Raw genomic sequence first — 239,476 nt, forward strand, 5'->3', positions numbered from 1 at the left:
GCTGGCATGTGTGGGGTGTCCCTGCTCAGGGTCACCAAGCTGGGCGCTGTCTTTGGCAAATGGCAGCCGTGGGAAGTTGGTGTCTTAAACAATTCAGTAGCTTTTACTATATGTATTAGAGGAGCAACAAAAACTGCAACGCACCAGTTGACAGGAAGGACTGGGGGGTTAATTTTCAGGATGCTGCCTGGGAATTTAGCCGTGGGATTTCCATTATTGCTAATGGGACTCACGCAGCTTAATTTCATGTGAGCTACACTAAAAACATACCCCTAACTGCCTGCAAAATTTCAGTCCTGAAATCAAGCCTTTTAAAAGTTAGAGAAGGGTAAACAAACACCTGAAATCACAGTGTCTCACTATTTCCCCCTCTCAGCTGTTTGGATTTTAAAGTCTGGGAGAAGGAGGAACTCAAGCAGTTTGAGACAATTAAAAACCCCATCCTGCAGGCACGCTGGCTGCCTGTGCGGTGCATCCCTGCTCTCTGCCAATTACAGCAGCAGAGTTATAACCCCCGAAAAAATAGGAGTAAGCTGATGCCTTACCCTTAACTATAGTACGGCGAGCGCGGCGTTATCACACGCGTCTAATAACCCGCGCAGCGCCGCCGTGCATCGCGAGGCCTCCGTTATTAGGCTGTTCTCGTTAAATGACTGCTATCATCTGGTCCCAAAGTACATTAAATCCCATTATAATTATAAACACACTTCCCTATAACGTTCTCCTTAGATTACATTTGCGCTGCTTTACCCCAAGGGTATCTTTGTACTAATGCCGTCCGTGTTTGTTGTTTTAGCTGACGACACCGGGCCCTGCGCGGGCTGCGCTGTGCCCGGGGTGCAGCAGGGAGGGAGGGGAGAAGGGAGAGTGTGGGGCTGCCACCCTGCCCCGAGGATTACTCAGGTCTCTGGGTGTGCTGAGCCTGGGCCCCGCCGAGGAGCTGAGGCACTCGCCCAGGGCACACAGCGCTCCTCGGAGCGTGGCTCGCTGCTCCAGCCGCTGCCTGGTGCTGTCGCCGGTGCCACGGGGTGCTGGGGTCTCCCCGTGTGTTTCGCTCCCTTCCCGAAGCCGACCCTTGCTGCAGAGCCCCGTGGCCCGTCCTGGGCTGTGGGAACCTGGCACATCCCTGCACACGAGCGGTGCCGTCACGGCCTCAGTATTTTACCGCGGGGGGGGGAGAAACACCAGCTTCGTCGGGGCAACAACGTGCTCGGTGTCACAGCACGTCACAAGCACGGCGGCTCCCGGTGGGAATCCGCCACGGGACCCCAAACGGGGCTCTGGGGCTGGTTTTTACGGTCTCCACCCCCGGGCCCGGGGGTCCGCCCAGGCGCGGCGCGGGGGGCGGCTTTGTCTGGCGCGGCGCTGGCGCAGCCGTCGGGGCGGTGGGCGCAGCCGTCGGGGCGCGCAGCCCCGCTCGCAGCGGGCCCGGGGCAGCCGCGCCACTGCCCGGTGCCGCTCCCCGGTACCGCCGGCCTTCCGGGTGCCGGGCTCCCCGCCGCCGCCTCCGGCTCCTCCATGTTTGTTGTCGGCAGCGCTGTCCAGCCGCTGCCGCTGCGCTCCCGCAAGGTGCGGGGCTGCGGGCGGGGCCGGGCGGGGGCGCCCGCACTCAGGCGGGCGCGGGCGGGGGGCGCGGGCGGGGGCGGGGGGCGGTGGGTGGGTTGGGTTGGGTGGGTGGGGGCGGCCTGACGCGGGCGCGGGGCGGCCCGTGGGCCGGCGCCGCCGTGATTTGCTGCGCGGCGCGGCGAGCGGCGGCGGCGGCGATGAGAGCGGGCAGTGCGAACTGCCGGAGCAGCCGCCGGCCGCCGTGAGTGCGGGCGGGGGGGGGCGGCACCGGGACCCCCCGCGTCCCCCGCCCCGGGACCGCCGCGGGGCTGCGGCTCCGCCGCTTCGCCGCGCACCTGATGGGGCCGCGCTGCCGGCGGGACGGGGCGGCCGGAGCTGGAGCCGGGCGGCGGCGGGGGATGCGCACCTTCCTCTCCCTGCTCTCCCTTGCCTTCCCCGGCCGGCGGTAGCGGAGACGCGGCTCCGGCAGCCGCGGATCTGCCGAGCAGCGCGGAAACTTTTGGGCGAGTCGCTGCTGGGCTGCGGGCTAACTTCCCTCTCCTCCCCGCTCCCTTCTTCTCCTTACTCCCTTCTCTTCTCCTTTCTCCCCCCGGCTTTTCTCTGTCCCCCTCCTTTTTTCTCTTTTTTCCCCTTTTCGCTCTCTTTGGTCTCTTCTCTCCCCACTCCCCCTTTCCCGCTCCACTCTGCTACTCTCCCCCTCCGCCTTTTGTTTTCGCAGATAGTCGGCACACAAAGCTGGTCCCAGATTTGAGCGACGGCGAGACACCCTGATGTGTGAGCCTGGGGCGCGCCATGGATCTGACTAAGATGGGGCTGATCCAGCTGCAGAACCCCTGCCACCCCACCGGGCTGCTGCACAAAGCCAACCAGATGCGCCTGGCGGGGACGCTGTGCGACGTGGTCATCATGGTGGACAGCCAGGAGTTCCACGCGCACCGGACCGTGCTGGCCTGCACCAGCAAGATGTTCGAGATCCTCTTCCACCGCAACAGCCAGCACTACACCCTGGACTTCCTCTCGCCAAAGACGTTCCAGCAGATCCTGGAGTATGCCTACACTGCCACCCTACAAGCCAAGGTCGAGGACCTGGATGACCTGCTCTATGCTGCCGAGATCCTGGAAATTGAGTACCTGGAAGAGCAGTGCCTGAAGATCCTGGAGACTATACAGGCCTCTGAGGACAATGACACCGAGGTCGCCATGGCTGATGGAGGTGCCACCGCCGCCACTGAGGATGAGGAGGAGAAGAAGTCAAGGTACATCAAGGGCCTCTTCATCTCCAAGCCCGCTGGTGAGGAGGGTGGCTATGCTGGCATGGCCAGCCAGAGTCTGCTGGCAGCCACAGTGGAGCAGAGCCCCTCTGCCTCCGCATCCTACTGCTCCCTCTCTTCCATGAGCCCCACCAAGGCGGCGGTGGACAGCTTGATGACCATCGGGCAGTCACTGCTGCAGGGCTCCCTGCCGCCCAGTGCCCCCGAGGACTCGCGCTCTGCCACCACCCGCCGTCCCTCCGGCCTCGCTGATGTCAAAACTGAAGCAATGCACGTGGATGAGGCCTCCAGCCATGACAGCCCCCGGACAGCCGAGCCCGGCGCCTCCAGTGGGGAGAAGCCTGACGAGAAGGGCAAGGAAGGGCCTGGCACCCCGACCCGCAGCAGTGTCATCACCAGTGCCCGTGAGCTGCACTACACCCGTGAGGAGGGTGCCGAGCCACCCCCTGAGCCTGGCCAGGGGCTGCCGCTGGGGCCGGAGCCGTCCGTCGCTGCCCCGGGAGAGAAGCCCTTGGGCATCTACTCACTGCTGCCGAACCACAAGACTGAGCCGGTGCTCGGCGTGCCGCCCACTGCGGCGTCTGCCCTGCACGTGCAGCCGGCCCTGGCTGTCTCCATGGACTTCAGCGCCTACGGTGGGCTGCTGCCCCAGGGCTTCATCCAGCGGGAGCTGTTCAGCAAGCTGGGGGAGCTGGCAGCCGGCATGAAGACAGAGAGCAGAGCCCTGGGTGAGCAGTGCAGCGTGTGTGGGGCAGAGCTGCCGGACAACGAGACCCTCGAGCAGCACAGGTGAGTGCCGAGGCCGTGCTTGGCGTGCTGCACCGGGCAGCACCGGGCAACCAGGATCTCGCCAGAGGGTTTCGGTTTCTGGCTGAATGTCGTACATGCTGGTGCAAAGTTTCCATCACGTACCCCAACACCAGCTCGTGGAGTAGCATTCTCAGAGGGACGGCAGCTGCCCCAGGTCTGGCAACTGTGCCAGAAGGTTCCTTCCAGAGAGTGCTGGCTGGAGACAGCCTGGATGAGCTGGAGCCGTCGGTGTTTCCTGCGAGCATGAGCCCCACCAGTTTCCCTGCTTGGCATCAACCAAGCAGCTCTCAGCTGCTGCCCTTTGAGTTTAGGGGTCTGTGTATGGAGAGATGCAGTGGGGACAGGCAGCGCTCACCCCTCTCTGCTGAGAGCTGGTCCCTCCCGTGCCAGTGCCGGGTGCGCCAGCATGGGCAGTGGTGGCAACATGGAGTGACTTGCCAGGCTGGGGGTTTGTACTGCTCAGCTTCCCGGTTTACGAAACATTTACACTTTGCACAAAGTGGCGCGGGGGTCAGGCTGGGTGACGCCGGGGCGAGCACAGAAGGGCTCGGGCTGCCGCAGAGCCGCGGGTCTGTCCCTGCGGGGAAGGAGGAGGGCTGAGCCTCCAGGGGCTGCAGATGCGGCTTTCGGGGCTGCCCTGCTCGGGGTGCGGGATCTGTGTGCTCACTGCCGGCCCCACGCCCTGGGGGCTTGCTGCGGGGTGCCGGTGGTGACTGACACGTGAGCTCCGCTCCGCTCTTTGCTGCCTCCTGCTCGTGGTTCGGGGACCAGGGCTTGTTCCCTGGTTTGGCTGGGAAAGGGAGCCACCTTAATGACCACGCCAAAATCGGCGTCGCCAGTCAAATCCCGTGGCTCCGAACGTGCTTCGGTGTGGCTGCAGCCCCGCCACAGGACAGCAGCGTCCTGCCTAGGCAAGACATCACCGGCATGGTGCCGTAGCTTCTCCCTGCCTGCCGTGGCTGCGCACCCTGTCAGATTTTTAATGAATCAACAGGTTAATTAGTCGTGCTGCACATGAGGCGCTCCGGGGCCGGTGTCCGTGCCGGCACGCGTCCCTGGCGGGGCAGGCGGTGCTGCCGGCGTGCTCGGAGCGGGGATGGCTGCTGCCGGTGCCGGAGCGGCTGCTCCCCGCCCGCTCAGCCCGCGAACGCTCCGGTGCGGGCGGCAGCTGCCGAGCCGGGATGCTCAGCCCTGCGCGGGTCTGCGGGCGCTGGCAGCATCGCCCCCCGCTCTGCCGCATGGCCCTGCGGGGACAGCCGTCACCCCGGGAGGGTCCTCGGCTCCGTGCGGTGCACAGGCGCTTTCGGCTTTGTTTCCCCCTCTGGCAAGTGGGAGAGCTGGGGCTGGCGTTGGTTACGTCCCCGAAGCCGCCTCGGCCGTGCGGTGATGCAGACCGAACGTCACCGGGAGAGCTGCAGTGAGGGCTCAGGGAGAATTTTAACGTGCCTTCCTGCCACGGTCTCAGGGCTCTCCCTTCAGCCCTCCAAGCCCAGAGCAGCAATTGCTGTGGCCGCAGCGGAGGGCGATGCTGGGGCTGTCCGGAGGCTCGGTGAATCTGTCCGGAGGGAGGGCGAGCTGCGCGGCCGGATCCTGGGAGCCTGGCCCGGCTGTCCAGCACGGCAGCCCCTCTTTCTCAGCGCCTTCCTGGGCTCGGCGTGTTCCGACAGCCGTGGCTTATTTCTCACTTGCTCCTGATCCTTATCGTGGGGCTGGGCACACGCCACGCTCCGCGGGGCTCGGCTCTGCCCGGGGCGCGGAGCTCAGCGCCGGCCCCTGCCAGCGGAGCCTTAAACGCTGAACCCAGCACCAAACTCTGTTTGCCTGCTCTTCTTTCAGACCGATTACCTGGCACTGGCAAACTTTGCAGGGTTAGCCAAATCCTTTGAGCCGTGTTTAAACTGATCTGTAAGACCGTCCATGTTGAAAGGCGTTGGGTAACAGTCCAATGAACTCACTCCCCGGCCCCCAAAGTCTAAATCCCAGGCGGTTTGTGTGTAGACAGGGTCTCATGTGGCTTTTTTATAGTGTTTGCTTTCTAATACGTTGTGAGAATTACCATTTGGGGAGGATTTGTGGGATCCTATTGTATTCATGGAGCTGTTAAGCAGCATCTGCGCTGGGCTGGGATCTGCAGCTCTGCCGGAGCAGCTCTGGTGGCAGCTGCACCGTGCTGGCTGCGGGCTCCTCTTCACTCCCCTGCCTGGTGAGGGGCTCTGGGGGTCTGCACCCTGTGCTGGGGTCTGGGCACCGCCTCCCCAACCGGCTGGAGGGGGGCAGGATGTGCCAGGGGCACCGCGGTGTCACTCGCTGACTTTGGCTGACCTCTTTCTGCGTGCGCTCGCTGCTGCGGTTTTGCTTTCCGACCCTGATGCGAGGCGGAGATGCCCGATCAGAGCCGTTCCCAGCCGCGGTGAGCTGGGGGCCAGGGGCAGGGGCAGGGGCGGGGGTACCTCAGTGTTCTACGGGGTGTTGGGCTGCCGGTGTGACAGTTCCACGAGCCGAGCCCCAGCAGGGGACAGAGCCCGAAGGCACCCAGCACCAGCGCTGCTCCTTCTGCAGGGAGCTCGGTGAGCCAGTGCATGTTTGCAGAGCACAGGCAGCCCATGCATATGGCAGGGCTGTTTGTTTACACACACACATGCCTATAGAAGTGTAAACATATATGTTTATAGTCTTGGAGCCTTCTGAGTGTTGTTGCTGTCTCCATTAGTATGGGAAGCACGTGCAGGAAAAAGGAGAGCAGAGGGTTGGCCTGGCCTCGGTGAGCACAGGGGGCCACTGGCCCTGGGTGACAGACAGTGCCCGAGGGACAGTCATCTGCCCTGGCCCGGTGTGGTGACAGCATTGTCTGTGCCGTGTCACACCCAGGAGCACTGAGCTGTGACCTTTGGGGGGCCAACTGCCCACAAGCCTTGGCACTGCCTCTGATCGGGGTTTTCAGGTCCCTGAACCTGCCGGCTGCTGCTTGATCCATTTTTTTTCTCGCTTACCAAGCTTATGATTTTGACTAATTGAGTGTAGATTGAGTCGTCGAGTCTTTAATTTTTTTTATAAAAGATTTCCTTCTGGGTTCAGCAAAGTTCAAACTTAATCTAATGTTAGTATTGATCGTCACTTCTAATTGCAGACAAAAAAGCCATAGTTCAGTGGCCCTTTTGGGGGCTGTTTTGTGAAGGAAAACCTCCAAGCTGCAAGGCGAGAGCTGTGCCGAGCTGCCAACCGAGCCTGGCATAATTTGTCATCAGGAAGTTGAATACCTTAAAACTTTAAAAAAATTAAACCGTGTCTTTTACAAAGTGATAGCGGCTGGGAAGGCTGCCAGCGGGGACGTGATCCCATACGCTTCATTTATGGCACAGTCGAGGATCCCGAGGCAGTGCTGCCCAGGAATTCACCTGCCACGGCGGTGCGGCTGCTGGCAGCACGTGTGCCCGTGCGAGATGGAGAGGCTGCTCTGGAAAGCAGAAGTGCTTTCATGGTGAAGGTGTCATGAGCCCCAGGGAGGCCAGTGGTGGGGGAATGCTCCTTGTGGGGCGATTTTGGGTGGAAGGTGCTTGTCCTCACGGTCATGGGGGGAATGTACCCTGGGGAAAGCTTCATGCCAGCTGGTCTGTTCTGCATTTTGAGGTTCCATGGCTGAGCTGTCAGATAAAGATGTGTGTGCGCCAGTGGAGGATTTAAGGACAGGGGTAAGGAGGTTCTCTCTGCCCCAGTGGCTGCTGGCCAGCTACTGCACCCCAAACTCCAGATTTGTGCCCTCTTTTCCCACTGAAGGACAGAAAAGCACTGGATCTGCCTGTCTGCTACCAGCAGCACCAGTGCTCAGGGCCAGCTCCCACCAGTCTGAAATGCTCCTGCTTGGGAAAACTGCAGCTTCCCATGGGGATCCAGCCTTTGGCTCTTCCTCTGTCAGCCTCACCTCCCCTCTCTCCACCTGGATTAGCTGAGCGTTGTTCTGCTAATGCCATTAGGCACGTTGGCACTGCTCGGCATGTCACAGTGAGAAACAGATGCAGTGTACCATTAAAGCAATAAACGTGATAAATCGGATCCCAAGTGCTTGTGAGATGTTATTAGTGTTAATTTCAGTAGCCGAATACAGTAGTTGTTTTTTATTTCATTTTAAGCATTCGTCAATTTATGTTCCACTGCAATTTAAACTTAAAAAAGAGGAAAAATGGAAAGCAAGTGGGGGAGGGAAGGAAAAGCTGGGGCAGCAGCCCCCCAAACTTTGCCCATGATTACTTCCAGAGTTCGAGGATGACCTGGCAGCTCTTGTTTCTTGCTGATGGGCCTTATTAGCGGCACCTGGCATCATAAGGGGCTAATGGAAACCAGCGTTCCCGGCTCCGGGCCGCGGTGCAGGGCAGCCGGGCGAGGAAGCTCTTATTAGCTTTATGGGCAGGGGGACGTGCCCTGCTCAGGAAATGAATGTTGCAGCTAAGGTCCACAGCGCTGACCCCGAGCGTGTAACCTGTGAGCGCTGGCCGAGACCCCGCGCAGGATGCTTGGGATTTCGGGGGCTCTCTGGTTCTTGTCATGGACAGAGGGGGAATACAACGTGGTATGTTGCAGCCTTGAACTTTTGATTTATTCAGTGGGTGACTTAACCATTTCCATACTCAGCTCCAAGTGTGGAGGAGAAAAAAGCCCCCTTTGGTTTCCATGTTATTCCATCCATCATTCTGCATTTAGTTATGCATGCACTGCATTTGAAGCTCTGAGGTTCCTGTCAGAAAACACCCATTTCTGTGTATTTTGTTTGTTTGTTTGTGTGTTTCCCCTGCCCAGTGAAACTCCAGGTTTCTCCTGGCTGTGATGCCTGGTGCTTCTGACACCTTGCAGAGGGACATGCAGGGGTGTGATGGGGTCATTGCCTGCTCCCTACCTGGTGTGCAGCCCCTTCCCCAGCTCTGCTCAGTTCCCAGGGACCAGGACCCCGTTGGCTTCAGGGCTGGGACCCCAATGCATGAAACCTGCCACACTGAGGACACTCAGGTGGCTTTGTTGCTGCAGCAGCTCGATGCAATTTGCAGAGCATCCTCGGTCCTCGTTACACGTCACGCAGTGGTGTTGGTTAAAATGCCTTTAGAGCTGTGCAGAGGGCCCCTCGGAGAGCCTGTGCTGGCTCAGGGGTGACTGTCCACCTTTCCCCCTTTCTCTGTGGAGCGTGGGAGTGGTGCAGAGCAGCCTGGGCTCTTGGTGACAGAGCATTCCTGCAGCCTTCCCTGCTTCTGCGGGATGTTGGCTCTTTAGTTACACCCAGTCTGTAAATCTGTTTTCCTTGGATAGAGTAAAATGATCTGCATTTTCCTTTTTGCCTGCAATTAGCAAGATTTTTCTTTTATTCCCCCCCCTACCCCCCTTGACAGCTTCAAGAGAGGCTTTAAATGAGTAATTACTAAATATTTCCCGGCAGCCAAACACGGGGCCATGGCATCTCCTGTTGCAAAAGTGAAAAATATTTCTGTTTGCAGTTAATTTTAGTGGCAGGCAGATCATGTTAACTGGGTGTAATTGCTTCCAGATATGGCAGAGGGTTTTGTGTGTTGGGATGAAGGGTCTGGTAAGTGCTCACTTCCTGTGTAAATTAGCCTATTCCATTCATTCCTCCTCACCCGGCAGTCCTGGCTTGTGTCACTCTGCCGGTGAGGGGTTCTTCTCCCCGGCCTGGCTCAGCATTTTATGGTGGGATCAGTCCTTTGCGGGGATTGCTCTCTCCTCTGCTGGAAGGGATCTGCATCCCACTCTGCAGCCAGGGACCTGGACAGAGCTTGGCCCTGGTAGAGTTTGGTGGCGTGACAGGTACCAACTTAAACAGGGAGAGTGGCACAAAGGGAATTTCAAACTGGATATCCTGTGAGCAACAGGGAAAGGTTCTTGCATCCTTTGGAATAAATGCAGACATGGCAGGGGAGTCTGCCTGTGGCCAGGTACCTTTTTACGTTGGCTGATGAGTTTCCAGTGCATTCATGACATCTGCTTTTGTTCCCAGGCCCAAGCCCAGTTGCTGTGGGTTGTTCGGGACCATCACCTGTGTGTCTGTTCTGGATAATCTTTATCCAGGCTGGGGCATGCCTGAACCGCTTGGTTTCGGTTTGGAACGCGCTGGTTGGCGTTGGCAGTGCTCTGACAGCAGAGCAGCAGGTACTTTGGGGAGAGTACAAGTGCTGTTGGGCCACATCATTCACAGAAGAGGTCAATTCCTCTTTTTGGCAAGAGGTCACTCTGCGTCTGAAGGAGGGGGCATTGCCCTAAAATCGGGCTTGTGGGAGCGAGCCTTTGTGGCCCAGGCTCACGCGCTGGCCGGGGGCCAGGGCCGCCCGGATCATTTTCGCTGTAGTGTTCTTAACTGATTTTAAGTAGATTATGGTTGGATACGCGCCCTGCTGTGCTGGTTCAGGTTTCCATCGGCCTTGGTTGTCTCATTGCTGTTTTATTGGCACGTTGTTTAGCGAACAAGGCGGCAATGTGCGATTGAGGAAAAGCTTCTCCACGCAGGCACGAGCGCTGCGAGGCGCGCAGAGCCTGGACAGAGCCGCCCGCCCGCCATAAATCAGCGCTAAACACCCCGCTTTGTTGGCGGTGTCAGCGCGGGAGATGGGCTGGTTATCGTGGATCAGCCGGGCTGATAACCCCTGCTCTGCTCCGTGCGAGGAGCAGGGAGTGCTGGGGACACCGGCTCGGGCGCTGCCGTGGCGTTTGCCACGCACAGCACCAAGGGCACCTGAGGAAACACACCTTCATCCCCTGCAGCTGGGCCGGGGAGGAAGGGGCTTCCTCTCACCCTGGTGACCTGCAAAGAAGGGAGACGTCAACTGAGCAGGAAAACAAAGAGAAACTAAAAAAACCCACTGCCCCAAGCACCAGTCCATTTCCATCTCCAGCGTTCAAAAGACACGCAGAGGGTACTTGGGGACGTGTTTTAGTGGTGGGTTTAGGGGGGAAAATGGTTGGTCTCAGTGCTCCTTCCCTTTGTGATTCCCCAACACCATCCCTGCCAGAGTTCAAGGAGTGTTTGGACAATGCTCTCAGGCACATGGGGGATTTTTGGGGCTGTGCTGTGCAGTGCCAGTAGCTGCATATTGGTTATTCTTTTGGGTTCAGGATATCCTGTGATTCTATTATTTTCGCACCAGGTACTGCACCAGTTACAACCCACATGTGGTTTGCCACTCCATTGTAACTACAGAAAGTGCTTTTGTGCTTTTGCCACAGAGCCTGGGGACGGTGCTGGATTCCACATGCTTTGCCCTTGGTCACCTTCCCTCATTCTCATCTCCATGCAGTATTTATAGTAAATCATATTAGAAAGGAGTGCTAAGGAGGAAGCATGATTCATCCTGCTTGAAACCACCACTGACATAAATAAAGGCAAAGCGCTTACTACGTGTTTTTTATTATGGTATTTAGGGACAGGTTGTACTAATTTTGGCGTGCTCAGAGTAAACCTGGGAAGGCTATGACTCCAAGAAATCCAGTTTCACCACAGCACAGGCTGTGTTTTTAAAAAATTTAACCGAAACCCAGCCGGCCTTCTTTGAAGTGCATGTGGATGGCAGCACAAGGCTTTTGGGACAGCTCATTGCCTTCCAGATTTCATTGCCTGTCTTTGGCTGTTCCATTGGCTTCTTGGGGCTTTGCTGCAGGAACAGAGATGGCTGTGAACTCAGGCACCACCTTCACCTGTGAGGGTGCTGATGCCCTGACACAGGTTCCCAGAGAAGCTGTGACTGCCCCTGGATCCCTGGCAGTGTCCAAGGACGGGCTGGACGGGACTTGGAACAACCTGGGGCAGTGGAAGGTGTCCCTGCCTGTGGTGGAGGGTTGAAATGGGATGAGCTTTAAGGTCCCTCCCATACTAAGCCATTCTGTTATCACAGGTTTGGAGTAGGATGTGCAGATTGTGGTGAGAAGGGCTCCCTGGTGAGGGGGTGTCACAGGGGATGCACAGAGGGGTGTCAGAGGGGGTGCTCGGTGCACAGACCCTGCCAACGGCTCTCGGGCTGTGCGAGCCTGGGCTCTGCTGGGCTGGATCTTATCTGGGCCGGGCTCGGGCTGCGGTCACAGCCGGCTGCACAGCACACGCAAACGCCTGCGTGGCAGATAAGGCTGCGGCGCTGTGCAGCACCCACACCTCTCTGGCCTGTCACACCGTGCCCCGAGCCAGGCACCGGCCGTGTGCCTGCCGGGGCTGTCACAGCACGGTGCCACCAGCCCACACACGGGGCCCCTTTCTGCGAAATGCCCCTGTGAAATCCTCAGAACACAAACCCTCCGGATCTGCCCCCCCTCCTCCAGCACCTTCTGCTTTTTTTACCAGGAACGAGGTGATTTCCTCTCGTTCTTCTTCGTAGAAAAGATCCCAAGGGCTGAGCACAAGGCAGGGCACTCCTGAGAACGAGGGCAGTGACCAGAGGTGCTCGGCACAGCGGAGCCTCTTTGGGCAGCTCTGCCCACACTGCCCCTGCCTTCTCTTGCACACGGGTTTGCTTGGTGGGAACTGACAGAAAACCTGCTTCCCTTAGCAGGGATCATCTCAGGAACATCTTAACTTGGATGAAAACCTTCCCAGTGGAAAAGCAATTGGTTTTGCTTCCCAGGTTCCTGTCTTCTCCTTGGGTGAGGGATGGTGAAATGTTATCCTGCCTTTGCTATGCTTCCCCAGCCTTCCAGTTCATCATCACCCCGGCTGAAGGGCAGCATTTGGTTGGGGTTTTTTTGGGGGAATTTGGAATTGGCATTTCCTGGGCTGTGGGGAGGATGGCGTGGCAGGCAGGGCTGTGGGAAGCAGGTGTTGTGGTGGGAACTGGGCCACTGGCAGCTCCCAGCCTGCAGGGAGCTGAGTCAGCAGTACCCGGGAGTGGGGCTGCCAGGGGATGCCCCAGACCTGCCTGTGGTATTCCCCCAGCCCAGCCCTGCCCACAGGTCTAGGGAGGGACACTGGGATGTTGGGATGCAGAGGCAAGCACGTGTATTGATTTCTGCCTTCTCTGACCCTTTAGCTGGAGGCAACTCTTCCCCCAGCCTTGAACCAAACGTAACTTCAGGCAGTGCAGAAATGTTTATCACCCTTTCCTTGCAGCAGTGAGCGCTGCCCAGTGCATTATTTAGCAGGGTGGGATCTGTGACAGGCTGACCTGGAGCAGGGGCCATGGGCAGCCAGCTCGTGGGCGGTGGGGGCAGGGGTCTCTGGTGGGCTGTGGGAGCAGGGTCTCTCCAGGGCAGTGGGAGCAGGGGTCTCTCGTGGGCAGTGGGAGCAGGGTCTCTCCAGGGCAGTGGGAGCAGGGGTCTCTCGTGGGTGGTGGGAGCAGGGGTCTCTCCAGGGCAGTGGGAGCAGGGGTCTCTCGTGGGCGGTGAGAGCAGGGGTCTCTCGTGGGAGGTGAGAGCAGGGGTCTCTCGTGGGCAGTGGGAGCAGGGGTCTCTGGTGGGCGGTGGGAGCAGGGGTCTCTCGTGGGCAGTGGGAGCAGGGGTCTCTCCAGGGCAGTGGGAGCAGGGGTCTCTCGTGGGCGCTGGGAGCAGGGGTCTCTGGTGGGCAGTGGGAGCAGGGGTCTCTCCAGGGCAGTGGGAGCAGGGGTCTCTCGTGGGCGGTGGGAGCAGGGGTCTCTCGTGGGCTGTGGGAGCAGGGGTCTCTGGTGGGCTGGGTGCTGAGGATGCAGGCAGTGCTGGGAGAAGAGCTTACACTGCACCTTGCTCTGGGGACAGACCTGTCCAGCTCTGCCTGGCCAGAAGATGGGAAGAGGATGGCAGGAGAGGGTCCCATGGTGCTGTGGGGGCTGAGTGAGGGGTCACAGAGATGGGCATCTCCTGAGGATGGCACTCAGGATGCTTTTTGCCTTATCCTGTGGTGCTGTTGCCACATGGTGGGCACCAAAGGCTCGGCCAGCACCGAGCTGTGCCACATCCTGCTCTGGAGTGGAGAGCAGCCCTCTCCCAGCTGGCACCGTGGTTGCTAAGTGAATGAGGCCGTGCATGGCGAGCTCCCCCAGCCATCCGTGTGCCGAGGAAGGGACCTTCCCTCATCTCCACCTGCAGGGCTGCTGTGTGCAGACACGGGGACCGAGGTGCCACAGCTGGGCTCTGCAGCTGTCCTGTTCTGGGGCCCGTGTGCTCCAGGGCCCGTGTGCTCCAGAGCCTGTGTGCTCCATGTGCTCTGTGTGCTCCATGTGCTCTGTGTGCTCTGTGTGCTCCGTGTGCTCCGTGTGCTCCGTGTGCTCCAGGTACCGTGTGCTCTGTGTGCTCCAGAGCCTGTGTGCTCCAGGGACCATGTGCTCCAGGGTCCGTGTGCTCCAGAGCCTGTGTGCTCCGTGTGCTCCAGGGCCCATGTGCTCTGTGTGCTCTGTGTGCTCCAGGGACCATGTGCTCCAGAACCTGTGTGCTCCGTGTGCTCTGTGTGCTCCATGTGCTCTGTGTGCTCTGTGTGCTCCATGTGCTCTGTGTGCTCCAGAGCCTGTGTGCTCCGTGTGCTCCGTGTGTTCTGTGTGCTCCGTGTGCTCCAGGGCCCGTGTGCTCCGTGTGTTCCAGAGCCTGTGTGCTCTGTGTGCTCCGTGTGCTCCAGAGCCTGTGTGCTCCGTGTGCTCTGTGTGCTCTGTGTGCTCCGTGTGCTCCATGTGCTCCAGGGCCCATGTGCTCTGTGTGCTCTGTGTGCTCCATGGCCCATGTGCTCTGTGTGTTCCAGGGCCCGTGTGCTCCATGTGCTCCGTGTGCTCCAGAGCCTGTGTGCTCCGTGTGCTCTGTGTGCTCTGTGTGCTCCGTGTACTCCAGAGCCTGTGTGCTCCGTGTGCTCCGTGTGCTCTGTGTGCTCCAGGGCCCGTGTGCTCTGTGTGCTCTGTGTGCTCCAGGGCCCGTGTGCTCTGTGTGCTCCGTGTGCTCCAGGGCCCGTGTGCTCTGTGTGCTCCGTGTGCTCTGTGTGCTCTGTGTGCTCCAGGGCCCGTGTGTTCCGTGTGCTCTGTGTGCTCCGTGTGCTCCGTGTGCTCCGTGTGCTCTGTGTGCTCCGTGTGCTCTGTGTGCTCCGTGTGCTCCAGGGCCCGTGTGCTCTGTGTGCTCTGTGTGCTCCAGGGCCCGTGTGCTCTGTGTGCTCTGTGTGCTCCAGGGCCCGTGTGCTCCGTGTGCTCCGTGTGCTCTGTGTGCTCCGTGTGCTCCAGGGCCCGTGTGCTCCATGTGCTCCGTGTGCTCCAGAGCCTGTGTGCTCCATGTGCTCCGTGTGCTCCGTGTGCTCTGTGTGCTCCGTGTGCTCCAGGGCCCGTGTGCTCCATGTGCTCTGTGTGCTCCATGTGCTCCATGTGCTCTGTGTGCTCCAGGGCCCGTGTGCTCCGTGTGCTCCGTGTGCTCCGTGTGCTCCGTGTGCTCCGTGTGTTCCAGGGTCCATGTCTCTGCTGCTCTGCACGCCCTGGGCAGCCCGGCGCTGCCTCAGCACTGTGCTGATTTACTGTGGGCTGTGGCTGTCTCCTCCAGGTGCCACCGTGTCACCTGTTGCACCCAGGGCTGCTGCTGAGGCAGCCCTTCTGCTCCCGGTGCATTTCCAATTACCTCTGGTCACCTCTCACACAGCACCTGCCCTGGCTGGCCGGGTCAGACATGAGTTAGCTCAAGTGTCACTGTGTTGGAGGGGATGGCTGTGCCGTCTTCAAGGGGTGGTGACGATGGATGTTAATGCCTGTGGAACACAGCCTGTGGCAGCTCTCATTAAACAAGACTCCATTTGGATTGCCAGATCCCTTTGATTCTTCCTGCATTATCTTCTGCCTCATCCTGGCTCTGCATCCTCACGTTGGGGTTTTATTATTTTATAGGAGCTGTAACACTCAGGCTGTGCTGTGTGGTCGATACGCTCTCCCCACCATCCTCCTCCTCTTCAGGGTGCTCTTCAGCAGTGAGCAGAGAACCATTTGGTGGCTGGATCGTGTGGGGGCTCCCAGCCTCCAGGCATATTTTGCAGCCACAATATCCCGTGTTCAGGGTGTTTGTTGGAAAATCCATGATATTTGTGCTAACGAGTGATAGCTTTGTCATTTTCAGTGTCTGTTGCTGGTCACATTCCCCTGTGTGTATAAACTTTGCCTTTTCCTTAGTAAATAATGCCAGGGAAATGACTGTCCGTGCACAGAGCTGGGCTGTCCCTGCTCTGCTGCCTGTCCCAGCCCAGCTCTGGAGTGGCCAGGCAGTCCCCAAGGATGTGCAGAGTAACCTGGATGCAGCCCCAGTGCTGGCACTTCCACACAGCACCGAGCTGCCCTCCCTGGGAGGGACCAGCTGAGCAGCAGGAACGCTGCTGGCATCATTTTCACCCAACATATTATTGTTCTTGCAAGAGCAGATTTGAAATCTATTTAACTTTTCAGTGCCCTGTACCCCTTTAAACGTTCCCCCTTTAAATGTTTCCAGTGTGTTCTCGCTGATGGGTTACCTTTTCTTTCCCCTTGGGCTGTAATTAGTGTCCTTTACACAGAATTGCCTTAGAATTGGATTTGAAGAAGATAAGAATCAAATTACCAGTATTTATCTTGTAAATTCCTAAAGTTCTACTGAGAGGCGCTATACAAGAAGGATTTTTAAAATATCACACCCTGAAAACACCAACCTCCTATGCATCCCAGGATTCCCCTGGGAGTCACATCTGCAAAATACCTTGGGATGCAGGACAGGGCCAGGAGGGAGACAGGATGGTTCCTTCCCCACCAAAACCCTTCTGCTGGGCTGGGGACACACTTTGCTGGCAAAAGACCTCCCCAGGCAGGTGAAGGTGCTGGGTCAGGGCGAGCATCCCCACTGCCAGGGGGTGACTGGATGCAGGCTGGGAGCATTATCTCAGGCTGGGCTTTGGTCTTGGCTTTCACACCTAGGCTGGAGAGGAGGAGCCTTTGAAATGCCACCTCTTTTCCAGGCTCCTTTCTGGGGTCCCTCCCCGCTCTGAATGACAGTTCTCAGGTGATGAGGCAAGTTGAGCACCAGAAGTGGATGGAGGTGATTTTGGCGGGCTCTGTTTTGACAGAAATTAGGCATCTGAATTTAAATGAAGGAGACGAGAGCCCGGACAGCTAAGACTATATTTTCATAGTGTAAACACTTGCAGAAGATTAATGGCATCTGTGTAAACACTCCATGGCAGCAGCGAGGGGTTGGGCTTTTTTAATAGTTAGAAAATACTAAGGATGGCTGGAGGCAGGAGACACCACGCTTCCCTCCTGCTCACACCTTCCACCTCCCCGTCCATCCCACAGTAAATATTGCAGCCAGCCTCAGCCCCACTCTCCCTTCTCGCAGTAAATTACATATTAAAGTAGCCTGGTAACTGAGCACTGGTTGCTGCGCGATAAGCTCCGGGAAATCGATATGTTTGCCATGTGCCTGCTTGTTTATGACACCTGCCTGCCGAGCAGTTGAGCAATGCTCCGCGGGCCTGGCTGCACTCACGGGAGGGGCTGCAGCAGCACCAAAGGATTTTTTTGCTCCCCAAGCGAGATATTGCCCAGAGCTGCCTGGCAGCATCCTGTCAGGGGGATAAAATAACAGCAGTGATGATCTTTGGTGATGCAGAGCACGGGGAGGCAGACAGGATCAGAGTGTGGGTCACAGCTTCATCCATTTCTGGGGCTTCTCCCAGCCCCTCCAGAGGTTTCTGCTCTGCTCCCATTTGCCACCTCCATGGGCAGGTGTGGGAGCAGAGCCCAGGAGTTCAATCACTCATTTTGTTGGCCGGGCAGGGAGGCAGCTGCCCACACACGGCGCTCTGTGGGTGGGGTTTGGCATCCTCAGAGCGCTGTGCCACGAGCCACGGGTGACGCAGAGGGCCCTTGGCTGTGTCCCAGTGCTCGTGTTGTGCCCCAGCCCCTCGGTCTGTGAGCAGCCAGCCCCAGCTCAGCTCATGGACAGGATAGCCCTGACTTGAGAAAACTCTTCCCCTGGACCTCTCAACCCAAGAGTTTGGGTGCTTTGCCTGTGCAAGGCTGGGTGCTTACATCCTCCATGCACTAGGGAGCCTTTGGGGTGGGAGCAGACTTTTTTTTCTGAAATCCCAACTCAGCAAACTGCAGTAATTGACCTTTTGACCCAGATATGAAGTTGGAAGGTAAAGGATACAGCTTGCAAGTTTTTTATAAAACTGTTGACCTCTCACAAGATTAACTCAGAGATAATAGTAATTATCAACAGCTTATGGTGGATCCAATCGATGGTGAACATTACCTCGTGCCTAAAACTGAAGGTCGATGTTTTACTGCAGCAGAGATAAGTGCCACGGGTGTTCGCACCGCCATCAGCCAGTAAAACTTCCCTGGACAGAGGAGATCCCTGGATGGAGCACGTGTGGCTCCTGCGGGAGAATGGGCTCGGGGGATGGCCCAGAGCGGTGCCCAGCTGTGGGATCTGGGGGTGCTGAATGCCTCAGTGCAGAGCAAACAGCCCCCCTGGCACTGCTGGCACACCAGGACCGTGCCTGCCGTGGGATACTTGAATCAGGACAGGGGCAAGGACAGGCAGCACCCTGCTCAAACAGACACATCCTCTTCCCTCGCTCTGGATTGTGTGCTTTCACTTTTTATGTACAAAAGATTGTCCATTTAATTAACTTGAGAATGCATTTTCAAAACCACTAATGCTTTACACATGACAGCTTTTAAAACACAAGAAGTGTTCCAGTTCTGCGCCACACCCCCGCTGCCTCTTCTGGCTTGTTTTGGAGGCAGACATTCCCTCCCAGCAGACCCCGATTCTTAAAAGGATTTGAACTGATTTGGGGTGTTTGATCCTGGGTTTACCTTGTCAGTAACCCTCCATAAGCAATGGCAGCGATTCCCTCTGTGCCCTTGTCTTTCCCTGGGTGTCACCATGAGCTGGAACATCTTTTCTCAGGCACTGTTGAGCAGGCTTCATTGCTGTTCCTTAAGCTTTGGGTTTACCTATTTTATTTTTTTTTTTTTTTTGGTAGATCTGGTTTCTAATGGATGTGCTTCTGTGCACACCCTCACTATGACCCCTCACCCAAAACGCCCTTCAGCCTTTCCAGGTTCCTTAGTTTTTACCAGGCATCTGTAAGTTGTCCCAAAGGGATAAGGTGGGAGGATGCTGCAAAGGCTGACCAAGTGGATACAGCATGGTCATTCCAGGCAGCTCATCCAAAACCTACCCACCCTGGCTGGTGTGAGACCCCAGGGTGCCCTCTCTGCAGCCCCCACCCAGCATGTGGATGAGCCCCAGAGCCGGCTCCTCTCACTTCCCTCACTGTCAGGGGAGTTGCAGGTGGCTTTGGGGAAATCCCAGATTTTCCCTCCCACGTGCCTTTCCCCCAGCCTGGCGCAGGGAAATCGGCTGGGAACCTGGAGACAAGTCACTGCATTTGTTGTTAAAAACTTGCATGCACCACCCCCCACCCTTTCCCCCCGCCCTTTTTTGTAGCTTAGAAACCTCTCTTTGTGGCAGAAGGCTGGGAGGGTTTGAATGCCACATCCCGGCGTAGGAGGCTGACTGGGACCATACGGCTTTATCATTCATTAATTCCTGTGCTCATTCATCCCCCTATTTAAACTTCTCTGTAAAGACGGGAGCTACAGATGGTCTTTTGGTACCCGCTTTAGCCGTCAGCCCTCAGCCCCGACAAAGGGGTACAGAGGGAGCAGCAGAGTGTACAAAATATTTCCAACCATTAGAAATCGAGGTCTCATTCACTGGCAGCTCCTGTTTTGAAAGCGAATTTATGCGAGAGCATCGTAACCCCTGAGCCAGAGCATTGCCAGGAGTGGGGCTGCACTGAGGGACCTTATCAGTCGCTTTTGCCTGTGATAATTTGGTGCCAGGTCACTGTTTCCAGTTTTATTTAAGAATTTATTGCTGTTACAACAGCAACATCACACTCTGGGTGCAGGAAGCAATGACCAGAGCGTGCCTGGCAGGGATGCTGTGCCTCAGGTATCCCAGGGCAGCCCGTGTTTGTCCTTGCTGTGTGTCCATGCTGTTCCCAGCATGCTGAGGTTTTGGTGACAATGACGTGCTGAGCTGGGATGCTCTGGGGCTGCAGTGCTGGGGGTGACACCGGTGGCTCCTCTGCCCACCCATGGCCCAGTTTCACATATCCCAGAGGGGGCTGCTCAGGGCTCTCCCTGTCCCTGTGGTTTTTCCCTCAGGAAAGGTTTGTAGGAAGGCACTGAGGCTGTGGGCATGTCACTGTGCAAGGGGGTGGAAGTTGTACCCTTGACAGAGGAGGAATTGCCAATGTCATGGAGATTGTGGAGCTGCTGGGGCACACGGGACATTTCCTTAACAAACACACTGGCTGGCTGCTGCCAAGGGGGCTCCAGACCTGATCCAGCACAGCATTCACTGGTATGATCCATCCTTTCCTCAGCAAAGTCGGGACCAAAAGTTTTCTCATGGAAAAACCAAATTCTGTGATCTCGTTTTTTGCACATGCTGTGCTTAAATATTAACACCAATTGAGCAAATTGCCTTTTAACTGCCTTTATTTGCTTTCATTAACGGTATAATTTAAAAGCTCCCGAATTTGCATGGAACCTGTTGTGCGTGTTGGGGAGGGGGGTGAGGCTGCTCATAAATGAATTAGTCGTGAGCAAGGCTCCTTGGGGAGGTCCCACGGTGCCAGGATGGCTCAGCAACGCCCGGCTTCGGGACGCCGCGTACTTTTGGCCGGGGCCGGGGGGAGTGGAGCGTGTTGTCAGTGCTGGCGTCCTGCTCAGAGCTTGGCTCGCCAGGAAGGTATTTATTTATTTTTCAGCAAAACATGTTGTACACTGAGCAAAGCTAATTATGGAGAGCTGAGGCAGCGTCTTCCTGTTGGTGCAGCGGCACTGGAACCGGGGCAGGAGGGTAGAAATGCAGGGCAAAGGTGCCAGTGCTGTGCAGGGCCCCGCAGCAGCAAGCAGCAGCAGCTCTGCCAGGAGTGACAGGTCCCAGCGTGGTCCCAGCGTGGTCCCAGTGTGATTCCAGTGTGGTTCCAGTGTGGTTCCAGCATGGTTCCAGCATGGTCCCCGCCTAGTTCCAGTGTGGTTCCAGTGTGGTTCCAGCATAGTTCCAGCGTGGTTCCAGCATAGTTCCTGTGTAGTTCCAGTGTGGTTCCAGCATGGTTCTAGCATGGTTCCAGCCAGCAGCTGCTCCCTCCCTGCGCACAGATGCTGGTGTGGTTTTGGGAGCACAGCCATCTCGGACAGGAGGATGAAATGCAGTCCCACCTGCTGCACCATGCAGTGCTGATGGCTCCTTTGACACTTCCCATTTCCAGAGTCTCTCCCTGTTTTCCAAGGGGGATTTTGCATTTGGATGGGCAGCAGTGGCCCCAGTCCCTGAGCTGCCAGGTGCTTCCCCTTGGTGCCACCTCCTCTCCTCTCCCTGGGCACTTGGGGCTCCCCCAGAGCCCGGTGCAGTGCAGATACATTAATTTGCTGCCTTGACAAGGTCCATAATGCTCACTTCCCAACTTGTAATTGGAAATAATTAGTTCTTTGTCCTCGCTGGGAGCTCCTGAGGAGGCGGCACAGACCTGGGCAGAGCAGCGGTGCTGGCGGAGGACGGAGGAGACCCAGAAGCGTCTGGGGAATCCGCGTGGAGCTCAGCATCTCCAGCCTGTCCGAGGGCATCTCTCCTGGCGGAGAAGGGCTGTGTAACAGCCCAGCGTTACAGTTTCATTAATCAAAGACACTTCCACTGCCCCTGTACAGCAACACGGCTGCTGCGCCTGTCCCTCGCTGACAGCTCCCTAATCCATCTTCTCGGGAAGGGGGGACGCGCCGCCGCTCCCCACCCGCGCTGCCGGTGCTGAGCCCATCGCCTCTCCTCCTTCCCAAACTTCTGAAGCCCAGCCGGCGTGGGGAATACTTTGGGACACTCTCTGGAAGCCAGTGAGCACAGGGCAGTCAGTGTGCACAGAGCAAAGGCAAGACCCATGGCTGGACTCCTGCACGCTTGGAGTTCTCCCGTCCCCTCTTCAAGGGAGGTGTCTCTGCCCATTGCCAAAATATGGACATAAAACCCCAGTGTGTGCCAGACAGTCACATCCCAGGAGCCCGAAGCAGCCCTCAGAAAGGCGCATGACAATGCACAGATCCAGGCAGAGGCAGGTTGGAATTGGGTATCCTTAATTCTAGCTACAAAAACACCATGTTTAGGAGTTGCTAATAATAAGAAAGTGTTTTCATCAAAGCTTTATTCGTCTGTGTGCTGACATCTGGAGAGCCAAGATAGATATTTTCCTTAAGACTGTATTTCCAAGCCATGAGCTCTTCCCTGGCTGTTAATTAATCCTTTGTAGTTTAGCGACTGATGAAATCATGACTCTATGAAATTTTAATCCTTGCGCTGTATAGGCACAACCGACATTATCAGAGGACCCCAGGTGTGTGCTTGAAATTAGTTTGTTGAATCTCTTGCATATTTGATTACCTTATAAAACTCCTCGGGATCTAGGCCACTCATGGGAGTGGCAGCGTTTCTCTGTGGTTTGTGCCCATTCCTGGCTGCACTTCCCAGGGCAGGAACCAGGGATGCACCAGGGAGGGGGCATCAACATCGTCAGCATCTCCATGGGGAGCTGTGGGGTGGGAAGCACACGTCTCCCTCATGGAACGGAGGAGCCAAGCTGTGGATTGATTCCATCTGGCACCTGGGGGCTGTTCCTACTCCCCAAAGAGGAGCTCGGTGCAGGGAAGCAGCTCCAGCTCATCCCTGCAGCAGCTCTGGGGTACCACCCTGTTCCTGGTGCACGTCCAGCCTTGGCCCTGTGGTTGGGTCATCAAAGAGAGTGGAAATTAAAACAAAATTCCCCCTACCCTAAACTTCTCCTCTTCATTTAAGTTTATCTGTGCTCCAGCACCCCAATAGCATATCCACATTGCCCTGTCTCCCTGCTTTTGGCTCCCTGGGGACTTTTGCCATTTCCTTGGGGCTTCAGGAGCTGCAGGCTCCCCCTTCCCTGGGGAGCAGCAGGGTGATGCTGCCTGCACCATCCCAGGACTGTTGTCTCTGGAAAGCACTGATGCATCATGCTGAATGCTTTCCCTGTGTCACCAAATCCCAGAATGGTTTGGGTTAGCAGTGGCCTTAAAGCTCACCCAGTTCCACCCCGCTGCCATGGACAGGGACCTCTCCCCGAGCCCAGGCTGCCAGAGCCAGGTGTCCCAACCACCCTGAAGGTCGGCAGGAAGGAGTGGCCGAGGCCGGCACTTTGCTGGTGCTCCAATGGCACACGTGCTGCTACGGAAACCAGCTGATGAATATATTTTTAAACTTGGAATCTGTGAACCGCTTATTATTTCTGAATTAGGAATCAAAACATCTGCATAATCACGCCGCCGCTGCGGCAGATGTACTCGGCGCGAAGGTCACTTTGCTGTTGTGTGGAGATCTCGCAGGATGTGGCAGCAGCAGCTCCCTGCTCTGTGACACGCGTGTCACGGCGGCGCAGCGCGATGCCCGGGGAGCCCAGCACGCTCCTCTCGCAGCGCTCAGCGTCGCTGTCACCAGATGCCCCAAGAATGGCGGTGATGGTTTTGGACACATCAGCGCCGGTTGTTCCGAGCGGGGCCGCGTGCATCGCCACGCGTTAACCCCTCGCTGCTCGGCGCTCCAGCCCCTGTGACACTGGATCATGGAGCTGTCTGCAGTAAATTGTGCAGTGGCTGCTCTCTGAATCCCCTTTGGAAAGCTGCAGATCCACCCAGCTCTGGACCTGGGGCAGCATCTGGGCCCCCATGGTCCTGCTGAGATGGAAATTCCCACTGCCAGCTGCACCCCTTGGATGCAGCTGATGGTTTCCCATTCCATGCTTTCCCAGCTCACACAAGCCCATGGACCCTCTTGCCTGGGGGTCTGGGACACACAAAGGGAATGTTCTTATGGATAAAGCTCTCTCCTCGGAATTCCATTCAATAATGAGTATTGAACACAGATCTGAAACCAGGGCCTTGGAATGCATTAAAAAAAAAAATCTGTATGCTGCCCTTTTTGCTGTGGGCAGTTTGTCTTTTCCCAGCCCATGGATCTGGAAGCATCGTTCCAGTGGGATGCTGGGGTGGGAGATGCTGCCACACATGCTTGACCAAGGCCAGCAATGAATTTTGAGAGTTGCTGCCCTTTGGCAGCATTTGTTCACATTTGTTGTGGACAGACTCTAAAAAAAGCTTGGAATTGTATGTTTGGTGTTTGTGGCCTGGTTCTTGTCAGGTAAGGCAGGACAGCAGGATCCTTTCCTTGGCTTTTTGCAAAGGGGAAGTGTTGGCATCATGTGGAATGATGTCACTCCGCAGCATCTGGTTTGAACTCATAAATTAGCTCATGGTAAGTATAAATATTGTACAGGCAGGGAATTTCAGTGCTCTCTATTGATAGCTGTCCCCTCCCTCTGGTTGGTTGTTTGGGTTTTTTTATATTAAACCATTCAGAAATAGTAAAATCTTTATTTCCAGCTCCTGTAAGATTTATTTATTTGTTTGTTTATTTTTAGCAGCAGTGGTGGTTTGAGGGCAGATTTTTGGTTGTTTGTTTTTTCTTCTTCTTAATTTATTAAAGCGAAAGGAAGGTCTCAGCTCCCTTCCCCCTTCCCCGTGCCCTTAATAGCTCTCCCTGCTATTTTAATCCTCCAGGCTGGGAGCTGAGGGCAGAGCGGTGACTGCAGGAGCCGAGCCACCAGGACCATGGCCCTCACGCTCCAGTATCAGTCACCAAGTGTTGTAAATAGCCACATCAGGGGGAAAATCACCCTCTTGGCAGCTCAGGTGGGATGCTGGTGTCAGAGGATGGAGAACGTGGGGTTTGCAGTCGCTTGGTGTCCGCTGACCTTGGCTCCCTGCTCTGTCCCTGCTGGAAATGAGATGTGGCACTGCTGCCTTGATAAAATAATCAGGGATGAAGTGATTTCATATCGATTTACCTGGGCAAGGGAGACACTGGTGGAAGTGGGGTGGCTTGGAGGATTTTTGGGGAGTGCCAAGTGGCGCTGGTCCCATTTGGGCTGCCCAGTGTTCAGTGCATCGTGTGTGCCCCATCACACTGGGGCTGTGCTGGCTCGTGGCTGCCCCTCTGGGAGGGCACTGCTCTGATGGCCCAGTGTAAATAAAGTGAGAAGGCTCCCATAAAACTCCGTTATTGCTGCGGCACAAAGTTGGAACCGCTGGAGGTTTGTACTCCCTGGCACTCGTGCGCAGCAATGAATATTTTATAGGAAAGGAAATACTTAGTGTCTGAATCTTTTTATAGCTCTGACACTCCCGTGGGTGTGAGTTGCCCCTCGCACCCTCACCCTTTGCCAGCACTCACAGGGCTGAGCCCCACAGCACCCTCTGGTCCCACTGCCCGCAGCATCCGCCAGCCCCACATCCCCGCAGGACCTCTGTCCCATGGCATGGCATTCCTGGGAGATGCAGGGGAGTCAACCAGGGAAATGCAGCAGGATGGATGGGGGAAATCAGTGGGTTGAGGATCTCAACCTGATGCATGGGCATTGGGAGATGCAGAAAATCCGTTGTGGAAGTCCCAGGTACAGATTTCTGTCAGTGCAGGGCTCTGAGCACTGCACCTGTGCGTGTTTTTGCCTGGCTTTGGACTTGTCAGGACTCATGCAGCCTCCCGACTTCCCCCAGTGTGTTTGGTGTCCAAAGCGTGGGTCAGGCAGGATGTGGGCAGGGATGTGCCAGCTCCTCAGCCCTGGATCTCCCACGCCAGGCTGTGTTCCAGCCGCACACTGCCACGGGCTTTGTCTTGGGGCTCGCTGCTCCTGCAGGTACCGAGTGAGCCTCAGCTGCACTGGTGCCTTTCCTCAGCAGCGAGGGGCTCTTGCCTTCCCTCGGTAGCGGCCACCCTGCCAAGCTGTGCCCTGGCCCGGAGATGACAAAGTGCCCTTTAGTTAATTGCAGAACGGATCGCCTGGAGTTAAAAGTTCTGATTTATATGACTATGGCTCTAACTGCTCAATAACATGGGCCCGTAATCTACTTTCATTTCAAACAGAAGGGTGATTTATGGGGCAGCATGCCGCTTTAGCTCAGAAATGAGGTGTTCAACATATGCTCTGTTGACATAAATTTGGAATTTATCGCTCCTGTCAAAACTGCCTGTTGGACAAAGGTGCGCATTAAGGCAATAAATGGCTTGGAATAGTTTTCTGTCAAATTTCCTAACCATTGTATTCACTCTGTTTGAGGGGAAAAATACACACTTAAAAGTAATCAAACGGCCAAAAGCCATGTGTCTTGTTCAGCGTGGAGGGAGGAGAGGGGAGGGGGTTTCCTCCTGCTTCCCAAAAGGGGTGGCGGGGAGGGGCTGGGATACAAGAGTTCCTCAAGTAAAGACCGTTTTAGGCAGGGTTTTAAGCAGGCAGAGCAGAGATTTGCTTGTGGTGGCAGTGGGACACTTGCAGTGGCCTTTAGGCACCAGGACTGCCCCCAAACCCACAGCCCAGTGTGCCCCACCAAACCCCTGCACCCCGAGATGCTCTGCCAAGCCGCTGCATCCCCGAGCAGTGGTCATCGGCGTTTGCCACCGAGCCTGGCCTTTTCACACGAAGCACCCTGTGGGGAAAACTCATAATTTTTACACCACGCAGTCTCGCTGGAGTCGCCGTCCCTTTGAAGTGCTTTTTGTGGGGCATTTACAGGCCTTTTTAATTACCGGCAGCTTGCGAGGGGCCAGCCTCTGGCCCGGCTTTTGTTTGGCGGTACTGGGCGGGGAGGGGGTATCGCTGCGCTCGCATTCCGCCTGGAGAGCCCCTTGCCAAGCCCTGTGCTGGGGCTTGCTCGGGAAGGTTGGATCCAGGCCTGGGACTCTGTGCCATCCTTGTTGCCCTGGGCATCCTCATTGCCCTGGGCCACCCTCTGCAGGAGCATCCTCCAGTGATATCTCATGACCTGGAGGCTTTGGCTGACTTTGTTTCCCTGCACTTCAAGTGGGACATTGAGTGGGAATTAAAGGAAAGCCCTTTTACAAAAAAGGCACTTTTCCCACTTGCCTCTGCTCTCCATCCCATGGGCATCTTCTTGGGTGATGTGCTTGTAGGGACCTTGCAGGAGAAGGGAACGCAGTTTCAGTCTCATATCAGAATAATAAAGCATGGTTTATCTTTTGGCACAGAGTTTGGGCAGCACTGGGATGTATTTTAACGCCCTTCACTCCCCCGCCCCCTCTTTCTGGAGGCACAACTTCAGAAGCACATATTGATCTTTCCCCTCAGATCTTAACAGCCCGAGCAGCCGTAATACCTTGCTTACATCTGCCAGGTTTTTGTGCAGTTTTGCAACATCTCCTTAATCCGGCAAGCAGAAATAGAACGTTTCAATCATATTTCGCTACCAGGAAATGGAGCAGATAAAGCGCTTTAAGACCTTGTTGAAAGGGACCGTGCAAGATGGCGAGCGATAAGAGCGTCCTCGAGGCAGGCGCTGAGCGCAGAACTTTTGTTGCCACTGAAATTTGTTGATAGAGATATTGCAACTAAATTACTCTCCGAGCACCCCTGTGCCCCCTCGAAGCAATGCAGGGGGGATGTGACGTGGGGACATCGCCGCGCCCTGGGCAGTGGCAGGTGGATTTCCAGGGCGCCCTGGCTCCAGTGGGGTTGGGGGTCTCCTCATTTCCTTGTTCCCCCACCCTGCACTGGGAAGATGGGAGAAGATTTTGTGCTAGACATGGGTTTGGGAGATGCAGAGGAAGGAAACTTGTCATTCTGTTTCTCTGTTTCTTGAGAGTCGCTTAAAAAAACTCCAAATCTCCGTGTTTTACTTGAATTAATTAACTAGTTAGACTGTAATTCAGGGAAAAGGTGTTCAGGCCTCAGAAGGGGCAATGCACCCAGAGCGTGACACGAGTCTTCCTAACAAAGTGATTTTAACCCGATGTTAAGTGCAGGAGCAAGCAGAGCCCGAGCCAGGGAGTGTGACAGGCATGTCCCAAATTAAAAATGCAAAATGAGAAGGTTGTCACTTATTGAGCTGCTCGTTGGCAGCAGAGCCCTGTCAGGAGGCTGGTGTTTTATTTATTTTTGCAAGGCAGATAAATCCTTTGGATTGTAAACCTTCTTGGCCTGAATTCGTGCATGACTCCTAATCCTCTGCTATGACACAGTGAATTCAGGACAAGCCTGATTAATAATTACATTATACAGCAAAGTTGAGAGTTGAAACCAACTCCTTCTCCTTCCCTCTCCCCTGTGCTCTGCAACATTCACTCACACAGACTCAGGGGGTCTTCTCCTGCTCCAGCCCTTCCCATGCTGCTGTTCAGTATCCTGCAAGGTGGGCTGCAGGGCTGGCAGCTGAGAAAAGCCCCCGAGCCCCATGGGGCAGGGGTGGTTTGGGGCTCTGGGCTCTCTGCAGCAGCGAGGGGTGATCCTGCTTGGAGTCAGAGCAGCAGCTGCTTTGGGCCAATAAAACTTACACCTCAGGGGAAGTACAGCAGGAGCTCACAGGCACATGGTCCTCGCAAGGCTGCACAGCTGGGGCTGAGCCCTCCCACGAGAGGGTCCACATCCAGCCCTGGACAGGACCATTCCTGTTTTGTCTTTGGCAACAAGGCAGTAGAAGCGCTCCGGTGCTGCTGCGGCGCGATGATGAATGGTGGCTGCGAGCAGAGGTCAGCACACAGCTATGGGCTGTGTTACTCCTCAGCACACACAAATACTTCTCTGTTTACAGCATCCGATGTTGAAACTTCGCACGTGCTGCTGTCCCGAGTCCTCCCCAGCCGCAGGTCTGAGGTGCTGGTGGTGACCGAGGGCTGGCGGGCAGCAACCCACACGTTTGGGGCTCAGGGCATTGCTCAGCGTGGCTGTCCAGCCAGGTGGAGTCTGTTTGTCACTGGTGAAGGTGGCAAAATAAAGCCCCAAACCCCCATCCCATGTGTTCTGGGCAGTGTCCCCCATGCACCCTTAGCAACAGAGGCTGCTGTGGGCACCAAGCCTCAGGGTGCTCCCACATGGGGAGCTGAGCAATGGCTGCTCCCAAAGGGCAGGGGAAATTGGTCTGGGAAGGAGATGGGTTGGGTTGGGTTCATTGGTAATTTTAGACTTGGACAGTGCTCCTTTAATGCTGCCTGTTAAATCCTGTCATTCCACTTGGTCCAGAGCTTGGTTTCCCAAAGGTGGAGCATCAATGTCTTCACAGCAAAGGATGGGCAATAATGCAGAGTCTGGCTGAGCCTGGCACTGTGATCAGCGCTGTGGGCAGTGCCCTGGGCAGAAAGCCCCCTCCTGGTGTCCAGGGTGTGGGGGATGCTCAGCCCCGGCCCCGGGGGTGGGGGCACGGTTGGAGGTTGTGCAATGCTGCCTGGGCGTAGCTCTGCGTGTACCTGGGGCTGCCAGGAAACGGTGAGTGGCATGTTTCCTGTTCAAGAGCTGGTGGTTGTGTCTGTTGCTTGTGATTTGTGTCATGCTGAATTTGGATGGAAATTGGGATTTGGTTAGAAATGTACACAAACAACCTCTTAAAGTGGTTGGGGTTTGTTTTGGAGTACAATGCTTTTTTCAAAAGCACTCAGAACATGGGGAAGAAGTTTGCCAACACAGATTTTGCCTTAACTTCAGTTCTCAGGTTTATCAGGTTTACTAAAAGGCTCCAACAATAGCAACAATGACAAACACTGATGGGGAGAGGGATGTCTCCTCAGTCCTGGGGAGTCACATAGGTCCCCCCATCCGTGCCCTCCCTGCAGTTCTCAAACCAACGCTGACTTTGGGCAATGTGTGGGTTGGAGGAATCACCAGGCGATTTCTCGGTGTTGCTTGGGGTCACGTCCCCCCATCCCAGGACTCACCCTTCTTTGTTCTCCCCCAGGAAGCTGCACAGTGGGATGAAGACGTACGGATGTGAGCTGTGCGGGAAGCGGTTCCTGGACAGCTTGCGGCTGCGAATGCACTTACTGGCACACTCAGGTGGGTTGGGAGGGGTGCAGGGCTGGGGATGGGAGCTGCTCTGTCTGTCCACCCAGGGATGCTGTGGCCACTCAGCTCACACGTCTCCTCTCCAGCAGACACGTGCAGAGCCGGCTGCGCCCTTCCCCGGGCAGCACATTGCAAACTTGTTCTCCAGTGCCCAGTAATTTGATTTATTTAAATTTTCTTTTTTGGAGTTTGTTTTCAGTTCCTTAATTGTGGAAATATTTTCCAGACTAAGCAGCTCGGAATAACAAACTCTACATGCCACGCAGCTGCTCGTGGTCAGCTCTGCTTGTAGCGTGAGCATTGTTTCCACCTCAGGCCCCCACCGCAGGTTCGTTAGCAAAACTGCAGAATTAGGCGTTCTCTGACTAATGAATCCAAGTAGCAGGTTCACAGGCTGCAGGGCCTTTAATTAAATAGATAGGGGAGGGCTGGAGTGCTGCACTGAAGGGAAGACCTGTGCTCTGCAAGTCCATGCCAGCTGATGTTCCCCTTGGGGGTACAGTCCTGGCACAGCTGGGGTCTGGTGTGGGGCACTGGGGACAGCCAGGGGACCCCTGGACCCAGATTCAGTCGGGAGTCCTTGTCCTCCTGCCTCGAGGACAGATCTCTGGGGGGTGGCAGGTACTGGAGCCACAGATCTGCTTGCACGTAGCTTGGCAAGGAAGCTGTATTCTATTTTAAATACTTTTATATATTTTTATCTATTTTTTACCTGTTTTCATTTTTTTCTCCTCTACCTCTTTTTCCTGGGGCTGGGGGCACTTCATGTGCTGCTTTCTGATTTTTGGGTCAATAGACCCAACCCTGACCCCATCCCACCATTTTTCGGGTCAGGCACCAGCTCCTCGGGGTGTCTGCAGACAGCAGCAGGTTTCTGGGGGAGGTCCCTGGGGTGCTGGACCCCTGAGTGCTGGAGTTAAGGGTGCTGGTCTCCTCCAGAACTGGGGTTAGGGATGCTGCTCCCCCCAGCACTGGCATGCACGGCTTGTGTTTGTTATGGTCGTGCTGGCTCCTAGCCTGTCCCTGGCAGACAGCCAGCTTTGTGGGTACAGTATGTACAGTGAACGCTGAGCCAAGCTTGTCATCACACAGGATTAATTTTTTTTTTCTTTTTTTTTTTTTTTTTAAATCCGGCGAAGATGGGGGGGCGAGGAGAGCTCTGCCTCGAGCTCGCAAACAGCCGCTGTGAATTCCAGTGCTGTTATTTATTAAAGCAGGAGACCTTTGCACCTCTTCCCTCGCCTCCCCCCCTCCACCAGCCCTGGACACAGGGAGGTTGTGCTGGAGCAGTGGTGCAGGGCTTGTTTTCAGCTCTGAAGGTGGCTTTGCCTCCACAGCGTGTGTTTGACTGGGAGTTTGCAGTGGGATGCCTTGTGCCCCTTGGCACCTTCTCCAGCCCCAGTGCCTAAGAGTCTAAGGGGGTTAACATCTGCAGCTTCCCCATCCAGGTGTTGATGGGTTTTGGGAAAGGTTCCTATTGAGGACCGGTCTGGGGACCAGCCCTGGGGGCTGTGGTGCTCAGTGGCAAGATGGGCTGGGCACACAGCACTGTAGTGCAGGTGCAGGGTAAATCCTTGGTCCCACGTTGGCTCTCAGTATAAAGTGTAAATGTGAAGCCTTTAATGCCATGGAGAGTCTTTCCCTACCTGCTGCCTGTGCTGCTGGCAGACAAGCTCTCAGAGACCTTTAAGGCTGCCATGGCTTCTCCCAGAAAAGCAAGCTGTCAGGCAAGGTGGGGTGGGAGACCCAGTTTGTTGGTTGTGTGGTACAGAGCTCCACTGGTTTGACCAGGGAGGCTGATCCCAGTGCTGCTGCTCCCTCAGTTGCATCCTCTCCAGAGCTGATGCTCAGTGGGTGCTCATTCTCAGCCTGGGATGCTGGTTACTCAGCAGCTGCTGTGAGCTGGATTTATTCCCCAGAATGGGGAGGAAAGGGGGATTCTACCTGTCTCCACTTGCTTTGCCTCTCCATCCAGCAGAAATGGCTGCTGTGGAGAGTGCTGGGCTGGGAATAGCTGGTGGGAACAGCTGATAGTGTGCAGGGATGCTCATGGGCAGCGTGGGCAATGCACAGGCAGCAGCCCAGCAGACCCCTGCCCTGTTGCTTCTCACTCTCCCTCCCCACCCAAATATGCTCCTTCATCATCAGGAGAGGCAGAAGAAAGCCCCAAGGTGAGCTGTCCAGGGAGCAGAGGTTATGGGGGAGTGGGGTCTGGTGGGGATGGCACCTCAGACAGAAGGGGACAGCACATCCCCCTCTCTCCTCTCTCTGCCCGGTGGAAGAAGAGGGGTCTCATCCCGGGCCATCCACCCCGGCCGAGCATTGTCCCCCGTGCCCCGGTGGGTGGGATGTGTGGGCTGAGCCCCTGGCCCCTGGTTCTGGTGGGTGGGATGCTGTGCCACTGAGCCCCGGTTTTCCCGGCGGTGGGATGCTGTGCCACTGAGCCCCTGGACCCTGGCTCTGGCGGGTGGGATGCTGTGCCGCTGAGCCCCAGCCCCGGTTTTCCCGGCGGTGGGATGCCGTGCCGCTGAACCCCAGCCCCGGTTTTCCCGGCGGTGGGATGCCGTGCCGCTGAGCCCCTGGCTCTGGTGGGTGGGATGCCGTGCCGCTGAGCCCCAGCCCCGGTTTTCCCGGCGGTGGGATGCTGTGCCGCTGAACCCCGGCGGTGGGATGCCGTGCCGCTGAGCCCCGGCCCCGGCCGGTACCCGCGGCTCCCCGGCCCCCCCGGCCCGGCTGGCCGGCGTCCCGCGCTCGGTCCCGGGTGATGTCAGCGGCCTGCCGGCAGGTCTGGATGTTCTGCCAGCGTTCCCGCGTTTATGATCATCCGCAGATGTGCATCCAAGAACACACTGTACCCACAGCAGAAATTAATGCAGGCTTGACTGCCGGCCAAGCCGCGCACACGGGGGAGAGGAAGAAAGAAAACAAAAACTGTTTAATGCTGTTTATAAATTATACACTGGCTGATGAAAAATACATTTCTCTTAGCCCCCACCCCTCCCCTCCCCATCCTCTCTGCCTCAAGAGCCTGAACTGAGACCAGAAAATTATGGTTTGCTTTTTAGCTCCTGTTTTGGCCGGGTTCCTGGACCTGGCCGCTGGGTTGAAGCCAGCTTCTTGCTTCTCCCCGCCCTCACCTGATGAAATATGTTTATTTTTCACCCACCGTCTCTCACCGCTCCCTTGGTTTGGCCGCCCCTTGTTATTGACATTATTGATGTTCCCGATGTTATTGGAGGTGGGGTGCAGAGCGGGGTGCCAGAGCCCCTCACACACACCCAGCACATCCCATGTCCATCCGTCCATCTGTCCGTCCGTCTCGTTCCCCCACAGTGACCATCACTGCCCACCCGCTCTCTGCTGCCGGAGGGAAACTTCCCAAACTTCCCCCGAGGCTGTGGTGCTGGAGACCCCCCTCCCCTGGGCTGGGGGGCAAAAAGGGGCAGGAGCCCCCCATCCCTGCCCACCCTCCGCACACGCTCGCCAGCCATTTACACCGCTTTTGTGTTGTTTTTAATACCGCTAATGTTTATCATTTGCCCAACAGGCTTGACAGATTTTGTTTCCTGTCGAGCGGCGGCGGTGGCGAAGCCCCCCCGGTTGCCAAGGAGCCGCCTCCCCGCACCGTCACGGGCTGATTTGGTATTCCGCGCGGCGCCCCGCCGCATTTCTGTATGCAAGACAAAGTGTTTTGATGGAGGACGATTGCAGGAGTGTCTGGAGGCTGTTTGGAGTTTTATGGGCTGTGCAGTACGCGCCGTGCTCGCTCGCCGTGCGGGGCTGCCAGGGATGGGGTCTGTCGTTTTTTCCCTGTGGAGAGGATGCTGCTGGAAAGAGTGGCACTGGCAGGGGCATCGGGAGAGGGGGTTGTGTAGAACCCTGCCAGTTTGGGATCCCAAGTTTATTGTTATAATTAATAATTTTAATTACTATTTTTAAATGAAAATGCTCCCTGCCCCAGCAGTGCCTGTGTGGAGCAGGAGTTGGTGGCACTGCCTGGCCAAGGCTGGGGGGTGGTGTTGTCACTGGCCACCCCCTCACCCACCCCCAAACCCCTGCTCCATCACTCCAGGTGCTTTCCCAAGGCTCTCCACTGCCACAGCATCCTTCTCAGACGAGTTTCCGGCACTCCAACGCAAGGTCCCTCCTCGCTCTGTAATGCCCACACCTCACTTTTCCTGATATTAATTGTATATTAATCATTATCTTTCCATAGCACTTCGGGAAGCAGGAGCTGAACTCTCCAGGCCTGCTCTGCAGCTCTTTTTTCAGCCCTTCTTGGATTTCACCACTGTATTTTTTTAGCACAGAGATTTTCATGACTTTTCATGACATCTCTTCCACTTGAGTGAAACAGGGGAGAATGGAAATAGTAATAATAATAATAATAATAATAATAATAATGACAATAATAAAAATCCAAAAGCGACTTGATGTGGGCAAAAGAAGAAAACAAGAGAATGGGATAGAGAACAGGCTAAATTTAAAATTGTAATTGGCTGACTTCCACAGGCTTGCGGGTGTTTTAATGACTCATAATAACTTCATTTAAAACCAGCTGAGCAGAAAATAGATTGGAGAGGAGCCTCAGGCCATTATGGATTTGTGGGTTTTTTTTGACAAGCTCTGTTTTCGGCAGCCAGGAAGGCACTCGCAGAGGGCTCGGCTGCTGCGCTCCCCGAGTTGGTGGTCTGCCCGGCAGAGATTGTATAGAAGCTGGGCTGGCTCTTCTCTTTTTCCCCCCCTTTTTTTTTTTTCCACTGATTAAAAATAGATGCCTTGAGGTATTATTTTAGCATCACTGTGGTTTGGTGCTTTTTTCTTTGCACTTCTGATGTGGTAAACTGAACATAAATAAAATTGTTTTTGAAATTACTGAATTAATTAGGTAGTAAAGCAATGGCAGTGCATAAATTTTCTTGCCAATTCTTTTTAATCCATATTTCCCCCCCCACACATACCTCCATCTTCTCACCAATTACAGCCTGTTAATAAATATAATCCCAAATTTTTATTAATCCCTTCTGCTGAGGGAGGGGATGTCACGATCTACTGACGGGGCCATTATGCCGAAACAGCAGCAGGGAAGGCCGGATCCTCCCCCACCATTCTCCTGACCAATTTCCCATCTTCCTCCTCCCTTAGCCATCTTCCTCCTCCTCCAGAGGATGCTGGCAGTCCCTCTTTTTCCTTTATTCCTTCTCTTTTCCTGCGCTAGAGTTCTGAGTGCCTCTGCCATAGCCCCACGGAAGTTTCTCCTCCCCAATAAAGTAATTAAATGATGGGCATTGGGAGGGACTGTTGGGATGATGGTGGCTGGAACAAGACGAGCTCTGTCCTCCAAGCCAGCAGCTCAGCCTGGCTGGTGGGGAGGGAGCTGCAGCCTTGCCCTGTGCTGATCCAAGGGCATCCCGCTCCACGCCGTGCCCACAGCCCGGCAGCCTCTTGGAGGGAAAATTAAATAATAGACTCTCAGAACTATTAAGGTTCAAAAAGACATTCTAGATCATGAAGTGCAGCCTGAGTTCTGCCCCTCCCTGCAGCTTTGCCGAGGGTGCTGCAGACCTGGGCAGCTCCAGCCCTGCTCGGGGGGCACAAGGGGCGGCAGTGACTGCGCAGGATGGAGCGGACAGCCGCTCCTCACCCCTGTGCGCCAGGGACCTTTATGAGGCAGGGGCTATAAATTTGCTTGTGCGGATATAAATGTACGGCGGGGGGGCTGGTGCCAACAGCTCGGCTCGCTCCGAAACACGGCCGATACTTGGCAGCACGCGGAGTCCCGTCCCATCCCATCGATAAGATCATCTGGAGATATCTGTGTGTTGCAGGCGATACGAGGCGCTGGCTAAATATACCCTGCCCAAACCTGCGCGTGCGTTCCGAGAGGCTGATGGCTTCTGCTTAAAGGGGGAGAAAGGCGAGGGGGGAGAAGAGAGCCCTGCCATGAGCTCCGCTTTCCAACGTGTCCTGCTCCCTTTCATAACAAACAGCAAGCCGTGGTGGTTTTTTCTTTTTTTTTTTTTTTTCTGAGCCCTGTTATAATAAGCTCAGATGTTGGATGACATTTTCCCGGTGACTCACATAGTAAAATTAACCTTGAACTATTTACATATTCAATCGCCGCCCTCCTCCTCCTCCTCCCCCTCCCCGCCGGCGTGTGTACATTACAGGAATTCTGGCTCCGTATCAGTTTTTGTTTTGCTGATGAGAAAAAAAAAAAAAAAAAAAAAAAAAAAAAAAAAAAAAGCTCCCCTCGCCTGGAGTACACATCTACTTGAGGGAAAGAACACGCAGTCCTGGCCTTTGGAAATTGGCAGGCGGCGTGCTGTTCCCGCGCTGATAAGAGGTACTGTAAATAAAACTGTACGGCAGCGCCTGCTGTAAATGCCCCGCGTCTGTACTCATTGTTCTGACAGCTCCGGCTTTTTTTGGGTCCGCTGTTTTGGTACACACTGTGCTTCCTTATGTAAGCCAGTGCGCCCGGCTCCTCCCTGCGTTCGCCCTGTTTATTTTCGCCTCGCCAGGAATTTTTCCTCCCCCCCGCCCGCCCCCCAGCCAGATGCTGGCTGCCTTTGCCTCGCCTGGCTGTGCCTCCCTGCGCCTCTGCGGCCCCTCGGACACAGGGCACTGGCACGTCTGCCCTCCCCACTAATCCCATGTGGAAATGGGGAGGTTAGAACAAGCCCCGTGTTTGTCGGGACCGGCTCTGTGGCAGCCTGCGGGCACACAGCCCCTCCGGGCACAGGGAGGGGCACACACGGCCGCTGCCCGCCGACAACCTGTTGCTGCCGCAGCTGCCGCATCCTCCCGGTCCGCGGGTTGCCATGTCCTCGTGGATCGCTCTTCGCTGCGGTGGGGCCGCGGAGCTTTGAGTGGCGATGGAGAGCCATTGCCTTGGCAACTGCGGGCTGCGCGGTGCCCGCCCCGTGCGCCGGGCGAGCGGGGCCAGCCCGCGCTGCTGCCCTATCGATCCGGCCCCTCGCCGCTCCCCATCCCGACACCTCTCCCTGCTGGGCCTGGAGAGGCACCTCCGGCAGTGCCCGCGTCCCTGTGCCCCCAGCCCTGATGGCACATGGTCCCCTGGTCGGTGGCAGGTGTGAGGAGCCACCCTGGAGCGCCCCAAAGTTTGGGTGTGTTTGTCCCTTTGGAGCAGCCGACGGCCCAGGTGCACTCGGGTTGTTTTGAATGCAAACTTGACATCGCAGCGAGGGCGGCAGGGAACAACATATGCACAGTAAACAGGCAGACTGTCATATTGATTAACAGATGAGACCTCTATTATCGATCAGCTCTTGGCGAGAAAATTTATCACTTTTAATTTCGCCGCTGCCAAATATTTCTGCCTGCGAGCCAGCCGTTACCGAGACAATTTAAAGGCAAAGGAATTCTCTTTTCAATGTGTCTCATGATACCTCTCTCCCTATTGCCTTCTCTGCCCACCTTTCCCCAGATCCTGGCTGTGGGACGGAGGGCTCGGTGGGGTGGGAAGGAGAGGGGACAGGCAGTGTGGACCCCTACAAATGAGCAGCACAGCGTTCTGCAGGGCAGTGCCCCCACCTTGAATACTGCTCTGTAACATTCAGCTCCTCACAACAGATGAATCAAACCTTGAAATGGGGCTGTGGCTTTGTCTCAATGCTGTTGGATATGCCGTGTCATTAATCTGGTTTCATCTGGGAGTTACTTATCTGCTGTTGGGCATCCTGGGTTTTTTCCTCACCCAAACCAGCAGCATATGTTGATAGTAATTTTCTAAGAACTGCCCCAAATCCCACATCTCTTTCCAATAGTCAGGGATGCCTCTGAGCTTCTTGCTCACTTGTCCCATTCCAACCACATCCCTGATCAGGTGCATCTTTGGTACCAGCAGCACCAGCCACGATGGGAAGGGACAGGAAACCAATTGCAGTTGGATAAGTTGCAGTGCTAATGAAATGCATTGATATTTAATGATTTTTAAAAATAATAATAATCTTTTCCTGGCAAGCAGCTCTATATTTTTGCTGTGATGTGCAAGGTACAGGAACACGAGGCTGAACAAGGCATTGCTTTTGCTGGCTGCACAGGGGACATTAAACATGAGACCCCTGCATGGCACTGGGCCTGGAGCGTTAATGGCAGCAGCAGTGTCCATGTGCACGTTCAGGTGTGCATCCTTCTGTCCCTGGAATAACCCTCCTGTCCCTTTTCTCTCCGCAGCGGGTGCCAAAGCCCTGGTCTGCGATCAGTGCGGCGCCCAGTTCTCCAAGGAAGACGCGCTGGAGACGCACCGGCAGACACACACTGGTACGTGGCCCTCCCCTCCCACCCCTCACTTAGGCGAGGTTTTAACATTTGGGCTGCCTGTCACCCTCTGCCCAGCAGAGAGCTGGACCCTCTGCAGTTCCAGCCTCTGCACTGCCCAGCAGCCCCAGTTCCTCTCACAGATTTAGGCACCAGTTGGTGCAGTGCTGTTGCACCCCTGCTCAGCATTAGCCTGGGGAGCAGTGGCAGAGCAAACGTGATGTCTTTTGTCCCCTTGGCGAGCAAAGCTTGTCCCTGTCCAAACACCTTCCAGAAAGTTGGTTTCTGGCATGTTTCTGCTCTGGCACTTTCCAGCCCTTCAGTGATGCCACCGTCAGGAGCACAAGGATCTCTTTAAGCCTCTTGCAAAAGCTGCCGTGCCTGGAAAGGATTTGCTTGGGGGAATTCACAACTGGGCAGCCCCAGGTGGAGCCCTTCACCCTCCAAATCTAGACTGGAGCAGGACAGAGCGCCTGCTCCTCCTGTGCTATATTGGGAGCGGTTTAACTGAGCACAGGTTCATCTTTCAGTGCTGGAAGCCCTGATAAATGCCACTGGCAGTGAGTTTGTGCTGGGGGCTGGCACAGAGAGCCTGGCTGACTCCACGCTGGGGGTGCAAAGTGCTGTGTCACCGGGCGGGAATGGCTCCGGCTGTCACCCGGTCATGGAGCTGTGCTGGCCGAGAACCAGTCCATAAATTTAAAGTACTTGCCCTCCCTGTCCATACCCGTACAGCTGGAGGCTGGGTTTTACCATTCCAGGTCTGTTTGGAAGCCCTGTATGCTGTAGGCTGAGGAAAAGGGCTGTGAAAGGGCAGCCAGCACGGTGAGGGACTGGCTGCAGGGATGAACAAGCCAAGCCCAGGCAGGGGTTTCAAAGTGGCCAAGCAAATTGCAGCTAGTTCCCCCTCCCCTTCTATTTCCCAGACCCATTGAACATTCCGGGGTGACAAGTGGGACCCCAGCCGTGGAGCTCAGTAATGCCTGCACCCAAAACCATCCTGCAGATGCAGAGCAGCTTGGCTAACAACCATGACTCTCCTGTAGGGATTTAACCCGCTTTGGCCAGTGAATCCTTGGGGCTGGACTGTGCCAAAACTCAAAGGGCAAAGGGCAACCAGAGCAGGGGGCATGGTGACCCAAGGGGAGCTTGTCATCACTGCCTCCAGCTGTAAACGTGGCAGAGAGGGGCTGAGTGCCCAGGGCAGCCAAAATAAATTATTTCCTCTCCTCCGCTGGCATAGAAAGTGTCCCTCCCCTGCCTTGCTGTAATTAACCCTCTTCCCAAATAATAGTATCTTCCAAAATGGGTTTGTTTTGGGCGTCCTCCCTTTGTCCTTAGCTCCAAGTTGGCTGGCAAAAGACCTTTCAACTTTCCAGGTAAAAGAAATGCTTAACCCTTTTTGGTAGGGAGGCACGTAGAGGCCTTCAGGGGTGGCATCAAAAGGTAAGCAGGGCTGACCAAACTCACGTTACTCAAAAATTGTTCAGGGGAGATGTGGGACCTCTCCCTAAGAGTCACCGTTTCCCCACATCACCTGCAGCTGTGGAGCTTTGTGCCAGAGATGAAGGGTTCCTGGGTTTTCTTTCAGCCTATGGGACTATTTCTCAGGTAGGCTCTCAGTACCCAGGGCCCCCTTTATGTCATTTCTTTTCCCCACTGCCCTCCCTGCTGCTTTGAATGACAGTAACACAGAGCCAGCCTGTTGTACATGTGCTGCATCAAACACTGCTCGTCTCTACAGCAGAAAACTAACACCCCACTTCCTCAGGCAAGGCAAAAAACAAGAATAAATACCAAAAAATAGTTCCTGTTTGTAAGCACGGCGCTGGCAGGGCTGTGTGCAGCCCCATCGACACGGGGCTGAGACGCCCTCTCCGGGTGTGCACTGTCCTTGGCCCCCGGCCCGCTGCAATAGGAAAAGCAGCAACTGTTTTGGCTCATCTTCCAGCAGCACAGGCTTGGTGCTGGGGAGGAGAGCATGGAAAATTCCTTACCCTTCTCCTCAAATGTGGAGGAAAAAACAGAATGCGTTGAGATGGCAGCCTGAGTGCCCCCGGGCAGCACTGCTCGGAGCCGGGATGTGCACACGAGCGGTGTTTGTGCTAACGGGTTTTGGGCTCGTGCCGGCGTTTATAAATATCAGAGGTGACTCGTCTCGAGTTTCCTCCCGTGTGCCAAGGCAGTTAGCGCGCGGCAGCCGGTGTCACTCAGCGGGACAGCGCACATTTACTCCTGACCCAGTTTCACGTGGGCATGAGCGACACCTACTACAGGGCACGCTTGCTTCCACAAGTAGTTGGCTTTTTGATTTGTGGGGCTGGCGTGCCCCCGGCCGTGCCGCCAAGGATGGCACAGGACCCTCCACTCTCTGTTGTCCACATCTCCTGGGAGCATTCCCTTCCTACATCCCATACTCACATCCCTCATATTCCCTCATATCCTCTGCCCTGAGACACCAGTAGCAGAAAAGAATTAATAAAACCAACATGTAACTGAAGATTGAAAAGCTCTATATCTTCCCCCTTTTTCTTCCCCCCTGCTTTTTTCTTTTGCTGGGATGTTGGTAGCATTTTGATTTAATAGTTGGCCAAACACAAGGGTCTATTTTATTCAGAGTTTACAGGCCTCAGGGCTGTTATTCCTCCAAATTTAATAGCATTGAAATTGCAGGGTTGGCGATAATTTGCCTATCACTTTCTGCTCTCCCATTGATGTTTATTGTCAGCGGGATGGAATCTCAATCCGATTCACTTAGATAACATGTCTGTTAAACATTTAGATAATTGTGCCATCATTAACTTGTCACATTATTTTAGAGATTCAAAACAGTCGTGCAGTATAAGCGGAGGTACAAAGGGAGAAAGATCTGGTGCATGAGAGCAGGAGCCCAGGAGCAGAGGTGGCAGGATGCCCCCGCGCTGGGTCCCATGGCAAGTGTTGCTGAATGACCACATGGGGATTCTTAAAAATTTTAAAATTATTTCTGTATTATATGTCAGAGCTGTGGATGTTTTTCCATAGAAGAGCATCCCAGCAACCCCTTTGCTGGCTTGGGTTTGCCAAGGAATGTGTGGGAGCCTGGAGGAGGTGGAGGGGGCATTGCACCAGAGCTGCACTGTCACACAGGCACACACCGCCCCTGTTCTTGGCAAACGTGCATCGAGTCCAATTTATTACGTATTTGTTTTATCTCCTCACATTTGCTTTGCTTTCTCTGCCTCAAAATGGTTCCAGCCCAAAACCTTGCAGTGATGCTGCAGATGTGTGGCACACTGCTTCTCCCAGTATGGAAATGACAGATTTTGAGCAAGTGGAACACAACACAGGAGTTTGGTGATGTGAGCTGTAAATCACACTGAAACACAAATTCTGTTTGCCTCACACTCAGCGTGGCACTGTGATTAATGGTCAGACCAGTGCTCCTAGGATGCTGGCATGGCTCTGCCGGTGGCTGGGGCTTCTCTCAGTGGTGCCACTGGCCACCAACAGCCATCTGCAATGTCCCTGCTCCACAGCAGATTTGGGAGATGCTGTTTGTGGCTAGTCCTGCTGCATCCCCTTCCACAGTTTGATCAGAGCAATGCCTGGCACGGGCAGCCAGCACGAGCAGCTGGCACACTTCCTCATCAAAACCAACCTGACGTCTTCCTGGGCTGTCTGTGACTTTCTGTTACCGTTTCACAAGACTCAGGAGGGTTTTCTGAGAGCAGCCCAACGAGGCTTCGGGGGGAAATTCCTCCAGATCGTGCTTTTCTCCATAGCTAGAGATAATGCACTGTAGTATTAAGTACGCTTAGAGGTAATTATCCCTCCCGTTCTCTCCTGGGCTGCACAGTCCCAGCGGGGGGAGGGAGTGCCGGCGCTGCTGTGCTGGGCTGGGCTGTGGGCTGGGCTGGGCTGTGCTGGGCTATGCTGGGCTGTAGTGGGCTATGCTGGGCTGTACTGGGCTGGGCTGTGCTGGGCTATGCTGGGCTGTACTGGGCTATGCTGGGCTGTACTGGGCTATGCTGGGCTATGCTGTGCTGTGCTGTACTGGGCTATACTGGGCTGTACTGGGCTGGGCTGTACTGGGCTATGCTGGGCTGTTCTGGGCTGGGCTGTACTGGGCTATGCTGGGCTATGCTGGGCTGTACTGGGCTATGCTGGGCTGGGCTGTACTGGGCTATGCTGGGCTGGGCTGGGCTGTACTGGGCTATGCTGGGCTGGGCTATGCTGGGCTGGGCTGGGCTGTGCTGGGCTGTGCTGGGCTATGCTGGGCTGTACTGGGCTATGCTGGGCTATGCTGGGCTGGGCTGTGCTGTACTGGGCTATACTGGGCTATACTGGGCTGTACTGGGCTATGCTGGGCTATACTGGGCTGTACTGGGCTATGCTGGGCTGTACTGGGCTGTACTGGGCTATACTGGGCTGTGCTGGGCTGTGCTGGGCTGGGCTGTGCTGGGCTATGCTGGGCTGTACTGGGCTATGCTGGGCTATGCTGGGCTGGGCTGTACTGGGCTGTACTGGGCTATGCTGGGCTGTACTGGGCTGGGCTATGCTGGGCTGTACTGGGCTATGCTGGGCTGGGCTATGCTGGGCTGGGCTGTACTGGGCTATGCTGGGCTGTACTGGGCTATGCTGGGCTAGGCTGTACTGGGCTATGCTGTGCTGTACTGGGCTATGCTGGGCTGGACTGGGCTGGGCTATGCTGGGCTGTACTGGGCTATGCTGGGCTGTACTGGGCTATGCTGGGCTATGCTGGGCTGGGCTATGCTGGGCTGGGCTATGCTGGGCTGTACTGGGCTATGCTGGGCTGGGCTGTGCTGGGCTATGCTGGGCTGGGCTGGGCTGTGCTGGGCTGGGCTGTGCTGGGCTGGGCTGGGCTGGGCTGGGCTGTGCTGGGCTGGGCTATGCTGGGCTGTACTGGGCTATGCTGGGCTGGGCTGTGCTGTGCTGTACTGGGCTATACTGGGCTGTACTGGGCTGTACTGGGCTGTACTGGGCTATGCTGGGCTGTGCTGTGCTGTGCTGTACTGGGCTATACTGGGCTGTACTGGGCTATGCTGGGCTGTACTGGGCTATGCTGGGCTATGCTGTGCTGTGCTGTACTGGGCTATGCTGGGCTGTACTGGGCTGTGCTGTACTGTGCTGTGCAATGCTGGACAGCCAGTGCTTCGCAGATTTTCTGTTGGGTTCAAGAGTGGATTCTGGATGCTCAGGTGCCGGCCCCAGCTCGCAGAGGGTCTGGGGGCCGTGGGTCCTAGGGGCGCAGCACAGAGCCCCTTTGTCTGACAGTAATGTCCTGTGACAGCACTTGAAATCTGAGTCCTGGCGCGCATTCCTGTAGCGGGGAATCTCCCTGCCTCCCAAACCACGGCGGCTTCTGCCACCTTGACAGCAAATGGCAGCAAGAATTCCCTGTGCTCCTTGGTGCACACATGGGGAAGTGTGATGAGGCCAGGCACCGTGCAAGCTGGTGGATTCACCATCACAAGGAAGGAGATGGGAGCGTGGCAGAGCCGTGCAGCCACGATGGCATCGAGGCCAATGGTCTGCCTTTAATTTTCCTGTGCAAATACTATTTAAAGCGCGATGAGAAAAGCCCTCTTGCTAAGCTACGGAGAAATCTTTCTTGTCCTTTAATTCTAGATGAAGGGGATTAGTGTGAACATATTTAACCTCTGACCCATGGACAAAGGCATTATCAAATTTAGTTGCCAAGTGGCTCCCCATTTAACCAAGCCAGTGCGGTATCACTGCAAGTTTTTTTCCCTTCCTTCCCTTGAAAGCTTTAACATCTATTGTTGCCCTGGAGCACCGGAGGGACTTGGCAGCCTTCCTCTGCTGGCATTCAGGGTCCTGGTCAGAGCCCCATAAGGGAACACAGCGTGACATGGCAGTCACTGCTAGAACCCACAAAGGTTTCACAAAGCCAGCCCCCCCAAAAACAAAGCCTTCTGTAAATGGGGCTGGTTTCTGTCCCTGGTTTCTGCATGGCCAGCTCAGGTCTGGCCGCGTGCTGGCCAGTGGTGGCACAGAGAATGCTTGGCCATCTCTCCAGAGCAGAGAGAGATGTCTGTGTCCCCCTTTGCTCTGGAGCACAAGGGATCAGCTATGGCAAGCTTGAGGATGCTCAGCATTTCCATGCTGGGCTTTATAAAAGAGGGATGAAACACGGTCTCAGAGGCGGCCGGGGTCTCCTGGTCCAGCAGAGGAATGCTGAGAGGGGCCTCCCGTCAGGAGCCGGTGTCCGTTTACAGTGCATCTCTCATAAACCCGGCGGCGGGGGCGAGGGCAGGGGGACCGGCCCTCCTGGTATGTGATTGATTATCTGGTATTTATGCCATTGAGGACTTTTCAGCGGCTCGGGGTCAGGGGGTCATCTCATGTGTCTTGCTGCAAATCCGCTTCCTTTTGTACAGTGCGGGCTGGGTGAGCAGACACACAAAAACAGCTTTTTCTTTTCCTTGGGAAAAAGGGGAGGGGGGCGGGCTGGTGTCAATGAATTTTTTTTTTCAGCCTTTCCTGAATAGTGTCCTTTTTAATTCCAAAGAACTTTTAATTAAAAGTAGCAGGAAAGTTCATCTCGACAAGGTTTAACTTACCTTAGCAGTTACTTTTGTCCCCCAGGATTCGCGTCTCCCCGCTGTACAAAAACCCCCAACAACTGGGGGCCAGGCTGCGCTCGGTGCTGCTCCACATCTCCCCGGCTTTGCCAAGGGGGCCTTTTCATCTTTTCTCTTTTTTTAATGATGGGAGTGCAGGAATAATAAGCAGATGCTGCGAGTCCCGGCTTTGTGCCTCGCGGCAGCCGGTCACTCCACTGGCCAGGCTCTGCCAGGCAGCCACCCCAGCACCAAAAATGTCATTCTGTTGGTTGGGGTGTGGAGCAGGGATTTGTGGCAACCCCGTGGGGCTGGAGGATGCCAGATGGTGCCACCCTGAACAGGAGGGATGCACAAGTGGAACGGATTGGCAGTGGGCAGGTGGTGCTCTCTGCCAGGTGGGGTGATGGCAGTGGTGATGGTGATGGTGATGGTGATGGTGATGGTGATGGTGATGGTGATGGTGATGGTGATGGTGGTGGTGGTCCCCCATGGGAAGACCTCCTCAGTCTCCTCACTAAAGCTCTTTTTTGGGAGATGGAGCAGTTTCTAGCACATCAGCTGAACAACAGTTCAGAAGCAGGGTGGAAATACTCTGGGTTTTCAGCAGAAAGTCAGATTGTTGTTTCAGCTGATTTCAGTCCAAATTCCAACTGGGAGGAGGAAATCTGGGAAGCTTGTGCAGTGATGACAAGTAAGTGTGACACCATCCCATCTGATGCAGTGGCCAGAAATGCCACCATGATTTGCTGGTGGTTTGCTGGTTCTCAGGGAGGGCAGAGGTGTCCCAGTGCAGAGTTTCCTCAGGAGTGGCAGGGGTGAATCTGGAGTTCTCCAGAATGGTGTGAGCTTAGGGGAAAGCAGCACAAAAGGGAGGTTGCACGTAGATGTTCTGATGTTCAGATACCAGATTACTGCATTTTGATCAGGTGATGTGTTTTGCCAGGAAAGGGGACAGTTTTGCATCGGTACCTTTAGGGCTGAAACAGCTGAGTGATGGTTTTTGCCAAGGATGATCGTGAGTCTGCCTGAATGAGTTTAACATGTATTGATATATTTTGATAGATACTCAGTACAATAAAAAGGCTTTGGGATTACCACTTTGCAGCTTTGGCCAGAAGGTTTTAGGGGCTGCAAACAGCTCAAGCAGCTGTTTTGCCTGAAAGAAAATGGAAATTGGGCTGGAGCACACAGCACACCATAGGTGTGAAGTGTCCACAGTGCAATCCCAGGCTGGAAGCATTAAAAGCTCAGAAACCTCCTACCTCCCCCAACCAGGAGGTGAAAATGCAATAAAAAAGATTGGCCCTTAAAAACTCCCTCTGCCAGGTTTGCATAGCACTCAGTTTCTCCAGGAAGAGGAGGAAAGGCTGCTCAGGCTTTGTCAGTGTGGGGTGGGGTGATGCTGAACACATCCCTTCCTTCCAAAGCCTGGGGGTCACATCCAGGGAATGGACTGGGGAGCAGAGGCAGAATTTCCAGTGCTGGAAGAAGGGGTTAGGCATGCAGCGCTCCAGGGTGGCTTGTTCTGGGGACAGGGGTGTGTCTGGACCTGTGCTGTCCCCCAGGAGCATCCCTCAGAGCTGCCCATATCCCTTGGAGTGCATCTCCATGGTGCGCTCAGCTTCCTGCCCTGGAGATGGGGACACCCTGTGCTCCCCCATGTCCAGCTGCCCTCCCAAAAACACATTTCTGGTGGAACGCCCCATTTGGGCCCGCAGGCAGCCGCAGAGCCTCGCCCAGCGCGGGTCCAGCTGCCGCCGTGATTGACGCAAAGCCAGTCTATAAATAAAGTCTTTCTCTCCTCTCATAAAGACTTTGCGGTTTAGTTTGCTTTCAAGGTCAAGATCAGACCTTTCTAAATAAACACATATCAAAGGATCATTAGCGGAGCAGCACTGTTAAATTGAGATATTAACTTCTGTCAGCCGCGCGTTTCCTTTTTGTTCTGTAACTCGCGACTGCAGCGGGTTTTTATTATTTTGGCCCTAGGCGGTAGCATCTGGCTTCTGTAGAGACTGTAAAAATTAAAAAGCAACACAAATCATTGCGAGAGAAAAGCAGTAAATTCAATGATAAGAATTTAAAATTAAGATGTTTCGGCGCTTTTATATTCTGCAAAACATGAAACGAATGAGTTGTGTGCCTGTTGCCATAAAGCCACCGCCGCTTATCGTCGCCTGGCTCCCTCCTTCCCTGCACGTGCCCTCCTAATCGCTGTGCTTGAGTGATTGCAGGGAACAAGGTGAGGGAAGGTGATGGTGGTGGTGGTGGTGATGGTGGTGGTGATGGTAACAATGATGGAGATGGTGATGGTAACAATGATGGAGATGGAGGTGGTGGGGAAGGCACAAGGTGCCACCAGTTGGGCATGGGGAAGCAATGGGCACCAAAAGGGAGACAAGAAGGGGATGGTCTTCTCCTACCATAGTCAAAGGAAGAGAGGTCAAGCTACAAGGGTGTGACTAATGAGCCAGTTCACAAGGATACAGAACCACATTGTCCCCCAGGTCCAGATGGCCCCTGGAATAAATCACCCCCAGCAGGCATGAGCTGCCCATGCCAGAGCTGCAGCTCAGGGCCTGGCAGCCATTGCCCAGGCTGCTGTGGGCATCAGCATCCCTTACATCTCCATGTGCTTCATGCCCTGGGCAATGGGGAGAGCATGACTGGGTTTGAAGCAGCACTGCAAGACCAAAACATGAGGCATTTCTTTTGGGGGGTTTGTTAATCCCCTGTGCTTGCAAGATCAGTGTTGTACAAGTGCTCTGAAACACCAGAGCACTTGTAAAAGGGTGAGCTGGCATGGAGGCAGCAGGCAGTGCCAAAAGCTTGCCCTGCCCTCCTGTTGCAGCCAGAGTGTCCACGTCCAGCCCAGGAGGAAAACCAGCAGGGCGGGAGAGCAGGCGGCGTCGGCTGCTTTTTAAGAATTAATTTTCCATAGTCGGTTAAAGTTGGGAAGAAGGCTGTGCTATCTCTAAGTAAATAATAATAATCAAACAAATGCCCCCTTGGGAGAAGTTGCCTTCCATAAAGATGTTAATTAGCACAGAAGCTGAGCTGTGGAGTCCAGAGGCAGCCTTTGAAACTGGGATGATTTGGTGTCTCTGGCACAAAATGCACGCATTTCCTGAGTTTATCTTATGGGGGTTTTCCCCCCTTTCTCCAATGAACCATGAAGGTTGTGGTGGCTGTTTGTCAGCACAGTAATGAATGCCATCACCCCTCATAGCACTGGAGCAGGTGGCACCACATGACACAGTTCTGCACAGCACCCCTGCATCCAGGCAGGCGTCTGCAGGTGCTGTGTCCCAGCAGCAGCATTCAGGGAGGGCTCCTGTGCACCTGCCTGTGGGTGCACTTCAGTGCTGCCACCAAAAACACCACCTTGGGTTCATAATAATCCTCAAAACAGACACCAAAACTGGCTTGGTTTTCTTACCCTGCACATGCATCCTCCATCATCCTGGGGCATAATGCAGCCTTGTTTGCTGGTGCTGCCACCAGTGTCCCCAGGCCTGTGCTGGTGCCCACTTTTCTCTGCTGTCTGCATTTCAACTCCATGACAGGAGGATGTGCACCGTGTTCCCAGGGTCCCTCGTGTCAGGGACCTTCAGGCTGGCTGTGCTTGGGTGCTGGGGCTGTGACAAGGATGCTCCAGGCAATTTGCCCCTTGGCAGCACTGTTGCCTCTCCCAACCTTCCTGTAGGCAGGGCTGGAAGGGAGGGTTCTCTGCCACTCTCTGGCCACCATTGCCAATGGCACCTTCCTCCCTGATGCTGCTGTTCCTGCACACTGGGGCCTGCAGCTTCCCCTGCTGCAGCAGCCAGCAGTGTTGGCTGGGAGGTAGAGGCTAGTAGAGAGCCTTTGACATGCTGACAAAAATCATCAAATGTCCCTGAAATCTCATCTCAGGAGTGCCAACAGTCTTTGGGTTCCTGCTTTGCATGGCCAGGATGTTTTGGAGCCGTTCACCTTTTGTTGTAAGGACAGCAGCAGTGTCAGGTCACCTCTGGCATATGCACCATGCAGGAGATGATGTTCAACATGAATAGTGAAGGAGGGAGCCTTGTGGAAGACTCTGAATTGTCAGGACTTGAGCTGAGGGTTTGGAGGTTTTAGGGTGTGTGCATGAGGCAGCAACAGGCTCTGTCAGCATCCTTCAGTGTGAGCATGCTCATGCTCATGATAATACTGTGATACGGTGTGCCCCTCCACAGCCTTTCGTTCCATGCTCCTGATTATTTCATCAGTGGATGGATCTGCTCACGTTTCAGGTCTGAGGACAGGCAGGGAAGGATGGCAGCAGTCACAAAGAGGACTCAGGGAGGGGCAGTTTGGTTTGCACATCCCTACACTGGGACTGCCAGCCCCGTGCTGCCACCGTGCTGGGGCTCAGCGGGGATTGCTGCACCTGCAGAGTGGCACTGCTCCCTTTGTCCACCCCCTCCTGCTGCCACAGCGTCCGAGTCACCCCAGTGCCCAGCCACACAGCAGGTCTGGGCTTGGCAGAGCTGCCAGGGACTCTGGGGGGCCGGCAGGCCAGCGCATGCACGCGTGCTCTAGCGTGGGGGGAAAAACTTGAAGTCAAATGTCTGAAAGTCAGATCCCTTTTTAGTATGAATTTGCTGTATCTCATTCTAAGCACTAATTCCAATTTAATTGCAAGTGGCCTGAAGCCTCTTCAATAGGAGTAACAAATGGTTTGATTTTGTAAACTTCATCAGACTGCATTTTAAATGCGACACACTAGCCCGGCTCGAATGCCAATGAAGCACTGAAGTAGCTCTCTGTTTACTAATTATCCGTTTTTACTTCAAGCCACGCTGGCTGGCTTGTCTGATTAAATCGGATTTGTGGGATAGAGAACAGCTAGCAGAGTTTTCTCTATAGTAAACGAGATTGAAACTATGGCCCGCCTGGCTGCACACTGTAAATTATATTTCCTTTTAAAGGGGACGTGTCGCCTTTCTCCTGCGGTGCACCTCCCGCATCCATAAACCATCAGAGCCCAGTGCCGAGGGGGACCCGCCCCACCCTGCCTCCCTGCCCGTCTCCACGCCGGTTTGGAGTTTAATTCCTGCTTTGGCAGAGGCAGGGGCGGGGGCGGTGCCGCAGCATCCCTCGCTGTGGCTCGGACGGGGCGCGCTGTCACACGTCGCATCTCGCTCGTCATCACATCTCTGGCGATTACGCTGCTTGGGGACCAAGCTGCTGGAGAGCAGGGATGTGCATCTCCGGGCTTGCAGCCATAGGGTTTTCCCTCCCTCCATCAAGCATCCTTCCCCTAAAAATCAGTTTTGGGACCACCTCGTGTTTAAAAAGACCCCGCAAGGTGTTGCCAACACGCTTACCAAAAGAGCATCCGACGCCCGAATCACTCCAGATTCCACCTCGGAGCCCTGTGGCAGTGCTAACAGCTGCCCCACTAGTGGTTTTCATCTGCTGGCACAGCGCTGGGTCTGGCAGGGACGCAGAAACCAGGGATGGTGGGCAAAGGTGGCAGCTGAGCACAGCGTGTAGGGCTCTGCTTAAACCTCCCCAGTTGCTAAGACTTCAATTCTGCAAGCTTGACCTACGCCGCCCCCTCCCTCGGTATCTATCTTTGTGCCCGGGGGTTTTTTATATTTTAATTTGCTTTTGAACGTCCTGCAAAATTAATGGCGCGCTCGGGGCCATTGTGCGGTGTACAGTAGAGGGAAGGGCCGGCGGCGCCCGCCGAGAGCCAGCGCGTTTCCCGGGGAATGAATTGCTCGCCCGCCTTCACCCCTTTTAATTGTTGACAGTAAAAAGCGTTTAAATGCTGCTTAATTTGTAATCATCTTCCCGCAAAAAGGGGAGAAACCATTAAAATGTCAGGGAAATGAATAAATCCGTCTCTCACTGATTTGGGGCGGCAGCATTTCTTTATCAGGGGTGATTTTTCTTCCAATGGCTGAGGGTTGGCTCAGGGCTTCTGTGGCTGGAGCCCAGGGATGCACTCACGGCAGGACACAGGGCTGAGCCCTGTGTCACCCAATGTGGCACCTTCTCAAGAGTTTTGCCATTTTTTCCCACTTCCCATCCTTCCTCCAAAGGTGTGGCATAGTTGACATGTAGCTTAGAGAAAAACCAAGCAGCTCCGAGGGCGGCGGTGGGATGATACCAGCCGAGCTGGCGTGGTGCCTGCTGCAGAATGTCATCTGCACAGCCTCGGGGCTGCGAGGAGCGCTGCCGAGCTCCGCGCTCCGTGTCCCGCTGCTCCGCGCAGGGATGCGGGGCCATCTCCGCACCCTGTGCGCCCTTTGTGCCACGCAGATGCTCTGCTCTCAGAGCACAGCTGGAGCCCTGTGCCTTCCCAGCCGTGCCGCTGCACGCTGACCTCCCAGCCCGGGGTGTTTATTCGCTGATGCATTACTTGACGAAGGGGAAAAAAAGAGAGGAATTAAAAACGGTTTTTTGCAGGTCTCAGGAAGCAGCACCTGGGGATGTCCAGCTCCAGCAAACAGCCCCGTCCCCCCATGCACGCACGAGGCAGCTCGTCCGCATCACTGTGGCTGCTGGAGTCAGCCCATTTTTTTTTATTTTTTTTTTCAAGCGGGGGCCAATTAGTTTCACAAATGAGGGCCCTACGGTGCCAGGGAGGATTTGTTACGGCCCCGCGCGCCGGCCCGGCGGCATTGTCCTGCCCTCCGCCCCCACGGGAGCCCATTGTCCCCGGCCCCAGCGGGGGCTGCTGGCGGCAGATTTATCGGGGCCGGCGTCCCGCCGGCCGGGGCCTCCGCTCCGCAGCTGGCCGCGGCGCTGGGGGCTCAGCCCCGGGGACCTTTGACCCGTCCTGCTGTCACCGCCGGGGCCGCCGAGGGCCGCGGGGCCACATACCTCTTGGGATTTGCTCCGCGCTGCCCGTTCGGGGCTGCCTGCTTTTTTTTTTTTTTGTCTCGGGAGCGTTTTGTCCGCAGCTGCGTGGGGGGCACATGAGCCTGCAGCCCCCCCTGGGATAAATCCCTGCGGAGGGAGAAAGGCAGCTCCCGTGCGGGGCCACCTCTCTTGCTGCTTTTATTCCCGTTTCGCTGGGGGCTTTTTCAGATTTTGGAATATTTTTGGGTAGCCCAGTGAAAGGCTGGGATTGAGCATCCCCCCAGAGAGCTCCTGCATCCCCAGCAGGACAGAGCTGGGTGCGGCGTGCCCCCACGGCTGGGTGTGTGGTGGCACAGTGGCAGAGCAGGTGATGGTGTGAACCGAGATGCTCTCCAGGATGCCCGTGTCCCATGGTTCCCAAGCTGGAGGTGTGGATCTGCCCAGGAGCATCCTTTCCTGACACCTCCTGCCTGCCAGGCTGGACCATCATGTCCCTGGGGTTGGTTTTAGCAGCATGGCAAGCAGCCCTCTGCCCCTGCTGTTCCTGAAGGCTGCGTGGATTTGCTGGTTACCTTGAACATCTTGTGCTGCTAATGAATTGCTAATACAATTTTCTAGCTAATTTTATTTCCATAGTCCTCACATTTTAATGTCTCCAAAAAGCGAGCATTTATTTGCTTAATCTCCCTGCGTAATACAATTTGCAGTGACTCACAGTTCTGAACAATCAGCTATGCATAAGCGAAAACAAACTGTTTAACAGCATAGAGGTCTGAGATGTGTATGGACAAGGTATGAACACCTGGGTTGGGGTTTTGTCACTGTTGTGTTGCTGCAGACAGGTTTGTACCCAAGAGGGATGACATGGAGCTTGGATCTGCCCTGGGGCTCGGGGTTGCACACAGCACATCTCCCTCTCACATTCTGCCCCCTGCTCCCCAGGGCAGCCTCATGGGGTGTGTTTTGGGGTCCTCTTTGCCCTGAGCATCTCAGGGTCTGAGCTCAGCAGCTCTCACAGGTGTGTGGAGGTGCAGTGATCACCCAACTGCTGCCTTGTGATTGGGCATCCTCAGCATCACCAGGGCTCCCAGCTGCCTCCAGGGCAATAAGAGCAGCTTCTCCTCCTCAGCTGTTCCCCTCAGAGGGCCAGTGTCAGCAGGGTCAGGGTGGCCAGGGTCCTGCTGTTGGGACTCCCAATGACACCCAAGGCCTTGCAGCTCTTGGAGTCCCTTCTGCTGCCAGGTGTGGTTGGTGACCCCCACACAGCGGGGCAGTGGGCTGGGGTGCCAGGCAGTGCCTCAGCAGGTGTCTCCCTCTCGCACAGGTACAGACATGGCTGTTTTCTGCCTGCTGTGTGGCAAGCGGTTCCAGACGCAGAGCGCCCTGCAGCAGCACATGGAGGTGCACGCCGGGGTGCGCAGCTACATCTGCAGCGAGTGCAACCGCACCTTCCCCAGCCACACCGCGCTCAAGAGGCACCTGCGCTCCCACACAGGTACGGCAGCACCACCCGGGGGCTCGGGGCTGGGGCAGCAGGGACGCTCCTTCCCCGTGCGTGGGAGAGACGTAAGGGGAAGGAAGGTGATTTGTGTTAAAAGCGTGGAGGTGACTGAAGTGGCTTGGATTTGAAAAACAAAACGGAAAAAAAAAAAGCAGTGTGTAATAAGTTGATGTGGTCTGAGGTGGCACGTGACCTTCTTAGGGGGTGTGCGATCATATCCGCCTCATCAGCTTACGGCGGTAGATGCACATAATCAGCTGGTGCTCGGCCCTAATGGGATTAGGGCGACCTGCGCTACGTGTAGCTGGTGCTGCCGTGGCCCCACTGGGGCAGGGCTTGGCTGCAGGATTGTCGAGCGGGAGAGCACGGCTTGGCCGCCTTACGCCGTGTCCTCAAAGCGCCCGCGCCGTGTCCTCAGCTCCTCCAGCAGCATCCCTGGGCAGCTCCCTGCTGCTGATGGCACAGAGCATCATTCACCATCATTGGGGGCCAGTCACAGAACATCCCTGAAAGAGCTGATTCTTGGGGGATGAGCAGGAGTGGGCAGGATCACAGCCAGTGCCATGGATCTTCACAGCTGCCTGGGTGAAGCATTCCTCACCCATCCTTTGCCCACACAAGAGGCTCGTGTGCCCTCCTTGACACCACTGCTGTTGCTGACAGGGAACCAAATGCATGCTGAGCAGGGATGCCCCTTCTTTCTCGTCAGGCAGGGCATGCACACAGTCTCCAAAAGGGATGTGAAGGTGGCTGCTGGGGTTGTGCGGGTGGTGTCACGGAGGGTGACTCTGTTCAGCCTGTGGCTGGCAGCTGCCAGACCCACACGTGGGCTAGGGGTCCCGATGTGGGAAATGGGAATCCTGTGTTGATGATAAGCATGTTAATGCTGAGCGCCGGAGCTATTTATAGCCAGTAATCCGGTGACCTGGGCTGCGGGTCGGGCTGCGCGTGTCCCACCCCAACCTCTGCCGCTTTAGCAGCTCCTGGCTGTGAAAAAACACTGGGATCATCGGCGCTTTAGGAACATTTAATCGTGCCATGTGGTGCCATCCTGCACAGCTGCAGAATGCTCCCTCTTGTCCCAGGGCCAGGGTGCTCCGTGGGTCAGGCTCCCCTGAAAAGTGGGCAGGTGGAAATGCTGGCTGCCTCTGGCTGAAAAATTGCTGTCTTTGACTGTAGGACCAAAAGCCAAAGTGGCAGTGTGGAGCTGGGCATGGGGAGGCACAAGTCAACAACAGCCCACAGGCACCGCCTGCATTGCTGTGGAGGGGGCTCCAAACTGCGTGCTGAGCATCCTTCTCCCCCAGGTGCCCAGGCAGCAGCTGCGGGAGGGGGCGAGGGGCCGCAGCACCGGGCTGCGGCAAATGGGGAGAGAGTAAAATATCATTTTAAAGAGGAAGCGAAAGCACAGGCATGTGAGTATATAACGAGAAGGACAATTTATGCCCAGGCACGAGTGCAGTTTGACACGGGGATAATGAAAAAACGTAGGTCATTGTGGATGACTTAAGCCTTCACAGCTGAAGAAAATGTATGAAATGCAGGGAACATTACACGCTTGGCAGCTCCGCGCATCTGCAGCAGGACAAGTGAAATACAGTTCGCCATTCTTTACCATAAACTGTGCTTGTAGGATATGCGGCACAGAGAAATTGTAATTACAGTGACAAGACAAATCAGTAATATTTAAATATTCATGAACAAAGTCTCGGACGATCAATCTATCTTTATTGTCCTTGCCTTCGCGGCTGTAATAAATAAGTAGCTGGAGCCCTCACCTTTCCTTCAAATCATTCTGCCTTTGGTGCCGAACCAGAGTTCATTTATCAGCTGCCTGGTCTGGAGTGTGGGAGATGCCCAGGGCTGGGTCTGTGCTGGTGCTGCTGGGTGAAAAACCTGGAAGCTGGTGGCGGCAGGGTTGCAGTGCGCTCCAGTCTCTACCGTGCCGTGGACCCGAGCATCCCCTCTGTGCGGGCATGAAGGGACCAGCACACCGAACTGGGGAGGCTGGAATGCTCTGTCCCCGGGATGGCTGCTGGGGTAAAAAGGCTGGGGAGCTGGTTTTGGTGTGACACAGCAGTCACGGCAGCCCTGACCCCCGCGTGTGCTTGCAGGCGACCACCCCTACGAGTGCGAGTTCTGCGGCAGCTGCTTCCGGGACGAGAGCACGCTGAAGGGCCACAAGCGCATCCACACCGGCGAGAAGCCCTACGAGTGCAACGGCTGTGGCAAGAAGTTCAGCCTCAAGCACCAGCTGGAGACCCACTACCGAGTCCACACAGGTACGTGCTGGGGTGTCTGTGGTGGTGCTGGCAATGACAGACCGGTCCCCAGGCAGAAGGGCTGGCATGTGGACCAGGGTGGCAGCTAGGGATAACAAACCCTGGATGCACCAGCACGTAACTATTGTTCGTGGGGGATCAATAGTGCCGTCAGTTCTGCTGTTCATTACTTGGTTATCGGCTGTGCCCGCTGCGGCAGTGTCGATTGATCAGCACCTGGAGGCCCCGAGCCCCCACTGACTCCCCTGTATCCCCACTCCCCACAGGTGAGAAGCCCTTCGAGTGCAAGCTGTGCCACCAGCGCTCCCGGGACTACTCGGCCATGATCAAACACCTTCGGACCCACAACGGCGCTTCCCCGTACCAGTGCACCATCTGCCTGGAGTACTGCCCCAGCCTCTCCGCCATGCAGAAGCACATGAAGGGCCACAAGCCAGAGGAGATCCCCACCGACTGGCGGATAGAGAAGACCTATCTCTACCTCTGCTACGTCTAAGGGAGGAGGCAGAGGGGCAGCAGGGCCAAGTGGCAGATGACTGGGCAAAAAAATCCCACCAAACCCGCAGCATCCATGGCCTTGTTTGTTTTCAGTTCTCATTTGTTTCTTCTCGCCGGAAGGATCCTGAAGCTCGTGCTGGAGCAGGGACACACCGGCCCCTTCCCCAGCCCCATCCACACTGCTGTCCCAGCTGCTCATGCGCCTGCTGCCCTTTCACCCTTGCTGCAGGGCAGATTTCACCCTTTGCAACCCCAGCCAGGCCCTCTGTCATCCTTGGCATTGGCCACTGGTGCTGCTGGGAAGACCATGTAGGAAAGAGGTGCTTCCCTGGAAGTGTGTGTACAGCTAGTGCTCTGGGAAGGCTTTAATTCCTGGGGTCCTCTGCCAGGTGTAGACCCTGCCGTGGATGCCCTGCAGAGGACCTGAGCTCCCATGTGGGGCTTGGGCCCCATTCTGGCAGGTTCTCATGCTCGCAGGCTGTGGCATCACAGGCAGGAGAGCACAGTGCCCTGTGAGCCACAAGTGCTTTGGCAGGAACATCCTGGGGGGATCCTGGCCGGGGGAGGGTGTTTGGGACAGGGAGCCGGCTGTGAGCCAGGCTGCCTTGAGGTGTTGCCTGGGGTCCAGGTGGGCTCAGGGGGCACAGGAGGCTGCTGCTGTGCCCATGACCAAAGACCTCTCTATGCATTTCCCCCTCCTTCCCTGCCTTCCCAGGGGAAGGGAGAAGCCCCCCGTGGGGAGATGCAGTTGGTTCGGTGATGTGCAGTCAGTGTGTTGGTGTTGGAGCTGTTAGCATGTGGCATCACTCCGAATGCAGGGATCCTCTTTTCTTCTGCTGATTTGGGGCACCGAGGAAGGTGCCAAGTGTGGGGTTTTTTGCCCAGCCCTCAGCCGCAGGAGCCCACAAGTAAGGGGTGCCCAGTGGCAGGCGGCTTTGCTCGCCACTTTTTTTGCTTTTTGTTTGGGTTTTTTTGAACTTTCTTTTGGAATATTTCCGCGTTTAGCACATTTTACTTGAAATTACCTCGTTTTTTTGTGACCTCATGAGCTTTTATTGATTTGGGAGGGACAGGGGGTGGCATGGCTGGGGTGCACCAGCCACGTGCCCAGCTTTGGTGGTGGAGATGTGGCAGGGCAGTGGTGTCCCTGCCAGCCTCCTGTTGTGCATTATCCTTACCAAAACTGGTATTTTTTGCCTGGCCCCATGGGGCTGGGGGTGTTGGTTCTGAAGCTACCTCTTGTGTTTGTTTTCGTTGTGTTTCTTCTGCGCAGCCACGGGCTTGGTGGTTCCATCCCGCGGCTCTTTTTTTGTTGTTTTGCTGCGTTTGGGTGAAAAGGGGGGAAGAGGAGCCGGGGAGGGGGGTGGGACAGTGTCTGGATACCATTTGGAGGGACACTGATGGCCCCTCTGGGTCTGGGGTGCCCTTCCCACCTCTCCTGGTGCCAAGCAGGGATACAGCTGTGGGAGCAGCATCCTCCCTCGCGCCCCAGTCCGGCTCCACGCGTGCCCCTGCGCACGGGACCGTCGCTGCTCTGCGCAGGGCGGGCATCGCTGCTGTACAATCCGGGATGTGACTGTGGAGAACGGCTCGTTTAATTGTTGTGCCTAAGAAAAAAAAAAAAAAACAGAAAAAAAATATTAAAAAAAAAAGAAAATAGTTCTTTCACATAGAAAGTTGCTGCAATTTCTGGCGTGTGCACGGCAGGTCCACATGGTGTCCTGGCGCTGCCAGACACGGGTGCCACGGTGCCATGGAGCACGTGGCCGAGCTCATGTGGCTTTTTGTTTTTGTTTTTGTTTTTTTTTTTTTGCTTTAACCTCCCCTTCCATCCCACCATCCCTCTCCCTCAGAGACACAGCCCCCGCTGCAACAGTGTTGGGGTCAGCGTTGGAGCGATGCTGCTGTACCCCGGGCGCGCGTCCCCGCGCTGTTGGCTGTGGCGCAGCCCCCTATGGCCACCCCTCCATATATATATATATAAGTATATATATGTGTATCATAGCAGTGAGGACCAAGCGCCGCGCGGGGCCCCGTGGTCCCGGGCTCCCTCTCCCCTGGCTTGTTGTCAGTGTCGTGAGCGCCCGCCTGCCCGTCCCGTTGCTCTGTGTTGCCGCTCGTGGTTCGGGTCCGTCGCTGTCCTCGTTCCGTCTACCTCAGCACCTCTCTGAGCCCGGGCGCAGAAGGTGCCCAAGTTCCCCTTTGGTTTTCTCAGAGTATCTATTGGCTCCTATTTTTTGTACGACTTTTCCTGTCTCACCGTTCGCTCCCCTGCGGTTCTGCTTGCGAGTCCTCTTTCTGTCCTCTAGCCACAGATGCCGTTAGCTAAAAGTTTCCTGAAAAATAAAGAAAAAGAAAAAAAAAAGAAAAAAAAAAAACAGTTGTGGTGTCTCCTAGTTGCAGCTCTCTGCATCTGCCTTCGTCCTGTGTAGATTCAGATGCATTTCTTTGTAAGACTTCAGTGTTTCTGACAGAGGAAAAAAAAGACAAAAAAAAAAAAAAAGAAGAATATACTGCTGCAGGTTTTTTTCTCTCCATGTGTCACTAAGTGAAGTTCGTGCCTTCTATAGCAAAGAGAATATTTTTTACATCCTACTAACGGTAGATTTTTTTGTAGTGAACATTTTTTGTATTTTTATTTATAAGTCTCATAAGGAAAATAGCAATGTTCAGTTGTATACCTTGAATCTGCAGTTAGAAAACAAAAAAAACAACCAATAAAGTTAATTCCGTTGTCTCAGCCTGCTGTCTCCTGTTCCTGTGCCTGTCAAGAGGAAGTGGAGGAGGAGGAAGGAAGCATCCCACCAGCTTGGGGTGAGCCATGGGGTACCCACAGTGCTGAGTTTGGGGGTGCCTGCTCTGAAGGGAAATTGAGGAAGTGCTGTCTCTAAACCAACCCCAGTGAGTGAGGGGGTCTCCCTGGAATGTCAGTGTCCCCATGGGCAGGGAGCATCCTCAGCATGCTGCCTGTGCTGCTGGCTGCCCCTGTGGCTCACCAGGGAGCAGAGCAAGTTTGCCTCAATGAAAGTGAACTCGTTCATTTAAACCTGCCTGCAGAGCCGTCCGGCCCCCTGCTGCGTTAATTATCCTGTAGTTCCCGACTGATTGCTGTACACTAAGCTTAAGCCCTCCTTTATTTATTTACTGACTACATTAACGGCAGCGCCTGCTCTCCTTTTGTGCAGTGCAAAGCGCACAGCACCGCAGGCTGCAGCCGGGCCGAGCGGGTGCTGCCAGCCCAGCCAGCCGTGCCTGTGCCCGGTGCGCGCTGCCCGCCCCGGCCTGCGCCCCGTGGAGCTGCCAGACATCTGTCACAGCACAGCTGGAGTCACCGAGTGCAGAGCATCCTTGGGTTTTTCCCAGGGATGCGTGGCATGTGCCAGTGTCAAGGCCAGGCTCTTCCCCTGCCCCAGCATTTCCCAGCAGGTTTTTGGGGCTGCGCGTCCATCCCAAGGTGCTGATGGTGATCCTGTCTCCCCCAGTGCCCCCAGCACAGCCTCCCAGGAAGGCTTTGGGCAAGTGGTGGGGAACTTTGATCCTGCTGTGATCAACCTGCAGGGAGGAGGGGGGCAAAGCCCCATGCGGGCGTTCAGCCTGGCACAAAGGCGTTGTTATAATGACGGGGAAGTCGCGGTAGGACCGGGCCTTTGTGTGCACGCTCGCGCAGCAGCTGGGAGCGATTATGCTGCAACAATGTTCTGTTCCATCAACATTATGTCCTCATTAAACCTTTATTAGGAGATTAGATTCAGATTTATTGATTTTATTTTTTTTTAAGAGGAAAATCCAGGCTTCTCTCAGAGAGATGCCTAGAACTTTTTCCTGCATGCAGCACTTCCCAAAGTAGCAAGAGGGCAAAGGAAGAAACAAACTTTCCTCCAGCATGGGCAGCCTGTCCTTTCAGGAAAAAGGACTGCTGAGCTGCTTGAGGGGGTTAGATTGGGTACATGATGGCTTCCTAGCACAGGGAGGACAAGGACCAAAACATTCCATGGGATACAGCAGCACAGGTGAGCATCTTGCAGTGCAGGCCTCAGTGACATCGGGGTCACGGTGGGCAGGAGAGGGATGGCAAGGCTGGCTCAGGAGTCTTGCTGCCCAGTACCCTCGTCAAACACACGGGCTGGGTGGCATCGCACACCCAGGTCAATGGCCCCATTGGATTTGTCTGTTGGAGCGTTTGATGTTACACGAAGGCAGCTCATTCCAGAGGGTGTTAATTGCCCGCTGCACTGATCAGGTCTGTAGCACCATCGATCTCGGCAGGATCAATGGGCTGATTTAGTGTCTCACGAACTCTTTAACTGGACACCTCATCAATAGGCAGCCACTTACAGACCATCAGCGCGTTAGTGCGGGCCGGCGCTGGCAGGAGCCCACTCCACCCGTCCTCAGCCCCCGTCACTCAGAGGTAAGTTTTCCTGCAGGTGATGGCTCAGGGAGGGTGAGTGGGAGTCTTGCTCTGGAGCTGGCGGGTTTGAGGGTGGATGTATGAGAGACAGGGGGCATCGACCCACCTGTGCCCCATCACCTGCAGCCGGTATGCAGAGATGCTCCTAGAGCATGGGATGGGCCCTTGTGGCATCTGCAGCACTTTGCTCTTCGCCTTGAGCCTCTGTCCTGGCAGGGGCAGATGGACAGCAGGAGCGGACAGTCCTGCCCGCACACACCTCCCCCGGTACCGCGTGCTCACGGAGTCAGTCCTGGTGCCATCCCACTTTGGCCGCGGCCGGACACCGGATCTCTCCGCTCTGCTAAAAGTGCTGGACACGGGCATGGTGGGGATCTGCTGGGCAAGCCGGCGGCCCGGGGTAGGGAATAAAGGCAGCAGCCGGGGTGAGAGGTAGGGAAGCCTAGGACAGCGGGACCCCAGGGGCGGTGGGGATCCCCCGATGGCGGGGGGACCCCACCCGATGCGGGGACCCCGGGCCGGGCGGCGGCGGCGCCGGGCGGAGGGGCCGCTGTCCACGGTGCTGAAGCCTCGGCCGTGGCCGCGCCGGGGGCGCTCCCGGGGTTGGCGGGGGAAGCATGGAGAGAGGTTTGGGCAGGGTCATGAGGTCCTGGGGGCTCCTGCTCAGCTCCGTGTTCCCGCTGCGGAGCTGAGGGGCGTGAGGGATGTGCCCGCCTGGGTCGACAGACACGGGCGAATCCCAGAGCCAGGGAGAGCCCACCAGAGTGACATCCCCCGTCTCCCGCCCTGAAAAATGGACACTGCTCAGGCATCCCTCCACACCGACCAGAGGGTACCCAGCGTGATGCTGTAAGCCAGGACGGCTGCCAAGTACACGCGGAACAGCAGGATATCCAACACGTAGCCCACTTGCAGCCACTCACGCGCGACGTCTCGGAATTCCTCCCGTTTTTCCAGGAGCTGGCGGATAGCCGTGGTCTCGCGCAGCACCTCCTGCAGTGCTGCTGAGCCCTCTGCCCGGCCAGCAAAGGCCAGTGCAGACCTCGTGCCCCCCGCTGCCCCGCACTCCCGGGGGTCCTCACAGACGTAGGGGGTCGGCTTGGCTGAGGGATCAAGAGAAGCAAACGTGAAAAACCTATTTAGATGGGGAACTGGGATTTGTGAGGGTGAGCTAGTCACCCACTCCACCCTACAAAGAATGGTTGTGTAGGTGTAGATGACTGCAGAGCACCTAAACTACTTCTGTTCCCACAGGTCCTCTCTGTACATCCCTTACCTGTGCTGTCATGGTTCTCCACCTGCCTGGAGGTGTCCAAGCTTGGCGTCCTGCTTTGGCTGAATTTCTTCCTGTCCCGGATACAGAGCAGGATGGTGGCTTTTTCCAGCAGCAGGTGTTTCACCCACTCAGGCACGTGGGGCTGCAGGTCTTGCTTGTGCACCAGGCGCACAATCAGGATGGTCTCTGTCAGGCTGATGACGAGCAGTGCCATGCACACTACAAAGTAGATGCCTGCAGAGGCATCAGTGAGGTGAGTGACCTGCAAAGGCTCGTGCACAGAGCACAGGCCCAAGCAAACCCTCCCTGCTCAGCTGTCAGGGTGGTGTCTGCCCATGACTGCCGTGGCAGAGGGATCGGTGGGATCGCTGCACACCGTACCTATCAACGGCGTGCCGACGGCAGTGGCTGGCAATGTGTCGGATACAATAATGAGGAAAACCGAGTAGCCGAGCAGGAGGGTGATCTTGAAAGAGACCCTCTCACCACTGTGGGGAGGTAGGTAGAAGCCCACAATGTCCATAACCATCAGGAAGATGCTGGGGAGCAGCAGGCTGACGGTGTAGAAGAGGGGGCGTCTCCGGATGACTACCTGCAGGACAGAGACAGAAAAGGCTGTGAAGGGTTGAAATGAGGCCTTCAGCTGGTGTGGCTCTTTGCCAAGGCGGGTGAGGATGGTGGGAGGCAGTAAGGTGGGCCAGAGGAAGGGCTCGCTAGCAGGAGCCTCCCACGTGCAGGCAGGAGCTGGAGCACAGAGCAGCGACAGGGATGGGGCAAATCCCCGAGAAACGCAGTGGCCAAAGGCTCTTACATAGAACTTCATCTCAGCGTAGCTGTCGCTGCTCTTGACACTGAACTCCCGGAAGCGGCTGAGGACATAGAGCAGCTCCCACTCGCCCTGGTTCATGAAGACGCTTCGGTCGAACTTGACGAGCTCCGGCTGCCGCCACAGCGAGAGGTTGATGTCACGAACTGGGGGAGCGGAGGAGAGGTGAGAACCAGGGGCACCGCGCCCAAAGCGCCGGCAGCTGCCGGCAGCTCGGCACCGTGCCGTGCCTGCCCTCCCTGCGCGCTTCCCCGATCCGCTGGGGCCATCTAGAGGGACGAGCCGCCTTCTGCACGGAGCTCCGGCCCCGCAGGTCCGCCCGCTCCCCCGAGCCCCCCGCCGCGGCCGTCCCGGCACTCACTGTGGTGCAGCCAGCTGGTGAAGGTGAGAGAGCAGTTCTGGACGTCGAAGGGGAAGTTGTAGATGTCCAGGCTGCAGGCGGTCATCACCTGGATGGGTTTGAGGTTCTGCACCTCCCCGTGATGGCTGACATAAACGTAGGGGATGTGCGGGGACTTTCCAACATCCACACTGAGGGATATGAGGGACAGAGATGTGGGCTGGAGAGCACTCTGGGCACGGGTTCCAGCGGCATTTCAGGGGGCAACTGATCGAGATCCAGGAATTTGCCCCCTGCTCTGTTTTTTTGGTAATAACCTTGCAGGTATTTCTGCCTCCCATCACCTCTGCACCGCCCAGACTGCTGCCTTCTCCCAGCCCAAGAAGTGTCAGTGTCATTGTCCCAGAGCCCTCAGGAGGCACTGGGAACAATTTAAATCCCCACAGAGGGGGAAGGACACCGGATAGCTCCATGGGAAGGGCCAGCAGCTCTGCAGCTGCCCCTGCATTGTACTGCCTTCACAAAGCTTTTCTCCTGATATCTGGATCTCACCCCCTGCACAGTGAGGGTAATTACCAACAGTTGTGGTTAGCCAGCATTGGAAATGGCCCAACTGCGGAGCCAATCCCCATCTGCAGCTCCCGGATTGGGGGAGGCTGCCAGCTCTGTGCCAGGAATACAAAGCATGGGACGGTACGTGCCCATGGTGGGTGAGGGAGCTCCAGACCCGCTCTGTCTCCCTTGAGACTTTTTCTGCACTCACAACTCATTGATGAGGATGTCAGGCACCCAGATGCTCTCTACAGGGAGGGAGATCTCCGTCAGGTTGTCGAAGTGAGCTGGGTCCCACTTGAGGAATTCATCTGTCCAGTGCTGGGGACAATGGAGAGGGGATTTGGTGGGTGAGGTCCTTCCACTCCACCAGCACACAGACCCCAGTCTAGCACCAAGCATGGGAGGGAGGGAAGACTTTCCTTTGGCTCGCACAACACCCAACCGTGCAAAACAGGGAGCATGAAAGCTGAGCCTTGAGGTCCTCGTGCTACATCACCAGCCCCCAGGACCCCTCACTGCTCTCCTGCAGGACTGCACACTTCTCTCACAGGAAAACGTGGGAGTTTGGGGGTGCTTGACCCCGAGAAGGGCCACCAAGGAAGGGGAAAGGCTTCATGGCTACTCACCTGCCTGTACCAGATGTAGGTGGTCAGCACCTGGTTCTTCTCATCCTGCAGGAAGATGGGAACAGTGTCAGGATGGGGGCACTGACACTCCAGGAGCTGGGCAGAGCATGCCAGGAGGGTGCTGCAGGCCAGGTACCGCTCCCCTCCCTGCGGACATGCGAGGAGGACTCACCACGCTGAGGATGGCGTAGACCATGAGGTCGAGGGCCACATTCGTGGTCGTTCGCCAGTCCCGCACAGGCCGGGTGCCCTTCTGGTAGTGGGCCAGGAGGTGATGGGCCAGGCGGCGCAGGGCGGGCTCGGAGGGCTCCAGCACCCGGCCCCCGTGCTGGGTACCTGCTGAGCAGAGCGAGGGAGGAGGGAGCGAGGGAGGCTGCTCGCACTGGGGCAGTGGCTGCCATCACTCTGGGGTGGCTGCAGGATGCTGCCAGCTGCCTGCCCTCACTTACCAGGTAGGGCTCCCCATCCAACTTAAATAGGAGCATCCTGATGGGAAGCAAGCCGGGTACCAGAACCATCACCTAACATGTTACTGATGCCCTGTGCTGTGCAGGTTGTCAATGACAAACTGCCCCTGGGTAAGTTTCATACCATTCACTCCCTCCAGGGGCATTTCTCTGCTCAGCAGGTGAAGGTTAGAGATGAAGCATGATGCTAAATTCATTTATTGAGTCTCTTGGTGTTTTCTTCCTGTGAAAACCATCCCTTCACTGGTGCCAGCAGCATCAGCCATGGGAAAATTGTTTTCAGCATTGTGTCCTCACCGTCAGGCACCTGGAATGCCACGGCTGGGCCAGGGCAGCAGTGCTACACTTGTGGCTGTACTCTGTAGCACACCCAGCCCCAGAGTCCAATTCCACCATAATGGAAGAGACTAGTTGGAGCAGATCTATGGGAACTTGGGAAAAGCTGCTGGAAGGGAATTTTAATCTGTGTTTTACGCTAAAAAAGAGGAAAAGCAGCAGCCTCAGCCCCTCTGACATTGCTCATGAGTGGTAGTACTGGGGAGCCAGCCAGGTGCGCGATGCTCGCCCAGGCAGGCATGAACCAACAGAGGCAGTGAGACGGGGGAAGAGGCAGCAATTAGGGTGAGGAGAGGAAACAGAGATGCTGCCATCGCCACAGCCTGGGCCAAGTGACCTTTCCTGCTGCAGCTGGTGGCAGCTGGCTCATGCTCACGCTCCTCTTTTCACCTTCTTCTCTTCACATCCACCCCACCCATCACCCATCGGGATGCTTTGACAGCAGGGAAATGACTTTGCAGAGGGAGGACTGGGCTGGGTTCACCTCAGATGCTCTTTGTCTCCGCTCTAGACACAGTGCTGGTCAGCCCAAACCAAATCTGTGCCAAGGTTGTGCCGGCAACTCACCCGGTGCAACTCAGCACAACCCTGGCACAGCCCTAACACAGTGATCTATCTGCACAGCCCTTCCTGCCTCCTGGCCAGCGTTGCCAAGGTGAGAGTACCACTGTTCCCGCTCCTTTTCTGCCACCTGTGATGTGCTAACAGTGGGAGAAGGTTTGGGAGTTGGGTGACAGGAGCTACACAACCTATCCAGAGATGTGAGTCACTAGCCTGCTGAACAGTTTCAGCTCAAGCATTTTTGTGCTATTTCCCAGGAATGTTAGATGAGAAAATAATAATGGAATAACAAGGAAGTATGTTGGCCATCAATTTTGCACTGCACAGAGCTGCAATTACCAACTATAGGCACAGCCCAAACCCAGCTCCAGGTTATGAGCTACTAAACACTGCATTGAAGAAAGCCCTTCACCGGGGCTCAGGCAGCATCTCTCAGGCAGTGGAGAGCAGGCAAGAGACCCCCATGCCTCTCTCTGTCCTCAGGACGGCTCTCAGCACAGCTCCAGAGCTCCTCAAGACCCCGCGGTGATGACCCACAGAGCAGAGCTGGTTAAAGGCTGCATTTCCTCACTGCCAGTGTTACCCACGCACGATGCTCCTCCAGGCTCTGCCCCAGAGCTCTCCCACGCTCCAGCTTCTCCCAGGTATGTCCCTTCCCAACAGCACGAAGGTTTCCCTAAAAAGCAGCCTTTCCCTGCCATTCAGCACGGCTCAGGTTTTGGGAAGGTGCTGCTCCGTGCCAGGAGCTCCCCGCTCTGCCTCATCTCCCCAGCGCTGCCCACGGGTCCCTCGCCTTACCTGGGCTCTGTAGCGTCGAGGCGAGCGGCAGCAGGGCCAGGAGAGCCCCGAGAGCCGTGGGCAGCATGGATCCGCTGGCTCCAGCCGCCGCCGGCTCGGCGGAGGACTGAGCGGAGCAGGGAGGCAGGCGGCACTCGTGTGGCTTTCCCCCCGCCGTCGGGTTTTTGAGAACGCCCAGTTAATCTCGCGATCAGCCTCTCCCGCTGCATCAAGTTTCAGGCTGGAAGGACGCGAGTGGGGCCCACCCAGCTATCCCCCCACCCCCGCCCAGCTCCAAAAGAGCTTCCCCGTCCTCTGCCCAGGTGCCTGCTTGTGGGAAAGCGGCTTTAGGGGTACGGGCATCCTGCCCGTGTGCAGTGGGGGGCACGATGCGGGGAGAGGTGCTGCAGGTGCCAGGGCTGTGCCAGGAGATCCTCAGCACTTGGAAAGATGGGGAAGAGAGACAGGGGAGGGGAACGTGTCCAGGGCTGTGGTACTGATACAAGGTGGGCTTCCATCAGCAGGGGAGAGGGGAGCTCTGGATGTCCCGGGCTCCCCGTCGCACCCTGCAGCAAGTGGGTCTGTCCCACTGACAGTGACTCTGACAGTCGCAGGTGGGGGCAGCGTGTGAACCCAGCCCTTGCACCCCTGCCTGGGGCAGCAGCTTTCCCCCAACCCTCCGACCTGCACCTACCCTCGGATTTCACCACATTTTCACCACAATTTTGTCTGTGCTGTCAATTTCAGCAAACAAAGTGCCAAATGGTTTCAGTTTCCCGAAACTCCTCAGGGCAAACAAGAGTAGAAGCAAAGCCTGGTCAGGTATTACTGAGAGTCAAAAGGTCCTCGGTGTCCACCCATGGTGGGTGCCCTGCTCAGGCTGTGCACCCATCCCTCCATGTCACAGCCCCATAGCCTTGGGCTGGGCAGTGTCCCTCTGCCTGGCGGGGGAGCTTCCCCTGGACCCCAAGCCTCTATAATCTTCTGTGTTCCTGTATGTCTACACTGTGCTTGTGTGTGTTGCAGGTGCCTGTGCCCCAACAAAGCTGCCAGCTGCTGGAAATCCTGGGGAAGTGGCGGGCAGGGACCAAAGCCTGCAGCAGTGGCGTAGAGCAAATTGCATCAGATGCCGGCATGGAGTCACTTAAACGAGATAAGAATTAGTGCGGGGCCCTGATGAACTCCCCCTTGGCTGCCAACAGCGGTGTCAGGGAGAGAGCGAGAGCAGAGCTGGGGCTAATTTGATTTCTCGGCTCCGTTAGTGGCAGGCGAGTCACCTCCCAGGGAGCGCCAGCAGCTCATAGCGCTCTCCCCTTATTGAATCTGGGTAATGGAAATCACGGGCAGCGCCACCAGGGTGGGGGGACTGTGCCCCGCTCTGCGCCCTCTCCTCCATCCTCCTCGTCTGCAGCCGGCAGGATGAGGCCGAGGGGGCGTGGAGCGCTCCAGTGGAGCCTCTGCTGCAGCACCATTAACTCTGAATTTTCCCCCTTGGGTTTTACATCTTCATCTTAAAGAGATTTTAATGTAGTTCCTATCAGCCCTCCTGTTATTGGATACCTAATTAGCGTGATCTACTGTAGCCTCATGTTACGTGCGCACGCAGGGGGCTCTTGCGGGACATTTTGTGGGACGGCTGATATCAATCGGCAGCGCCCAGATCAGATTTACTTTCCGAAATAGCATAATGGGATTTTATTAGCCCTGTAATCTGCTGCACGGTAATTGCTTTTCTGGGAATCGAAGTGCTCAGTGCCTGGGGCTTCCCACAGCTCAGCCCTGTGTCCTGTCCAGGCTCCGCTGCAGCCAGGCATGGCAGCGGCTCTGTGCCGGGATGGATGAGCACTCCGGCCTCTCTCCTGCGAGCAAGTTCCCTGGCTGGGCAAGCAGGTTTTTAGCCCAGAGCAGCAATTTCAAGGGCACAAGCACAAGATCTCCAACATGTGATGGCACAAGTGATGCTCTGCATTCCCTCCTCACCCCAAACCGACCTCATCCCAAGTCCAGGGTGCGCAGCATTATGCATTTACATTCACCCCATGCCATGGAATGTGCTGGGCACCGTTGAGCTGTGGCAGGAGCATGGCTGGGCTCTCTGCAGGACGGGGTGTTGCAGCCAGGCTGGGGACCGCAGTGGGAGCCGGGAGGGAGGCCTCGGTTGTGGTGTGTGCCGGTGCAGGAGAGGGAAGCAGCTCTCCTCCAGGCTGCCAGTGCTCGCCTTTCAGAGTGCGTTCGGGGCGTCAAAAACAATAAAGCATCAGCGAGGAGCCCTGGCAGCACAGCTGCCTGATGGCCCCGGCCCCATCACGCGCCTAGGGCCGCCCATTACGGAGCCTCATGCTCCCCGAATTACATGTCTGCTATGATTTAACGCTGCAAGACATGAAATAAACACTGCAGGCAGGCAGGGCTGCGGCGTGGGCACAGCCAGGCTCAGAGCAGCCCCCGCTCCCGTGGGGCCCTGCACCCAGGGGCAGTGCTCCTCCGGGATGCTTGGGCTTGCCTGCATCCCTGGGTCACTGCAGGGGCCAGGGGGACACACAGGATCTGGCACTCATCTTGTGCAGCTCCAAGACCAAAGCACATACCAAATGCCATGAACAGCTGCTCAGTGTGGCACCCTTGGCTAATTTAATTTAATTTAGGGATGCTGGTAGCTTTGTTCTATGGGTGCAAACTGCATGGCCCTTGGAAAAGCCAAAAATTGCCCATTCCAGGTACCAAGGCCATCCTCACTCCAATGAAGGAGCCCAATGTTTTTTAATCCTCCAGAGAAGGGATGGGAGTGCTCTCCTTTCATGTCCTCTCTTTCATTAGACACCCTTCAGGTGTTTGCAATATTCTGCCACTGTTTCGTTTACCACTAAAGGCAGGCAGTAATAGGTACACGAAGGCATTGGAGCCCATTGCTGTTAATGAAGGAGATCTGGCTGATATGGAGTGGGACAGCAACTCTACATCACAGGCTGAGCACCACCCAAGGTCAGGCAAGGATTGCCTTTCTGAGAGTGTACCCAGCTGTTTTGTCTTGTGTGACTGTCTTTTCCTTTTGCCTTTTTATTTTTGAGCCTCAGTGGGCAGGAGAGGGACAGTGGGTTCAGTGCAGTTGTGGCCACGTGCTGCCACCTTGGAAGAGTCCCCTTGCCCAGGGCGGGTTTGCAGCAGGGATCGTGCACGCGATGACTGCCTTGATGTAAAAGCCTCACGTCTGAAAAAGTCTTGCAGAAAAGTCTTCTGCCTCTTGTTTGTGTTGAAATACAATCAATGGAGGACTGTGGCAGGCTGGAGAGTTTGATCATGTGTGTGGGAACAGCCCTGGAGGGGACAGTGACAAGAGACAATTTGGGGTTTTTTATGTTCTTTAAGCATTTATTGCTTCATTTTGCTAAGTCAAGGCTGTATGGAAAGCTCTCAGGACATGGAAGGAGAGGGCATGTCTGCAGCTTGCTCTGTCTGATGGTGTACAATTCTCTCAGTAAATTATCTTGGATGTAGCAGTGCTGTGACTGCACTTAATGCTGCAAACAAATTGTTCTACACCTTAGTTAATTATCACAGCATTAATCAGGCTGCTAAACATTAAACACAACCTGGACAAACCTGGAGCTAAAAATACAGGTCTGAGTTTATCTGTGTGACAGGGACATTTAGAATTTTTATGGTTAATAGTTTTTTTAATGTAGGAAAATCCTGAGTGCCCTTACCCGGGCAACAAAATTTGGGTAGAGAACTATTCCCTCTGCAGTGCATGCTTGTCCCAGACTGAAAATCACAGTGCCCAGCACTACCTCCCTATCTCTCACTATTAATAGCCTGGCAGGCACCCAGAATGAGTGGAATTTCTTACTTTGTTGCATTTAAGCATCACTGGTTGTCTGGTTTTTCTTTTGCACATCAGGGAAATTGGCTAACACCAGCTTCCTCAGTTTTACATTACCTTTACCTCCCAGCTTCTCCCTCTTGCCTCCTGAATTCCCCATCTGAACCAAGACAAACGCGGGCCAGCTCACACTGAGGTCCCCCACACCTCTTCCAAAAGGCAAGGGATGGTCTATGACTGCCCACGACAAATCCAGGTGTGGGAGATGCCCACCCAGCTGGGAAAATGCATTTTCACAGAAGAACTGGCAACCAGGGTATGGCAGCAGCACCATCCGACCCTGGGACCCCCTTTCCTGCCGCAGTGCCACAGCTCCGCTGGAAATGCCAGCGCCATCGGTGTCGCAGGAGCGGCAGCGCCCGGCGGGGACAAACCCAGCTGACCACTGCACCCTGATGATGGAGGAGGACAGCTTGTCCCCAGCCTCTCCCAAGAGAGCTGGACCCGCTGGCTCGTCAGGTCGAGCCAAGCTGCACAGGTGCCTGAGGCACTTCTCGGACGGACACACGGATGGACACACACACGGAAACACGGACACACAGATGGACACACACACGGAAACACGGACACACACATGGACACACACACACGGAAACACGGACACACACACACACACACACACGGACATACTCTCACACACACACGGACACACAGATGGACATGCACACGGACACACGGACACACAGATGGACACACACACACGGAAACACGGATGGATACACACACGGAAACAAGGACACACAGATGGACACGCACACGGACGGACACATAGATGGACACACACACGGACACGCACACGGACACACACACGGACGGACACACGGATGGACACACACACACGGATGGACACACACACGGACACACGGACACACACACGGACACGCACACCGACACACAGATGGACACACACACGGAAACACGGACACACACACGGACGGACACACACACCGACACACAGATGGACACGCACACGGACGGACACACAGATGGAAACACACACGGACACACAGATGGACACACACACACACACGGACATACTCTCACACACACACACGGACACACATAGACACACACACGGACACACATGGACATACACGGACGGACACACAGATGGACACTCACACACACGGACGGACACATGGATGGACACACACACGGACACGCACACACCACGGACACACAGATGGACACACACAGAAACACACACGCACTCTCACACACACACGAACATACTCTCACACTCTCACTCACACACACTCACACACACTCTCACACTCACACTCTCACTCTCACACTCACACACATACACTCACACACACACTCACACACTCTCACACGCACACACACAGAAACACACACACTCACCCACACTCTCACACTCTCACACACACACTCTCACACTCTCACACGCACACACACACTCCCACTCTCACTCTCACTCTCACTCTCACACTCCCACTCCCACTCTCACTCCCACTCTCACTCCCACTCTCACCCTCACCCCCGAACGGACGCGGCCCCCGCGGGCGGCGCGGCCGGAACCCGAGCGGCCGCGCGTGCGCACTGCGGGCAGCGCCGCTGCCGGCGGCCCCATGACGGCCGAGCTGCGGGCCCGGGGCGGCGGCGGCGAGGTGAGACCGCGGGGCCAGACCGCGGGGCCGGGGGGTTGGCGGGATGGCACCGCGGGGCGTGTTGAGGCGGCGGTGCGAGACCGCGGGGCCGCGAGGAGCGCGGCGGGCGGCGACCCCCGCCCGGGGCCGGGGCTGCCGCCGGACCGACCCACCCGCCGCGGCGGCCCCGCTGCGCCCCGAGCCCGCGGCCGCTCGGGCCGGCCCGCAGCGCCTTCCCGCCGAGCGCTGCCGGTGCCCGTCCCGCGGGCAGCGCCGCCGGTGCCCGTCCCCCCGTGCGCCGCCGGTGCCCGTCCCGCGGACAGCGCTGCCGGTGCCCGTCCCGCGGGGCAGCGCCGCCGTCCGCGCGTGTTTCGTTGGGAATAACGGGCTGCGCGCGGCGCGGCGCGCGGGGCGCCGGTACCACGGGAAGGGCTCGGGCGGGCGCTCCGGCAGCGCCGCCGGGCAGGGAGCAGGGACGCGTTCCCTCCCCGCCGCTGAGCAGCATCTCCCGGCGCAACTTAACGAAAGCTGTTGCTCCCGAACTTCAGGGCTCTGCGTAAATTGTCTGTGAAGGGACACGGACTCGGACCCGGACCGGGACGCGAGGCTGTGTCAGTGCTCAGGGAACTGAGGCCCAGACCATCCCGAGCTGGCACAGGGCTCTGCGCTGTTCTGTAGCATCTTTGTGCTCTTAGGACCCAAGAGATGCGTTTCAGAGAGGTCAGAGTTACAGGGTGGGATGGGAAGAGGGTATCAGCGCTTTGGTTGTGCTTTAGAAGTGGCACTAGTGCAGCAACCATGGCCCCGTCTTGGGATGGTGACCAGACGGTGCCCACTGTGCCCATCCTGTTCATGGTAACGCAGGACGATGTTGCTGCCTGCTGCTTCTTCTTGTGATGGATATTGGTTTGTGAAAGTCTCATCCAGGAACGGGGGCTTTGTTCCTGCTGCCGCCTGTGGGTTTCCAACCCTCTCCATATCCATTTTCTCCTATGATAAAAAGCATGGCTGAGGTGCAGAGGCTGAAGGCTCTGTGTGCCTCTTCTGTGCTGCAACCTTCCCTCTCCTTCCATGTGGTTATTTCTGGAACCTCCTTGAACTCCTGCTCTGCATTTGCTCCTTTCCCTGTTCACAGTTTCTCATCAAAACAAACTTCTGAGAGTGGTGAGTCACCTTGGAGCAGGGAAAACAGCAAAACATTTCTATTCCATCATTCCTGACTGACCTTGTAATTTTATCTTTAGTACCCTCTTTCCTCTCAGCCTCTTGGTTTTGTACTCATCTCTTGTTGCTGTAATTTAATACTAATAGGGTTTGGGTTTGAGTTGTTATTTTTCCAGCAGGTAGGGCTTTGGTTCAGTTTGGGTTTGCAAGGGCAGGATGTGTTAGCAGTGGCAGCACTCTGGTGTTAATTACCAGCTAAGAGCTTGTTTTGTAGCCCCATGGCGCATAACCTCCAAAAGCAATAACCAGACTAGTTATAGCAACAAAACCACGCACACTCCCCAGAATCGTAACAAATTGGTTGCACAGAGAGTGGTTTTTGTGGGTTGCCAGGCAGCCATAACCCTCTTGAAAGTGGTACGGGATAAGCTCTCTGATGTTAGCACAAACCTTTCCTCAAAGGCTGAATAAAAGCACGCAGAAATCATTGAAATATTAAATGGTAACTTTGAGCAGAAGATCAGTAATTGGCTTTTATGCTTACAGCAGCCTTTGTGAGTTCTCTGTTTGCTGGAACAGAAAAACCCCAGAAAATCGTGCCCTGTCCTGCCTTGGGTTTCGTTATTATAATGCAGTGTATTAGCAAGGGTATTTGTGGTTTTTTACTTCCACTGGAAAAATCCGCCCTGCGGCGTAAGGTGGGGCCAGCCGACATGCACAGCACGTGCTAAGACAGCAAAATTAGCAACATGATTTAAGTGGTTTGCCTTTGTGAGAGTATGCCTGCCCCGGGCTCTCAGCCTCAACTCCTCGTCGGGCAGCTCCTCCTGGGGCTGCTGAGGTGTTCCAGCGTAGCTTGTCTTCTCTCAGGATAAAAAGAGTGTGTGGGACAAGTTGAGGGGGGATTGCACACACTTATGTGCTCTTTCTTGTAAAAATTGACTCTTTGTAAAAAGTACTCTTTTAAATGGGACTATCGTGAATAACTAGACAAGAGAATTTGACACCAAAACAGGAGTTTTTTGTTTTAACAGCTGACACAGGTGCGTGCTGTCTTTTTGTGTGGAGTATCATCCATCACCAGTATGGGTGGGGGGGTCTGAAAAGTAGTTGACTCATTACTCACTGAGTGGAACTTGTGCTCCAGTGGCCTGGAAGCATCTTATTTTTTTAATCTCAATGGTGAGGGTAAGTAGAAACTTGAGTTCATTTGCCTGCAGCTTTGCTGGTTAAGAGTAATTAAAAGTGTGATCTTAAGAAGCTGGGATTGATCAGGCTGTGCTGACTGCAGGATCCTCAACAGCCTCTGTAAATCAGGATACAGAGCACAGACCCAGCAGCTGTTCCTGCTGTAATGTCCTTCCCATACCTCACGCAGTGCCAGCGTTATGGAGCTGCATCTCAGTTGTCACCCACACAGAGCCGTTGGCAGCAGCATCAGCTGAACTCCAGCCACGAGCAGGGCTGGGACCCCAGCACCAGGAGGCTCCTTGTGGAGAGCTGCCTCTCCTAGTAGCCATTGACTGAGGTTATTTGTGCTTTCCATGTGCAGTGACCACCCTGTGGTAAGCTAGGCTGCAAAGAGAATTTCTGTAACCGTTTGTTGTAAGTGGCTGAACCGACCAGAGGTTGTGAACCAGGCCTTGAGCAGCGAGTGTCTCACTAGACCTTAAGTGGTCTGTGTGGAGTGGGAAGGAGGAGCAATAACGGGCTCCTGGGCCCTTGCTCTGACACCTTATTGTCAGTAAGAAGTGACATGCACAAATGGCATGTGCCACCACACTGAAAATAGCTCCTGACAGTGCCCTGGGAGCAGGCGGCCGCCTTATATGTCCTGCTGCACATGCCACTGCCTCGGGGGGTGGGGGAGCCCCTTCCCACCGCAGGTGCTGCACATCCCACAGGGACTGCCTGTCCCTCCCAGGCCTGCCTGCATTCTCCTGAGGATATGAGGGGTTGGATGTTAGGCTGTGAATTCAGCAGGGTAAAAAATGAGTGCGATGTTCAAGCTGGTGTTGGTATTTGCATTAAGCAAGTGTGACTGGACTTGTCAGTCTGTCAGTAGAAAGGAAGGAAAGGCTGCACTGGTACCTCAGCAAGCCTTGCAGAAACAGCTTGATCTCCATCCTGGTCACCTTTTCATGTGAGCTTTCTTTATTTCTTGTACATAGGATTGCCAGGTGCTCTTAAACCAGATGAAAGAAATCACAGGAATTCAGGATTCAGCATTCCTGCTTGCCGCTCTGAAGGTTTGTGTATATTGCCATTGTTCTGGGGAAAGAGAGCTCTGATTTTGTCCAAAACATCAGGCAAGTTCAGGCTCCCGCCCAGCACAGCCCACAAGTGTTTGCTGGTGTGTTTGCCAGCTGATGATGAGCTGGTCCTTGTTAGAATGGTCCTTGTGAGAGCGATCCAGGATCAGCCTGCATGCATGAGAGACCAAGGGTAAATCCTTTGCTGTTGTGTTCCTCACTGGTGCTTTGCTTTCCCCTCTCACTCTGGCAGGCTGCTGATGGAGATCTCATGGAAGCAGTCACCTTCCTGACAGAGGACCCCGCTCCGGAGCCAGCGCAGGGCCCAGCCTGGGAGGGGAGCACAGTGAGCAAACAGCTCCCACAGGGTGAGCTCCACCTCTGCACACCCCTGCAGCTTCGTGTGTTTGTGTGAGCTCAAAGGGGAAGCATCCATCCTGCCTGCTTCTGGCAGCAGTACATCCCTCCAGCTTCTGCTCTGGTGCATATTTTGCCAGTACTGATGGCTTAGTAGTGTTTTAATAATGTTTAGAGATGACACATCACAGTTAAAAAGATGATGTTCATGTCTCTGAACTGTTTCCTTAAGCTGTGATTTGGCTGTAAGGAAATCTGTGTGGTGCACAGCTGCATGCTCTGCCCTGTTCTCCTCATCCAGCTCACTCAGTAGCTCTTAGACTGCCTGGCATGATCTGAGCAGGGATTTCTGTTTAAAACCTGAGCTAGAAAATTTTTGCTTGTATTGATTGAAGAGCGTATTTGTAAAGTGTGATATTTTCTAGAATTTCCTCTTAAAGAGAATGTTTGCTGCTGCTAGTGGAAAACTGATCAGAATGCTGCCTCCACTTGTAGATGTTAGTGCTGCACCTACCCCTCACAACCAAGACAACCTCTGCACAGCCAACACGGTCAGACCACTGGAATCACCAAAAACTCCAGCTGCAGAGAGGGATGCAGCTGAAAGGTCAGTGAAGCTGTAAACGGCCACCCCAATTTGGTTTTCCCAGGTATCATAAGTGGGTTCTGAAGCTGGTAACTGTAGAACTAAATGGATCACCTGCCAGGTGGAGACCTACTGGCTGGAGAGGAGTTTGATTCCTGTAGCTCTTGTGAATCTTTGGGAGGTGTTTTACAGCGCAGTGTTTATCTCTTGTGACAGAGCACAGGACAGCCATTCTGCTGAAAACAAAAACCGCTCCAAAAGGAAACGCTGTGAAGTCTGGGGAGAGAACCCCAAGCAGAATGACTGGAGAAGAGCAGGTGACTGGCCTGTTGGAATGAAAAATATTGGAAATACATGTTGGTTTAGTGCTGTTATACAGGTAATCTGCAAAAAAGTTCTCTTTGTCTACTATCAAACTTGCTGTGGTCTTGAAGTTAGAATGTTTCTCAGAAGTAAACATGCAGCAGTTCTGTGAAGGAGTCAGTGAATGTGACCCTGCTCAAACACAGAAACTTCTGGGTTTATGTGATGTGACTGTGATGTGTTCTGGGCCTGTACAGAAAGAGCCAAAGAGCAGTTAAATATGCTTTGCTTAAAAATAGCTCCGGATACAGAGAATCTGTGTGTCTGTATGCAGGGAGTTGTGCAGTGATGGCCAAGTGCCTACTGAAATGATAGAAGCTTGCCTGGCAAAGTGAACTGATAATTTAATTTTACTGCAGTTATTGTTGACTTGATAACACATGGTGTATCATATTTTAGTTAATGGAATACTCTGGCATAGATGCTTGAACAAATAAACAACTGTGCAGCATATATTATTAGTAATGACCTGAAGAAGAGACAATAGTAAGGGGAACTGAGTAGGTTTGTCTCTTCTAGCCATTTCACATCAGCCAAGAGATGTTAATCATTTGTCTTCACCTCTGAGAGAAAGTAAGAAAGCTGCAAATGGGTTCTTCTCACCATAGCTTGTTCTTGGTGAAGAAAGGCTTTTCTGAAGGCTTTTCTGAGCCTGCCTGTGCAGAATAGTATGATTTTCCTAAAAGGGCTTATATCTATCCCAGAAATGGCAGGGTGAGATTTCATCCTTGGGTGGGTACAAACATGCTGATGATCTCAAAGGTCTGTTCCAGCCTAGTTAATTCTGTGATTCTAGTCTGTGTCAGTCCAGCACAGGGGCTGCTCACATTGTAAACATGCATTCAGTAACACGGGACCACTGGGAACGTGAAGTTGGCAGAAGAAACCTGTCAAGTCAGAGTGAAAGCAGGGCATCAGATTGCAGTGAGTCCAGTCCTTGCAGGTGCTGAGCGAGCTTTACCTCTCCTCTCCTTTCAGTCTCTGTTTCAGTTACCGGAATTCCGGAGGCTGGTCCTTGGGTACTCCCTCCCACAGAATGTGCTTGAAAGTTGTTGTAGTCACACTGTAAGTTTTGATTCACTAACACTGTCAAGTTTCCCTCTTTTGTGGTATAGAACTCTGCTCGTTCTCTAACCAGATTTAATTTGGGACCATCTGAGACCTGTGGCTTTAAAATCATCTGGCTACATTTAAGATAAATTTAGGAAATTCTCAAAAACAGAGTCAGAATAGGAAAAAAAGAGCTGCTTCTTGTACCTCTGTCCTCTAGAGCCTTTAACTGCTGTGTGGGGAGATGTTTTTCCCATAAAACTTACTTGGCAGCTCCAGATTAATCATTGGTTTGCATGCCTGGTAGAAGAACTGGTATTTGAGCCAGTGTGCAGCTGATTGGATACCTTTTGTGATATTGCATGTGGTGTTCAGTAGCACAAAGTTTTAAGATTATGCTTTTTGGAACTGCAGGAAGGCTTTGACTTTTCTTCTTTTTGCAATGCAGGGAAAAAGAAACATTGCGTTCATGCAAGAGCTTCAGTGTCTGTTTGCGTTAATGCTGGGGACATGGCGCAAGTTCGTGGACCCTTCTGCAGCACTGGAAGTCTTGAGGGATGTGTTCAGATCATCTGAACAACCGCAGGTAAAACCACGTTGAAAAACCTTTTGCTCTTTTCAGACCAGCAGTCACAGCCATGGCAGCCCCGTTTTGCCTTATCCTGCTGGTGCTTTCAGGGGCCTTTTCCCGTGTTTGTCAGCCACAAGCAGCTGTCCCTGTGTCGTTAGAGCAGAATGTACATGCGTGCTAATTAACCAGCCAGCGTAGCATGGCACTACCCAGTGCCATCTGCATAGTGGGGTAGTGATCACGATAATTTCCTCTGATGGAGTGTTCAGATGGGCAGGATTCATTATCAGTCTAAAGCAGCACAGCTCTCAGTCTCACAGAGCTCAGCTGGGTGGGTACAGCAGTGCCAGTCAGGTTGTGTTCAGTGGGTCTGTGACACCTGCAGGCTGGGGGAACACTTTCTGGGTGTCACAATTGACTCTCCACTTTGGTCTCTCTTCTAGCAAGATGTGAGTGAATTTACACACAAACTACTGGACTGGCTGGAGGACGCGTTCCAGCTCACTGTGAATGTCACGTGAGTTCTGTGTGCTCTCAGGCTCTGACCTTAGGACTGTTTTAATTAATGAGAGGACTTTGTGTGAAAATTTTGAGCAAATGAGTGTTCTTTGTTTCCTGTGGATGAGGCTTATTAGGCTTGAAGTGTTGTGTCTACATCTCTTGTTGGTGACTGCTGGACTTCGTTCAGTGCTGATGTGGCCTGCAGAGTAAATGAGCTTTGGAGAGAGCTCAGCAGCCCTGGCCAACAGAAAAGCTCTGGTAGTTTGAAACTTCCTTTCAGAAGCTGGCACCTTAACTTTTTTTTTCACTCTTGCCAGTGTAAATGTTATAATGTGCTTTGGAAAATAAAAATTAATGAGAAGCTTCCTCTTTATTTAGTGCTTGTATAGAAAACTGTACTTTTGCCTGTAGGCCCCCAGGATGAGACTTAGATTATGACTTGGGATTTTTTTTGCAACCTCCAGCTGCAAATGAAAGTGTGCTTTTACTCTCTGAAACAGGAACTCTGGAGACAAATCCGAAAACCCAATGGTGCAGCTCTTCTATGGGACTTTCCTGACTGAGGGTGTCCATGAGGGTGAGTTAAGGCTTTGGCAGATTCAACCTTTTAACTCCTTTTGAATGTTTTGTTCGTTTAAGTTAGCTCATGGTTTCTGTATGGTTTCCATCATCCAGGCAACACTTTTTCCAAGATTGAGACGTTTGGTCAGTATCCCCTTCAGGTAAATGGTTACCGGAACCTGACTGAGTGCTTGGAAGGAGCCATGGTGGAGGGAGAGATGGATGAGGCAGCAGCATCTCAGTCAGTGAAGTATGGACAGGAGGTTAGTTTGACCTTTTTTGTTGAACCTTTGGTTGCCTGCTGCAGAAAAGTGCAGCACACACAGTGCAGGGGTACTCTGATGACTTTAAATGGCAGCATGGGTGTTTTCTGAGAATTGAATGCAAAACATTTTCTGGATACCTGGAATCTCATGTAAATGTTTACACTGTTATGTTAGACAATCAGACACTAAGTGTGGTTAGACACTAAGTCTTTGCTGAATTATAAAGATGTGTTGTGCTATGTAACCAGTTCAAAGACTTTATTTTCAGTCTGCCTCTGAATCAAGTGTGATCAAGTCTCTCTCTTTCTGTTGAAGCCTACCTGTACCTGAGTAGGGGGAGACCTACTGCCTCCATATTTTCGGAGGGTAAAAGTACAGTGCTTAACTCCATGGTATGCCATTTAGAATTTGTCTCTTTCTCCCTATTATATTGTGTACGGTTTGGGGTTTTTCTTCTTGCTTTCACTCTTATTTTCTGACAGTTTTATTTATTTTTTTTTTTAAATCTCACTAATCACAAATCAATCATAAAAAACTTGGTTGCAGCAAGGTGAAGAAACATTATTGCATTCAGCATCCTCTGTGTGTAAGTGCAGCAAAAGTTAGCTTGGAGAAAGGCTGGGAAGCAACAGTGGCAAAGGTATCTGGTGTAGACAGGGTAGGGAAAAGTATTTCAGTTCTATGAGACTGTTGCTGTTTAAAATAGCAAGGGAGAAATGAAGTATTGAGGAGGGGAGCCCTGTTCTGACTCTGGACTCAAATGTTTGTTCTGGGTTTTCCTGGTTTCTGCCTGAAGCAGTTCAGGTACATTTACAGGGGATGTGGGTGAAGCTGGTGTTGGCTGGCACTGGAGACACAGGCACATTGGAGCTCATCAGGCAGGTTTGTTTCAACCCAAGCTTTTTAGTTCCTCAAAATTCTTTCCCCAAATTAAGGGAAATTTGACCGATCATGGAGCTGTTTCAATTCTTTTGTCTGCACAGATAGGAGGAAAAAGCTCTACTTTAATTTCTGGGAAGCCTTAGTGGGAAAATTGTGCATCTTAGTTTCACTTCCTAGCATGTGGTGGGTAAAAGGTGGCATGATGGGGGGCACAGGGAATTAAGATGATTTTGTCTTTTGAGCACCTAGGCAAATGTGCTGAAAGTCAAAGCAACAGTGGAATTAACATAATCATAAATCATTCCTTCTTTGTGGTTAATGGCTACTTCTTAGACAGCTCTCCTGTGGGGGAGTTTTGTTGTTGCAGCACATCTGACATGAATCCCACAAAGGAGAATGATCTTAGTGTGCTCATCCTGAATCCAGAGGGGAACATGGTGGTGCCAGGCTAAAATAGGTGAAGGAAGTTTCTGGCAGTGGACTCTGGAAATCATTGTGAATGCAGGAAGAGTGAGAGGAAATGTAAATTCAACTGAGAAGTTTTCTTTCAGCTTAAGTCTTTGAAATAGTGTATGAAGCAACAGAAAGTAACTGGAGGTCTCTGAATCCCTTAAATCAAGTACTTTGCCAGTAGACTGAGAGAGAATAAGGATTCTGGTGCTGCAGGAGAACTCCTGGTTTGTTCATCTCTGCATGTGATCTGCCTCAGAAAAGAACTCTCTTGGGGGCTCTTAGATGATGTGCAGATTGTATGTAGCCTGTGCTAATTTGTGAAATTCAGTGCTGAACTTGTTAATAATTATCAATCTGGATGCATCAGGCAATGACAAGTAACGTTGAGAGCAATTATGAGGCTTTTTCACAGTAAAAATGTAAAATGGAACCATAAATTACTAACTTGTAAAATTTGGCTTTCTGACAAGTCACTCTGCAAGTAAAACATAATTCAGTGCTTAAAGACAGAGACTTTTAAATCAATCTGAAACCATATAGGATGAGTCTAAAATGTGTCATTGGCAGTCATCTTAAGTCCCTTTGGGGGCATTTCTGCTTTTGTTACAGCGCTGGTTTACAAAACTCCCACCAGTTCTGACCTTTGAGCTCTCCCGATTTGAGTTCAATCAGTCACTAGGACAGCCAGAGAAAATCCACACCAAGCTGGAGTTTCCCCAGACTATGTATATGGACAGGTGAGTTTCCTGTTGTATGGTATGTTTAAAACTATTGCTTTGTTATAAATACAGAAATTAGAAAGGTTGCTTGGGTGAGCAATGAAAGATTCTAAAATATTTACAGAAGATTGTAGATGTTAGAAGTGAACAAATCTCACCTGGCAAATGGGGCTCTGTATTTCTGTTTAGATACCTCTACTGCAATAAAGATCTTATTCAGATGAAAAGAGAGGAGATGAAGAGATTGAAGGAGAAAATGGTGACTTTGCAGCAGAAACTGGAAAGGTGAGTCAGCTGGTTTTATTTTTATGCCCTCTGGAAGAGTGCAAGGGTTTCCTTTTAAATGAGCTTTCCAATAGCAGAGAAACTTGTAGAGGAAGGAGAAACAGCAGTGTGTTTGTTCTGAGACGTGGAAGAAGGAAGTGTATTTTCAAAAATAAACCCATCTCTTCAATGGTTTCTAAATTTTGCTGATACTATTACAGGAATAAATTCTTTAAAGAGCAGAGTTAACACTGTCAGCTGTGCTGGCAATGGAGGTGAGGAAGCCCAGTAGCACATTACAGAAGTTGTTGTTTGTAAGCTTTGTTTTTGTCTCTGGTGGTTGTTTTACCAGGACCTGAGAGTGCTAATATGGATCAGCCATCTCTCAGGAGCTCACATCAGCCAGCAGAGAAAGACCTGAGGCCCAGTCAAGACGTGTTCCACAAGAATCTTTATTTCATGTGAAGGGTGGTCAAGCAGGGATTCTCAGAGACAAAGGGCAGACAGTCATGTTTATAGGTTCAAGGGGGATTGAAACTACAGCCAATAAAAAGTTTATACAAAGAACAGCATCCAATCTAAGTCAAAAGTTCTAAAGGTGAACTGACCAATTACACAAACTAATTTCTAACCAATTATCTTCTAAGGTGTTAGGAGAGTGACCAAATTCTTAAGGAATTTGGCTCAGCCTTGGTATCTAGGAGACCTTATCTATTATAGTAAGTTCCAGGGGCCAGGGGAAGATGGCTTTGGAGGAATTGTATCATCCACAGTTGTTCTTCTCTTGTCCCATGAGGTTAAACCCATCTCATTCCTTCATTCATACACCACCTTGCAATTTTCCATAGGTACATGCAGTATGGCTCTGGCCCAGCCCGCTTTCCACTGCCTGACATGCTGCAGTACGTGCTCGAGTTCATTGCTACAAAGCCAGCTGTGGCTGTTCCCTCTGCTCAGAGCTCTCAAACAACACTCCAGCACTCCCAAGCCAAGCCTCATGTTTTGGACGTGCTTTCACAGCCAAACGGGTCAGTAAAGAGAAGTAAAAAGGAGGATGCACAGGAGAACACTTCACCTCCCAACTAAATGGTCCTGGGTGGCATTCCAAAAGTGGGTTATTTATCTGGGCACTGGTGAACATGATTCTGAAATGTGCAAATGCTTGTGCAGGTAGTGGGTCACTGCTTTGCTGGTCATTTGGTTCTGTTGATGTAAATAGAGCACTGCATCTTGGTCTGTTCTTTCTCCTTATCCAAAAGCATCCCTATATTCCTTGCCTAAGCAGCAGTTAAGAAATAAATCATGTGCTCTTTTTGGTCAGACTACTCATTTTTTTTGCTTCATTGACCAGTAAATTACAGCAATATTGGATTATTATAACTCTGGCCAGCATGGTTGGTTTAACACTTTAAATTAAGCTGAGTAAACACACACATTTCTTAGTAGTAATAGAAGGAATTTTTAGCATTGGCTCATTGTGGATCTGTGCTTAGAGAATTCTATAAGAACTTTCCTTAGTATTTTTCCTGTATTTTTGCTTGGTCTTTGAAGGAAGAAGCACATTTCAGTGTACTGGTTCTCTCTACATTTTACACTGCTCTGTAAAGGAAATCCTGCTCCAGCTCTGGAGTAATTTTTGTTTAGTTTATTTCACAATCTTTTCCAAAAAAAAGAACTAGAGAAAGATTAAAAAGACCTGCCCACTACTCTTGGATTTTGCTCCACAGCATACAAGAAAGGACTGACACTAGGACTGAAGAGGAAGCTTTCTTTGTGGCAAATTCGTCACCGCAGCAAAACTCCAGTGTGGAGCTCCAGGCTCCTGTGTCAGCAGCAGAGCTGTCTGAACGTCCAGCTCCTCACGTGGTCTCTGAGGAAGAGTTGAACCTGGTTCAGACGTGTCTGCAGCGATGGAGAAACGAGATCGAACAAGACGTGCAAGGTTGGCCCCAAATGCATTTGTAGTGATTTTCCTCCTGAATGCCCACCTGGTTTCCCCTCTCTAGCTTTGCTGATACAGCCTGAACTGCAAATCATTTTGTCCCTGTGTTGAGTCTGTCTGATAGTCTCTGCATGGCTTCAAACTCTTTGAGGTGAAAGGAGCATAGCCTGATGAGTAGTCATTAATTTTTATGCATTTCTCTCATGGTTGATGTTCTTGGCAGATCTGAAGGAGTCTATTGCCAGAATCAACCTGTCCATTGAACAGATGTACTGTGACCCTCTCCTCCAACAGGTAGGAAATGCAGCTTCAGTACGTAAATACTAAACTAATATTGCTGATCCTCATTTTTGTAAGTAGATGTTAGTTTAAATTGCCCCTTGACTGTATTTTTAAATTTCCAGTGATGAAGCAGAGAAAGATTTACTTAGGAAAATCTTGTTTCTTCTTTCCTTAAAAGTCAGTTTTCATATAGTAAGAAATTTATCAAATTGCTTGACTCTTGTGCTGTGCTACACCTACAAATACTGCCCGTTTGTGTACAGAGGTCGGGCAGAATCACTCCCTGACTGCACATCTGAATGGTGTCCGTGTCCCTTTGCAGGTTCCCTATCATTTGCATGCAGTCCTGGTCCACGAGGGGCAAGCAAATGCTGGGCACTACTGGGCCTTCATCTATGACCAGCCTCGGAAAAGATGGCTCAAGTACAACGACATCTCGGTGACAGAGTCATCGTGGGAAGAGCTGGAGAGAGAGTCCTTTGGGGGCTTGAGGAATGCCAGTGCCTACTGCCTGATGTACATCAGTGACCAGGTGTCCCGTGCTGGTGCAGGTACAGAGCCACAAGTGCTGGTTAATGAGATGTTTGTGTGCTGCTGGGTCTCTCTGGCCTGCGTGGTCATTATGTTCCTTGGCTTCCCCAGCATGGTTGCATCCAGGTGAGATTGGAAACAGCACCACATGCACGAATTATGTGTGTACAGACTCACACTGCCCTTTTGCCACATTTAACATGCTGCTGTTCTTCATTTTGACTTTTTGTAGGGTTTATATGGCAGCATTTGTTTCCTCAAGGCATGTGAAACACCTCCTCCTTACTTTCTCTCTCCCATTTTTATCACACTTCCTGACTCGTTTGCTTGGTCTTTGATGATTCTGTTACACTGAATCTAAATGGGCTCTTTTTTGTGCAGCCTTTTTCTGAGAGGTATTGGTATCTGAGTGGCTCAGACTTAGTGTGTTTGCAGTGCCAGTGTATAAATAGTTCTGTGGAGAAATTGCTGTGCACGTGGCTCTAGGCATGGCAAACAGCTGTACAAGGACCCAATAATTTCATGCGTGGCTCATTTTGATGTAATAAATGGAAAGAAACAATGGAGAGCTGACACTCTGTTCATTGCTAAATGTGGCTGATGAGGATCTGGAGGTTGTTCTTTGTTTTCTTATGACAGTTCTGAAATGAACCCATGGGGTGTTTTTTTTCTCCTATTTAATGCAATTTTTTGTTGTTTTTTAAAGCGTTTTGCAAAGGGTGCAGGAAAATATCTGCTGTAGAAAGTTGCCATTTGCTTTTGATAAATTTTAGGACTTGTCTGAAGCTGATGCTGCTGGAGTTTTATGCTATTTTAAAAGAGAATACTGAAGTAAATCTAAAAAGCACTAAGAAATATTTGCATGACACTCGTGCTGTAGAACCCATGGTGCCCTTAGCTTCACCTGCTGTGCAGTGATGCAGGTGTGTCATCTCTGGCTGAGCTGTGAACTTCCCAGCTGTTGGCAGCTCAGTGCTGTTCCCTGTGCAACTGGAGCCCTTGGATCAGGATGTCTGACCTGCATCAGCAGGTGCTGGTTCTGGAATTGCTCTATGTAAATACTGTTCAGTAGTAGAACTAAACGGGGGTTTGTTTTTGACAACTCTGTAGATTTGTTTTTATTTTTGCACCTTTTCTTCTGGATCACCTTAAAGTACAGAGCCAGTAGATAAATTTGGCTTCTTCCCCCTTTTATCCCTGAGCCAATTTCCTTGTGGCTGTCCATGATACTGAGTGTGTGCTTAGTCCCTAAGGGTGGTGCCCTGCCACAATGTGTTCCCTTATGCCAGTCTTGCATTTCCTCCAGATGAGGATGAGGGCCCAGAGGCAAGACAGTTCCAGAAGGAAGTGGAAGCTTTGTCACCAGAACTGAGACACTACATCCAGGAGGACAACTGGCGCCTGGAGCAGGAGGCAGAGGAGTGGGATGAGGAGCAATCTTGCAAAATTCCTCAGATGGAGCCTGCACCTACTTCTGAATTGCAGGACCTCTCCTCTGAGTCAGAACCAGGTAATCTCACTCTGAATTTGCAAACCATGTCAGAACCAGGAACAGCCAACTGGTCACCAGTACCACTGTGTTGAAACCTTGCACAAATGTGTCAGAATGCAGAAGCAGGCATGAATGAGGCAGCAAAGGCAGCTGCTGGAGGCTCTGCCCTGACAGTACAAAAGGCTGTTCTGCTGGTTTTGCATGTGCATCTTTCCAAGCCTGTCCCCAGAAATGCTGTTTCCCTTTCACTTAATCATCATGGGCTAATAGCAGTTTATTTCCAGCTTTTTCTTTTTTTCATAAATACCGAGTGGACAAGTGCTGTTCTCTGGAGTGGGAAATGTTCCTTGGCAGTCCCTGATGATGTGTGCCATTCCCACTGGAGAGGGGTACGCGCACGTGAAGTGCCTTCACCTCTGGGATGAAGGTGGCAGCTGTGTCAAACTGCATGGACAAGCTGCAAAACACTGTAGGACAAGTGAGAAAAAAATCTTGCAGCTCTTTCTCACTAGTACCACACCTCTGTCCTGACAGAGCAATCATCAGTTTGTGAGCAGAGCGTGCACTCGCTGTCCTCGGAGCACGCCAGGATTGCCAAGGAGCAGACTGCCAAGGCCATTGCCAACACTGCCGACGCCTACGAGAAGAACGGTGTCGAGGCAGCTCTGTGCAAGGTAGGAGCTGAGCCTTGGCCCAAGAACCTACCCCTTCTTGTCTCCATATTTTTCTTCTTAATAGACCTTTGCTTTTCCCATTTCTGTGAAGTTCTGTAGCTGTGCCTCGTTTAGCTCGGTCCCCTTTGGCTTTCCTGTATTTTGCTTTGGATTTTCTTACTCTCTTCTTTTTCTTCTTGGCCACAGCGCAAGGAGGTAGAGCCACTGAAGGCCCATCCAGAAGAAACATCCCCCACAGTTCAGGCAGAGCAGCCCCAGGACACTCAGGAAGCAGAGGCTGCTGCCCAAACTAGCTCACAGGTCTCTGAAGTGGAAATCCCCAGTGTGGGGAAGATACCTGTTAGATCCGATGCAGATGGATATAATGAGGAGGTACAGATCCCAGTGCAGGGGTTAATGACTGCTGCTCCTTAGCCTGTAGCTTTGTAGTTAGCTGGCTTTGAGCTGCCCTAAGGGTGGGTGTGATTGTGTCTGTCGTAGGAACAATGTCCTGTGCAAAGCTAGTTTTCCCCCTGTGGAAGGGAAGGGGGACCACATTGTTCTGTAATTGCATTTTTAAATGTCATCAGGAAAGGAGCTCTGTAAGAGCACTCAATTTGTCAATCTGCATGTTGGTCATAAATCCTCTTTCTGGCATACCTGTATCAAAATTGATCCTATCTGTATTAATTTCTTTACAAGTCTCTTTGCTGGCTTCAGTTACTGTTCTGTCCCCAGTCAAAGACCTTAATCCCAACCGCATAATTTACATACTGTGCCCACTGATTTTTTGGGTTCTGACTTTAACCACTCTGATACATGCTCAAGCAGTGTTTTGGAAATTCTCCCACTTTTCAAGTTGGATTTCACACAAACACCTAGGGCTGTCACTCCTTGAGTAGGTTTGAGATGTTCTTGTGTTTTGTTGGCTCAAGGAGCTGCTGCACCACAGGCTCTGCATTCATTTTACATGTCTTAGAAAGATTGAGTGGGACATGGTGGGGAAATGGCCAGCATGCTTTACCTTCTCATTTGCTGAATTTAAAAATTCAAGGGTTTGGAGTGACCAGCCTTGAGATCTTTAAATGCCTTAAAAAAGCCCTGCATGTAAAATGCATGTGATGCATAGAGTCAGTAGCATGCAAGTAACTCACAGCCCCAGTTATCACACCTGTACTCATACAATTTCCTTTAAACTTTACCTTTAGAAAGTTTCTTCCGTTCTTCACTATGCTGTCTCTTCTTTCCCTGTCCATTGCTGTTTTCCTTGTTCCTGTTTGTGTCTGTTCTCCTGCTTTTGTGGTAGGTGATGCTGAGTCCAGCCATGCAAGGTGTCATCCTGGCTATTGCAAAAGCCCGCCAGACCTTTGATCGTGATGGGTCTGAAGCAGGGCTTGTGAAGGTATTGATTTGTTTGCTAAATCAAATAGCATGGATATGTTTTCCCAGAATAGACAGTATGTGCCATATTGATAGATCAGGAATGTAAAGGGAATGATTTGTTCAGTTTTTTCTTCTAATTAATGGCCTTTGCCCTGCATTTCAGTTCCTGCTCTCTTACAGTGATGAGATGTCCATGGGTTCAAAACAATTTTTAGAGCTTGTAAGAGAATACTCTCCTCCCAAGATAAATAGCAACTTTCCTTTTTTCTGCTTATTCTTTTAGTACTGTAAAATTTGGGTTTTTGGTCCTGAACATATTGGCTTACTGTGACCCCTTTTGTCAAAGATGTCCTCAAGAAATGTCTGTGTGAACATGAGCTATGTTTGAAAGCATAACCACTGCTGAATGCTGAAGCTGGTGTTAGATTTTACAGGCAGGTAGATTTAACTAAAAATACCACATGGAAAGAGTAATCCATGCTGGTAATCTATGAGAATCTAAATCGCAAGATGCTCTTGCACCTCCCGCAGGTACAAGTGTTTCCCAGTCGATTTTGGCAGCCTGAGCATTTGTCAGAGGGTTGCCAAATCCATCTAAGGCAGCTGTACCCCCTGTCTCAAAGGCATTTACACACCCTGGCACTTTTGGAAGCTCACACTTCACCCCTGGGGTTCACCTGGCTGTGGGGGCCGTTGGTTTGGAGTTGAGGTGTTGGTGGGCTTCCATTCACCACTGGAATATCTATCACCAGCAGAGGAGTCCCTTGGAACAGGCCAGGTTTGAGCTGCTGTTGGCTGCTGTGGCACTGCCATGGGCAGACGGGTGGGTCTGTCAGTGCATGCGTTCCCTTGCAGGCGTTCCGTGAGGAGTACTCCCGGCTGTACCTGCTCTCCAAAGAGACCCCAACCCCCCAGAACGACGCCCGCTTGCAGCACGTGCTCATCTACTTCCTGCAGAACAACGCTCCGCAGCAGGTGGTGGAACGGACCCTCCTGGAGCAGTTTGCAGACAAAAACCTCAGCTATGATGAACGGTGAGTGCCCAGGATTCCAGCGTAGGCTTTTCCCACCTGGACGTGGCCACGACCAGTGTTGTGATTTTTCTCCTTTCTACTGACATGGAGCAGGTCCATCAGCATCATGAAGGTGGCACGGGCAAAGCTGAGCGAAATTGGTCCTGAGGATGTTGACATGGAGGAATACAAGGTAAGGGACCAGAGAGCTGCTTCTGATCCTTCACAATGTCCGAACTGGGAAATGGGGAGCGTGGCATGGGGCTGTGTGGCCAGCACAGTGGTCACTGCATGCCTGTCTGCAGCAGCTGTCTGCAGGAGGGTGCTCAGGGACAAGGAATACAGTGGAAATCTGAGCTTGGAGGTGTGTCTGCAGTTGGCTAAATTACAGTAATTTCATGATTATAAGCTGCACCATTTTGGCTAAAATTTTGGTCCGAACCCAAAGGGCGGCTTGTATTCAGGTGCGGCTTATATATGGACAAAGAAGGAAAAGTTGCTGTTTTAGTTTGGAGGACAGGTGTCTGCTGAGAAAGGCAGGAGCTTCTCTTTGAAATGGAGAATGTAAACCCCCTCCCTCCAAATTATTACAATTTTGAAATCAAGGGGTTTTCAGGCAAAAATATGGGAATTAGGAATAACAGTTCTTTACTAGGGAAATTAAAATAGAAATACAGCACTACAAAGAACAAACCCCAAACCCTGACACAGTCAGAGTACAGCCTGACACCCGTCAGGCAGGGTGTTGGCAGCAGTCCCATCCCATGGTGGCTGCATCCTCCTGCAGTGACAGATGTGGCTCAGTTGGAGCAGTGCTCCTGTACAAGGTGCAGTTTCCCTCCGGAGCTCCAGTGGTGATGTGGAGAAATCCGGTTTTCCTCTGGAGTCCAGTGGAGAAAGGGGCTCCCTTAGTGTCCCAAACCTCTGTTTTTATCTTGGTAAGAAATGTTGGGCTCTTCCCCCTGGCTGGAGCAACTCCCAATGGGATGCAGTAATTTTATCAGTGCCACAGTGGGACTCAAGGGCCATGAGCAGAAAATGACTCGCTGGAGGAAGGATGGGTTGTGAAAAGATAAAGAACACTGCCCTGCCTGGTTTCAATGGATGGTCCATTAGCAGAATATCTGCCGTGGAGATAAGGATCACTGCCCCACTCTCAACAGATGGTGATAGAACAGATACCTTTGATCACACTCTGTATTGTAACGTGCGGCTTATAATCAGGTGTGGATTATGTATGGACAAAGAATGGAAAGTTGCTGGCACCCAGAAGTGCAGCTTATACTCAGTGCAGCTTATAATCATGAAATTACTGTACTTTATGTGTCGCTTATGAGAGACATTTAAACGCTTCAAAGGGTAGAACTGGGGACCCCAAACTATGCGTGTGAGTGTTCCAGGTGAGGCTGATGCTCTGCTTCCCTCCTCCCAGAGATGGCATGAAGACTACAGCCTTTTTCGTAAGGTGTCCATTTACCTGCTGACGGGGTTGGAACTCTACCAGAATAGAAAGTAAGTTCCTCTAATTGTGTTTGGACAAGACAAGCTAAAAGTAAAGGCCACTTTGACAAAAATTTTTCTTGCTGGACCACAATGGCCTGTGTTTGAGGCCAGTGGGCACTTCTTTGACCTGCTAATAGCTCCTCTTGGATCCCCAATCAAGCTTGGTTAACAGATTAAAAAATGTGAGGCTGAGCTGCTGGCTGGCTGCCTAACAGTTTCTGAGAGTTTCCCCTAAGGTTTCCCTTTGGGAAGTAGAACTTTATATTCTGTTTTCCAGAGACAGGTTTGCAGGAATGATTGCCATCACTTTGGGATTTTTCACCTTGGACTCCTGTATTAAAATGAAACTGCCTCAAAATGAATATTATGCTTTGTGTAAACACACACTTTGGAGTCCTCTAGACTCAAAGGGCCCTGGTTTCCTCCTTACCATAACAGAAACAGTTACAGCAGAAAAGGTTTCCTGAGCTGAGCCGAGGGCATGGCTTATTCTTTACAAGTCTGTACCCAATTCTCCTTCCACCCCCAGAAGCTGAGCTGAGCTGCCCATCTTCTTCCAGGTACCAAGAGTCACTCACCTACCTGGTCTATGCCTACCAAAGCAACACCAAACTGCTGCTGAAGGGAACCAACCGAGGCGTGAGCGAGTCGCTGATCGCCCTGTACAGAAGGAAGTGTCTCCTGGTTTGTATTGAGGAGCTCAGCACTCACTTTGGGAGGGGAGGGGAGGGAGCAGCCAGGGCGCCACGGCAGCCAAGACCAGTGGAACTGTTCCTGTTATGGCTCTTGACATGATTCTCTCCTTGCTGAGTAACAGCAGCAATATGGAAAGATAATAATAATCACAGTTCAAGTAAAAAACATGCGACATAGATTTCAGGGAAACTAGGTGAAGGCAGATCTGGATCTTGCCATCTTCAAACCAGAATTTTTAGTAAGCTGTACTCTCTCTGTGTACAGATACAGCAAATTGCATGTATGTGTAGGAATATATATTTTCAAGTTTGTTTTCTATGGTGTGTTTTCCATAACTGAAAGTAGCTGTTCCACCTGAACCTGGTGCTGTTAGTCATTATTCTCATTATTCTCTGTGTGGCTGCCAGTGCAGGCCCAAGCTGGGCCCTTCCTGGGTGGTTATCCATGGTCCATGCTTGTTCTTCACAATTCTGTCCCCAATTCTCCTTCCACCCCCAGAAGCTGAACGAGGTGGCAGCTTCTCTCTTTGTCAGCTGTGAAGAAGCTCATGTCTCAGAGGGTGTGAGCATCCTGAATGAGCTGATCATCCCCTGCATGCATCTCATGAACAACTTTGAGATCTCCAAAGAGGACCTGGATGCCATCGAGGTCATGAGAAACCGCTGGTGCTCCTACTTGGGACGAGAGGACATGGACGGTAGGAAATGGCTGCTGTTGGTGGGCAGGGTAGTGTCTGGATCTGAACTGGGAAAGAATTGAAAGGACCATCTAAATTCAAATTCCTGGTGTTGGTAGCAGTCCCATTAAATGGTGGCTGCATCCTTCTGTAGTGACAGATGTGGTTCAGTTGGAGCAGTGCTCCTGTACAAGGTGCAGTTTTCCTCCAAAGGTCCAGTGATGGTGTAGAAGGGCCTGTTTTTCCTCTGGAATCCAGTGGAAAAAGTCTGCTCTGATGTTCCAAATCTCAGTTTTTATCTAGCTAGGAAATGGTTGGCTCCTCCCCCTGGGTGGAGCATCTCACAACAGGATGGTGTGATTTTATCAGTCATGCAGTGGGACTCTGGCCCATCCTGGAGGAAGGATGGGTTGTGGAAAAGATAAAGAACACTGCCCCAGATGGTTTCAACAGGTGGTGATAGAATACATACTTTTGATCATATCCTGTATTGCAACCTGAGACAATTGCACAGTCAATATTTGAGCATCACCCTGAAGCACACAGTTATTCTTCATCTGAGAGGACAGCAGCGCCTTTTCTGGCAAAGCACCATGTCTCAATGGGACATGGCCCTGTCCCCAGGCAGCCAGGTGGCACTGGAGCTTCCCTCAGAGCCCTGGGTAGGCAGGCAGGCCCGAGCTGTGCCAGCAGCCACTGTCCATCCCTGGCAAAGGGCTGGGCGCTCCCAGCACAGGCAAAAGGCATCACAGCTCCTTGGCGCAGGGCCTGGAGCCCTCTGCCATTCGCTGCCACTCACTGTTTCCTCCTTTCCCCCTTGACAGCAAAGCTGCAGATGAAGCTGGGTGAGCTGCTGCCCCGGCTCCTTGACGGCTCCACTGAGGTCATTGTGCTGAAAGAGCCCCCGAAGATCCGGCCCAACTCCCCTTACGACCTGTGCAGCCGCTTTGCGGCCGTGATGGAGTCCATTCACGGGGCCTCGGCCGTGACTGTGAAGTAGCCGCGGCCGCTCGCCGTGCCGGCCTGCCCGGGCCTCTGCCGAGCGGGCAGGAGAGGGGGCGCTTTGGATTCCAGCTGTGTTCTTTGTAAATACGAGCGGATGAAAAGCAGTGTTGCACTTCTGAGGCAGAACACGAGGCAGTACCACAAAGGACCTGGGCCGCTGTTACAGTGCAGGCGCAGGGCCCGGCAGCACCACGGGGCCCAGCCACGCTCCAGAGGTTCTTCTGTCCTGGCAGCCTTCTAGATACAGCCCTGGGCCCACGATGGCACAGGAGCCCAGCTCTGCTCAGCATTCACACCGTGCCTGGGCTGTCGGGCACTTCCACAGCTCCCTGAATGGTCACTGCCACAGGTTGCATGTTCCAATCCAGCGAGATTCCTGCTCACAGGAGCCTGGGCTGCGTGAGGAAGAGGCAGCAAGGAGCAGTGGCTCACGCTCTGTTGCGTGGGCAGTCATGCACACAGCTGCATCTTGTGGTCAAGTCAAGCAGGCTTTTGCCTTTTGTATTCTAGCTAGCACCAGAAACCACGCAGGAGCCTTCCTTGGAGAGTCACAGGCAAATCCTGGCAGTGAGGAGCCAGGACGGGACTGTGCCTGGCAGGAGCTGACTGGCTCAGGGCAGTCACATCACCCCCAAGGCAAACTTCCTTCTCCCGTTGGGTGGTGGGTCAGGGCTGGATTAATGTCAATGACAACTGTGAGGGCTCGGATCAGCCCATTGTGTTGACTTTGTTTGTGAAGTGCCCTGTTGGCATTTCCTTTTGCAGTCACCCTGTGCTTGCATTTGAGCTGCAGCAGTTGTAAGCCAAAAGTTCTGAGTCGGTGGAGGGGGATCCTGTTTTTTGGAACTATGCAGAGTTTTCTAACAGTGCAATAAAAGCATTTGTTCTATGTTGCAATTATGTTGAGATGGACTGGACTGGCCATCACCACCAGTCCTTTATTAGAAACTTTTCATGCCTTCTTTCAGCGTATTTCTCTCTGACAACTCTGACTCCCTTTCTTACAGGCAGCTCCACACAGTGCTGACTCCTCTCCTCTCTGCATAGCTGGCTAAACCCCAAGCTGCCCCTTTCCCAGCCACCTTACCCTGTCTGTCCCTCACACAACACCTTCTTACCTTGTCTGTCCCTTGCACCACCACCTGTCCCTTCCTCCTCACAGCACAGCCAGCACACTCCATCCCAAACTGCAGCAGCCTCAGTGTCCAGCTCCAACTGCAACTGGTGGCCAGCTGACCCACTCTTTTATAACACCCAGACTCATTGGGCAGGTATTGACTAATCCTCAGCTATAATTCATTGGGAGAGATTGCCTTCTGGACTATCCTACACTATCCTTTCAACCTGTTTTCCTACAGTTCTATGTTAGAATGAGAAAGCTCCTTCCATGTCTTTTGTTCACTCTAGGGTTCTGCCAGAAGGTTCCTCCAAAATGTGTTGTGACCAGCAGAGCTGCCTTAGCATGGTTCCACCATTCTGTTAGGGGGTGTTTCCTCAGTGTTTAGGAATAAACTCCTGTAGGAGAATCTTGCATTCTCCTGGTGACTTTATGATGAAGTAGAGCTGCCATTATCCACAGGCACTCTGGCTGCCAGTGTCCCTGCAGTGACCTGTCCCTCCTCAGGCACCAGGGTGCTGCAGTGCCAGAGTGCTGCTTTTCCAGCTTGTTTCCTCCATCGCTGTGACAGGGCAGTGGGATGAGGCCTTTAACTCACTGCTCACAGTGCTTGACCTTTGATGAATGGAAACATGGAGCTCTTGAACAGAGCCCCCAGGCCATCACCCACCTGGAGACACTCCACCTCCCTCCAGCCAACACTTGGCATTGCCAGGCAGCTTTTGTGCACTTGCAAGCAGTAGGATGTGGTTTGGGAAGAGAGGACAGCCCATTTGTTCTGACTCACGAAACAGTGGCTTTGCCCTGTTCTTAGTGTTGCAGCCAGAGGCTGAAATTCACAGGCCACACCCAAAGCCTGCTTTAAGGAACCCACAAAGAGTGTCAGGAATACAGAGAGGTGCCAGCCAGATATTTGGACTGGGCTGGAGAGGAGGAGTGTTCCCAGGCTGGAAGCCTTTGCTCACTGTCCTGTCCTCCCATTTCCCGGGGGAGTTACAGCCCAAACAGCCTCTCTGTGCTCCCTGGGGTGGTCAGCCCTCCAAGGGCAGCTGGCAGGGGTGCAGCTCCTTGGAAGGGGACGGCCAGGAACACTGCCCCCTCAGTTCTACCTCGTTTGATTATTTTTCAGAAGGACTGAGCACCTGCCTCTCCCACTTGACTCTCAGCACCACCAACTCCATCGCCAGTCCTGCAGCATCAGAACTCTCAGAGATCATCACTGTTCCCTTTCCTTGCCCACCCTCTCCTTCCTCCCCTCCCAGTGAGCAAAGTGCAGGTTTCAAAATGGGACTTAGAGGGAGCGGACTTTGTTTCCCCCAGGAATGCTGCTGTCGGCTGGGCCTTCCTTGAGATGGGTCACGCGCCCACGGCTTTGAGCCTGCAGGGATTAAACCAGCAGTGAACTCAGTTTTCAACCAGTGCCGTAGCAGCAGGCAGGCCCCTGTCAGGACTCCGGGTGCTAATCCAGCCTGATGGTCCATGCTCTTGCTCACAGAGGTGTGTAATCAGCCTTTATTTTTACAGCTGAATCAGGAAAATGTGGAAAGAACAGTTGAGACCAGCAAAAACCCTTTCTTGCCTCTTGTGCACAGGTAAATGATGCAGTCGAGGAACTTTTGACACAAAGGTCTGTGTCACTTATCGGCTTTATCATCTTAGCCATGAGAAGATGAGGTTCCTGCAGGGCACGCAGTCACTGCCATCCCACTTCTGCAGCAGCACTAGAATTTGGTGCTGCCTTGTCTCTCATTCTCGTCCTTCCCCCTTGTTTTCCACTTTTCTCTCTCTTTTCCTCGAATCTTTTCTAGATAGACTGAAGCACAGCTGCAGCACCAGTACTGCCCCTTGCAGCTCCCACCCTGCATCCCTCTTCTGCAAGATGCAACACAGACACACTGCCAATGGACATGATAATTTATTGCAAATACATCAGAGCGACACAGACATGCAAGGAAAGAGCTGCTGCACTGGGGCACAGCATTAGCCACGACAGATTTGGCTACAGGAGACTCGCCAGGGATGCCAACAGTGTCACCCATCAGTGATGGTACCACGGTGTCACCAGCAGTACAAAGTGCTGCCTGCTGCTTGTTGCCTTCCCATGCTTGCTTGGTGAGTGCTGCAGGGAAATCTGCTGGTCCTTAACAGAGAAAAGGTGAAGCAGACATACAGAGGAAGGAGAGAAACCTGCAGAGCTGCCGTAGCAATTAGCAAATCATCCTGTGAAACAAGCAGGAGCCCCCCCTGCCAGGGGAAGAGCCACGAGGTGCACAGGGCACAGCACCCTGAGGCCCTAGATGACCAAGTCTGCATTTCTGGGGTGCAGGTGGTGGCCCTCAGCCCGACCTGGTGCAGCAGGGGCCTGGTAGCAGCCAGGGGCCAGCGGCGTTGCTGTCTTCGTGGAGCGGGTGCTGCAGGCGAGGAGCAGCCCGCCAGCGGCGAGGAAGGCTCCGGCAAACCACCCCAGGAAGGTGGCCTCCCCGAACTCCCACCTGGGGACAATGTCAGGGACAGTCTCGTCCCAGAAGTCAAGGACGGTGTTGTAGGCGACCCAGGAGACAGGCACCAGGGTGGTGATCCCTGCCATGCCAAGCGTGACTCCCCCGCCGAGCAGGAGCCGCCGCTTTCGCCCAGGTTTGTCCTCGCAGGTTCTCCAGCCCTCCAGCCCCAGGGCAGCGAGGAGACAGCCCAGCAGCCCCAGCCCGTTGGAGAGGCACATCAGGAGGCGAGAGATGCGCAGCTCGGGGGGCAGTGCCAGGAAGGAGCCGTGGGCTTGGCATTCAACCACCCCCTCCTCCTGCGTGATGCAGACCTGCCAAAGCCCCATGTTCCAGACCTCCATCTCGTTCAGGTCCAAATTGAGGTTCTTCCAGAGTGGCACGAAGGTGGTGACGCAGGAGCTGATCCATCCGAGGAGGGCCAGCAGCATCCCCGCGCCCTGCGCCTTCGCCCCGCAGCCCCCGGGCATGGTGCGCGCCGAGCTCCGGGCGCGGAGCCGCGGCCGCTCGGGCATTGCCGCCTGCGAGCAGCGCCGGCCCGGCCGCGGCCGCGTCTGCAGCCCGGGGGGGCGAATTCAAGCCTGTTCCTCCAACGCCGGGGTGTGGCCACGGTCGTTTTTCAGCTGTTGTTGGTTTTTCCATGCTAAAAGGAGAGCCCGGCTCAGCAGGAAAAGCCGGGTGCATCCCCGCGGTGACTCCAGCTGGGTCCCGCCGCTGCCTCGCCGTGCCCAGGAGGGTTAAACCAAAGCATGCAAATCCTCCCAGCCTTGGCCACTCCGGAGCGAGAGCTTTGGCAGGGAAAGCGATTCTCGGCAGCAGCAGCTTTAGCCTCGGTGGGACACGGCTGGCACCCCAGCAAAAGATGCAGGCATCAGAGAGCTAGCATCAGGCTTTTCTCAGGAGTCAGCGCCTCGGTTGGAGGCCTTGATCCTCATTCGGTCATTAATTAAATGTGCAAAGGAGCCTTGGAGAGCTGCGTTGAGAATGGGGATGTCCGAGGAAGGAAGCAGGTTGGAGATGGGTCCTGCTTCTCGCAGGTGGGCACTGATCACCCTGTCCCACAGCCAGCACTTCACCAGCAGCCGCGACCCATGGTGCTTGCATGTGAGGAAACTTGTCCTGATAGGAGACATCCTGATGCAAACACAGGGCTGGGGAAAACCCGTATACATCAGCTCCCACACCGGTGGAAGGTGTCCCTGTGGCAGGGGATTGGAGCTGGACTGATCTTTAAGGCCCTTTCCAACCCAAACCATTCTGGGTTCCTATGAAAAGGATGAAAAGAAGCATCAGGAAAATCCCAAGTTTGTGCTGGCACTGGGCTCCCATCCTCCCCCACGTGTGTTCCCTCCGCGGGGTCCAGCTTGCAGATTCATCTTCGCTGGGAGATTAGCGACTAATCTCTCCTTCATCCGTCGTCTTTCTTATCTGTATCGGGAGCCAGACTGGAAATTACTGAGTCCTGCTGGCCCCCTGGGTCCAGCCCTGGTGAGTATCAGGAGGATCTTCGTAGGGGGCTCCCAGAAGGAGGGGGCGAGGGAGCACAGAACACGTTCGACATGGAAGCACAGACCAGGCAGGAGAAAGGGGATGTCTTCCAGCCCTTGCTGACCATCCCGTTCCTAAGAGCAGACAGAGACAGCATCATCCCAAGGGCAAGAGCAGGGAAATCCGCTGGGAAACCCCTCCTGCTGCTTCCCCCAGGCATTGGGGCACCTGCTCCTTCCGATTAAATCGTCTCAAGGTAATTGTGCCTGTCATTGAGACAGATTAACGGGTGACCTTCTGCCGCTGGAGGAGGATTGGCGGCCGCCGCCGAGCTCCCAGTCCTTCTTTTCCTCCCACCGGCCACGGTGGCACAGCCCGGCAGAGAATTCCCGTCCACAACCGGTGGGAAGATGCCCGGCAGTGGCCGGGCCGCAGCGGGAGCCACAAGCCGAGAACGACGTCTGCCGGGCTGGCAGCCGCTCTGCCTGGACATGAGGTGGGTGTCTCCCGGGCCCAGGGGCTGGGGAGCCGGGGGGTTGGTCCGGAGAGTGACCTCCATCGCCGCGCTGAGCACCGCTGGCCCCGCGGCTCTCAGGGGCAGGGGATGCTCGGCGGAGGCACAGCGCCAACGCTCCCACCCCATCCCCACCCCGATCCCCCCAGGTCGCTGCGCTCCGGGCTGCGTTTCCAGCACCGTGACCTCCCATCGCGTCTCCCCACGGGCACCGGCTGGACTCAGCCTGCCCCGAGGAGCCCGGCTATGGGGTCTGCATCTCTCTCACAAGCTGTCCTTCCTCCGCACCTAGGGGCCATCCTTTTCTGCTCGGAGCTTCTTAGAGAACCGCCAGCTACCTCCACGGCGCGGAACAACTGTGGAGCAGTGCCTTGCCGGGGCTGGTTCCCACCGGAGACGAATGCCTCCTTCCCCGGCCTTGCAATGCAATTATGGCCCCTAATGGGCTTAGCCATCTGGAGCCAGGCCGCAGGAACCCGGCACAGCTCCGGAGCTGGGACATGCATTGCTGGGCAAGGGAGGGCTCCCCTAGACGCTGACCCCCGGGGCTGCGGAGAGGGGCCGGAGCCCCAAGCTGCTTTCCGTGTCCGAAATAACTCCCCGCTTTGTCTCCCCACGGCAGGACCTCTCTCCCAGCCCGGGGCTGAGCCCCTGCCCCGGCGCCGCCATGGTGCTCCCGTACGCCCGCGACAGCGGCGGCGCCGGCGGCTGGCTGGCCCCCGAGGAGCCCCGCGGCCGCAGCAACTCCATCCCCCCGGCGCAGACCCCCACGGCCAAGCACATGCTGGCCTACCTGCCCCGGCCGCCCACCGACACCAGCCGGTACGGCACCTTCCCCCAGAAGGTATGGCTCGCGCCGAGGCTCCGGGGCATCCTCGGTGCGTGATGCCGCCGGCTGCTCGCGGTTGTTGTCGGAGGCGATTTCTCACCGACGGGCTCCTTTCCCCCCCTGCAGCCCGATTTTCCGGCCGTCCCCGGGGTTCTGGAGAAGGACGGCGGGCAGCAAGCCGCCACCATCGCTGCCAAGAGAGGCGCCCCGATGCCAAACTGCCCGTCCGCACCCCGCCACAGCGGCTTTGTTGCCGGTGAGCCGTCCGGGCCGCCGAGCCGCGGGAGCCTGACCACCCAGCAGCACCGTGGGCGGCCGTCCTGGTGCCCACCGCCTGCCGCGCAGGAGGGTGCGCCCCGCTTGTACCCGCTGCACACGCTGAGCGTGGCCAACATCCCCAACTCGTCACGCGGCAAGACCTCCGCCCGCAGCTCCGTCAACCCCACCCCGGAGGGGCTGCAGAGCCGTCGCTGCAAGCTGCTGGAGGAGGACAGCCCCATGGTCCAGGCTGGCAAGCGGCAGCGGCAGCGCTATGTGACAAAAGTGGGCAAGTGCCAGGTGAATCTGGGCAACATCCAGGACAAGAAGAGGTTCCTCTCAGACATCTTCACCACCATCGTAGACCTCAAGTACCGCTGGTTCCTCTTCGTCTTCATGATGTGCTACATCATCACCTGGGTGGTCTTTGGCTTCATCTACTTCTTGGACGCCTGGGTGCGGGGTGACATTGGGCACCTGGGCGATCCTGAGTGGCAGGCGTGCATCGAGAACGTGGATGGCTTTGTGTCCGCCTTGCTCCTCTCGGTGGAGAGCCAGCGGACCATTGGCTACGGCACTCGGATGGTGACGGCCAACTGCGCCGAGGGCGTCATCCTGTTAATGGCGCAGTCCATCGTCGGCTCCATGATCGATGCCATGATGGTGGGCTGCATGTTCGTTAAGATCTCCCGGCCCAAGAAGCGTGCCCAGACGCTCATCTTCAGCAAGAACTGCGTCATCTCCCGCCGGGACGAGAAGCTCTGCCTGATGTTTCGTGTGGGTGACCTGCGGGAAAGCCACATGGTGGATGCCAAGATCCGGGCAAAGCTGATCAAGTCCCGGCAGACGGCTGAGGGGGAGTTCATCCCCCTGGAGCAGTCGGAGCTGAACCTGGGCTATGACACAGGGGAGGACCGTCTATTCCTGGTGGAGCCCCAGATCATCTGCCACGTCATCAACCGTCACAGCCCTTTCTGGGACATGTCGGCCGAGTCACTGCGCCGGGAGCAGTTTGAAATCATCATCATCCTCGAGGGCATCGTGGAAGCCACAGGCAAGTGGTCTGGAGGGGGGGTCAGGGTGGAGAGGGGTGGCTCCCCTGGGGTCCTGGAGATGCTGGGAAAACTTGAGCCCAGGAGTGACACCTGGGCAAGAGATGCTCGGGATCAAAACTGTCTCCAGCGGGCCATGGGTGATGCAGGGCTGGAAGCCCCTCGTTGGGCAGCAGGGGGCTCGTTGTGGCACCCCAGGACAGCTCAGCCCTTGTCTTGCCACAGGAATGACGTGCCAAGCCCGCACCTCCTACACGGAGGACGAGATCCTCTGGGGATACCGCTTCGAGCCCTGCATGTCCCTGGAGAAAGGCGCCTTCCAGGTGGACTACAGCCGCTTTGAGATGACCTTTGAGGTGCAGACGCCAGCGGCCAGCGCCAAGGAGCTGCACGAGCTGAAGGAGCTGGAGCAGCAGGAACACTCCACGCTCAGCCTCTACTGGGACCACCTCCTGCAGCCCTGCGCCCTGCCGGGACCCGGCGAGGACGCGCTGGGGATGAGCGTCCCCGGCAGCGTGGCTGAGGGCACCCGGGATGAGCCACCCGAGCGGGAATTCCCTGCCTGAGCTGCTCCGGGGATGTGGGACGTGCCCCGGCCTGGCCGGTGCCCTGGGTGCCCCACGCCAACAGTGCCATAGCCACCTCCTCTGTGGGGCTGAGCCTTGTGCCCTCGCCCCCGCGTTCCCCCACTGCAGCCACAGGGCATTATTTTTGTTAAGTTGTTCTTTTGTAACAAGGAATGCCAGGCGTAACTAGTGGGCAAGTAAAGGCTGTTCATGACAAAACCACCCAGCCATCAGCCACGTTTGTTCTGGGGGAACCCTCGGGGGAGCTGGGCAAAGGAAGAAGAGGCAGAGCCCAGAGCCTCCCAGTGCCATGGGCTCGGTCCTGCACCACCTCATGGACCCTGGCATAGCCCCACAGCCCCCCAACAGCCCAAACTGTGCCCCCTCCCTGTCTGACACGGTGCCCCAGGACTCCCCCAGCATGGCAATGTTGCACGGGGCTGGTGCTGTGACAGGCTGGATATGGTGTAGTAAATTTAAATTAATATCATTACAGGAATTACATCACTGGAGTCACCTGCAGTGCTCGGCAGGGCAGTGCCTGGGCCTGAGCCAGGGGCCTGGATTGAAAAAAAAATCAGTAAAATCTGTGTATACAGGGTCTGGTTGGGCTGGGGAACCTCCCTGCAGTCCCCAACCAGCTTTTCTCAGGTGGTGTTTCATGGGTTGCAGAATAACCATTTCAATTTAACCCCCTTTGTCCACCTTTTCCTCCATCAATCCACCTTTGTATCTCCCCATAGAGTTTTGGGCAGGGTATTTTCTGACCCCACCTGAAATCTGTCCTACCCAGAAGGGTGAGAAGGGAGGGGTGGAGGAGCTGGGGAGCCCTGGGGCCGAGGTCAGCCCAGCACAGAGGGGACGGATGGGGGCTGTAATATAATCATATACAGCAGTGTCCCTGCACCACAGCCCCTGCAGCCCCAGCCCAAATCCCTACAAACATAAAACTCCCCGCACATGAAAAAGTTAAAAAAAAAAAAGCTGCAAATGAGAGTTTGTAGGTGCAAAGTTAATAAGGGTCAACATGCGCATTGATTTGACATAAAATCGTGATTTGCCTAATTAAGCAGTTTATTTACATATCATTAATATTCAAATGCAGACCACTGGGCGAATAACAAACACAAACTCGGTTATCGCACAGACAGTCGCGTTTACAGCACGGGACACGCTCGGGTCCCACCGAGCTGGGCTGGATTCGTGTCCCTGACCCATTCCCTGTGCCAGTCCCATTCCCAGTCCCATTCCCAGTCCCAGTCCCATTCCCATTCCCATTCCCTGTCCCAGCCCCAGTCCCAGTCCCAGTCCCAGTCCCATTCCCTGTGCCAGTCCCAGTCCTATTCCCATTCCCATTCTCATTCCCATTCCCATTCCCAGTCCCATTCCCAGTCCCAGTCCTATTCCATGTCCCTGTCCCTGTCCCTGTCCCAGTCCCTGTCCCAGTCCCTGTCCCATCCCTGTCCCATTCCCAGTCCCATTCCCAGTCCCAGTCCCATTCCCAGTCCCAGTCCCTGTCCCAGTCCCAGTCCCAGTCCCATTCCCTGTCCCAGTCCCAGTCCCAGTCCCATTCCCTGTCCCAGTCCCAGTCCCAGTCCCATTCCCTGTCCCAGTCCCATTCCCAGTCCCAGTCCCAGTCCCAGTCCCATTCCCTGTCCCTGTCCCAGTCCCATTCCCTGTCCCAGTCCCTGTCCCATTCCCTGTCCCAGTCCCTGTCCCATTCCCAGTCCCTGTCCCATTCCCATTCCCATTCCCAGTCCCATTCCCTGTCCCAGTCCCTGTCCCATTCCCAGTCCCTGTCCCATTCCCATTCCCATTCCCAGTCCCATTCCCTGTCCCATCCCTGTCCCATTCCCATTCCCATTCCCATTCCCATTCCCAGTCCCAGTCCCATTCCCATTCCCATTCCCAGTCCCAGTCCCAGTCCCAGTCCCAGTCCCAGTCCCAGTCCCTGTCCCATCCCTGTCCCATTCCCATTCCCATTCCCATTCCCATTCCCATTCCCATTCCCAGTCCCAGTCCCAGTCCCATTCCCATTCCCAGTCCCAGTCCCAGTCCCATTCCCATTCCCAGTCCCAGTCCCATTCCCAGTCCCTCTCCCATTCCCAGTCCCAGTCCCTCTCCCATTCCCAGTTCCATTCCCATTCCCATTCCCATTCCCATTCCCAGTCCCTGTCCCCATCGCTGTCCCTGGGGGGCCGCAGGTGTTGTTCTCCCGCCCGGCCGCCAGGGGTCGCGGCCGCCCTTCCCACCGTCGCTCCCTAAGTTCCGCCTCTCGCTCCTCCACTTCCGGTGCGTCGCGGTGACGTCAATTGTTGTGCGACGCGGTGACGCGCAGAGCTCTCCGGCGGTGGCCGAGGTAGGAGCGGCGGGAGCGGGGTGGGAGCGGGTTGGCACCGGGTGGGCACCGGAGCCCCCGCACCGAGCGGGTCGAGCCCGCCGCGCCCGGGGCAGCGGGCCCGGGCCCTGACGGCGGCCCTCCTCGCAGCGTTGCCCCGGCTCACCCGTATGGCGCGGCCCTGAGGGGAAATGACCGACCAAGAGAACAACAACAGCATCTCCAGCAACCCCTTCGCCGCCCTCTTCGGCTCCGTCGCTGCCGCCAAGCACTTCGCCGCCGTTCAGAAGCAGCAGCAGCTGCGGCAACTGACAGGTGGGAAGGTCGAGGGTGGCCCTGGGCAGGGGCTGGCTCTTGGGGAGGGGGCGAGGCGGTCCGCTTGGGCAGGGGCTGTGCCCCGGGATGCTGAAGGCTCTGTTCATGCAGGCGAGGAGACGTCCATCAGCCAGGATGACTCCGACAACAGTGTCTCCGAGAGCCTGGACGACTGTGATTACTCGGTGGCCGAGATCAGCCGCTCGTTCCGCTCGCAGCGAGAGCTCTGCGAGCAGCTCAACATCAACCACATGATCCAGAGGATCTTCCTCATCACCTTGGACAACAGTGAGCCCGGGAACCCCCGGGTTTGGCGGGGGGTGCGGTGCAGGCTGGGGCAACTCTGTGTGTCGGGTTTGTCTGAAATTGGAGGGGACAGCTGGGGGTGACAGTGCCAGGTGCAGCAGCTGGGGCTGTCCTAGGGGATGGGCTGTCCCCATCCACGCGGGTGGAACAGGTCTCTCTGCCTTTCCCAGGTGACCCCAGCATGAAGAGTGGGAATGGGATCCCGGCACGCTGTGTGTACCTGGAGGAAATGGCTGCAGACCTGGATGACCAGGACTGGCTGGACATGGACAATGTGGAGCAGGTAGGGATGCCTGCCTGGGGCCATCTGCAGGCTTTGGCCACCAGCTGGAGTTTGTTTCCTCAGAATGTGCATATGATGTACCCCAAATCCTTTTTCAAAACCTGGCACTAAGCTGCCACTCATTTTGCTGGAAAAGACTATGAGATTTTTGGGGTATGAGACTGAGAAAAGTGCAGCATTTGAGGAATCCAGCCCTTCCTCCTGCAGGCTACAGGAGTTTGCTGCCCTGCAGGTCTGTGTGGGTGGGGAAAGAAAGAAAAACAAGAGAACTCGGTCAACGATGTCCAGGCACGCACTCATCTTCCTATGCAGCTGTATCAGTTGTTCCTGCTGAGGATTTCAATGGAAATGGTTTCTGTTGGGGGTACTGTTATTCCATGAGGGACTGGAGGATTTGCTTAGGCCAGAAGCAGCTGAGGATTCTCACTCCAGCACTCTGTTACTTATTGAGGGATAGAGAAAGATCCTCCCAGCAGGGATCAGTTAACCTGTGTGGTGTGGAGCTTCCTCCTCTGGAGGGATCAGCTCTGTGCTGAGGCTGTCACTGTACCCATCTGTGCTGGTGCCCAGGCCCTGTTCACCCGCCTGCTGCTGCCGGAGCCCGGGAGCCACTTGATCCACATGACGTCTGCCGGCACCCAGAACCTCTCGGCCGAGCGTGACGCCGGGGAGAGGCAGATCCTGCGCTACCTCTACGCCTGCTTCCGCAGGGCACGAGAAGAGGTGGGCACAGGCTGCCGAGGAGGAGGGCAGCCCTGTCACTCAGCTCTGGAGTGACCGAGCTAAAGTTGTGATGAGCAGGGCCCCAACACTGCCCTGTTCTCCTTGCTCAGATCACCAAGGTCCCAGAGAATCTTCTGCCCTTCGCCGTGCGCTGCCGCAACCTGACAGTGTCAAACACTCGTACTGTCCTCCTCACCCCAGAGATCTATGTCAACCAGAACGTGTATGAGCAGCTGGTGGACCTGATGCTGGAGACACTGAGAGGGGCACGTAAGTGCAGCCGTGTTGTGGTGCTGCCTCAGCACTGCAAGGCTACCCTGGAGCATCGTGGAGTTGGGTGAAGCTTTGGCTCTCCTTGCTGCAAAAAGAGGGGGTTGTGTTTAGGCCAGTTTAGCTGTTGGAGCACTGTGAATAACAGTCTTATATCTCCTGCCAGAGTTTGAAGACATGACCGAGTTCCTTGAGGATGTCATAGAAGCCTTAACAATTGACGAGGAGGTGCGGACGTTTGGGGAGGTCATGGTTCCCGTGTTTGACATTCTGCTGGGGAGAATCAAAGACCTGGACCTCTGCCAGATCCTGCTGTACACATACCTCGATGTGCTCCTCTACTTCACAAAGCAGAAAGACATAGCAAAGGTGGGTGTCTTGGCTTAGGCGGGAGCTTTTTGCAGGGCACGTTTACAAGACCTGATCTATAAAGGCCAAACAACAGTGTAGTGTCACAACACCCAGTGTTTGTAGTCATACCCCTCCCTTCCTTTCCCACAGCATGTCACAAACCCATCAGTTTGTTGGAGTTTTTACTGGGATTTTGGACAATACCATGTCTTGATGTGTTCCCCAGGTTTTTGCAGGCTACATCCAGCCCAAGGATCCCAGCAATGGACAGATGTACCAGAAGACTTTGCTTGGTGCCATTTTAAATATCTCCTGCTTGTTGAAGACCCCTGGCGTGGTGGAGAACCATGGCTACTTTCTGAATCCATCCCGATCCAGCCCACAGGAGATTAAAGTGCAGGAGTCCAACATCCATCAGGTGGGAGAAGTGGGGCAGTTCTGCTTCCTGCAGTGTTAGTGGCCTGTTATTGCCTGAGGGTTCAGGACATGGTACCGGGGCTTGAGTTCCACCGCTGGTTCAGGAACAGCCTGCATTGCAACTAGGCACAGCCCAAAACTGCTTTGAATTCTCCAGCTGGAAAATTTTTTTGCCAGCTGCAACAGTTTTGTCAGCTGTCTTGGGTGGTTGTAACCCAAGTCTTTGTGTCTTATCAAAGTTGCCTGAGCTTTTGGAAAAAGGATGAGAGGTACTGGTGGAACAGACACCAGTTACTTGAGGTGCTACCTGGAGATCGTCTGCCTCAGGTATTGCAATCACCAGGGAGTACCTGTCCTGTAATTAAAACATTAACTGATTCTCAGTTGAGAAGGTGACAGGCAACATTCTCTCATTATTCAAGTACATTTCTTCCTCAGAGGAATATCACAGGAATGTTCCAGTAGGTCAGGTGTGAAACATGAGGATGTGGGATGTTAATACAGGAGTGAACTGGGGTGCAGAGGTCATCCCTGAGATGGGCTTTCCCACTCAGGGATTCTTTCAGGCTGTCAAAAATAGGTAAAAAATTTTGGATTTATTCCATATGAGATCAAAATGTCTCAGCTGTGCATTTGAAGACATCCCTAATTGTTATTTGATGCCAGCCCCAGGCTCTGACCTGCTTCTAACACGTGTGTGATGGGTGATTCACAGGGTGTCCTGAGGAGCAGGACATGGTCTGGAGCCGGAAAGGGTCTGATAGCAGTGATATCAGAGAGACAAAAGAACAACCCCCAAGGACTCATTCAACTGTGTTCTGTTTCCTGTAACAGTTCATGGCTCAGTTCCATGAGAAGATCTACCAGATGCTGAAGAACCTGTTGCAGTTGTCACCGGAGACGAAGCACAGGATTCTCTCCTGGCTGGGAAACTGCCTCCACGTGAATGCAGGCCGCACCAAAATTTGGGCTAACCAGATGCCAGAGATTTTCTTCCAGATGTACGCCTCAGATGCCTTCTTCCTCAACCTGGGGGCTGCCCTCCTGAAGCTGTGCCAGCCCTTCTGCAAACCCAGATCTCCAAAGCTGCTAACCTTTAACCCTACCTACTGTGCCCTGAAGGAGCTGAACGAAGAGGAGAGGAGGAGCAAGAACGTACACATGAAAGGTACACCTAAATATTGGGGCTAAGGGAGTGGGAAGGGGGATCTCCTCAGGTCCCCACTTTACCCAGCAGCATCCTCTCAGTGGGTGCCTTAGGGTCAGGGGAGAATTAGAAGTGTGACTAGAGAGGAGCAAGAAGAGAGCCTTTTGTGTCCTTAGGGTCCCTCTCAAACCCTCTCCTCACCAGCACTGCTGGGTAGGACCTGATGCAGAGATGCTTTTCCTTACAGGTTTGGAAAAAGAGACGTGTTTGATCCCTGCTCTGAGTGAGCAAGAGCCACAGTTTGCAAACAGCTATAACCTGGTGACGGAAAATCTGGTGCTCACACAGTATACCCTGCACTTGGGGTTTCACAGGTACTTGCTTTCAGTTCCCCTGGGGCAGTTTTCCACCCATGGACGTTTCAGTAAATACTCTGAAAATAGGTGGCCAGCTGAGCTGCTGCTTGAACTTCATCCTTACTGAAGAAATTTTGCCCACATTTTTGCTAATCAGGATACACTCAGGCTTTAAACAAGCATTGTGGGTTTGGATTCTCAAATCCCCTTGGCCTTTCTGCAAGTGTTTTATCCTAAGGGAGTATTACACGCTCTGTATTATTTATAGACACCAATAGCCAGGGGCTGGGTATTTGTAGGTTGCTCCATTCCCCCCTCTCCTTGGGGCAGGAGCCACTGGCACCTCCCTTCACTAGTAGAGAGCATCTAGGTGGCAGAGAACCTGCCCACTGGGAGTGACCTAAATGCCCTGATAGCTGGGCTGTGTGTGAAACAGCAATGTGAGGCAGCTGTCAGCTTCTAGGAGAGGATTTTCTGGACACCAAAACACTCTGTTTTGCACGGTTTCCTTCTGCAAATCGTTGCCTAGATACTGTGAGGTCATGGCTGATCCAAGCAGAGTCCCCTTCTGGTTTATTCTCTAAATATAGACATTGACAAAAAAGTTATTATGCAAGTGGCTTGTTGCTGGGAAACTGAAGTGTTACCTTGCAGGCATCTCTGGGACATGTTGGATCCCTGACCTCAGTGACCCAAGGGAGCAGGGTGCTGCAGAGGGCTGTGCCATGTCCCCAGGCCACTCTGCAGGTGCCATGGTCCCTCAGAGGGTCTTGTGCCCTCCCAGCTCCTGCCAGGCCTTTCCCCAAGGCTTCCATTACCAGAGCCCCAGACAGGGTATCCACAGGAAATTATCTGAATCCACCAGCACAGAACAGTCTCCCACCAGCTTCTGCATTGGTGAGGCAGGATGTCTGTCTGTCTGTCTCCCTCCTCAGCCCCTCCTTGCCTCCTTTCTTGAGCAGGTTGCATGACCAGATGGTAAAGATAAACCAAAGCCTTCACCGCCTGCAAGTGGCATGGCGAGAAGCTCAGCAGAGCTCCAGCCCTGCTGCTGACAGCCTCAGGGAGCAGTTCGAGCGCCTCATGACCATCTATCTCTCCACCAAGACAGCGATGACGGAACCGCAGATGCTGCAGAACTGCCTGAACCTGCAGGTGTCCATGGCAGTGCTGCTGGTGCAGCTGGCTGTGGGGAACCACGGGACGGAGCCGGTGGAGCTGACCTTCCCGCTGCCGGAGGTGGAGCACAGCGCGCTGGCCTACGTGCCAGGTGAAGCCACGGTCCTGTGGGGGTCTGTGCCAACACCTGTTATACAGGAGCACTGGAAGAGCTGCCTGAGCAAGTGCTTCCCTGTCCAGGGCAGGACATGATGCTACCACTGACATTGTGCAGAATATTCTCTCTGAAGGGGATCACTTATAAAATTTGGGGCTGTTTAAGAGTAGAGAAGCTGCTGACCTTTTAGAAGTCCTACAGATTGGCAAGTGGCAAATTCTACATTGATATAGTATTTTCTCTATGTGTAAACTCTTTCTTCTGAGACCTGCTTCAGGATTCTTCCCTTGAGGGTTGTGTGTCTCATCAGCAGACAGATGCTGGATTCACCCCATAAGTACCTGACTTCTGGGAGGGAAGAGGGGAAGTGAATCCTGGGTGTTACTCATGCTGTCAGCCTGAGCATCCTTCTCCATGACAGGTTCTAATACAGCTTGTTAATTACCAGTACTTAATCAGCATCAGCGTGGTGAGGGAAGAGTGGATGGGAGGCTGGAAAAGGGCCAGGTGAGCTCAGCTACAATCTCTGTTTGCAGAGTTCTTTGCCGATAATTTGGGTGACTTCTTCATTTTCCTGAGGCGTTTTGCTGATGACATCTTGGAGACTTCTGCCGATTCTCTGGAGCACATCCTTCATTTTGTTACTGTTTTCATGGGTGATGTGGAGAGGTAGGTGCAGCCTTGGTTGCTTGTTGCAGAACACCCAGGGGGACCAAGCAAATAGAAATTGCAGAGCTGTCTTGAGGCTTGGTTTGTGCAGCTGTGAGCAGGTTGATCTTCTTGGAACAGCTGAAATCTGCGTGCAGGAGGCACAAAGGGAACAGAGGCCTACTGGGAGGCCACAGGCTTCATGCAAGGTTCAAATGGGATTTGGTCTTATCTTCCTGATACAACATCACCCTGCTTTCTGCAGTTCTGCTGTTCGTGCATTTACACTTGTGTGTAAAGGCAGTGAGCTCCTGGCAGCAGCAGCAGATGGACATTTCCCGTGGTAGGCAGCTCTCATTGTTCCTGCTGTCCCTGGGAGATGGAGGCTGTAGTTCTTCCTGGCAGTCCCCTACAACATCATCTGGGGCAGGTGGTTTGGCTTCTGCCCCACAGTGCAGCAGAGGTATACTCTGATCTTGGTGCTGGACAGCAGATACAGCAGGCAAAGCACTTGGATTAAAAAGGAAGGGTAAAAAGAAAGCAGGTCCATGTGCAGTAGGAGAACAGCTGGGATGGCTAGTGGGGTTTGCTCAGGAGCTCCAGCTGACTAGCAGGCATTGGTCTGTGAATGGGAGAGCTGCTGTGGGAGGGGTGATAGCAGCAGCTTGGCTGTTCCCACACCCTCTGGCCTCTGCCTGAGATTCCACTGTGGCAGGGAGTTCATGCAAGTGAGTGCTGACCCAGGGCTGGCTTTACAGATGGTCTGCAGCAATCTGACACTCGGGCATGAATGAGCATAGCTCCTGGAGTGATTCCTGAACAGCTCCAGTCTGCACCATGGCCATGCCATCCTGGATTTGCTTTGTTCTCTCTCTTGCAGAATGAAGAATCCTCACCTGCGAGCCAAGCTGGCTGAAGTGTTGGAAGCTGTGATGCCTCACTTGGACCAGGCTCAGAACCCACTTGTCTCGAGTGTGTTCCATCGCAAGCGAGTGTTCTGCTCTTACCAGCACGCTGCCCACCTGGCCGAGGCACTCATCAAAGTCTTTGTGGATATCGAGTTTACAGGTAAGCGTGGAACAGGAACAGTTGAGTTCCCTGTGTAGCACCTGTGGGGGGCTGTCCACTTGAAAGGTTCTTTCCCTTGTGCCCAGGTGACCCACACCAGTTTGAGCAGAAGTTCAACTACCGCCGTCCCATGTATCCCATCCTGAGGTACATGTGGGGCACTGATTCCTACCGGGACAGCATAAAGGTGAGGCAAGGGGTGCATGTTGAGTGTGCCATGTGAGTGTGGAGCCCACATGTGGGGTCATGTGGGCCCATGTTCTGCCTTTGGGGCTGTGCTGCAGAATTCACTGTTGTCCCTTTCCTTGCAGGCTCTGGCTGATTATGCCTCAGAAAACCTGGAGGCAATGAACCCCCCTCTCTTCTTGCGCTTTCTTAACCTGCTCATGAATGATGCCATTTTCCTGTTGGATGAAGCCATACAGGTAGGGCTGAGCTCACATTCCATCAGCACCACTTAAACAAGTTCCCACTTCCTTGGTGCAATACTGATCTGGAGAACAGGGCCAGCTTGCCTGGCCCTTCCTGGTGAGTCTCTGCAGTAGGTACTGTGCAGGAAGCAATCCCAAGATGGTGTGGTCAATACCCTCGGAGAAGGGGTGAAGGCAGGAGGAAGGGTCTGGAGCCCTGTCTATCTCTCTTCCTTGCTTTGGGTTTGGGAGGCAGCTCAGAACCAAGAGGAGCAAAAGGGCTTTTTCAGATCCGACAGGAATCATGCTGGGAAATCTGCCTGTTGCTGATCTGGATACACTCAGGCTTTAAACAGTCACTGTGGGTTTTGATTCTCAAATCCCCTTGGTCTTTCTGCAAGTGTTTGTCTCCAGACAGTTCTGTTTTGGGATTACAAGGGAATCCCAGGTGCCCTCATGTCCGTGGTGTGTGTTGAATGTCTCTCCACTCCTTTCAGAGCTGCTGTTGCTGCTAGAAAGGGCTATTTTGGGGAGCTATTACCTGCCAGAGAGCTGATTGCTGGAAGGTCGGCAGATAAGATCGGTGATATGGATGTTGCCCGACTAGTTCTGAGCATTTCTGGACCTCCTTGGTGTCGCCACCCACCCAAACACTCCATGTGTTCTGTCTTGCAGTACCTCAGCAAGATCAAAGTTCAGCAGATTGAGAAGGACCGGGGTGAGTGGGACAGCCTGTCCCCGGAGGCTCGGCGCGAGAAGGAGTCCAGCCTGCAGATGTTTGGTCAGCTGGCACGTTTCCACAACATCATGTCCAATGAAACCATTGGCACTCTGGCTTTCCTGACTTCAGGTAGGGAAAGTGGCCCCTCCTGCCTGCCAGGACCTAGAGAAGAGCCCTGCCAGGGAGTGGGCTGGCAGGAACTTGTTTTTGATATGGTCAGATCAGGATGGAATTGCTGTGAATCTGCAAACTGTTGTTTTCCTTTCCAGAAATCAAGTCCCTGTTTGTGCACCCTTTCCTTGCTGAGCGCATCATCTCCATGCTCAACTACTTCCTGCAGCACCTGGTTGGGCCTAAAATGGGAGCTTTGAAGGTGAAGGATTTCAGTGAGTTCGACTTCAAGCCACAGCAGCTTGTGTCTGACATCTGCACGATCTACCTAAACCTTGGGTAGGTGATGAGGGGAGTGAGCCCTTCGGTGGCAGGAGCCATCTTGGTGATACTGGGGGATAAATGCTTAGTTACACTTGAGCTTTTCTTGAGCTTTGAGTCCTTTGCTGTGGGAATGTGGCTGCTGTGGGGACTGTTTTGCAGCCCTGATAAATGGGGATTATTAAACCTTTCTCTACGTAACCTGTGGTGCAGGGATGAAGAAAACTTCTGTGCCACAGTCCCCAAGGATGGCCGCTCCTACTCACCGATGCTCTTTGCCCAGACCGTGCGGGTTCTGAAGAAGATTAACAAGCCTGGGAACATGATAGTATCATTTAGTAACCTGGCTGAGAGGATCAAGGTGAGCACTGGCGGGACAAAAAAATTGAGCTGGTTCCCTGTGTTCTTTTCCCTCTGTTTATTGCTGCATCTTCGCTGTGGAGCTGGATTTCTGGGAGTGGAGCTTTGTCCAGGGTCCAGGTGGGGCAGCTGGGAGGGTTCCCTGCCTGCACAGACCTGTGAATGCTCCCTGGTTTTTAAACAACAAGGAGGCCAAATCCCTCAAAGCCACATGTGCTCCCTAGTCTCTTGCAGACCGGCAGCAGCAGGAAGAGGAGACATATGCAGATGCCTGTGATGAATTCCTGGATCCAATCATGAGCACTCTGATGTCAGACCCCGTGATCCTGCCCTCCTCCCGTGTCACCGTGGACCGATCAACTATAGCCCGACACCTCCTCAGGTGTGCAGCACAGCCCTCATACCTTGATACTTTTGAGGATCTATTTCACATATCCAATGACTTCCTGGCCTCTCTGGGTTTTGGGTTTTTTTATCTCTTGCACCAGGAGTATCTAAGTAATCTCCTGTTTTATTTTTCAGTGATCAGACAGATCCTTTCAATCGGAGTCCCCTCACTATGGACCAGATCAGACCAAACACAGAGCTAAAAGAGAAGATCCAGCGATGGCTCGCAGAGAGGAAAAAGCAGAAGGAGGAGGAGCTGGAGGACACACTGAACTAAAAAACAGGATCTCATCTCGAAACCTCCTCTCCCAGGCGAGATCAGCCACGCAGGGGTAATGGCTGGAGCTGCCACCCCAGTGATGACTACATTTAGTGCATTGCCACCACATTTGGAGTCTCTCCTCAGACTTTCCCTGCCAGCCCTTGTTCTCTCTTCCTTTCAAGACTCTCTCTTTAATACTAAGACTTTCCACTGCACTACAGCTTTGAGCCTCAGCCTCGAGAGAAGAACCCAGCCTCCTCAAGATGTGGTGCCCTGGCCCTCTATTACCTGCTCCTTGTGTTGGCCACATTGTTTTACAGCAACAGCAAAAGCCTCCCTCTGTTCTGTGTTTAAACTGTAACCATCTTTCACTTGGTGAAAGCAATGCCTCCAGTCGCTCCCAGAGTGGGATGGGGGGATCAAGAGGAGGGGGACGTTTTTCCAACTTGTATGTGTCAGGATGTATGTAGCAAGGTTTACTTCCCTAATGAGTGTTGGGAATGGCGGGCGTTGGAAATTAAAACATAGAGATCATCTTACAGCTGGTGTTGGAGGTCTGGCAGTGTAGAAAAGCCTCTCTGGGCTCTGTGCAGGGACCGGGCGGTGTCGGCACTGCGCGGGTCTCGAACCCGCGGCTCCAGCGCGGCCCCGCCCCGCCCCGCCCCGCGCACGTGGCCCGGGGTCCTCGCTGCGGGCTGCCCGCGGCGAACGCCGGGTGCAGCGAGCGGCGGTGACATTGAGCGCGCAGCGATGGCCAAGGCCGCACAGGGGCTCGTGCAGCGGCTCGTGCAGCGCGGGCCGGAGCTGATCGGGGGTGAGGGACGGGAGCGGGGACGGGAGCGGGGCTGGAATGGCAGGGGCCGAGCTGAGGGGAGGGGAGCGACTGCGGGCCGCGGGGAGCGGAGGGGAGGGGGTCCGGAACAGGGGTAAGGGCAGCGGGGCTGGGTCCGGGCAGGCCCGGCGGGCTCCCGCCGGTGGGAAAACACCGTCCGCTCCGGTCCCCCTCCCCGCAGCCGCCGTGACGTACTCGAAGCCGCGCTTGGCCACGTTCTGGTACTACGCCAAGGTGGAGCTGGCCCCGCCGACCCCCGCCGAGATTCCCCGGGCCATCGACAGCATGAAGGGGCTGGTCAGGGCCTTCCAGAGCGGCCGCCTGGCGCAGCTCACTGTCAAGGTACCGGCCGGGGCGGGATGCGACGGTGCCGAAGGACAGCTCCAGCGAGAGCCTCCTGGCCACCCAGGAAATGCTCTGCTCCTGCCTTGGGAAGCTGTGGGAACTGTTGTTAACGACATAGGAAGTGCATGGAATTCAGGGGCCCTAAAGTGTTTTATTTTATTGGCTTTGCATTAGTTCTTGCCTGCCTGGAGCAGGCTGTGATTGATCCCCTCTGGTCCCATCGTTTTCTGTCCCAGGGGAGGGAGTGTCCCTGGGTGGCTGAATGAGCCCAGCCCTCTGGATCCGCTGTGTCATTGGTCGGCCTTGAAATTAGTGCGTTTCCCATATGTGGACTAAGAATAATCCTTGAAAGGGCTGTAAGAAGCCACGAACAACAGCTGACAGCATTCTTAATGTTCTAGAACATGTCTGGGATGGGACATGCTGAGGGGTGGCCGAACACAGCAAACACTGTGCTCCACTTTTGGGTTTTTGCCTTGAGAACTGCTGGAGGGCGTGGATGTGGCAGTGGGAGCGAGGGAGGAGCTGTTGTGGGAGTGTGGGATTTATCCAGTGGCTTTTTCCTTTCAGGACGCACTGAGGAATGGCCTGGTGGCCACAGAGGTGCTGATGTGGTTTTACATCGGGGAGATCATCGGCAAGCGCGGCCTCATCGGGTACAACGTGTGAACACTCACCTCAGCAATGGCAGCGGTGCCACGGCGCTGGGTCTGTAACAGGGTCTGAGACAATAAAACTAGGAGCTCATATCAAGCTGTTGTCATCCTTGTGTGGCACTCTTGACAGGTGCCGGCCTGTCCTAGGGGCAGTGCTGGCAGGGATGCCTCCTCAAGAGCGGTCTAGGGGCCAGTCCCAAGGGTGCCAGAGCTGCTTTGGTGACACCACTTTTGGTCACCAGAGCTCTGTTTGCTCTGGGACACTCACTGTGCCCCGACTGTGGCTCCAGGGGAGGTCTGAGAGCCCCAAAATGAGAGGCTGCAAAGGGGAAACATTCCATTTGTTCCTGAATGCCCTTTTCCCATCAGCTAGTGGGAACAAAAACCAAATTCCAGTACTTTTTACATTATCAAAAGCAATTTCCATGGCTTACTCTATAGGGAATGTAGCGTGGTTACAGGCAGCTCTTTTAGTTTGGTGTCTCACTGGTGCAGTGGAAGCCTGTGGAAGTAAGCAGAGCTTTGCTGCATGTGTCACCTCAGCTCCCACTGGCCAAAGGTTGAGCTATCTAGGATTCTACCACCTTGCTCATTGTCAGCCAGCTCTTGCAGGGTTTTCTACAAAACCTGGTGAGTGCCCTGTGCTCTGGCGTGTTCAGAAATAATAATTCGTCTGAAGCTAGCAGCCTGTTTCTATTGTCCTAGAAGATGTTTTTAGTCAGTATTGCTCCTTGTTGATACTGTTGTTGTCTTGGCTGCTCCTTTGCTCCTCTGGTGTTGTCTTGTGTACACCAGTGACCCTACAGGCCCCCAGCCCTCAGTGACCCCACTGTCTCTGGGGTGACTGTGCCAGTAGCACGTCCCTTGCTCCTGTCCCTGCAGCAGAACCGACCTTCCCAGCCCCTCATCCTAGCAGGAGGCCTTGTGTGCCTCTGACAGGGAGTGCAGGTGAGCTCACACGCTCCAGATGTGGTAACCAGTAGGTTGTTCGTGGCATTGATGGAAACCTTTTTTCTTGTTAAAAAGAAGGGTTCCTGCCCCAGAAGCTCTGGGTCACAACTGGTCACAGGTCACCTCCATGCCACAGATGGGAAAACTGAGGCTCAGTGAGCACCCCAGGTTCTGTGGGGGAGTCTGCAACAGGAGCAGTGACTGGACCTGTGCTTCCAGCCCCCTGCCCAGCCTGTGTCCTGTGCTTGCTTCTCCCACCAGTCTGGCCAGGACACCATGAGTGCCTCGCAGGGCTCTCCTCCTGATGCTGGGGAGGGTTTTGTGATTGCCCAGCCCCAGCAAACCTGACCAGGGGTGCAGCCAAATGGTCTGGCTGAGCAGGGGTGAATGATGGCCCCACAAGCTTTCTGCTCCTGTCACCACAAGCCCTTGACCCTGCAGGTAGAGAGACCAGCGAGGGGAATGGGCCAGGCCCTGAGGTGAGATTCTGTTCCTCAAGGAGAGGGAGATGACATACGGGATGTAATGTGTGAGCTTGACTGGAAGGAGGATTCTGAACCCAAGAGAACATCGCTGAAAGCAAGGCTGTCCGATCTGGCTCAAGACCTGCCTCTCGTCTCTGACTTACTCTTGTCTGCATGAGCCCCTCTCAAAGCAGGTTCTGGGTGTTCAGGGGGCTGCAGCTCACACAGCACTGGCCAGGCCAAAGCTTCTGTGGGAGGATGAGATTAAGCTTCACTAGTAAAGCAAAGGAGAGTTCAAAAATGCTCCTGTCCCTAGAGAGGAAGAAACCATCTAATTTTAGTTCTCCCTGGAAGTCCTCTGGAGAAGTCCCCCCTAGCAGAACCCAGGCAGAAGCAGCATCTGTGACTCCAAAGGGCTCCAGCACTTGTTCGTCCTGTCTAAAATCAGAACAGTGTCTGTAGGGATGAGCTGCCTCCCCCCGCCCCTCCCTCCTTCAGCTGATCAACGTCGGAGGAAAATGGGTATTTTATGTCCCCAAGCAGAGGGATTTACATCTTATCGGTGTGTTTGCAGTGCAGTTCTCACAGAACGCGGTGGGCGCTTGTTGGATGTTAACCCTGTTCTCGCTGTGCTGGGCATGACGGCGTTGCCAGCCCGGTGCTATCGCCGTCACCTCCCTCCCGGGGGTGGCACTTAGCAGGACGCGGCACCGGCGGGGCGCGGGGCCGCCAGGCAGGACACGGCTGGGGCCGGGAGGGTAGGGGCGAAGCCGCCCGGCCTCGGTACCACAGCTCGGGGCCGCGTTCCCCCCGCAGGGAGCGGCTCGGCCCGGCCCGGGCACCGGAGGCTCTCGGCGCCGCGAGGTCCTCGCGGGGACTGCGGGCTCTGCCATGCCGGGCCCCGGGCCGCGCCCCGCGCCCTGCATACGGCCCGGCGCTATGCAGGGGGTCGGCAGCACCGCCTATGGCGTATGCGCGGTCCTGGGCGCCGGCGGCTCGTACTCCCGCTCGGCATCGCCGTCGGGGTAATGCGGGTTGCTTGCGGCCCCATTATATGTCAGGCAGGTTCCGGGGCTGGCTCGCTGGGAGCCCCGCGCCTGTATGGCACTGCGAGCTATGAGGGGCCGCGGCGGCCCGAGAGTGCGCTATCCAGGACGGGGGGCTGCACTGGGGCTCGGGCCTTGGGCCCTGCATATCGCCCAACGTTATGCCGAGCTAGCACTGACAGAGAATGGTTTATTCATGGGCCGGGGCGGCGGGATGGCGGAACCCCACAACCTGCATGGCACCCGTTGTTATGCAGCGCCTCCGCGGGCCGGCGAAGCGCTATGCAGGGCGCGGGGTGCGGCCCGGCCCCGCTCTCTGGCTCGTCGCCTCTCAGTAAAGATGGCGCACAGCGGTCGGTGGCGCTTCCCCGCCCGGCCCGGCAGCGGCGGCTGGGGCCGCCGGGGCCCGGGGGGGTCCCGCCTACGGGTGCCGGCCGTGCACAGCCTGCGGCCCGCCGAACCTGCGGCGGCGCCGGCGACGGCGGGCGAGGGCGAGCGCGGCGGCCCCTGCTCCGGCGGGGCGGCGGGAAGCGGCGGAGGCGGGGCAGCGCCGGGCCCCGGCGGCCCCGCGGCCGCGGCCGGTCCCGGCTTCGACGCGGCGCTCCAGGTCTCGGCCACCATCGGCATCAACCTGCGGCGGTTCCGCGCGGCCTGCGGCACCGAGGCGGGCAGCGGAGAGGTGAGAGGGGCGGCGGGGCGGGGGCGGGGGGGCGCGGCGGGCGGGCGGGTCCCGGGCGCAGCATCCCCGACGCCCCGGCAGCGGTGGCCCGAACACACCCGGGCGCACCCACCCACCCCTAGCCGCACTGCCCGCCCGCCGCCGGACACACCTCCCGCGCCCGCGCCCCGCACAAAGGGCGCGCCCGGCGGGGGGGGCCGTGGGGGGGTGGCGGGAGTCGGCGGGCAGGACCCGGTGCCGGTCCCGGTCCGGCCGCCCTCGCGGTCCCTCCCCGCGCACGCGACTTGCCGCCGGTGCGTCCTCGCTGCCGCCGCCTCCATTATCCGCCTCCCACCGCTCCCGCGCCCTCGGCGGGGCGGGATGCGATGCGATGCGCACACCCCGCCGCCGGGAGCGAGGTAGGATGGATGGGGCCGGGGCCTCCCGGTGCGCCCCGCCGCCGAGGATGCTCGGCGGGGGGAGCGTCCTGCCCCGGGCGCGGGGGCTCGCGGGGGCTGTGCTGCCGGCCCCTCCTGCGGGCCCGGCGGTGGGTGTCGCGCACCGGCCCTCCCCCTTCTCCTCCTCCTCCTCCTCTTCCTCCCTTTCGCCGCTGTGGATGCCCCAGGCGGAGCTTGGGGCGGCGGGCCCGTTGCGAGACACCGTTCGCCGGTACCCGGAGCGCTGGCGCTCCTTTTTTTCATTTTTTATTTTTCCCCGTTTTTTTTTTTTTCAGTTGCTCTTTTTTCTCCCTTCATTTTTATTTTTTTAAGCCTTTCTAAGGCAGCCGGAGTGGGAGTGCGACAACAGCCCACCTATTGACAGAACAGGGAAGACATGATGGGGGTGTGTTACTACGAGCTGCAGCGTTCCTTTCCCCCAGTTGTTTTGCATCACTCCTTAGCGGCATCCTTGCGCCGGCAACAGAATTCCCCAGGTCTTTTGTACTAGGAGGGCTTTACTGATTTTTGAAGGGCTGGCTCTGTCTCCTTCAGGCAGGTTGTCAGCTGTAGGGTAGGTAAACGTATCTTTGTATTTTGTCTGTATAAAGACCAGTTGGTTTCCTTTCCCGTCGCTGGCCGTAGAAGAATTCATTAAAACACACGTGGAAATAGAGTTTTCTTGTGTCTTTCTGGTCTGGTTTTGGCGTTTTCTATTGAGTGCCATGAAGTGGAGCTCTTCGCTCACAGCTGAGCTGGAGGAATTCCTTGCTGTAGAGTGGCAGCTCCAGTGGTGCTGGAGGAATGGAGTTGTGTTTGCAGGAACAGAGCTGAGCATGGGGACACTCCTTCCCATCACCTGTGCAAACTTTGGGGTGTGAGTCTCACTTCTCTCATGAACACATCTCAGGTGCTGCACTTTGGGATGCTTGTCTTTTTTGTTGTTTGCAGTAGACGTGGCTCGATGGAATTCATGGAGTCCTCTGGGAATCAGTTAATATCTCACCAGTGCTAGTTCAGGGATGGAAATGACTGAGATCTGGCTAACCAAGCTGACCACAGAGTTAATAACCCAGGAGGTTTTTCATGTGGGGGGGAGGCAAGTTGCTTTGTTTCTTTTCTTTTTCTTTCTTTTTTTTTTTTCCTAAGATGACAGTGGGCTGTGGTTTGTTTAATTCCGGTTGTCTTCAAGTATATTTTTGCATCTCAATAGAGCACTAAAACATCTTTGAGATATCTTTTTGAGTTTGTCCTTTAGGGAATTTTTGCTTTAAAATAAAATAGCTTGAATGCATTGTAGGTGTGGCAGCTGATTAACACAGGGTCTCTTGTATTTTAAGAATTCTACTTCTTACATCACTTTTTTATTTAGCTGCTAAAAGCTTTAATAACATTGCATACAATAGAAAGTAATGATAAACGTTGATTTGTGGCTTGGTGTTTTTAGCTTCAGATTTACCTGAACCCTCATGAGCCAGGCAGGGGCAGACCCCAGGTGCTTCCCCTCACTCTGTATTTGTACAAATACTCAGATTGAGTTAACTCACCCAGCTGGTTCTTTTCCTTTGGTGATGCTCAAGAAACAAAATATTTTTGCATCAAAGGACATAGTGGCTGGTGGCTTGTGCACTCATCACAGTCCTGTTGAAGATTACAGTCACCTGCTTTTCTGTCTTGCAGTACAAGTTCTCTGTGAGGTGGGGGTGAGGGTGTGAAAAGAGCTCTGGCACATGGAGGAAGTCAGCACATGGGTGCTGCCTGGGATCTCAAGAGGACAGGGCAGCTGCAGCTGTGCGGGGACGGGGCAGTTTCTGGTAGCTGCTCTGGGGGAGGCCTTCTAGAAGGGGGCTTCCAGAGGACCCGTTCATCTTAGGGCTCACCATGTCCTCTCAGTAACTGCCTGGTCCTCCTGCTGCTCTCTCCCACAAGGTTGAGGGTCCTTCCTGAGCCAAACCAGCTGCAGTCTTCAACCAAGTTGGTGTTCCTCATCAGGAATAAACTCTGAGCAGCTGCTTTGAGGTCAGGAGACAGTGGCAGTCAGAGGAAGAAGCTGTTACCTTTTTATGCACAACTTCTGCTCTGCAAGCTTAGTTTTTTCCTACCTCATTCTTGCATGCACATGTGTAGGTACCTGTTAAAATTGGGTATTACCACCAAGTTAGATGCAGGAGTAATGTTGTCCAGAGCAGTATTAGACTCAGTCTTTCCCTTTTCTCCTTGGCAGTTTTGCAGTGCATAGCAGACTGCGTTTTTCATTTAAAAGGTACCTGAATTCTGGGGTGTCAGGGCATTCTGTTCAGATCCAGGTCACTTTGTACAAACCCTTGTCTTCTGCTGCAGCTCAGTGTTGCACTGAGTTATCTCGAAACCAGCTCAGGAGCCAGGTTCTGATACTTCATTTTAACAGAAGAGTTGCTGGAGGGACTTTTTGCACATTGAAGCTGTAACTGGTTGAACAGTGCTGTTTGTACTGTGTACTGACCTTTCAGCTTGGTGTGAGTGCCACTGTAGGAACAAGAAAAAATTGGTTGTGTTTTCTTGGTTCATTATGTCAATATTTAGTATAAAAGAAGCTTAAATGTAGTTACTGAGTATCTGCTCTGCCTGTCAGTTTAGAGCTTCCTGCCCATCCCCAAGGGGAGTCGAAGCTTTGGGACATAAAAGTTGTGAATGTGCTGGATGCGTGCTGACTTACCTCCATAAATCTGTATTGGCTGAAAGTTGCAGAAGCTCAAGGCTGGCAGTTGGACGTGGTGGTGATGGTGGTGTCCCTGGTAGCACTGCTGTGCTGCCATACACCTGGGGTATAATGTTGTATGAGGTGACTGTTGGAGCTGTGGATGTCCACTCATGCCTGGCGTGTTTGGAAATGGTACTAGATCTGTACGCTGGGGTTAAGGATTAGCTTCCGTACTGCCACCAGGGTATGCCTGAGCTGGAAGTATGGACAACTACTGTTTGCCTCAAAATGTCCTCACGTAGTGTTAGTTGAATGGTCACTGTCAGACTGCTTGAGTTTAATGTGTGAGCTGGAGGTGCAGAGCCTTTCCTGTCAGTGAGGTGATCACTGCCCATGCACGGGGAGCAGACTGCTGTGGGTATTGCTGTCAAACAAGAGGCACGTGGTGAGGGTGATGCAGATCATGGCCCAAGAGACGGAGGCTCCTTTGTGCTCTTTCCCTTCCTGAGCATGCGGGTGCTGCTTTGTTAGATGTGCGAAAATAAAAGTAAGTTTTAACCATCTTGGTGACGTTTCTGTGGTTTGGTCAGCTTTTCGCAGTGCTCCAAACCCTCAAGAGGAGCAGTTTTGGGAAGTTTGTTAGGAGTTTGGGAGACTGTTTTCAAAGGAAAGGTGATGTGGCTTATCCTGCTGGCACCAGCAGTGGGGCAGGTAAGGCAATTTCAGAACAGCAGCAGTGCGCTGATGAGTTTGTTGCAGGGACTTTTGGACATGGTGCTTCCTTCATTTGGAAAGCTCCTGGGACATACTTGCAACACTGCTTGACCATGCACTTCTGTCTTGGAACCCAAGTGGTTTGACTCTAGTACTGTTTCTTTAGAAATATATGTTTAGGAGTGAAAGATGAGTTTACCACCACACACACAAAAAAAAAATGCATCTGTACAGTAACTCTAGAGCTCTCACCATCTGCAATCTGGATCTTTCTAGGTAGTGGTTCCTTGGAAGTGGTATTATTGAAAGCTTCTTGGGACCAGAATGAGAGTGTTTCAGGTGTTCTAATAAGCATTCCTCTGTATTCAGATTGGAAAGCATAAATCAGAATTTCTTATCCAGGTTGGAACCAGGACTCTGACAAAGCAGATCTGTATGCTCAGTTACACAGTTGTAACAGAACTGCCCTGAGTCTCAGCCCATGAAGAGCAATATATTCTTTCTAATTCTAAAAAAAAATGGACTCTGGAAGCTGCAGCCCTAATCGCTGTTGTATTGCTATGGGTGATGCATGAGGGCACAGCTGCAGCAGTGTAGTTTGGGGGCTGTCATGTGGAGGTGACCAGGCCAAGAGCCATTCTGTGATCTCAAGACTTTTCTGTAGGTCGTGCTGCTCCCAGGTGAAGCACCAGTAAAGTGTGTGCCTTGCTTCTGGTTAAAGCTTGTGTTGAATTAAACAGTGGAAGGATGAATGTCCCCTCTTTGGAGCTGGTGCATAACAGTCAAGTGCTCAGCTGTTTATTATTGAAGTTGCATCACAAGTAATGGCTTGGGAAGCATCTTCCTGAACTCCCAGCGGACTCTGCTCTGCTCCCAGCACCTGGTGTTTGTCTCGGGGTTACTACCTGCCAACCTCCAAGGGTGTTTACTCTGCTGAAAGCAGAGGAGTCTGGTAGATGTTGTGCTGCAGTTCCTAAGCAGGCATCTGAATGAGCTTCTAAAAATAGCTTATCCCTTTCCAAGAAAAGTGAGGTGCTGTCTAACTAGGGCCAAACCCAGGATGGGGAATGGGAAGTACAGCATTGGTCAGGTGACTCTGTTGTAAAATAAACTTTTTCAGGCGCTGATTGGAGCGGCAGCATTGCTGGTTTAGTGCTGGTGAGAGCCCCATGCAACTTCACACATCCATAGTGGGTGGTATGGTTTACACTGTTATTCCTCAGACAGAGATCAGAACATCAGTTAGTGCCTGAAGCGTCATTTCTCCTTTGAAGGTAGATTTTCCTCTCAGATCTTCAACTGGAAATTCTTTGAAAAGTAATGTTGCTCAAGAGCATTGTGATAGACATTTGCCTGCAGCTTCTCTGTTCTTTAGTAGCTGGGTTACTTCATTCTTCATCTGTGCACTACTCTGAGGTTGAACCCAGTTGGGATAGTGTAATGTTTGAATGGGAAACATATGTGGAAGCTTTTCTGCCCACAGAGAGATCATCTCATGCCTACTTGGTTAGTCTTCGTGTCTGGCATGAGGCAAACTTTCCCTCATCCTTTAATTTATAATCCCAAGTGGCCTTTTTTGCATTGCATTATTCTTTTTCAGGTAAATGAGGCCATGTTCAAGATCTTTATGATTTTTAATCATTCTCCATCTGTCATGACACTTCTGAAAATCTGGAGCGAGGCTGTTCCTGCCTAGTTTGCCTCAAAGCTGCATTTTGGCATGTGATAGCCAAGTGAATGGCTTAGCCTGGCAAATGCTGAGTGATATGTGGTGGCTTTCTTCATCTCTTCTGACAGGTCACAGGGTTGCCTTCTCAGGTCGTGGTAGTGACCATTCTGAAGTCACCAGTACGCTCAGGAATGTCACCAAACACAGGTGACATATTGGTCATACTACTTGTGTTGTAAATGAAGCTAAAGTGATCATTTTGTGGAAGGAGCCTTTTGCTGTAGATGCTTCTAGTGGCTGCTTAGTAAGAAATGGAAAAATGGTTATTCTCAGGCTATTGGGCCAAAAGCCAGATTAATGTATCCCATTGGAAAAGATAACAGAACACAGTTTGTAAATAGTGCAAGTTGTAATCGTGGATTAACAGGTGATTGTCAAAAAATATGGCAAGTACTGATTTAGTAGCCAGAGATAAAATAATAATGGCTTTAGGACCCAGAATAACAAAACAAAGAAGAGATCTGTAGCAGCCACAGGAACTTGGAGGCCGGTGCAAGTCAGGAAATCGCACAGGGTGTGCAGCTGATCCCTTAGTGTTTCTAAACCTGGCTGTTCTTAGGTATGTGCTATTTCTCTATGCGCTCTCTGGGTTTCAGCCCACATGTGTCTCCGCTGACAGCTCCTCGCTTTGTCAGAGCTGGGACCCCTTGGGTGCCCAGCGCAGGCAGGCTGTGCTGCAGCACACGGCGGTGTTTACATCCTGCTGCAGCCACGTGCTCCGGAGGCAGCGGGCGTGTCGTGTGGGCGTTGATCCGCAGCGCCGGGAGCGGGCAGCGGGGAACGGGCAGTGCCGGGAGCGGGCAGTGCGGGGAGCGGGCAGTGCGGGCAATGCTGACAGCGGGCAGTGCGGGCAGTGCTGACAGCGGGCAATGCGGGAAGCGGGCAGTGCGGGGAGCGGGCAGCGGTGGGAGTGGGCAGTGCGGGCAGTGCTGACAGCGGGCAGCGCCGGGAGCGGGCAGTGCAGGGAGCGGGCAGTGCGGGCAGCGCCGGGAGCGGGCAGTGCTGACAGCGGGCAGCGGTGGGAGTGGGCAGTGCGGGCAGTGCTGACAGCGGGCAGTGCCGGGAGCGGGCGGAGCGGGGAGCGCCGGGAGCGGGCAGTGCGGGCAGCGCCGGGAGCGGGCAGCGCTGACAGCGGGCAGCGCCGGGAGCGGGCGCTGGGCACTCCCGCAGCTGCTGTTACTCTGCTTGCAGTGCTGCGGGACTCACGTTCAGAAGCAGTAGCTTCTCCCTTTCCGGGAATGGCCTTCAGGGGTTCTGTGTGATGCAAGGTGTGCCAGGCAAAAGCAATGTCTTCTGGCATCATTTTATTTCTTTTCTGTTCTGGGGAAGGAAAATCCTCTAGAATCCTTTTTGTGTTTTGATCACAGTGGAGTTCATTTCAACATTAATATCCATGTCCTCAAACTTCCATCTGCTTTCTCATTGCAGGATGAGCAGTTTTTAGGTTTTGGTTCAGATGAAGAAGTCAAAGTACGAAGTCCCACCAGGTCCCCCACAGGTAAGTTTAAGTTGCAGGGTTGGGTGTTGACTTTGTTTTCTTTTGTGATGGTTTTGCTCTGCCTCTCCTGTTTGTTCCACCAAATCTCATCCACCATAAAAGCCACACCAGTCCTTAGATTTGATGCAGTTAGTTTTGGATTCTCTGTCTGATCTGTAAAGGAAGAGGGAAACTTTGAGTAAAAGAATCATACTAATGAAACCAGTATTTGAAACCTCATGTCAGTGTTCTGGAGAGGCAGCTATTTAAAGAGTAAGGGTCTAAAACTGGTTTGACTGTTCCAGTATCTTTCAGTAGACTCTTTACTCTCTCTGTTGTCGATTAAATGTGCTCACCAGAGCACTCTGCTCTTCCACCATAATCATCTGCTCTGCTTGGCTTCAACAGCAGACTGTGGTGGAGCTCCTTGCTAGTGCAAGGGAAGATCCTGAACTGAAATAGCTGGGCTTGGTGAGGGTGCAGTGAAATGCATTGCTCACAGTGGGTAATCAAGTCTTGTGCTTGATGGCTCCAGGTCAGTGCTGAGTGTTAACTATGCTTCAAAGCTAAAACCAGTTTTTAATAAATTGTCTTGTATCAGTCTCGTGTAGGTTGTTCTTGCTCTCTTGACCTCTCCTTTAGCAGTGCAGTGGATGGCACTCAAAAAGAAGGATTTTTTTTTCTTTCAACTGGCTGTGGTCTGCTTCAAAAAAATATATAAAATTCATGTGTTTGAAAGGTAGCATGTGCCCTTGAGAATTATTGCTCCCTCCCAGCATTGGGTTGGTACTGGGCTTGTGCAATTGCATATGTAATTGTTAGGAAAAGACTAGCTTGCATTTTTAAGCAAGTTATCTATGTGATACTTTATGTCGGAGAAGAGGTTTGTTGGGAAGGTACTCTCTACATGTAGTGTTTTTATTTGTTGATTACCTGAAAAGTATGGGGAGTATGACTGACAACTGAGTAAATACTTGTGGGACCTGGGTAATGCTTGTCCCACACTTGGAGAAATTTAATGTTCCCTGCATTCTCTACTTCCATCTCAGTTAAATCTAGTCCACGGAAACCTCGCGGGAGGCCCCGGAGCAGTTCTGACCGAAGTTCAACTGTACTGTCAGACTCTTCATCAGTGTGTTCCCCTTCCAGCAAGTCTGAAACCACATCCATGGAGAAAGTAAAGAAGAAGGAGTCAAAGAGTGGGGAAAAAAGACGAGGAAGACCTCCAACACTTACAAGTGTGAAGTTCAAATTGTCACAGGAGAAGGACACATCGGACATTCAGAAGGGCAGCAAAGACGAAAAAGAGAGTCTGAAAAAAATCAAAAGATCACCATCCACTACATTTCAGCAAGCAACTAAAATCAAGAAATTAAGAACTAGTAAGCTTTCCCCACTGAAATCTAAATTTAAGCCTGGGGCAAAACTTCAGATTGGGAGGAAGAGCGTTCAGATTGTGCGCAGGAGAGGCAGGCCACCATCCTCTGAACGTTTAAAGACTTCCTCAGCTTTAGTCATAAACTCACAGCTGGAGAAGCCCCAGAGGATTCGCAAAGAAAAGGATGGCACGCCACCTCTCACGAAGGAAGAGAAGGCTGCTGTCAGACAGAGTCCACGCAGGATTAAACCTGTTAGGATTATACCTTCCACCAAAAGGACAGATGCTGCAATTGCTAAGCAACTCTTGCAGAGAGCTAAAAAGGGAGCACAAAAAAAGATTGAGAAAGAAGCAGCCAAACTGCAGGGGAGGAAGGGGAGAACCCAGCTCAAAAATATTCGACAGTTCATCATGCCGGTTGTGAGTGCAATCTCTTCACGGATTATCAAAACACCCAAACGGTTTATTGAGGATGAAGACTATGATCCTCCTATTAAAATATCCAGACTAGAATCCACACCAAACAGCAGGTTCAGCACTACATCTTGTGGCTCCAGTGAAAAGTCCAGCGCCGCTTCTCAGCATTCATCTCAGATGTCTTCAGATTCCTCACGGTCCAGCAGCCCCAGTGTGGATACATCTACAGACTCACAGGCTTCTGAGGAGATGCAGATGCTTTCTGAGGAGCGAAGCAACACTCCGGAAGTTCACACTTCCCTGCCTGTTTCTCAGTCCCCTGAAAATGATAATGATGATAGGAGAAATAGAAGGTTTTCAATAACAGAAAGAAGTTTTGGCCAGAGGACCACAAAAAAGCTGTCAGCCTTACCAAGCATGCCACAGCAGCAGTCCTCCTCCTCTCCTCCTCCCCCTTTGCTCACTCCCCCCCCACCACTGCAGCCTGCTTCAAGCATCTCAGACCATACCCCGTGGCTAATGCCTCCAACCATACCGTTAGCCTCACCCTTTCTTCCTACTTCTGCTGCGCCAATGCAAGAGAAACGAAAGTCAATTCTGCGAGAGCCAACGTTTAGGTGGACATCCCTGAAACATTCCAGGTCAGAGCCACAGTACTTCTCATCAGCAAAGTATGCCAAAGAGGGTCTTATTCGCAAACCGATATTTGATAACTTCAGACCCCCGCCGCTAACGCCGGAGGATGTTGGCTTTGCATCTGGCTTCTCAACGCCAGGTGCCACAGGTCCCACTCGTCTCTTTTCACTTCACTCTGGAGCTAGGTTTGATATGCATAAGAGAAGTCCTCTGCTGCGAGCGCCACGATTCACACCAAGTGAGGCCCACTCCCGGATCTTCGAGTCTGTAACTTTGCCCTCGTCAGTGAGTCGCTCCACTACAGGGACCTCTGCCACGGGCACGTCCTCTCGGCGACGGAAGAGGAAAGCGTTCAGCCCCATCCGATCAGAACCCAGATCTCCTTCGCACTCCATGAGGACGAGGAGCGGAAGGCTTAGTACCTCTGACCTGGCAACTCTCACCCCACAGTCTTCTGTCTCTTCCTCACTGACTAGTATTTCAGTTAGTTCTCTTGCCACTAGTGCCTTAAATTCAACTTTTACTTTTCCCTCCCATTCCCTATCGCAGTCTGGGGAATCAGCAGAAAGAAGCCAGAGACCAAGGAAGCAGACGAGCGCTCCAGCAGAGCCTTTCTCATCTGGTAGCCCAACTCCTCTCTTCCCCTGGTTCACATCAAGTCCCCAGACAGAGAGAGGCAAAAACAAGGACAGGGCAGCAGAAGAACTCTCCAAAGATAAAGATGCTGACAAAGGCCTGGAGAAGGACAAGAGCAGAGAGAAAGACAGAGAGAGAGAAAAGGAGAACAAACGGGAATCAAGGAAAGAGAAAAGGAGGAAAGGGTCAGAAATACAGAGTAGCGGTGCTTTGTTTCCTGTAGGTAAAACGCCCAAAGAAAAGGTCAGCGAAGACGCTGCAGCATCATCGTCTGCCAAAAAAACTGCTGGGCGAAAGAAGTCTACAGCAGTAGATCCCACGGCAGATGCTTCCACTGCTGCTCTTGCAGATACAACAGCTGTCAAAACCAAAACATCCAAGAAAGGTAGAGGTGGGCTGGACAAATCAGACCTGGACCTCAGCCCCACTGTGCCGTCTTTGGAGAAGGAAAAAGCTCTGCGTCTTTCTGCTCCTTCATCAAGCACTGTTAAACATTCTGCTTCCTCCATCAGTTCTATGTTGGCTCAAGCAGACAAACTGCCAATGACTGACAAGAGGGTAGCCAGTCTTCTGAAAAAGGCAAAAGCCCAGCTGTACAAGATTGAGAAGAGCAAGTCCCTCAAACAAGCAGATCAGCCAAAAGCACAGGTATTCCTTTTTCCAAGTTGGGTGTTGTGCTAGAGTGCATCTTACTTTGAACTTGTCCTGAAAGTCACAAGTAGCTTTTGTATACTGAGCGTGAAGAATTAATGTGGTGAGCTAAGCAGCTGTTAGTGCAACAGATGGCAAACGACCCGAAAACAAGGAGCCCTGGGCAGAAGCTGAGGGGAAGGGGGAGCTGCTGTGTAGTCAGCTCAGAGAGGAGCTGCATGCATTTTGGAGACCAGTACAGCATAGCTGCTTATTAGGTTTCTGTGAATAAATCTAAGCAAAGCAATTATGTAGAGTAGTACTTGCTCTGAGAAGTGCGGTTCCAGCAAAATGCAGTGTCTGTCTTGGCCTTGTGGTTTCTTGGGGGTCCTCCTTGAGTGTAAAGGTGGCTTCTGAAGGGAAGTTGTTTCTTGATCTTTCTGTTTTTTAATTTTATGCAGTGATCTCTCACTTCTAGGAGGGAGGAAGATCCACTGGAATTTTGCATCTGATTTGGGGAACTGCTTCCTACCACTTTCCTCTTTTCCCTCTTCCCCACCCCAAAACCACCCTTTTCTGCAGACCTCTTTACCTGCCAGAAAGGGAGGTGAAATATGTTTTCTGGGAATACTTTTTATTTAAAGTTTTTGCAACAGCACTGGTGTTGAAAATCACTAGTACATATTTCAAATGGAGAAGCCTTCAGCTGTTTGTCTCTGAAATGAAGATGCCCATGCATTTCTGTGACTCGCCTGGTGTAGCAGAAGTCCAGATTCTCACTGTTGCTTATTTGGGACAGTTTTTTTCAGTGGGAGATATTCCAGAATCTTACCGAAACATGGAAAATTGCACTAAAAATGCTCCATTTGTGTAGCACCTCAATGAACCCAAGCCCCTCATCTGAAACTTCAGCAGCTACAAAACTCTCAAACAGCTTCATTCACTGAGGCTTCTGCTGGATCTGTCAGCACCAAGCGCTGCTCCAATTCTAGTGGACTCTTAATTTTTTAATGTCAGTGCCTTGATAATATGGCTTCATGAACAAGTTGGCTTTCCAGTAGTGGATGGAGACTTACCTTGTAATTCCAGTAGAGTCAAAACTCTCGTTCTCTTCCATTTATCCTTTGTTGGATAACTGAGGCTTAGAAGGCCGAGTCTGTTTTTATCCTGGTTCTTACAAACTGCATGCTAAGATATAATTTGCTTGGAAGTTTCTATTGCATGTTTCTCAGCCTCATTTTGATAATTTTCTTAGGAATGTTATCTGCTCTCATGTTCTAAAATCTAGGGGCAAGAGAGTGATTCATCAGAAACGTCAGTCCGAGGACCACGAATAAAACACGTGTGCAGGAGAGCAGCTGTTGCACTGGGCCGCAAGCGAGCAGTGTTTCCTGATGACATGCCCACTCTGAGTGCCTTACCGTGGGAAGAGCGGGAGAAGATACTGTCTTCCATGGGGAATGATGGTGAGTTTCCTCTCTGGGTCCATACAACATCAGCTTCTGTTGGCTGCTTAAAATTAGGACTTGAAGTGATTAACAAGGGAAAGTATGTTAAAGAGCTCTGACTCTCCATTACAGTGCCACTCAAACAGGGTTAATCCTTTAAGCTATTAGGAATTTTGTTAAATGAGTGTGTTCTGCACCAGACCTGTGTTCTGCTGGGGGGCACGTGTGCATGTGCTTTTGTCCACACGTGTAGACATGCAATCACGTGTGTCTGTGTGGCTCTGCAGATGGACTTAGGCTTCATGGGCTAAATTAGACACTCCTAAAACATTCTTTGCCATCAGAAAATTGACATTAGAAATGTTCTTTTGGTAGATAAGTCATCGATAGCTGGCTCAGAAGAGGCTGAACCTCTTGCTCCACCTATCAAGCCCATTAAACCGGTCACCAGAAACAAGACCCAGCAAGAGCCTCCGGTGAAGAAGGGCCGGCGCTCCCGGCGCTGCGGGCAGTGTTCAGGCTGTCAGGTTCCAGAGGACTGTGGTGTCTGCACTAACTGTCTAGACAAACCCAAGTTTGGTGGGCGCAATATAAAGAAGCAGTGCTGCAAGTAAGTGTGTCTGTGAAACTGTTTGAGCTTGTCCTTGCTGTCGGTGGGATAAGTGTACCCACACTCTGGGCCAGGAACAGCAGATTTATCCTGGGTCATGGGCTTGGACTGAGCTTGACCTGGTCTGAGGCTTGATCAAAGCAAGAGGCTTTATGAGAGTCAAGACCACAATTCAAGGTGCAGTAGTTATGAGCTCTTTCTCTGGAGTTAATTTCTAGTTTATTCTCCTCAGTCTGATGGAAGTGGTGGAGTACTGAGGATTGTTCAGTGGAAGATTGAGGCCTTTTTTTAGGCAATGCAGGATTTTACAAGGAAGGCAATATGCACATTAATACTTACCTTATTCTCCTAGATTGCATTCATGAAGAGCTGGTGTTTACTTAGCTTGTTTACACTTTGTATATCAAAGGTGTCTCAGGGTATTATTAAGAAATATCACTCTTCCATGATTTCATCTGTAATTTTTCTATATGTATCACTTAGACTGAACCTTTTTCTTTTTTTTATTGCTGTATTAAATTGATTTTACCAGACCAGATAAACTGTCTGCAATGGCAGCAGCTAAAGTGGCACCAGTAGATTGTTGTGGTATAAGAGCTATTTATAAAGCCTTGCAGTGAGAATTGCTGTGTGAGAACACTCTGCAGACTGGAAGGAGTCTTGCTCTCAGTAGCTTTGCCCGAGCTTTGGGATGTCTTTCAGAACCATGAGCCCTCCTACAGGAATGGACCTAGAAACAAAGCCTGGCCCAGTCTACAGAAGACATTTTATGCCAAACATAAGACAAATAGGGAATAAAGTTAAATAAAGTTAGTGGAAGGCTTGGTCCCCTAATCCAGTCCCACTCCAAGAGTACTTGGTTTTGTCTGCACAAAAGTAATGTGTGTATTGATAATGTTATTTTCAGGTTTTATGTTGAGTATTTACAGACTGTCCTCTTAATGTCTGCATCTTTGTTCTGATTTCATGACCTATTCTTTCTTTTTAGAATGAGGAAATGTCAGAATCTACAGTGGATGCCTTCAAAAGCTTATCTCCAGAAGCAAGCTAAAGGTAGGCTAAAAGACTTGCCTTGAGTATAGGACAAGACAGAAGTTTTCTTTTCATAGGTTTTGCTCTCTGTGCTGTTGTTTTACCTGCACTGAGCTTATGAAGGTTATTCTGCTGGGAGCCAGCCTGCCTGTACTGCTGGTGGCAGGTGCAAGGGGCAGGAGAGATGTGAGTACTGACAGACACTGCACATGCCAGTGTCTCTCAGCACTGGTCTGTTGCTGACTGGACTGGTTTGTTTCCTTCCTTTTGCTTGCTTTGCCTTCCTCACAAAGTCTGCTCTCACCTCAGAATGCAGTGTTACTGCAGGAGGGTGTTGCTTATTCTTGTTGCAAAATAGGGGCCCAAGGTATGAGAGACCATGGATTGAAGTGCAAGCCAAGTTTATTTTTTGAGTAGAGTTTTTTCTTTTGCATGACAGAACAACAAAGTTCTGAATCAAAGTGTCTTATTTGTCTATCCTTATTTTAAAAGAGCAGCAAATCATTTGAAGTCTCACTATTATGTTTGTGTTGCTTTATCTGTGTTTCTTTTTCTTAGCTGCAAAAAAGAAAGAGAAGAAATCCAAGACGAATGAGAAGAAAGAAAGCCATTCTGGAAAAAGCCAGTTGGACTCTGGACAGAAACAAACTCCTCAGGCTGTTGTACCAAGAGAAGACAATTCTGGGAAGAAGAGCTCTGAGCCTGCCCGTAAGCCTGTTGAGGAGAAGCATGAGGATGGGAATTCCTCCATTCCTGTGTCAGAGCCCAAACAGGTCCCTGCTTCTGGTACCAGAAAGACTGGCAAGCAGATATCCCAGCCAGTCCAGCTCCCTCCTTCTCAGCCACCAAGCTCAGGACCTTTGAAAAAAGAAGCACCTAAACTTAGCACTTCTGAGCCCAAGAAAAAGCAGACTCCCCAGCCAGAAATAGGTAAATGGGACTATTTATCCTCAATATGTTTGAGTCATGTTAAGTAACAATACTGCTAAAAGCTGGTGCATTTTAAACCTGATGAATGCTTTATGGTGTGTTGAAATCTCAGCAGATTATTTCGGAAATTTTGCTTAGAACTGGCTTCCTTTTTTATTGAGCCACAGTGTATGTTAGGGCAGGGAGAAAGATGACTATCCTGGTTGGGACTCCTGAGTTGAATAGTTGTGGCAGTCTTGAAGTGTATTTTCAGTATTATAAAGTCTGCAACTTCCCATTCTGAATGTGAAATCAGGAGGATGTAATCTTTTACTACAAAAGTATAGTCCACTATTGTGTGTAGCGCAGAGCAGTGTGAACAGTCACCAGCCAGGCAGCTCTGGGATCTCTGTGGCTTTGCACCCACAACGCTCCAGATTGTGAGCAGAGCAAACTCTTCTTCTAGTCTTGCCTCAGAGAAACTGCTCATAGCTGGGGAGGTGCAGCCACAGAAGAGGGTGGAAAAGTTCTAGTCTAAAACTCATCGCACATTACCCAGCTGATTTTTTTCACTTTTCTTCTCTACAGGTGGCTGTTAGTTACTTGAAATACTCATAATTTTTCCCCCCCTTCCTAGGCACAGAACAAAGCAAACAGAAAAAAATTGCTCCCCGTCCAACTTTCCCTGTGAAACAGAAACCAAAAGAAAAGGTGAATACTGTTTTTTATACAGTCAGTAAAATCTCAAGCACCTGGAACTTCTGTCTAGAAAGTAGAACCATATTGCTTAAGGCTTTGCAGATTTTTTTTATTTGGTTCTTAAAGATGTTAGGTTTTCCCTCGTGGCAGTATGTAGATAGCAAAAACCGTGTCCTGTGCCTAAGATTCAGTTCAGATGTTACTTTGCTATCTAAGATTTGCGTGTTGGAGGGTGGAGGCTAGCTTTTCCATAAAAAATACAACTACCTTTGTCTCAGAAATAGCTCGATCATGGAAAAAAAGAATTGTCTTGCATAAACCTGAGGGAGAAGTGAGTAGAGCCTGTTTATACCCAGAGTTGCCCTACTGCATCCAAACACCAACCCATGCTTTAATGAAAGAACAATGTGATGGTAGAGCACGTGGAATTAGGACTGTGTTTGCATATGGAATGCTCTTAGGGAATGGTTTGTAGAACGGTCACTTCCCTGCAGCTTTGTAACACTCGTTAATTTTGTGCTGGTTTGGGGGTTTGTCTGTGAATTATTTGTGGCATTGGATGTAACTGCTGGTTAAGTTCTAACGTCCAGAGTTGGGATTAATGCAGGCTCCTTTGCTTGACCAGGAGAAGCCCCCTCCTCTGAGCAAGCCAGAGAGCAGCACACTGAACTTGCTCAGCACTCTGACTAACGGCAGCAGTTCCAAGCAAAAGCCACCTACAGATGGAGTCCACAGAATCCGAGTGGATTTCAAGGTAGAGGACAAAATGTTTTAAGTATTTGAATGTCCCCTGGCTTTCAGACACTGGAACGAGAGTCCCCTGAAAGTGCTGGCAGTAACTGCTGAGTTTGTGTGTCTGGTACCTTTCAGAGGGAACCGCAAAATAGGAGCCTCATGACAAGTCACTTGGTTGATTTTTAAAAGCTTCTTATGCCTTTTTTTTCTTATAATTAGAGTACTGGATGAAGAGACACTTAAAGCTTTAAAACCTTAACTGTCAATGTGTGAGGATGAGCAAGAATTTGAGGTTTATGAAGAATTATTCCATTAAGATGGAACTTTAAAACCTTACCACAACTTGAATCAACAAGATTTGGGGAAAATGTTAGTAACTTGTAATTCACAACGTTTGGGGTATATTTGGGGTTTTAAAATGATAAATCCTGTACATTTTTGAACAACAGTGTTGAAATTATAATAAAATATTTTCCTAATAATTTTTCAGTCCATCTATTAAGTGTTGATACTGGAGATCATAGTGAGATCTCATAAGTGTTTTATACAAATATGGAGCTTTAATAAAGTGTAATTATTCTGAAATTTCACTTCTAGTAATACTTGTGCAATTGTGAAAAGCCTTGTCCTGTTCCTTAGGTTTGCTTTCCCTAGAGGGAAGGCTCTAGCATGCCTTTGAGTGCTCTCGGCAGGAGCAGCGCCGAGGTGTTACTCTCCCAGAATACACTGTAAAGTAGACTGAGGAAGATGTTGAAATTATTTCAGTTTGAGGCGTCTTAATCACAGGCCCAGAACTGAGCAGTGGTGTGAGCATTTTGTACTGATGTTGTGTTGCCTTGTTCTGCATGGTGATGTGTCCTTTTGTACTTTCAGGAGGACTGTGAAGTGGAGAATGTTTGGGAGATGGGTGGGTTAGGCATCGTCACCTCGGTACCTATTACTCCCAGGGTGGTGTGTTTTCTCTGTGCCAGCAGTGGACATGTGGAGGTAAAGATTGTGTTCGGCTGTTGATGACTTAATTACAGCACTGTATTGTTACAAAAACAAATAAATAAAAATTATAATGACCTTAATCCAGAAGAAATTAAAATAATACCTGTAAATCTGTCCTTGCTAGAATTTGTCCCAAGATAATGAAGTGCAAGATATTTAAAATCAGTTTGGAAACTTCACCGGTACTTTTTTGGGAGGTGTATGAGTTGTGAAGAACAGTCTATTTGAAAGCCCCCGTGTGTCTAAATTTGGAAACTCACATCTGATGTAAAGCAGGAGCTTTGCTCTCTTTTAACCTGAAATAAGAAAGACTGTCCAATGGTGCTAAAAGGTTTCAAGCAGCCTTGACTTTTCCAGGTGTGTCCGTACCTGCTGAGAGCTGCAAACTGTTGCAGAAACATGACTGGAAAGGTTCTGGCGCTGCCTAAAGAGCTGGATTGAGATGTGTTAAATGCATTTCCAGGTTTAGATAGGTGCCTTCTCAGCATCTTCAGATCAGCTAACCTGGGTGCTATTGCTCTAGGAGGGCCTGGGTTTTGATGAGTGCACATGGGAGAAGGGGGTTGAGTTCTGAATGTGGACGTCAGTGCACTTGAGGTCCACGAAGGCCCTGTGGAGCATGGAGCCATCCACTTCTTAGTCAGGGGCCCCAAGGGAACAAACAATTCCCGTGTCCCCTGTGAGCCTGCAGTGTCTGTGCTCTGAGGATGATTGTTCTGATACAGCCACCCTTGTACAGGATACAGGGAAACTAGAAGAGCTCTGTAATGGTGAAGCGAATGGAGGGAGAGACTCTGCTCTGCATGTCCCTGCTTCATGCACCAAGTCTGTCTTCTGGTGCAGTTGCTTTGTAGTGAGGAAGTGAGGAGGGAGATCCTGAAGAGCCTATGGGCCTTTATCAATGCTCAAAGCACTTAGTTGACAGGTACCAAACTCCCAGTGGCTGTGAGGTGTCTAGTTGGTATTTAGGTTACCTGAAATGCAGAGTTCCCCTCCTAAAATCTTGTTCTGTCAGTTGTAAAGCAGAATTCAAAATAGTTCAGAGCACAAGGGGGCTGATTTGGGAACTTGGAGCAGTTTCTGCTTTGCTAAAACCTGCCTCTCCCCCCTTGCAGTTTGTATATTGCCAGGTCTGCTGTGAGCCCTTCCACAAGTTTTGCCTGGAGGAGAGCGAGCGGCCCCAGGAAGATCAGCTGGAGAACTGGTGCTGCCGTCGCTGCAAGTTCTGCCACGTCTGTGGGAGACAGCACCAGGCCACCAAGGTACCCCAAAACCCCTGGGAGACCCAGCAGCACCCCCACTGCTCCCAGGGTTCCTCTGGCACGTGCCAGGAGCAGAGTCTCTGTGTGCTGGGGAGGAGGCCTCTTTAGTTGCTCCATTGCAGCTTCTTTCTCGTGACCTGAATGGGGGATCCAGTAGAAAATGAAAAAGTCCATAATTTAGCATCCCTTTGCAGGATGACTGTACCAATGCTTTTTTCCCTATTCCTGTAGCAATTGCTGGAGTGTAACAAGTGCCGAAACAGCTATCACCCTGAGTGCCTGGGCCCAAACTACCCAACAAAACCCACCAAGAAAAAGAAAGTTTGGGTGAGGGATTTTAATTTCTTTTTTGGGTAATTAATTTGTTGCCTGATGGTAATATCATGGGGCAGAGCTCTGCAGGTGATTTGCTCTGATGCAGTTGCTCATCTCTTCAAGGCAAGGTGCCTATTACATCAGAAGGTACATTTGGAAATAAATTGTAAAGTGGCTGGTTGGTAAGATGTTCTGAGAAAGCAGAATTTTTGAAGAGATTACCCCTTTTTTCAGTTGTAGTAAGTTGTAAGATCCTAGTGAGTTTTTTTGGTCATAGTCCCATAACATGGAATAAGGTCTTTAAAATGGAAATTTGTTTACTTTGTTAACAAACCTGTTAATACTGGTATTGAGAGATAATTAATTTGCTGATTTGTGTCTCTGAAGTTTTTGTTCTAAACAAGTGCCTATAGTGTATTTACTACTAAGACTTTGTGTGCATGTTTCTTTCTATAATGTAGAGAGTTTAAAAACTGTTAAAATGGGACTCTATATTTTAGGTCAGAAGAAATGCCACAACTACATGTGTTTATATGAGGGAGAGGTGATATTTTCTTCAGTGCAGATATGAAGGACAAAATAACTATACTGTGATTTGATGGAGTGTTTTTTCTTGGTGCATTATCACCATCTTTGCATGAAGGAAGTGAGCTCAGTTCTGTTCAGTGAAAGTTTGAGCATTTGAAACTCCTTGTTCTGTTGGGTAACATCTCTGCACTCATGAAATAATAAATATTTTGAAATGTGTTGAAAGCACAGAAACTGCTGGATAGAAGCAAGTAATTCTTGCCAAATGAATTCTTTTTCCAGATATGTACCAAATGTGTTCGCTGCAAGAGCTGTGGATCAACAACACCGGGCAAAGGGTGGGATGCACAGTGGTCTCATGACTTCTCCCTGTGTCATGATTGTGCCAAACTCTTCGCTAAAGGTGTGTAAAGTTGTGATTCTTTACAGCAGGAGCTTCCTCAGCTGCTTGGGTTTGAATCAACCAGTGTGAGTGGGCAGTGGGCTGGCATGGCACCTGAGCTTGGCGTGGTCCAGGCAGCAATGCAGGCTGGTTGTGGTCTAGCCTGGAAGTGCACATAACAGTTCAAAGCCAGGATCTTAACGTTGTTCAGTGCTCAACAAAGTCACCACTGCTTTGTTGTCAGAGGTTGGGGCTTTCAGCATGCAAACACTCTGCCATATAAAGGAATTATTACACACCTGTTGGCCCAGGGTTTCAAATAGCAGTTGAGAAAAAGACATTTTAAAGTACTTGTGACTTAAAAGCAATTTAAAAGCAAAATTTCTATTGTAAATTGGTTGTTCCTTGTGTTAGTTGCTGTGCATGATGCCTTTGAACCCTAGAGGGCATTCTGAGGAAGAATCTTAGGATAGAAAGTCTTGAATGTTCCATCTAATTTCTTTCCTATGTGCCATCTTTGTCCTTTAATTTTGCTCTTGCATATAGTATTTTGTTAGTCTTGCCATGCCCAAAAAATGGTTGTCCAGCCATTCCAAAGGAATTCTAAAGTACTTGGTGGTCTTCCAAAGTTTTTTCTGTAGCCTTGTAACAGTAGAGGGGACTGTGCTGACAGTTTACTGGGAGGGGTGCTCCAAGCTGCTTTCTTAGCACGTCAGTAAGTAACCACACAGCCTTTAGGGTGTGTTTGGCATCCAGGCTTCTGATAAATCCCATTTTGTTGGCAGGAAATTTTTGTCCTCTCTGTGACAAATGCTACGATGATGACGACTATGAAAGCAAGATGATGCAGTGTGGGAAATGCGACCGCTGGGTCCACTCCAAATGTGAAAACCTTTCTGGTAAGGAAATCAGTACTGAAGAACATGGGGCAGTGATTACACCAAAGCAATCAAATCTTGGACCTTTCTACTAGAGTGTTACTTTAACACACTCACCTGTTGTGACCTCCTGAAAAATGCCTGTGGAGTGACAGTGCTAATATCAATGACATCCTGAATGCACAGGATTTTCCTCAAAAGGCAGTGTCCCTCAATTAGCTGTACAATGGGCTTTCCTTACATGAAAAGTGTCAGGCAGTAAGTGCAGGGCAGGGATTTTTCCCTGCATCCCTCAGTAAAGCAATTCAGATGGTTATCTTGTCTTCTTTTGTCACCAGATGAAATGTATGAGATACTCTCCAACTTACCCGAGAGCGTTGCATACACCTGCATTAACTGTACAGAGCAGCATCCTGCAGAATGGCGTCTGGCACTGGAAAAGGAGCTGCAGATTTCCTTGAGGCAGGTTTTAACAGCCCTGTTGAATTCCAGAACTACCAGCCACTTACTGCGGTATCGACAGGTGAGCTGGAGGCTGTGCCCTGGTGGTGTTACTTTGGCTTGAAGTGTACATGGCATTCATTGTGTTGTTAAGGAGTTGCTGTGCCTCATACTGCAGAAGTGTCTGCAGTGTGCTTGGAGCAACATGTGCTGTGATTTATTTATATTTTTTCTTTCTTTTGTTGATTCCTTTGGAAGCAGAGGGGTGGGTATCTGTGATAGAACTTGTGAAGCTGGAAAGCAAAGCAGGCTAAAGTTCTTCAAGGAATGGGAGGATTTAATGATGAAGGTGCTTTTCTGACAGAAGAACAGGATCTTTGTCTTGAAATAATGCACTCAGAAATAAGACTTCTGAGCAATGAGTTTGATCCTTATGCCTGATGGCTGTCTTGCTGTGCACCTTACAGGTCTCAGCAGAAAGCTGGTTAAGAGCTTTGCTTTGTTGCCCCTACGTTTTGGACAGAAATTCAGAACTTGGGTCTCCTTTTCTTCGCATTAGCAAGAATCTTTGGACCAATAAATGGGCTTGGGAGTATATCATCAGGAGCAGCTGCATTTCAGGAGTTAACATCCCTCTGTCTTGTTGCTGGTGTTGACAGGCAGCAAAACCACCTGATTTAAATCCTGAGACAGAAGAGAGTATCCCATCCAGAAGCTCTCCTGAGGGTCCTGATCCTCCTGTCCTAACTGAAGTCAGCAAACAGGAGGAGCAGCAACCTCTGGATCTGGAAGGAGTGAAAAGAAAAATGGATCAAGGAAGTTACACTTCTGTGGTATGTCCAAGTTATCATGTTCTGCTCTATTGCTAGACACCATGAATTTCTTGATCATACGTGATGTTCATAACTGAGCTCCTTAAGCCTTTTCTTTAGGAACAAGGAAGCAGGTTATTTTGCTGCTAAAAATAGTTCTGGCTGGCGCTGGTTAATATTGGTCCACACACAAGTAATTGATGCTTTTATGGGGCTTTCTGTAGCCAGAAGTGGTACTTGGTTAGATCCCATTTGCTCTTAGTCTGACGTTTACGTAGATAAATGTTCAGGTCATCCTGAACATGCAGATTCTGACTGAAGGTCTGGCCAAATAGACCTGCTCTACAGTTGGTTAGCTCAAAACTAAGGATTCATGGGTGGAGGGGTGATCTCTTCAGGGGTCATTTACAGAAAATGCTTGCGTTGACCAAATCAGTTCTCTTTGCACAGAGCAGCCTTTTCCTCTTTTTTTTTTTATTAGAGAATTTGTAATCTTGAGGAACACTCTGTGTTCCAAAGTGCTTGGCAAATGTTGTGGCGCCAGAATTTCACCAAATCCTTGTGAGACAGAATTTGGCAGATTTAAAACCAGTCAACAGTCAGCTGAAGTGAATGGTTGGGGTGTAGCAGCTCTACCAGACAGTTTACAAATGAGGAGGACTGCTTGCTTCTTCACAGCCAAATCCCCTTTCTGCTTTTAAGTTGATGATCTGGTTCAAACTTACAGTCATCTGAATGTTCACTTGATGCCTTAAGAAATCAGTGGATGGTATAGCTGTGCAAAAAGACAATGGTGTTAATGTGAAGCTTTGTGGATTTCTTACAGTTGGATTTTAGTGATGACATCGTGAAGATAATTCAAGCAGCCATTAATGCTGATGGTGGGCAGCCAGAGATTAAGAAAGCCAACAGTATGGTCAAGTCCTTCTTTATTCGGGTGAGCTGTCCTACAGTTACTTTAAAATCTGCTTGGTATCCTACCACTGCTTCTTGATGGTGGAGTCCAAAGGGCCACCACCTTTAGCTTTGCTTGGTTCTTTCCAGGAATGAAATAATACAATAATACGTTGTCAGAGTTGTAAATGTTAGTGAAATGTTACTAGTTGTGCATTTACAGTGCATTTTGGCTGGATGTCTTTGAATTTTTTGGTATGTTGTCTAACTTTTCTAACGGGATGTTGTTTTCCTTTAGCAAATGGAGCGTGTTTTTCCATGGTTCAGTGTAAAAAAGTCCAGATTTTGGGAGCCAAATAAAGTAACAAGCAAGTAAGTAATTGTTCTGTATCTGACTGCGACACCCTGCTGTTTGCCAGATGGCCTGGCAAAATGTATTGAAAGAGCCTTTTTGTGGGGTTGGAATTTCTGGTTTTCCCCTTTTTTTTATTATTCTTTTTTTTTTCCTTAGAAGTTACACAGTAATCCCATTCTCATGTTTTTACATGGGAAGAGTAGCCAAAGCAGAGTAACCAAAATTCTTAATTAGAACTATATGTACTGTGTGTTGGCTTGTCAGTCCTGACCTTCCTTCCCTGCCCTTCTCACACCCCCATTTGGGGTAGCCCTCCTTCATCTATCACCCTTCGAAGAAGCAGACAGCCACATCACAAACCTTGAAATGTGGCTGGTGGGGAACGTGTGGGCTGTAAGTAATTAATGGAGTTGTTGCTGGGGGGCAGATGTCAGGTAGGCAGTCCCTGGTAGAAGGGGGTAGGGACCTCTGGTGCAGCCAGGTGTGACTCTGACTCCTTGCTGCATCTCAGCAGTGGTATGTTGCCGAATGCGGTGCTGCCCCCATCGCTCGACCATAATTATGCTCAGTGGCAGGAGCGTGAAGAGAACAGCTGCACTGAACAGCCCCCTCTGATGAAGAAAATCATTCCAGCTCCAAAACTCAGGGGGCCTGGAGAGCCAGATTCACCAACTCCTCTACATCCTCCTACACCTCCCATCTCCGGTAAGAGAACCGATGTCAGGATTGCCAGTCCCAAACCCAGAAATGCAGCTGTCTTGGAGACCTCTGTGACCTGAAATCATTCAGCTGAGCTTGGACCCAAGAATGCTTTTGCACCTACCTCTTTTCCCCCAGAATGAAGGTTGTGCAGAGGCTGACATATGCTTTGCTTTCCAAGCTGGCTGTTGAAAACTTCTACCGTATTTACTTACTGACATGGATTTTTACTGCCCTGAATTTCGAGAATAAATATTGTTCTCTCTTTTAAATCTAAGGCTCTGACAGAAGCAGAGAGGATAGTCCTGAACTGAACCCACCTCCAGATGTGGAAGACAACAGGCAGTGTGCATTGTGCCTGAAATATGGTGATGACAGTGCTAACGTGAGTATCTGCCCTGTTCCCCTTTCTGTAGGAGCCCATTTAAGCAGTGCTGTAGATTTGGTACTGTGGATAGGCTGGATGGGTTTTGTGCATTGTTGTGTCCTTTAGAACATCTGAAAAGAACATTTCCTTCTGTTCTCTAGGATGCTGGACGTCTTCTCTACATTGGCCAAAACGAATGGACACATGTGAACTGTGCTTTGTGGTCAGCAGAAGTGTTTGAAGATGATGATGGTTCTCTGAAAAACGTGCACATGGCTGTGATCCGGGGAAAGCAGCTGGTGGGTACAAGCAAAGGACACTTCATTAAACTTAATGCTGATTTAGAATCACAAGACAGGAGCCCAGCTGAAAGATGCCTTGTGTGCATTTGTTCTTCTCTGTCCTTTCCTTGCAGTATTTTTAAATGCTATGTATAGGAGAATTGACTGAAGGTATTTGGAAAGTTATTTTATCCTTACTCAGTTCAGAAATACTGTGGAGACCAAGTGAAGCTTGCAAATGTGAGGATTGGATATGAAACACAAGCAGGAAAGTCTGGGAAAGGCCTGGAAGAACCAGTCCAGAAATGAAAAAGTTGTTCATGTGAGGGATTCTTCTTCCTCTCACCTCCTCCTCCACGTCTCTCGCTTGTGTGTGTTGAGTCACTGTAGTGAAATGGAGCAGCAATGAAGCAGGAGATCAAGCATTACTCTAAACTTCTGTCTGTGCAAAAAAAACCCAACTGACAACAGCAATGGTGGTCTGGTTTTAGAAGAGATTACATTTTTGTTTTTTTCTTTTTGCTTTTGCAGAGGTGTGAGTTCTGCCAGAAGTCAGGTGCCACAGTAGGCTGCTGCCTCACTTCCTGTACCAGTAACTATCATTTCATGTGCTCACGAGTCAAGAACTGTGTGTTTCTGGACGATAAGAAAGTTTATTGCCAGAGGCATCGTGACTTGATCAAAGGAGAGGTAATATTCTTCTTTCACTCTCTGCATCACTCTCTGAAGTGGGGCTTAGCCCATAACTATGAGCACTTTATAGACGTTTATGTTAAATGTGTTTCTTGCTAACAAGGGCTGAACCACATTGCTCTTAAAAAAGAAGTCAGTAATACAACTGGCCTGGAGAAGTTTGGCAAGTGTGATAGTTCAAAAACCAAAAGACCAAACTGAGGATCAAGTAGGACAAACTGCATGGCATACAGGTAGTGGTTCCTTTAACTAACAAGTAGTTTTGTTGGTTCTTGTTCCAGGTGGTTCCTGAGAATGGATTTGAAGTTCTTAGGAGAGTTTTTGTGGACTTTGAAGGGATCAGTTTGAGAAGAAAATTTCTTAGTGGCTTGGAACCAGAGAACATCCACATGATGATTGGTATGATCTAGTCTCTGGATACTTGATCCACCTTTTGGTACTGGAATCTGGCTTACAGAACTGTTCCTCTCTCTGCTCAGGTTCAATGACAATAGACTGCTTAGGAATTCTGAATGACCTCTCAGACTGTGAAGATAAGTTGTTTCCCATCGGCTATCAGTGAGTATAGGGCGTTTCAAGATTTGTTGTCTTTCAGTATATTTCATGTCAAACAAGCACTGAAGTAACATACGGGAAAATTGACTGTAGTTTTTCCTACACTGATGAGGAATCTCTGATTAAACCAGGTGTGCAGTGTGTTCTACCAGGAGGGCTTTGGCCAATGTAGTTTTGAGAAATGGAAAATTTAACACAGAAATGAGGTTTACTCAACTGTTGAGTAAATTGCTTTGTTTGAATTATCTTCCAGGTGCTCCAGAGTGTACTGGAGCACAACAGATGCCAGGAAACGCTGTGTGTATACCTGCAAGATCATGGAGTGCCGACCTCCAGTCATAGAACCAGACATCAACAGCACTGTAGAGCACGATGATAACAGAACAATTGCCCATAGCCCAGTTCCCCTTACAGGTAATATTTTAAGGACTTCATAGAAGTACATTCTCTGTATGGTTTTGCCATAGTGCATCTCTTAAACCAAATCTCTAAAATTTGGACTGGAATCCAATTCAGTCTTCCATGTTACAGCATCTTAAGACTTTAAGCTCCTTCACAACTTTAAGGATGTACTGCTAGCTTTGAAAACTTGAACCAAACAAACACTGCTACAGGAATGGTTTCTGGTCTATAACTCAGAGAATTTTCTGATGATCTAAAACTTTGAACTGTGTTTAGATTTGGTGTTGGTCTTAATACTGAGATTGTTTAATACAATGTTGAATAGTTTTATTGTGCTTCTGTATTTCCAAATTGCTTCCTTGTCTCCAAGGGTAAAGCTGTGAAAGATTTTTGAAATGTTTATAGTTGTTGTCATTGTTAACATAGGATCTTAAGCCTTATAAATATATAGTGGAATTTCATGTGTAAGATGAGCAATTGCTACAAGTGTTTGAAAATGTTCTTACAAGAAGAAACAAGACATTATCTGATGTCAGATCTTTGACTTTTTGTCTGATTCTCCAAGTGGAACATAATAGTAGTATATACTTGATCAGATTGTAGCTTTTAGGGCTCAGTGATGGCTTATGCTGTTGTTTCTGTTTTATACAACAGAAATTCTACCGAAAGACACCCGAAATGCACCTGAAATTGTAAACCCACCGTCACCAGATCGTCCCTTGCATTCTCAGACCTCTAGTTCCTGTTACTATCCAGTGGTCTCAAAGGGTCCCAGGATCAGGGCACCAAGTTACCCATCTGCACAGAGGTCTCCTGGCTCAAGGCCCTTACCCTCTGCAGGTATTTCTAGCGCTGTTGATTTTGATTGAGGCTGATTTTGGAAATATTTTTGGTTTGCTGGGTTTTAATTGCTTGTGTTTTGTATGGAGGAATTGGATGTGCATTCACTGTGAAGGTTTAAGATCACCTGACAGTCTTTCTTGCCTTTGTTTCTCAGGAAGTCCTACCCCAGTGACCCATGAAATAGTGACAGTGGGAGATCCTTTGCTATCCTCGGGACTTAAGAGCATTGGTTCTCGGAGACACAGCACCTCTTCTTTGTCACAGCAACAATCTAAACTCCGGATGATTTCCCCTACACGAGCTGGGAACACTTACTCCAGGCACAGTGTGTCTTCAGTTTCCAGCATGGGGCCCTCTTCAGAATATGAACCAGCCGTCAAAAGTACTGACCGCTTTGTGGGGTCAGTGAGCACAGGTCCTACAAGTGCTCCAGTTCAAAGTTGCTCTACCAGTTCAGGCTCCCAGAAAACAGTGGCTACAAATGGAAATAAAATTTACCAGCTGGATGCATCTCAATCTGCAGAAGGGAAACATTCCAGCAGTTCAGATTTTATAGCCAAAGGTGCACCTTCTAAGGGAGAGAAAATGAAAACCTCGAAGGACCCGGATTATTCATCTCATACATTTGTTTCTGGAGGAAGCTCCAAAGTGTCCACTCAGCCATCAAGTTCATCAGGCACAGAAATGAGTAAAATAGGAATCTTTCAAGAGTGTTCAGGATCATTTTCTTCCAAAGAAGCAATACCCTTTCCACCTTTGCATCAGAGAGGCCCAAGGAAAGACAGAGATCAGCACATGGAACCTTTACAGCCAGAGAAAACAACTGTGGTTGATGAGATGGATGCAAAAACCCTGAAGGCTGTTGGAGTTAACAGTAGATCTCCTGCAGCAAGTGAGCAGGTAGCTACTGCCCCCAAAGATAAACGTCAGAAAGGCAAAAAGTTAATGAAAGACAGTTTTAAAGAGAAGCATTCACTGAAATCTCTTACAGAGACAAGTCAAGCAGCAGGCAGTGATGAACTGAAACCAGACTTTGGCAATCAAGGTTTGGCAACTGAAGAAATTAGCCAGAGGTTATGTAATAATATTCCTGCTGAAAAAGCTGGTGAGAAGTCTCCATCTTCACAAGGGCCATCTAAAGGGTCTGCAGTGCAGCTTGAAGCAGCCCCTAAGGAATCACAGGCACCCAGGAAACGCACCGTTAAAGTCACTCTGACTCCTCTCAAGATGGAAAGTGAAAACCAGTCTAAAAATGCACAGCAGGAAAGTGATGCTGAAACTCAGTCTGCAGGGGCAGACCTGGCTGCTTTGGCAGAGCCCTCCTCAGCTTCAGAAAGCCCAGAAGAGAACCCTGTAATTCAGGGAAGTCCAAATGAAGCACCAACACAGGAATCTCAGAATAACACATATGAAAATCTGGCCATTCAAGATAACAGCTTGATGCTCCAGGATGGCTCTAAAGCTCAAGAAGAAGGCTCATACAAGCGGAGGTATCCAAGGAGAAGTGCTCGGGCCAGATCCAATATGTTCTTTGGATTGACTCCTCTGTATGGTGTGAGGTCCTACGGAGAGGAGGACATTCCCTTCTACAGTAACTCAACTGGCAAGAAGCGAGGGAAGCGGTCTGCAGAAGGACAGGTGGATGGAGCAGATGACTTGAGCACATCAGATGAAGACGACTTATACTACTACAATTTCACAAGGACAGTGGTTTCCTCAAACGCAGAGGAGAGGCTCGCATCCCATAGCTTATTCAGGGAGGAGGAGCAGTGTGATCTCCCAAAAATCTCACAACTAGACGGTGTGGATGATGGAACTGAAAGTGATACAAGTGTCACAGCAACAACCAGAAAAGTCAGCCAGGTAACTAAAAGGAGTGGCAAAGAGAATGGGACAGAGAACTTAAAGCTGGATAGAGCTGAAGAAGCTGGTGAGAAAGTGCAAGTCACCAAGAGCTCTGGTGTCCACAAAACTGACCCCAAGATTGATAACTGCCACCCTGTGAGCAGGGTTAAAGCTCAGGGTCAGGACTCTCTGGAAGCACAGCTGAGCTCGCTGGAAACGGGCCGCAGGGCTCATGCCAGCACACCTGCCGACAAGAACTTACTGGACACCTTCAACACAGAGCTTCTGAAATCTGACTCTGACAATAACAACAGCGATGACTGTGGGAACATACTCCCTTCTGACATCATGGACTTCGTGCTGAAGAACACACCATCTATGCAGGCCTTGGGAGAAAGTCCAGAGTCCTCATCATCTGAACTCCTGACCCTTGGAGAAGGTTTAGGTCTTGACAGCAACCGTGGCAAGGATATGGGTTTGTTTGAGGTGTTCTCCCAGCAGCTGCCCACCACTGAACCAGTGGACAGCAGTGTCTCTTCCTCCATATCAGCAGAGGAGCAATTTGAATTGCCCCTGGAGCTTCCCTCCGATCTCTCTGTTCTGACCACTCGCAGCCCTACAGTGCCCAGCCAAAATCACAACAGGCTTGCCGTCATTTCGGAGTCTTCACTTTCCTCCTCAGGAGAGAGGTCAATGCTTGCCTTGCCTTCCACAGAGTCTGGGGAGAAGAGAGTCACAGTCACAGAAAAATCTGCCTCAGGGGAAGGTGATGCAGCGCTCCTGAGTCCAGGGGTAGACCCAAGCCCCGAAGGACACATGACTCCCGATCACTTCATCCAGGGTCACATAGATGCAGAGCATATAGCCAGCCCAGCTTGCGGCCCTGTCGAGCAAGGACATGGCAGCAACCAAGATTTAACAAGAAACAGTGGGACTCCAGGTATCCAGGTGCCAGTATCCCCCACTGTTCCCCTCCAGAGCCAGAAGTATGTGCCAAACTCCACTGACAGTCCTGGCCCATCGCAAATCTCCAACGCTGCAGTGCAGACAACACCACCCCACCTCAAGCCAGCTGCAGAAAAACTTCTGGTAGTTAATCAAAACATGCAGCCTCTCTATGTCCTCCAAACTCTTCCCAATGGTGTCACCCAAAAGATACAGTTAACACCTTCTGTTAGTTCTGCGCAGAGTGTGATGGAAAGCAACCCTTCAGTGCTGGGCCCCATGGGGAGCGGGCTCACGCTGACCACAGGATTGAATCCGAGCTTGCCTCCATCTCAGCCGTTATTCCCTCCCACGAGCAAGGGTCTACTGCCTATGTCCCATCACCAGCATATACATCCCTTCTCCACACCTGCTCAGACAGGCTTCCCACCAAACATCAGCAGTCCTTCACCAGGTCTTCTGATTGGGGTGCAACCATCCCCTGATCCTCAGCTCTTAGTGTCTGAAGCTAGTCAGAGGACAGACCTTGGTACTGCTGCTTCAACACCAGCTGCTGCCTTGGGCAAGAAACGGCCCATATCTCGTCTGCAGTCACGGAAGAACAAGAAGCTGGCTCCTTCTGGAACCCCTTCTGCTATAGCTCCTTCTGATATGGTCTCCAACATGACCTTAATTAATTTTGCTCCTTCCCAGATTTCTAACCACCCGCTGGATTTGGGAAGCATTGCGAATTCAACATCCCATAGAACTGTTCCCAATATTATCAAAAGGTCAAAGTCTGGGGTCATGTATTTTGAGCAAACATCTTTGCTCCCGCAAGGTGGGACCACTACTGCAGTCAGCACGTCTCCCAGCATTATTGGTGCAGATGCCAGTCACCTCCCAGCAGGGCCTGTATCAGGCCTGACATCGAGTTCCTCAGTGCTGAATGTTGTGTCCATGCAGGCCACAGCAGCCCCTAGTACAGGTGGGTCGGTTCCTGGTCACGTTTTGGGACAAAGTTCAGTAACGTTAACAAGCCCTGGATTATTGGGGGACCTTGGTTCAATAAGCAACCTCCTGATCAAAGCTAGTCAGCAAAGCCTTGGTCTTCAGGAGCAGCACATGACTCTACCACCAAGTTCTGGGATGTTTTCACAACTAGGAGCATCTCAAACTCCGTCTACAGCAGCCATGACAGCTGCATCAAGCATTTGTGTTCTACCCTCAGCACAGACAATGGGCATGACAGTTGCTCCATCGTCTGCTGACCCAGAAGGCTCCTACCAGCTTCAGCACATGACACAGCTTTTAGCCAACAAAACTGGGGCTGCATCCTCCCAGCTGGACCTTAGCACAGTCACAGCAACAACGCAGTTGTCAAGCTTTCCACAGCTGGTAGATGTTCCAAACAATACCAGACTCGAACAAAGCAAGGCTTCCTCGTCAGTGATGCATGCCAGTTCAGCATCTCCAGGAGGCTCCCCATCACCTGGCCAGCAGTCTGCCAGTAGCTCTGCGCTGGGTACCACAAAAATGAAGCCAAAAGTCAAACGCATCCAGCCATTTTTAGACAAAGGGAATGGAAAGAAGCACAAAACTTCTCATGCGTGGGCTGGTTCTTCTGAAGCTCACGTTCCTGAAAAAGGGGCTGTTGCTGTACCCCAGGTCTCGGCTACAGGGTAAGAGGAGAGTTTGGTTTTGCTCATCCCTGAGGTTTTGTAATAATATGAAAGAATCTTGCACTAGTTTCACCAACGAGTTATACAAGTCAAAGCAAATTGTGAAGTACAGCTTTTGATTGTGATGCTTCTGGTGCATTTGGAAGCATGATGTGGTTCTCTGTATCTCAGGAGCTGTTGTTGCTACATGTATAATTCTGCAGAAATGCTGAATCTGGCATGGCAACTCCCAATGGATCTATTCCTGCTTTCCAGTCTCATTTATGGCACACATGGGTTGGCAGATATTTTGAATATTCCCAAATGTTTTTCTTCCAGGACTCCTGCTGCGAAGGCAGATGCGCAGGATGCCGCCAGCACAGAGCAGCCATTGCAGAAGCCACATGGGCAGTCTGCAGGGTAAGGGATGAACAGACCTTTCTGTGTGATTCTGCTCGCTTGAGCTGAAGGGCATTTGTGTGGAGAATGCAGGGAGTCTGGCATTCCTAGTTAAAATGCTTGGGGAGCTTTCAGTGGGGAATGTACAGTCGCAATTTGATGTAATATGGAATCATTTTGCATTAAGCTGCATGTAGTTCTGGGAAGCTCAGTGTGCCTGCTGAGGAGATGCTCATTCAGCACTGTCTGATTGTGTGTTGGCCTGCACCTTTTTCCTGAGTGGAACTGACTCAGAGAGGAGGTCACAGGCTATGTGAAATTAGGCTGCTGCCCACAGACTCATAGAGGCTGCAAACAGAAATGCTACTGAGCAGAATCTTCTTGTTTGTTCATTTCCAACTGAACTGATGTCAGAGCATTTGATCTGGAAAAAGGTTCTTGTCTGAGACCACTGCTCAGGGTTGGTGAGGAAATGAGGCAGGTTGTTAGCTATTTTTCTCCATGTTCTCCTCCTTCCCTCCCAAGGCAACCGGCTGTGGTCCCAGAACCTCAATCAACACAGAACTCAATGAATGAGCAAGAAAATGCAGGTATGTCACTTCTTCAAAAACACCTAGTCTTGGAATTCTCCAGGACTGGGAAAGTGATGTTTGAAGATTTGGTTTTTGTGTTTGTTATTTTGTCAGGAAAAGGGTAAGAGCTATCAGCTTGTGTTATCCTTGCTATAAGGGGAGGAAAGGTTTGTTTGCTATTTGTAGATCTTGGACAAATAGTTTTATCTCTGTTTTTAGTTTGTGAGATTTTCAGCACTTGAGATGTCACACACTTTCTAGAATTTTTTTTCTTGGCTGGATTTGCTGGTGAAAAGGCAAGTCAGTAAGTTATTTTCAATTGTGGAACACCAGATGTATAAATCATCGTTCTTTCCGATTCCCATCTTCATGCTGGCTCCTGTCTTTTCTAGGCTCAAAAGCTCTTGAGGAAGAAGAGAGCACTTTCAGCTCCCCTCTTATGTTTTGGCTTCAGCAAGAACAAAAGAGGAAAGAGTGTCTTGGTGAGAAGAAACCAAAAAAGGGTTTGGTTTTTGAGATCTCTAGCGATGATGGTTTTCAGATCTGCGCAGAAAGCATTGAAGGTGAGAACTGTGCAGTGTTGGTTGTACTGGTTTTAGCTGTCCTTACTAGAAGTAAAATTACTTCTGAGGAGCTCTTATTTTATTTGCTTTATTTATAGATTTTAAAAAATAGAAAGAGAAATCTCTTGGTTTATGGTCCTAGACAATCCTAGTTCTTGATAATGTCTGGATTCTATTATTTTTCTTTTCATTTTGCAAAATAATATATTCAGTGACCCATTATGTATATATATAGATAGATAGATAGTGATGATATATATCACGGACTAATTTTGTTTTATCAATTGACTCAATGATGTTGAACTGTAGTTTGTCAAGAAGCAGGCAGTGTGGATCACACAGTGGAGTACTGGGTATCCAGACTTTTCCTCCAGACCAATTGCTGAACACCTTGCCTTATGCTAATAAGGAATTTTCAAGGAGGATGAAAGCAATTGCATCCAAGGATCTTAATTTATGGCCTGTGGAAAGTTGGAAACATCATATTCTCCAGTTAGTTTATTTAAATATGAGTGTCCCAGCACTTGGATCCCCTGTCACCATTTGTCCTGTGTGTGTGTGCTGCAGATGCCTGGAAGTCTCTGACTGACAAGGTACAAGAGGCTCGTTCAAACGCCCGCCTGAAGCAGCTGTCCTTTGCAGGTAACAGCATGTGCTGAGTGTGGGAGAGCAAACTGATCTTTCTGTGAGGGTCTAAGAGTCTTATCACTTCCAGTTATCCTGCTGCAGGCTTTCTGGAGGGTAATTTCTTCCCAAGGGAAGAATTAGAAACTCTCACATAGGATGCAATAGCTAATACAGTGCTGCTGTGACAGCTGTGTGGTGTCTCAGCTCTGTGACAAGCTGCTGTATCTTCCTGCTTGAAGTCTGCACTGATACTTAGTGTTTGTTGTGCTCTCTTTCTCATTCCAGGTGTGAATGGTTTGAGGATGTTGGGGATTATCCATGATACTGTTGTGTTCCTGATAGAGCAACTGTACGGAGCGAAGCACTGCCACAACTACAAGTTCAGATTTCACAAGCCAGAGGAGGCCAATGAGCCTCCGTTGAACCCACATGGCTCTGCTCGGGCTGAAGTCCACCTGAGGCAAGTGTGAGCCTTGTCAATATTGGGGTTAACGGCCCTTGGCTCCATAACTAAGGCTGTGGCAGGGCAGGAGCAACAGCACTAAAGCTCTCAGTAAAATGTTAACAACTGGCACATGAAAATCAACCTGCAGAATCTTCTGTGCATTTTCCTGTGCTACTTTGTGGCCCTTTGCTTGGTTTAACAAAGCTTTCCTGGCTGAGGCTGTTACTGGAGGTTCTCAGAACCTGCTATGTCTGCCCTGATGTGTGGGCTTTAAGAGAGGGCAGAATAGGGGAGGCATGAGGCAGTAAACATGTCAGACTGTTGTGCAACCATGCTTATTTTCAGTCAGTAAAACAAACTCTCTCTGGTCTCTTTAAATTGCAGGAAATCTGCATTTGATATGTTTAATTTCTTGGCGTCTAAACACCGACAGCCACCAGAATACAACCCGAACGACGAGGAAGAGGAAGAAGTGCAGCTGAAATCAGCCCGGTATGCAGCAGGGCTTAAAGGTTCACAAGGGAAAACAGAGTCAGGGTGTTAAAATTAGCAGATTTGGCTTAATTAAGGGTTGTGCTTTGAGGGGTATTTAAACACTTGAAGCTGCCAAGCACTGCCAGACATAGAGGTGACTTCTGCAATAACAAGAGAAATGACAGCTGAAGGTGACCACCAGACTGGTCTGCCTTCAAACGCTTCTTTTCCTTGCTAATGTAAAACAATCTGGTGAGAATTTCACAAGAAAAGGGAGGAAATTATCTTTTACATATATATATGAAAACACTGCTTTAATTTTGATTGTGTTCACTGTAGGCTGCAGTGTCACAGTGTATAAATTACTCCATCTTGGAAAGTGCCCCAGATAATACATGGCACAGAGTCTCAAATACAGGTCGTCACTTAGCAGTGCCTCTTTGTTCTAGGAGGGCGACCAGCATGGATCTGCCAATGCCCATGCGCTTCCGGCACCTGAAGAAGACCTCCAAGGAGGCAGTTGGTGTCTACAGGTATGGTTTTGCTCTGGTGCCATTGCCTGTAGGATAGGGGAAGGTGGAAACTTGAAACCTGAGAAACCAGACTACAAAACTGAGGGGAAAAGCAGGCTTGGGGCTTTTTCACTCTTCTTGTCCCTGCCCAAGTTGTGTATTTGAAGTTATCTTCAGCCCAGCCCAATTGCACCTTGCTGTCTTTACCTTGGCAGTAGCTCAGATGTGGGCAGAGTGACCTGGTGGTGTTCTTGTTGGTGTTCCCTTAGAGAAGGGCTAACAGTACTGCAGTGGTCTGTGTCACAAACAGCCTGTTTTCTGCAGCCTCTGCAATCTGATGTTTATGAGCTCTGCTTGTTTGCTTTCCTTAATGCATTTTAGATCTCCTATCCATGGCCGGGGTCTGTTCTGCAAAAGGAACATCGATGCAGGTGAGATGGTGATCGAATATTCAGGCAATGTCATTCGCTCCATCCTCACTGACAAACGGGAGAAATACTACGACAGTAAGGTGAGTTTTGGGCTTTTACTGATGTTCTTAAAGAGTTTGGGAGAGCTAGGAAGTGGTTGGGAAGGTAGGACAGGCCCAGAAAAAATTCTGTTTGGTATGTCTCAAACTGTGTTTACTGATTCTTGGGTTATTTTCTTTCTTGCTGGAGGTTTATACACGCTTGTCATTCCCTTCTGTGGTCTGGGCAGGGTCTCACATTAGTCTTGGTGAATGTGGGGCTGAAATGATTCAGGCAGGAGGGAGTGTGTGAGGCCCAGTGGAGAGGGGCTGCAGACAGAGCTGGGCTGTCTGCTGGGGTGGCTGTGCTGCCCTGCCTGCACTGATCCTGCTCTGTCCTCCCTGGCAGGGCATCGGGTGCTACATGTTCCGCATTGACGACTCCGAGGTGGTGGACGCCACCATGCACGGGAACGCAGCGCGCTTCATCAACCACTCCTGCGAGCCCAACTGCTACTCCCGGGTCATCAACATCGATGGCCAGAAACACATTGTCATCTTTGCCATGCGCAAAATCTACCGCGGGGAAGAGCTCACCTATGACTATAAGTTCCCCATTGAAGACGCCAGCAACAAACTGCCCTGTAACTGCGGTGCCAAGAAGTGCAGGAAGTTTTTAAACTAAAACTTCCATCAGCTGCAAGTGAGCCCTGCAGGACCTGGGGTGAACCAAAGCTTCGAGTGAGCCCCTCCCCGGCCACTGGGATGGGACAGAGAGGTGAGAAGCAGGAGTGAAGATGGACTGGGCTCAGGGACCTGAGACTGGCGGCTGTGTTTGTCCGAGTCCACATCTTCATGTCTCGCATGTGCACACTCACCCTTGTGAGAGACATGGGCGGCTGGAGAAGATCCTCAGCATGGTTATGTTTTTGCTATTCTCATTTCCCCCCGCCCCCATATTTGTTTCTCAGCGTGGGGCTAATGAGTGGGAGAGGAGAGGAGAGGTCACCCCAGGCCCAGGCACAGGGCAGCAGTCATGGGTCGTGTCCCTCTCTGTCTCCTGGCCAGAGCTCTCCTTCCTAGGGCTGAGTCAGTGTTGGGTGGCGCAGTGTTTGCGCTTGCCTCCTGGGGAAAAGGGCTGTGCCTCACCAGCGGCCCCCTGGGACTGCACAGTCTGCAAAACACTATGTGTGAGTGGGAGTAGGTGTGCTGCCTGTGCAGGGCTCTGTGGCGCAGGGGGCTGGCTTGGCTGCTTGTGAGGAGGGCGGAACAGAGCAGCCCACACCTAGACACAAGAAAAGTTTGGCTGACATCTTGCTCTGAAATCCCTGCCTGAGAGCAGGGGAACTCCTGGCATTCTTTGGCAAAGAGGGCTTGTGCCAACAGTTGGGGCACTGTGGATCTTTGCCAGCAAAGGCTCCCATTCACCAGCACTCTCCCTCCATGGCCATGTGGGAGGGAAGTGGGCCTCTGGGTCCCATTTCCAGCAGCTGGTTTCCTCCTCTGTCCAGCGAGTGGCTGGCACAGCCAGCCAGCGGTGTCTCAAAGAGCCAGGCAGAGAGGTCTCTAGAGAGAGGAGGGGAGTGCGAGCCAGCCCTGGCCTTGGCTGCATTGTTGTAGAGCAGGAGCTGGGAAGGACTGGTGTGGAGGCATCCACTCCTCTCTGCTGTGCCACAGTGTCCCAGGCAGCCAGGTGCCTGTTGTGGTCAGTCTGGCCGTGGTCATGTTGTGTTCCTCAGAAGACACAGCAAGGGCACCAAAAGGGAGCCAAAGTTCTCTGCAAAGGCAAGGCCAAGCACCAGCTGGCCTTGTCTGCGCAGCATCCCAAAACCACATAGGAAATGTGAGGCATTGGCACAGTGGGTGAGGAGCCAGGCCAGGTCTGAGCAAGCTGAGGGACACCACTGTCCTGGTCGGAGCAGTGTGAGTCCTCCTCCCAGTGGGGTCTGCCCTGTGCCTCAGAGCAAAACCAGAGAGAGACAAATGAGAGACCCAAGCCTGACAGTGACAACATTGGATTCTGCTCTGTTCTGTTTACAGTTTAGTATTTAAGGTTTTATAAATGTAAATATATTTTGTATATTTTTCTATGAGAAGCACTTCATAGGGGAAAGCACTTATGACGAGGCTTTTTACAGTGGTATTATCCTAATTTAAGAGAATCTCTTTTTAATGATTTTTTTATTTTCATAGGACGGTTCTAGGAAATACCTGGCTGGACACAGTCTGAGCCTTTCTCCAGTGGGGGGGTTGCTTTAGTTTTGTTTTCTACTCTTGTTCTGCCTTTTTGACTTCAGTAACTGTCTCCGGGAGGGTTGACTGGACCTTAAATTGTATTTGCCCATAAGGACGGGTGCAGGAGGGGATGCTGCCCAGCATGGTAGGAGTTTGGCTCTGTGGGAGGACAGTGTGTGACTCGGGCAGAAAATTTGATTCTGCCTTGCCCATGCTGGTATCCTGCAAGGCTTTAAAAAGGAAAAGCAGGACAGGATGAGACCTGACCCTCGATACCTCTTTGCTGGGAGGCCAGTCTGAGATACACACCTCCTGCCACAGTCTGTCCTTCAAAGGCAGATCTGTTTTTCTGCACAGAAGGGAAAGCAGAAAGCGCCCTTGCTTTTCCGAGCTTTCCTGGTGGTTGGGTTGCAGTCGTTACAGGAGCCACTCTCCCGGAGCTGATGTCTCCGAGGGCTGCTCTGCACCGGCACTGGCAGTTGGTGGGGAAGGACCCGGGAGTGCCTGCTGACTCCCCAGGTCTCTCAGAGGGGCATCCCTCATCCACACCTCTCTGGTCCTGAGACCTCTTCCTCTGCCTGAGAAAGAAAAGCAGCGCTCAGAGGTTCGGAACCTGCCGATTTCCTTTTGTTATTGCACTGTGTGAGGATAATTTGTTGGTAACTGTTGAAAGCAAAGTCACATTGACGCTGTGTTTGTTACTGAGATGATTTGATGCACTGACAGTTTGGGAACGCACATACTTTGAGGAGCCCAGAGTGCCCACCAGGGGCTCTGGGCCCCGCGGCCCCGGGCGCAGCTGCTCTTGGCCCTTTTCCTTCTGTGTCTGACGCGGGGCTGGGGCATCGCCCTCGCCATGGCAAAGCCCCTGAACTTACCCCAGAGCTCAGCTACGCTTTCTCACTGCCCCGCTGCTGCCGCCTCCCGATTTCCTGGCCGCAGGAGGAGGTTCCGCTGGGGAGCACTGCCCAGAGCCACCCCACAGGGGGACAAGTGGGAAGGAGGGTCGAGGGGAGCGCTGTGCCTCAGGAGTGCCCCAAGACCCAAGTGCCAGGCAGCCTCCTCCTGCCGGGACCAGCCGAGCCAGCGGGCTGCCCGCTTTGCTGCTATTCCCGTTGCGGCTGCCTGGGCAGGAGCCGCCGTGGCCAGTGAAACTGTCTGTACCCCCGGGGAGCTGCGCCCGCCGTGGCCAGCCCGGGCCAGTGGGGCCGCTGGCAGCAGGGCTGGGGCAACCAGGGCAGCTGAGCCCACCCGCCCTCAGCCCGGGCTGGCCAGGAGCACCCAGCTCCCCTTGTATGAATGTATATTTTATAAGGACTGACACAGATCATGGTATCTGAAAATACTAAAAAAGGAACCTTAGGGCGTTTTTGGGGTTTTTTTTGTACAAACCGATGTGGTTTTTTTTTAAAGGAGAAGCGGGTCATTGCAAAGGGCTGGGTATCTTTTCTTTCTGATTTTCTTTCATTTCAAAGCAATACCAAGTTCTTCAGCAGGACGGTCTGTGCAGAATCATGCCATTCACCCATACACTGGTCCACTCTCAACACTTGCAAATTTTTTTATAACTATAAATACAATATATATAGGAACTAATATAGTAATGCACCGTGTAATGAAGCCTAGTTCAGTATCAGTTCATGGCTTTTAATTCTCTTTAACACTATAGATAAGGATTGTGTTACAGTTGCTCACGGCTCCAGGAAGGCCTTGCTGCTCATTCCCCACTGGCATTCAGGGTGTGGGAGCGGGTGGCTCAACCTTTCCTGGCCCTTCTTGTTACAGTCAGTACTTGTACAACTTGGTTTCTTCCTTTCCTTCCTCTCGTTTTGGTTATGAATGTTGGGGTACCACCTACATATAGGGAAAAATGTGCTCTGTGCTTTCCTGGTATCTTTTTAACAAGGTACAGTAGCTTCGTCTATCAGCCGAGAACTATACTTGTGGTGTTTCTTTTCTTGAACTTACAGTCTCTTTAGTAACTACAGGTAGGTGAATAATTGTTTCAAAAAACAAAAAAGGAGAAAAAAAAAAAAAAAAGCTCTGCAAAAGCAAGGTTATGTTCTAGAAATACATTTCTTGACAACTTATCATGTATAACAAAACTTATTTTTTCTTGTGTTCTTCCAATCTACTGGTTGTTTGTTTTTTTGGTTTTTTTGGTTCTGGGTTTTTGTTTGGTTTTTTTGTTTTGTTTTGTTTTTTTTAAAAGAGGAAACGTGTCTAAAGTACATCAGTGTTAACTCCCTGCCACAGGGAAGAAGGAAATACTTTAATAGTTTAAAAAAAATGCTGAAAGCTCTGCAAAAGACTGAATGTAAAAATAAAAACTGTACATAGTTGTAAAAAAAACAAAAAAGGAGTTTTTAAACATGTTTATTTTCTATGCACTTTTTTTTATTTAAGTGATAGTTTAATTAATAAACATGTCAAGTTTATTGCTGCAGAGGGCTCTCTCCATTTCTTCTTGAGAACTGAGGAGCTGCTACTTCTCCAGGACACTCACAAGGCATGGGAGCCCCTGGCCAGCACCCAGGACTGCACAGGGTGTTCAGTGAGGAGCCCTGGGCTCCAGCGTGTGCGGGTCACCCTGGGCCACTGCTGGGAGCCCCTGGGCAGGTGGTGGGGCCTCACAGCCGGCTGTGATAGGACGAGGCAGGGTGCAGTGGGGCCGGCAGTGTGAACATTAACGGGGCTGTGGCAGCCTGCTTGAGCCTGCAGCCTTGCCACGGGCCTCAGTGACACAGCAGCATGGCCACGGCGAATGACAGGGCCGTCCTGCAGACCATCTTTAACCCCAGCACCCCTTTTGGGGATATCCCAGGGCTGGATGAGGAGGAGGATGTCCAGGATGAAGGTGAGTGATGCTGTGTCAGCTCCTCCCTGGAATTGCCGTCAGAGTGTCCATGGGGCAAGCAGGGGGCAGGGAAGGAGGCTCTGCAGGCTGGGAACAGTCCCTGCTTGAGGCTGGACATCGGCACCCTGCCCCGTGTGTGTTCGCTTCCCGGACAGGCAGCGTAGGGTGGCAGCAGGACTGGGCCCCGCGGTTCGTCCTGGTGCCTCCACTCCCAGTCAAGGTCTCCCATTTACACTGCAATAGTGGAAGCTTTTCCGTTGGAGCTGCTGGATCAAGTGCGGGAGCTGGAGCTGCAGGGGGTTTCTGCGGCTGAGTCAGGAGACGTAAACACGGCCCTGGAGCGGTTCAGCGAGGCCATTCGCCTGCTACCCGAGCGCGCCTCGGCCTACAACAACCGGGCCCAGGCCCTGCGCCTGCGGGGGGACGTGGCAGGTGAGCAGCGCGGGTGCGGGGGGGTCTCCTGCTACCCCCAGCCCCCACCAACGCCTCCCCTCGTTGCCAGGGGCCCTGCAGGACCTGGACGCTGCCATCCGGCTGAGCCGCGGCTGCGGGCGCGCCGCCTGCCAGAGCTTCGTGCAGCGCGGCCTCATCCACCGGCTGCAGGCGCGGGACGAGGAGGCGCGCCGGGACTTCGAGCGCGCCGCGCGCTTGGGCAGCGCCTTCGCCCGGCAGCAGCTCGTGCTCCTCAACCCCTACTCTGCGCTCTGCAACCAGATGCTCTGCGAGATGCTCGGCCGGCTGCGCAACCCCGAGGGCACTGCAAGCGACTGAGACGGGCAGGAGATGGGCCAAGCAGCGAGCGGGCTGGGGAGAGCCGTGCTCCTGAGCTGGCCCAAGCAGACATGTCCCGGGGCCCAGAAGAGGTGCAGCTCAGATGCCAGAGCTCCTGCTCCTGGCTAACAGCCAGGGACTGGAAAGTACCAAACCCCCTTGCTGTGTTTGTCTCCTTCTGCTCCGCCCCGAATAAACGTCCCTCTGTTCCCAGCACCTGCGCTCTGCTTGCGCCGTCGCAGGCACCGTGGTGCGATTCCCGAGTGCGCACAGCGCCGGTGCGATGGGCGGCCCGGCGGGTGCGAGTCCGGGCCCTCCTCCTTGAGGCGGGGAGAGTGGAGGCGCGGGGCCGCGCACGCCCTGTCCCGGCTGGGCGGTCTCCGGCCGCGCTCGCAGGCGGCGGGGCTGGGCCGGGCTGCGCGCAGCAATCCCGCTCGGGGGAGGCGCCCGGCGAGAGCCGAGAGCGCTCGCAGCTGTGCTGGGGCCCGCCCCTGCGCCGCATGCACTGCCCTGCCTGCCGGGCCCGGCGCAGAGCCGCACTGCAGACCGGGCTGGACACAGCGGCAGCAATGCTGCAGGTAAGGTGCAGCTGGGCCGCATCTCCCGACCCTGCTGTGTGCTGGAACACCGGGGCCCAGCGTGGTGGACGCCCCCATGTCCCTGCTCTAGCTGCCTCTCTCCTAGCGCTGAGCACGGCTGATATAAGATGGGGTGTCCCCGGGGCTGGCCAGGGGCTGCCCTTGCCCTCCTGCTGCTACTGCTGCTCAGTCTTCTGGCGCTCTGCTTGGCAGGTGAGGCTATGGTGGGGTCTGGTGCATCACTGCGAGCAGGACCCCTGCCACGGCTCTGATGTGTCATGGGCTCTCTGGCAGCACTGGAGGAACTGGACCCCACCACTGATGGGCAGCCACAAGCAGCGTGCACCCTGCAGGAGGGGGAGAGTCGTATCTTCACCTGCTGGGTTCCCCGGCCAGTCCCCGGTGCTACACTGGCCTGGTACCTCAACGGTCAGAAACAGGAAATCAACCTCTCGACTGCGGACACTGCCAGCATCCTCACCCTCACTGGCCAGTACTCCGACCACCAGCTCAACTGCTCCCTGGCCAACCCGACCTCCAGTGAGACCTACAACACCTCCGTCCTTCTCAATGTGCAGTGTAAGGTCCGCGGTGCCGGCCTGCTCCAGACCAGGATGTGGGGAGGGTGTGTGGGGCTCCTGTCCAGCTCGGGTGGGACCATAACCCACATCCATCACAGCCACAGCAGGGCAGCATCTTGTCAGTCCTGGGCAAAAAAAGCGCTCCTGCACCCAGGCAAGACAAATCCTGCTCCTAGCTGTGTTACCCCCATCCCTCCTGCCCGTCTCACCGCCTGTTTTTTACCCAGATAAGCCAGAGATCCTGCGGGAAGGCACCCACTACCAGCAGGTTGAGGGTGCTGGCCTCCTCCTGGTGCTCTTTGTGCTGGTGCAAGCCAACCCATCCACCAGCATCACCTGGATGGACCAAGATGGGCATGTGATGGCCAACACCTCCAAGTTTCTCCTCCTGGGTGCCACAAGCTACCCAGGGCTGGCCAACCACTCACTCCACATCCACCTCAGCTGCACAGCAGGAAACCTCTCTGTCAGTGCAGCCAATAGTGTGGGTGTCACCACTGCCTCCCTCCTGCACACAGGTAACTGTTGAGGGGTGGGCATGGTGCAATGGCCCCGTGGAAGGGTGCTGAGGGGTCTGCACTGCCGGTGCAGGTCTGCTGGATGCCCGTGTGGAGCTGCCTGTCCTGGGTGTTGCCATTGGAGCAGCCCTCACCGTAGCTGCCCTGCTCAGCCTGGGCTCCTGTGCTGCCTGCCTGGTATGCCGCTTGCCCGAGCTTGTGCAAGGTCCAGGGCAAGCAGGACGGAAGAGCCCACCCAGCCAATGCTCCCATTGCAGCAGCTCTGAGCCACCGCAGCCCCAGGGCACACGTCTGCCCCGCCAGACCCGATCCCTGCCACCCAACGTGCGCCTGGATGACCTTGCACAGGAAGATGGAGGTAAAACCCTGATGTTCCAGTGCAGCGAGACATGTGGGGCTCCAGGTCCTGCCTGGGTGAGTGATAGATGTCCTGGCTTTCATCCCTTTGCTTTCCTGCAGCTTCCTCCAAGGATGCAGGAGCCAGTGCTAGGGGAGAGGAGAGGGCCCTGCTGGGACTGGAAAATTCCCTGGTCCTCAGCAAGCTTGGTAAGGGGAGCAGGTGGGCAAGCAGCCCCAAATGTGTTGTAGGACATGGAGCTCCTTGGCTGCTCCAACAGGCAATGAGTTCTTTGTCCTGCAGGTTTTGTCCAGCTCCCAATGTCTGGGCGCATCTACAAAGTGCCCAGCATAAGCAGTGATGAGATCTGGCTGTGAGCTGCAGCGTGGTGCCAGTGAGCCAGGGCTGCCCGGCACCAGGTACGTACCAGCCCCCAGAGTCGAGCAGCTGAGGGTGCCAGGAAAGCCATGATGGGAAGCAGGAGCTGACCAGCCCAGCTCAGTGCTATGCTATGCGATGCAGGGCTTGGGAGCAACGCTGTCAGCCAAGACACGGTTTTATGTAGTCCACGAACTTTACCGATATTCTGTTACAATGTCAAAATGCATCAAAGCTGTTTATAGCCAGGCTCTAGCACTGCGATTCCTCCCGGGGTAAAGTAAGCACCAGTTTTGCTTTAGCAGGTTTGTGACTTGCTGCATGATCCTCTTTGCCCCTGTCCCTGCTGCTGTGGCAGATGGGTGGGAGGTCAGTGGAGCAGGGGCTGGGGAGAGCCATCCCAACAGCAATAAACTGAATTCAAGCATCTGTGTAGTGCTGCACAGGTTATTTCTGCTTGACATGAGCTAAGGGACTGTTCTCAACAGGAAAGGGGGTTCAATAATAAGGAACAGAGGAGATTCAAGATCTCCAGGTCAGAGCTTGTAGCACCCTGAGCAGATCTGTGTTGTGTCTAGTGTGGAATTTATCCCTGTTTGCTCCAGCCCTTGTAGCATGTGCTCAAGGGGCCTCTGTTGTGCAGCACCCCTGGCACAGAGAGCCTGACACAGGGAAAGGCTGGTTTAATGCTGAACTCCTTGGGAGCAAGTCAAAAACGGAGCCATTAGACAGCTTCTGCAACAAATATGGTGAGTCAAGCCCCAATCCCTAACACAGAACAGCCCAGCAATGTCTCTAAGACCAGAGAGGTTTCTGAATTGCTGTGTGATTATCCCCCAACCTGCTTTGGGTACACCTCAGTGTCCAGCGGCAGATGGTGATCCAGGAGATGAGGCTTTAATGTGAAGCATCAATTAAAGCTCAACACCTCTGCCTCCGCTGCTTGTGAGGACGGGTTGGAGGGTGGGCTCCTGCCCTTCTGCCCATCAGCCAGGGGCTTGAAATGCTGCAGGGAAAAGAGCATGTTCATTCAAAGATCTGACTCCCACTGCTCAGAGCACAAGTGCATCTGAATGTGCTGGCCAGCTCGGCTCTGCGTAAGCTGTGTGCTCAGCAGTCAGCCCAAGGAGATGCATTCTGGCTGGTGTTGGCCCGTTGAACAACATGGCACCTCAGCCCAGCTCCCAGTGTCAGGCAGAGGCACAGGGAGAGGAGCAGCTACGAACATGCTCTCTGGGGCCAACCAGCCCTTTGCACACTGCCACTGCCATCACTGCCACCACAAAGCCAAATGTGAAGGGACCAGCTGTGCAGTGCTGCTAGCTGCGTGGGCAGCACCCGGGTGGAGCTGCATACCTGCGAGTTCTTGAACTCCAAGAAGAGGGAGAAGAGGACATGCAGGGGGTGGATCCGGCTCTTGTACACGGGGATGTCCAGAATGGCTGCAGGTGAGATCAGAAGCGTGTGAGAACACCTGGTCTGCACTGCTCCACACAGAGCACTGTCAGGAAGAGCTGAGTTCCCCACTGCCCACCATCACCTGAGGCTCCATGCACCAAAGACTGCAGACCCCTGCAGTACAAGAGCCCACCTCCCACAGAAGCAGCAGGGAATGATCCCACCTGCTTAGGGCTGAGCCTGCAGCTAAAGCTCTCTCGCTTTCAGTGAGAGTGCCAGGCCAGCATCACATTGTGCCAGCAGCACAGCCTCCCCAGCTCACCACAGATCATGTCGATGTATTCTGCAAGGTCACAGCTCATCTCTGCGCTTGGAAGACCCACCTGGAACAGACAGGGCTGTCAGATCTGCTGCCAGACCACACGAGCCTGGGAGCACACAGAGGCCACTGGGGCAGCAGCTGGGAATTCCAGTGTTGGGCTGCTCCCCAACTTCTGCCAAGGGCAGAGTCGTGAGGAGGAACAAGCCCAAGAGGACTGGGCTGTGGGATAGAGCAGGCACCCAGCTTTCCTGGCAGATAGTTTCTAAGAGCATGCGCTGAGCTAACTACTGGTCACCCTGACAATATACCTTTCCCAGGAGCTCCTCAAATTCTGGTGACCATTCCTGCATCAGGGTCTCGATGTCAGGCATTGGCCTGCCAGGGAAGAAAAAAAACCATCAGCTTCAGGATCACACACAACCTTCCACTACCACCATCGGGGCTCACCTGGAGTAATGGACTGTGGCAGGAGGTTTGCAGCGATGCAGTTCACTAATACTTTCAATCCAGCTCTCAATGGCTTTGGGGTTATTTTCTGCATTCTCCAAACTCTTCACTTTTATCTGCTGCTAAAAACACAAATATAAAGCTGGAAGTGTTTCGTAGTGTTTCAGGGCTTTTCAGGAAAGCTGCAATCACTCCTGGTGAACCAGGCCTTCTCTCTTTCCCAGCTGCACTTTACCAATGGATTTCTGCAGGCAAAATGCTGACTAAAACTGGGTATGAAAAGGAAATAAAGCATCACCTGCAGTGAACAGACTCAGAGTTTGTATCAAGACTTGACTGAAGCAAGGCTCGGATCCAATGCAGTTTAAAACTATGGATTAAAGCAGAAGTCTGGTTTTGCTGCTTTTAAAGTCAACTTCTCAGTTGTAAGAGTAAAATGCCATGGTTTTACTCCAGGAAGTGTGCAGCAAGTGTGACCTCCCTCTCCCTGACTCACTGTGATGTTGTGCTGCTTGGAGTTCTCTGTCAGCCAGAGGGAGAGCACGGTGGCATCTGACTGTTTGGTTGAGGGCTCGTCTAGGATCAGCAGGCCAAGGTTGTCAGGCTTGCCATCAGGACGAGGAACCTGCAGGAAAAGAGAGCCCTGTTGTCTGTGGAGTCCAGGGCAGGTTTGTACAGAGCCTTCCTGTGGGGTCTCTCAGATGTGCATTCTAAGTATGGTGCTGCTTGAAAAGCACACAGTGTTGGAGAAGGAAAAACCCAGGCTTTGCTCCAAGTTAGCCAAGAACTGTTTGACAGTGACCAAACCAGCAGGGTAGTTTTCCAGGTCTCTGCCTGTCATGCCTGGCAGAGCAGGGACAGACCAGACCCCAGTCTGCATGGCCTGGCTGCCCACATGCTCTGACTCTGCCTTGTTTCAGTTCATCGGGCAGGACAGAGAGAGGAAGCTGAAGAAACTGTACCTTTAGGAATGCATCAATGTCTCCAACAGCAGGAATAAACTCTGGAATAAAAGGCTGCAGCTTGTGCTCAATCTCTATTGTTTTGGGAGTGTACCTGGAAATAAACACCAACACAGCATGGGTGACTAGGAACTGTGCTGCAATAATTGACACAAAGGAGAGCCAAGAACAAGCTAAAACCCTTCCACCCACCTCTTGATGTATTCAAAGAGATCTTTGATTTCAGAAGACACTTGCAGGTAGTCAAAATCTGCTGGATTGAAGTCACTAAAAAAAGGAAGAGAGTAGAGGGAAAAGATTAACATGTGGCAAGTTCTGTACAACAGAAACCAGGCCCCAGCTGGGGCAGACAAATGTGGGAAGCTGAACCACTAGGCAGTAAATCCTCTCAGGAAAACACTTCTTGCACGGGAAAGCATTATTGGGCCCCGTTTTGCTTTCTACCTGCTGGTCAAGAAAAGCGCCTGTGTGATGGACATTTGAGATCGTTCAGTCCCACACAGGGCTGTCAAAAGGGGACTAAGTGCTCTGCACAAAGGCAGCAATAGGACAGCAATTAGGTGGTCAGCAATAGCTTTGAAGATGAAGACGATAGAAAAGGAGAATTATGAGGATCTGAGTGACATGTTCAAGATGGTCCTTCCCTTTTCTGGATTCCTCCTGCCAGCCCGGCCTGGCTTACACCTTGGATCATTCCAGCTGCGCCTCTCTTGGGCACAGCAAACAAGCCCAGGACTGGTTCACCACCTGGAGGAACCACCACCTTGGAGCATCAGGAGTTGCCTGTCCCGATGCCCAGCGCTCGTGGGATCAGGAGAAACCGGTGGAGCCGACAGGGTGCGAAAGGCACCCACGAGCCTCAGCCCTGCCCCTCTGGCCAAGAGCACCGCTCACCCCTCCAACGCGGCCCCGTGCTCCTCCGAGTCCTCCTCCGAGTCGCTCTCCGAGGAATCTTCCTCCGAGTCCTCATCGTCCTCGTCGTCATCCTCGCTGAGGGTGGCTGGGCTGGGCAGGCGTGCCGCTGCCTCCTCCTGGAGGAGAGAACCGGGTCTCGGGATATCACCGAGTCCCACCGGGCCGTGCCCCGCCCGCTGCGCTCGTACCTTCCCTCCGCTGCCGCGATCGCCGCTGCCGCGCTCGGCCGCTCCGACGGACACCCCGGGCCCACGCGAGTCCCGCAGGCGGCCCGCACTCCCCGCCCGCGGCGAGCGGGCTGCGGGCTCGGCCTCAGGCAGCTCCAGGCTCTCGTCGTACGGCTGGTTCTCCACCGGGCGGGGCTGCGCCGACAGGCAAAGTCAGGGGCGGCGTGGCGCCCACACCCACCGCCTGCCCTGCCCCGTGCCCCACCTCCGCCCGCGCCCCGTGTCCCGTTCTGTCCCGCCGTATCCCCCGTGTCCCGTTCTGTCCCGCCGTATCCCCCATGTCCCGTTCTGTCCCGCCGTATTCCCCGTGTCCCGTTCTCTCCCGCCGCATTCCCCGTCTCCCACCTCCACCCGCCTCCCGTCCCGCCGCGCCGCCGCCGCCGCCGTCGCCATGGCGACTCCGCCCCGCCAGCCACAGCGGCCCGGCCGCGCACGCCCCCTGGCGGCTGGGAGGTGCCACGGCCCCGCCCCGCCTCGCCCCGCCCCTCCGTGACGCCACTTCCGGGTGCGGACGTGGCGCGGCGCCGCCATCTTGCGGGGCCGCCCGGGAACCGGAGGGAGCGGAGGACCCGAGCGCGGATCCCGCCGCCGCCGCTGCTGCTATGGTAAGGGAAAGACCAGTCTGCCGCGGGCGGCGCGGGGCTCGGGGCAGCCCCTGGGCCCGCCTCGCCCGCCCGTCCTGTCTGCAGGCCCACTCTGGAGCCCGCGGCCTGGTGGGACGGAGCGCGGCGCTGCCGCCCCGAGTCGGGCCGGGGCCCGCGGCGGGGACGCGGCGCTTTTTGTCTGGTGACTCGGAGCCAAGGTGGCTCCTCAGCTCGGCCTCACGCCTGCTCTAAAGGGCGTTCGGGGTCTCAGGTGTAGTCGGGCGGGTGGTGCCTGCCTGCTCCCCAGGGCTGGTCCGTCTCCTTTTGTCCGTCGCGGCCGTGTTTGTGTCAGCACAGACCCGCGCACGGCTCCGTCAGGGCTGTTCTGTGCCCGAGGTGCGGCTGGGATCAGCGCTGCCACGTCTGCGGGATGGGGCTATTGACTTTCTGTCAATAGCAGTAGTTGCGGATTTAAGAGTGAAGTGCAGGACGGAATTATCCTGACAAAGGCAATTGATATCTATGAGAGAGAAATATAGGAAGGAAGTCTGGGTAGGCTTGGAGATGGAGAAATTGCAGCTGGTGAGTGTTTTGTTGCCTTGTCGGTGTGATAATGCCTGCGAGCTGCCCGGGAGTCATCCAAATGCTGTGAGTGATAACCAGGGTTTCGTTAACCTGGCTGTGTTATGCATGTGGTACTGGAGAGATGTTACATTTCACATTCCTGTGTGCAGCTGTAAGCTGGGGCAGCCTGATGCAAAAGTCGATAATCTGGAGCCTCCCCTAACGCTCCCAGAAGTTGTTGCACCTTGGTCTGTGTGGAATCGGGAATGATCGTTTGCCTTACAGAAGGAGGCAGAGCTCTCAGGGTTATGTTGGGACAGAATGTGAGAGATAGCAAAAGCAGAGATGTCTTTGCTCTTGGCATAGTTCATTTTCTTGTCACAGAGAAAGACTTAGGATCTTGTTTAAGGAAGGGTGTGCAGATGAAGTGTGGGGGAAGAGATGCTTTTTGTGAGCACGAAGCGGGAGGCCCTGCTCACCCACTGCTCTCCTCCAGGTGCTGTTGGCAGCCGCCGTGTGCACGAAGGCAGGGAAGGCCATCGTGTCCCGGCAGTTCGTGGAGATGACTCGCACCCGCATCGAGGGGCTGCTGGCAGCATTCCCAAAGCTGATGAACACGGGGAAGCAGCACACGTTTGTGGAGACAGAGAGCGTGCGGTATGTCTACCAGCCCATGGAGAAGCTCTACATGGTGCTAATTACCACCAAAAACAGCAACATCCTGGAAGACCTGGAAACACTCCGACTCTTCTCTAGAGTGGTAAGGACTCCTCACTCAGTAAGGTCCCTGTAGCCCAGGATGGTGCTGTTGTGAGGGATCTGTTTCTGGGCTGGTGCAGGAGCACTGCCTGCTTCCACTTGGTAGGTCTGTGTTCCAGAGCTTCCCTTCCTGACTGGACTGAAAGCTCTGAACTTTTGGTGGTAGTTTTGAACTCTGCATTAAAAAATCATCAGTCATACTTCACTTGGTGAAACTAAAGGGGTGACTGTAATTTAGCCTTAAATATTCTTTGTACAGTGTGTGGTTGTTGCAAGTACAGTGCTGCTGTGCAGGAATCCTGAAGCAGCAAGTTTGTGTCTTCACACAACCAAAGGATTTTGAGGAAATTCACTGGCCCCAGCGTGCAGTTGGGTTCCTCTGAGTTAGTGTTGTGAGGAAACTAAGAGGTTCTATAAGGATTTTAATGTAGAGAAACTAACAATGGCAAAACTTAATCCTGTTTATTGACAGTGTAATGGTACAAAGAGCAGTGTAAAGGTGTGCTGGGCTTGGGAAGGTCTGGTGTGATTGTGACCTCTGGGATGATGGAAAGAATGTGTTTACACAGTTCTGTTTGTGGGTACTCTTCTAAAATGTTCTCCCTTTCTAGATCCCTGAATATTGTCGAGCTCTGGAAGAGAATGAGATCTCAGAACACTGCTTCGACCTAATCTTTGCCTTTGATGAAATTGTTGCCCTGGGCTACCGTGAAAATGTAAATCTGGCCCAAATTCGGACCTTCACTGAGATGGACTCACATGAGGAAAAGGTGTTTCGGGCAGTCAGAGAGGTGAGCAGAGACACCTGCAATCCTGGCACAAGGTGCACTGTCTGGGAAACACCACCTTTGCTATACAGAGATGTTCCTCCACTTATGCAATTATTTAGCTTTCCTGAGGACTAAATGCCCATGTCTTGTTTCTTTTTCCTTGGCCAGGGGTTTTTGGGCAACTGCACTTAGTTATTGTGCAGGGCAGGGCCGGGACTGCAGAGTACCATCAGCCTTTTATCTTTTCCTTCAGACACAGGAACGCGAAGCGAAAGCCGAGATGCGCCGTAAGGCAAAGGAGTTGCAGCAGGCCAGGAGGGATGCAGAGAGACACGGCAAGAAGGCACCCGGGTTTGGGGGCTTTGGCAGCTCGGCCGTGTCTGGGGGCGTGACGGCAATGATCACAGAGACCATCATTGAGACCGAGAAGCCCAAGGTGGCACCAGCTCCAGCCAGGTAGGGGGACAGCAGGTGGCAGATGTTGAAGTCAGTGTTGGCTCCAACCATGTGCCCAGAGGATCTAACATGAGTTCCTCGTCTGTGTAAATATTGAGGATCATCTGTGCCACGTAGCACAGTAGCACCCTGTAGTCTCTTTGGATACTTGGGTGAACAATGAGCTTTCATTTTGGGTGAGAAATAGAGGTCCCAGCTCCTGGTAATACATGGAACCATAACCAAATCTAAGTTACGACTTGGCTTCCTACACATAAGATGGTCAGCTCCATGTGTGTTCTCCCCCAGAAAGGCTGCTGAGTTGAATGCTGTGTTGTTGGATGGTCAAGTTTACAGCATTTGAAGATAACCAGGAAGGGGGAAACTGTTGCTGTCAGCTGATTTGGTGATTATGACATATTTTATTTAGGCCTTCAGGTCCCAGTAAAGCCTTGAAACTTGGTGCTAAAGGGAAGGAGGTGGACAACTTTGTGGACAAGCTGAAATCAGAAGGAGAAAATATCATGACTTCTGTAGGCAAGCGCTCTGTCGAAGCAGCCAAAGTTCTTGCTCCTCCCATTAACATGGAAAGGTGAGTTCTGCCTTTGCTTTGGAAGCAGGCTCCTCATGGCTCTCCCTGTGTGTGGCCTTGGGAGAGAGCTTCCCTGCTCTTCTTTGTTGTTTTCCTGTGTTTTCTTACCTCGTAATTGTAAAAGTTGGGCAAAATCTGGGAAAGCACATCAGCAAAAAAGCAGATAGCTAGTTTGGTTAGGCATCCACTTTAGTAGAATGGGCTTTCCATCCATTGTTGAGCTGAGGTTGGGAATTTTGCTCTGTTTTTTTTCCTGTGCCACTTTCCCTGTTTCCCAGCCTTGTTGCTGCTCAGGATAAAGGCATTCATGGTTCATTTTACATGCCACAACTCAGAACATTCAGTGCCCTGAGCTGTGCTGTGGCCTCTTAGAGGGGATTTGAGTGACCAGCGCATCAAGGTGCTGCGTTGCTGCAATTTAACTGGGCTCCCACACCTCACAAACCCGTGTGCATTGGATACTCCTGCCCCTGAGTTCACTGTCAGAGCAGTGTTAGCCCCCACTGTACCAGTCGTGCTGTTGTTTGGGAGCCCCTGCTCAGTACACACAGCTTGTCCTTCTCTCTTGTCTGGGAGATACCGAGTGTAGGACTTGAGCTTTTTCCTCTGTCTGTTTAGCGTGCACATGAAAATAGAGGAGAAAATCTCTTTGACTTGTGGCCGTGACGGAGGGTTGCAGAACATGGAGCTTCATGGCATGATCATGCTGCACATCTCTGATGAAAAGTTTGCACGGATTCGCCTGCATGTAGAAAATGAAGACAAGAGAGGAGTGCAGCTACAGGTAAAGCCTGTTTGGAGTCCCATGCTGTTTAACATGTTTTTGCTGCTTTCCAGGGGAAAAATAGTGCAAATACTTGAGTATGTTGCTGTCTTGTATTCTCATCCAAGCCTTCTCAGCAAATGCATTGGAAATGGGAGTAGTCAGTGCAGGTATAAGCAGAAGTGCAGGGCCAGTCATGCTCAAGGGATTGAAGTTCACTGGAGAAATGCAATCTCTGTTGCCATCCAGCCCTCGGAGCCTTATCTGCCCGGCAGCGCACCTTGGCATGCCAGGTGACCTCACTTGGACTTTGCAGCAGCCTAGGGTGTTGCTCACTGTGGTTGTGTGATGTCAGCTGCAGCTGTGGAGTGGAAATGGGATAACAAACTTCCTGTGCCAATGGGGAATGAATTTATTGCCTTGGAAGATGTTTCTTTTTGAGGTTGCTTGTCCTGTCACTGCTGTACCTGGGATGATTGCTGGAGCACTTGATGGCAGTCAGCAGTTGCAGCTCAGAAGGTTCTTGGGAGATTTGTCCTTTCCTGTCTCCCTCTTCATGTGACCATATTGATCCCTGGAGGTGGTGCTGCTTTGACACACTCTGGCTCACCCCTCACAGACATCATTGCTGTCTGCACTTCCTTCCAGTGCATCCCATGAGTGAGTTGCTAGCAGCACTCCCACAGGTGTGCTTCAGGTGGAAGATGAAACCAAACCCTTTGCCTACTCCTGTCTTTCTAGTGCAGCTTGAGCAGTGACTTTCAAAAATCCTCTGCTTCTACAAAGCTGCTCACACTTGAGGTTGTGAAGAGTGTGTTTAAATGGAGTTTGGCCACTGACATATACATGCATTAAGATTGCTGAGGGGCAACAGTAGTGTTACAGTGTCAGGCTGGTTTTCCCAACAGCGTTAGATTGATTTTTCTTGAAATTGCTGTAAACATTCAGGATGGTCTTTGACTTATAGCTCTGTAGAGATCAGCCTGCATTGCTTGAGTCTCTGGTGCAGGTTAAAAGACAGTGGTGGGGATCTTTCCTGTCAGGATAGTGTTTCCTGGAAGGAATCCAGGTTGATAAGCAGTTGTGCTCCAGATGGGCTTCTGAGCCAGGAGGAAACATGATGTGTGTTTTGTCAAAGCAAACACTGGAATGTGTAGACCTGTCCTGGTAGAACCTGCATTACCTATGGGTCAAACCTACAGTCTGGACATGTGTTTGTCTTTCAGACTCACCCAAACGTGGACAAGAAGCTCTTCACTACAGAGTCACAGATCGGTTTGAAGAACCCAGAGAAGTCATTCCCTATTAACAGTGACGTGGGTGTGTTGAAGTGGAGGTTGCAGACCACAGAAGAGTCCTTCATTCCATTGACAAGTGAGTGCAAGTCTGGGGGCTTGGGCAGAAGCCAGTGATTGTCCATGAGCTGTTGGTAGCCACTTTGCAGCAGCTGGGCTGCCTGGGGCCTGGCAAGGTTGTGAGACCTTGGAGATACTACGTGTATCCATTGGATAGTGCCTGTCCTTGGCAGTGTGTGTTTTCTCTAACACCTCAAGGGAAATAGAGAGCTTTTCTTAAAATCAGCTTGAGGGTGACTTTGTTGGGTGTTTTGAAGTGCTTCATTTTGTGAAAGCCTACTGCATGTGAACGGCCTGCATGGTTCACAGACTCTCTGTTCCCTCAGTTAACTGCTGGCCATCAGAGAGTGGGAACAGTTGTGATGTTAACATTGAATATGAGCTGCAAGAGGAGAGCCTAGAGCTGAATGATGTGATCATCACCATCCCCTTGCCGTAAGTAACTTATCCATGCAGCACTAATGAGTCCCATCACCTCCTTCCCCTCCCTGTTTTGTGGATCTGGCCAAGCCAGTGGGTGTTACAGGCTCTGTGCAGGGAAGTTATTGTCACTTCTCATTGCCTGCTTTAGGTCTGGTGTTGGTGCCCCAGTCATTGGGGAGATTGATGGTGAGTATCGCCACGACAGCCGGAGAAACCTCCTTGAGTGGTGCCTGCCGGTGATAGATGCCAAAAACAAGAGTGGTAGCCTGGAATTCAGCATAGCAGGGCAGCCAAACGACTTCTTCCCAGTGCAGGTCTCCTTCATCTCCAAAAAGAACTATTGCAACATACAGGTATGGTCACTGCTGATGCTCTACAGGTGGGATGTCACCCTTGCCTCAGTCCCCAGCTGGCTGACACTGGCCATGCCACAGCAGCACCATGGTCCCTGGCCAGGCTAAAAGGTTGGCATTAGCCTGCCACAGAGACAGCTGCATTCAGGAGTGCCAGCAGACAGCACTGGTAGATGACAGTGGAGTTTGCCTGAAGTTTCAGTTGTGTCTTCAAGTCTCTGAGTAATCATTAATTCCCTTCAAACTTTGTTGAAAAATCCATCAGCCTTGTAGCCAAAATACTTCTTGGCATGCAGCTGTCAAGTGTAGCCAGTGGCTGCCACTTTGCTCTTCAGTGTTACCACAGAAGATCAGTGCCCTTTTTCAGGTTTCCTGGAAACAAAGATCTTTGTTTCAGGGCTGAGTTGTGGTTTAAAGGCAGCAGGTCTCGTTGGTGTGTTGGTTGTGCTCTCGTGGCCATCAGTGGCATTGGGAAGCATGACATTGCTGCAGTAAGGAGCGATGTTCAGTGCTGAGCTAATGTTGCCTGTTGTCTCCACAGGTTACCAAAGTGACCCAGGTAGACGGGAACAGCCCTGTAAGGTTTTCCACTGAAACCACCTTCCTGGTGGACAAGTACGAAATCCTGTAATGCCAGACATGGTAACGCGCAATGGAAGAAATTTTTAAATTAAAAAAAAAAAGCGAGGCCGACGTTTATTCTGAATGTTGGGAATGCCACAGCCCCCTCTGCAAAGACGCGTGGCTCTGTCTGCCATCTACAGTGTTCCTGGGTCACAGACATTTTTTGCAGAGAAGTGATGTGCTCATGGGGGGCAAAGGCCACAAATTTCTTTGGCAGATTTTTACCAACTGGCAGAAAAGCAAGATCTCCGCAAAGAGCCTGACTTTGACATGCCTCCCCCGAGATGCTCAGAGCTCATCCCAGAGCCAGCCAGACGTCATTCTCTTCTCTCCTGAAGCATCACATGCTGTTCTGTTGTTGGTGCTGCCATTTTGATTTCTCCTTGGCCTCTGATTTTCATGCGTGGGGCCACCTGCTGGTCCTGACTCTTCCATCTGGTGGAAGCTGAGCAATTTGACCTTGGCTTCAGAGGTGGGGGGGTCATGGCAGGGGCATGGGGTGGGGAAGAGGAATCCAGGGGTTCAGTCCTTTTGCCCCACACAGTTACTGCTGTTCCTCCAGCTCTGCTGTGTGGCAGTGGCCCAGCTCCAGGTAGTCTGGTTCTGCTGCAGCAGGGAGGGTGTCCAAACGGGGCGGTGTCCTCACTGTCTTCCACAGCTGTTCTCAGGCCAGGCTTTGGAGGAGGTTTAGTTAGGTTAGAACTGGCTGTGTATCCTTTGCAAGGCTGTTTTGGTGTCTGGGGAGGCTGAGTGCTTTGCCTGTATGGGTGAAAAGAGCTGTAGAGCCTGGTTGATTTACTTGGCCTGTGTGTCAGGACCTGTCTCAAACCAGCATTGGTTCAGCACTGGCAGGTGTGGGAGAAGGAAATGCTGGTTTCCAAGTAATGTGGTGGCTGATCCGAGCCATTTCTCCTACTGCAGCCTCACTAGTGTTACTTGCCTCATCTTGGAGACCTGTGCTCCCCCCTAAACTCATCCCACCTGCACGGCTGGGGCCTGTCATGAGGATCACCTGCCCCTGGGCACACCTCGCCCACATGGCCCAAGTGCAGGTGGAAGGCATCGGCCCTAAAAGTGCACGTACTGTGCTCTGTGAGAGACAGCCAGCCTGTCACGGGCCCCTGGGGTCCTCTGCCAAAGAAGTTCCTGGTCTCTCCTCTGCTGGCAGCACCTGAGAAGAAATCAACCCTGGTCCTGTCCTGAGAGGGCAAAGCCCTCTTCCCTAGCAAAATAGGCAGTGAATCCCATTAACCCAGTCCTGTTCCAGAGCTGCTTGTCTGTATGATTTTTAAAATGGAGTCAAAGTTAGTTCAAGCATCCAAGGAGCTTTTTTTTTTTTTTTCCTTACATTCATTGGAGGGTGATATTTAAACCGAGCCGAGGTCCCCACTTTTTGTAACCCTGTATGATCCTGGCCTAGGGAATAGAGCACATTCCAGTGTACACAGAGAATTCTGAGTCTTTAATCAAATAAAGTACTGTTAAAGGAGCTGGCTGGGAGTCGTGCGGTCCTTCCGGAGCCGGGGCCGGTCAGCCCTGGCCGGGCGGGGGCGGGACGAGCCGGCACCGGCAGGGGCGGAGGCACAGCGGGACGGGCGCTGCTGGACGGGGAGCGTGGGAAGGGCTGTCGGACCCGGGTGAAGGTGAGGAGCTGGGAGTGGAGCCCTTTTTTGAGCCCCAGGCGATCGCTGCCCTTGGGGAGGCTGTGGGGCTGGGGCCAGCGTGTTCTGTAACGCAAGGAGTCCCCAGTGCTTCAGGGGCAGCTTCGGGATGTGGTGGGGGCAAGAGAAAGGGGCTTAGCTGCCTTGGCCCGTGCCGGGGCCAGGCGTGGGACACGTTGGGGCTCCCGACTCCCTGGGGTGCCCTAGGACGGGTGCAAGGAAGGAGCTGCGGACAGGGAAGTAGGAAAAACACGGTCGACCATAAAACCAATCATTGCACAATGTTTTGGTGGTGTGTGGGCGGCCTGGGAGCTGGTTCTGGATCCCGCGGTCCACGTCAGTGGTGGGTTTGCTGGTGTGGGAGCCCTGAGAGCAGCTTGGTGTTGGAAGGCAGCCAGACAAGGTTCTCCCATCCCCAAATCCTGCTGCAGTTCATGGGCAGTTAGAGGAGGAGATGGTGCTTGGCCCTTGGCCACCACTGCTGTCTCTGACACCTCTTGGGGAGCCTGGGAACGGTGCTGCTCTGGCTGGATCCTGCTCCGTGGCTGGACCTTGTTTACTCCAGCTTCCTGCCACACTCCTGCCACAGCTCCTTCAGCTGCTGTCAGAAAGCCAGAGGAATCTGGCAGTCACAGAAGGTCCAGCTGCTGCACTGAAGGGCCACTGTCTCTCCCACTCCTCCAGCTGACCTGCAAGCCCCCAGCCCTCTCTGAACAGCACAGGCAGTGGCAAGGCAGCACGGCCAGGTACTTTTTGGTAACTCCTCATACATTTGGGTTTGCTGTGTGTTGCTATATGTTGGTAGATGTGGGGCAGCAGCGGGGTGGAACACAGGATTGCATGGCAAGGGATCCTTGCTGGCAGCCAGAAAGAGGAGAGTGAAATGCCTGATTTGGAGAGGTGATGTTCACCCCACCCCTCTCCCAGCAAACTAAGGGCTGGGTGATGGGCGTGCCAGGGCTTGGATTCAAGACCCACCAAACCCATCCTGTGTCATTGTCCCCAGGACATCATCAGTGGAAGTTGCAGATGCTCCTTGCTGAGCCAACCTCTGGCCTGCAGGTGAGAAATTGTCATTTTGATACGAGAGCATTTTGAGGAGCAGCTCTCTATTGTACAGCCTTGTGAGGGGTCTGGAGCTTGTGTCTGTGCTGTGGTGTCCGGAGGCACATGCTGATGCTGGGCTCTGTGCTTGAGCTGCAGCAGTGGTTGGGTCAATGCACGGCTCACCTCGGGGCACGTTGGGTGCAGTAGGTGGGGCTGCACACCCTGCCCGACCTGAGCACATGGTGAGCATCCACCAGTGTGTGGACACCCTGAGGCGTGATGCTGGCGGGGCCTCGGCCGGAGCACAGCTGTGCTGCAGTGGTGCAGGAGCACTCGCCTGAGCAATGAAATCAGCGGGTGTGGCCAGGATTCCTCGGCTCCCGCCGGAGGTGGCTGGTGGCTGATTTATGGTGGTGTTATTGCCAGGATCATGGCGTTGTCCCAGCAACTGCAATGCAGCCCCCACCATCCCTCGCCTGGGTGGGATAGGGCTGGCTGGGTCTCCCCCACTCAGTTGTCAGCCCCAGGCCGGGAGGCAGCAGCCAGGAGCAGGCTCCTCGCTCGCCTCTGGCTCTGTGCAGGAGACCGGCTCCCCCTTCCCAGCGGCCCGGCGGAAGGGCCGGTTGTTTACCAGGGCAGAGGGTGTGGGAAGGGCTGAGCGCACCCTAAGTGCATTAGCAGATGGGGAGCAAACAGGCAGCCAAGTTGGCTGGAGGCTGCGATGCTCGGCACCCGTTAGCTCGGCCACTCAGGCTTCCTTCCATGACTCATCTGGCCAGCCACAAGTGGGGATGAGAGGCCATGCGAGGGGATGCCATGCGCCTGCCTCTGCCATGCTGTTGCTTCATCCCAGCATGGCTGATACTGCACGGTGTGGCCTGCCAGTCTTTGTTTCTTCATGAGCATGGGCTGAATGCCCTGGCCATGTGCTGGCCAGTGGCGCACAGTGCAGCTCTGGAGTCTGCTGGTACCTGATGTGGGGTGAGTCAGAATGTGCTGTGCCCAGCTTGGGTCTGGATGGGCAACAACAGGTTAGGCAGGAGTGGACCCCCAGAGCAGCCCTTCCTGTGGGCTTGGGGCAGGCAGGCAATTTGCAGCCTGTGGGCACTGGGATGCAGGGGATCCCCAGGAGCACAGTGGGGCAGCATGTCTGTGTGCAGCCTGCGCTGCATTAGTAGGAGCCCTGTATCTGTGGGGCTGGGTATCCTCCCAGGTGAGGCTTTTGGCTGTGCCAGGTGAAGAAAGGGGCTTTTGTCTTCCAGGAGGCTGGGGCTGAGTAGGCAGGCCTGCACAGAGTGCACGAGGACCGTGGGCTGTTGGGTGGTAACCGAGCCCGACCCCTTGGCATTTGCTGCCTTCACCGCTTCCCACGGCGGAACAAGCGGCGCGTTCTGCAGGCGGCGGCCGGAGAAGAAAGGCTGCCTTGTCCGTCCGAGCAGTGGGGCGCCGGCTGGGGCGGCCGCGCTCCCGCCCCGCATTCCTACAGCAGAGCCGGCTGGAGAGGGGCTGCATCCCCGGCAGGACGGGCTGGGGTGACACAGGCGGTCCCTGTGTGTTGGCGAGACAGGTGAGGGGCTCTGTTGGAGGGCAGTGTTACAGGACTGGGGGCACTGGGAAGTGGTGGGATGCCAGGGTCACCCTCCTGCTCGTGGGCAGGCAGGGCTGCTTGTGGACTGGGGGTTGCTGGGTGGAGAGTTTGGGCAGCAGGAGATGGGCGGAATCAGAGACAATCCCCCAAGTGGCCGGGATGGGGTTCCTCCGTGGTTCTCACTCGGTCTCACCAGTTCAGCTGTGCTGGGAAGGAGTTAACACTGGTGCAAGATCCCACCCTGGCCCCGCTCCCTTCCTATGAAGCAGCCTGGCCCCTCCTGGCTTTTCCTCCTTCCTGAACATTGTGAGCGGACGTAGGTGTAAGTGAGGGGCAGGGGCTCGGCTGGGCTGCGGGGTCTCCAGATGCTGGGAAGTGCGACCCCCCAGTGCCTGGGGAACATGGGCACCCTGTCTCGGAGGGTCCCGCTCGGCACCAGGACCAGGTGGCAGGTAAGGGAGAGCAGGGATCCTGCCTTGGCAGCCAGTGAGCACTCGTGAACTGCTCTCGGGATACCTTATCTCTGCGCCCCCCCTTGCCCCAGCTGAGCTGTCCCCATCCCACATGGTGTAGCTGTGGTCCCCACGGAGCCCTTGCTATGGGGCAGCCAGTCCTGGTGTTGCAGGAGACAGCCGGGCTTCATCCCAGTCCTGGATCCCACGCTTGGTGTTTTCCAGCATTTCATTTTTTCCACAGTGCGTAATAGCCGTTCACTCGCCCCCGCAGCTGAGCCCAGTGCTGGCCGAGCAGGGGGGTCCCTCGGGGGGACAGCGGGACAGTGGGCGATGCTGGCGAGAGCCGAGCCCTGGGCTCCTCCTGGTGGCTCCTGGACCACCAGCATCTCGTAACGGCGATGGAGCGCTTCCCATCTACGCTACCCGGGAAGGGTTAAGCCCCAGTCAGCTAGTCCAGGGCGGAAGGGAGGGATGTGGGGAGCAGCAGATGGTAAATTTAGATCCCCGGAGCATCCCGACATGGCGTAATGCCGGGTGACGGAAATTGTTCCTCCTCGAGTTGCCTCCCACTCACGCAGAGAACGTGTGGCAGCGCGGCTACTCCATGGGTGGTGGCCCTGCCTGCCGGCCAGGGGCCTGTGGGCCACATAGGCAGAGATATGGAACACTCAGCTGGGCTTCTGCACTGTGAACTGTGCTGCACTGTGTGGGAGCAGAGGCATGTGCCTGGTGCCAGAGCTGGGCACTTGTGGCATGCACAGGGGTCCCCTGGTGTGCCATGGGTGGCAGGCAGGTGTTGCTGGGGACACTCAGAACCTGTGCTTGTGGGTGCTTTTCCACTGACAGCCATTGGAGTCTGGCTGCCCACAGCTCTTGACATTTAAAGCGTGCATTTCCAACACCATGCTCCCAAAACTGTGCCCATGTATGGTTTTCCTTCTGGGACTGTGTCTTGTCCTGATCCCTGGCACATGGGTCTCCCCGGGTGGATGGGGATGTGTGCCTAGGTAGGATGCATGCCTTGGCAAGCAGGGATGCTCACTGGCTTCAGGCAGCTGCTGACATGATGAAGACAGGAGCTCAGGGCATTAATCCTCTTTGTGGCAAATGCTGGTTTTCAATGGGTAGGGTTTGTGCTCAGGCTGCTGTCTGGGATGTGCAGTAAACATACATAAAAGGCCATGCCCAGTGTGGTTACTTGCACTGCCATTTTGTTTTTTTGTGGCAGCCCGTGTCCAGTGCCATCCGACGTCTCCAAGAAGGTACCATGGAGGCATCTGGCAGGACCCCCACCAGCTCAACCCACAGAGTCCAGACTGTCATCCAGGTGAGCACACAGGAGCCCTCCTCAGTCTCAGCCAATCCTATTACCGGATCCTCAGCAAAGCCCATTGAGCTAAGTGGCTGGCAGCTCGGATCCTCTTAGATGCAGCCCAAGCCCCACGGATCTCCAGCTCCCACAGCAGCTCACCTCTGCTTCCTGGGATAGGTAGCACAGGCAGGAGAGCTGTGTCTTGCTGCTGGACAGTCCCGCTGGCATGTGGCTGTGCCTGGGCATTGACCCCGGCTGTGTGGCTATTTTGGAGCAGCTCAGCCAGGTGGACAGTGCAGGGGAGCGGGCTGCAGCTGCGGGAGCTGTGAGCATCCCTCCCTCTCCTCCTACAGAGCAGCCCCCTGGACCTGATCGACACGGGCAAGGGGCTGAAAGTGCAGACGGAGAAGCCACATTTGGTGAGCCTGGGCAGCGGTCGCCTCAGCACTGCCATCACACTCCTGCCCTTGGAGGAAGGTGAGTGCCAGGGGGTCTCCATGGGCACGCTGGTGACACAGACACTGAGACGCCCTCTCTGATGGCAGGGAGGACAACCATTGGCACGGCTGCAACAGACATCATCCTGCAGGGCCCCGGGCTGGCACCCCAGCACTGCTACATCGAGAACGTGCGAGGGACGCTCACCCTGCACCCCTGTGGCAACGCCTGCGCCATCGATGGCGTGCCACTCCAGCGGCCCACGCACCTCACCCAAGGTAGGAACAGGCTGTGATTCACTGGAGCCTTTGCCCGTGGAGTTGTGCCGTCGAGTACTGGGATGTCTGAGGAGCCTCCAGTAACTGCGTATCCCAGCTGGCACACTCCTGGCCGCTGTGCTCTGCGGTGGGAACCTGCCAGGTCCTGGCACGGTTTGAGAGCTGGCTTTGCTGCGTGTGTCAATGAGGTGGGAAGGGAGACACCCGGGCGGGCTTTGAAGAACAGCGGAGATGCTGAGCCGACTTAGGTAAGGCAGATGACCGAGGAAAACACCTTGGGTGTCCTCCCGACGAGTGGCTGCCGGGACAGTCCGCTCTGCCTGCGTGGCTGCAGGGCTTGGACGCGGCCGGCCCTCCACGGCCGCTCCCAGGGAGCGTGGACAAAGCCTCGGGTCCTTCCCAGGCCATCCCCGCCCCGGCGGCGCTTCCCGGGGAGGACCCTCGGGCGGGGCGGGCGAGGCCCGGCCCCCCGCCCCTCCCCGGGGGCGGCGCGGCGCTGCCCGGGCGGCGGCGGCGGCGGCGAGGGCGAGGTGAGTGCGGGGCTGCGGACCACGCGTGTCAGCCCCGGGCGGGGGGGTTCGCTCCCGTTCCTCCGCGGGCCACAGAGCCACCGTGTCCCCCCGCAGGCGGTGGCGCTGCGGGACCCCCGCGCCTGTCCCGGTCCCTCCCGGGAAGGGGGGACCCACCCGTGTGGGCGCTGCCGCGGGCGGCCCCGCGGGGACAATGGGAGCCACGTGGCCACCGGGGAAGGCTCCGGCACGACGGCCCGCGGAGTCCTGCGGGGTCCCGCAATGGCAACGAGGGCCGTGGTCGGCTGCGGGGTGCGGCAGCGATCAGGCCAGCCGCCCATCCTCCTGTCCCTGGGGACAGGCAGGAACACGACAGAGCAGGGACAGCATCTGGGCAAGGCCACGGCGGGATGACCTGCGGGGCTGCCCGGCCGACGCTCCTGGTGCAGTTCGGGGATTACTCGCTTTGCCGGAGCGACCTGTGGCTCCACTGGTGCCGGCGTGTGGGGAAGGCACAGGGCAGTGATGCTTCTCTCTCGGAAAGCCATTGCTAGGCTGGGCGTCGGCTCTGCCCCCTGGCACGCAGGATGCCCTCGTTGAGCCGGGCTTAGCAGGACTGTGCTCTGCCCTGGTGCTCAGACAGGGCCCCCGCGTCGGCGATGGCAGTTAGTCTGTACTGCCTGTCGCTCACCTTGCTTCGAGCCGGGCTGACGGGTGCTCAAAAAAACACATCCCCTCCGGCGAAGGATTTTCAGCAGCGGCTGTTGGTACGGAGCAAGCCTCTCCCCAGAGCCCTGGCAGGCGCTTCAAAGCGGGGTGTGTCGGCAGCAACCCGCCCTGCTGCCGCCTGATGCTCCCCACTGCCAGCACATGCCTCCCCGGCACCACGGGCAGCAGGTGAACGGACGGGCGAGCGCCCACAGCTCCGCTCCCCTTCCTGAGGTGCCTTCCTCCTCGGGGCTGCTCGGCAGCCTTGCCCCAAGAAGGTTGCTGCTTTGGGCCAAGAGGAGACGCTTTGCAAGCAGGGACAGGAGCTGTCTTGTCTGCAGCTGGCAGCCACGCAAGCCCTGGAGTGCCGCCAGCTCCCCCGTGGCCCCCGCGGGGACCCCAGCTGTGCCTGCGCCTGAGATGCGCTGCCGGCAGCTGCTGTGGAGTGACCTGGATTTCAGCCTCCCCCTAAGCCTCTGCTGACAGCAGGAGCCTGCTCCCTTCCCGAGGGCCAGCAATGCCTGACTGCCTCCCTGTACTCTCCGGCACCACTCTGATACTGCCGGCTAGCAGCTGAACCCTCTCTCCTCTCTCCCAAGGGTGCACCATCTGCCTGGGCCAGGCCACCTTCCTCCGCTTCAACCACCCTGCTGAGGCCAAGTGGATTAAGAGCATGATCCCAGCGGGGAGCAGAAGCCCATCGGCTCTCTACGGGCTACCAGGAAGTAGGTGACCCCCCCTTGTCCCAGATGCTGAGGTACTCCCTGACCCATTCCATCAGCCTTCCCAGTGCCCAGTGCTCTCCCAGCCCTGCCCTGTTGCACTCAGGAATGGGGCTCACACCTGGCTGTGGTGTGCCATCCATCCCCTCAGCATCGTATGGCAGCTGCACTGGTATTTGTTAATGATTGATATCACCTCGGAGAGGTTGGCTGTGGGGGCAATAAGGCACAGCTTTCACTTCTGTTCAGCCTGGCCATGGCAGAGCCATCGCCCGTCGGAGCCCCCCCAGCTGCCTGAAAGTGGGTGTTTATGTGCTGGAGTGGCTGTGCTGTGGCTGTGAAGGCCATCCTTCTGACTGCTGTCCTTCATCTCATGAGCTTATCTTGCTGTGTCTGCCTGTCCGTGGGGCAAAGGGCCAGGTGCCAGTACCGTGCCCATTTCCCGGGGATGTCCAAATCTCCTGGGCTGGTAGCCCTTATCCCTGCCCCAACCAGCACACCCTGGCACGGGGAGAGGAGCTTGGCTGCCTTCCCATGCCACGTGTGTGTTGGGAAGGCAGCATGCCTACAGCTGGGGGACGGGGGAGGGACATGGGGAGGTGCTATGGCCGAGGAGCCATGCAGCCATGCAGCATCCCATGTGGGCTTTGCATGCTCACTCTCTGCCTTGGACTAGGTGGGATCACACTGACAGGGCCACAGCACATCTTTCCAGGCATGAAGGCAGTGCTGGTTGCCATGAGGGAGTTGCTGGGTGCCAGGGGATGACGCAGCCTGGGTGGCACGCTGTCCTGGCTGGGCTCTGTGCCTCCTGCCATTCGCTGGTCCCCTGAGTGACAGGCACATCGGTGCTGCACAGGGAGGACGGGGCAGGGGCACCCTGGCCAAGGTTTGGGGAGGCTGTGGGCGGCATGGTGGCAGGTCCAGACACGCTGCAGGTCAGCAGCTTTTGGCTATTGCTTCTCTGACCCCTTGCCGGGAAGCCAGAGTGTGCAGGGGCGAGTGGTGGGTGCCGGTGGGTGGTGCGGGCAGCTGCTCTCCAGGGAGCGGAGCAGGGAGCTGCGACAAGGGAGGGCGGCTGGGCTGTCCTCTCAGGTTTCTGTCTCCTGGGTGATGGGGTTAGCAGGATTCCAGCCTCCTCCCTGTCCCAGCTCCCCAGCGGGAGTGGGAAAGGGTGGCAGCAGGGTTCAGGCGGCTCGGGGTGCAGCAAAGAGGGGCTGCAACCCAGCTCTGACTCTGCAAGGCTGTGCGGAGTGAGCCCAGGCAGGGGCTGCGGCACAGTCACACCACACTGATGCCTGCTCCTTTGTTTCCCTGCAGAATCAGAGGCCCTGGTGAATGGTGGCCGCCAGCTGTCAGAGCGTGGGTGTCACAGCCACAGCTCCCTTGTCAGCTCCATCGAGAAGGACCTGCAGGACATTATGGACTCGCTGGTGCTGGAGGAGTCTGCATCCCCGGGCATCCATAAGCCGCCTGCCTGTGGCCGATCCGCCCTCTCCCCTGTGGTGAATGGGGGTGGGCGCTGCCTCCTGTCTCCTCCAGCCAGCCCTGGGGCTGCCTCAGGGGGCTCCAGCTATGAGAACTTTTCTCCCCTCTCCTCCCCAGCCAGCAGCAGTAGCTACACCAGCCCCTCACTCAGCAGCCAAGAGCAGGGCCCCGCCGTGCCGCCCCCCCTCCCTCTTCGCTCCTCCAGCTACAACCACACTGTCCAGCCACCCACTCTTCCTGCCGGGGGTTCTAGTGAGCCTTGGCCAGCTGACAGGCTCGGGGACCACCGGATGGGCAGCCCCCAGCTGACGCCCAGGGTGGTGCCACGGCCACGGGTGGCCCTGCAGGAGCGGCCCCCCAGTCCCTTCCGGGAGCCACGAGACGCTCTGGCCCCCGGCCGGCAGCCCCCCAGCAAGGCAGCCCCAGAGGCCCGGCTGCAGCCCCCTGAGAGCCCCCGGGTGGCCCGGAGGAACATTGAGAGCATGCGGGAGCTGCCTCCCCTGAGTCCCTCCTTGTCACGCCGGGCTGCCAGCCCCCGGGTGGCCCCTGACACCCCCTCCTCACAGCCCCGGCTGGGCAAGGAAGTGCCTGGCAGCCCCCGTGTCCGGCGCAAGGGCCCAGAGGAGTCGAAAGGTGCTGGGGGTCCCTCACCCCCAATGCTGGCAGAGAGCCCCTCACGCCGTCCCAGTTTCGGTACTTGCCTGAGCCCAGCGTATGGGCTGGGCTCCCCAGCTGTGCCCTCGCCCCGGCAGAGCCCCCGCTCCCCCAGGAAGCCTTTGGGGGACCTTCGGCTGCCAGCGGGGTCACGGGAGCGCAAGAACAGCATCACTGAGATCAGCGACAACGAGGATGAATTGCTGGAGTACCATCGGCGGCAGCGGCAGGAGCGGGTTCGGGAGCAGGAGATGGAGCGCCTGGTGAGCCTTGGGGCTGGGAGGGGATACATGGGAGTGTGGGACACCCTCTTTGCAAATACCTGTTGTCATTTGCTGCTTTGAAATCTGGCCTTTGCCTCTTGGGGATTTGCCACAGCTGCGAGGCTGCTGGCTTATCTGAGGGGATTACAGCCAGGAGCAGCAATCAGTGCTCAGCAGCTCTCTGGGAATACAAAGCGCCCAAGTTGCAGCAGCCTGTGGAAGTTGGTGGGGCTGGTGTGGCCCTAGGGCTACCAGCAAAAAGGCAGTGCCTTTGCAAAACTGCACATCTTGCCCATCCCTGCCGGGGCCCATCTGCTGGTGGTGGTGCCGTGGCTCTGTGGACATTGCATCTATATTTAGGGCTGACAGAGTTTTAATGGAAGTGGCATCTGCCTGGATGAGGTTTGCCGTGTCTCTGCCAGCCAAGCCGCCGGGCCGTGTTTGCTCAGCCCTGACTCACGCCTGGCGCAGGCAGCCTGAGTCACTGCCTGGAAATAGCGGAGACGCTCGGCACTGGCACTGCTGCCTGTAATTAGTGTTTCTCAAACTCCCGCACATCGTGTGCCTGGCTCTGGTGTGGGGTCGAGCTGGCTGCACTGCTGTGTAATGCTGCCTGCCCATCCCAGCGTGCCGGCCTGTGTTCATGGGGACCGTTCTTCCTCACAGGAGCGGCAGCGCCTGGAGACCATCCTGAACCTCTGTGCTGAGTACACCAAGACAGATGGCATGGAGCCAGGTGACGTGCACAGGCTCCTGGCTGGTGACACAGATGCTGGCCAGTGGGTGCCCAGGGGTGCCATGGCCCTGGACCATGCTGTTGAAGAGCTGCAGCAGAGGGAGAGCCTGGAGAGGTTGGATGAGGAGAACCTGAAGGAGGAGTGCAGCAGCACTGAGAGTACCCACCACGAGGTAAGGGGACAGCTGTGCCGTTCCATTACAATGCCGTGCTGCACTGTGCCATGCCAATCAGCCCTCTCCACAGCACGAGAAGCTGACAGGCCCCCGGGCCAAGGAGGCGCAGCGGCTGGAGGAGGAGCGTGCCAGTGTCCTTGGACACCTGGACCAGCTGAAGGGCCGTGTCAAGGAGCTGGAGCAGCAGCTGCAGGAGACATCGCGAGAGGTGAGGGGTCAGGGAGCACTGCTGAGTCCCCTGCTGCTTGCTGCCCTCACCAGTCAGCACTGAATCCTAAAGGTATGAGCTAGATCCAGCTGGAGCAGCATCCTGACGTTGCTTTGCCTGTCCAGGCAGAGATGGAGCGGGCGCTGCTGCAGGGTGAGCGGGAGGCAGAGGTGGTGCGGCTGCGGCAGGAGCAGGAAGCCGTGCAGCAGCTGCAGGAGAAGCTCTCCAGCCTGGATGCCAGCATCCGCAAGGAGCGGGACAAGGTGACCCCAGTCGCAGGTCCCCATTGTCACCAGCTGTGCCATGCCCTCCCTGGCACACTCAGCCAGTGCTGCAACGCCTCATGCTGCAGCATCCCCTGCGGACATGTCCTCCAGACCCTGGGCTCTGCAGAGGCTTTGGGGAGCAGCCCCTGTGGTTTGCCTTGTGGGGGGATCTGTCTCCCTGGGCTTGGTCAAACAGCCCTGCTGGAGGAGAGCACGGCCAATGCTCAGGAGGCATTTCAGCTGCTGCCTGTTGCTCTGGCAGGGAGACTGTGGTGTGATGGCTGCTGCCTGCAGTGGGTAGTGCTGAAGCAGAGGCCTTGGCACTCCCCCATTACCTGCCCGTGCTGGGGAACTGCGTCTTGCAGCAAGTCACCTCACTGCTGCACTTTCATGTGTGATGGCAGCTGTTACTGTAGTGTTCAGCTTGCTGGAGGTGGCTGGGAAACCACTGCAGGTGTTTAACTTGGTGGCTTTAGGAGGGGGTCCTGGCCCCCTTGCTCCTGATGTTGTCTGTGGTGCAGTTATGGTCTGAAGGCACCCATGACACCGTGTGTGTGGCATGTTTGTCCCAGCTGTTGGTTGCTGGCTATCCCACAGCCTTGCAGGCAATGTGGCATGGCCTTGGAGAGCTGCTGGGATTCAGTTCCCTACTGGGATTCAGTTCCCTGCTGGGATTCAGTTCCCTGCTGCCTGAGGCCATCATCCTTGTACAGCCTATGCCAAGGTCCCAGCAGCAGCTCTGTGCCACAGTGACGTGGCATCAGCATCCCTCATGGTCTGGCCAGCCCCATGGCTGGGGGTGCCAGGGCTGTCGGGGTACCTGTGGCCTGGCAGGGTGGCCATTCGGGGGTTTTGTTCTGGTTTTGGTCTTTCAGCCCTTTGTAGGCATCTTCTGTAGCCAGGGACAGCCTCATGCAGAGCCAGGAGAGGAGCGCAGGGAAAGCCCTCTCCCAGCCTCTCTGCTGACCTAACCACCCACTTTCCTAACCCATCTGCACTCCTTGCACTAACACTGCCTGCTCTAAACTCTGCTATCACCTCTGACATCTTTGCATGCTCAGGAGCCCCCAGGCAATCCACTGCTCTTCTCCTGGGGCACCTGCATTTACCAGCCTTGCCACCCCACCAGCATGTCCCCTCATAGCCCTTTTCATGATGTCTCATCTCTGTGTGGAGCACAGGGTTCCTTGCAGCAAGCATTTCTCAATGCCAAGTCCCCATATGGTACTGCCAGACCTGTGGGAGGTGGTTCCCCTGTGCCAGTCCCATGTTGCTGGTCCCATTTTACTGCTCCTGTGGCCAGGCCCCTCATCCCAGGCCCAGGAGTGTCTGCTCTGCTGCTAACTCATCACAGCCTGAGCATCCCTCACCAAACCACAGCCTCCTGTTTTCGCTGCTGTCCCACGGGCAACCCTCTCCTTCTCATGGATGAAGGTGGTCTATGCCCTCAGGCTGCATTCAGGACCTGCAGCTCCTAACTGTCACCAGTTAACAAAGCCAGTTTGTGGTTGTTGTGATGCAGCTGTGTGCAGGATTGGGATGACTTGAACCATGCTGTCAGCATTGATCTTTTTGCTGCTTGCAAGTTTGTTTTTGGAAACACAAAGCTGAGGTCAAGGGTTGGCTGTAACCCCTCTAACACTGCCAGGTCCTGGCTCCTGTGTCTCTTAATCTCTCCATCTGTAGCTGCCAGGATGCCCCTCTGTCTCCAGCTGAGCCCCTCTCTATCTCACAGCTTCTGCATGGCGCCCATTTGAGAAGTGTGTTTTCTCTCTCCTTTCTTTTTTTTTTTCCCCTTTTTCTTTTCCTTCTTTTTTGTTTTGTCTTGTTCTCCCCTGATTCAGGAAAGGGCAAAGGTTGATGCTGAAAGGAAGGAGCTAGAGCAACTCCAGGCGCTTTACCATGAGTCGAAGAGCCACCTTGATAAGTGCCCCGAGTCAATGCGGGAGCAATTGCAGGAGCAGATGCGAAGGGTCAGTGTCTCCCCCCACCCCTCCCGGACCATGGCCCACCTCCCTCCGCTCCAGCTTAGGCCAGCTCTTCCCTGCCAGCCGGGGCTGCACTGGGAGCGTCGCACCCGGGCTGGAGGCGGCTGGCACCGGGCACCATCGTCCTGGTAAGCTTGCCGCTCGCCCGGGCCCGGGGCGTGGGACCGGCTCGGCAGAGCTCCTCGGGACCGGCTCGGCAGAGCTGCTCGGGACCGGGCAGGGCACGAGCATGGACCCTGCAGAGGAGGGCAGGCTGGGGAGTCCTGGGAGCTGCTGCATCCTCATCTGGCTGCCTCCAGCTATTTCCTGAGAATGTTTATTTACACAGTGGTGTTGATCTATGTTACTGCTAGTCTTCAGCATTTGTTCCTATTATCTGGTGTTTTCCGGAAATGGTTGACTTTCCCCTGCCCATGGCTAGTGCCTGCCCAGATAAATCCACATTGCCACAGCCTGCTCTGGCCAGGCACTAACATTCTGGATGAGGGTCTGGTGTATGGTGGGCAGGGGGGTGATGGAGCAGTCTGTGTGTGCAGGAGCCCTCAGGAGCCACCACATCAGTGCTGTGTCACTGGGTGCCCATCTCGTGGAGCAGGGTGAAGCACATCGCCATGGGCTGCATGGCACAGTGGCTGCCGGGGTGGCACTGGCACTGGAGCTGAGTGCTGTCGGTGCATGAAGGCTGGAAGGACACGCAGGAGTTTGTCCAGCATGGTGCTTGTTTGTTGGGCTTTGCCACCTGCAGGCTTGGTGACACAGTGTTGTGTGTTGGTGGTTATGCTGGCACAATGGTGTTCTGCTCCTGTCAGGGCATGGCTTTAGCCCATATGTGGTTCAGCAGGGGCAGCTGGTCTCTGAGGGCTAGTGAAACCCCTGGCTGTGGCAAGCTCATCTCATGGGGGTGACTGCTCCGTCCTGGGTGTCTCCATTGCCACTTTCTGACAGCAGACTCTCCTGTCAGCATCTCTCATGTTTCTGGTGCCCAGCAGAAGGCAAAACTGCCTGCCTGCCCACACCAGGCACACAGGATAGGCTTGGCCACCAGCTGTTGTTCCTGGCCAGCACCAGTAGGATGTGGAGGCATGGCAGGAGGTTTTGCTGTGGGAGACATGCCTGCAGGATGCAGAGGCACCCATCCAGTGGGACTGATTCACTCACAGTGCTCTTATGTGTTCAAAGGAGGCAGAGGCACTGGAGACGGAGGCCAAGCTGTTTGAGGACCTGGAGTTCCAGCAGCTGGAGCGAGAGAGCCACCTGGAAGAGGAGCGCGAGGCACGAGGCCAGCAGCTCCTGCAGAGCCAGGCTGAGTGCCAGCGCAGCATTGCCCGCAGGAAGGTAGGCATGGAGGAGCAGCAGGGCCAGCGTGGCTGGGCTGTGCCCTGTGGGTCTGGCATGGCCAGGCTGCATCCCATGGCTCACCAGCAGCCAGCTCATCTCTGCTGCCTGCTCCCCAGGAGCGGGTGGCTGCCCTGGATGCCCAGGCTGCCCAGATTCAGCTTCAGAGTGCCCAGGAGGCTGAGCGCCTGGCCAGGGAGCGAAGCAGCATCCTGCAGCTCCTGCAGAAGGTAATGCCGTGATTGTGTGCTCCTGAGGGTGCTCGAGGCGGGGGACAAGATCATGCCAGCTCTTGACAGGTTGCTGGCAGGCAGGATGATCTTGGGGGTGACTGGCCATGGGGTGCCCGTTAACCATCAGCTGCCTCTGACCTGTCATCCCATGTGCAGGAGAAGGAGAAGCTCGTGTCTCTGGAGAGGCGATACCAGCTCGTCACAGGTGGCAGAAGCTTTCCTAAAATGTCATCAGCTCTCCGAGAGGTAAGTGGGTAGAGGGGGCTGTGGTGTTTAGAGGTGCTCTTCTAAGCTGCTGTCATCACTGAGGACGAGCCCTGTGCACCACCAGCTTTGCTCTGCAGCATTTCCTGCATTCCAAAGTACCTTCTGACCAGAGCCGGGTGCTTCCAGCTGCTCAGAGTCTCTCCATTGGCTGCAGAGGGGTTGGGAGGGAGGAAGAGAAATGCAATAGAACAGCACATAGGACAGGACTGCCTGGGGTCCCATTCTTGCTGGAGAGCAAGTGTGGGGATGTCTTGGTGCTGGTCCAGGGGACTTTCAGGTGGAAGTGAGTTGCCCCATTACCCTGCTCGTGGCTCTGAGTAGGGAGCCAGGACCATGATGCCCTCAGGGGCTGTGGTGCTGCCTGCCCTGCTGCTGCTAGAGGCACAAGATGGCAGAGTCCCCTCATGCCTGCTTGCAGTGGGACTCCTACTGCTGCCACTTTGCCATTTGTGCCCACCTTGCCTACGTGATCTTTACCCTTCAACAGGAGACCCTCCACATCTCAGAACCTTATGAGCTGTTGGAGGGAACTAAGCCCCTGAGCCCCCTGCCAGCAGCAGCTGCCTCCTTAGCTTCTCCTGCCACCTACTCCTATCCCAAGGCACAAGAGGTAACTAACTAAAGGGACTAGCTGCATGTGCTTGCTCACTTACCCCTCCTTGGCTGAGACTGCTTTTGTGGACTGATGTCACCCCCAGACAGCAGGGCAGCCCCACAGGAGCATGGCTAGAGTAATTATCATATAGCTCTCTAGCAGCTGTGCTCATTAACACTCAGTCCCTGATTCCAGGTGCTCTCCTGAGCCCGCTGAACATCCCAGTTCCTGCTGCTGCCTCCTGTTTTAGTCCTGGTGCAGTGGTGTGGGGCACAGGCTTCCCCCTTGCTCAGTGCTTCCCATCTGGCTGGTCACTTCCTGACAGGATCCTGTAGGGTCCTGCTAGCCTGGCTTTCCCAAAATAAGCGCAGCTGTGGCATGTTCAGAAAGGACAAGGAAGTGGATTTTAAGCTGGCTCAGCACAGCTTGAGGTGCATTTATCCAGTGCAGTTGCACTAGGGAGAATTTGTGACCAGTGACCAGGGACATCCCTGCCCCTTGTAGACACTCAGCAAAGCTGCACTGAAGGCTGAAGCAAGACGGGTGCCATCACCCCCAGCCCAGTCTGAGCACCCCAAGGTGCACGGTGCTGCACACTGGGGACACCATGGGCAGCAGGGCAGGGCTGGGAAGGCAGTGTTGGGGCATGAATGCAGAGGGAGTCAGTGCCATGATGCCAGCACATGGGTCTAACTCTTCTCCTTCTCCCTTGCCGTGGATTTCTAGGAGTACATGAGGCTGTCTGACGTTTTCAGGTTCTGCAGTAATGCACATGGCCCCAGCCTGGACGCTAAAGCTTCTGCTGCTGCCCCTGCTGCCGCTCAGCGCTCTTTCTTGCTTGCTGTAGCTCCCGCAGCCGATGAGGTACCTGCCCCAGAGCATGCTCGGGTTTGCTCCCTCGGGTTGCCTGCAGCATCCCAGGCAGTGAGGAAGCTGCAGATGTGCAGCCTCCCTGTGTGCCCTGGTGCTTGGAGCCCACATCTCTCTGGGGTCAGGGCACTTGTCTGGCTACAGCTGAGTGGAGAGCACAGGCTCAAGCTGCCCAGTCTCCTTGCTGGGGTGCACTTCTTGTCTGCTCTGGATGTGGTGGCAGGGTTTGGGAGCAGAGTGGGTGCCCAGCAGTGGGAGGGGTGGCCCTTTGTCTGTTGGATGCAGTCCTGGCTGCTCATCTCAAGCAAGGAGGATTCAGAGCAGGCTTGACCCAGTGCCCAGCACCAGGGTGGCTCCACCACCAGTTGATTTTCGTCCCAGGACAATGAACCTTCCTATGGGGGTTAGAGCTGTCTGCTCATTCCTCTGTGCCTGCTTGCCCTAGCTCTTATCCTGGTTTAATCTGCTTCTCTCTGCCCAGTACGTGACCGTTGAGCAACTCTCGGGTATCCTGGGCAGCCTCCACACCCCTGCTGCTTCCCTGCTGGGCTGTACCCCTCTGGCTTCTTCATCAGGCTGTGCTCCTCCTCTTCCTCCTCTTCCATCTCTCCCTTCTCCCTTCGTCTCTGCAGAGGTTGGTGCCCTGTTTCCCTCCCTTTGGCCCCTTGCACTCTCCCTGGGAGGTGATGGAGATGCACAGGAAGGGGTGAGCTGCAGAGGGAGCTGAGCAACAGCTGAGGCTCTTGACAGTCTACACACCCGTGGCTGCAGAGCTGAAGCAGAAAGCAGCTGTTGTGGTGCAGTCCCAGTGAGAAGCCCTGCATGGGCAGGCCCCCTTCCCCTGCTGCTGCTCCACTGCCCCCAGGGCAAGGGGTCTTGGTGCTTGATCAGTTCTCACATTCTCTTGAGCAACAAATGGCTCCTACAGCTGCTGGGACTTAGCCAGGGAGTGCACAGGATCCCCAGGGTTACTGCAGTTAAGTTCTGGGGTAATGGTGCAGGCATAGGCAGGGATGCTTCAACCTCTTCTCTGTGTATCTGTCCCTCTTGCTGCATTTGCCCTTCATCCTTTCTCACGCAGCCTCTCTCTCCAGATGGAGCAGCAGCTGTTGGGAGGCCCTGTGTGTCTCCCGGCTCTTGATTTAGAGAAGTGGTACCAGGAGGTTATGGCTGGCTTTGAGACCTCCTCTTCCTCTGTCTCTCCTCCTTCTTCCCCTCCTCCACTTCCAGCTAAAGCTCACTCCTCTCACAAGGCTCTCCAGGTAATCCTGGGTCCCAGCTGCCAAGGCTCAAGCTTTGGGGCCACTGGTTGTGGCAAAAGTGGGGCAATGTGGGGACGTTCCTATGGACCCTGAGTGCTACCAGGGCCCTGGCTGCCACAGCGGGCAAAGGCAAAGCAGACCTGTGGCTTAGGGAGGCAATGTCTGCCTCCTCTTGGTCTGCAATCCCTGCCAGGATGGCACCAACACAGCAAGATCTGGGGAGCCATCTGTCCAGGGGGACTTTTGCAGTTCCCCCATGTCTCTCTCACATCTCTGTCTCTGTGTTTAGGTCTATCGTGCAAAAACAGAGGGTGGTGCAGGTGTCCTCACCCCTCGGATGAAGAGTGGGACCCCTTCATCCTCGCAGATCAACCTCTCCATGCTGGAGCGCAGCCCCTCACCCAAGGTATGGCTGCCATGGGGACCCAGGCACCCTGGCCATGGCTCACACTTGCCTGGTGCCAGCCTCCATCCCCATCCTTGCAGCTGACCACCTGCTGTCCTGCCCAGGGCCCCCCAAGCCCAGCGGGCAGCCTGTCCCGCAACCTGGTGGCCACGCTGCAGGACATCGAGACCAAGCGCCAGCTGGCCCTGCAGCAGAAGGGTGAGCTCTGGCTCTGCATCCTGGCTCTGTGGGGTGGTGGGACTTCAGGAGACGCTCTCCCTGCTGCCACTTGGGCAATGGAGAAGGGAGCCTAGCCAAGAGTGGCAACAGCAGCAATGCTCCAGCAGTGCCTCTCTCATGGTCTCTTGCTTTTCCCCCCTCTTTCCTCCTGACCCCTCCACCTGATGGCCCATCTTCAGCCAAGCTTCTCCCAGCAGAGCCCTTGCAACCGGGCAATCTACCAGGTAGAGACGTGGGGTGACTTGGACTGCCTAGAGCAGCCCAGAGGCAGCAGCATGGCTGTTTGCTGGCACCTTCTGCCATACATAAGAGGGGCCCGACCAGTCCAGGACCCCAGGTGCATCTCAGCGTCTGCTTAGAGACAACCCTGTGCATCCCTAACCCACTAATGCTTCTCCCAGCTTGCTCCTACCAGCCTGGTGCATGTGCTCCTTTCCAGACAGATTGTGGTGCTTGCCAGAGAGTTGTGACAGCAGCCCCTACCATGCATTTGTGGCTCTAGCAGTGCCTGTAGTGTGCCACTCCCTCGTCCACCATGATGCAGTTCTGAATGTGGCACATTTAACTTGACATCATCTTTGCATGGCACAGGTCGGCAGGTGATTGAGGAGCAGAAACGGCGCCTGGCAGAGCTGAAGCAGAAAGCGGCTGCTGAGGCGCAGTCCCAGTGGGAAGCCCTGCATGGGCAGCCCCCCTTCCCCACTGCCTTCCCCCGGCTCGTGCACCACTCCATCCTCCACCACCACCGTCCCCATGGTGCTGGGCCCCGGTCCGAGGAGCTGGACCATGCGTACGACACACTCAGCCTGGAGAGCTCAGACAGCATGGAGACCAGCATCTCCATTGGCAACAACTCCGCCTGCTCACCTGACAACATTTCCAGGTAACCCTGGGGCCAGCTCCCATGGCCAGGGGACAGCCTGCTCTGCTGGTGTGCCGCTGGCTCAAGGTCCTTCCTGCTGGGGCAGCAGCTGTGGCTGTTTTTCAGTGCCAGCGGGATGGAGACAGGGAAGATTGAGGAGATGGAGAAGATGCTGAAGGAGGCACACGAGGAGAAGTCGCGGTTGATGGAGTCCCGGGTGAGTGGGGGCACCAGCACCACAGCTGGTTGGCAGGCAGGTCTCCAGTCCTTGGGGCTGAGTGCCTGTGCGTGCTGGCAGGAGCGGGAAATGGAGCTGCGTCAGCAGGCGCTGGAGGATGAGCGCTGGCGCCGGGAGCAGCTGGAACGCCGACTGCAGGACGAGACTGCGCGGAGGCAGAAACTGGTGGAGAAGGAAGTCAAACTGCGAGAGAAGCACTTCTCACAGGTGTGAGGGGGGCTGCCATCCCCCTCTCCCAGCCTGGACAGTGAGGCACACCCAGCTTGCTGCTGATGTCCCAGCTCACAGCACGGGGACAGAGCTCTTGTTGCCACCCGTGGGCTTTGCAGGGCTGTGTTGCTTTTCCAGGCTCGTCCCCTGACACGGTACCTCCCCATCCGCAAGGAGGATTTCAACCTGCGGCTGCACATCGAGTCCTCAGGCCACAACGTTGACACCTGCTACCACATCATCCTGACGGAGAAGATGTGCAAGGGCTACCTGGTCAAGATGGGCGGGAAGATCAAATCTTGGAAGAAGCGCTGGTTTGTCTTTGACCGCATGAAGCGCACCCTCTCATACTATGTGGGTGAGTCCCTGTGCCACCTCGCGTCTCCTCCCCATGCCATCACCTGCAGTCGACAACAGTTCCCTCTCTTGGGCAGATAAACATGAGACAAAGCTGAAGGGTGTTATCTACTTCCAAGCCATCGAAGAGGTTTACTACGATCACCTCCGCAGTGCTGCAAAGGTGAGAGCTGGGCACTGCCACTGCTCTGGTGGGAGCCCCTGTGGGTATCTCCATCCTCCTGCATTGTTCCCTGTCACGTTGGTAGGAGGGAGGAGGGCAGTGCATGCCAGGGATGCTCCTGGAATGGTCTATGGCCCGTGATGGTGCCAAGGCAGGACCCCAGTGCTGGGGCTTTGTGGGGGGACAAGGAGGGGATTACTGCTGCTCAGAGGGGAACAAAGTGCTGATTTCATCCTCCTCTCCAGAGCCCCAACCCTCCGCTCACTTTCTGTGTCAAGACCCACGACCGACTCTACTACATGGTGGCACCGTCAGCTGAGGCCATGCGCATCTGGATGGACGTCATTGTCACAGGGGCAGAGGGTTACACCCAGTTCATGAACTGAGCGGGGTGCTGTGCACCCCAGATCCACCGGCTGGATGGACTTCGGAGCGTGCCAAGCAGTGAGGAGCTGCTGAGGGCACCGCGGTCCCTGCTCTGCCTCGTGCCAAGGACTGTGCACACCGAGTCATGGACCTGCATTGGGCCCAGCTGGGTGGTGCTGAGCGTTGCCTGTTCAGGCAAGGGAATAAGTTTTTTTATGTTGACTTTTTAAAAACAAACTTTATTGAAACAATATCAAAGTGCTAAAATGTAAAAAGCTGCCAAAGAGCTGCTGGGGCCCGAGCTGTCTGCCTTGGGGAGGTGCTAGTTTGGAAGCTGATGCTGACACTTGCTGCCACCAGGACGGGCCACTGTGGGAGACTGGGACGCGTCTTTGTAAACCTTTTGTAATTTCGGATCGTTGTCCCACGTGTGCCGGGGCCAGATGGGGACTGCCCAGTCATAAAGCATTTCGTGAACCAGGCTGTCCCTTCGGTGTGGCTTCTGAATGGCAGACCAGAGTCTGTTCCTGGGCTGGGGCCCCTAGGAGCTCACTGTGAGTGAGCTGAAGAGCACGGCACCCTGCGTGACACACTCTGGGGACCGCAGAACGATGCGGGAGCCGGCAGCCATCGGCACATCGCGACGGGGAGAGGCCAATGGGAGGGGCGGAGCCCGGAAGAGGGAGGGATGTGGGGACGCGCCGGGCCCGGCTGAGTCCGCCCGAGCCGTGCCAAGCCCGAGCCGAACCTGAGCCGAGCCCAAAGCGGGGCCGAGCCGAGCGGACGCGGGGCCAGGGCGGACTCTGGGGCCGTGGTCCGCAAGGGGGCGCGCTTTGGTGGCGGCATGGCCGCGAGGCACCTCTCGGCCGCCAGGGGGCGCACGCGGTGCAGGCGGAGCGCACGTGGCTCGGCGGCCGTGAGGCGCGCGCGGGGGCGCACGCGTGATGCCAGCACGCGCGCGCTCAGGCCGGCCGCCGCGGCCCCGCCCCCGGCGCTCTCGGCCAATGGGGCCGCGGCTCCCGGCCGTGACTGCTTCCGGCTTCCCCCGACGTGGCCCAATGGGCGCGCGCGCGCTGCGGGATTGGCGCGCGAGGCTGGGGCCGGCCGCCGCGCCAATGGGCGCGTGCCGCGTGCGTGGGGGCGGGGCAGACGGCGGGGCCGCCGCGGCGGGGCTGCTCCGCGCGCCGGGCCGGGCCGGGCCGAGTCCAGCCGAGCCGAGCCCAGCCGAGTCCAGCCCAGCGGAGCCCGGCCGAGTCCAGCCGAGCGGGGCCCAGCATGGCGCGGTTGGGCGGCTGGGCGCTGCTCTGGCTGCTTCTCTTCTGCTACCTGCCCGACGCAGGTACGTGCGGGACAGTGCGGGAAGGCGCGGCTCCCCGGGCTCCCCCGGCCTGGGCCGCGACCCGGCGGTGCGGGGCCGGCGGGAAGGAGCGGCCGGTGCTTCAGTGCCACCCTGGCGTCCTGTCGGAGCACGGCCTCGCCTTGGCCCGCGCCGGGAGCAGGTCCTCACTGAGGGTTTGTTTCCAGATCCGGTGGCGGTGATGTCGGTGGATGTGGGCAGCGAGTCGATGAAGATCGCCATCGTGAAGCCTGGGGTGCCCATGGAGATCGTCCTGAACAAGTGAGCGGCGGTTCCGTGGAGGGGTCCGGGGGCTGGGGCTGGGCCATCCCTGTTCCTGTGCTGCCGGAGGAAGGCTCCGTCCTCCTCCCACGCACGCTCCTGCCCCGGTCCTGCCCAGTTTGTTAACTCACCTTTGGAGTGGGTACCTTTGAGTACCTTTGGAGCGAGTGCCGAAAGCCCAGTGGCTAGGGATGGGTTGTAGTGCAAACCCAAAAGGACACCCAGTTCCCACCTGTGCCCTGATTCTCTGCTCCCCACAGAGCCAGGTTTGTTTTGCTGAAGAATCTGCAGGTGAGAGAGGACATATGATCAGGAGCGTCCTCAGTTTCTGGGATTCTGGAGATAACAAGGAGATTTCTCATGCACCTCCCTGAAACTGGAGTCGTAGATAGAATGAGGGAGCTGTCTTACCTTGCTTATGGGTGGAGGAAAGCAAAAATAATCTCATCAGAGAACGGTGGGAGGGGGCTTCTCTGGTAGCCCCTCAGCTGAGCAGAGGCTGGCCCCCCTTTCCAAGCACCTTGCCTTAGTCCTTCTGGGATGGGAGCAGCGTCCTTCTTCACTGGTGACTGGAATGTTCACCTGTTTATGGTGGTTTATTGTTGTTTATTGTGGAATAAGTGGTTTATTCCTCCCTCTCTCTCCTCAGGGAGTCACGAAGGAAAACACCCGTGGCTGTTTCCTTGAAGGAGAACGAGCGTCTCTTTGGGGATAGCGCGCTGGGGATGGTAAGAGCTCCTGTTTGCAGAATACACGTATCCCACATTGTGATAAATGTCTGAGCCAGTGCTGTATTGTTTTATTGTCTCTGTAGTGGCTGTGTGCTCCCACTTCCATAGCAAGAGTTATTCCCCACGTAGCCTGGGAGGGGTTGCTTTGAGAACAGCGTAACTGAAGGAATGCAAGTGGGTGATGTTTCTTTTTCTGCAGTCTATAAGGACACCCAAGGTGGCATTCCGATACTTCCAGGATCTGCTGGGTAAGCGGATCGATAATCCCCACGTGGCACTGTACCAGTCCCGATTCCCAGAGCATGAGCTGGTGAAGGATGAGACAAGACAGACTGTTATCTTCAAGTTGTCTCCGTAAGTGGCTGCTTTTGGGTTCTTTGTGGGATGGACTTCAGCTGCCAGGCTTCTGCAGCTCGCTGTTGATGCCATCATTTTCTTTCCCATTGTAGAACGATACAGTATTCTCCTGAGGAGATGCTGGGGATGGTCCTGAATTATTCACGTGGTCTGGCTGAGGAATTTGCAGGTTGGAAGGATTTAGCTGTTTTTTGTCTGTATGTGTATGTGTTTGTACACTATAGGATTGGAGAGAACGGAAGTATTCAGAAACCCAGGGTTTTTAGAAACAGGATGTTGGTTCTCTCCAGCTGTAGGCTGTAAGCAAGACTTTGCAGCTATCCAGTTATCATTTGTTTCTAATATGATGCAACTTTGGGATCTTAATCCTACTCTTGGAGGCAGACACTCCATTTGCCACCTAGTCTTGCAATGAAGGAGCCTTACAGGCAGTCTCTGGAGAAAAGTGGAATGTTTTCTTTCTCATATGTGTGATCAGAGTAGAGGCACATGGGAGGTGGCTGCAGGGGAGGGTGGAAGTGGCTTTGTGAAGGCTGTTCTGGATGGAAACTTGCTGTTGGAGCTGAACTAAAAGAGCAAAAATGGTCCTTTGCTGTGAAACTTGCTAATGGAGAAGAGGCTGCCAGGCACATTTCATGCTGAGTTGCTAGTGAAGTACCATAGTAATAAAAAGTGGATAAATTACCAGGAGGCTTTGTCATGTGGTCAGTGACATTACAGCCAGTCCAAGGACTTTTTATTGGAGAGTGATTATGATCCAGTGACAGCATAAGGCTCCATGAAGATAGTATTTGTTGTAGTGGAAGGCTACCTAGAGCATTTGAGAGTATCCTGACACATCAAAGAGAGGTCAGCAGACCTGTGGTGCTGTGTGAGTATGTCAGGTCTGCTTGGTTTCAGCAGGATGCAGAGATTCATCCCTAGGCATCCTGGTTGCTGCTGCAGGGTTGCATTCTGTGAGTCTTTGCATGTGGCTACACTGATGTGGAGTTCCCTGCAACTGTTTCAGAGCAGCCCATCAAAGATGCAGTGATCACAGTTCCTGCCTACTTCAACCAAGCAGAGAGGAGAGCAGTCCTGCACGCCGCCCGCATGGCTGACCTCAAGGTGCTGCAGCTGATCAACGACAACACGGCTGTAGCATTGAACTATGGGGTTTTTAGGAGGAAAGACATCAATGCCACGGCACAGGTAGGTGCATTGGGGAGATGCAGAGGGTCCTGCCAAATTGCTTCCATGCAGGGGAGAAAATGCTGCAGAAAAAGTCAAAAGAACTTAAAGTGGACTCTGCTGATCAAGCAGTCTCCTCTGTTTCCTTGTGTCCATCACGCCTCTTGTGACAAAGGGATTAAACCCTGCATGTGTGTACGGTGGAGCCTGAAAGCTGCTGGAGTAAGGGCAGGTCCTGGGAGTTGCTGTTTTGTAAACCTGTATTGGTTCCTTGCCCGTCAGCTGGGGAAAATAACAGCAGCGATTACTTGAAGTATTGGAACACTGACTCTGGAGTCAGAGATTTTGATTTTCCTGAAGCTGAAGAAAGAGCAAAACTTTGGGTTTTGAACTATGAAATAGATTCAGAGTTTTCTTGTCTCCTGTCAAACATGACCCTGAACATCACCCATGTTTGGTCAAAACACCAGTCCTGCCCTTAGGGTATAAAGTCGGTCCAGGGAGTGGATAGTTGTGGCCTGTAACAACTGAAAGGTTCTTTCCTTATTTGTGGGGGATACCCAGGTGTTTCTACTTCACAACCCCACTTTTCTTTTCAGAATATCATGTTTTACGACATGGGAGCAGGAAGCACTGTTTGTACTATTGTTACGTATCAGACAGTGAAGACTAAGGACTCGGGAACCCAACCTCAGTTGCAGATCCAAGGCATTGGGTAAGAATTCCACACGAGTTGCACAAATCCCACTGGTCTCAGGAAAGAAACCACTTGTTTCACAATCTCTTCATCATACAGAATTTTGCAGTGAGGCTTCAGTACAGTGATTTGAATGGCTGAGGGGGAAGCATTTGGAGCAAGAAGGCTGCAGTAGGGAATAATTTTAGTGTTGCTGTCATTTGCAGAGGGTAACTGAGAACTTTCAGGAGCCTAGGAGGGAAACAGTGTATTTAATTTGCTTTAGGTTTTGCCTTGTAAGTCTATTCCATTTTATGTAATCTTATATAGAGTGTATCAGTTGGAAAAAGAGAAACACATTTCTAGAGAGGAATGAAAATGCAGTGTACTTAATGCATTACCAAGTAAAGTGGGGGATGCTGTGCATAACCCAGCCCAGCAATGTTAACTCCAAAGCATTTATTTTGCTATTTTCAAGAAAATACCTGGAACCTGATACATTTGTCCTTTGGCTTCTCAGCTGTTCGACATGCTTGGCAATAGGACATTTACCTAAAGTATAAATTAAATATCCTGTTGAAAGGCTTTTGTGGTGGTGAATCTCTTATTTCTACCTTTCTTTCTTTCATTATAATGTGTTATTTTGGGACCAACCTTTGTTCTTTTGCAATCATCACAGCTGATAGTACTGCAACTACTTTTGACCACTTGCTGCTCTGCATATTTGTGAAACAATACATGAAAATGGTTTGTATTTCAATTTGGTGTTGGTTATTACACCTCTCTTCATTCTTTTGCTCAGGTTTGACCGTACTCTTGGTGGTTTAGAGATGGAGCTTCGTCTCCGAGACTACTTGGCCAAACTCTTTAATGAGCAGCACCCTTCAAAAGATGTCCGGAAGAATCCTCGGGCCATGGCCAAGCTGCTGAAGGAGGCCAACCGCCTGAAAACTGTGCTGAGTGCTAATGCCGACCACATGGCGCAGGTCTGACCTTCTGCTGGGGGCTCCTGCGTTCTTTAGGCTGCACGTGGGGTGGGTTGAGGACTGGTGTAAGGGAACCCTGTCCCTCTGCAGCGCAGGTCTGCTGAGGAGCATCGCTCCCGGTGGTCCCTCTCAGCTTGTGCCCGCTTGGTAGCACCGGTGATTGAGTGGATTGAAGAAGAATTATTCGTGTCAAGTATGTTAAATAAACTTTCACTGAGAGAAGCTGCCCGTTACACCCATGTTTCCTCCTCTCATCACCTTAGCAATGGTAGGGTTCAGATGAGTGTGGTCAGGTCTGTTGTGTGTTAGAAAAGCCAGAACTTTTTGCACACTGGGCAAAGATTTTGCTTGGAAAATGCTCCACAATTGATTTCACTCTGATTTTTTTTTTTTTCCTGGACAGATTGAGGGACTACTGGATGACATAGACTTCAAAGCCAAGGTGTCAAGACAAGAATTTGAGGATTTGTGCTCTGACTTGTTCAAGCGCGTCCCAGGACCCGTGCAGCAGGCTCTGAGTAGTGCATCGATGAACATGGTGTGTTTAAGAAAATGCATTACCAAGCCTGAAGCTTCTGTGTGTGGAGCTGCTGCCACATCATGATTGAGGCATCAATGGTTGTGTTATCAGGACTGTTAGGAGATAGATGCCTGCTATTGTGACAGTGTTGTTGGTGCTGCAAAGAGTTTGCCTGCTGCAGTGTCAAGCAGGAGTGTATCACACTTCCCCTGCACTATCCACCAGAAATTAGGACTTGGAGGAGGGGCTTCTTTGTCTTAAAAACTCTTGTGCTGTAGGTTTGAAATAATGATGTTTCCTCTTTTTGTCTTGGATACTGGTTCTGGTCTCCCCAAGTTTTAACTGAATGAGCCTGGAAACAAAATTATGGGTGTTCAGGCTTCCCCTTTGCACACTCCCTAAAGGGAGCCCTGTTGTGGGCCTCAGTTGGACCAAACCTGAGGCAGTCCTTTGGAGGGAGTCACTGCTCATTACATGTTCACTTCCCAGGGTGCCAGGGCTCTTGAGCAGCTTTGGGCTCTGATATTCAATGCAAGACACTGAGTTACCTCTTAGAGTCTGGATTTCTGTCTGCTCAGATCCAACCAGCTCTTGGAGTCACTGTCTCCTGTGGCACTGAATTGTAGTTTGTCTAATTTTGAATCAAGCCCTGTGTTTCAGGAGGCTTGAAGCCACAGTCATGTTGTCACTTGTTGGACAGACCTGACCTCAGGCGCTTCCTTGTTGGCACAGCTGATGTCCCTCTGAGGTCTGTTGGGCGCTGGCCTGCACGGGGGCAGTAGGGTGTAGTGTGGGTGTTGTTAGAGCACCATGTCAGCACATGGTGACCGGGGAAGGAGCATAAGGAAGCCCTGGACTTAGCTTTCCAAAATTGCTTTCTTAAGACAAGGTGACTGTTTCCAATCCCTAGGATGGAATTGACCAGGTGATTCTAGTTGGCGGTGCCACACGGGTCCCCAAAGTGCAGGAGGTTTTGCTGAAAGCTGTGGGCAAGTGAGTATGTGAGGTCCCCTCTAGTCTGTCTCCCATTGACAAGCTGCTGTTTATGTAGAGGCTGCAAACTTCATGTCTGTTGCTTTTCACTTCATAGAGAAGAACTGGGCAAGAATATCAATGCTGATGAGGCTGCTGCTATGGGTGCAGTCTACCAGGCAGCTGCTCTGAGCAAAGCCTTTAAGGTGAAGCCCTTCATTGTTCGGGATGCTGCTGTGTTTCCTATCCAGGTAACTTCTGGTTTTCCTTCTCTTGTGCCAGATATGGGGCTGTGCTGGGAGGAGCAATCCAGGTTGGAACCTCTCGGCTTCCTTTGAGTATGGGAGCTCTAGAGATCTTTCTGCTGATCTAAAGAAAGCAGAAGGAAGTCTTCTTTATAATAGAAATGCAGTATCCAATGAGCCAGGCACATGCAAATATCAGCTAAGGAATATTTGCCTGCCCCCCAACTTTTGTGAGAGGCAGAGCAGCTGAGCACTGCTGATGTAAGATGCCACAATTTGTGGTGGCTGAGTCTTATTTTCTGTTTGTGATTCAGGTGGAGTTTACTCGTGAAGTTGAGGAAGATGATAAATCCAGGAGTTTAAAGCACAACAAGAGGATTTTGTTCCAGCGCATGGCGCCCTATCCCCAACGCAAAGTAATCACTTTCAACCGCTACACAGATGACTTCGAGTTCTATGTCAACTATGGAGACCTGACATTCCTGAGCCAGGATGACCTGCGGTGAGTTGAGCCCAGCACCTGAGCTGGCAGCTCTGTGGCTTTTTGCAGTTGCCCATCGCCACCAGCGTGAGTGAGAGCAGGGACTGTGTGTGCTGCAGCACTATTATCCTGAGTTCTCTCTCTGCTTTTGTCTCTGTGTCATCAGAGTTTTTGGTTCTCTCAATCTCACAACTGTGAGGCTAAAGGGAGTTGGGGACAGTTTCAAGAAGCACTCAGACTATGAATCCAAAGGCATCAAAGCACACTTCAACATGGATGAGAGTGGTGTACTGAGTCTGGACCGGGTAAGCACCACCCATTGGGATGGTTGTCAACTGATAGATTTTTCTGTTCTGTCCCTCTCTCTGGTCCCTGCTTAAAACTAATTCTGAGCTTCTATTTCCAAGGTGGAATCAGTATTTGAGACTTTGGTGGAAGACAAGCTGGAGGAGGAGTCAACACTGACAAGTAAATGTGGAACTTTGATATTCATACTGACTGTTTTGTTATCTGTAGTGGCTGAGATAACTACAAGCCTTGTGTTTCTTTGGGTTTGGGGTGTGAAGTTACACAGCTGGACTGTAAGTGTGGCGGTCTGTGCACACAAGGACACGGAGGGAGGTTGGAGAAGTAAGAGTCTGGGGTGTGTGAAGCTCACCCACAGCACCAAGGGAGCCCCTTTGTGATCGCTGCAGTTGTGAGGGGATGACTTTATTCCTCTAGATGGGTAACATGCTGGATTTTTTGTCTCCCATCAACAGAACTTGGAAACACTATCTCAAGCCTGTTTGGGGGTGGTGGGCCTACACCAGAGACCGGAGAGAACCTGACAGACTCAGTTCAGGTGAGCCCCAGGATGACTGCTGCTAGAAGGAAGCCCTTTTGTCCTGCTGTGGCAATTATGTAGAATTATCTCTGCTGTGAAACACTGCATGGAGTTTCCACACTTAAAACATTGTTTTGCTTTCCCCTTTACTTGCTTGTGATGACCAGGAAGAGGAAGAGAGCCTAGCAGAAGCAGGTAAAGAAGAGCAGGGGGAGAAACAAGACCAGAAAAGCCATACTGCAGATGCTGGTGAAGAGCAGGGACAAGAGAAACAGCAGTCTTCAGATCAAGCAGAAACTGCCTCTCCCAAAGTAGAGTCACAGAGTAAGGAAGAAGGCGAGAAATTGGAGGCTCAGGTGAGCATCAGATTGAAGGAATGGGATTGGTTTTAGTACCTAAGAAATGGCATTTCCTCTGTGGAATTCTGTCCTCTCTGAAGTGCCCTGCCTTTGAAAAAAGTTGCAGAATCTGAAAATCTGTTGCCTTTTTTACAGGGTTCCAAAGAAAATAAAGAAACTACAAAAGAGGAAGAACCGTCCAAAAGTTCCAGTGACAGCACAGCTACTAAAACAGAGGAAGAGAAGATCAAAGCACCCAAGAAGCAGAAGCTTGTCCATGAGATCACCATGGAGCTGGATGTAAATGATGTGCCTGACCTGGAGGAAGATGAACTGAAGAACTCAATGAAAAGGTGGGTTTGAAATGGCTCTGCTAAGTGAGAACTCTAGGTGAAGAAAGTGAATTGCTTTGGCATGGTGGTGGCTCACATAGAGTGTTGCTGACCTCAGAATCCAGTGTGTGTGATGTGCTGCTCAACCAAAGACACTTGCTACCTTTGATTTCTGTTCTCTTTGCATGTTAGACTCCAAGACTTGACGATCAGAGATCTAGAGAAACAGGAAAGAGAAAAATCAGCCAACAGCTTGGAGTCATTCATCTTTGAGACCCAGGTAAGAGCGGGATATAAAGGAATGAGAATTTCAGGCGAGCAGAAGGGTTTTGCACAGCTTTTGGCTGATCTGAGTGCAGGGGAGTTGTTTGAGCTGGGGGAAACTGATTTGAAATGCCCAGGTTTTGTCTTTCAGTCACTTTCTCTAATGCTTTAGGCTTCCCAGGCCCACGTTTCCTTGATACAAAATGAAGCTTCCCTTCAGCATGTCTGACACATTAAACAATTGCTCCCAGACTGTAAAGAAGCTACAGCTTCTCAGGAACTGTTGTGCAGAAGAAGCAACTAGTGTTAACTGAGTGTGAAATTGTGGCTGTTGCAGTTCTACCATTATGGGATGTAGATCTATCTATACCTGGTGTATTACCACTGTGCTCCTGGCAAAGCTAGGAGCAATGCTCACGTTTGGGAGGGTGCAGTCAGCACCCCAGCCCAGTTGCGAGTGCTCTGGTTATTTTATGCTTCCAGGCTCAGTGGTGTTTGACCAGAGTGCTTGCTCTGTTTTTTTAGGACAAGCTTTACCAAGAGGAGTATCAGTTTGTCTCAACAGAGGAGCAGAGAGAAGAAATTTCCAGAAAGCTTAGCGAGGCTTCCAGTTGGATGGAGGAGGAGGGCTATGCAGCTGCAACAAAGGTATTGCTGTGTGCAGTCAGGACACCAGTCAGCTGTCACTGATACGGAAGTGACCAGAGGTTGACAGAGCCTTTGTAATTGGTTCTTGAGAGCTTCTTGCTTCCTTGGTGCATTGTGCACAGAACAAAATAAGAAGTTGTCCCAGCCATTGATGTTTCTACAAGAGTTTCAGCAGGAACCTGTTGACTGAAAGGTTAATCATGTGGCTCTTTCGAGTGAAAAACAAATGCAGTTATAACTTCTGAAGTTGCCAGTGTTAGACAGCAGTCAAACTAACTGTCTCCTTTCTCCTCTTCCCCCATTTTCAGGAGCTAAAAGACAAGCTTTCAGAGTTGAAAAAGCTTTGTAGGAACCTTTTCTTCCGTGTTGAGGAAAGGAGAAAGTGGCCAGAACGCCTGGCTGCTCTAGAGGGTCTGCTCAATCACTCCACCATCTTTCTCAGGTAAGGGCAGGCTTTGGAAGGAATGCGATGCAACTGGTCATGTAGGAACTGTCAGCAGAAAGAGACCAGAGTGAATGTGAAAGTCAGTGGCACTTCCTGAGAAAAGGCAAACAGAACTCTGCTCCCTGGTGTCCTGCTCTGCAGGACCTGTGGACAGGCACACATGAGCTCTGTCCTAAATGGGGGGCAGGAAGGGTCCAGCGTGGTTCTTGTGATGTTTTTGTGTTACTGTAACCATAGAGTTGCCAAAGTGCAGTCTGCTTGGCTTAACAAAAATAAACTTTCTTATCTACAAGGGGAGCCCGAATGATTCCAGAGTCTGACCAGATATTCACAGAAGTGGAACTGAGTACACTGGAGAAAGCCATCAATGAAACAACGGTACTGAAGGATGGAGTGGGGAGGGTGGGATGGCAGTTTGGGTTATGACTAGAATGTGCATGTTTTGGTTTTGTGCCACCAGCAAACCTTTTGTGTGTTTCGTGTTTCCTAATGCCCAGCCTGACCCCATTGTGTCTGGGGGGAGTCCTGGTCCCTGTGTTGCATGTGGAATTGTCTCCAGGGTGGGGGTGGAGCCCAGTGACCTGAGTGTGCTCAGTTTTTAAAGGCAGGCACTGGCTGTTGTTTCACTTTGTCCTGTGTTTGGGTAACTGAGAGGTTGGTGGAGATCTAGCATGGGAGAGAGCTGCCCTGAGTAAAGCAGAATAGCCAGGGGCAGTGACTTTGAGATACTGTGATATACAGCAGTTCCTGGAACCCAGAAGCATTCCAAAAGCACCTCTTCCCTCACGTCCCACAGATTTGGAAAAATGAGACGCTGGCTGAACAGAACAAGCTTTCTCCTGTTGAGAAACCTGTGCTGCTCTCTAAAGATATAGAGTTCAAAATAGCAGCCCTGGACAGGGAAGTGCAGTATCTCCTGAATAAAGCCAAGTTTGCAAAACCCAAGCCCAAAAGGGAGAAGAATGCCACAAAAACTGATTCAGGCAAGAATACTACAGCAGCCCCTGAGACTGAGAATACTATCCCTCCTACGGAGGGGAAACAAGAAGGTAAGTAAGGCTTGGAGCATGTATGTAGCTCCCTATTACAGGATTACCACATGTAACACATGGTGTTTCTCTTGGTTGGATGGGAACTAAAGAAGGCAGGACAGTAGCTAACTCTGAGATTGTTTGCTCTTAATTTTCAAAGACAGCTGGGAAAATCTATGTGTTGCAGTGCCCTTCGTCCTGTCCCCCCGCCCCATTTTTTTTCCTTTTTTTGTGAAGAAATAGAAATTATTTATTAATTCCCTAGGATAGTCAGTACCTGTCTTGCTGGCTTTTTGATTTCTAGGAAAGAGAAGCCATTGACTGCACTTCAGTGTACTGAGCCTGTCCTAGATCAATGAGTAGAATGAATTGTTGGTGAGAAAGGTTTGTGGTCTAGATGGACCCCACGGGAAAAAAAAAGTCTCTCAGGGCACTAGGACTTAGAGTTTTTTGAACTTTTTAAGATCCTCGGGTCCCAAGTGCCCTGGTCCTTTTAAATCTGGAGTGCTGTTTGTTAGCATTCCTGCTGGTTCCTCTGGTCTGAGCAGGGATCCTGCTCGTAGTCACAGCTCCAAAGGTCATCTGCTTGTGCAACCAGTCAGTCTCCAGGGCTTCTGGGGGCATAAAGCCTGGCACTCACAGGGGGATATGGAGCAGTTCTGTGGTGCTTCTCTTGAGTATTGTAGAGTGATCTGCTGTGAGAGTGAGCTGAGGCACCACAGCTGGCTGGTTTAACCTCACCTTTACTCACCTAATCTCTTTACACTGTCTCCTGTGTGTTCTCCCTTGACTTCTGTTTCTTTCTGCTTTAAACATAGACATACCAGAGGATATTGATCCAGCCAAGGAACCTCCCACAGCTGAGAAAGCAGCAACAGATGATAAGCCTGCATCGGACTCTGGTGGGTAAATGCTTTGCTAATGATCTGTAGTTTGGGAGCTGCAATTTTAAGGTGTCTGGGGGCTCCTTTGCAGAGTTTTAGCTCTAAGAGGTAGTATGATGGTAGAACCCCTGAGTGCTGATCCATTGTTAATTCTGCAAGCAGGAAGACAAAATTTGGTTCCTTGCTGTTCCTATGTTTCTGTTGTTCAGAGTGGAATTCTTATTCAGCACTGCTGCTGTGTGCCCCTGTCCCTGCAGTTTGCACCAGTCCCATGGCTGTGATGGTCTCTGCCTGACAGCTGCTGTGCTGCTCCTGTGCCAGGGCAGCACTGTTAACAGGGGCAGAGAGTTCATGTCGTCAGCTCCATGGAGCTGAGTATCAGCCCCCAAAACCTCTGTACCATGGACTGCAGGTCTTGTAACAAATTGTGCAAATGGCAGAGACTCTCAGTGCTGCTTTGCATGCTGTGAAAACCACTGCAGTGTGAAACTGAGTTTGCTTCATTACACAGGGTCCAAGAAAGAGAAGGCAGAAGCTGGAGGAGAAAGCAGGAAAAATGATGAATTGTAACACCCTGAAATCCCACAAGTGTCAGCATCTATTTATTTCATAGTTACTTTCTTGTTTTTCTTATGGACCTGGTTAGTCATGATGTAAATGGAACACAACAAGAGTCTGACAACACAATGGGATAGAGATGTAAATTTTTTTTGTTCTTTCTGCGGATATTGCCTCTACTAACTTAGTGGATTGGTTTTTGTTTTTCTTCTATTATGTGTGGCAGACTGCCCACCAAGAATTGTCTCTGTTTCCGTACAGAAGTCACCAAAGTGACTTTCCTATGGGGAGAAAGCAGTAAAGAAACATCTTAAGGTGTAGGAAATTACTTGGAACATAAACTCTGTGCCCCGTCTCTTGTGAAGATGATTGTGGAAGGATATAGACCTGAAGTATTGTTGTCTTTGCATATGAGGCACTGACGTAGAGCAAATGTGTGATTGCAGCTGATGGGAGGTGTATTAATACTTGTGTTCATGGGAAGGTGGAACAAAATTGGGAAGGCAGATGGTATGTGCTTTGAGATGTGGCTGTGTCTGTTTTCCATAGGCTGTTTGTTAAAGTTGTCTGTGCTCTGTAGCAGAGTCCAAAAACCATGAAGTGAGGCTTGACAAAAAGATTCTGTTTACAGTTTTAAAAGTTCAGAAAAGGCAACATTGAGTGCAGAGGAGAGGGAAAGAGGGGCTGCACTGGCACATCCTGTAGTTAGTCACAAGGACAGCAATACGGATCAAACAACCAAACCTGCGAAGTCTAATGGCAACTGCCTTCCTTCCTCGGTATTCTGTGCACTTGGACCGACTTAATCGTGTGATCTTCCCTGTCCCTGGCCGTGACCTCGTGCCTCCTCGGACCTTCCCTGCTGCTGCCACACACACGAGTGGGGTCCGACGGCTGCGAATGTGCATCTGACATTGTTATCCATTCTGGCCTCTTCAACCAAAAATAAAAATGCCACTTCTTGACGGGCGGTGCCGGGCGGTGCTGGGCGGTGCTGGGCGGTGCTGGGCGGTGCCGGTGTACCGGGAGCCGGGGCGGGGCTGGGGGCGGGGCTCCGTGGGGGCGGGGCTGGGGGCGGGGCCGGGCTGAGGCGGGGCCGGGGGCGGGGCCGGGCTGAGGCGGGGCTGGGGGCGGGGCCGGGCTGAGGCGGGGCCGGGCTGAGGCGGGGCCGGGCTGAGGCTGAGGCGGGGCGGGCCCGCCCGCTCGGGGCGCTCCGGAGCGCGGCGGCCCCGGGGGGAGCGGGCGCCATGGCAGCCGGCGGCTACGGGCGGTACCGGGCCCTGATCTTCGCGGCCATGTTCGTGGGGTACACGCTGTATTACTTCAACCGCAAAACCTTCTCGTTCGTCATGCCCGCCGTCATGGCCGAGGTGCCCCTGGGGAAGGACGAGCTGGGTGAGTGTCGGTCCCGGGCCCCTTCGCCCCGCCGGCCCGGACGTGGCCGTTCTGCGGGCTGAGGCACCCCCGGGCTCTGCCCGCCGCAGGTCTCATCACCAGCAGCCAGTCTGCAGCCTACGCCATCAGCAAGTTCGTCAGCGGCGTCCTTTCGGACCAGATGAGCGCCCGCTGGCTCTTCTCCTCTGGCCTCCTCATGGTGGGCTTGGTCAACGTGGTGTTCTCCTGGAGCTCCACCGTCATGGCCTTCGCCGGGCTCTGGTTCCTCAACGGGCTGGCCCAGGGGCTGGGCTGGCCGCCCTGCGGGAAGATCCTGCGGAAGGTCAGTGCTGAGAAAGGTGGGGGAACTCGCCAGTGCTCTCGTGGCTTGTCCTGGCATCAGGGCTGTGCAGACCGTGCTTGCTCAGAATCCAGAGGGACTTGCAGCTTTTATCACTCCCTTTCCAGCCAAGGTGGTCTACAGCACTGTCTGCATTCTGCTGTTCTGTGGAACAAGTTTCTCTGCACGGAGATTTGCTTATTCTAGCAAAGATTCAGTCTGTAACCCTTGCCCCTGTGTGCCTTGAGTGTAGCTCAGTTTGGTAACATCTCCTGGTAGCAGAGTTCTGCCCCGTAGACATAGACTTTGTCTGAGTCAAGTATTTTAGGCATGGACCCACAGGACTGCTTGTCTCTGCTGCTGCAAGTCAGGGGTTGCTCTGGATCAGGGGGCAGTGAGCAGAGTTCCCTTCATCTGCACGCTTGGGCAGCTTGGGAATGCCAAATCACACGTGGATCAGTTAGAAAACTGGGTAAGATGGAGGAACGCTGCGAGATGAGTCCCTAAGCTGTATGTACTTGGGGTTTGTGACAATCTAAAAGGACCAGATTGATTTCTCCTTAGGACAGAAGGAAAGGAGGTGGTTAGCTTTATGCTGATCCCTCATGGAAGATGTAAAATCCAGGAATGAATGTACTGCGTGTACTTGTGGGACGGGGTGAGGAAGAGGTAAACAACTTTATTGCCCTCCTGTGAGGCACCTACCTCCCCTAGCTGACAGTGAGAGAAGGCTGTCCAAGACAGTTGAATGCACAGAAAAGAAGGGCCCAAATAACAGAAGTATCAGCCATGGTGTTTTCTAAAGATGTTAATGAATGTAGATCTCGGACATTTTCCTGCTGACCAAAACTACCCAAATGGTTCTGGCTCTGAGTGCTCATTGCAATGTGGAGCTCATCATGCCTGATACTTAATGCAGCAGTGAGTCCTAAAGTTACCCTGTGACTCTCTGCATATCCATCCAAGTTCCTGAGCCAGCAGACCTTCCCCAGGAGGACGCTGTTCCTAGCAAGTGAGTATGCAAAACCGTGTGCTCTTAAACTTGCCTCTCCTGCCACGTCTCAATTTCATGTTCTGTAAATGGAAATAACTTTGAGCTGGCTCACAGTGTGAGCACCTGTCCGGCTCTTATGGCTGACACTTGAGTAACATTTGGAGTTTCCTGCGTGAATAAAGTAGCCAGGTGTGGGTGTTCCCTCTACCTGCTTTTGGAGTTCTGTGACTGAATTGCCACAGCCCCATGTCATTGGCCTCAATGTGTGCTGTCACTCTCTTACACCTCATGCTGTTTTTTCTTGTTGCACAGTGGTTTGAGCCTTCCCAGTTTGGGACTTGGTGGGCAATCCTGTCTACAAGCATGAACTTGGCTGGAGGCTTGGGCCCCATTGTCGCTGCTCTTGTGTCTATGAACTACGACTGGCGCAAAACTTTGTCCTTCTCTGGCTTCACCTGCGTGGCTGTCTCTTTTATTTGCCTTGTCCTGATTAAAAACGAGCCGTCGGATGTTGGGCTGCCCAACATTGAACAGGGAGCCAAGAAAGGGAAGAAAGGTGAGCGTGTGACTTTGATGCAAGCAGGCAGCTGCAGGAGAAATGCGGTGCCTTCTGTCTGTGTTCTGGTACAGATGTGTCACTCTCGGGATACCGGCACCTCTAGCCTCCCCAGTTTCTGAAGTCGCAGTTTGGCAGGCGTGTGGTAATGGGTTGATTTTGGCAGCTTTATTCTGGTAATTGAAGGTAGAAATGGTTTCAACCAAGGCCCACAGTGATCTTGTGGGAAGGGACTGGTGTAGGGATTCCTGAGACGGAGACAGAGCAGGGAAAAAGCCTGCTGTTAGCCCTCTGTTGGCCTTGCTCCTTAGCCTGCCTGCAGACAGCTGTGTGTTGCTGAAATGATCAGGGCTGACTCTCCCCATATATATCATATCTTCCTGCTACCAGCATCCCTGTCTCCTTGGAGCCTTGTGTGCTCAGACTGTGAATGCAGTTTTGGTGGGGTGGTGGAGAGAGGAAAACAACAGCAGGGAATGCTTCCTTAAGCCTGACCTTCTGCTCCTCTGCTTTGGCAGCAGACAGTTCTCCCCTCACCCCACCTTAGGCTCTCTTGACCCCTGGCTCACGATGGACTCTGCTCAGTGTTTCTGTCCTAACCTAGGACATCTAGTTAATAAATGTTTGTTCAGACCACTGAGTGTGGCTTCTCTGAAAGCAGAACATGTAGATGAGAATTGCAACACAGGTTTTCAGTAGGATTTTAAAGGCCAGTGGAAACTCAGCCTGTGTTCCATGCTGTGCCATACTGCCTGTGCTGCCAGATTTGACTTCTTTGTATAAGAAAAGAATATTGTTTCCCCAAAGCATTCTCTGGGGAGAGCAGATTTGTTGGTGTTTCTGGAAGACTGATGCAAGGTAGCATCTGAAAGCATATTTGTCTGGGTCTATGCAGTGGCTTTCACAAGCACAGCTTAAAAACATTCCCAAAGAATCCAGAGGTGATTTTTCTAACAACCTTTGTGAAGGGTTTACTGGCAACTGCAATACAGAAAATTACTGGGACTAGTGTTTTGATTATTCTTTTCAAATCTTTAATGAATGTGGGATAAAATGACAAATCAGAAGAGATTCTGAAATCAGCAGAACAAGGGAGAGGTGGAGCCATTCACTACCATTCAGCAGCTGTGAATACCTCCCTGTGTGGAGATGTTCTGCTGGGATCCTGCCTGCAGAGCTGTCTGCTGGGCTGCTGGTTGGTGTGGTTTGGGCTGTGCTAACACTCCTCCCGACCTTTCTACAGGTTCCTCCAGCGACAACAGCACCTTGACAGAGCTGCTGCTCTCGCCATACCTGTGGGTGCTCTCAACAGGCTACCTGGTCGTTTTTGGAGTGAAAACATGCTGTACTGACTGGGGACAGCTCTTCCTGATTCAGGAGAGGGGACAGTCCATGCTTGTGGGTAAGATGCAAAACTGCATTATTAAGCTCTGGGGCTGAAGTCTGGGAGCTGTTGCCCAGAGTTTGCCTGGGTAGAGGCCCTTCCACCTGAGGGATTTGTTTGCCCACCCCCTAGTTGTCTGCTTAGACACACATAGCTTTTGAAATAACTCAGTGATGGAGTTACTGCATGCACCAAGCACCCCAGTGCCAGGACCTTCCTGGGACTGACAGACAGGCATTTCTGAACAGGGATGAGCCCGATGGTTGTGTCCAGCAGAGCTGCTTAAGTGCTTTGTGAGCTTACAGCAGTGGGACTGGTCTGGAGCCCACAGCAGCTTTTCTGTTCTGACCAAACCTGATGGGCTGTTCTTTGCATCGTCTGTGTTCTAGGCAGCTCCTACATGAGTGCCTTGGAGATTGGGGGCCTGGTGGGAAGCATTGCTGCTGGATACCTTTCTGATAGAGCAGTAGCAAAAGTAAGTCATGTGCACCCTCGGGCATGCTGGGCAGCAAACACAGCAGCTATTGGAGCTGCTTCACTAAGGTGCTCGGGCAGGGTGCTGTCCCTGTGAGCACAGCAGAGAAACCAGCCCATACTCAGTTCTGCCATGTGCATGGGCACAGCTGCCAAACACTCTAGAAGGTGCTGGGCAATAGGTGTGCTCATGTTAGGGGTTGCAATATGCCTGTCTGATTTGAGGTGTTTAATCTGTTTAATTTGTTTGCTTTACTGTGGCCTCCAGATTTTCGTATTGAAGAACTGTTTGCTGATAGCTGTCTTCTGTCTGGAAAAAAACCCCACATTAAAATCCAGTGGTGGGATCTGGAGCCAGATTCAGGGTGGAAGTGGTTGATAACTGAGAGGTTCATCACTAAGAGCTTTTGTTTAGCACAATTTGACTTGTGCAGCCCTTAAACTACACTGACAAGGCATCCAACAGATGTGCTGTTGATGTGCCACCCTTGTTTCTGACTGGTCTGTGGATGGTGTTAATCACTACAGGTATGAAAGGAGGTCACTCCAGTTTCTGACTCTCAGCTTTCCTTCCTTGTGTCACAGGTAGGCCTGTCAAGCTATGGGAATCCTCGGCACGCGCTGCTGCTTTCCATGATGGCTGGGATGTGCGTGTCCATGTTTCTCTTTCGGATCACAGTCACAGGTGACTCTCCCAAGGTAATTCACATTCAGCAGCTGGCCATCAGTTACAGGGATAGCCCTGGAAAAGGGAGGTTTGATGACAGGGAGCATGATTGTTTTCTTCACCATTCCCAAGGATTTCATTTTTTCGCTCTTTCTTGAGAAGTGCTGGCTTAGCCTGGCTTGGGGTGCTCCTGCTGTCTATTGTGGGCAGCCTGCCTTCCAGGCTTTGCATGAGATGTGACTTGCACCTGCCCTTACGATTGCTAAATAAATTTTAAAAACTTCTTTTCTCCTTTCATTTTTTTCTTCTTCAGGAAAACCACTTCTGGACTGTAGCCTTGCAACCTCTAGCTGATCTTACAGGCCTAAAAGAACATGAGGTTTCTGCTTGCGTTTTTTCTCCCTCTGTCTGTTTCTTCTTTCCCTGGTCTGCCTTACTCCTATCCTGAGAGATTGGTTAGCACCTCAGAACTTAGAACCAGGGCCTTGAGAAGAGATTACTGTAAGTCTAGTAAAAGAAACATTTTCTTATAATAATTTGACTACACTAACAGACTTTAAAAAGTCTAACTATGTAACTCTAAGTTTTATACAGAGGGTTCTGAAGACTTCTGTTCATCAGGTAAAGTGTAACCAGCTAAGGGGTCTTGTGGGTGATATCAGAAAGAATGATTCTGCTCTGGCAGATGCATTCTTATTTCATTTCTGGCAAGTACTTTCCTAACTCCTTTGTTTCACATCTGGAAAATAAGTTGGCACTTACTTCTTCCTGGCTTTTTGAAATGGTATTTGCAATTCTAAAAGCATGCTGTAATGTGGAGATGTTACTTATCCTTTATTGTGCAAACAAGAGGCTGATAATTTTGGGTCAGATAGGTTTGTTAGAGCATAAGCTAACACCGAAGTTCAGATTGTTGGGGTTTTTGTGAGGTGGTTTTTGGTTTGGGTTTTTTTTTGTTGTTGTTTCTCAGTTTAGTAACATAGAGGTTATCAGAAAGAGGTGTCTCACAAATAAACATGCTCTGATCAGCCCCATGCATCTAAACTGAGAAAAGCTTTCAGTTGGTACCTCCAGGATTGTTTATAAAAGCAACCTGATTCACAGTTCTTTCCCTTGATTTCACGGGCTCATTGCCCTCTTCTCTCCAATGTTCTGTTTCTTACAGATCATCACAGGATGTATTACATGGTGTGGGGGGCAGAACTGTGGGAGGGAGGAGAGATTGCACTGGCTAGCAAGATGGAATGGTGGAGATGCAGCTCAGTTTTGTGGATGTGGGGTCTCTACAGGCTCGAGCTCTTCTGGCTGCAGGCCAGGGAGTTGGTGTCAGCCTGAAAGTGTCAAAACTCCTGGTACTGTGCATAGAATCTGAGAATTGTCAACAGTCCTAACTGACAGTGGTGAGATTCACAGATCCTGTTTCTAATTTTAACTTACTTTGACAGCTGTGGATTCTGACTCTGGGAGCTGTGTTTGGGTTCTCCTCGTACGGGCCGATTGCCCTGTTTGGGGTCATAGCGAACGAAAGTGCCCCTGCCAACCTGTGCGGCACCTCCCATGCCATAGTGGCCCTCATGGCCAACGGTAAGTAATACCCATTTCCCCAAAAACCAAACAAAACCCATGCACGTTCTTGATGAAGCATGGTCTGGCCCCTGGGTGCCAAGATACTGATGATGGGGATTCTGCCCCATAGATTCCCTGCCCCACAGATTTCTCTGCCCCACAGATTCCCCGCCCCATAGATTCTGCCCCACAGATTTTGAACCCAGTCCCAAAAAAATTCCCCAAAAAATCCAAAAAAATCCCCCAAAAAATCAACAAAAAATCTCCATAAAATCCTGAAAAAATCCCCAAAAAATTCCCCAGAAATTCCCAAAAGTCCCAACAAATCCCCCAAAAAATCCCCCCAAAAATCCAAAAAAAATCCCAAAAATTCCCCCAAAAAATCTCAAAAAATCCCCCAAAAATCCCAAAAAAATCCCCAAAAAGTCCAAAAAAAATTCCCAAAAATTCCCTAAACATCCCCAAAAAAATCCCCCCAAAAAATCCCAAAAAGGAGAGAGGAGCCTCAGGGATGCTTTCCTGCTGTGTCTGACAGGTTTTGCGTTGTGCTTTAAGTTCAAACCAGGCCTGAGGAATTGTTATATATGCAAAAGCAGGTACTGATAGATAACGTGGAAGTGCACAAGTGTTGTTAGCTGTTTGTTTTTCCTTACAGTTGGGGGTTTTCTGGCTGGACTGCCTTTCAGTACAATCGCCAAGCACTACAGCTGGGCCACAGCCTTCTGGGTAGCTGAAGTCACCTGTATCGCCTGCACAGTGGCGTTCTTCTTCCTGCGAAACATCCGCACCAAGATGGGCCGGATTCCCAAGAAGGCTGACTGAGGATAAGCTGCTCGGTGGAAAGGATGTTCCCACGCTGACATGAATGCTCGTTTTTGTTTAACTGGCCTAGGAATGCGTTTACCTATTGCAGCAACCTAGATAAAAATGTCTCAACTTCTTATCCAGTGTCAGGTGCCAGAGGGCACAAGGTTCCTGCTACTGATCATTTTTTCCCTCAAGATGTGATAATTCACCTAGTTTACATTGCAATTATTTTACTGTACCTTTTCCTCACAGCACTGGTAGTGAAGCAAGCAGGCTCTGCAGCCCGTGTTTTCCCACTACAAGTGGTGTAAAATGACTGGCTTCAGGTGCACTTACCTCTAGCATTGTCGTTATTGTTTGTCTCAGCCATTAACCAAGACATTAATCAGTTCAGCTTCGCTGCTCAGGGGCCCTGAGCCGAGCCTTTGCTGCCTGCATCCGTCCCATCGAGCTGCCGTCAGCACAGCTGTCCCAGGTCCCTTCAGCACGAGCTCTGTGTGTGCTCAGCCATGTGACAGCAGGTCAGGGAATGGTGATGATTGCAGTCCAGCCTGTTTTGACAGCAGCAAGGCTTTGGCTGTGCATGGGGTTAGTCACTAGCAGTGAGGGAGAGTGTTGCCACGGCCAAGCAGAACAGCAGGACGTGCTGCAGCAGGACTCTCCACAGCATTTAGGAATCGGCATGTTTCCAGGGAATTCATAGTGTGCAGAGAAGGTCCTTCTAAGTGAACTGATCCTGCCTGATGCCATGTCTGTATGCAGCGTTAATGATTTGCAAGGGAGCTGCTGCCAAGGCAGCTCACAGCCAGTGCTCTGCCAGTCAGCCAGGAAAGCTATCCCAGCAGCAGGAATTCCAGCAGCAGCCACCACCAACCCACAATTTCTGCAGCTGGGTTTTGTGATGACCCACATTTCTAACACTGGTTTGTATTTTTTCAGTAAAAGGTATGAAGACTAGGATGGTTTGGTCAAGAGTTGTGGCTCTCATGGCTGCAGGCAGGGGCTCTGGCTGTGTCTGAGTCAGCCTGAGCAGTCAGGCCCAGCACCCTGCAATACGTACACTCAGGTATTTAACCAGGAATCTGTTGAATATTCTTGTTTTTTCCCCAAAAGGATTTAATGTTTTAGGGTCCTGAAAGAGGCAAGTTCAACTCGTAAAGAACCTGCGTGCAGGTACTTTGCCGAGTACCTTGGTTGCAAGAGTAGCTAGCTAGCCTTAATTTAAAAAATGGAAGTGAATTACATTTTGTACTTAATTACATGATCTTCTATATGTGAAATAAAAATGGAGCAGTGTCACAAGGGCCCTGGTTGTCTTATAGAGAGTGGTGCAAGCAAAACCACCCAAACCCGCGTGTCCTCTTGAGGTGCCAATGGCACAAATGTCCTCACCAACAGAAAGCAAACAGCCATTTGCCTCATTTGTAAACACTTATTACTTCTATACAGAAACCCTCTGCAAGACCATAAGTTAGAGCTATACAGGAAAAATATGTACATTTATGACAGGAAAGAAAAGCACTGACTCTGGTAAGGACACAGACCTGCGCCTTCTTTACCCAAGTGCAGCAGAGCTGCAACAGCAAAATAAGGCCCTGTGGCCCAATGTAAACAGTGCTAAGGAATCTGTTTAAGGTAAGTTTTGCAGCAAAGGGGATAAACCAGTATTTTGGGAGATACTGAAGCATGTTTTGGGGATGTGAGTCTCTGCTGTGGAGAGGGGAGCTTTGTGAGAGGCCAGCCAGGGAAGAGAGAGGCCCCCCTCTCTTCAGACAAATCAATCAGGTGAGGCTTTCTCTATGATCCGGGTCCAAAGGGTCCGGCTTTCTCTGCCACCTCCAGAGCAAGCTTCAAGTTCTGATCAAACAACTCGCACCTGAAACAGAAAAGCAAAAGGGATGACTTGTACCTACAGAAGTGATTTAACAAAGCTAACAGAGGATCTCCACATCCTTTGGCTCTGCATCTTTCAAGGAGAGATTCGGGAAGTTATGACATAGCAACATGACTGCTGTCGAGGTCTGACTTGGTCCTTAGCTAAGATTAATATTTCCTGTGTAGGCCTGAATATACGGGTAGGACACAGCAGGGTTTGTGCCAAGGAAGTGCACCTCGCACTTCCCCAGCAGAGCCAGCACTGAAAAGAGCTCAGGTCTGTGTCCTCTCTGCAGCATGTGCTGTGGCTTCCTTCCCCTTCCCCCAGCTACTTTTGCTACTTAAGGACTGTCTGCATTTGCTACTCTATAGGCAGAAAGCAATGAGAGGTTGCAGCCAGGTGACTAAGAGTGGGGTTTTCCTTACCTTATTGGCATCTCCAGGGAGTAGAAAGGATTCTTCAGAGCGAAGTCTGAGTAAATCTCATAGATTTTGCGGAGAAGAGCGTCTATCCCTGTCTGCCGTGGGTCAGCAAGAACCATGAATTTGATCCCTGGAGCCATAATGCCATGAGCATAAGAAAGGCGGAGCACAGAGACCGCCCTGACAAAGCAGAGCGGTGCGGGGTGCCTAGGGCCCCATGGTACCTGTCAGTGTCTGGAAGCAGTGCAACTTGAAGGTGTCGGTCTCCAGCATCTCGATCCCGGAGCTCCCAACCTCAGGGGACAGCTGTGACCCGATGGCGAACAGCCTGTGGGGACAGGCCCTCAGCGCCCCTCACCACCTCTGCCCGTGCCCGCCCCGGCCCGCCCTGACTCACGAGTGGAACATGGAGGCCAGCATGAGCTTCTCGTTGGAGGACAGCCGGTGGCGGCCAAAGCGGATGGACACGGGGTAGTTGGCGGGGTTACCCAGGAACTCCAGCACGTCCTTCCCGTCCGCCGTGAAGCGACCGTTCACCTCGGCGCCGTTGATGGCGAGCACGGCGTGACCCACTGCGGAACAGCGCGGCAGCACCGGTCAGCCCGGCAACACTCGGCCGACAATCCCGACCTGGCCCGGCCTGGCCCTTCCCACCCACCGCGGATGCCGTCCCGCTGCCCGAAGGCGACGACGACGCGCTCGTCGTGCGGGCGCAGGACGAGATCGAGCGGAAAGCTGAACGTCTTCTCGGTGTCGGCGCGGGGCGCGTAGTGGTCCAGCTGGTAGATGAGGCCGCCAGCCTTGTTCACCACGTAGACGCTGAAGATCGCCATAGCGCAGTAGCCCGGCGGCCGCGCCCCCGCCCGGCCCCTCACACCGCCCCGGCAGTGACGTGCCGGCCCGCGGGGCCCGCCCCCGCCCCACGCTTGGCTCTTCCTTTCTCGCCGACATCTTGCGGAGCAGCGGCGGCCGCATCATGGTGAGCGGGGCTGGGCCGGGGGGTGGGCTGCGAACCGGGCTGGGCCCCCCGAGAAACGCTGGCGGTGCCGGGAGCGGGGCGGGAACCCCTGCGAGGTGCTCGGGGCCGCGACCCTGCGCCTCGCCGCTCACCTCCCATCCTTCTCACCCTCTCGCAGCCGCCCAAAGACGACAAGAAGAAGAAGGATGCGGGCAAATCCGCCAAGAAGGACAAGGACCCGGTCAACAAGTCCGGCGGCAAAGCCAAGAAGAAGGTGGGAAGCGGCGGGGCCGAGCTGGGGGCGCGGCGGGATCCCGGGCCTGGCGCGCGTGCGGCGTGGCCGGGCCCCGGGAGCGGCTCTTGTTAGAGGAGCCAGCTCTTCATCTGCCAGCAAGTTGTACATAATAGCGCGTTAAACCCGAGAAACAGAAGGCTTTAGCCTTTTTATTTTTAGATACTGTAGGTATTATCTGCAACACGTTCATTTACAAAAGCGTTTTTGTGCATTTCACTAGTCCTTTAGTTTGGGATGTGATACGGAGATAGTTCAGTTCTTGTGGGATCGTTTAGTTCCATCTTTTGTGCTTGTTTACAAGATGGCTTAGCGGGGTGTTGTTTTCTCTTTCTTTTCAAGTAGAAGTGGTCCAAGGGGAAAGTGAGAGACAAGTTGAACAACCTTGTCCTGTTTGACAAGGCCACTTATGACAAACTGTGCAAAGAAGTGCCCAACTACAAGCTCATCACACCTGCAGTTGTCTCAGAAAGGCTGAAGATTCGAGGCTCCCTGGCTCGCGCTGCCCTCCAGGAGCTGCTCAGCAAAGGTGAGCACTCAGAAATAGAAAATAAACAGAAAGCTGCTTGAATTGGTGTTTAGTTTTCCTTGCTTGCCCAGCAGCTTTCCTGCAGCATCAGAAGTGCTCCAGAGTTTGGAGCTGCAGTTCTACTGCATAGAGGCATTTCTGTACTAAGAAAAATGTTGCCATATTGATGTAACTGCAGCCATATAGGAACAAAAGACTGCTACCCGCTCTTATTTCCTCTTTACATTGCCCTGCCTCTCTAGGAGGGACCTCGGCATCCCTGGCATCTGTCAATACATATGCACTGACATAACCTTTTTTTGTCATAGGACTGATCAAACTGGTGTCCAAGCACCGAGCCCAGGTGATCTATACCCGAAACACGAAAGGTGGAGACGCGCCTGCTGCAGGGGAGGACGCGTAGGGAGGTGAGGCTGGGTGCTGAGGAGCTGACTTGTGCTGGCAGGAGCTAATGGACAGCTGTGCAATGTGTAATGGGCAACTTCCACATGGCTCTGGTGGGCTGTTCTCCCAGACACCCCAGAGTATTTTGCTCACATCCTAAGCAACTTGCTGGAGGAGTGTTAATGGAAGCTCTCCAGAGTTAAAAAGCAATTTCTGATTTTGTCCCTGTACTCTTTGGAGGAGGAAAGCATCATTTGTTTCTCAGGCTGCAGGGCAAATGGGCACTTGTCCTCTCTGCTCTCACAGGGCACTGTGGCCTAGTGTTCCTGATGGAATAAAACTGTCAAGCTGTTTGCTTTGTGCTAGCCTGATTTCACTTGGTTTTCTGATTGAGAACTTCTTGCTTTGCAGGTTCTCCAGTGACTTCATCAACAATGCTTCATATGTAGATGCACACAATAAAATTACTGATTATAATTTTTCTTGCTTTTTCAAGAATGTGTATGTTTCATTACTGATGCATTATTTATAGTGGATTGTGGTAGAGGTCATGGCTGTTGTCCTGTACCAGCCAGTTTTTGTCTTCACCGTGTTGCTGAAAGGAGAGAAACTTATGCATCATGGATAGTAGCCAGTGATGTTAGACAATGTAAAGGATGGATGTTTGCATGAAGGAAAGCAATATAAATTTGAATGAAAATATCAAACACCTAGTGTTAGTTGCCTGCAGGGTGGGCCCTGCATTTCAAATGAGTTTCAAATGGTCTACAAACAGAGGCGTTTAAAAAAAAGTTTATTTCTCCAAAAATTCTTTCTTTAGTGGGATGTTCCATGTCAGCATGGGCCCCATGCCATCACTTGCTGTACAGAGCAGGCTTTCTCATAGGGAAGATACAGCATCTGCAGGAGCCTGTCCTTGCTGGCAGAACCTGACTTTGTGTGGCTTTAGATGCGATGCTCAGATGGACACTGCGTGTCCTTACAGGGCAGTCAGCAACAAAACTGCAGCTACAGTCAGCCTTTCCACAGAGCTGGGTGTCTGGTGTTCTCATCTAATCACCTTTTTTTCTTCTTTTCCCCTGATTCAGTTCTAAACTGATGCCTGAAAGAGAGCATAGCAGTCAGACTGGAGTAACCTTTAGACAAAGATAATGAATGCTCTCCCTGGAAAAGTAAAGTGCTGTGCATAGTGTTCTATAGCATGGAAGCTCCCCCACTATTTTTGTTACTTCAGTGAGTGGTAGCTCCAGGTAGCTGACAAAGAGTTCTGGCACATTAAAAGGCACCAGTTGAACAGTACCTGGGTCTGAAAGTTGAGCCAAGCAAAATGAGGCAGATGCCTTCATGTGTGCAGCCTTTATAGCCGTGTGCATGCTTCCTCCCAAGCCATGTGCACTGCTCCAGGACAAGAATGATACTCTGCCTGGATTAAGCACTGTGTGGCATAACTTACACAGCAGGATGTCTAGTTAGCTTGGTGCTGTCTCAGAGCCTGCTCTATGAATGGCTTGCATGGACAGAAGCCAGAGACTCCTCCCCCCTGGCAGAGCATCTGTGCTGCCCTGAAGCTCACCGGGACTGCCACCTCCTGCCATGGTTCCATACACGCCCAAAGGAAGGGAGCCAGCTGTCACTTGTCTGACAGGTATGGTCAAAGTTGGCACCAACACGTTCCACTGGGAGCTTTTTCAGCTTCTGCTTCTCCTCTGAAAAAAATAATAGAATTGTAGAGTGGATTGGGTTGGAAGGGAACTTAAGGATCACATTGCTACTATCCCCTGTACCATGGATGGGGACACTTTCCCCTAGACCAGGTTGCTCAACCGCCCAAATACATTGTTCAGCAAAGGTTTTTCAAATTGCTTTTGGTTCTCTAGCATGGTGAAGTGACTGTAAGGTTAACTAAAAGGTGCGCAAGCTGCTCACTGTGTTTGAGAAATTCCTCATAGGAAGGTCCAATTTGTTGTTGACTTCCATCTTCTTCCTCTGTTAGCCACGGAGGTTTTGCTCCTAGAAGTCACAGGGAATACTTATTTGCCACTGAAGTTAACCTAAACTCTGACTGGAGAAAAGCGTCCCCCCTTCCCCCAGTCTGCTGCTCCTGCTACCCAGCAAGTGACAAAGTGAACTCCGGGTGTTCTGAGGAAAAGGAGCTGACTTCCTCAGCTAAGGCCATGGCAGATCACACCCCAAATCACACACTGCCCGCAGCAGCAGCATCAACAGTTTCTACTATGCTGATGTGTTTTCTTCTCCTCTAGTATGTCAAATATTGCCAAAAGAGCAACCACCTCCTGCAACTGGTTCAAAACTGCTTTGAGTTGTCCTGTGACATTTTGCAAGCCATGAGGTAGCAACCCAGTGAGTCATGATGCAGTGCACTTACCAGTGTGGACATTTCCTTTCCCTTCCGTTTCCTGTTAACAGAAACATAAAATGCTTATGAGAATCTTATGTTTAAGAGAATCTCTGAACAGAAGCACATTGTCTTCATTCCCTTCCAGAATCAAGTTCTATTAGAAAAAAGCAGAGGAAAGCTCTTCTGTTCTTTAAAAGAGAATTTGTTTTTTTCCCATGGCATATTAAGGAATGTTTGCTTAATGAAAGTTAAACCCAGGTAACTGAAGCTGGGTTAACTGCTCACCCAAATCCACAAAGCTGTTTCTTTTTGTGATGGAGACCACCCCTTGTTCTGCTTTGTGACATGTGCTATAGGTGACTCGCAGTTAAATCATATTCACTAGCCAGTCACTCCTACCTGGTGGCCAATGAAGGTCAGAACCTTGCCTGAATCTATCCAGGCCAAATCAGGTCCTGTCTGCATTCCGCTCGGGCCAGGCTCTTCTGCAGCACAAGGGCTGTCCCTGCAATAAGAGGCCTGCGCTTACTGTGGTATATACAAAAGTTTACAAAAGATTTGCAAGATCCTGGTAATGACAGTGCCAGACTCCCCATGTGTCTTGGAGAGGGATGCATCAGCCACTGCTAAGGAAAGTGGTGCTCACCGTTCAGGTCCTGCGGGAAGCCTGCAGACAGAAGGTCCTCCACAAAGTTCTGGCTCTGGTTGAAGCTGAGTGTGATTCAGGAAAAAGGAACAATATTTCTGGTACTGAGCACAGCCCCCACCCAGCCGCCCCCAGCCTCTCCCGAGCGCACCCGGGTGCCCATGCTGGGGCTGCACAGTGCGGTCTCCGCTCCCCGCCAGGGTGCAGCCAGGACAGGATACGGCTCACCGACCTGGAGCGCCGCTTGCACCGTCTCTCGCTGCCGGCGCTCGGCCTCCCGGATGTCAGCCGCCATCTGCGGGGATACAGCGGTGAGGCGGGGCCAGCGCAGGCCGGGCCGCAGCCACCGCGGGGGTGAGCCAGGGTACCTGGAGGATGCGCTCCTCCTCCCGCCGCTGGTGCTCGGCCAGCGCCCGCTCCAGAGCCTGCGCGAAGCGCTCGTACTCCTCTGCCGGCACCAGGCACCGCTCCCGCAGCGTCGCCTCCGCCCGGTTCTCCCGCCAGAACCGCGCCGTCTCCCGGCGGTGCTCGGGCCTGCGGGACACCGTGACCCCGTCAGCACAGCCCGCACCCGGCCGAGTGCCGCAACAGCCCGGCTTGCAGCAGCGCCAGCCCGCCCCGTTCCTGCCCACGCACCCGGCCAAGTGCCGCATCAGCCCGGCTTGCAGCAGCGCCAGCCCGCCGCGCCGCCCGTCCCGCCGCACGCCGCGCCCGCAGCACGGGCACCACACGCGCCCATCGTGCTCCGCTGGATCGTAGCGCTGCACGGCCGAGGCCACATCGGCCGCGGCCGCCGCCGCCCGCGCCGCCGCCGTCGCCTCCTGCAGCTGGGTCAGCGCCTCCTGCAGCCGCCGGCGGTGCCCCGCGCTGTAGCGGTGCCGGCGGCCCGTGAAGGCGCTGCGGCGGCACAGCCGGCAGTAGAGCACGGCCATGGCGGCGGGGCCGCGGCGGCGAGAGGCGGAGCCGGCCAGGGCCGGAGCCGGCCCGAACCCGAGCCGGCCCCTCAGGCGGAGCCTCCGCGGCCGCTGCGGGCGCGCTCGGGCCGGGCGGGTCCCTGAGCGGCCGGGGGTGGGACTAACAGCCCGGGGTGGGACTAACAGCCCGGGGTGGGACTAACAGCCCGGGGTGGGACTAACAGCCGGTTGTGTCTCTGGCACGGGACTCACAGCCGGTTGTGTCTCTGGCACGGGACTCACAGCAGAGAACGGCTACGAAACTGGTGCAGCGGCTGGAGCGTGTATCCTTACGAGGAGCGGCTGAGGGAGCTGGGATTGTTTAGCCTGGAGAAAAGGAGGCTCAGGTGTTATCACTCTCTACAACTGCCTGAAAGGAGGCTGGAGCCAGGTCGATCTCTTCTCTCAGGCAGTCAGGGATAAGACAAGAAGACAGTTTTAACATGCACCAAGGGAGGTTTAGGTTGGACATTAGGAAGAATTTCTTCAGAAAGAGGGTGATTAGATATTGGAATGGGCTGCCCAGGGAGGTGGTGGAGTCCCTTCCTTGCGGTGTTTAAGGAAAGAATGGACGTGGCACTTAGTGCCATAGTCTAGTTCACATGGTAGTCTTTGGTCTTGGGTTGGACTTAATGATCTCAGAGGTCTTTTCCAACCTGAACCCTCACACAGTGGTGTATGCATCAGCTGAGGCATGGTAACCCACTAAGCCTATGATTATGTTCACCTTCACATAGACACTACCTGCCCACATAACTTTGGTACTTCAGAAATAAACTCACTCAAGAGTGCTAGACTGAATGCAGTTATGTTAATAAACTCAGAACAATGTGAGTATTTTTGGGGGGGGAGTGTAGAAGAACTGCAATAGTAAGTCCTTGCTTGCAAATGAAGTCTCTTGACTTGCTTGTTTTTCAGGTAGGCATGGCTTTTGAAAGACACGTGGGGCAATGCGTGAGGCACCAGTGTGATGGACTCGCCCACGGGAAGACACGGCTCTCTGTGCTGCTTCCCAGGAACTGCCCTGAGAAGAGGAGCCTGGCAGTGCTGCACTGAAGGAGGATAACGAGAACCAGTGGCTTGGCCACCAGAGGCCGTGTGAGCTGGCATTAGCCAGTCATGCAGTGAAAGAAAGAGTCAGACCTATGTGGAATTGCCTGTAAGAAAAAGAATCAGTACAGAGTGAAGCTGCCAATAAGAGGAGGAGTCAGAGTTATCAGCGAGAGGTCTATGAAAGTAGAAGTCAGAGTTGCATGAGAAAAAGGTCTATAAAAGAAGGCATGTAGAGTTTGCAAATAAAGGACTGATGGGAATGCCAGTTAAAGGGCTGCTGCTGATACCATCCCTGTCTGTCTCGACATCTGTGACACCTTGAGGATACTGGTCATGTCAAGCAACTGGGGGGGTTTATATAATTTTTTCCCCCTGTAGTAGAACAGAGATAAATTTCCAATTAAGTAAGTGGTCCTTTTCCCCCTCTTCCTAGTACAGAGTGTACAGTGGATGCCTGGCTTGTCATCACACCAGGCCACTCCTGCTCTGTTGGCATTGCTTCATTCCTTGTGCTGCAGTAAATAGCTGATTCTGTGTAATACAGACAGAACTCCCTGGATTTGTGTGTTAGAAGCAATCCTCTCTGTTAAAGAGAGGCAGCAGGGAAAGTACGGGCAGGCGTGATGATAGGGAACACGAGACTGAGAGGAGGCTGTGACTGGTGTGAGGTGCTTGCTCCATTTGCACGGGACCTGGGGCTGTGTCCTGGTGCCCAGTTACTCCTGCACATGACTAATGTGTCTGATGGTATCACAGGTAGATGCTGCTGTCATTGTAGCTGTTCACAGCCTCCTCAGCATGTGAGAACACCACCGATGCACTTGATGAGCATCGCAGCCTGTTTTATTAGCTGTATTCTCTCCGAATGCATACACTATTTTTCTCATGGGGGAAAGGTGGCCTCTTACCCACCATGTCTTCAAATCCTGTGAAGTTGCATTGAAAGAGCTGAACTCATATCTACCCCTCCTCCCTGATTTTTAAAACCACTTCAAAGGTGAGCTAGCAGACGACTGAAGCGACCGGTTCCGCCAGGCTTGTTTCTGCTCACCTTTCCTGCCGCTCCCCTGTGGAACAAAGCACATCATTTCCCTTTGATTTCCCACTTTGAAAGCCATAGGGGACAGAGTCTGAAATGGCCCACAAGTTTTTTAGTGTCTCTTCTCTGCTACCTTCCTGAAGTGCTGCGTGGATCAGGACAAGACTCCAGGAAGGAGACCTGGCTTGTGGCTAAATTGGCCTGTGGGATGCTCCACCCTCCTGGGTGTTACACCTGGCATCCCCAGGTTTGTGGGCAGGGTGAAGTGACACTGCAGCGACAGGGGAAAGGAGCCACGGTGTCTGGGATTCAGTGGCTTTGACTAATGCATGCAGGGGTTCCAGAATCCATCCTGGCTGCCTGTTACCAGCAGTATATGCCATCTTCTGGCACAGCTACTGCCCCAGGGACAGAGGGGTCTGCCCTGTTCTCCATTTCTTTGCCAAGAGGAGATGGCACGTGGCAGAGTGGAGTGCATACTGCCAGTCTCCTGCCAGGCAAGGAGGAGAAAAGCAGTGAGTTTGGATGTCTCAGCCAGTGTCCAAGGTGCAGGCTACTTGCCCTCTCTGAAACGGATTGTGTCACAAGTGTGAGGCTGGAGGAGAGGAGAAGAAGGCAGGGCTTTTTTTTGTGATGTGAGTTTCTTTACTTCCTTCTGTGCCATCAGGACTGAAGAAGTATGCAAAGCTTTAACACATAGAGCTGTCATTTGCAAGCAGGCAGTCCCTGGCCTGGTGCAGGCTATGTAGTACTGAATCTACAGCCCCATCTCAGTGTCCCAGAACTCTCTTAGCAAAATACAAACAGAGCTTGTCTCTGCTCATGGTGACAGGATCATATCTTGCAGCAGTGCAGCTGCACAGCACATGCATGGTGTTTAGTGCAGCTGCTGTAGGTCGTGGCTGTGATGCTCCAAAACAGTGGCATGTTGGCTCAGTGCAGGGAGCAGTAGCAATTGGTCATGTTGAAGGAAGTACCAGATGACAGCCTTGAGTAAAGGTTAATTAATCTGACCTCTGTTATCATGGTGAAGCTCTCCATGGTTTGTTGTCACTTTTGTATGTATTGTGAAGCTGCAAAATCAAGAGGAAACCTCCTTTGCCTGCTGGTTCGGGGCCAGGCTGGGTGACTGTATAAGGTTGCTTTTGTGACTGTTGAAAATGCACATATATTTGTGTGTGTGGTTTTGTGTGTTTTCATGTATTTCCCTCCCAGATCCCAGGTGCAATAATTGATGCTGGAATCATACTCAGCTGCTTGCAGCAGGATGACCCACGTGTTGGGGCTTAAACCACTCTTTGTGATTCAACCCTGCTCATCCTGCTAGTTGAGTTACTGAGATCAGGAGACCATATCACTGCAGGTTTAGTCTGATAAAAACCATTCTCTTAACACTGCCGTTTGAAACAGGGATATTGTATCTTTAAGGCACCCCCTTCTCATTCCCCTAATACCTCTAGGCCTCTGAATGATTCTAGAGGAGAGGATCAGTGCAGGAGTCTAAGGCATCTTTCCCTGCCCTGCTGCACTGCTCACTTGCTGCTCGAAGGCTGTGCTTTGCTGTTTCTATGGAAACCATTAGTTGCTAAGCAACTGGAGCATCATCTGTGGTGAGCCCTCGCATCTAATTATCCCATCACAGTGGCTAAGAGGGACTGGGGGGGGTTAACTCCTTTACCATGGCAGATCCATTGACAACACTTTAGTCACATTTAAAGGGACATTGTCTCCCTTCTGCCACACTTATGAGGAGGAATAAGGTTTACTGCAAGCAGCAGACACGCTGTCTGTGCTCATGGCATGCTGGCATGCTTGGAGCTTCCATGCCCTTGCATGGAGCTCTTCTTTATTTTCAAGTTATGCATGATGCACTTGGCTGTACATTTGGATCATGCAGTCTTTGCCTTGTAGACTGTATCTGGGCCATACTTACAGTCATTTGTGTAATTTTTTTTGTGTGTGTTCTGGTCACCTTGATGCTGCCCTTACTGTCTTTGTCCCCAAAGCCTGATACCATGTCAAGCTCTGTGAGGTATTGCTAATTCTTCAGAACTCGGCAGTGGAAGAGGCGGGCAGTTCTCTTATCTTCTGTCTGTCTGCAAACATTGCAGAGCTTTGTATTCACTTTCATATTACCTCTGTTTGCTTCTGGAAGGGACAGAGATTGTCATCAAGGAAAAGCCTGAGGGGTGAAGTAACAACTACAGAAAATCTCATTTTCCAGATCTCTTAAGTAGACAAAGGCACCAGCAGCCTGGTGAATTTTGCACCTTCAGACAAAATAGTCAGTCGAAGAGCTGATTGTGCTTTTGAGTTTGCAAACACAAGGTTGATGTAGTGTAGGTCTTAGTCTCCACACTGTGACAGATTGCATCTGAATGAGGTTCCCAGATTTGTGAGGAGAGTGGCAGTGGTTTGAGATACCTTCAGACAAAGGCCTGAGTTTAGTGAAAACCTGGCTGCACCAGGTCCATGCTTGGGTGTGTTGTATCAACCTCATGTCTGCTCCCCTCGAGAGGGATAGGGACTCATTCCTCCTCAGTTTTCACTTTCTGCCAGAGAATGGATGCTGTGTGATTTACTGAGGTGATTGCTTTTCTAGTGGCTGAATCAATGAGAGTTGGGAGGTCTATTAGAAATTTTTTCTGTTTATTTACTGCCTAGATCTGTGAGCCAGCTGAGAGTTACTGCAAAGCTCCCTACCAGCGTTTGTTGTGCTTTGTGTGGATAAGGAGAGTGGCCCATTTTTACTTCTGAAAACAAGAGAATCCCTAATACCTCCCCAGACTGACACTTTTCTGTGTCCACCTTTGAACTGTAACATCTTTCACTGCAGCCAAAGCCTTCAGGCACTACCCAGCCCTGGCAATATGTCATGCCAACATGCTAGCACTGCTTCCACCCCTCGCCATTGGCACAGGACCAGAGCATGTGGCTCTCCAAGGACTGAGTGACCCAGGGCTAGGTGGGATGGGGTAACTTGGGAGGATGGAGCAGGTGCCCCCCTGCCTCGCTCTCGGAGTAGACAGATGATGGTGATTAGCGTTAAGAGCTCTTGTAATGATCTCGGGGAGGGGCAAGTGGAGGATAGAGACAGGTTTTGTCATGAAAATGGGAAGTGTAATTAAAGTCTACATGTTAATTAAGAGCTGAAGGGGAGAAATAGATGGACTTGCTGAAGTTGCATAGGCATTGCAGTTGGGCACTCTGCATGCTACTTACCAACAAGGAAGAAAGGCTTTGGAGGAGAGGCATGATAGAGAGAAGGTTTGCACAGAGGCTCCATGGCTTTGAATGGAGCACTGAGTGTCAAGGAACAGCTTTGTTTTCCCCAGCCAAGGCTGGGAAAAAGAGGAACAGTATCCATAACCTTTAGCATTTGGTTCCTTAGTGTAAATTGGTAGTGTGAAGAAGAGGTGGTCCAGGTCTGATCCCCCATGTGTGTTTCTCTCTGGCCTGCCTAGGCACGTCCTGCAGACAAGAAGTGGATGTGAGAGCATTCCTGAGCTCCTGCTGCCCCATCAGCAGTTTGGCATTGTAGCCAAGCACAAATCTAGTGCAGATCCTGGGACAGCAAGTGAGGATATCCCACAGAACACTGAGTTGAGCAGTGAGACTCCTGGAAAATGCTGAGGGATTTGTAATTGCTTGTTTGAGAATGGTGCTTGAAGTACTGCAGTTCCTTCCAGGTGGCTGGCTGGGTGAAATGCTTCCTGGCTATCGGATGGCCAGCAGTGTTTGTAGTTTGCTCCCTGATCTAGAAGTGAAACTGGGGGATGTCTTGCTCTGTCTGCTGGGCTATGCTGCATCCTTGTTCTTCCTTTTCACTCTTGTGCCCTCTGTTTTGTTTTTCATTTCCTTTTGGCATCTTGGGGCTTAAAGCATTTCCAAGAAGAATTGACGTTAGGAGAGCAGCCGCTGAGGAAGCTTGCCAAATGCTCTACATTGGCTGACAGCTCTTCTGAAAACCAGATGGTTACTAATTAAAGGGAGTCAAGTGGAAAGGCTGCAGTGGCCTTTCTATTTCTTTTTCCTTCCTTTGATTAGCAGAGTTTGTGACCTTGGAGGAAGATCATATTCCTGTCTTTCCTGGGAAGTCCTCTCCTAATGCCTGTAATCTGTGGCAATCACAGTGCTATCTGCTGGGTGCAGATCTTTCTGAGGAAGCAGGCCGACTGTGTGCTGGAAGCACAAGCTGCCATGGGTGGTAGGACAGAAATGCAGTTGTAAAAAGAAAATTCAAACTGGGAGAGGAGAATTAAATATTGGGAAGAGCTCTTCCTTGGAGATTTTCTCTGGGACTTTCTTCTACTGGCAATGTAAAGCTTCGAGCAAAAAAGCCTGATCTCATCCTCCAGGAACTTCTTGTTCCTCACCTGCTGCACCTCTCACACAGAGGAGCCCTTTACGTGGCCAGTCCTCGGCCATCTGTGTGCACGTGGGCTGCTCCGTGTGGCTTTTCTCCACGGTACTGGGAGCTGAATGGCTGGGAAAATGAAAGGCAAGCACATACTTCTTTTATTTTCAAGAACATTTGGTTTCTAAAGCCAATCTTAACAGATGCACTGTCAAAGCTTAATGATTCAACCTTGTGTCGAAGAACCGGGTATGAAGAAAACTGCATTGGCAGTAACAAACTCCCACTCCAATTCATGTCCAAGAAAAGTGTAGCAGTTTTATCTTGATTATATTCCAGAGCAGTAATCCTCCACAAGTTCCCTTGCTGAAATCTTGCTCCTCCCCTCTGTCACTGTCCTTTCCTCCTTCAAATGCAACATCTTGCTCAATTTAAGTAAATGTGCTGTACTGGAAAACACCAGGGCACAATTACTTAAGGAGCAAAGATGTGAGCAAATGACAATTCATTAAAATATGTCATTGTAATTGTTTGCAATTTGCTGTGCATGCTTTTAATCTGTGAGGCCAAAGCACAAATTTTCTGAACAAAATAAAAGACAGCAAGAAGGTGACAGTCAAGAGCCTGGAGCAGCATCTCCTGCCTGCCTCAACCACACAGCAGTCACCTCACCAGTTTTCCCACAGAAACAGGCAGGAAATCTCTCAGTGTGTTGGTTTAATACAGCCAATTTTTTTTTGGGGGGTGAGGTGGGTAGGGCAGGGGGGGAACCACAGAGGTGGCTTCTGTGAGAAGCGGCTAGAAGCTTCGACAGTGGAAGAATCCACTGTGTCTGACAGAGCCAATCGCTGATGGCTCCAACCCGAGAAAGGACTTCAGCATTTGAGGTGCTCTCTAGACCCATCTCTCCTGCACTGCTTAGGCTGCTTGCTGCAGACTATCTGCCAGTGCTTTCCAGCCTGGAAAAGGTTAATTCTCAAAAGCACCTCCTGGGGTTTTGCTACTTCTTTTCATCTCTGTTTTATTTCCTCCAAGACAGAGATCAGCTGTCTGGGTCTGGCTTGACCTCACAGCAAAGCCCATGGCCACATTCTGCAGCACAGATTGCCTGTCTGCAGAGGGACACACAGATTTGCTGTGCTGGACCCCCTTTGGAGGTGGGCATGAATATTTCATGACAGGGAGAGGACGCTTCAGCATGTTGCAAATGTGGATTTGCATTGTGCTGTAAAGGACAAAGGAGAACAGACCCCAGGTCAGCATCTCCAGCTTCCAGGAGGTCCACTGAGAAGAGAAGACTCCCAAGGGTAAAGGGACCTCCCGAGCCTACCCACCTTTTTTTCTGCAAGGCCAATGGTACAATGAGCTACAGATGGTTCCATCAGCTCCTGCACACACCTGCCACTCTTCACCAGGAAGCAATATCCCAGCAGGCAAAACTGCAGATTGGCTTCACCTGGTGGGAGATAGCAGGGCAGTGTTATCCATCCTCAGGACATTCTCTAGTATCTAAGACCCTGCCAGAAGGCTGCACCAGCTCCAAAGTACTAGAACTAACTAAATGGTTTTTCTTAACTGGAGCCCAAGTTTCTAAAGAGGCACAATATCCAACTGGAACTAGAGAAGACATCTCATGGAGGACTGGGCTGCATTTGGTAGAAACTGACCGTCTGTGGGCTCTCAGTACAACTTTCTGCATTCCAAAGGTGAGTGTGGTTTGCGATTCTGTTTGGATTGTGTAATGTGTAGAGTGGGTCCTGTCTGAGGGGCTCTGAAAATCTGGAGTACATGCAAAGAACAGAAAGAAAATGGACTGAACAGCATAACACAGGACTGCTTGAAGGTCTCGGCTCATCTCAAATTCTTGAGTGTGATTTAGTAGCAGTATGATCAGGGGTCTACTACTGAAGTGTATTCCTATCTGTGGTCTCGTGTGGAAGGAATTATCAGGCATCTGGTTGAAGTCCCCTAAAATGCAGGCAGCAGTGATGTAAATGGGTGAATGCTGATCTTGCTACCTGTGGCCAGCTACACAGCTCTCCTGCAGCTCTGGCATTGCCTCCCACCAGGGACATCGCTTGGTTCTCAGTGTCTGTGACTCAGAGAGGGCAGTTGTAAAGTGTGTTATGGTGCCTGTTATACGAGTATTCAAGAAGGGTCATCTTTGCAGGAATGAATGATCCAATGGCCTAAAGGACATAATCTTAAGCTGCACGAGGGGAGATTTAAGTTGGATATTAGGAAGAATTTCTTCAGAGAAAGGGTGATTAGACTTCAAAGGGACTGCCCATGGAGGTGGTGGAGTCATCATCCCTGAAGGTGTTTAGGAAAAGACTGGATGTGGCACTTAGTGTTTGGTCCCAGGTTGGACTCGGTGATCTCAGAGGTCTTTTACAACCCAGCTGATCCTGTGATTGAAGTACTAGCTGCGCACTGCTGCTAGTAGGGATGGAGGGTTTGATTAGCTCCTCATACTCTAGCACAGAAACAAAGACAATATTGCATGCTGTGGAAATGTATTTCCTTACTTCTGCGCCTGGGTGTTGTAGCCCCATTTGGCATCCGTCACCAGAGCCATGGTTTCTCCTTTTCCTGTTTATTAAAATAGCCCTTTCTGCTGTGCGCACGCTGCTCTTCTGCCATGCACAGCCTCGGAGTTGGCTTCATTTTCTTTGCATCATCAGAGGGAGAAGTGGGGGAAACACAATAAGGCAACCTGTTTTCTGGTGTTTCTTGTCCCAGCTCTAGTGCTGCCTCTCGGCATCAGGAGTACAGAGGGACAATCTGGCTGCGGCGATTGTCGGCGATTGTCGGCGATTGTCGGGGATTGTCCGGGATTGTCGGCGATTGTCGGCGATTGTCGGCGATTGTCGGGGATTGTCCTCCATCCTCTGCTCCGCGCCGGCGGGAGGGCCGGGCCGAGTGCGCGCTGCCCCGCCAGGTGGCGCCACCGGGCCCCGGCGCTGGCTCCGCGCCCCCGGCCCGGCCCGGCCCGGCCGTGTGTCCCCGGGAGGGTCCCGGGAGGGTCCCGGGAGGATCCCCATGCCTCGGCCCGGCCGTGTGTCCCCGGGAGGGTCCCCGGGAGGGTCCCGGGAGGGTCCCCCTGCCTCGGCCCGGCCGTGTGTCCCCGGGAGGGTCCCCCGGCCGTGGCGGGGGTGTCGGGAGGCAGGCTGTGCACGCAGAGCATCCTCCTTCACTAGGGGAGGGGGGCGGCTTCTTGTCTCCGCTTGTGCTCTCTCTATCCCTGTGCACACGCAGTAAGGGATGAATGAATGCTACCAAGGCTGGAGCAGCCGCCTCTCTGTGTAAGGGCGGCAGGTACTAGCCCGAATGTTCAATAACCCTGGCACGGACGGGAAGAGATTGGGGTGAGGCAGTCTTCAGGACCGAGCTCACCCTGCTGGGCACTGGGGCAAGGACAGACAGGGGTTTGAGAGCTCCTCTAAGTATACAGGGCCGTATGCAAACAGCAGGTTGTCAGAGAAGGTGGAGATATCTGGAGTATGAGAGGACACCAAACAGAAATGCAAGCAATAAGTATCTGCTCAGGGGTGGGGGTGGTCTTGACAAGAAGGACCTTTCTCTTGTTCCAAATTCTGCAGAGTCCTCGCAGCATTTGGATAAGGTGCTCAGCAGTTTTGGTCTGGGAGTACCATCAGACCTATGTAAATGCACATATTTTGGAAGACAGAGGTGCAGTTGAAATAGGCTGGGTGAAAACCTAGGAAATAGAGCCTGTGGCTTCACTCACTGTCACCCTTGCTGAAACATGTAGGGCTCATGGGCCAGGCAGCTGAGTGTTGTTACAGGTGAATAGGGCTGTGTAATCCCTTTGTGCCAGGGCATATGCCCTGCTTCCCTGAAAAACGGGGCTTGCCCCTGAGATGCTGTGGGAGAGGTCCTTCCTCAAGTTGAGGCATTGGACACAACAAGATGCACAATAATTGTCTTAGGAACAGAGACTGTATGTGAGAATAATGGGGCTCTCAAGTGGTAGTCCAACCTACCACCAAAACAAGTCCTTATGCTGGCAGATGGCACAAGACAGCAGCTCGCTAACTTTTCCTGTTATGACCCAGTTTACAGAGTCGTAATTTCAAGTGACCCCAAATACTAATAGAGACATTGTATACAATTGGATTTGTGTCAGGCCTGTGACCTTTCTGAAAACTTTCCTGATCTCTGCTCTGCAACTCGTTGGCACAGGCTTGCACATTTGCAGTGAACAGGCGTCCTCTGGAGATAAAAGCACTGAGTAAATAAATCAGAGCGGGGAGGGACTGCTCTGTTTCTAGTTCAGCCTTTTTGTAAGACTGTAGTAGCACTGACAGCAAAAGCTGTTCCTGCGCCTTCCTTGACTATCTCCTGGTACGACACGACACATCTGCGTGATGATTTGCCGCCCGCGACGTGCGTTTGCCTGCGCCACGTGAACACGGTGTGTGCCGCGCTCGCCGAGGCTGCCGGGGTCCCGCCGTGCCGGGCACACGGAGCTCCGGGCGCCGCCGGCCTGCTCCGGCCGGGATCCCGCCCCTGTGGAGGCTGCTTCGGCTTGCGCGGCCCCAGGGCCCCCCGCTCCCTCCCGCCCGGCTGCTGGGCGAGGGCTCTGCGTGCTTTGTGTCGCCGAGCGCCGCGGCCGCGGAGCCAGTCCCGCCGCTCGGTATTTCCAGAGCTGCGCTCGGCGGAAGGCGCCGTATCAGGATAAGAGTCCCCGCCGCCGCCACCCGCCCGCTTCAGCCCGGCCCCGGGGGCGGTGGGAGGCGCTGGCTCCGCCGATGGCTGCATTTATCGCACTAGTGGCCTCGACGAACGGTTTAACCCTTCGCGCCCCCCTCCGCAGGCGCCGGTAGTCGGGTGCGGTGCCCGGCCCCGCACACTGCCCGGTGGGCTCGGCTCTCCTGGCCCTACCGGCTGGCAGGGGTAGAAGTCTCCTTCGCAGCTCCGGCGCCAGTATCCCAAGATCAGGGACAGCCAAGCAGAGCAATCCAAATACATCTAGAGCAGGCAGCAAAGGCTATCTGAGGCTAGGCGGTTGTGCTAGAAGTGAAGCTCGTACCCCATGCCAGGATTCCAGCAATATCTGTGCTATGTGAACCTGAGATGATTTCCCTAGGGCTGCAGTGAGTATCTAAGGTTTTGGGAGAATAAGGCTGGCATTCAGGGTGTACAGGAGTAACAAGAAGGGAAGAAGACCTGAAGAACTGCATCCTGCCTGCACCCATACAGGCGTTCCGGCAATTACAGGGAATGTGTCAGGCATCGCAGCAATAGCAAGGCATCCACGCTGATGAATCTTGACGTCATTGTGATCCTGGAACCATGTCAGGAGTTTGTCTTTGTTAGATGATGGTCTGTCAGCCATGCTATAGCTGCAGCACCATATTTTCATTTGGAAAGAGGATGTCTCAGTTTTATTATATTCTTCCTCAGTACCTCAGTGCAGGCTGTGTTTTGCCTTTAGGACTGCAGCAAAGGAAAATCCCAGCAGATGGAGGGGGTCAGTGCCCAGCTTTAGTGTGAGGATGCTCTGAGACTCTGGCTGCATTGCTTCATGTGTTTCCTGTGAGCTTCTGAGTTTCTTTTGACTGCAGTGGACAAATAGTTTTGGTCTGCTGGACATGTGATAGTTAATAAGGAAAGGTGGTCCTGTTTAAAAGGAGAAATCAAACTGGGCACTTCTGATTCTGTCCTGGTCCATCTACATGATGGCACAGGCTGCCTAGGCAGCTGCAGAGGTGGCAAAGGTAGTGCAGGCTCCTTGCAGTGGCCTGCTGCTAGCGGCTGCTCTGCTCAAACTCCAGTGAGCATGAAATGAAGTGAGCATTCTTCCTCAGCTGACTGCAGACCTGGGGTCTCTCCTAGGCTTTTTTCCCTTTTCCCTGAGCAATGGCTTTGTAGTACCACCAAAACAGAAGTGGGATTGAGACCTTGCAAAGCAAGGGAGATGGGGTACATCAGGGACTTGTGAGGCTATGTGTGGGATAGAATCTGTGCTAGGGTCTGAGCAGAAGAGAAGGACACTTTGGCCAGGAGTCTGCATAGGGATGGGCAGAACTGAGAAGAGCATGGGAAGAGATGAAGAGGTTTTTAGGCCTGAGTCTACCTCAGCAGTAGCGACATAGCCTCTTCCATCTTCTTGCTGGACCATTGTCTTTCTGTGGGAGAATACAGGATGAAGCTGTGTTCCAGGTCTGTGGATTTAGTGCTGGACTAGCACCAGATCCCTGTTCCATAGCTATGTGGATCAGCAAAACAGACATCTGCTCCAAAAACAGGCGTTTCACAGCCCTAGACTGGTTTCCTTCAGCACAATTTGTCTGGACTTTTCTATCTCTGGGGCCTCTGCTGGGGAGCTCCTGGAGTGATCCACTAGGGAAATACTTCGCAAAGAGGCAGCCCCAGCTAAATGTGAGTCACATAATTAATTCCAGTACAGTTAATTGGACCTAATTAATCAGATTTGTAAGTATAATGAGGGCCTTGCCCACAGGGGTCTTGCGAAGGTCTGAGCTTAGGGCTCACATTCTGGAGAGTCAGTGGGAATGAACAAGTCCCAGAGCCTTGGACATAGCTTAGGACCAGCTTCCATCTACTCCACAATCCTTGTTGGCAAAATGTGACAGGACAAGGCCAGTCCCAGGAACTTCTGGGTGGTCAGTCCCAGTCCTTCCCAGGGAAGGCTGGAGTCACTGTCACAGACGGCTCCCTCTTGGTCCTTGACTAGTTTGGTAGACTTTTCTGTTTTGTATGTTGTATGTAAATTTTGTGGTTCTAAGGCAGGAAAACCACATGCAAGGGAGGGACAGGTAACAGCCAAGTCTGGGCATCTTGGCTGAGGCTTGCTAAGGTGCTGCTAGACCAGGCAGCTCCTGGGATGAGCTGCTGCTGTGGTGGTGGCTTTGGCAGAGAGAGGCTTTGAGGAGCTCCAAGGAATCTGATTCAGCATCTCTTCCCTTATCTTGTCTCTCCTAGCACTGGCATAATTATAGAGGAGGGAAGGGGAGACTGGGAGCCATCATCAAGTGCAGGGAGGGTAGTTAGCCTGGCAGATGTTAATTAACGTAGAGGCTCTGAAACCAGCAGGCTCTGCTGAACCACCAGCGGCTGGTCCTCTTGCTGACCTTTCCCAGTGTTGCTTTGCCACTTTCTTGTGTGCAGGCTGAGAGAGATGTGAAGGGCTGTGATGTAGAAAGCCCGGAAAGTTGCAGGAAGAGAGAGGCAACCAGAGGACCCAGAGGACAGATGGTTCCATGTGTCCCCTATGCACCACGCCTGGCTGGAGGGAAGGAACTGCCTGTCTGCCTCTGGCACTGAGCTGTCATGCCAAATAGTGGTGGCTGGGCACCGTTTTTAACCCACTGTGCCTGTGCATGCTGTCTGTAGGGACATGAGCCCAGTGCTGCTACTGGGAAGGAGGAAAGTGTGAAAATATGTCACTGCTCGCTGATGAGGCACTTGGGAGCTCACCAAAGAGGCAGGGAGATCTATGATCTCAGCACTTCCCCGAAGGGGTGTATCTCCCTTGGGTGGCTAGTGTAGGCAAACGATGCTCGATGCAAAGGGGTTTCCAGCGCCTGCCCACTCGTGCAGACTGCGGCCCCCCGAGGTAAAACCCAGAACGTCCACCACTGGCCCTTCCGTCTGCTTCGGCCGCGGGTGTTTCCCCCAGGCACTTCCACAAACGGGCGAAGGCCGCCTTGTGCCAGTGCCAGAGAGGCGCCCGCAAGGACTGATGTCGCGTCCTTCCAATGCGGGTTGGAAGCAGCCGGCGCTTCTCCCTCCCTCGCGCCCTCCCTCCTTCGGCGCCCGTCGCTCTTCACTGGGCCTCGCTGCAGCACCGTCTGCCCGTGGGGAAGGGGAGGGCTCCGCCGCATCCCCCTCATCTGCCCCTGGGGAACGGTGGTGTCCGGGGCTCCGCCGCCTACCCGTGGCGAGCCGGTCCCGCCGCCGCCGGTACCGGGACTCGGGCGGGGCGGGGCCGGGGGCGGGGCCGGGGGCGGGGCCGGGCGTTCGCTGCCCCGCCCCCCGGAGATCTCCCCCCGGCCCGGCAGGGGGCGCTGACGCCCCCTCCCTTGTCCCTCACGCCCGCCCTCCCCGCCGCCGTTCCCGCCGTCGCTCCCGGGGCAGGCCGGCTCCTCCGCCCCGCTGCGGGTGCGCGCAGAGGGGCGAGTCTTGTGTTAATCTTCAACCGAGGTCGCTGCCTCCCGTCAGTGGAGCTGGATTGCTTGTCCCCACATCACCTTGAGCTCTGCAACTCTGGGGATGCTGCCAAGCGGTTCCTACCGCCAGCCCTCTCCTCCCAGCCCCGCTGCCGGGCGGTTGGTGCGCCTCAGGCTCGTGGCATCGCCCGGGAACGGCAGGTTGATCCACAGCCTGGTCTGCGTGGGCACTGTGCGGCTCCCGTCCGTGGAGTCTGCTGTTTAGGGAAGGAGGGTGGTTAATGCCTGGAAAACTTGTGGGTAAAGATAGTAACATGCTGCTCCTCTCAAGGGCTCGAGCCAGGCCTTGTGCTTAGAATTACAAAATATCCTGAGTTGAAAGTGACGCACAAGCATCATCGAAGTCTAGCTCCGCACGGGCTCTGGAAGATGCGGCAGAGGGGATCAGGTCTGGGACCTCCCCGGCACAGTGAGGCTCCAGAGCAGGACACGCAAAGTGTCGGCGTGAGCAGAACGAGTGCCTCGCGGGCCGCTATTTCGGATGATAAAGGGCAGAAG

At 53.1% G+C, this 239,476-nt stretch overlaps 18 protein-coding genes across 47 annotated transcripts; 13 read left to right on the plus strand and 5 right to left on the minus strand.

Annotated features, from left to right (window-relative positions):
* The first annotated feature begins 1,485 nt into the window (after positions 1-1,485).
* Positions 1,486-58,248, plus strand: ZBTB16 (zinc finger and BTB domain containing 16). Of its 4 annotated transcripts, none has more exons than XM_033081688.2 (7): positions 1,486-1,569; positions 2,285-3,626; positions 29,411-29,508; positions 37,717-37,803; positions 52,552-52,722; positions 54,843-55,010; positions 55,277-58,248. In XM_033081688.2, the coding sequence occupies exons 2-7, from the start codon at positions 2,359-2,361 to the stop codon at positions 55,504-55,506; spliced, it is 2,022 nt and encodes a 673-aa protein (XP_032937579.1). In that variant the 5' UTR covers positions 1,486-1,569; positions 2,285-2,358; the 3' UTR covers positions 55,507-58,248. The 4 variants fall into 4 exon arrangements, with proteins under 4 accessions (XP_032937579.1, XP_032937580.1, XP_032937578.1 ...); XM_033081689.1 differs by having other exon boundaries at positions 1,495-1,569; positions 2,289-3,626; XM_033081687.1 differs by lacking the exon at positions 1,486-1,569 and adding an exon at positions 1,705-1,807 and having other exon boundaries at positions 2,289-3,626.
* LOC117008106 (5-hydroxytryptamine receptor 3A-like) lies at positions 56,757-65,870 on the minus strand. 3 transcript variants are annotated; one of them, XM_042780027.1, is made up of 9 exons: positions 65,705-65,870; positions 63,715-63,881; positions 63,543-63,587; positions 63,125-63,234; positions 62,383-62,552; positions 62,007-62,167; positions 61,577-61,787; positions 61,196-61,429; positions 56,757-57,844 (listed from the first exon to the last, which is right to left on the minus strand). In XM_042780027.1, exons 1-9 carry the CDS (start codon positions 65,769-65,771, stop codon positions 57,834-57,836), a joined length of 1,176 nt encoding a protein of 391 aa, XP_042635961.1. In that variant the 5' UTR covers positions 65,772-65,870; the 3' UTR covers positions 56,757-57,833. The 3 variants fall into 3 exon arrangements, with proteins under 3 accessions (XP_042635961.1, XP_032937581.2, XP_042635960.1); XM_033081690.2 differs by lacking the exon at positions 56,757-57,844 and adding an exon at positions 60,484-61,022 and having other exon boundaries at positions 63,715-63,878; XM_042780026.1 differs by lacking the exon at positions 56,757-57,844 and adding an exon at positions 60,484-61,022.
* A 5,269-nt stretch (positions 65,871-71,139) lies between these two features.
* On the plus strand, positions 71,140-93,235 carry USP28 (ubiquitin specific peptidase 28). 3 transcript variants are annotated; one of them, XM_033081605.2, is made up of 26 exons: positions 71,140-71,194; positions 74,509-74,586; positions 74,843-74,957; positions 75,442-75,553; positions 75,749-75,911; positions 76,874-76,960; positions 77,394-77,531; positions 77,960-78,033; positions 78,518-78,594; positions 78,693-78,841; positions 80,789-80,916; positions 81,088-81,183; positions 82,011-82,190; positions 82,890-83,104; positions 83,328-83,398; positions 83,709-83,937; positions 85,224-85,427; positions 85,944-86,083; positions 86,270-86,455; positions 87,369-87,464; positions 88,301-88,479; positions 88,573-88,651; positions 89,891-89,970; positions 90,522-90,645; positions 91,156-91,354; positions 92,158-93,235. In XM_033081605.2, exons 1-26 carry the CDS (start codon positions 71,156-71,158, stop codon positions 92,331-92,333), a joined length of 3,414 nt encoding a protein of 1,137 aa, XP_032937496.1. In that variant the 5' UTR covers positions 71,140-71,155; the 3' UTR covers positions 92,334-93,235. The 3 variants fall into 3 exon arrangements, with proteins under 3 accessions (XP_032937496.1, XP_032937498.1, XP_032937499.1); XM_033081607.2 differs by lacking the exons at positions 86,270-86,455; positions 87,369-87,464; XM_033081608.2 differs by lacking the exons at positions 71,140-71,194; positions 74,509-74,586; positions 74,843-74,957; ... (5 more) ...; positions 78,518-78,594; positions 78,693-78,841 and adding an exon at positions 79,164-79,236.
* A 2,116-nt stretch (positions 93,236-95,351) lies between these two features.
* On the minus strand, positions 95,352-96,527 carry CLDN25 (claudin 25). The gene has a single exon (XM_033081610.1). It carries the CDS (start codon positions 96,466-96,468, stop codon positions 95,749-95,751), a length of 720 nt encoding a protein of 239 aa, XP_032937501.1. The 5' UTR covers positions 96,469-96,527; the 3' UTR covers positions 95,352-95,748.
* Positions 96,528-97,859: 1,332 nt separating this feature from the next.
* LOC117008077 (G protein-activated inward rectifier potassium channel 4-like) lies at positions 97,860-100,886 on the plus strand. The gene is made up of 4 exons (XM_033081609.1): positions 97,860-97,937; positions 98,578-98,799; positions 98,911-100,096; positions 100,320-100,886. Exons 2-4 carry the CDS (start codon positions 98,623-98,625, stop codon positions 100,658-100,660), a joined length of 1,704 nt encoding a protein of 567 aa, XP_032937500.1. The 5' UTR covers positions 97,860-97,937; positions 98,578-98,622; the 3' UTR covers positions 100,661-100,886.
* A 2,057-nt stretch (positions 100,887-102,943) lies between these two features.
* On the plus strand, positions 102,944-113,269 carry UBE4A (ubiquitination factor E4A). The gene is made up of 20 exons (XM_033081786.1): positions 102,944-103,019; positions 103,149-103,313; positions 103,425-103,601; positions 103,790-103,902; positions 104,473-104,625; positions 104,736-104,895; positions 105,062-105,264; positions 105,473-105,664; positions 106,498-106,831; positions 107,058-107,184; positions 108,129-108,436; positions 108,979-109,111; positions 109,971-110,158; positions 110,245-110,345; positions 110,470-110,583; positions 111,244-111,418; positions 111,559-111,739; positions 111,935-112,082; positions 112,306-112,463; positions 112,604-113,269. Exons 2-20 carry the CDS (start codon positions 103,190-103,192, stop codon positions 112,743-112,745), a joined length of 3,231 nt encoding a protein of 1,076 aa, XP_032937677.1. The 5' UTR covers positions 102,944-103,019; positions 103,149-103,189; the 3' UTR covers positions 112,746-113,269.
* A 136-nt stretch (positions 113,270-113,405) lies between these two features.
* ATP5MG (ATP synthase membrane subunit g) lies at positions 113,406-114,660 on the plus strand. The gene is made up of 3 exons (XM_033081718.1): positions 113,406-113,544; positions 113,744-113,904; positions 114,478-114,660. Exons 1-3 carry the CDS (start codon positions 113,481-113,483, stop codon positions 114,574-114,576), a joined length of 324 nt encoding a protein of 107 aa, XP_032937609.1. The 5' UTR covers positions 113,406-113,480; the 3' UTR covers positions 114,577-114,660.
* A 2,704-nt stretch (positions 114,661-117,364) lies between these two features.
* Positions 117,365-157,359, plus strand: KMT2A (lysine methyltransferase 2A). Of its 2 annotated transcripts, XM_033081521.1 has the most exons (36): positions 117,365-117,703; positions 124,671-124,740; positions 125,769-128,434; positions 129,705-129,882; positions 130,240-130,474; positions 131,463-131,527; positions 132,065-132,436; positions 133,053-133,126; positions 133,740-133,868; positions 134,723-134,836; positions 135,958-136,104; positions 136,336-136,431; positions 137,230-137,350; positions 138,115-138,228; positions 138,546-138,730; positions 139,308-139,481; positions 140,287-140,397; positions 140,653-140,726; positions 141,221-141,414; positions 141,687-141,793; positions 141,937-142,074; positions 142,588-142,746; positions 143,031-143,148; positions 143,229-143,307; positions 143,558-143,718; positions 144,361-144,546; positions 144,704-149,000; positions 149,319-149,399; positions 149,904-149,968; positions 150,343-150,513; positions 151,081-151,155; positions 151,426-151,600; positions 151,970-152,077; positions 152,509-152,592; positions 152,953-153,082; positions 153,429-157,359. In XM_033081521.1, the coding sequence occupies exons 1-36, from the start codon at positions 117,365-117,367 to the stop codon at positions 153,702-153,704; spliced, it is 11,868 nt and encodes a 3,955-aa protein (XP_032937412.1). In that variant the 3' UTR covers positions 153,705-157,359. The 2 variants fall into 2 exon arrangements, with proteins under 2 accessions (XP_032937412.1, XP_032937413.1); XM_033081522.2 differs by lacking the exon at positions 117,365-117,703 and having other exon boundaries at positions 124,719-124,740; positions 141,224-141,414.
* Positions 157,360-157,604: 245 nt separating this feature from the next.
* TTC36 (tetratricopeptide repeat domain 36) lies at positions 157,605-159,207 on the plus strand. Of its 2 annotated transcripts, none has more exons than XM_033081523.1 (3): positions 157,605-158,111; positions 158,355-158,543; positions 158,614-159,207. In XM_033081523.1, exons 1-3 carry the CDS (start codon positions 158,006-158,008, stop codon positions 158,880-158,882), a joined length of 564 nt encoding a protein of 187 aa, XP_032937414.1. In that variant the 5' UTR covers positions 157,605-158,005; the 3' UTR covers positions 158,883-159,207. The 2 variants fall into 2 exon arrangements, with proteins under 2 accessions (XP_032937414.1, XP_032937415.1); XM_033081524.1 differs by having other exon boundaries at positions 158,361-158,543.
* Positions 158,895-161,701, plus strand: TMEM25 (transmembrane protein 25). Its single transcript, XM_033081519.2, has 7 exons — positions 158,895-158,974; positions 159,279-159,460; positions 159,755-160,039; positions 160,269-160,559; positions 160,633-160,917; positions 161,019-161,105; positions 161,200-161,701. The coding sequence occupies exons 1-7, from the start codon at positions 158,895-158,897 to the stop codon at positions 161,271-161,273; spliced, it is 1,284 nt and encodes a 427-aa protein (XP_032937410.1). The 3' UTR covers positions 161,274-161,701.
* Positions 161,702-161,940: 239 nt separating this feature from the next.
* IFT46 (intraflagellar transport 46) lies at positions 161,941-165,938 on the minus strand. The gene is made up of 11 exons (XM_033081520.2): positions 165,891-165,938; positions 165,507-165,680; positions 165,298-165,434; positions 164,596-164,670; positions 164,404-164,497; positions 163,938-164,066; positions 163,442-163,563; positions 163,303-163,369; positions 162,995-163,055; positions 162,631-162,716; positions 161,941-162,280 (listed from the first exon to the last, which is right to left on the minus strand). Exons 1-11 carry the CDS (start codon positions 165,936-165,938, stop codon positions 162,185-162,187), a joined length of 1,089 nt encoding a protein of 362 aa, XP_032937411.1. The 3' UTR covers positions 161,941-162,184.
* A 120-nt stretch (positions 165,939-166,058) lies between these two features.
* Positions 166,059-174,256, plus strand: ARCN1 (archain 1). The gene is made up of 10 exons (XM_033081778.2): positions 166,059-166,150; positions 167,190-167,453; positions 168,064-168,243; positions 168,476-168,678; positions 169,088-169,249; positions 169,868-170,033; positions 171,239-171,386; positions 171,694-171,802; positions 171,939-172,143; positions 172,685-174,256. The coding sequence occupies exons 1-10, from the start codon at positions 166,148-166,150 to the stop codon at positions 172,772-172,774; spliced, it is 1,530 nt and encodes a 509-aa protein (XP_032937669.1). The 5' UTR covers positions 166,059-166,147; the 3' UTR covers positions 172,775-174,256.
* Positions 174,257-176,744: 2,488 nt separating this feature from the next.
* Positions 176,745-195,128, plus strand: PHLDB1 (pleckstrin homology like domain family B member 1). 20 transcript variants are annotated; one of them, XM_033081669.2, is made up of 26 exons: positions 176,745-177,042; positions 178,747-178,845; positions 179,184-179,307; positions 179,376-179,546; positions 181,363-181,488; positions 182,806-183,890; positions 184,557-184,799; positions 184,873-185,010; positions 185,136-185,273; positions 187,121-187,249; positions 188,444-188,599; positions 188,719-188,829; positions 188,989-189,078; positions 189,587-189,709; positions 190,421-190,558; positions 191,046-191,198; positions 191,659-191,826; positions 192,116-192,232; positions 192,313-192,430; positions 192,631-192,675; positions 193,043-193,334; positions 193,440-193,530; positions 193,612-193,758; positions 193,900-194,119; positions 194,196-194,281; positions 194,527-195,128. In XM_033081669.2, the coding sequence occupies exons 2-26, from the start codon at positions 178,786-178,788 to the stop codon at positions 194,665-194,667; spliced, it is 4,410 nt and encodes a 1,469-aa protein (XP_032937560.1). In that variant the 5' UTR covers positions 176,745-177,042; positions 178,747-178,785; the 3' UTR covers positions 194,668-195,128. The 20 variants fall into 20 exon arrangements, 19 of the variants coding, with proteins under 19 accessions (XP_032937560.1, XP_032937573.1, XP_032937559.1 ...); XM_033081668.2 differs by lacking the exons at positions 176,745-177,042; positions 189,587-189,709 and adding exons at positions 177,270-177,515; positions 187,328-187,392 and having other exon boundaries at positions 190,450-190,558; XM_033081665.2 differs by lacking the exon at positions 176,745-177,042 and adding an exon at positions 177,271-177,515 and having other exon boundaries at positions 192,337-192,430.
* Positions 195,129-195,846: 718 nt separating this feature from the next.
* Positions 195,847-208,694, plus strand: HYOU1 (hypoxia up-regulated 1). Its single transcript, XM_033081752.1, has 24 exons — positions 195,847-195,986; positions 196,172-196,265; positions 196,915-196,993; positions 197,196-197,350; positions 197,446-197,522; positions 198,363-198,544; positions 199,123-199,238; positions 200,002-200,185; positions 200,589-200,723; positions 201,616-201,698; positions 201,796-201,928; positions 202,237-202,424; positions 202,570-202,708; positions 202,811-202,871; positions 203,165-203,247; positions 203,397-203,585; positions 203,724-203,920; positions 204,092-204,179; positions 204,689-204,811; positions 205,120-205,253; positions 205,550-205,634; positions 206,053-206,305; positions 207,106-207,189; positions 207,683-208,694. The coding sequence occupies exons 1-24, from the start codon at positions 195,923-195,925 to the stop codon at positions 207,739-207,741; spliced, it is 2,985 nt and encodes a 994-aa protein (XP_032937643.1). The 5' UTR covers positions 195,847-195,922; the 3' UTR covers positions 207,742-208,694.
* Positions 208,695-208,912: 218 nt separating this feature from the next.
* Positions 208,913-217,195, plus strand: SLC37A4 (solute carrier family 37 member 4). 2 transcript variants are annotated; one of them, XM_033081649.1, is made up of 9 exons: positions 208,913-209,124; positions 209,214-209,446; positions 210,750-210,993; positions 212,237-212,395; positions 212,767-212,852; positions 213,437-213,550; positions 213,832-213,897; positions 214,964-215,102; positions 215,740-217,195. In XM_033081649.1, exons 1-9 carry the CDS (start codon positions 208,977-208,979, stop codon positions 215,904-215,906), a joined length of 1,356 nt encoding a protein of 451 aa, XP_032937540.1. In that variant the 5' UTR covers positions 208,913-208,976; the 3' UTR covers positions 215,907-217,195. The 2 variants fall into 2 exon arrangements, with proteins under 2 accessions (XP_032937540.1, XP_032937541.1); XM_033081650.2 differs by lacking the exon at positions 213,832-213,897 and having other exon boundaries at positions 208,934-209,124.
* Positions 217,196-217,308: 113 nt separating this feature from the next.
* Positions 217,309-219,074, minus strand: TRAPPC4 (trafficking protein particle complex subunit 4). Its single transcript, XM_033081652.2, has 5 exons — positions 218,848-219,074; positions 218,587-218,761; positions 218,414-218,517; positions 218,193-218,319; positions 217,309-217,767 (listed from the first exon to the last, which is right to left on the minus strand). The coding sequence occupies exons 1-5, from the start codon at positions 219,020-219,022 to the stop codon at positions 217,689-217,691; spliced, it is 660 nt and encodes a 219-aa protein (XP_032937543.1). The 5' UTR covers positions 219,023-219,074; the 3' UTR covers positions 217,309-217,688.
* Positions 219,073-220,847, plus strand: RPS25 (ribosomal protein S25). The gene is made up of 5 exons (XM_033081653.1): positions 219,073-219,168; positions 219,326-219,421; positions 219,785-219,968; positions 220,277-220,375; positions 220,764-220,847. Exons 1-4 carry the CDS (start codon positions 219,166-219,168, stop codon positions 220,369-220,371), a joined length of 378 nt encoding a protein of 125 aa, XP_032937544.1. The 5' UTR covers positions 219,073-219,165; the 3' UTR covers positions 220,372-220,375; positions 220,764-220,847.
* A 281-nt stretch (positions 220,848-221,128) lies between these two features.
* Positions 221,129-224,290, minus strand: CENATAC (centrosomal AT-AC splicing factor). The gene is made up of 9 exons (XM_033081651.1): positions 223,994-224,290; positions 223,726-223,891; positions 223,590-223,652; positions 223,358-223,422; positions 223,111-223,216; positions 222,739-222,769; positions 222,279-222,362; positions 221,926-222,058; positions 221,129-221,454 (listed from the first exon to the last, which is right to left on the minus strand). Exons 1-9 carry the CDS (start codon positions 224,287-224,289, stop codon positions 221,409-221,411), a joined length of 990 nt encoding a protein of 329 aa, XP_032937542.1. The 5' UTR covers position 224,290; the 3' UTR covers positions 221,129-221,408.
* Positions 224,291-239,476: the final 15,186 nt, after the last annotated feature.

This window comes from Catharus ustulatus, chromosome 28 (genome assembly GCF_009819885.2).
Source record: "Catharus ustulatus isolate bCatUst1 chromosome 28, bCatUst1.pri.v2, whole genome shotgun sequence".
In the NCBI taxonomy this organism is placed as follows: domain Eukaryota; kingdom Metazoa; phylum Chordata; class Aves; order Passeriformes; family Turdidae; genus Catharus; species Catharus ustulatus.

Excerpts from the sequence above, each read along its gene's own strand:
- ZBTB16 (XM_033081688.2), top strand. The coding sequence starts at position 2,359 with ATGGATCTGACTAAGATGGGGCTGATCCAGCTGCAGAACCCCTGCCAC. Across the intron at positions 29,509-37,716 it reads GCACTTACTGGCACACTCAG|CGGGTGCCAAAGCCCTGGTC; the intron begins GTGGGTTGGGAG and ends TTCTCTCCGCAG. Across the intron at positions 37,804-52,551 it reads GCACCGGCAGACACACACTG|GTACAGACATGGCTGTTTTC; the intron begins GTACGTGGCCCT and ends CCTCTCGCACAG.
- LOC117008106 (XM_042780026.1), bottom strand. The coding sequence starts at position 65,771 with ATGCTGCCCACGGCTCTCGGGGCTCTCCTGGCCCTGCTGCCGCTCGCC. Across the intron at positions 63,882-65,704 it reads CTCGACGCTACAGAGCCCAG|CAGGTACCCAGCACGGGGGC; the intron begins GTAAGGCGAGGG and ends CGCTCTGCTCAG. Across the intron at positions 61,430-61,576 it reads CGTCGGCACGCCGTTGATAG|GCATCTACTTTGTAGTGTGC; the intron begins GTACGGTGTGCA and ends ATGCCTCTGCAG.
- USP28 (XM_033081605.2), top strand. The coding sequence starts at position 71,156 with ATGACGGCCGAGCTGCGGGCCCGGGGCGGCGGCGGCGAG. Across the intron at positions 78,034-78,517 it reads CAGCTCACTGTGAATGTCAC|GAACTCTGGAGACAAATCCG; the intron begins GTGAGTTCTGTG and ends TCTCTGAAACAG. Across the intron at positions 91,355-92,157 it reads GGGACGAGAGGACATGGACG|CAAAGCTGCAGATGAAGCTG; the intron begins GTAGGAAATGGC and ends CCCCCTTGACAG.
- CLDN25 (XM_033081610.1), bottom strand. The coding sequence starts at position 96,468 with ATGCCCGAGCGGCCGCGGCTCCGCGCCCGGAGCTCGGCGCGCACCATG.
- LOC117008077 (XM_033081609.1), top strand. The coding sequence starts at position 98,623 with ATGGTGCTCCCGTACGCCCGCGACAGCGGCGGCGCCGGCGGCTGGCTG. Across the intron at positions 98,800-98,910 it reads ACGGCACCTTCCCCCAGAAG|CCCGATTTTCCGGCCGTCCC; the intron begins GTATGGCTCGCG and ends CCCCCCCTGCAG. Across the intron at positions 100,097-100,319 it reads GGGCATCGTGGAAGCCACAG|GAATGACGTGCCAAGCCCGC; the intron begins GCAAGTGGTCTG and ends GTCTTGCCACAG.
- UBE4A (XM_033081786.1), top strand. The coding sequence starts at position 103,190 with ATGACCGACCAAGAGAACAACAACAGCATCTCCAGCAACCCCTTCGCC. Across the intron at positions 107,185-108,128 it reads CTGCACTTGGGGTTTCACAG|GTTGCATGACCAGATGGTAA; the intron begins GTACTTGCTTTC and ends TTTCTTGAGCAG. Across the intron at positions 108,437-108,978 it reads CGCGCTGGCCTACGTGCCAG|AGTTCTTTGCCGATAATTTG; the intron begins GTGAAGCCACGG and ends CTCTGTTTGCAG.
- ATP5MG (XM_033081718.1), top strand. The coding sequence starts at position 113,481 with ATGGCCAAGGCCGCACAGGGGCTCGTGCAGCGGCTCGTGCAGCGCGGG. Across the intron at positions 113,545-113,743 it reads CGGGCCGGAGCTGATCGGGG|CCGCCGTGACGTACTCGAAG; the intron begins GTGAGGGACGGG and ends CCCTCCCCGCAG. Across the intron at positions 113,905-114,477 it reads TGGCGCAGCTCACTGTCAAG|GACGCACTGAGGAATGGCCT; the intron begins GTACCGGCCGGG and ends TTTTCCTTTCAG.
- KMT2A (XM_033081521.1), top strand. The coding sequence starts at position 117,365 with ATGGCGCACAGCGGTCGGTGGCGCTTCCCCGCCCGGCCCGGCAGCGGC. Across the intron at positions 133,127-133,739 it reads AACAGAAACCAAAAGAAAAG|GAGAAGCCCCCTCCTCTGAG; the intron begins GTGAATACTGTT and ends TTGCTTGACCAG. Across the intron at positions 142,075-142,587 it reads TGATCCGGGGAAAGCAGCTG|AGGTGTGAGTTCTGCCAGAA; the intron begins GTGGGTACAAGC and ends TTGCTTTTGCAG.
- TTC36 (XM_033081523.1), top strand. The coding sequence starts at position 158,006 with ATGGCCACGGCGAATGACAGGGCCGTCCTGCAGACCATCTTTAACCCC. Across the intron at positions 158,112-158,354 it reads GGAGGATGTCCAGGATGAAG|TGGAAGCTTTTCCGTTGGAG; the intron begins GTGAGTGATGCT and ends ACACTGCAATAG. Across the intron at positions 158,544-158,613 it reads CCTGCGGGGGGACGTGGCAG|GGGCCCTGCAGGACCTGGAC; the intron begins GTGAGCAGCGCG and ends CCTCGTTGCCAG.
- TMEM25 (XM_033081519.2), top strand. The coding sequence starts at position 158,895 with ATGGGCCAAGCAGCGAGCGGGCTGGGGAGAGCCGTGCTCCTGAGCTGG. Across the intron at positions 158,975-159,278 it reads TGTCCCGGGGCCCAGAAGAG|GCGGCGGGGCTGGGCCGGGC; the intron begins GTGCAGCTCAGA and ends CCGCGCTCGCAG. Across the intron at positions 160,560-160,632 it reads TGCCTCCCTCCTGCACACAG|GTCTGCTGGATGCCCGTGTG; the intron begins GTAACTGTTGAG and ends CTGCCGGTGCAG.
- IFT46 (XM_033081520.2), bottom strand. The coding sequence starts at position 165,938 with ATGGCGACGGCGGCGGCGGCGGCGCGGCGGGACGGGAGGCGGGTGGAG. Across the intron at positions 165,435-165,506 it reads ATCGCGGCAGCGGAGGGAAG|GAGGAGGCAGCGGCACGCCT; the intron begins GTACGAGCGCAG and ends TCTCTCCTCCAG. Across the intron at positions 164,067-164,403 it reads ACATTGATGCATTCCTAAAG|GTTCCTCGTCCTGATGGCAA; the intron begins GTACAGTTTCTT and ends CTTTTCCTGCAG.
- ARCN1 (XM_033081778.2), top strand. Across the intron at positions 169,250-169,867 it reads CCTCCCATTAACATGGAAAG|CGTGCACATGAAAATAGAGG; the intron begins GTGAGTTCTGCC and ends CTGTCTGTTTAG. Across the intron at positions 172,144-172,684 it reads AGAACTATTGCAACATACAG|GTTACCAAAGTGACCCAGGT; the intron begins GTATGGTCACTG and ends TTGTCTCCACAG.
- PHLDB1 (XM_033081663.2), top strand. The coding sequence starts at position 177,429 with ATGCTGGGAAGTGCGACCCCCCAGTGCCTGGGGAACATGGGCACCCTG. Across the intron at positions 185,274-187,120 it reads TCCGCAAGGAGCGGGACAAG|GAAAGGGCAAAGGTTGATGC; the intron begins GTGACCCCAGTC and ends CCCCTGATTCAG. Across the intron at positions 187,250-188,443 it reads TGCAGGAGCAGATGCGAAGG|GAGGCAGAGGCACTGGAGAC; the intron begins GTCAGTGTCTCC and ends ATGTGTTCAAAG.
- HYOU1 (XM_033081752.1), top strand. The coding sequence starts at position 195,923 with ATGGCGCGGTTGGGCGGCTGGGCGCTGCTCTGGCTGCTTCTCTTCTGC. Across the intron at positions 195,987-196,171 it reads CTGCTACCTGCCCGACGCAG|ATCCGGTGGCGGTGATGTCG; the intron begins GTACGTGCGGGA and ends GTTTGTTTCCAG. Across the intron at positions 203,586-203,723 it reads GCGAGAAATTGGAGGCTCAG|GGTTCCAAAGAAAATAAAGA; the intron begins GTGAGCATCAGA and ends CCTTTTTTACAG.
- SLC37A4 (XM_033081649.1), top strand. The coding sequence starts at position 208,977 with ATGGCAGCCGGCGGCTACGGGCGGTACCGGGCCCTGATCTTCGCGGCC. Across the intron at positions 213,551-213,831 it reads TCACAGGTGACTCTCCCAAG|GAAAACCACTTCTGGACTGT; the intron begins GTAATTCACATT and ends TTTCTTCTTCAG. Across the intron at positions 215,103-215,739 it reads AGTGGCCCTCATGGCCAACG|TTGGGGGTTTTCTGGCTGGA; the intron begins GTAAGTAATACC and ends TTTTCCTTACAG.
- TRAPPC4 (XM_033081652.2), bottom strand. The coding sequence starts at position 219,022 with ATGGCGATCTTCAGCGTCTACGTGGTGAACAAGGCTGGCGGCCTCATC. Across the intron at positions 218,762-218,847 it reads GCAGCGGGACGGCATCCGCG|TGGGTCACGCCGTGCTCGCC; the intron begins GTGGGTGGGAAG and ends GCTGTTCCGCAG. Across the intron at positions 218,518-218,586 it reads CTGGCCTCCATGTTCCACTC|GCTGTTCGCCATCGGGTCAC; the intron begins GTGAGTCAGGGC and ends CTGTCCCCACAG.
- RPS25 (XM_033081653.1), top strand. Across the intron at positions 219,422-219,784 it reads GCGGCAAAGCCAAGAAGAAG|AAGTGGTCCAAGGGGAAAGT; the intron begins GTGGGAAGCGGC and ends CTTTTCAAGTAG. Across the intron at positions 219,969-220,276 it reads CCAGGAGCTGCTCAGCAAAG|GACTGATCAAACTGGTGTCC; the intron begins GTGAGCACTCAG and ends TTTTTGTCATAG.
- CENATAC (XM_033081651.1), bottom strand. The coding sequence starts at position 224,289 with ATGGCCGTGCTCTACTGCCGGCTGTGCCGCCGCAGCGCCTTCACGGGC. Across the intron at positions 223,423-223,589 it reads CGGTGCAAGCGGCGCTCCAG|CTTCAACCAGAGCCAGAACT; the intron begins GTCGGTGAGCCG and ends AATCACACTCAG. Across the intron at positions 222,059-222,278 it reads TGAGGAATTTCTCAAACACA|AGGAGAAGCAGAAGCTGAAA; the intron begins GTGAGCAGCTTG and ends TATTTTTTTCAG.